This window comes from Barbatula barbatula, assembly GCF_947034865.1.
Source record: "Barbatula barbatula genome assembly, chromosome: 16".
NCBI lineage: Eukaryota > Metazoa > Chordata > Actinopteri > Cypriniformes > Nemacheilidae > Barbatula > Barbatula barbatula.
In genome coordinates this window covers 13,635,729-13,924,086 of record NC_136779.1, presented here as the reverse complement: position 1 = coordinate 13,924,086, position 288,358 = coordinate 13,635,729, and the positions used below count along the sequence as shown (strand labels likewise).

Here is a 288,358-nt window from a genome sequence, read left to right as displayed (position 1 = left end):
TAGCAGAGTGCATCATGATATAAAACATTGGATGACTTGTAATTTCCTTCTTTTAAATTCTAATAAAACAGAAATATTACTTATATGGCTTATATTCGTCTACGCGTGTAGGCTGGAATAGGAGAAAATGTTTTATTTCTAAGAAACTATACACTTTATCTCTGAAGAACTTCATGACAGATGGTGCGAGTTAGAGAATTTTGATGCCGTGGCCAGTATTGTTTGCAGCCAGAAAGATAAATGTAAATGAAAAATTTATCATTGGAACAACAAACAGCAAAACTATTTTTTTACTTGTTTATCAGGAGTGTTGCTGAGTATTTGATGCAGTGACCAGTGGACCATGAAGAACTTGAGTGCTTGAGAAAGTGAAAGAAAACAACATAGCTCTCAATCCTGTTGGGCCTTTTAGACTTTGTCTCAGAAACTGTGAAGGCCTATCAATATTCTTGTCTTACTATGCCCTTTCATGAAGGCCAAGTTGCGATAGGCTACACATAACTGAGGTACATGCTAGAGGCATTTTCAGAAACGCAACCGGCAAGATAAGACCCTCAGCGGTTTTATCAATAAAAAATGTCAATAATGTCTGCGTTAGGAGATTATTATGTTATGAATGAAGTAGCACGGTGGCTAGAGCCATTATGTTACTGTGCTGTGCTACATCTTAAAGTCAGTTAGTTTGTCATCCATGTTGTTGGTTTAAACCGGAGACAGTGGTTATAATGCGTGTTGCCCCACACTGTGAGGTGGATGGCGTGTATCAGGAAAACGTGTGCTGATAATTACAGGGTCCTGGGATGACTACCATTCAGTTAATTGCTCTAACCTTTTCTTACCAGACTGGGAGCTGTGTTAGAGGTGAAATTTGGCTTCTTGTTGTTCAGCGTCATTGATTGCTTTATTTGCTGATTTATGCACTGTGTAATGTAATACAGATTTGATAAGTCGCATTGAGGCATGATGCTCACAAACAAAATCAAATCGTCGTTAAACAAGCACAGGAACGGATGCACAGAGACTTAAATGGTAGGGGGGCGTGACAAGCAGGATATAGTTGCAGTTAGTACTGGGTGTAACGGATTACTAAGTAACCAAATATTGGAATTAAATCACTTATTTTCTGAAATTCAGTAAAGTAAGGGATTATGGTTCATTTTAAGTGCAGTTGACACCAAAAGCTGTTGTAGCAAATTAGAAAATATTGGTTAAAAATACAAAGGATGATTTTATATTGACACTTCCACATCAAGAGCATCTTTATTTTCTTGCGCAAGGAAATTCCATACAAAACAAATGCAAGGACGTGAATAGACATGCTCAGAGTGACTGCCGCCAACAAACGAATTTCGCTACAATCGCGTATTCCACAAAAGTTGAAAATTTCAACTCGAGCGGCATATTTGCGTGAAGAGTTTATTGACTACCACATTCCCCCGCTGTGTGAAGTTTTAATTTGCGCAAGTGATGTGAAAAACAAATAATCCCACAGGTAATATAGAGCAAGGAATGCAATCGCGTTTGGTGCGAACACAGTTATAATTAATAGCAAAAACTAAAAATTTTACTAATTTAGACTGCATTCAAAATGAAAAAATCTGAGCAAAATTGATGCAGTGTATTGTTATGTGGTGACTTCAAGAGAGATAATCGGGGCGGACTTAACCAATAAGTGAGGTAAGGTCCCAGGAAACCAGGGGGCCTCCAACAAATAAATAGAACATGTATTAGATATTCGTTTTCTATGGTCAGCAGGACACAACCATTATGGCAACATTATTACTAAATCTGGTTGAATTTGCCTCCCCCACATCATAATTCATTAGTTATGTACCTACGTCAGCAGCTCAGTGGCCAGAGTAGCGAACATTGCAGCAGATAGGAGATCAACACACAAACAGCACACAGATAGACAGTTTTATTGAGTGACTTTCCTGTTTTATATTTATTAGGTGAGGGCGAGTTCAAATAAAAAATTTGACTTTCCCAGTGAACAAAGATGACTGTTGATTCACATTCAGCAACTACTTCATTAATAAGAAAAATGGTGAAAAGATTAGCTGATCGTGGCTAGTGTACAGTGTAAAGATTATAGTGTAGTTGTCACCACACAAGGCAGATGAATGATGCCACACAAGAACTGAAGGGAACTGGAGGGTGAACAGGTGCACAATAGACAGGTAACATCCACAGGTAAGTACACATCCACAAGTATGCATATATCCACAGGTTTATATCGTCAGATTAACATACATCCACAGGTTAGCATACATCCGCAGGGAATGTGAATCAGGTGCGGGTGTAAACATAGTGTGAATGGGTGCAAAGGATCATGGGGAGTGTAGTCAAAAGTCCGGTGAGAGGGAACGGGAATAGCCAAGAGAAGGGGGGAGTGTGGCTGGCAGCTGTGGAGAGCTCGTAACAGTACCCCCCCACGGTCCGCTCCAGCAGACCTCACAGGTCGATGAGTTTGACCGCGGGGGCGAGAGTCCTGACAGTTCGGGTGCGAGTTGTGGAAGTCTGTGAGGAGAGCGGGATCCAAATTTGTAATCTCGAGCTACCCATGATTGCTCTTCTGGTCCATACCCCTCCTAGTCCAGGAGGTGTACAGCTGCCTCGTCGCCTGGAGTCGAGGATGGATTCTACCTGTTAGATGTGCTGAGTGATGTTGAGGGGTGGAGGAGGGGGCTGCTTATCACCGGCATCAGGCTCTACGGAGGGAACAGAGACAGGGTTATGATAAGGCTTGTGTAAATATACATGAAATGATGGAGATATTCGATAGTGTGGTGGAAGCTGGAGATGGTAGGTGACTGGGTTAACTGGGTGCAGGATTGTGAAGGGCCGATATACTTGAGGCTTCTTGCAGGGATGCTGGAGGCGGAGGTCCCGGATGGATAACTATATCTGTTGTCCCGGCTGGTATTGAGGAGTGGGCAAACATGAGGTGTCAGCATGGATTTTCTGCCTGCGGACAGCCTGCTGCAGGTGTTGATGAGCTGAGTCACATACCCTCTCGCTCGGTTAGGGGGTTCTTTAACGGGGGTTGCGGAGGATATGCAGCAGGCTTCATAGAGGGAACAGCAGCGAGTCGTTGAGATAAACGCATAGAGTATTGGATTGGGTTCTCAAGCCTGATCCTTTCATCGTAGATGACAAGACGGTCCAGACGGTGTCGTCCAAAGCCTGACGATAGACAGCGATAAGGGCTGTTTCATTCCAGCCACAGAATGAACACATTACAGCTCATTACAGTAGTTTGCTTTTGTTGTCAAATATTTGGTGACTGGTCCGATGTGTTCAGTGAAGATTAAAAGTCTTGAGAACGAGATGGCAAAATAAGGGTTATAAAGTGTGCATATTATGACTGTTGAGGCCCCCATGCCTGCAATCTCTTACGGCCCTCAAATCATTAAGACCGCCCCTGGGGGTTATATTCTGTATAAGAAGTTGTGTTGAAATACTGTAAATATTTGTATTTCATTGAGGCTTTTACGAGTCTTCACTTTTGTTTAGTAACTCTTAACTCTTAATTAACACAGTTTAAAACATTTGTTTACATTTTAGTATTAAGAATTGTTTTAAAAAGCTATGCCTAATTGTCTAAGTATTCCTTGTTTGACTAAAATGTAAATAAGATTGACAATTTCGAAGATAAAGTCCAAATATTTTATATTTGTTGAGCCGGTATAACTTACTTAGTGATTTAGCTAGTTAGACTTATGGCTTATACAGTAAGTCTTGACAATAGAGCCAATAATGGACCACTACAAGGTCCAGAAATGTCCTCACACATTTCAATATCCATTTACTTGCCACCAGGAGAGCTCTTAAAACACTGGTCCTTTTTGGTAATAATGCAGAGTCCAAAAATTGCTCTTGGCTTTCCTAGAGGGATGCACTACAAATTGCTCTTATCCACAGAACATATAAATCGCTACAGTAAAGAGTTCACTCTACTCAGAGGACAAATGTGATAGATGGTACGTCAGCATTGCTGTCAGTGGATTTATTTAACAATTAGACATCTCCAGGTGGTGTGTGAGATTGGTGCTGCAAAACAAAGCAGACTTGTCTTTAGGGGTGAATCTTGTTTACCACGGGCTCAGGTGAGTATCTGACAGTTAGGTCTCTCATAAGTGTTGGCTGAAATCTCATTATGCCAGACCTTCGCCCCTGTTCCTTATGGAAGTTTCCACATGTCCTTGCAGGGGTGCAAACTCATCAGGATGAAAAAGTTATCTTTGAGTTATAATTGAGTTTTCTGGTTTTGCAAATGAACTCTTCACGTTTACTTCAAGGTGCTCAGTTCACACAACACAGGATGCCTGTAACCATCTCTGTAAGTGCGGTGATTGCGGTTGTCACTGTGTGTTGATACAATTACCCTATATTAAGTTTCTTGGGTCGGCATCATTCTTTTCAAGGCAAAGAAATCAGCGCGCCTTTACTTGTTGCTTAGTGACTGTGATGTTGAAGTAAGTTAAAAAATGTGCTGTGCAAAAGTGCTGTGCAACTCGACTAACATTTACATTTATGTATTTGGCAGGCGCTTTTATCCAAAATGACGTACATTGCATTATACTCGAACGCCATGCTCTAACCACTGAGCTACAGGAAACCTTACATCTAATATTGTTGCATGAATTGAGTATATGCGCTCAATCCGCACAGTATTTAAAACATAACTCGCAAACTAGCTAGTGATTTGACATCTTTACCACAACATCTGGACTTGATTCTCATGATTTAATTTACATCGAGTCCGCAACCGCGTCCAAAGACTCACAGAACCCCCCCATTTTAGAAAACTCAGCGGATCTAGACAAATCACAATAATGACCCATTCTGGATCCAAAATGGTGAATTTCTATGAAAGGTGACACGTTTGCAAGTCCCTGCCTTGACACACAGATTAGCCAAACAAAAAAGAATTGATTGGCGTCCATTTTAAAGCACAATACAAAATCAACATCTTGATCCCTGGGTAAACCAGAGTATGTATGAATATGAATTCATGTAACAAATGGCTTTTGTCATTATCATACTTATGAAGCAATTATTTGTGCTCAGATTCAGATCCCCAAGTCCCCAAATAAATGAAAAGAGCTTACCACTGCAGACTCATTAAACAGACAGCAGCTAAAACAATTCAGAATAGATCTGTTCTGCACTAGCTTATCATACTGAAGTTATCAAAGCAATGGTAATGTGTCAAACTGCTTCAGTCCAATTGAATCAAACATCTGCAGTGTATTCAAGGCTAAATAAAATGGTGCCCATTTTTTGGATTTCAGAATGTGTCGACTGTCTTTTCATTTCAGCTTTTCTGGAGCTCAACTGACAGGTCGTGGGTTCGACTCACAAAGAGAGGACACATTCACAAAACTGTATGCAGGGTAGTACGTATGCTATTTATTCTAATGTTAAATATTAAAATAAAAGTCCCTCTCTTTTTCACTTTAAATGTCTCTAGATAAATTTCACTAAGGAGTCATACCAGAACTTTATGCCTTAACCTGAGATGAAAACACACGAAAAAGTTTTTTGCAGATAAGCCCAAGTAAACTTCTAAACTATAAAAAGCAACTTTCCTAAAAGAAGAAACTCTACTCTGACCTCATAACACAAATCTTATTTGTCCCCAACACATGAAACCTGCTTTGATCCAGCTGAGTAAAGACGTAAACACAGAATGTCCCTTGCCCAAAACGAGGCAAGTAAATCTGTTTTGGCCCTAAATTTATTTTATTATTATTATTTTTATTTTCCCACACACATAGTGACTATTTAGCGTTGCCGCAGGCATGCCGTTTTCAAAAGATAAGAAACTCATAAACGATCTGTAAGGAGAAAACAACAACAAAGAAATAAAGATGATGCAAAGGACTATGTGGTGCAATACTCAAAATGAGAAAATCTTCAAAGTCTCGGTTTTTCTCAAAAATTACCTTCTGACAGTTGAAAACCCCTTAACAGAAGCAGCTGTCTTGTTTCCTGAGGGAAGACATGTTTTGAGTTTATAACATAGATTGAAATGCCATTTCTGTAACAAATATCTCATGAGAAAGCTTGCAACGTTGAGTGTGTGGCAAAACAGCAACATGAAAATGTTTTACAACTAAAGAAATCATTTCAAATGATCATGGAGAATGGTATGTAACAGTTCAACCAAAAATAAAAATGATCTCCTAATTTGCTCACACTTACACCGTCTGTTTCTTCAGTTGAACATAATCAGTGTTCTTAGATTATAATGTTGCCATGTTATTTCAATCCAAAAATGTCTGAAGTGAAATAATTTAAAGTAACACTATAGAACTTTTGCTTTTGGTTCCCCATGTGGTGGATAAGTGCAAGTGTCTGTTACCAGTGTCGTAAATCCTGTCCCTGTATAAGCTTCCTCGTGGGCAACGCAACACACATAAATTGCTTTACAAAGCTGATGAAACCGGCAAATGCAGAAACATCTATTGGAAACCGTATCACACTCTTCCGCGGGCAGGGGATGGGCGGGGCTTTGTGTACTGACCCAAACACAGAATTTACAGAGTGTGGTTGTAGCCGTGGCTACATAGGTAGGCTACTATGAGGCTGCCCAGGTAGCAGCGGTAGTAGAATTAGTCCAGTTAAGAGTTGTTCCACGACTGAAATATTTTAGAGACATTATTCGAGGAACTACAAAGTGTTGCTTTAACCTTATTTAGCGAAACTGAAATACTAACAAGCAAATCTGAGAGCTAAATTTCAAACACAAGGCTTCAATATGGTGGCAAATCCATAACGTTGATAGTCGTTGGCTTTCTCACTGGTAGTCATGAGATATGCGAGAACCAATGGGATTTAAAGTTATCAATGTGCTAAACTATGGGAGAATCTTATTTTTTGATAAACTATTCCTTTGAAGGCAGGGTAGGTTATTTTACCAGAAACATATCTTTTTTCTATTGGTTGAAAATCTATTCACATCCAGTGACTTAAAGTAAAGTTATCTACACATAGACAGGACCATAAACTGCTTAGCAATGATAAGATGTCCCACCGTGCACCCTTATGCTCAATGCTAGATTGCTATATTGTTGGCTTTTCCTAAATCAACACATGAATGACACGCTTATTTTATTTCTCACTGTGGCTTTTGATATATGTTTAGTGGATATTTAGATGATTAAAAAATGTTGGATGCTGCATGACCTTATTAGCAGTCATACATTTAGTATGTCTCAGTTTCCGAGATGACGATAGTAGATTTTTTCTTATTTTTACTGGATAGAAATTGATAACTGTGAATGCTTATGTCAGAAGCACCCCTCTATAATCTAATGGAATCCCAGGAACAGGAGCCAAACAGACAAGTTTAGAAAAGCTAAAAACAATTTATTAATTTAGTAATTCTCTCAATAAAAGCTAGAACAAGTTTTCCCACCATGCATAAATACAACAAATTTTACAATGTAATAAATATCTTCTCAAACGATAAAACACAGCTATCTGAAGTGTCCTTGAAGTTGGCCGTTTGAGTCAATTCAGGCCGGGGGCGTGGCGTTCACGAGGCACAGGGATTTCCCGGAGGGCGTGGCCGAATGCAGGCGTGTCAGAACGGGGTTCCCGGAAGTAACGTCTTCACCTCCAACGATCTCTCTCGCCGTCTGGCAGGCGACCGGACTCCGGCGTGGCTTGGCGGCTTTTCGTCCTCTAGATAAAGAGAAAACCAGCAAAACGTCCTCAAAAGGCAGAGGCTACAGCCGAGTGCTAGACCATTAGCAATGGATAATGAGAGGATAAGAAAACGTCCCTTTCTAAGGATACTTGCGTGCGGGGTTTCACTCGAATCTTCAATCGGTCGTGCCGTTCGCCAGTCGATGAGCACTCGCGTCGGGGCGATGAATAAGGGTCCGGTCCGCGCACCCATGGTACGTTTCAGTCACCTTTTATAGAGCTATAAGTCTATGATCCTGATAATCAGAGGCGTGGCAGCTATTCAGTCAATGGGGATCACCTGTAGTAGTCCATTACATACCACACCCACAGTAGGCTTCCGACAATACAATGTCCATAAACACACGTGACCATTATAAACACTCATCACACGTGCTCAATATCTTTACACACAACACTGCACGCGAGATTCACTGCAATCAAAACTAAACACCCCAAGTTACCCAGGAGCCATACTATCCCTCAACCCACTTTACATTTCCCCATCTGACAGCTACCCCCTCACTTTAACATAAGTCGTCCCGACTATGTCACCGCTTGGTACCTTAATGGCCGGGTGCCCTGTGTCGATCGCTGGGAGCGACGTAGCCCCAAGGATTCTTCTGCAGGGGCTTCCGGTGGTGGATATTCCATCTCTGTTTGATCGTCTTGCACCTGTGGGGCTGCACTGGGTCTCACCGAAGAGTCAGGGTCGCTGCTGGTGACCTCAATCTCCTCTAGTTGGGGGGGTTCCAAGTGTGGTGGAGGGTCCGGCACAGTTGCCTCAAGTACTGGTGGGGGCCGAGTGCTCCAGAATACCAGGGGTCTGTATCCTAGGTTGTTGCCACCCCCCTGCGGCCGGAATATTTCTTCCTCCTGGGTGGATTGTGCCCGTTCATTGGCCGGCGGCAGTGAAAAAGACACTGGACACCCTCGCAAATTATTCCTATGAGCAGTACGAATAGGACCTTCCTCACCTTCGGGACGAATCAAGTATACGGGTCGGCCTGGGCGCAGTTGGGACACAACCACAAAGGGTGTCGGCCGCCATCGAGGCGCCAGCTTTCCGTAGGCTCGTCGACGGAAGTGCCGGAGGAGGACACGCTCCCCAACTAGGAGGTCCAATGCCTTGGCTCTCTTATCCCGACGGGTCTTATCACTTTGTTGCCTCTGCCAAGTATGTTGTTGGACTACTTTGCGTGCCTGGTTAAGTACCTGGTGGTGAGACTGGACCCATCCGTTGAGGGTCTGTCGCTTGGTCACAGGCCCAGCCTCATGGATCCAATCTATTGGGAGCCTTGCATGTCTTCCAAACACCACATAGTAAGGAGTGAGACCAGTGGTGCCGTGTGGGGTATTGTTGTACGCCTGAAGGAGGGCCGGTAGTCTCGATGGCCACTGGGACTGTGCCTCATCTGTTAAGGTTCCCAGCAGCTTCAGGAGTGTCTGGTTAAATCTCTCACAGGCTCCGTTACCCTGTGGGTGGTATGCCGTGGTACGCTTCAGCCGACATCCATACAAGAGACAGAGCTGATTAAATAGATCTGAGGTAAAGGCCGCTCCACGATCCGAGAGAATGTGCTCCGGGCTCCCATACACCTGGAACAGGTTCTTCCATACTGCCTTGGCAGTGGTGGCGGCGGTCTGATCTCTGGTGGGCACTGCAAGGGCATATTTCGAGAACAAATCGGTCATTACCAGAATATAAGGATACGAGTCTCCTGGACGACCCAATGACAAAAAGTCAATGCCCACCATCTGAAATGGATATGAAGTCTCTATGGGCACCAAGGGGGCTCTTACCTCAGGGCCTGCTTTGTACACTAGACACCTGGGACAATCAGCAGCCCACTCAGTCGAGTCCCGTCTCCTGGAGTTGGTTCTTGAACAGGGTCTCGCTGAAGAGAGTCACTTGGGAACCTGTATCCAACAGAAACTTTATAGATTTACCATTGACTTCTACTTCCACTCCAGGGCACGTACCTATTAAGGCAGGTTTAAAAGACGGGCCACCCTTGGTTGCATTCACCCCCGTCACTCCTTTGCCTGTGACGGGGGTCGCTAAAAATCCTTTGTCTGTCCTCGTCTGGGGCAGTATCTTTGTATGTGCCCTGCTTCGCCACAATCCAGACAGATTGGCCGGCCATGTACATCCCACTGATAACTCATGGTGGATGGAGGTGGACGTTGACGTCGCACTGGGGGAGGCTGCCGGGTCCCAGGAATTAATGATTGGCTAGCTACCGGAGCCACATAGGGAGATTGATTCCGTAGTTCTTCTACCAGTTTGCTACTAAGAGTCTTTAACTGTACTGCCAGCTCGTCTCGCAGCTCAGACTTCAAGCTCTCTCTGAGGTCATCCAGGTCAGACCTACGTCCACCCCTTACATCGGACGAGACTACCTGGGTACGAATAGCATGGGCCCCTGCTTCGGCAGGAGGGCTGTCTAACTCCTTTTCCAATACACGCGCTTCTTTCAGAGCCGCCTGAAACGTCAGCCTCTCATCTCTTCGCAGCAGTCGCTGTAGCTCCTGTCGTACTGGTCCTGTCCGAAGGCCCAGCACCAATTGGTCTCGTAATAACACATCTTCATCTGTGATGGCATTCCGTTCGGTGGTGGCCAACCTAGCATAGCATTCTCGTAGCCTCAATCCAAAAAGACTGACACCCTCCTCTAGACCCTGATGACATTTATAGAACTCTGCTCGTCGATGAGCATGGGTGGCTGTATCCCCAAAGACTCTTCCTAAGGCCTCTATGACCTTCTCACCATTGGCACGGTCTGCATCCGGTAGGAGGGCTGCTTCCCGTCGGACTTCCCCATCCAGTGTGCTCAAAACAAAATCCACCTGCTGTTGAGCATTCAGGGGTTGGGCGCGCAGCATGGCCCTCATCTGGGTCTGCCATTCTCCAAATTTACGTCGCTCTCCAGTGAATTTAGGGGCCCAGGACGCACTGAAAAACCAGGGCATAATTAGCGGTGACATAGGTGGGACTATCGCATTACTACCTGACTGCCCGTCATCATCCTGTTGGCTCATGTTGCTGGGACCCTGCCGACTACGCCACAAAAAGGTGTCAGAAGCACCCCTCTATAATCTAATGGAATCCCAGGAACAGGAGCCAAACAGACAAGTTTAGAAAAGCTAAAAACAATTTATTAATTTAGTAATTCTCTCAATAAAAGCTAGAACAAGTTTTCCCACCATGCATAAATACAACAAATTTTACAATGTAATAAATATCTTCTCAAACGATAAAACACAGCTATCTGAAGTGTCCTTGAAGTTGGCCGTTTGAGTCAATTCAGGCCGGGGGCGTGGCGTTCACGAGGCACAGGGATTTCCCGGAGGGCGTGGCCGAATGCAGGCGTGTCAGAACGGGGTTCCCGGAAGTAACGTCTTCACCTCCAACGATCTCTCTCGCCGTCTGGCAGGCGACCGGACTCCGGCGTGGCTTGGCGGCTTTTCGTCCTCTAGATAAAGAGAAAACCAGCAAAACGTCCTCAAAAGGCAGAGGCTACAGCCGAGTGCTAGACCATTAGCAATGGATAATGAGAGGATAAGAAAACGTCCCTTTCTAAGGATACTTGCGTGCGGGGTTTCACTCGAATCTTCAATCGGTCGTGCCGTTCGCCAGTCGATGAGCACTCGCGTCGGGGCGATGAATAAGGGTCCGGTCCGCGCACCCATGGTAAGTTTCAGTCACCTTTTATAGAGCTATAAGTCTATGATCCTGATAATCAGAGGCGTGGCAGCTATTCAGTCAATGGGGATCACCTGTAGTAGTCCATTACATACCACACCCACAGTAGGCTTCCGACAATACAATGTCCATAAACACACGTGACCATTATAAACACTCATCACACGTGCTCAATATCTTTACACACAACACTGCACGCGAGATTCACTGCAATCAAAACTAAACACCCCAAGTTACCCAGGAGCCATACTATCCCTCAACCCACTTTACATTTCCCCATCTGACACTTAAATGAATTAAGTGTGGAAACACAATACAGAATAACTGTAAGCAGGCAAATGCCACAACTGCTATGTGCTAGATGAGTAGATCAATCGAGATCCAACTTAGTGCCTCATGTGGGCCTCTTTCACATATACTCCCACAGGATGCAAAACATTAACCAGGAATTATGAGTAAATCATAATCACAGTTGGACTAGTCAAATCTTCACATGTGTGCCTGTTCAGATAAACCTGCCATGTGAGGATCTGTTCAGCGAGATAAGGCCGATCTCTTTTTCTCTCCTCCAGCTATAAGCCTTGTGTTTATCTTCACTATATCAAACGCGTGGGGATCAACTTTTGTGTGTGGGTTGAACAGGACAGGGTTGCACTTGATGCTGCTCCAGGGTGTGAAGCTACATTCTGCTACTCGCTGTGAACTGAACACATGTTTTATGTTTTAACCAGCTACACCTGTCCACTTGGTCCCTGCTGAAGAAAAAATGCATAACATTCTATGTCATTGAACACCAGCCACATTGTCTTTCAGTGCAATGAAAACACGTAAAATAGTGGCAAGCATCACACCTGTCAGATAAGATAAATGGGTTTCGCACAATGCGTCCATACGTACAGCAAAACAGCAAATACAAGCGAATGCCTTCGCACCCTGACACTTTAGTTATTATTCGAAGGATTGCCTCAGCAGCCACACAAATCCCATGGAGTAAGCCATCATTGAGACGGATAATAAAAAAACAAATTAGCCTCCATCCCACACCATCTTTTTCCCCAAATTACTACGCTGTGGTTGTGGCTGAACTGATGTTGAATGCTCACAGGCAGGTGATGAACAGAAGCCTCTTGTGTAAACTGTGATTATTGAAGATGAGAGCATATTGCATGGTCATCCTAAAAAATAAATAGCATTGGGTAGAAACATACTAAATCTGCATTACACATTACTAAAAGTACTTTAAAACATACATAACAAGATTGTTGTTTCTTTTTACGGATTACATGATTACATATTGGTATTCCCACCAGCCATAAATCAGATCAAACACATTCATCAGAATATAATTAACTGATTTTAAATATGTGGTCTTTTAATGTGTCCTTCATGTGATTTCTAAAGAAAACAGGATAAAGTGGACTATAAAGTTATCTTCACTTTATATTGATTCACTACGTAAATGTAAAACTTTTATACACACTATAGACCATTTCATCGGACTCACACTGCAGGTAACTTCCGTGTTTGGCTAGTGTCTATTTATATTGAATTAAACACGGAAGTCTATAGTGTGAATATTAATTTATATTTTTGGTATAATAATTTTATTAAATAAACCATTTGTTGAATTTTGTTGTATATTTGCTTTTTAAATAAACAATTTGTTGAATGGGTGCTGTAGTTTGGTCTCATTTTAAGAAACTGTATTGTACATTACATATAGAGTCTAAATTGAAAATATTGGAGAGACAAGTTTAGCCAAGTAATGGTTCTTCTTGGTTTTTTTTTACTTGTTCCACGAAGGCAAACATGCATAGTAAAGTTTGTTTGTTGTCACTTTGAAACCATCTATACATAAATCTGTTCCAAAGTTTAACTTATAACATCCAACGTGAAAGCCTATTTTGCTGGTTTACTTTTTATTTATGTCTAATGAAAGTAAACTTTACTAAAGAGATTTAATCAAAACATGGAGTAAAAGTTTTTTGATCATAATTAAGTTAGTAGTTAAATATGAGGTTTACTTCTTGCATGTAACTAACGAAAAAGAGTAAAATCACATGTTACGTCATTTTCTGCGCTGTAAAATCATACTACATGTTTAGACATATTTTTTTAGTACTGCTAGGACAATTTGATAGGAATTTTGTGAATTAATCATTCATGTTTATTTTATACTGGTAGGACCATCTGCATTGTAAAGTCATTTTACATGTTTTTTTTTGTCAATGTGGTTTAGATTGTATTCATTTTTCTGTTACGGTAGGAAAATCTGAAAAAAAGGTTAATTCGAAAGAACACCAGCGATGCTTCTTATCCGGTGCACAGTTTGTTTTAAGGCTTCAAGTCATAATGACCTGAAGAAAGAAGAAAGGCTTGGCTTCCAAATTATGTAATGTCATGGTTTTTCATGGTGTGTGCGGCAGCAACGATGCACAAATGAATGTAAATGTTTGTAACAAGATCCATAAAAGGAAGGAAGGAAGCGGTAACCAGGAAACGTAAAAAGACTTTTAATAAAATAAACAAACAAAGAAAAATGCCGGCCATATCAACCACAACATAAACTCCAGGCCTACTCCTCTCTCACTGACGGTCCAGTCGCTCTTGCTCCCGATCTCCTCCGTGATATGAGACCGGTGCGCGTACGGCTGATGCTAGTTATTAATCATGCACCGGCCTCGAATCCCGGCTCTCGTCCCGCCTACCTCACTACATTGTTGTATGAAGTTTTGACAGAAAGTACTGGAAAAACACTGGTCATAAATACAATTCTATTAATAAATCAAAATTGTTGATATTGACAGAAGGAAAGGGCATATGCAGAAACATTTTATTTTTAATCTAACTTGTACATTGCTGGCATCTGCAGTAGAATGATTTTGATCAGAATGTTATTGTTCATAACGCAGTCCCCCACAGAGCCCCGCCACGTAACAAATCCCAGTTTAACCCCTGGACAAACCCAACCACTTGTTATAAATTAACCCATGTTGGATTGTTTTAACCCAAAATGCTTGTTTATTTTGAAATAAAAAACAATAATTAACCCAGATTCATCCGTGGAAACAGCATCTTACTTAAAATGACTGTCAGCAAACTTTGACCCCAGTGGGTCTCTAAGATAGTCACTTAAACGTACTTTCTCACTCTTTGCCTGCAGCGACAACAGTCTGATCCAGAAATTACATCCTTGCTGTTAAACCCTTTTTGATACGAACCATAGACTCACTACTTTTTAATGCAGTACTCTTCCTGGGGACCATCTGATTCTTAAAATTACTTTTTAGAGTTTGTCATTCATTACATAAAATATCCCCAGGTTCTTAGCACAACTTCACTGCAGGTAAGAAGCGGAAAGAAGCGGAAGCAACGGTGCCTTTGATAGCAGAGAATGGGGATGTCTGCTTAAATGCTTGGGGAAGCTCAAGCGTGTCAGGGCTACAGATCCTGTGGGAAATCAAAACTTGGAAGGAGGCAGATTCTCTGGAAAGATCTCCAGCTCTAAGTACTACGATCTGACATTTCGAAATGTGAAGTTTTCGACCACCTGCTGTAAACGGAGGTCCGTTCTGAAGCATGATTAGAAAGAGCTGTGAAAGACCTCATTTGTCTTGTTACATCTGGTGCTCGCCTCTGCGATTCTTCTAGCTGAGAATGTGTCTCGTAATGAGAACAATCTCCCAGCTATCACTGTGTGATGTCAACGTCTTCATTCGTCCTCCGACGCTGAATTATTCAGTACAGACCTGTTCTAGGCAAAAGCTGTTCTAGGTAAAATTAATATTTGACCTCATCCTCAATTGGCTTTAGGACACTTGAAGAGGTTCAATGCCAAGTACAAGTGCTTTTAAGCAGGTGCTTATAAGATGATGGACAATCACGGAAATGTGTAAACACTAGAAGATGCTGAAAAAGTTTAAGACAACTTTACTCATTTCAATATACTAATAAAATAAAGAATTATGTCTAAAAGCTATAATATCATGTTTAAGAAAAAATGATTTGCATATTCAATGAGATGTTTAATTACCAACAATTATTACAACATATGAATGATATGAAATATTGCTATTGTGAATCTTAATCAAAGCATTAAACAAAATGGCTTTGCGATGCAGAGTAGAAAACATTTTAGTGTTTCTCTTAGTTTAAAAGCCATTTACCATTAAACATGTAGCGGTTCACTTTGGGCGAAGAAGTAACAGCTTTAAGTGACAGTTTTATAAATAAATGTAATCAATGACCGTGTCTCAATTTGCTTTGACACAAAGCTTGCACACATCATGTCAGTCGCACATTCATAGTTTCCAATGAAACTATATGTTTACAGTCAATGTCTTAATAAGGCTTTCCAGCACAGCTATATATCTTTCACTGTATCACTTTGTGTCACCCTATGATCCTATTCAGCATTAGCATCCGTCAAAATGAAGAACAGCTCCTCTGAAATATTTCACAAGAATGCACTCATTTAAATCTATTGTCCCCCGGGACATAATTATTTCCAACACCTAATTATGTTTGGCCTCTGTCAAAAGATTGTATCCTCTGGCATCATGGCTCTGACTGCTGGATGCAGATTTCTGGGGGAACATCTCCACTGTGTGGTGGGCAACGAAATTTCACCTCACATTTTAATGATCACATATCTTATGGAGGAAAAATATAGGAAAAAATATGTTATTATGCTCGGTTTGCGAGCATTCTGTGTTGAAGTCCAAGAAATCGTTGGAATATTTCAAAACGTTTGCCTTTGCTCGCACTCTGCAAAGATTAACAGCGCCATCTGCCGGTTTCACAGATTCCTCACCAAAAGAGGAACGTGTGCCTATAGGACCATATCGACGAGCTATTTTGTAAAATATGCGTTGACTTAAATTGTACTGTAGTTTCCTAAAAATTGGATAGCACTATTCATATTTAGCCCCATTGTACCTTAATCATACATTTCAGATTTTTATATAAATATATTTGATTTCTTAAAATATGATTACTTTATTGATATTAATATAATTAAAAAACAAGCTGATCACATCCGAAATCAATCAAATGTGTTTTTGGATCATGTTTGATTGGCATCTGTTATCAAGACTCAGCCTGTGGGTTTGTGGTTGGCTGCCACTTTAGTGTAAGAAAATGTGACTTTTGGATAGCAGCGGACATCGCTTAAAACAAAGTAAGAGAAGCTCTCTTATCTTATAGCAGAGAGCAGCTCAGGAGCAGGGAAACCAGATTGTTTTGCCCGCCGTGTTAAATCAGATGTTGTTTACAGCCCGTGAGCGCGGGTGCTATCTGAGTTTATAGTTCGGAATTGTAAAACCACAAAAGAGTTTGTGGAGTTCGTGTCAGTTGTGAATATATTCGACGTTTTGATTAATCTCCACTTTATTTCACTTAAGGACTCGAACCGCGTGCATGTGGAAAAGCTATTTTTGCTTACCAGAAACTTTTGAAGTAATAACTATAGGATGCACAGATACCACACTTTAAGGATCGAGTATGAGTACCGATATATTTTCCCTGATACTCACCGATACCGATGCCTGTTGTAGGCCTACAGTTTTTTTTTATTAAGTTTTTTTTTGTATGTGGCAATTTTCTAAGAACAACACAATGAGACTAATGAACATATCAGCATCTTTATTTTTAACAACATCAACTCATATTATGAAAAAATAACTCATTCTTATGTTCTTATCAAAACTTTTCAAAGCCCAATTTTCACAGTGTCCAATAACCTCCACAGGGCAAAACCAAGGACGTAAGCGTGCAGATTGCCATGCGTGGGTCTTCATCATTGATTTGGAAATATTTCCATACTGCATTGAGTCTGCTGCGGCTGGTGTCTCTGTGTGCCCTGGAACGTTCTGTCAGTTACGTCACGTGAGGTATCAGTCTTTGGTATCGGGGAATTTTTACGAGTAAAAGTACAAGTACGAGTACATGAGCTTGGTATCGGGCCTGATACCAATACTGGTATCGGTATTGGTGCATCCCTAGTAATAACAAACCAATGCCGACTCTGCTACAATACGTTTGTTCATTGCTGTTTTCTGCATTATTTGCCTTTTCTGGGTTTTTCGTTTAGTTCATGAATACGTTTGTTTCGTGGGCTACTTACACATTGCATAATGTTTTCAACAAAAAAGCACAGTATATAATGTCAGTTTAATGAATTAACAATAACTATAACTAAGTGCAACGATGGGAGAAGTTTAGACTACTGCCCTAAACAACTGTTGAGGAAGCTGTTCTATAAAAGGCGAAATTACATGTTGTCTAGCTAAGGCGTTTATTAATTAAATCATTTTATTAGCCCAGCCTCTAAACTGTTAAGCCCCACCTAGCAACCCCATGAAAAATGTCCTGGCGCCGCCCCCTCCACATCTCTTAATTTGTGTATCATAACATAGTGAGACAAAGACAAACTTGTGCTCCACTTGTGCTTTAAGTGAGTTTGCTGGACACAGAGGAACGGTCATCTACAAATTATCGGATGGAGTTGTTGTTGTGTCCCAACAGCCTTTTCCACAACATGTGCAGTAAATGAGATGCACCAAAATGAATCCACACTGCTTCAATGTGAGATTTATTGGTAGCTCACTGAGATCACCAAACCCCTATTTGTGTTCTTCTGTTTATAGAGCCCGTTTAACTTCTTTAGATTATGCTTGTTAACATTTGCGCAAAAATGGGATATGCAGTATATGCGTGCATAGGGGCGCCACACGAGGGGGAGCCTCATTGTGCCAAAATATTATTCAAAGTACTTTTATAAAATGTTATAAATAATGAAACATAGAACGAAAAACATAATTATATAAAACGTTTCAGTTTTACTTTTGTCCAGCATTTCAACAAAATCTTTATTGAATCAACTTATAAAATCAACCACTTGCACTGTGACAGTCGCATCACCAAATGGATCAAGCGAGGAAAGTCTACCACTATCAGGCATATAAGATAGCTTGTGGGGCTCTTCATTAAACGTCAGAATGCCTCTTCCCCATACGACCCGAGCTGTGCAAGGCAGCGTCTTCTCCAAACAGCGCGCAGCACATAGCACCATGAGATCGCGTAAAAACATTGAAACAGCGCGATGAATTACAGCAGGATGAGAGAGACAAGAGCACAAAATAATGTTTGTTAATAAAACCTTCTTTGCTCAATGTAAGTGAGGTTGTCTTTGTTTTACTTTAACGATGTTGTGTTTTCATAAAAAAAAATTAAAGTAAGGGGAAAATCCAAATATCTTGTAATGTGAGTGTATCTTTTCCGTCTTATTTTTCAAAAAAATCATGTTTCTCTTGGTCTAGTGGCAGGATAATGACAGAACCTCATGTTTAATGTGGAGTGAGGCGACTATTGTTTATTTGGCTTGCCACATGCTCTCTCCGGTGTTGTCTCTGTTCCCATCCTCTAGTTTCCTCGTTATTGATTCATTCCCTACACCTGTTCCCTCTCTTGATTTGGTCCCTTATTTAATGCCCTTGTGTCTTCTGGCTTGTGCTGGTTCACTGTGGTTGTTGGGTGAGTGCCTGTGTCTTGTTATTGTGTCACCTCTGTGTTGTTATGTTACCCCTTCGTGGGTGTTTATTTTGTATTTTTATTAAAATCTTGTGTTAACCCCTTACCCGCTGTCTGCACCTGGGTCTCTGTCCTTCTCTCACCCACCGCGATCATGACAGTTTTATTATAAAGTTTAAGTTGAATTATGTTTAACATGGGCTAGGCTACTATTTAATTGTATTTTTCAATTGCTATTAATGAAACACAAACTAATCATTCGTTTTAAAGAGGCCTTGTATAGGCAATGGGGATCCGTATATTCAACATAAATATTTGTTTTCATTGTTGTTGGGTTCTCTGTAACCAAACTGGACGGCGCACACTTGAAGCACAGGGCCCCCTCGGGCTCATGGTAGTCAAGGGCACTGGCCTCATTGGCCCGGGCAGTAAACCATCCCTGTCTACTGTTACTGGCGTTTGCAATGAAGTTTGCAATTCCTTTTTAATTTAGTCCGCAAAATCAATCCATGCGTTTGATCACAATCCTGTTCGAAACAGAAGCGCACTTGCAGTACTGAAACTCGTCATGCACATGGGCGGCGCTACCAGCAGGTGTATTTCACAGGTGTTAGAAAAGGCCATTTAAATCGTGAAGAAAGTCATTTTACCGAGCCACGCTTACCATGGCCCCGAAGTGTATCGGGGGTTGTGCTGGATTATTTTTTCTCGGGGTTGCATTTGACATCATCGGTTTTGCAGTACTCTTTGTCGGCATTTTTGCCAATCTGCGCATGGATGGCAGATTTTACGGAGACTTTCTCATCTACACTGGCTCGTTAATAGTTTTTCTAAGTCTGATTTGGTGGATCATGTGGTACTCGGGGAATATTACAGTTTTCCCAGAGGATTTCGAGAGAGTGAGTTTTGATAACTTTGCGCACTGGGCGCGCAAGCTGTCTGAAGGACTATCCAAAAGCGGAGTGAAGAAGACACTGGAAGCTGGAGAAAAGTGCATTGGTAACGGTAAACAGTCAATAAAAGGTGACGTGACCCCTCGTGCTCCAACTCGTATAACTTGGGAAAACTTGGGCACTAATGGATGCGTCAATGAATCTTACGACCGAAGTTTGGACGCACAAACAAATGAGAAAACCGTGGAGCTGGATATACTGAAGAACTCCGAGATGATGTTACAGCAGAGCACTGCGAATGGAAAAGCAGAACGATTCCTCTGACCAGGTATACCTGTACAATTATTGAACTCCAATTATTGCTTTGAATTACTATAATAATTATAAGAATTGTGTTGTTCATAATGTGTTCAATCGTAAACTTAAAAAACATAAATTCTCCAAATTGGGTTTGAATCATTTTTATCTAAAGATCCTAATGAAAATAAGGGATTCATTAGATTAGTCATTTTATACTTTTTTATTTCTAATGTTATATGTAAGACAAAAAAACTCCTTAATATTACTATTATTAATAATAATAAAATAATTGTTAATATCAGCTTTTAAAATCTGGCCCATGTCAAACTGTGATGTGTGTAGCCTGTGTTGTAACAGTAAGGTGTATTCTGTTTGGAATCTGAAGCAATTTAAATACTTCTGATGAACTGAGAGGTACATTGGTCACAATGCTTTCCATGCAATGATTTGTCTTTGAAACTTGATGCCATCTTGCAGTATGACTCAGATCATGTTTATTGTCTTTCCTAGGTTTACTTGGTTTTTCGATTCAATAGAGTCTGACTAAGATGGGGTAAAGCGCCAGTAAAACTGGAATCTTTTAACCAAGCCTACATTTTGGACTGTTTATAATACAATCGACACTTTTAGCACATATATTCCTAAAGCAATTTGCACACGTGATCATTGTTTGTACTTATTGTATGATTTTATATAGGCTATTTTTTATCTTTATCAAATAAAGTTTTTAGAAATATTTCTATATTTACTTGTTTTGTATTCCTTCACAGTATGTGTTTTTTTAAATAGTACAAAAACATTTGTTCGCTGAATGATCCATAAGATACAGAATGCTTTCTTTTACCAGTCATGTGGAATTGCAATGTGAACACAAGCATTGTCCTTTACAAACTTTTATTAGGATCAAAGTCTTCTTCCCTGTCAAGGAGCCAATACCCTGAGTTTTATTTTTGCTATTTCAACAAGCTGAAGCCGTCACACCCATTTTCCCATTTTGTCGAACAGGAAAGCATTTACCATAACAGAGTGGTGCTGTATGTAAACAGCAAAACCCACATAAAAGTTTAGTATGGAATGTTTTAACATACTATTCTAATAAATACCCAGTTAAACCTGTCCGTCCATTTACAGTTTAACATGGTTAAAGACACACCCTACTGTGAATATGGATATTTGATCCAGAAAAGCTTGAGGTTTTCACAATGGCATTCAACGGTCAATAAGAGGGAGTAAAATGAGATGGCACTGGAAGTCGGAAGAACTGTAATGTGTTGACCTCTCTGTAAACGTAATAATAAACACATGGATGTGATGTTATTTTCCTTGGTGTTTTAACGACAAAATGTGAAACATTGTGTATTATTTTTAATCCTATAATATACAAATGCATATTAATTTGTAATTGGAGCTCATATGCTCATCGAACACTATAACATTGAGCAAGCTTTAGTTTCAAAGGTAACTGTAAGCATAACAAATGTGGTAAAAATGAAGGCTCCTATTACTAATTCTTTAAAGGTGTCAAGAAATCAGACAACCTGTACAACAAGCAGAACAGGATGACCAAGGTTGTCCCGTAGGTCAAGTTTCTCATGAACACCTGTGTCAGGTTAGATATCGAGCTAACTGTCCTAACACCACCAAATGATGTGACACGTTATCAAATGTTGGTATACACATTGCTATTTAAAGTAAGAACTAATAACCTTCAAAACTCCCTGCGAACCACTGATTATGGAAAAGTTATCAAGTCAACAAACTGTTTAATGAACCTTTTTGGGAAGATTCCTTTTTCTCCCAGGAATCATTAAAAATGGAATGGTGGGTGTGTTAAAGTATAATTTAATTCTTTCAGGACGTCCTCTAAGGATGATTACGGGTAAACAAGTATTTCCTCTCACACCATACCCTTGTTTACTAACAGAAACCAATGCAGTTCATTTCTGTAATGTCAAAGAAAGAATTGTGGATACTAGAGTATGTTTCAAATCCGATCCAAAGGGAAAAGATAACACAATAGATTGAGAATAAATCACTTATATCAATCGAGTCACAGATGTGGCAAACACTCCCATCTGCGTTATTTAACTTACCAAAGAGAGTCAACAAAGGAGTGTTTTACAACAGTGACGTTCGCTGTATCCTTATTGTCCCTGAAACTCATTACTGTATCGCCCAGAGATATTGGCGATCATACAATGAAAGGCACAGTTTCATCTCATTTCAAATCTAGGTGGGTCTCAAGGATCTGAGATTTCTCTTGGGAATGACTTTCAAGAATGATTCTTGAAAAATATCCTACCTGTACAACTCGAAGGCCTAGTTTGCTTCGATATTATCTGACTTGGACCAAATCTTTTTTGTAAGCATAATACAGTTAGGTCCATAGATTTTTGGACAGAGGCACATTTATTGTTATTTTAGCTGTGTACCAAAACGTATTCAAGTTACAGTTTTATAATGGATATATTGTCTTAATAGTCTCAGCTTTATTTAGAGTGTATTCACATTCAGATTAGCTGAAGGGTTTAGGAATCACAGCTCTTTGATATGTACGCCTGAATGTACGAAATAGTATCACAGTGCCTGGACACTAGTTTAGTGAAGATCTAATTTCATGAGATATTCCAAGCCTTCGCCATAGTTTCTATTCCTATTAGTCTTATGCAGGTTGATATTAGTTTTATCCATCCAAAAATGCTTTTACAGCTATTTTATAAATGTAATCCACCCATGCTAGTCTTGAGGCTTTGCACCTTGTTGTGCACCCTCTGTAGTTGTCCTTGTCTTCTCTTTATTGCTTATTCATCTTTACCTTTTGAAGAGTGTTTTCAACTTGTCTGGACCCTGTGAAGAGGTTCTGCTTTATCATGGAGAGGGTAAAGTCATCATCCAACACTTTTATCTAATATGTACGCTCCTGTGTGTTTTTTCCCCTCAGAATGTACCAAATTGTTGATTTGGCCGCTCTTCATGTTCCTGGCATCTTTCTGGTGGTTTTTTGTGTTTTTTAAATCTAACTGTGTTCCGTTTCGCTTGCATGGAGATCTCCCTGAACCACATTATTTGGGTTCACAGCAACAGCTTCCAAATGCAAACCCCACACGTAGAATCAACTCCAGACTTTAATCATGCTTCACTTATGAAGTCCATACCTGTGAATTAAACAGCTTTTGATTTGTCAAATTACTGTTGGTCCCTTGAAAAAGGGGAGAGCTAAAGATTGAAGAGCTGTGATTCCTAAACCATTAAGCTAATCTGAATGTGAATACACTCCAAGTAAAGCGGAGACTGCTCACTTTAAGACAATATCCATTATAAAACTGTAACTTGAATACATGTTGGTACACAGCTAAAATAAAAAAATGTGCCTGTCCAATAATATATGACCTAACCGTAGTTTGTCCTCTTGTATAGCACCACATAGAGGTAAACTAACTACTTCACAAGAATCTCAGCAATCGGAATCCTCATCAGCAGTCAAGAATTCAGAACAGAAGTGATGGAGTTTTAATTTAATTTATAAAAAATGCATATACCCACTGAAGCAGAACAACATCTACCACTTATTTTTCCTTGTGGAACATGTACTATCCGTGTTGAGTCTTTCAGTTGATTGAACAGAATAAAATAATATTAACAGGCAAAGAGACAACTTTAACACAAAGATAACAAACACAGCCAACGACATACAGAATATAAAGGAAATAAAAACAAAGGGGAATAACAAAATGTAAGTGCAGCAATGATCCCAAATTTTATAAAATATTTCTCTTTTTTCATTCATCTTCTGCAGTTCCCTTACCAGGAAAACGAATCAGGTACAGCACATTTTCTCAACAGTTCATGCAAACTTATATATTTTAACAAAGTACAAATGGAAATATTTTTTTCTAGGTTATGGGTTAATATATGAAAACAAGAGGATGTGAGTAAACATCATTTGATTCAATGTAATAGCAAATAACTCAAACCCTCAATTAATAGTGTTTTGGAACAAAAAATGAAAAAACTACATTCATTTCCATGACCACGAGTCCACGTCTTAAAATAAAGAGAAAACATTGTCAAATAAAAATTAAGTACAAAACATTGCCAAATGACCTCAGCACTGCCTGTTTTTGTTGAGTATTTGTGCCTCAAACAAACACACACACAAATAAGATCCACATGTACGACAAAATACTGCATATCTACTAAAGATTGCATTAGGTAGGTGGACATGGTAGCTAGCTGCCATGATACAGGAAAGAAAACTCCCCACGTTTCTCTTTGCCAAAGAGAAACAAGCTAATTTTCCATTGGTGAATATTAAGCTGAAATGATGAGCAGGTTCACATTTTTAAGAGCCAATCCATCTTAAATGTTTTAGGCAAGTCCACATTTGACCTGTCTGAATGTTTCAGTCTTCTTCAGGTAAATGCATATGTTCAAGACCTCTGACGGGGGGGAAAGGGCGAATAGTGACCACACATTTGATACGCATGCGTGTGTGCGTTACATACATTTACATACGTCATTGGCCGGTTGTTTGTTTGTTCATAACACAAAAGGGTTGTCTATTTGCCCATACACCATGCTCTCCTCTCCGTTCACATTCGGCCCAGAGATACTAGTGATGGAGACCTTCTCTTCTGGGTCACACCCAGTTCGAATCTAAAATACATTTCATTTCTTAACTTCAAGTAGGCTATATTAATATATGTGTACATATATCTGTGAGTATTTACCTATTTATGTAAAAGGCCCACTGCCTTCCTTCCTTCACACCATCAACAGTCTTTCACGAAGTACAACAGTATCTCTATCATCTCCTCCACGTCCTGTATGCACCTTTTTTACATTTACCCCTAATCATTAGACGACTCCAAAAATCCACTGATGTTTCAGCTCACCTCACTATTTGGCACCTTGGGTTCACTGACAGGTGATGCGAGTATAGCAGGTGGGTGGCAGGGGGAGAAAAAAATGGGTTGAGGTCAAAGGTCAAGACACAGTTGCCCTAATCACTGGTTCTCTGCTTGTCTCTCTCGGCAGGGACAGGGACAGCTCCGTCTTCAGTCTTGACCCTTTTGGTGTCAGGCTGCTCCGCTTGGTCTCCGTTCTGACGTTTGGTGGGCAGGGATGCCGAGGCAGAGGCATGGGTTGCCAGCATGTGGAGAGGACTCGCTGATGTGCGTGACAAGGAATACAATTCTATTAGTTGAATGTCTTTGACAGATTGGCAATTGTATATCATAACATGGACGTTTGGATCACATTTGGCAAACAGATCTTTCTGTTTGAACTATTTTCTCTTTATCAGAGAAGACGCTTTGGGTTACATTCTCTTTAGCCTTGCCTTTCAAGGGCACAAAAATGACATTCGGAACCAACTCTTCGTGACGTATCTGCAGACCGATTGCCTGACGTTACGGTGTTTTGAATGTTCTAAATAGGCACCTGAGGACTTATATTTTACAAAATCACAAAAGACCCCACCCTCTCCAAAAAGAAAAAACCTCTTGGGATCTATACGATTCACAAGAATGGCATATTTTGACTAGCGACTAGTTAGCAGGAGTGATATCAGTTTCATGAATAGTGAAATCTAGTAAAAAAATAAGTGCACATCCTCACCTGTATTTCCTGACCCTTGGATAGCAGCAACCACATGAGTTCCATTCTGTGTGATTGCCTTAACAGGAAGCTGATGCTGGCCTAATGGTGCCTGTTGCACTATAGTAACTGTCTGTATGGGGGCGGATTGGGACGCTTGAAGTATTCGACTTGTTCCACCTATAGAAGTGGCTGAGATAGCAGGCACCGGCTCCACTTTCACTGAGAAAACATACAATACAATATTAAAAATATGGGACTTAATTCTTCAACAGGACACAGTAAATTACGCATTTGAATAATTTGTGCACCTTACCTTTGACCTCCTTGTGTTCTCCGTTCTCGTGTGGCTCTGCTTTAATGGTCATAGACTGAGTGACCACAGCCTGGGCCTCTATAGCGCGTGTTACGGCAGCAACAGAAATAGCGGGGATCTGATGCACCAAGTGGACTGTCTGCATGACAGGCTGCTGGGATGTGAGAGTGGACACTGGTGTGGCTACGGCGTAGGTGACAGGTTTCATGGTCTGCGGTAACTGCCGCTGGACTGTGATGAGTACAGGTTGGGTGTTGAGGGGTGACCCTGTGAAAAAAATATTTAGTTAGCTTAACTGACCTGGACCGAGAATGTGCGTTCGAATGTTTGAAAAACTGAGCTAAAAACACACTAAACGAACAAACTCTGAGATTGATTCCGATCTCTATTGATATGGGATATTTTACCTGGTGCATTTTGTGCAAAGCAAGCCTCTTGTATGACTGCTAATTTGGGCTGGACAGTTGGAGCAGGAGTGGAGGCAGGGGTTGGCTCGGGGTCCATGGGAACGGGTGAGCCTTCTCGAGATAAGCTATCTGGGGTCTGGACACCACTCGAGTGGGCTGACAGCGCCCCCGTGTGGTTAGGTGAGGCTGGGGCACTCCTGATAGGAAAATCAAACTGTGAATATACTCAATTACTTCATTTTTGTGAGGAAAGAAAAAGTGGATTGAACCCATCACCACAACATTCTCAAACCAATCATATTAATATTTCATGACAACTGTTTAAAAATGAGGACTAGACTAAGATCTCCTGAAGCAAGTATTATTTATAACAATTGCTACTCAAGAGAAAAAAATCATTGAGTGAAATATATTTACTTCCTGGCATTGGAAGTATTTAGAAGTTAGACACAAACAAAATTAATGTAATTTTCAATTACTTGACCAATTGGCTACCTTATAATGCTGTCAAGAAAAGCAAGCATAGGACGTAAACAGGTTCAACATCGCTTCACATTATCAAATAAAACTCATCGGACAGCAAGCAGAAAAAACATCTTGACAGAGTGCTGGATGCTTTGGTTTCATTGCAGGTTTTTTATGGACAGAAGTCATAGTATTGATGATTTGTTAAGGCAATACATAAACACATCGGATTACACACAAAAGTTGTATTTGCTATCAGCCTCGTAAAGGCATTTAAATAACCGCAGATTAGTTTGCAAAAGATTACCTTGAAGACAGGGGGCCTAGTGGGGTCCTAAAACACGGCACGCCGCGTGGCCTGCGCTTGCGGAAAGCTTGTTCAATGAGCTTGCCCTCAGATGAGGGGTCTATTCTCCAGAAAGAGCCTTTACCTGGCTCCTCTTGTGATCTGGGTACTTTGATAAAATAGCGGTTTAGGGACAAATTATGGCGAATTGAGTTCTGAAAAAAAGGACAAAAAACTTCAAGTCAAATTTAGTTTACCACTAATGAGAGGAGATTATTAAAAATAAATGTGCACATCTGGGAAGAGGACTGTCCCATCAAAATGAGCCTGGCTTAAAGCAGAAAGGCACCAAGACAGACATTTTTTAAATGAAAGTTTTAAAATGATTCAATTCCACAACACAACTATAATGATACGGAGAAACGATACAGAGATTCAGAGTGATTTTTTACCAGCGCATGATAATAAAACAAAGACCAATTAGAATCCATAAATGGACAAAACTGTAGCGCGTGAACATTGAACGAACACATCATTTTAATAACATTTTATTATGTTATTATTCTTTATGTGAATGGATCTTGAAGGCATAGTTCACCCAGAAGTGAACATAATAATAATTTACTCACCTTCGAGTTGTTCTAAATCTGTATACAATTCTTTGTTCTGATGAACACAGAAGATATTTTGAAGAATTTTGACTCCCATTGACATTTTTCCCATTATGGTTGTTAATGTTGGCCAAAAACTGTTTGGTTACAAGCATTCTTCCAAATATATTTTCTATATTAATCAGAAAAAAGAAACGTATACAGATTTGGAATAACTAGGGAGTGAGTAAATCATGACAGAATTTTCATTTTTGGGTGAAGTTTCCCATTAATTCTTACAGCACTTTATGGAATTTAAAAACTCTGTCGCAATGGCATTTATTGTTATTGAATGACTCGTTTAACGTCTTTCCTGCCAGTTGTAACATCTTTCTTACAGCTACAACATTCTGATATACATATTTTCTATATCCTGTTTTTTATACTAAATGTTTTCTCAAAAGCTGCTTTGTGGAAAGTCTTTCTATAGTCAGTCTAAATTAAAAACAGAAAACTTTTGTTTATTGTTAAGCATGTTATTTACTTCTGTGTCGGACCTACGCGTAGGGGACAGTTTTCGTTTGTACTTGTGCGTCATTGTCCGCGTCGACACTAGGCGTCAGTGTCCACACGTGTGTTGCTTGTGTAACCTAGACAATAGCCAAAGATGCGGTTCATTGTCTACGCTGTCTGAGAAGCACTTACAATGATAGCAATGAGTTTTTTGACCTGAAGGTTCAAGCAGACCAATCACAGCGCTTGCAATCGGCGTCCCATTGACATGTTTTTACATTTTTGGAGAGGGGCTCTTCAGACTACGATGTAGGGTACGTGTCTCAGCGTAGGCTACGGCTAAAGTCCGACTCAGAAGTATAAATATGCCTTAACTGCGGCCAAAAGGAACAGCTCCGTGCATATGAAATGAGTAACAAAACCAAGTGCTGCTTGCCTTTGTGTCAAATATAGCCTTAAAATGTTTCATATTTCTATAACAACATCTTAGCAATGACTGTTTTACACTAGGACAGCATCATAAAACAATTCAAGTGGCATGCAAATTGATCAGACAGTTAAAAATAAACTACCGCCACTTGTTTCTAATATTGGGATCCTTTGGAAAGCTATTCAGAGTAACAAATGCTAGTCATAACAAGATAGGAGCATTTCCCTTTGTATAACTCTAATTATTTGTTATTCTGGGGTTAAAGAATGATACAGTATCGTGACCAGAAGGTTTTTCATCACCCAAAAGACATTTTGACACGTAAAACAGTAAAGTTCCTTTTGAAGCCATTTAATTAATATTCACTTTGAATTTACAGACCACTATTTTTTGTCTCAAAACTTCAAAGCCTATTTTGTTCTTCGTGATAGAATTAAAAATGCTCTTTCCAAATACCCTAAACTGCATTTACAGTGATAGTTCGGTCATCATTTACTCGCCCTCAGATTGTTCCAAACCTGTATACATTCCTTGTGAATGGCAAGTATGTATTTCTAGAATCATTAATCCCCCAAACACAGAGGATGCATACCCAACAAACTTCCGACCTTCTTTTCCTAAATTCATATTCTTGACAGCTCCCTCTGTCATGCAAAAGACATGGGAAATGTCCTATTTGGCAATTCAACTGTGCTGAAATAGTGGGATTATAACACCTAGTCCTATTAAGCGAATCTTCTTTGTTATGCTTAACCAAAAGGAAGATATTTGTAATAATGTCAGTAACAGAGCAAATTTCGCCCCCTATTTACTGCCATAGTAGGGAATAATAAATACTATGGGAGTCAATATGGCGAGATCTGCTCCTTTACTGACATTCTAAAAAATATACAAAGACATTAATACAGGTTTGGAACAATCTGAGGGTGAGTAAATGATGACACAATTTTTCCTTTTTGGGGAACCATACCATGAACACATTTTGTCATGTTTAAATCCATTCCGCAAAAAAATGTAGAACACTGTAGAAAATGCAGAAAACCACAGATCCCATCTGGGCCTGATCTTGAGCCAATGGGTTCATCACATCCAAATACAAGCACAACAGCCTTGCAGAATGACTAAATACACAAACACACTCTGACTCCAGACGCTGCACAAACAACAGAAATGAATGACACTCACTTGCCAGCCCTTGTCTGCTGTCCTGTAATATGGATAATTCTTAGTAATGTGGGTATATATTCCATTCAGTGTCAGTTGTTTGTCTGGTGCCATTGTGATAGCTTGGACAATAAGCTGCGCATACGAGTAAGGAGGCTTGGAGTCATCCTGTTCAAAACAAAAGATCATTATAAGAGTTTATATATTAAACATGACAAATTCATGTCAAATTTGCCTACATGTTAATAAACAGCACATAAGGAGCAGATAAACTGTGTGCATTATCAAAATATCCCATACTTTTGGACTGTCGCCCCCGGAAGCTTCCTTGTCATTTTCAGATTGAGAATTCTCATTGATGAGATCAGCTGTGAGACCACGACCCATCTTGTAACTGGATAGCCCTGCCCCTCGAGGACTAGATGGGCATGAGTTGGCAGCACTGACAGACAAAAACATCCAAATTATTTCAGAAGTTTCAATGCTGCAATAATGTAAGCATGCATCTTTTTAAAAAAAAAAACACTGTTTGGTTAAAAAGTCGATAGATAAGCTTACCTGAGTGTACCTGTTGGAGATGGTAGTGGACTCATCAGGTGGGCGATGTTGTCTGGAATGTTGATTGTCAGCGGCGAGATCTGGGGCTGGACCGCCTTCACAGGAGACTCGGGAGCGTTCCTGCGGTCCCTCTTGTCATTCGACAGGGCAGTGAACGTAATTTTAATATTAGTGCTGGGAAATCTGAAGGTGCACCTACAAACGTAAATAAAACAAATTCGTCAACATGTTGCAGATTATAATTTGCTGTCTCGATGCATTTTGAAAACAATTCTACAGCTGTACAGCCCACTGCCAGGAACTGTAGACAGAAGTAGACCTAGTTTATATATGGACACCGCATGACCTGATTACATGACAGATTTATATTTTTAATCAGAGACATACTTGAGTCTGCTCAAAGACAATGACCTCACTGTGTGCATGCTCTCCAATGGTGTTTTTAATTTACTACTTGGCCCCCAGTTGCATTACACACGCATGCATGTTGAAGTACTTTGCAGCGCATGTTTATATTAATTTCAAGCCGAATGGAATTAACTACTCTACCTTTATAATATAACTCTGAATGTAGTTTCATACATATCCACTTTTATGCACTAATAAAACAAAGGCACACAACAGGCGCGTCTCCCTTATAAACAGGACTTATGAATTATAAAAAGGACAACATGCATTTCAGCAATGTTTGTAACAGCAGCTTCCAAACAAAAAACACACGCATACATAAAATACCTGCATATGTATCATTTTAATACAATGTTGAGATAAAACGCTCTCCACGAAATAATCGATTAGCATGCATAAAACTTGTGTTTTGTAGTTGACAATGTCCAGTCGTTGAATTACTGAGTGCTTGGGGGCAGCAAACCACAGATTGAATCAATTCGTAGACAAGAAAATTAAAAGAAAACTTTAAATCACGGGGAACGCACAGTGACCGCTGCATTTGTTGTGTAAACAGACCGATGTAAACGATTAGCCGGTGTGCTAATCAACGGTTGCAGCGCTAGCAGGAAACATGAGACGTGGGTTAGTAGCGGTTGTCATAATCAACACGTGCTGCCTCGCGAAACAAAACAAATACAGCGCACTATCACCGCAAACGCATCTACTTCTGCGCATCGCGGCCGGTGCCGATAATTCCTAGCAAAGATGGTGATCTTACATGCGGGGAAGCTGGAGAGGAGGAGCCCCTCGTCTTTGAAACACCCCGTCAACGAACACCCCGTTTTTTCCGAGGCATCGAAGGTAGAAATCTCCGCCGCCCGCTCCGTCGGCGGAGAAGATCTCGAGGTGCCTGCGTGAAATAAAGCTCGAGTGGCCCATGCTCACGTCCACGGAGCCTTGTGACGAATTCCGACCGATGGTGACCGAGCGCTTCTTCATCAGATACTCGAATTCCCGGCCCTCGAGCCGGGCGACAACCGACCCTGACATCCCGCTTACCGCCATCTTTTTACGAGTACTTCTCTTGACGTAAATTTCACACTATCAAATGAAGGACCGAACGACTGTTTGTCAGTCGGAAGGCCTGGTTGCAAAATTTAGTAGGGGGGTCGAATCAAATGATGAGAAATAAATACGAAGGAACGTGCCAGCCCAGGGACAGCGGCTCCAACCCACAGCCGCGACAGAGAGAATGAGAAAAGGATCAACTCTACCAAACAAACAGAGGAGGCGGGGCTAGGATGAGCGACAAGGCGGACGGCCAATGGGGCGTTGTCATAGAAAGTAGAAAAACACTACTCACCAATCAGCGAGGAAAAGAACAAGATGTTGCGTTTTAGGTTGGTTGCACTGCGGACTGGTTGACACGCATGTGTGTAATTGGTGTGTTGTAAGAGGCGGATTGGCGTCTTGGCGATGCGTGGACTTTGGGGTAGTGGTGCTGAGACGCTCTGGATTTCAATGACGAGCTACAAAACATCTGAAATTATGTTACAATGACCCCCCAATAACCATTTGATTTGAATCGCCCTGACACCTTTAATTCACCATTGCCGAGAAAAACAATACTGCAGTCTGATATTAAAAGGCACGTGTCCTTTTGCGATGAAGCTAGTATGTTGCATTGCGCATTCAACACATGACAGTCATTTTCACAGAGTAAAACAATTAAAGAGAAGGATCTCCTGAAGTGTGCATATCACATAAATACTAAATGCGAGTGGTCGAAGATAGCTTTGGGAGACGTGCATGTCATAGTCTCAGCTTGGATTTCAAAACAAATGATTTTCCATTCTTAATGGTACAATCAGCTTTTAATTTGTCATATGAGGCTGATTTCTGGGCATTTCTTCAGGCCTCACAGTCACACAGCATATGAACATCATACTCTTAAAATAAAGCAACAATCACTTGCAGATTATCAATGACAACGCATTAAATGAGTAACAAAATGGCTTACATATTCATTTCAAATAACAGTTAGGATTAAAACAATAAGAAATTTAAAATACAAAAGCACTACATGATCTGACCGGGCACATTGGTAAGTGCAATAGTCTTTAAAAGAGAATGCTGAGGGCCTTTAGTGGTTTGATTTGGTATGAAAACGTATTTTTACTAACATATGAAGTGCTCATTCTAGTTTTATGTTCATTTGCAACCACTGAATGTATTTATTTATCTAGACATTTGTTTACACATAGCTTTGCAATGCAGTTATTCTCAAAAAGGACCAAAACTGTGGATTATATGTTTTGTTTGTTTGTAATAGCACATTGGCGTACAGAGAAAGTCCATCCAAAAATATCTTTGTTTTGATGAACACAGTGAAAGATATCTGAAAAATTTTAGCAACTGACATTTCTGGGACATCATTGACTACCATAGTAGGAAAGACTATGGTTTAATTTTTTTGTTCTGATAAACGCAAAATGAGATATTTTGAAGAATGTATGAAAGCAAACAGGGCACCGTTGACTACCATTTAATTTTTTTCTACTAATTAGTCATTGATTTCCCAGAAATGTCAGTTATTAACTCTTTTCACTTAGCCTTCGTTATGTTTATCAGAACAGAGACAACTCTTTATTAATGTTGATTTTTCGTATTTGGGTGTAGTATCCCTTTAAGTGAAACTACAGAACTCATTACAGAGCAATGAGAATACATTTCTTTCTCTTAAAGTTCAACAACTATTTGGAAAAAAAATAAAGAAAACTGCATTACATGAAATGAGGAGCACACATGTACACAAAATGTTTTTGTTAAACTAGTCTATACACTTTAAGTCTATGTAGTTACATAATTTTCAATGGTATTTTGTGTTCATACAGCAAGTAAAACAATACCTAAGACTACCAAGTAGTTTGTAAATACATACTGTGAATGATGCTCCTCTCATCATTAATACAGAGGCACTCCGTACATTAGATAGGTTTTGTTAGTGGACAAAGACAATCGCTCTTGCTACCTAGCCAAGGACATCCAACGGTTTAAAAAAATCCCATGGAAGACGTTTAAAAACTGTTGTCCAAAAAATAAGATATCCCTTTTCTCACAGTACTACACAGTCCTCTGTAGTCACAGTTAATCAGTCTTTTCTGTTTTTCTCAGGTCTCATATAGTTTGAATGAAGAGATAATTTAGAGTATCTTTTGGTCTCTCCTCCATGTCAGTGACATGATGCTCTCCAAAAAAAGAGTCTATCACATGAATGCCACTCGAGTCCTTGGATATCCTTTAACTTGGGAGAAAAAACTGAAACTAATAAAGTGAAGTAGGATCGACACTCAGATATTCTCGTCGGTCATTTCCAAGAACTGTGCGTAGACATCCCTTGAGCACTCCCCTTTCTGGTTGAACAAAAACTTGTAGTAGCTGCCATCAGCACAAATAGCTTGAAGGAAGAGAATGAGTTAGTTGAAATGTTAGTTAAATGACTTATATTGAACCGTATTGTTTGCAATATGGTTGTATGAATATTACCGTCTAATAAACTATTTCTTTGACTCTATACATGTAAAAACGCTTACAATAGCACTATACAATAGCTCATTGTTAACCACATACTATCCAAACAATAAACTTCAGTCTACCTATAACAGCATTGGGTTCTGTTCCAAATGCACAGACACATGGAGAACCAGATGGGACCTGGAACTTGGAGAAACTCCATTTGGAGCTGAAATACTTGGGTAGAAAACTGGCTGATGCCAAGCTGCGAGAAAAAAAATGTTTATAAACAAAACCAAACTTACTTTAAAATCTGCTAAAATCAATGACAACAGATCATCACAAACCTGGATTGCTTATTTCTTTTGGGATCCTCTGCAGCGAATATATGGACTGTTCCATGATCACTGGATACGCAGATAAGAGATGCGTCCTGATTGAAGTTGATGCTGAAAGACACACACACACACACACACTGTTATAAATGCACACATTACGTGTATGGTTACAGAATAGATGATATGCACATCAAGATTTACCAGTATATGTTGGCAGTTTGTGATCCTCTTCTAAGCTCCTGAATAAGATGACCTGCTGAGGTGTCAAATATTCTGATCAAAGTCCCCTAAAGAAAAAGACACATTCTCTATTATCCAATCAGAGATGCATTCTTCATTAATATTGAAGAGTAAATCGCAACACAATTTGAGTTGTGAATATGGTAAAATTTGGTACAAAAACCTATAACGGCAAGCACATGTAAAACCCACTTTTTCAGATGCTGTTGCTATCCGTGTGCCCTGTAGGTTGAGGGCGATGCAGCACAGAGCGCCCTCGTGGGCAGGAATATCAACTGGCGGTTTCTCTGTGTTGGCCAGGTCTACAATCTGAACATGTCCAGAGTGAGTTGCTGGGAATGCTAGCAATGAATTGTTGCTGTTCGGGCACAGGACACACAAACCTGCAGAGAAAATCAAAGATATAATAGGGATTAATGTTGTTTTTGTCATTTTGTGAATAACATTTGAACAATACATATTAAAGTTCAGTATGCAAGCCGGTATAAGACACTGAATTAGTTTCACTTAATATCTTGTGATGGGGTGCACAATCTACCTTTAGGGTTATAGCATGTTTCAAAGACATGCAGCTGATGAGGATTGTGTGTAAATGTAAAGACTTTGATCATTGAATCCAGGACGACCACAATTCTGCAAGACAAAACAGTATGCCTTTAATGATTTCTAAGACCTACGCAGGTTGAAGTTTAGGCTAACTGAAAGACTACAATATTTGACACATTTTAAATACCTGTCACGCCGTAGCTTAACAGCTTTAACCTCTGTCGAAAACTCAATCTCGATCACAGTCTTTTTCTTGAGGTCATCCCAAATCATCACTTACACGAAGAAAGAGCAAAATAGTTTATACTTGCATGATAAAATGATTTAACAGTACATCCGAGCTCATAGGTTACCTACTGAATTCAAACATGATAGTTGGTTATGGCCTACATGGTATTTGCTTCATTATAGAGTAATATAGACTGTATAGAAATGATACCTTTATTGGGAGGGTATTTGGGTTTTTTTCCACCTCCTACAAGCGCAAGATAATTGCACCGAAAAAGCATCTCCACATGACTAATTCCTCCCTCAAGAAACTCTGAGAGCAAAGACAAAAAATGATGAGAGTCAACACCAACAACATTAAAAAAGCCTAAATGTTCAAAACATTGATACGATAGTCTGGATGGTGAAAGCATAACAAACGCTCTCGTGTTATAAAAGTAATGACAGTGAAGTTTTTGGTGTGGTCTCTATGTGTATTTTTGCTCTTTTAGTCCACCCAAAACAAGAAAAATCTATGTGTCATCAAGCATTTATACCAAAGAACTTCTGCTCAGCTAAGCATGTTTCAATAATTTACATATATTAATAAAAACCTTGTTTTTCCTTTTCTTTAAGGGGATCCGTGTTATATACCCTGAATCCATTCTCCATTCCACATGCAAAACAACCTGGAAGGACAAAATCACATATATTAAAAAACAAACTGTAAATAAAGATCTCCGCGTTTCAATACTCAGATTTAGTTGCTGCTCACTTGCAAACTGCATAACCTCTAACAGCACATTCCCTAGCCTAGACCAGTGGTCTCCAACCTGTGGGCACCTGGTGGCCCGCGTGAACTCTGCAAGGGGCCTGGCAAACACAGGGCTCAATAATAATGCCCAGGACAGGTGATGAATCTTTGACTATACCTTGAAATGTTAATATTAGTACAGGTTTAAGCTTTAATGTATTCAAGTGCAAAAATATATTAATGAAAACTCCTTTTGATCCTGTGAGACGAAAAAGATTGCATCACGTTTAAAGTTTGAAAGTATTTTATCTGCATGTCACATCATGAAGGCTTGTTAATATTCTGGCCGGTTTGTCTTCGTTATCATTATATCCGAGCATAAGGAAAATCTAATACATGCCGGTTCCGTAGAATGTTTGCGGTTGCACCTTGGGCTTATTTGCTCCCAACGACATATAGAAACATATAGAGGAAGGAATATGAACGTTGTTGGGTGCAACTTTTGAAAGCTTGATGTCAGCACTTCTGAATGATGTTGGTCATCACGTCGGGTTTTGTTTTCAGAGGCTAGTGCAACATGTAAATTAAAATATGACATTGGGTGAACTGCACGAACGATTCCATTAAAATGTGGGGATTCGTCATTAAAAGCTTATTTCGAAAAAGTAACCGAAGCACACTTAATGCTCACACGATGATATATTTATTGTGGTACAAGCATAAGACGTAAGTATAGTCGAATCAAAGTGATCAGATGGATGGCTAGTCACGAACGGGTAACAAAGCTAGCTAGCTAGCATTGGCTTAGCAACATCAGGGGAATCACGGTCTTTATTTAATTTATAATATGCTTATACCGTATCTTTCAAACAACAATGCATTCTATGTGCAAGCATACAGCTGGTGACAGAACAAATATAAAACAACAAAACAACAGATTGCTGACACCAGCCATTACAGCAAAACACTCATGTGACTACATCCTTGTAGCTTACCAGCTGTTTGGGTAAACAATGAGCTAATTTCAATAACAAACCATTCAATTAAATGTACCATCCACATCAAAACACAATTCTGTTAATAGTGTGTAGAACAAATGACAACTCACGGGCGTTTCACGGGATTCATAACGGTAACGTTAGCTAAGACTTTGTGGTGTTAGCTTGCTTTCTGGTGAAGAGTAAACATCTTACCGTGATCCTGGTTAAATCCAGCATGAAGTAGTCCATTGCCGTGTGGATTGGTTGGTAGTAAATTCATTGTGCTTTCTGATATTTGGGTAATCTAACGTAAATGGGAAAAGATGTCAGCCTAACTAAATGACAGCATACCGCTATAGCCGCATAGGAGGGCTAGAGTTGGCAGGCTAATGCTAGGTACATGGGATTTAATATCATGATTGTCTCTCCAGCCAGGAAATAAAGTTGGCAAAGCGCCTGTTGGTCCTCCTATATGCTATATGCGGACCGATTGCGGGAAGGGTAACGTTAACATTAGTCTAATTCCATTAAGCAAGATGTTCACGCTCGTGAAGGTTTTCTAAAAAAGTCAGGGCGTTTTAAAGAATTAAGACGTAACGTAAGTTAAGTGACATCGTTCAATCCAACAAACGTTGCCTGCCACTGGCATTCACTTTGCAAAGAAGAAAACTTTTCGAAGGCTGTTCGAAGGATGTTAGAAAATAAAGTGCAGTGTGAAACATTTTTAAATACAGAACTAAAACAAACATAGAATCGGGCTCATGGTTAATCCCTAACATCGTGGACGAAGAATTGACGTTGCCCCAGTGGCCTAATGGATAAGGCACTGGCCTCCTAAGCCAGGGATTGTGGGTTCGAGTCCCATCTGGGGTGGATAGTTTTTGACGCATTCCAGTGTTTAATTTTCATTAAGATTCTTATATAAAATTGAAATGAAAGCGATCGACATGGATTAAATTACGTTTATGAGTAGATAGTATAGAGAGTAGAGATACACAATTTTGTAGCCGTGCACACATAATAGGTTCCATGGTGTAATGGTTAGCACTCTGGACTCTGAATCCAGCGATCCGAGTTCAAATCTCGGTGGAACCTACATGTTTGCTAATTTGTAGGATTAATTTAACCACTGCAAGGACCTAATGTAACGTAACGAGAGTGAGCCTAGACAAAATCAATTATTGACAATCAAACTTTTATAATTTGCACAACGGAAAAGAAGTACAAAAAGCTAAATAACGTTAATCTGACAAGTTATAATAATAAAAACGAATACAAGTCATAATATCGTTAATGAAAAACGTTTCTGATAACTTGTTTTACTTCCAAGTGCACCAAGTAAGCACGTGTCGAATCATAACAGTGCGTAACCCGGATGTTTCTTCTTGACAGGCAAATTGCAACATGGCGGCATCCATACTGAAAAGTGTGTGTTCCTTGCGAGTGTCTAGTCTATCTTATTCCGGGGATACGTGCCGTCGTTTGGTAAACGTATTTAATAGTGACAAATTACGAGCGAAGCGTTATATAGTAAATAGTGATTTCCACATGAATAAATCCCCACATTTAACAGAGGTAAGTTAACTTGTTCTAATTCAGAAAAATAATCGTTTTACTGTAACTTCCAATGTGCAACACAAGCAATGCGCAAAAATAGCGTTTCAAAATTAAACCATGCTTTTCTGTTTTATTAGGATGATCGGCTTTCTCACATCCCAGTCGGTAAGAAGAAGAAGAATATCCAGGATTATAATGTGTTAGTTCAGCCAATAAATATTAAAACTGTCTTCCAGATAAACTAAAGATAACTTATAGTCGGAGCAGCGGACCAGGGGGTCAACATATTAACAAGGGTAAATAATTTTGCATCATCAGCTGTTGTTGATGACATAGCTTTTCATACACATAGGTTGCATTTATTAAGCAATACCTGTAATTTAGGACAATAATTAATTTGATTGATTTATATTCTGTTGCAGTCAGTACAAAAGCAGAAGTTCGTTTCCATGTCCAAACAGCACAATGGATTCCAGAAGAAGTAAGAAAAGAGATTCTCTCAAAGGTAAAAAAACATTTTGTTTTAATGCTACAAAAAAAGGGCCTATGCATTACTACAAATTTCTACAAATACCTGTAAATACTCATTTCAACAGAATACAACTCGTGTCAACAAAGCGGGGGAGCTAATTCTGACCTCGGAGATTAGCAGAAGCCAACAGAGAAACTTAGAAGACTGCTTACAGAAGATCTCAGAAATTATTACTGAAGCTAGTAGGCGACCAACAGAGCCATCTGAGGAGGATATAGCCCTTAGGGCTCATAGGTTAGAATGCATGGAAGGGAGAAAAAATGTTGTCCTCACAAAATATTTATATGTAATGGTGTCAAATTACTTTAATACCTATCTTTTTTCCAGGTTAGAGAAAAGAAATTTGACGAGACTCAAACAGAAGAAGATAAATTCTTCAACAAAGCAAGCAAGACGGGTTGAATTTGACTAACAAAATAAAACTTGATTATTCAGTCTTATTACATATAAAATAAAAGTTATGATGAGCAAAGGTGCTTGTAATTATTGCGTGATGCTTTTTTAATGATAGACTGTTTTCCATGTATGATATAGTTTTAAGCGTAAATCTATTTTTCTTGATTATTGGTTTAAGAACGGCTTAATTCTGGTAGATCAGTTATTTCCTTTTCACTTTTGATGAATTAGTTTTCTTTACTAAATCCATGTAACACCAAAGGATTATGCCAGCGTTTCTGATGCTATATCTCCTCACATTCGCACTTTTATTAGACACAAATAAAGAATAAACACTAAACTGTGGTCCCTACCTAATGTTATAAATGTATGGAGCTGTCTGTCTTCTTACTCTAAAAATAGATGTATTAGAAATTTATTTAAAAAACACTTTATCGTTGCCATTTGTGCATTCATATTGGAAACGGTTCACAGATTACATTGTATGGAAAAAGGTTTGGCTACTTCCCAATCAATATTTAATCACAAAGCAAATTAAGGAAGTATAATTTAAATTTATACATTCAATCTACGCCACCACAAAACATTTCCTTTTGGAATTTTAAAAAGATATAGATAGGAATTGTATTTCTTTTAATAATTGCTTAGAAACTGTGGTTTATTTATACTTGTACCCAATTGGGAAACCTTATTGGGAAAATGTTTACGATTTATTATTAAGAATGTTTGATTTAGTTTTATTTAAGAAATTGTGCTTTTTGGTGTTTTGGAGAATCTTCAAAGAATTTACCAGACTACCAATTTTATTTATATGTTTAGTTTGATAATTTTGTTATCAAAGTTTCATGTACACAGATGTAAATGTTCTGGAAGAAAACCATGTTTTATGTTCGATTTTCTTTTAAACAAAAGGCACTGACAATTTTAAAACTTTGTATTTCTTTCATATCTTTTCGTAAACTTACCCTAGCGTTTGTTTATGTATATGTTTTGATACTATATTACTGTCCATGAAAATGCTGATAACCAAAAGATAAAGTATTATATCAAGTTTTGGGTTCCAAAATAATATTTGTTTTTCAAAAAAGCATGTTTTTTATTATGTTATAATGTTTCTATTGTGCGTGTTAGCTGTATTTTTTTGTTATTGTGGCTTAAAGCAAGACAAACCAAGTGTAGTTTGTTTTATATGAATTGGAATTCACAATAAATAAACATGATTTTTGAAAACGGAGTTATCTAATTTTGGAACCAAACTCTTAATATACAGCATGCTAACATCTATTTAAACAGAAGATATGTTGTGCAAAGTTGCTTGCAATTATTTCGTGACGAAAGTTAATAAAAAAATTAGCAGAGGATGGTTTCGATCCATCGACCTCTGGGTTATGGGCCCAGCACGCTTCCGCTGCGCCACTCTGCTGTCACAGGAGCAGGTTGTCTTTCAGTTGATTATGTACATGACTACAACTGGAATAGGGGATTTGCGAAAGGAAAATTATACATTTATATACGACTTTCCCGTTTACATTACACTACTTTATGTGTAAAACAAAAACAACTGGAAAAGAGCGACCACGAAGGGACTCGAACCCTCAATCTTCTGATCCGAAGTCAGACGCCTTATCCATTAGGCCACGCGGTCTCTGTTGTACAGAGGCAACTATTGCATACATGGACTTCCGCTCGATATTACATTTATTTAGATCACGGCCTCGAAAAGGTATTTAAAATTACTTCAACGTCAACGCGCCATTTTCAATTAGGTCACACGACATAACGTCAATTACAAAAACGTATAGTCTCTTTACTGAGCTTGTGTCATCATTGGTTTACATTAGTTAGTTGTTAAAGTTAAATTAAATAAATCAGCAACATAAAATTGTCATACAGTTAAGAAAAACACTTTTTATTTGAAACTATATACAGAAAAGTGAGAATCAGTATTTTAGCTAATGAATACATTACATTACATTCACTTAATTTCAGTTTCTGCACAGGCATACTGACAAGTTAAAAGAAATGTAATTACATTTGACCGACTGTGTTAATTCACGCGGTTTGAACAGACAACTTGTTCTCAAATCCATTATAGACTTATTGATTACTTCAGAAGTGGATAGAATACACACAAATTGAATCCAGGTAAATAGGTCATATTAGAAAAACAGACAGTTAACTTTCATTTTCTAATGCTTGTCAGCAAGTCTCTGAAGTAGAGCAATAATGGTATCCTGCTTGGATGAGATCAACTCCAGTGCTGTTGCCACCCTTCCCATTTCATCAGCCATAATGCGTGCAATCTTTTCTTTGCGCCGCTCTCGTGCATCTATCTTACGCTGACGTTGCTTCTCTATGCGAGTACGCTCTTCTTGACTGCTGAGAAAATTACGAAGCAGTAAAGTGCGTTCCCCAGCTTGGCCATTCTGGTGGGCTGCACGCATAGCCATTGAGTTGAGCCGGAGATGCCTTAATTTCCGCTTCAGCGGCTGACGGCTCATCAGTGGAGCTGGCCTGGTTGAGATGGAGGGCAAAGGTGTGTCTGTGCTGTAAGAGGTACTGGGGTTTGTTTTCGGGGTAACTTTGCACAGCACTGGGGAAGTCACCAGGGTAGGGATCTGGGAAGATGTTGTGATAATGCCACTGGAAAGCAGACAAGGAGTTGTCATGGCAGCCACTGGCATGCTGTTAGACTGACATACATCTGACTTTCCAGCGGCTTTAGCTGTGGTTGCAAATCCAAGAAGAGTGGCCGAAGCAGGGGCTGTCTGAACAAATTTCGTCTTTCCTACAATATTATCCATCATCTGTAGTGGAAAAAAGAAAGCAGCATATAATTGAGACCGTGTTTAGACTATGAAACAGGATTACAGCAATGAGAGAAAACATGATTCAATTTAAAATGGAATTTATTTAATCTTTCCACAATTCATACATACCTCAAAGTACTCCCATGAGGTCTTTGTCGGGCCCCCACACAATAAACTGCGATCTTTAACCCTCTTGTACGTAACAATGAGGTTATTCCATTTGCGACGGATCTTTTCTAAAGGTAAGGAATAACCGTGGTTCTCCAGTTCTTTCTGAACACTCTGGAAGAGAAGTGCGCGCTCACGGGAGCTGTAAACGTCCCAGCACTTTTGCATTGCTTCAATGAGGTGCACAATGGCACCATGGGTAAACTCAGATGATGTCGAGACTGCCTCAGTTCCTTGACCACCTGTAAAGTTTTCAGACATTTTTAGAGACTGCAATACCATCACAGGTGAAATACATTTCCACTATAAGTTACTCCTAAGTCTTTTCTAATGGTCTTTAAGTAACAATATAGAGCAACGTGTTGCATTAAACACAGTGTACCAGCACCAGCATAACAACAGTAGGCAACCTGGGTGTGTTAAATAAGTGAAAAGCAACCAAAATTCATTAAAACTTTAAGAAAGAGAAAAAACGCACTCACAGAGCAAAACAGGAGTCGGGGCCTTCAGTTGCTCTCCTTGATGTAAAGCTCGTGCAGAAGACAAGCTTGCAGTCGAGTCGGTTGCAGTTGTGAGGTCATCGCAACTACCTGCAGACGATTCGTTTCTAAGAGGTGTGCCCATTATTATACGACTATTTGATGTTATCAAACAGTGTATGGGTTAAAATATATCCACAAAACGCGAGCCTCCACTGGCACTAGCAAACACGCTAAACCTTGTTAGATAACGTGGTTTATAAAGTTTTAGAACTTTCCTGAGTAGGTATAAGTAAATATCCGACTCAAAAGTTTAGCTAACCTCCTTATATTGTAACGAAATTTGCACAAAAAAACGAGTCAATGTAGTCCGGCGACGTTTTGAAAAGATTTAGGGCCAAGTGTAATGGCTGCGCTCCTCGCATTGCAACTGCGCAACTCTGCTGCGCATATGTGTCTCGCTATTGGTTGCTGTTTGTCTGCGTCACACGCAGCATGCGCCCCTTCGCAGACGTATACTAGAGACTGTAAAATCGTTGTATCATATTTATTATATTTTTCGTTTAACTGTCGTGCTTCTGTGCGGCGCTACATGCATTAATAATGTACGGAAAAATTGTCGTATTTATTCGCGTATACAGCTCTTTAGCATAGTAAATGACCAATGAATGTTAGTGACAGTCTCATCCATTTGATAGTTTTGTTCAGTACAGTAATATCTTGTCTTCATCCTATTTAAAGTCACCACTGAGACAGACTACAAAATTATGTTTCTGTTTTCCAGACATGCTGTCTGTTGGGATGTGACGTTGCTTTTCTCTTTGCAGATTGCAGTGAACATTGTTTCTTTTCTTTTTTTCTTTTGTGTCATCTCTTCATTGTAAACATATAACAACTACATAAGGTAATTTGCAGATTTACAACTTTCAACAATTTATATTTCTGTTTACTATTTGACAGTTTTTGACTATGACAAGATACCCTTGTACTAATTGCTGCTTTCTACACTTTCCAATATACGTTATTAAACCTTAAAATCTATCTGAACTGGTCATTACACATTTTCAGTATTCCCTCTAAACACAATTGGTTCAGTAGTTGTATAAATTATATACAGTATAGTGAACTTACTGATTATTGTAAAAGGGGCATTTAGGTACCTTCAGCATAATGTGAGTGGACATATTGTGTCATACATAGTATGGCTCAGTTACCATAGCGATATATATGTTGCTATTATTAGTGATATCTGTGAACTTCTTTTACAGCTCTGAAGATCTAAACCCCATTGAAACATGTATTTATCTAGATGTATTACTAGTACATCAGCTTTTAGAAACCAAAAAGATTTTGTAAGGTATTTATGAAGATCCAGACCAACTGTGAACAAGTTCTGCATGTTCAGTTTTTGACTGATGCTATAGGGGATACTGAACGTACTTAAACCTTTTTTTACTTCTATGAAAAGTTGAAAACCGTTGTCCACGTCTATTGTTTTTATATTTGAGCCACAAGTATGTGCTTTGTGAATTCTTGTAAATTCTGCTCGCTTAACGTTAAACGCCTTTTTATTTATTTAGATTTCCTTTTAGTCCTTTTTTTGATAAAAGAAACGTACTGTCGTGTAGTGACACTCACCTGTTACAGCCTTTTTTAAATGCACTGAATGAATTGTTGGCAGAGAGTCATACAATTTTCTTTTATTATTTTAAACTATTTTGAAAAGTGAAAACCAGTATTTTAGTTAACAAACATATGACATAATATTCACTTAATCTCAGTTGTAACTATTTTCTGCATAGGACATATTGTTAACAAGTTAAAAATACATGTTTTAAGTATATGTATTAATTTGTACAGACTATATTACTTCAAGCTTTTTGAACAGGACAAAAAATTTATATCAGAATTTTGATAGTATATACACTTCAAGATGCAACTAAAATGAAACTCAATTCAGCATTTAGGTAATATCAAATAAAAAAGAGAGAAACAGGAAGGTGATTTTTTCTTAATGCTTGTCAGCAAGTCTCTGAAGTAGAGCAATAATGGTATCCTGTTTGGATGAGATCAACTCCAGTGCTGTTGCCATCGTTCCCATAGAATCAGCCATCACACGTGCACTTTTTTCCTTGCGCCGCTCTCGTGCATCTATCTTGCACTGACGTTGGTCCTCTAACTCAGTACGCTCTTCTTGACTGCTGAGAAAATTACGAAGCATCGAAGTGCGTTCCCCAGCTTGGCTATTGTGCTGGGCTGCCCGGGTAGCCATTGAGTTGAGCCGGAGATGCCTTAATTTCCGCTTCAGCGGCTGACGGCTTATCAGTGAAGCTGGCTTGCTTGAGATGGAGGGCAAAGGTGTGTCTGTGCTGTAAGAGGTACTGGGGTTTGTTTTCGGGGTAACTTTGCACAGCACTGGGGAAGTCACCACTGTAGGGATTTGGGAAGATGTTGTGATAATGCCACTGGAAAGCAGACATGGGGTGGTCATTGCAGCCACTGGCATGCTGTTAGATGAACGCACCGTGGACTTTCCAGCGGCTTTAGTTGTTGTTGCAAATCCAACAAAAGTGGCTGAGGCAGGGCTTGTCTGAACAAATCTGTTTTGCCCTAAAATATTATCCATCATCTGTGTGTGAAAAAGAAAGAAGATACAAATGTTAGTTATTAATTGGGATTCTAGTATGGTGTAATTGTTGTTAGACACTAAATTTAAATAAGTGTTTTTATAAGTAAATGTTTTTATTAATAAACTACAAAGCAAGATAATTGCTTTGTAGTTCTGTTGTAGTTCTATAAACTTTCAGCCATTCATACATACCTCAAAGTACTCCCATGAGGTCTTTGTCGGGCCCCCACACAATGAGCTGCGATCCTTAACCCTCTTGTACGTAACAATGAGGTTATTCCATTTGCGACGGATCTTCTCTATAGGTAAGGAATAACCGTGGATCTCCAGTTCTTTCTGAACACTCTGGAAGAGAAGTGCGCGCTCACGGGAGCTATAAACATCCTTGCACTTTTGCATTGCTTCAATGAGGTGCACAATGGCACCATGGGTAAACTCAGATGATGTCGAAACGGCCTCAGTTCCTTGACCACCTGTAAAGTTTTCAGACATTTTTAGAGACTGCAATACAATTACACCTTTACAAAGTCATAACTGAGATACTTCCTTGAAAATGTTACAGCTACATAATGTAATTTAAGTAAAAGACTGTACACTAACCATGAGGGACTTTATTGTCTCTATTGGTAAATATTGAGGGTGATGATATACCACTGTTAACATCTGTGATAAATGAACAAAATACAGATTAATTTTTAGAACATTGCTTAGCTCTACAACAGCTGTATATACCTGATATAACCTTATATAACCTGCTTTAGCTCATTGACTCTGAAGTAGCATCTTTTTTTAACAACAATGGGTTAATGAGCTAAAGTTTTACTGCTACAAGAAAACTTCAATGAGTGATACGTAACAGTTACCACAATGAATATATTTTGTAGGAAATTATATTACAATTAGGCCTATTACATATTTTTGCATAATGCAGCAACACTTAACTACAACAAATAAGAAGAAATGAAACACATTTAAAAATACATTAATTCTAAGAAAAGCATGCAATACTACTCACAGAGCAAAACAGGAGTCGGGGCCTTCAGTTGCTCTCCTTGATGTAAAGCTCGTGCAGAAGACAAGCTTGCAGTCGAGTCGGTTGCAGTTGTGAGGTCATCGCAACTACCCGCAGACGATTCATTTCTAAGAGGTGTGCCCATTATTACACGACTATTTGATGTAAATTAAACCGTGTGTGCGATAAGAAAAATATCCGCAAAACGTGAACCTATAGTGGAACTAGCAAACCCGCTAAACCTTGCAATACTTTACTAACCAGGTTGTTTCACAACTTTCCTGCGCAGAAATCTATAAAACTCCCCAAATATGAGCTAATATCGGTATAATAGGAAGATATTTGCACAAAAAAAGTGTTTAAGCAATGAAATCTGGCCGACGGTTTGTAAAGACTTAGGACCATGTGTAATGGCTGCGCTCCTCACATTGCAACTGCGCAACTCTGCTGCGCATATGTATCTTGCTATTGGTTGCTCATCGCCAACGTCACACGCAGTATGTGCACCCTGGCAGACGTATATTGCATAATCTTATAATCTCATGTAAAAATATATTTGCAACGTTTAACTGTTGGTGCTTTCCGTGTCTTTTGTGAAAAAACAATAACTATAGCAATATTAACGTCATCGTTACAAAAAGCAACAACTGTTACTTGTTGCATGTTCAGATAGAAGGGATAGTTCACCACAAATAAAAACTCAACATCATTTATTCAATCTCATTTCATTGAAAACATGTAAATAAAAATGTTTATGCGGAACACAAAAGATTTGACAAATGTCTCGGTGGTTTTGCATCAACACAAATATTGTGTTATTGTTCTCCAGAATTTTGTGTTTGGCTGCTAGAGATGCAAAAGAACCAGTATGATGGATTTGTTTTTCTTACTATCACATGTAATAATGCCATTTTATGGCTTAATTTGGTGCACTTTATACCAATTTAGGGATATATACTTATGTATATATTATATACGCCTATTACCCAACACACTAATTTACTGTACCACCACCAGATGACGCTGTGGGCCGTTGCGTCACACGGGTGAGAGAAAGTAGCCTACAGCCCACAATGCCAGTAATGTTACTGACGACAGAAATTGTTGTGCCTGAGATTGCCTTTTCTGATATACTATCTAATAAACAATTCAATTATCGTCACCCACTGAAAGGTTTTTTGGTGTTTTCCTACATGAAGTAAAAATTCAGATCAAATAAGTGTTCATATATTGCGTCCATAAATGATCACTTTCAAAGAATGTAGCTACTAAAGGTGTCATCACATTTATTTGTAGTTCTATCTGATAAGCATGGTCAATAAAAATTGAATATCAGTGACAGTCACGTTCATTCAAGCCTCTGTGCAGTAATATATTGTCTCCCTCCTGTTGAATGCACATGAGTCACCACAGAGACAGACCACAAAGTTCTATCCTTCATGCTGTCTGTGGTGTAAAAGGGGCTCTCTGCAGTAAAAAAACAAGGTTTTTGAAAATGTAGAACTTATATTTCTGTCTCCATGACTACAATGACTTACTGTAGTTGGTGCTGCCTTTGGCTATGATACAATAACCCTCGAAGATTGCTTTACCCTTCTGCATTTACCAAAATAAACTATTAAGTCTGAATTGTTCTGTTTGTTCTCAAACTGGTTATTTTCTACTTCAGTTTTTCCTCTGAAAGCAATTGATTCAGTCATTGGATAAATTAGATATACTGAACTTACAGTTTAATGTAAAAATAAGCTTTTTTGTGCCTTAATGCTAATGTGAGTGGGCACATTGTGTTATACATAGTATTGCAGTTACCACAGAGATATCTGCATGTTGCTATTATTAAAGACAACTGTAAACCTGCTTAACATTTCTGATGATCTCAACCATGAAATTATATTAATTAATATTAGAATTACATCATCTACTTGTTAAAAATGAAGAACGTTTGTGATATATTTACTAATTCTAGTGAATTAGGGATTTTCACAATGTTAATGGCAGAAGCACTATATGAATAAATAAACATATAATATTACAACCGTTTTCATCTTTATCCTCTTTCTTTCTACATGATATTTACCGTACAATTATTATTTTATTTTATCAGTACAGTGCTGTTTCCATTAGCACTTTCTAATTATCAATTTAATGCAGTTATTTATTTATTTTTTGTTATACTCCACACACTTTCACAGAACAAAACAAAGAAAATGTTTGTTTTAATAGTCAGCACTGTTTTAAAGTATTCTGTTGTATTCTTTCTTATAAGTTGCTTTGGATAAAGGCATCAGCTTAATAATTAAAGTTTAAAATAAAAAATGTTATGCATGAAGTTTATTGTGATTTAAATGATAGTTTAGAATCCCGTTCAATTACCTCTGTTACAATTCTTGCTGTTTAATGGTCAGATTGTGAAGCAGCTCTTATAGTTGCTCCACATCATTTTCAATTGATTCTTAATCACCATTTAGTATCACAGCTCCATGCAATCCAGTTTTCCATTCCATTATTCCATACATAGAACGTATATCGAACGGTGACTCGGGTTGTCAGTATTTAAAATTCCACATCCTTTATTGTACCACAGAAGAAAGCCGTTTAGAACAAGATAAAGGTGCATATGAAGAGTTTGGTTCTCTTTGGAACTCTTAAGTTAACATGGTTTTATTGTGTTAGGCAGCTGTATTTTTTCATAATTGTGGCTCAAATCAAAACAAAACATTGCAGATTGATTTATTGGTGTCATGATTCTGCCGCATTATGTCATGTTTCTCCTGGTTTAGTGTCAGGATCCTGACAGAACCTCATGTTTTGTGTGTAGATGCATTTTGGTCCTTATGGCTTGCCATATACTCTCTCCGGTCTTGTCTCTGTTCCCGCCCTCTCGTCTCCACGTTAGTACCTCATGCCCCACAGCTGTCCCTCTTGATTTGTCCCCTTATTTTAATGCCCCGGTCTTGTCTATCATGTGCTGGTTCATTTTCATTGTGTGGGTGAGTTCCTGAGTCTAGTCTAGTCTAGTCTAGTCTAGTCTAGTCTAGTCTAGTCTAGTCTAGTCTAGTCTAGTCTAGTCTAGTCTAATCTCCTGTTCCTGTTTATTACCTTGTTCCTGGATTTTACCCCTCGTGGGTTTTTGTTTTGTCTTATTAATAAATGTCTATTAACCCCTCACCCGCCATCTGCACCTGGGTCCTTTGTCCTTGTGTCACCCCGGATCTTGACAAAGTGGACTGCACAATAAAAAAACATGATTTTTTAAAATGTATCTCATTTTGGAACCAAACGCTTCATATATATGAAGGCGAGGATGGATTTTAAGCTTTCATGGTGTAGTTTGTTAGAAGAGTTCGATTTTATGAAATAAATGTTTGATTGGTATAAATGAAGGAATACGTGTGCAAATAGGGCTTTGATTGTTGAGAAACATTGAGTTTTGGCACAATGAGACCTTTCGTGGGCTTCCTTTAGATTCTGTCTATTGTATTACGTTCTATTTTCGGTGAAGTCAGTTCAAGTTTCATTTCATGCTATTTAAAATACACGAGAGAGTATCGTCTTTGCTCTTTTCCTTCACATCAATCCATCTATGCTCTTCATTCCTTGAGAGTGCACGCCAACAGTCTCCTGCAGAACTGGGCTAATGAGCCATCAGCATCATCAGAGCCTCTGGGTCGTGACTAGTGTGCGGGGAAGCCGACGCGAAGGCTTCTACACTCCCCATCCAATTTACCCCAGTCTGTGCGTATACAAGTTCACTATGGACAGACTCTGTGAAGATGTGAGTGAATTCAAATAAAAAAAGATCTAATGCAATGGTGACTACAAGGAACTGATCAGTTGGCACAAGTGGCACCAGACTGGGTGACAGGTGGGGTTGTCCAACCCGGCCGTTGTAGGCAGGACTCTTGTGATTTAACTCAGTGCGCCAAGCCTGGCATTGCATCTCCCTGAGTGCCATGAGTCACCATTCTGAGCTCAGGTTGACATATGGCATCTTCTCGCTGCTGTAATAGTCCTTAGGTACATCGGATATTTTGCATCAACATCCTTTTCATCACTAATGTCGTAGGCATAGTGAAAGTCAGGAGAATACATACAAGTGTACGAGTTTCTATATATCCGAATGTCAGTTTTAATGTGTTTAGCAACTACTTTTCCAAAGGCTCCACATTGTCCTTTACCTCACGTGTTGAGTCACCTACAAGATACAAGGAATTACTTAAGGTTATTAGATTAAACCCCACATGCTGCATGCACTTTCCCTTGGTTCGGAAGTGATCCCCACATAAGTAGAAAGGAAAAAGACGCAGTTGCTGATGTAAATGTGTTGAACTTATGCAAGTAAATTTACATATGCTTCATTTCTGTTTTTACAGAAAACACTTCAACATGTTCTCAAATGTTCTTCTTGGCAATCTCTGTAATTTCTCTAATTGTGCCGTGCTGTTAGAAAATCAGATCACCTTCTTCCTTATCTGTGCTTGTTATGTCAAGATCCCCGGTTTGGTACTCGTAGTGGTAAAAATAGAAACAGGCATACAATCAGCCACATGGCCTGCAGATGTGCAAAATATCTTTTCATTTCATCAAATTGCTACTCGAAAATACATAGCTCTGCTTTTATAGCTCGGATGTATCGTGTTCAATTTGGCAATGTGTGTGACATTCCTGTGTTCTAAAAAGGATTGATCACCCAAAAATGAAAATTCTGTCATCATTTACTCACCCTCACATCATTTCAAACCTGTATGACCTTTTATCTTATACAGCAGAACACAAAAAATTAATGTTTTGAAGAATGTTGGTGACCAAACAACGAACAACTTATTTCTGTAGCTAAATTTGTGGAACATTTTATTATCATTGCAAAGGCCATGTGTTCAATCTTCTGGGAACGCACATAGTGAAAAAATGTATACGGCACATTGAATGCTTTGGATAAAAGCATCTGCTAAATATATTCCAATTAAATTACATTAGCAAAAGAAAAAAAACTTTTGTGCCGGTATACAAAAAAAACTGAAACTAAAATGTGTGAGAAGCGAGAGATGGGCATGAATGTAGGTGGTATATGCTGTGGATATCAGCATCATCAATCACACTTGTGTTAAGAGCTCTCTCAACAATCTATGATGTCACAGGACAAAGGCAGCCAATCAGATGCCTCGTACCAACCCCTCCTTTCTCATTGGCTTCTCCCTGGCTCTCAGCTTTGTATACTCCAGTCATCTCTGCTAGCAAAACAGACAATGTGCCGCTGTTACAAGCAGGGCAGACACACCAATGTAACGGAGCAAGGAAAGCATCACAGCCTGACCAAGGAAGTGAGTAAATTTTCTTTCATCCCAGCATGCCGCACTCTTATTGCATGACTTGTCCTCTCCTTATCCAGCTCTATAAATAGATCACTGCCAGGAATATCCCATCCTGACAGAGCCAGCAAAGGAAGGAAAAGCATCAGAAGTGGCCATCAGGAGGTCAGTGGCTCCATCATCTCGCTCTCCCCTGGCTTGCAGCTCAGAGATGGGCTGCTCAGCTGGCCGATTGCCCTGCCAGCCTCCGGCCTTGGCACAGCTGCCCACGCTGGACCATGACCGCAGCCAGACCCCGGATGGCTCAGCACCCATGCCTGTACTCAAAGCTCCAGAAGATCTCACCACTCTAGAGCGGCTGGCCCAGGCCACCGGTGGCACTGAGAAATCATGGTACCGCTGTGTGTTTCCTTTCGGGGTCATTTCTCTGGTGATCGGCATGGCAGGGACTGGCGTCACTTTCACTTTTAACACGCTACACCAAACCAAAGTGGTGTCTCTGGTGCTGCTGGTGGTGGGATTTGGCATGCTGTTTATAGCGGCCGCATGCTGGAAGGTGCACAGGTCCAGGAGGAGAGAAAAGAAGGAGGGGGGGATCTTCACTTCGGAGCAGTGCACTTTGTGAGACGCACGTTCATTCATCCCAGGCCTGTGAAGCACTTGAGAAAGGATGAGCAGTGTTTTTTTATGGTGCTCTTGTGTTTATTAGTTAGAGGGTGAGTTCTGAACTGTCTGTAACATCGTCCATCATTTTCAATGATGGCCTGCGGAAAGACTTAGTGTAAATGAGAATGCTCCCGTTTATACTTCTGTATTTTGTAGAGAAGCATGTGATAAAAACGCAGAAGTGTGTTACAAGATTTACAGAGACTTTAAGACTTTAAGCTTATGCGTGTAATTGTAATCCTGACCTGAAGGGAAACTGTTAGATGACGGGTTGATATTTTATCCTGCCTAACAATGCTGCAAATTTCAGAAGAATATGTGTTCTCTGGCGGCACCACACTCTTCCTCACCCGTAATGGGATTGTTCACCCAAAAATGACCCAAAATTTGCTCATCCTTATGTGATTCAAAACCTCTTCGGAACACAAAAGAAGATATTAAAAAAAAACTTTAGTGACCAAACAACATTGACTTCCATTGTATGAACTCAAAACCAATAAGACATTTCTCAAAATATCTTTGTGTTCCCCAGTAGAAAAAGTCATATACAAAGTCAACAACATGATGACGGAAGGTTTTGGGTGAACCTTTTAACATCTGGAAAATCCTCCAAGTCAAAGGGACTTGCAGAATGAGTAACTTTAACAGGGTCTTCGATGCTGGGAAACATTGATCTTGCTTACAGGATGCACAACAAATGATACAAATTTCTGGTCAAGGAAGGTTTACATATGATATATGAACAACGTTGAAGATAAACAGCTTCTTATTTATGTTAGCTTAGCAGGGGTGTAAAGGAGAATGTCATGATTTATTTATAATTTGTACATTTGTATTGATTGATTTATTTGTTTGTTTTTGCCGTGTATTTGAGAGAGTCTATTTTCATGAAAAGCAAATATAAGCTTATGTTTTGCATGATGATAACAAAATTTTCGTAAATTTAGGAACGGTTAGTGTGCATGTGTACACTTACATTCTTGTGCACGATTATAAGTATTTGCGAGGGATCAACCTGTTTGTTTTTGTCAAATTTCAGACTATTATTTTTCTGTTACGTTGCGCTTTTAATATTTGTGTCAAGTGATATCGGCAAAGAAAATACTGATAGTTAGATAGCTGAGGGACTGTGTATGCGCACATGAAAACATGTCTACTTGCTTACATTTATTCCTGTAAAGCTTTTGAGTGTGTGTGCGTGTGCGTGTGTGTGTGCATGTTTATGTATGTGAGCATTCAGGTAATTGTTCACCTGCACACTGTAGCTGACACTGGCAGACAGAGTAGAACGATATAAAAGCATCAGAACACATCTGCTGATATAACAGCAGTAAATCAGAGTCTGCTGTGCCGCTGAGATCTCATAACACTTAATGTGAATGTCAGTCCAACTGAATGTGCCGTGGTTTACGCGAAAAAACATAGCTAAACAAGAACATGAATTGCTGACATAAATTGTGAAATATTTGTAGACAATGCAGCATATGTGAAAATGATCTGTGTTTGGATTATGTTGGTTCTATTTGCACTGTTTATGTATTTTAGCTTTGGTGTTTTTTACAAAAAAATTGTTTTGTATTTATTTGTATGTGTTTATATGGTATATATGGTATTTATTTTGTTTTGTATGCATATAGTTAGTATATGTTATATATTTTGTTATACAGGAATATTATTTTCTCTGTGAGAAGAAATGCCAGCTGTTTGTAGCCCTTAATGTGTTATTTGAGTGCCTGTCTTTTAAAAGTAGATATTTTTGTATCACCCACCACTGGGTTTAAAAAAATGAATTATTAAAATAAAAAACAAAAATTGTCTAAAAGATGTGTTTTATGTGCAGTGACAGACACACCTAAAATCATGTAAGTGAAATTACTAAATCATTTTAAAGAGTGGAGCATTCGGCATTAGCACACTGAGGTTGATATGACAATGTCTGATATTTTCCCATATATAGTCAGGAGGGAATAGCGAGAGACAGAGATACAGAGAAAAAATAGGTGGTGAGGCAGAGTAGAGATTTGGAAGGAGGAGGGAACCTACAGAAGGATTCATTAAGAAAAAAAAAACGTCAGGAAGCAGCAGTTACGTGCCCAGAATAAACGAACAGGGATAGCTGGGGCATTTCACTGTCATAAAATTCAGCCTCCGTGGTGCTGTAGGGCACAAGCTACAGCTATGAATCATTGCATTACTTGCATTTTCAAAAGCTGCAAATCTTCTTTCGCCATTAGGATTTAAAGTATCTTCGTGCAGAAATTCTTTAAATCCATGTCAACCATATAATGAATTCACAGGTGGTTTAATGTTAACATAAAAGTCAATTACTGAATTTCATTTCAAACCTATGACTTTCTTTCTTCTGCGAAACATAAAAGAAGAAGAATATTCAAGAATGTTGATAACCGAACAACAGCGGTACCCATTTACTTTGTAGAGACACAAAATCAATGCAAGTCATTGTTCTGTTACCAACGTTTTTCAAAATACAGTATATTCTTTTGTTCTGGGTGAACTACCACTTTTAGACACAAAGATGTGATGTTGTATTTAACACCACAGTTTTAATATTTACATTTATACATTTGGCAGACGCTGTTATTCAAGCGATACATTTTCGTCACTGCGCGTGTTTCCTAAACATCAAATCCAAAAACTACAACGATCTAGCGACTCGAATATTCGTAACATTTACATTAATATTGATATCAGCGTCATAGCTCACGCTCACTTCAGAAAGGTTAAGCCAAATATAACAGTAGAACAAGAGTGAGAGAATTTGAGAGAAAATCTAAAGAGAAAAAGACACTGTGTGTAAATCCAGACACAGGCATACCGCTTTCAGCAGGCTTCTCCATCTCACATCAAACTACATCCAGGCTTCATAGAGGCAGATGACAGTCTAAAGGATGAATTAGGCAGACATTTTGCAAACCAATGTGAGCGTATCTGCACTTGCTGTCCTCCATGGCCTCTGACTCACCTTTCTAGCATCTCAGCTAATTAGCATGCATTGATTATGGTTAACCGCACAGCGAGGGCGGCAAGAGCCAAGCCAGCATCATCGCCACTTCACTCAATGTGCCATGAAGAAGATTACGCAATATCTTCAGACCCAGTCCAAGTTTGAAAACCACAGTCAAAACAGACTTCTGGAGACATGCATAAGGATCTGTTTAGGGAGGATTCTGCAATGCTTCAAAATGATTGCTTTCATAGCTGTGGGATACTGAAATTGATCTTTAATTGCATTTAAGAGGTTTTCCAACTATTGTCCTAATATAATTATATTTCTGTGATATCTTTCGAGGTGATAGTTATACTACCATGATAGTATAACCGTGTAAATTTCCCCCACACAACAATGAGAATAAAAGAAGAGCAAATAGAAATGATTTATGTCTGGCATCTCAGTTATTTAACTGGGATAAATATGAATGTTAGAAAAACTTGATTCTTCAAGTATGACGTTTCTTTTTCTGCAGAACATAAAAGAAGATACTTATTTTTAACCATCAACATCGGAGCCCATTGACTTCCACGTGGCCTTGTTTGAAAGCAAACCACTGAGACGTTTCTCAGAATCTCCCCTTTTGTGTTTCACAGAAGAAAGAAAGACTGAACAAATGATGATACATTTTTATTTTTGGGGTGCACTATCGATTGAATGACACACAACTGAGAACCCCGTTGAATCTTTTTTACTATATAACAGCAACTTCTGCGCAATAACATTTTTCTCTGGGATTTCACCAATGTCTGACTGATTTATTGCGTTAAATGGGTAATCTAAATGCGCTCTTAATGTGTTAAAAGTGCTTAGCAACAGAGCTGTGGGTTAACTTTCGAGTCCAACGAGTGCCTCCTCATTCTTTAGTTAAAGCCTTTTTGCGAAGCCTTACATTGTGACACAAAACATCTGAATGGTGCCACACAAAAGGTTAAAGTCAGATCATTGATTTTTTTGTGTTAAAAATAAACCTCGCTTGTTACTAACACCGGGATGGAAGAAAATGCAGAGAAGCACTTATATACTTGTATTTTTATTAAAAGCAGGGCTCTCTATAACGTCAGATAAATTGAACTTGGAATATTTTAAGGATCACCAATCTTTGGATTTAACAGGAAACCTTTTACCTGGAAATAAGTGTATTTATTCATTTTAGTTATAGCCATTCAGAGTTAACTGACATACAGGTATCAAAGATACAAAGCAAAAGCATCCTTTTTAATTCTAGTGGTCAATAGAGAGTGGAGGGTTATGAGTAGATCAAGTGGATGTCAGGGAAAAGAAAACATAATAAACAAAGTGTAGAAGAATGTTTCACAGTAGTTTAAATACATGATCATTTAACCCTCCAAAGTGATAGTTCAGCCCCCAAAAATCTGTCATTTTCTTGCCATTTACTCACTTGCCATTTAAAACCTATGTGACTTTCTTTCTTCCACAGAACACAGAAGAAGTTATTTTGAAGAATGCTGGTAACCGAACAGCGCTGGCACCCATTAACTTCTATTGTGTGGACACAAAACCCACGCAAGTGAATGGGTGCCAGTTAACAACATTCTTCAAAATATCTTCTTTTGTGTTCTGCAAAAGAAAGTCATACAGGTTTGAAATGGCATCGGGGTGATTAAATAATGACAGAATTTTCTTTTGGGTGAACCCTTTAAATAAAATCTAATTTAAATAAAACAAAGAAACAGGCCAGGTTAATGTGAGAATGTAACCATCTACATATGCAACAGGGCACCAAATCCACCAAGAGCATATTAAGAAAGAATGATTCTTGAGAAAAGCTGGCACATACAGAGAGTGAGGGAGTGAGGTCCATAAAAGCAATATTTTAACTCTCTAGATATGACTCTCTATGATTGGTTAATCACTTTTAATCACCAGCTGCTCACAGTGACAAAGGGTCAAGATCGCATTCACTTTCAAAGGTCGCTCGCAGTGTGAATAGGACACTACTTTCTCCAACTCAATCTCACCGCCATCTTCGGAGGTTGTTTACTAGTGATTGATATATGATCCTAGATGTGATTTCCTTCGTTGTTTACAGATCGGAAAACCAAATTCTTGTATTCCTTTGTTTCTGTCTGAAACGTCTGTGCTTTTGCAGTTTATAACACAACCGACCCACCATGTTTTTGTCTTCTTAGTCAAACGGAACATAATGAACTGAACTCACTAGCAGAAAAGAGCCGCTAACACCTACAAATATGGCCAAGCAGGCAACACGCCGTGACGTCAGCGCCACATTCTCTATTGTGACAATATTGCAGCAGCATTATTTACTTGATTATGTGTATGTGTAAGAGAAAATAACGGCTAGAGTATTTTAGGATCCTTTCAATTTTTTGGTTACCATGGAAAATGCTATTATTCTATTAACAATAGGAATATATTAAGCTTCAAGCTTTTGCGAGGTCAATGTCTAACTATAGTATCACATCCAAAACATTTCTTAAACCCCAAACTGTAGCACTGCCAATTGGTGAAACAGTAATACATTTTACATCAAATATTACATTGGCTGTACAAATTATACAACATAAGGGAAATCATTCCAACAAACTGCAAAATTAATAAATTATGTGTGGATCCCTTTTGGAACATACGAAAAACTGGATGACTTAGTATCTTGGATACAATGCTGGTTTACTATTGTATGTGTGTCTGGGTTTTTCCAGTCTGGATGCATGCAGTCTTAAAATAGAAGCATACACATACAGCACTGAAATGATCAATGGACATTCTCCCACAGACTTAAGTAAGTATGCAGTATGTTTCCAGTCAAGATACACCCAGATACACTTTTTCTATCGAAAATGTAGTTCCTGGTCAAATCCACTTTAAGTGCAAGGTAGCAGGTGGCCTTCTCACAATGTCCTTGCGATCAAAGAAATAATCCTGTGTGATCTTTCAGAAAGTGATTCAGACAGTTCAATAACCCAGCAGTACTATTCTTCCTCAGCCGGTAGAAACAGACACAAGCACACGCAGACACTAGGCTAAATAGGGACATATTTAATTTCTTACCTATCGCTTTACTGTAAGTATTAGCCCTCAATTGATGATGTTGATGGAGAGAATATTTAAAAATGATCGAACTTTACACTTTGATTGATATTGAAATGCAAAACCACTGAAAATGCCTGTGAGAAGAAATCTGCGTTTGTCCGGACTGCCATAGTCTTCAGAAATGCAAAGCTCATCCTCTGCTGAACCTTCTCACCTCTGTCCCCAATCGTTGTCCTTTCTGCACATGATGCGACACCTCACTAAAGGTCACAAACACTCTGGGCCATTCATCTGAGTGTTGCATACTAATATGATATGTACACGCTTTAATAATACCCTCCTGAGTTCATCTTCAAAGGTTCTTTACTATCATATTAGAAAAACATGATGCATTAGGGATTCTGAAACAAACACTTGACAGTTAATAAAAGCAAGCGTTTTATAAGGTCTTGTTAGATATTGTTGTTATATATTCAGAAATGAAATTCAGATGCCTGACAAACTCAAGTGTCTCTCTGAGTGTTTGAGGTGGTTGGTAATCCTGCACTGTGAGGCAACATTATTTTACATGTAGGACTCTACATTGTATTAGTGCACATGACTTATTGAATAAATAAATGTTTGAAGCATAAATAGATATATAAACATTGACAACAACACAGTTTAATGCACAAATAACTGAATGGAAGAACATGCTGTTTATAATGCAATGACTGAGCCAGTGGGAATAACAATTCAGCTCATTAATACATTTACTGGCTTTGCATTTTAAGACTTTATCCCCATAATCCATAATTCATTTAGGAGGGATCATAATGTATGTTGAAATTTCAGTTTCATTTATTTAGCACTTTCACAAGGCATGTTTTCCAAAACAGATTTATGAAAGCCCCAGCAAGCAAGCCAAAGGCACAATGGTAAGTAAGAAAACCTAATACTGAGTATTTAACACTGGTAGAAGCCAATCCATTAACTATAAACTAATAACGCAAATATTGAGTCATTTCAGTTGTTTATTTAGGCTACATATAATGATTTGAATATAAAGTAATCTGACATTTTGCTTATTTTAAGGTTTTGTTGGTTTCCTGTAATTTAACTTCCGATGTGATTCCCATGAACCCAATTGGTGAGGTATTAGCACATTATCAGCCACAACAGAAACACCCTTTTCAATGGAGCTCATATCAAACTTGTTAGTGGAATCCTGAGCTCACATAACCAGATCATGCTTAAGCCTGTTCATGTGTCATATGGGATATTGAAATACATCACATTCCATTTAAAACATTTACACAAGACATCAAAGTCAGACATTGTTCCAGCTATCAATAGGGAAAACTCACTGCTCAGATGTGAATTGATAGCTATGTAGGTATTGTATAGGTAAATAAAATAAAACTGTATAACTGGTCTAGGGGGCTTTGCCCCGATATCTTTCATGGGCCCCTCTAAAAATATCCAGCTGACAATTAAAATAAATAAAATACTTGTATGTGTATTATCTATTATTATCTGTCAATTTAATCACAGATTTTTTTATAATGCAATATATGAAATATGATTACATATCTGCCAAAGCCGAATGTACAGCATGATTGTTCCCCCAACCGTGCCATGGGCCGGGCATGGAAAATATGAAGACACAAAAAAATAGCTAATGAGTTTTACTGTCTGCTGCAGTGGACTGTAAATTGAATTAACCAATGTGAAAAGAAAAGAAAATAATAAATTAAAGAATAGCAGAGGAAATGGAAGGGTATGATAGATAGGGATATAATAGGAATAGGAATAAATGAGCGCCCCTCATTTTACAGCAAATGTTTCTGTATTATGGTTTATTCATCTCAACATTTTAATCCTGAAGATCTTTACAGTCAGCCTCCCAGTTACAAATGTGTCCAACATCGGTTCCTGTTCACAAGCATCGTAGAATGCACCTGTGTTTTTTTTCCAGTTGGTTATGACAGCTTCATCCTCCTTCCAAATTGTAAACACACTCCCTCACTATACAGTCCTTTAAGTCCTGCTTCACTTCGCTACTCAGCCTCTCTATAAAACTACAACAATCGGTCTAAAAGCCATATTGAGCCACCTACCACCCACACGTGAGTGAGTTTTTATAGCTAGCTACATCACATGGCTGGCTGGCTGCGGGGGGTGGATGCAGTGTGTGGGCCTTTTGGTAAAACGTGCTGGAAAAAAGAGAGAGGCACATGTGGTGGCACTGATGACGTTAATATGACAATTATTCATTCTTAATTCATTTATTACGATTATTCAGTTTTGCACAATCATAAAAATTCATCATAATCGATTAATCAGTAATGCATCATAAAATCTTAAATTTTGAACCACATGAACCAGAAGTTGTGATCATCTTTTTTTCAGTATTGTGATGTATTTTAAGGTGAAACATAATATAGAATGAGAAAAATAGTGGCCGTGACTTGTGCTTTCCACTGTGAATTGATAGGATCTAGAAAAGCTTGTTTCATTCATAAATCGACTGTTAGGTGCATTTTAAGATTACGCAAATGGATTTTCGACCACAAAACTAGTAATGTGAGCTAGCAAAGAAAATAAAATCTAAAGAACTTTAAAGCTTCAACACAAATGTACATAATGGATATTAGCGACAAGGGATATGTATATGCTAACTGTATAAATGTATATTTATTTACACTATTTGTAAAGATTGTCATCTCCTCTGAAATGTAAGTTCAACTTAAAAAAAATAAGTAACCTGGCTGCCTTAAAATATTTAATTAGTTCAACTTAAAAATATTTGTTAACATAACGAGTTTGCATTTAATTCTTTAGTTAATCATATATTTTATGGTATTTCATGCAATCGCCAGGCTCTGACCTCACTCCATCATTCCACTCACAGTCACCAGAGTACTTATCACCCACACCTCCAGCTCATCACCAACATCAGCCTCAAGATAAAACACTCACCTCTGCACTCAGTCTTTGTCTGGTCTCACCACGGATTACCTAAACTATTTACCGAGGCTTTCCTTCCAGGGCTTCCTTCCTTCCCAGCCTTACTACCTTCCTTCCTTCCAGGCCTTCCTTTCTTCCTTCCAGGCCTTCCTTTCTTCATCCCAGGCCTTCCTTACTTCCAGGCCTGCCTTCCTTCTTTCCTTCCCTCCAGACCTTCCTTCCTTCCAGGCCTTCCTCTCAGGCCTTCCATCTTTCCTTCCCTCCAGGCCTTCCTTCCATAAACTGCAAAGTCCTCCTGTTGGTCACGCAAGTAATGTCATCATTCACAATCTCCTGCAACTACAAAGACATTATAAGGTTCCCCTTCTCTGGATCAGTTCCACGGTTCCATGTGGAATGATCTGCCCACTGCTAAAAGATCAGCAGATTCTGTAGCCATCTTTAAGAATCGTCTGAAAATGCATCAGTCAGTTCTGACTTCTACTCTCTTTTCTACTCTCTAAAACATTTTTTACAAATTGGCTCTGTATACTGGCTATATGAGACTAGTTTTTGATTGCACTTACGCTTTTTGTTGTCCTTATGTTGTTCCAATTGCTTCCATTGTTTGCTTTAGATATACGTGTTATCATTACCCATTTCATCTCAATCGTTAACATATTTTCTTGCCTGTTTTACTCACCATGTTCATTTATATCCTGTCTGCGAGTGGATCAGTGACCTTTATTCAATTATTTATTTTTATGTAAATTTCATGGTTGGATACTTTAATCCTAATTTCACAATTCTTTAGGAAAAAATTACTTATTAAAACCTCTCCTGTCTGCTGATAATAAAATTGTTCTTTATAGCACCACTGAGGTATATAGCACTTTTCATGGAAAAGTTCTTTATGGAACCTTATAAAAAAGGGTTCTATAGCCCCAAAAAGGATTCTGCTATTGTATATCACTGTATATTCTGTATATTAAATGTGCATTCAATGTAATAATTGAAGGACAGCTGTTCATCAAGTATTTCTCAGAGGTTTCTGGCTGTTTTGGAAGGATTGGTTGTGTTATTGCCAAGTTGGATGGTGAGATTGTGTTGCACCGTGGGGTGTGCCGGAAATATGAGTTGTTCTGTCTTGGCAGGGTTCAGCTGGAGATAATGCTCTTTCATCCAAGCTGAGATCTCTTCTAAGCGGGCTGTAATGCGAGCTGCTTACAGCAATATCATCTGGGGAAAATGAGATGTAAATCTGGGTGTTGTCAGAATAACAGTGATGGGAGAAGCCATGTATGATGGGTCCCAAGGATGTCGTGTAGATGGAAAAAAGCAGCGGCCCAAGCACCGATCCCTGAGGGACCCCAGAGATCATGTGGTGGGCAGTGGACAGCGAGCCCCTCCATGACACCTTTAAGGATCTTCCGGAGAGGTAGGATTTGAACCAGTGGAGAGGAGTGCCTGAGATTCCCAAAGATGACAGGATTGACAGCAGTATCTGGTGATTGACAGTGTAGTGTCAAACGCTGCAGATAAGTCTTGCAATTGTGTTGCATACTGCCAATACAATTGAGCTATGCAACAAAAAAACATTAAATACCGCAAAAATATGACTAAACCTTCTTAGGGCAGGTGTGATGATTTCTGCTGATGCAGGTTAAACAGTGCTGATAGCCAATCGAGCCTCCCACTCTGACTCCTGTGAGTAAGTACACTGATCGGATCTGTCCACACCCTGTGTGGGCTAAAATGATATACAGAGCTGCTGGATTGGAATTTCTTCTTTATTTTAATGCCTCTCTCTTTATCTCATCTAATTTTTAGGTGTATTAAGAAGAAAAGGAATACGTATACAGCCTTTGGCACACCCACAACAAAAGCAAATACGATTTTTTAAGGTTTTCTTCTTCTCTGGACACATGTCTTTGAATCAGTAAAACAAGTGTTCATATTTAAATAATCATAGTGTATCAGATGTTTTGACTTCTGTTATTGTTGGTAGTACACACATGTGACCCTAGCTGAAATTGAAAAGCTCACTCTCTTTAGCTTCATTAAAATGTGTATTGATCATCCTTAGATATAGTCATGCTACATTCAACTTTAATTTTAATGTAACTTTTTTGCACTTAATGTAAAAGAATGCAATATGTGGTGCATTCGACAGGAATAGGCTAAGTTACAAGTATAAACATTTTTAAAAGTATTTTTTTCTACATAACGAGCAATCTATAAAAAGCTAGGAATCTGTGAATCAAAGCATTATCTGAAAAGGTTCTTGAAGTCTGGAAGTGAACAATTTCGAATCACAACTCATAATGAATAAATCATTTTCTGACAAAAGATTCACAATGTGAACATCTAATTTTCAGCACTAAAGGCGCTGCTGAATGGATAGACTCTATATCTTTGTAAACTATTGCTCATGGTTTAATTGGCTTTTTGTCTTTTTGCTTTGGCAAATTGCAGCTGTCAAAGCCTAATAGCTGAATAGCGCTTAACAATACGCTATGAAAGCCCTTAGAGGTTACCCAGCTCTTCCATCCCTGGTATGGTGCAAAATTATTCTGTCCCATGTTTCTTTATTCCATCATAGGACTTTCGCAATATCACATTTTCACTATCGTGTCCAATTCACAGTAATGATAATATCACAATTATCAATGTTAACAATGTTTGTTTTTTAATGAACAAATATTGCTTTCGTCAAATTTATCTTTACTTATGGTATTTTTGTGTTTCTCCTATTTTAGCTTACAACTCAAACTTAAAATTCAAGTAGGGATAAGGGAGATAGTTGCTAGAAAAACGCACTTGAAAAATGTTTTGATTTGACATGATCTTACCTTGTATTAAAAATATGTGAAAATAAGTGTAAAGGTATTGTAGTTTATATTTTTTATCCATTTTCTTACACTTTTACAAGAAATTAAGGTTATTCTATAGTGTTATTTCAATAGTTTTTATTTAAAATAAAATAAGAATATGAGTATGTATATATATATATATATATTACACAAAAAAGTTTTTACAGTATATTTCTATAAATGTCAGTTTACAGAAAATGTTTTTTTACGGTGTATGTAAACACAGACTTTTATTCTGGATGCGATAAATCTTGATTAATTGTTTAACAGCCCTTTTAAGTATAATTGTTTAGGCCAGTTCAATTTGACAATTTGCAAAGATATACATTCAGAATAAATGACATATTCAGACGTAAATAACAGACGGTCGCATTTATCCAGTGTGCTTTATGTAAGCCACACATTTCATGAGCATGTGTATTCCCTGGGAAATCGAACTTTTATGTTGGTAGCTCCAAGCGATGTCTATATTTCACCAGCAAATGCTGCTCAATACGCTCTCATATGTGTTCATATAAATCAGTACATATTGTTCCAATAATTTTGGTGAGTTTTGTACTTCCGTGTAAAGTAGTCGTAAGCCTTGTTTTTCGACAAACTGAAATGATAAGATACTGATTTGGTATTTGGTTCACTGATATAATCATGTTGGGCCATGATGCCATATGGTCAAAACACCATGTGCACTGCCTACAGGAAAGACAGCAAAACATGCTGGGAGAAATAAAGCAGGACAGACCGAAGTGCAGAAATCTCATAAACATGAATAATTCTTTGGGCACATATATATGCCCTCTCCAAATTGTCTTTGTATGAATCTTAACTTGACTTTTCAATTGTGGCTTGAGTATCTAATTATGTTTCGATACCACTTCATGCCATGTAAACCTTGAAATGATTGAAATATCTCGATTTAATGGGATCTAAATGTTATTTACAAATATGACCAAGAGAGTCCTTAATTTCTCATTTAAGTTCACAAGAGAGCAGACCTTTATAATGTACACAGGCGCAGATGAATCATGAAGATCTGTCATCGGTAACCCGTTAATAAATCTGGGAATACATACATTTTTACGTATAATTGTAGGTGTGAACCTACAACTATGTGATCTTAATGTTAATGTTTAAAAAAAACTTGCTGAAAAAGCCTCACTGTCCCTTTGCTCACATGTTTTCAGCATGCTGATTTTATAGTCAATCTATCATCGTGATCTCTTGCAGGATTGAATTACACATTATTTAAAACAATTTACATTTTGAGGAAATTGAATCAAAGTGAATGGCTTGACAAGATGGTCTGGCTGACAAAGGTGTGATCATTTTATTATATCTAATACAAGTTAATATAAAATTATTAAAATATCCCTAATGAGTGGTCTGATATCGCATAATACCTGAATGTGCGCCGGTTTATGAGGAATACCAGACTGCTGGAGGACACAAGTGGCCAATAGGAATCAAGCATTCCAGTGAGTAATTATGATAATGCAATTTGAGGCAGACCTGTTTAAGCATCATTCAGAGAACCGGTTTCTGTAATGAATTGTACATAATAAAACATCAACATAAGCTACAACAAGCTGCATGTCAGTTATGAATAAACATTACCACTTCTATGTTGTCCACATCAATAGGGCGAGAGATCTTGAGAAGGATATTTCTGTTACTCTGTCTTTGTTTAATCTAGCCTGTGGAAACATAAAACAAATACAAAAAAATCGACTATTACATATAAATCTCTGTTTGATTTTATTTCTATGTATCAAGTTACTGTATACTGCCATTTATAAAAAGACAAAGACTAAAATTCTAATTTGTGCTTTCATTGCATATTATACCTGAGAGCTAAACTATTTATCATAAAGTTGAAATCTATTAAGTGAAACATTTTACAGCGTGACAACGATATAAAGGTGTTTTAAAAAGGATAATTCACCCAAAAATGAAAATTCTGTTATAATTTACCCACCTTCGTGCTGTTCCAAATCTGTGTAAATGTATTTGTTTTGATGAACACAGAGGAAGAAACTTGGAAGAATGTATATAACCAAACAGATTTTGCCCCCCATTGACTACCATGTAGGAAAAATACAATGGTAGTCAATAGTGCCCCAGAACTGTTTTCTGCCCTACATACTTAAGAGTTTTGCATTCGCGTTGCGTGCATTTATAATACGTTCGTCTGAACGGCCAAAACATCCGTTACCGGCCCCAAACAATAGCGGCCCACTGGGAAAACGACCGGTTCGCCAGATGGCCAGTCCGCCCCTGTCAGTCACTAAACATTAGAGATAGCTGAAAAATCGCTTTCACACTCCAGTTAGACGTGTATAAAGAGATTCATTCTGTGTTTCTGTGAAGAGATTTTAAACAACAGTTTTTCTTTTTAATTCTATTATTTCACATGAATAAATAAAGTGATATTACCTATTACTATAAAGTATTTAGCTACGTAAAGGTGCTGTGTGTAATTTTTGAAGGATCTATTGACAGAAATGCAATATAATAGATACAACTATGTCTTCAGAGGTGTATAAAGACCTTTCATAATGAAGCGTTATGTTTTTATTATCTAAGAATGAGCTATTTCTATCTACATACACCACGGATCCTCTTACATGGAATTCTCCATGTTGTTTCTACAGTAGCGCTCACTGGACAAACTGCTCTATAGAGCGAATTTCTTAAATACGTTATCTCCTTCGGCAAAGAAGTGAAAGCTTGTCATCTTTATCCTGTGTCAGCCACACTAGTGCATCGAAAAGGAGGGTTAGAGTGAACCGTTGGTTGCAATTCCCGACCTCACCACTAGATGGCTCTAAATTTCACACACTGGACCTTTAAGAATTTACTTTAGCTTTTAAGTATTTTTGTCAAAGCTTTCCACGTGCTACATGTATTTAATAAGTATAATCCTCTATAAGAAAACCCAGACTTTTTATGTAAAACATAAGCCTTGATCTTTTTTGCTTCCTTTGAGTCCTGGTTCCTAAGAACCCTTCCATAGCTATCTCTTTTTGAAGCAATGTCACAACACCAGTACAGTTTGTGATAAGAAGAGCAGACGAAAAACAGACCATAAGTCATTCTTCCTGAGAGCTGCACCATCTTTCTGCTCAAGCACACTGAATTTGAAAAGAGTCTGTAAGGCACTCGAGAATCTCATTAGGCTGGGTCGCTGTCTACACTTTTTCTAATTTATGGAAATGAAGTTGGTGATAAGTGTGAAGATGGACTTCTGGGTTACCGAGAACAGAAAAGAAATGGGTTTCTATGACCCCATGAAAATGACTTAATTTTATAATAAAAGCTCATTACAATAAATGCATAACTGTGAGAGTAATTGTAAAAAAAGATTGTAGTGCAAAATGGTTATTTTGACAACCATTGATGAAACATTCTCAAGGCAAAAATGCTTCTACTATCAGATCACTGCGAATAACTTTTTGTAGCACGTTTTTATTGGACATTTTCTTATTATTTATGAACTGCAGATTTGCTTGATGTGTGTATTTTCTACATCCATCATACAGATTCTATTATGATACAACAAGGTAACCACGACATGGCCAGGGTCACAAATGATACAGCTGAGTGGCTGCCTGCTTTGTCCTCTTTTAATGTTTTGTAGACGGACTGCACAAGGTGATGACTCTTAATGGGTTCCTGGTTAGTGCTTTTGCTGTTGCAATAGCTCCATACTCTTGCAATAAAAACAGATCTCAATAAGGTGAAGTGATCTCATCTCGTAAAATGAAATTGCAAGAGTGTGTATGTGCGTGTACTCTATTTCATTCTGTTTGGTATTGTAAGGTAACATACTGGTATCGCTGGTGATGGAAAGATGGATTTTTGTCTGCACTTTTAACACAGACCCCAATGACTTTTGTGGTATTCATTTTCTATATCTGGTTCTCGGTAAGCATCGAATTTGTTCCTGTGATGTCACTCGTTTTATGATTCATATGGTGCACACATGGACGGTGCATTTTGCAGCATATTGCAGTTGGGTTTAAGGGGAATCAAGTTAGAGAAACATAATAAATACTCTCTCATCGAATGGAATGCACAATACTAACTGCAAGTTTTTGCCAGGACTACAAATAAGACTGGACAGGAGTATTTGTTACTTGTGGTGCCAGATTTTTTATATTCTTTATTGAATGTGTTCACATTTTAGCAAAAATGAAAATCTAATTTTAAACACATCATTGACGCATACTGTGAACTGTGGGTGATATGCATGAGCAATCCATGAAACTTCAACTGACTGACGAAATCTGTTTCTTATGTTGGTCACATATGTGAGATCAGAAATTCATCTTATCACACTTTCAACCTGTACTTTGGTGGATTTGTCAAGATGCTATATTAATCCACTCGTCTTTTTAAAGAGCTCTTTTGAAGTATTCCAAAAAATAAATGAGAAAAATGTTGAAGCATTTATGCTAATGATGACAAGAAAAGTCAAAGTAAACGATTCAGCGGCATACACAATGTGGGATGTACTCATTATAGAGTCATTACCTGAAGGTAGAAGGTACTGTAACTCTTCAAGATCACACATCAATTAACCAAACAAAATTGAATAAATCCTAATCTCTCCCCAGTGCTTTGCGTAAAAGTGAAATCAGTGCACAGACAAAGAATCAGTTTGGAGGAATAGTACAACCAAAAATTGAAATCTGATATTTTACTCACCAACCTGAGTTGAACACAGACAATTTTACATTGAAATGCTTTTAAACACTTTGATCATTTGTGTCCGGTATAAGTATATAAAGATATTTAAATATAATGTATTTTCCAAATAAATAATTTGTTTGTGTTAAACAGAAAAAGAAGATATATGGGTAGTTGACAAATATACAGTACATGTGTCATATGGTGTGATATAGCAAAAAACAAACTGGCATAATATATTCATACAATAATACAGTATTTGAACCATTGTAGCAGCTTTCCATTAAACTGCAGATAATGGTTATATGAGTGAGCAAGTAGTTGACGCGTAAAATATTTGAGTAACAGATGTAAGATGCACATAGTCTCTTTCTTTAAATGCTCAAATGAATAAACATTGCTACATTACTTTATATGATTTATATTTTATATTATAAAATAGCATAAGAGATTTCTTCTTTGTTAGGGTAAGTAAAGTTTGATATAATTTTGTTTGCTGGGTGAGGCCTAATTTGACATCATATCAACACAATGACATTGAAAGCCTTTATATTAGTTTATTTGTATTTTTACATCAAGCAACTTTGTTAATAGGTTTAAAATGTCTGACATATTCAGAATACACAGACATCATTAAAACAGCACAGCAGCATTTCCCACAGACGGATATGATTTGATTACATCATTCATAAACATTGACATGTATATACAGATAGAATAGCAAACAAAAGAACAAAACAGCCACTGTGTAAAATTGAAGGCACAATACAAGGTCATTTAGACAGTATTAATGCTGATTGCCCTCTTCTTTCAACTGGTTGTCACCTGTATACAATGACATGCTGCAAGTGACCTTGTTTACAAGGAAAAATATTCATTAAATTAAATTACAGTAGACAGTAAAAATGACGATATGCTGCCATCTGCTGGTGCAACTAGGCAATAAGTTACAAGTTTTTTACATGCTGAAAATGTCTTGCAATAACCCAGCAATTTAAAATAATGCATGGGTCTTTGAGTGTTGCTTTGGGAATACACATCTCTCTTTAAATTAATTACAATTATTATATAATTAATAAATAATGAACAACATCAGAATATGTGACCAATAAATGAGGTAAAATATTTCAGTGCAAACATTTGTACATCTTTGGCAAGCATCAGGATTCACAGATTTCTAGAATCAATCAACGCAGACATGCATGTTTTATCAGGGAATCCAGATTGCGTGCATTTTTCCTATTGCACACTATATATCACCTAGCAGCACTTGAAAAATGAAATTGTATGATAAGAGTACGATAAAAAGACTTTGTCCAATCTTCGTTTTAAACCTTAAGTCATAATAAATAAGGCCAGTTAAAGGAACAGTTCACACAAAAAGGAAAACTCTGTGATCACTTACTCACCCTCCTCCAGTTGTTCCATCTGTATCTGTATACATTTCTTTGTTCTGATGAACACAGAGAAAGATATTTGGACGAATGCTTGTAACCAAACAGTTCAAAAGGCTGCCATTGACTACCATAGAAGAAATAATGTAAAGGTGACTCAGAACTGTTTGTTTTCCTAAATTCTTCAAAATATATCAGTTTGTGTTCAACAGAACAAAATCAAATACAATCTTTTTTCCTATGGTAGTGGATGATGCCACAGAACTGAAAATGGCTAGCAATCTTACAAATGTATTTATTTGTGTTTAACATAACAAATAAATTCATATAGGTTTGAAACAACCTGAGGGTGAGTTAATGACAGAATTTTAATTTTTGAGTGAACTAGCCCACTTTACAATATGGTGCTATTAGTTAACATTAATAAATGCCTTAGCAAACATTAGCTAACAATGAACAATTTGGTTTATCAGCATTAATAAATCCTTGTCAATGTTAGTTCGTGTCAATAAAGTTATTCATTATAGTTCATGGTGCATTAACTAATGTTAACAGTAATTAATACATTATTAAAATCAAACGTTGTCAATGTTGAAATTAACATGAATTAATATGAATAAATGCTCTAGAAGTATTGTTCATTGTCAGTTTATGTTAGCTAATGCATAAACTACTTGCTAACAAATAGCACTATATTGTAAAGTGTTACCAGCTTCTTCAATTAAATAAGCACCTAAGTACACAGAAACGTAAAATGAGGTATTGAAGTTTTTCAACAAATTCTGCATAAGTGCTTTCTGTCAGCAATGCTATTACACGTGTCTATCAAAGTGCATCATTGAGTGTATGACAAATAAAACCTGAAATTTAAATCTTCTCAATCTCCAAGTATTTTGTTGTTTGATCATTCAGACTTTAGCTTTGTTCTCTCTGACAATACTTCAAATGCCCATTAGATGTTTTTTTCTTATTCCGCTTGTCAAACTCCTCTGTGATCTCTGCCAGTGTCCTCCCCTTGGTTTCAGGTAAAGTGAGACCAATGAAAATACACCCAGCCACACAAACACCACAAAACGGTATGAAACAAAACTGTCCTAGACCGCTAACAATGAAAGGGAACGCCATTCCTATAAGGAACAGATTAAGCCACATCATAGACCCGGCAACCATGTACGCAGCGGGACGTGCCATCTGGTCAAAAAGTTCAGCAGGAAGAATCCCTGTGACCCCTGCGGGACCCATGCCGAAACTCAAGATGTAGGCAAACAAGCACACCATACTCAGATAGGGCATGCCGGCCACTTTGCCCTGCAGTGAGAGAGCCACTGTGAAGACCACCGCCCAGCAGGACATGAGCGCGTACCCGCCAGCGAGAAGCAACCTGCGGCCGACACGTTCTACCAGTAGATTACACACCAGGGCGGAAGTGAACTCACACGCACCTGTGCCGATTGTGGCATACTGGATCTTCGCCGTAGGAATACCAGCTTCCTGAAAAATATATGATGCATAGAAATAAATAGAATCATTACCACAGAGCATCATGGCACTGCTGGCTACCATAACCGTACGGAGCTGCCTGCGAAGGCTTCGGTCAGCAAACAGTTCTCGCAAAGTTTTGGCGCGTGCTTCGCCCGCGTCTGCCCGCTCCTGAAGAATCTCCTCCATCTCTGCGTTAAAAACGCTGCACTCTCTGAGGCGTTTCAGAGCTCGGGCGCACGCCTCGCTATCTCCTTTGTCAATGAGCAGGTAACGTGGGCTTTCTGGAAACCAGGGCAGGGTGAGCAGCTGTAAAAGACCGGGGAGAGCATTGCTAGCCAGAAGATAAGGCCAGAGGGCTTCGCCCCCTAAAACTTCAGTCAGACCAATGACCTGACCCAGCAAGATTCCCAGAGCAGTGAAAACAGCAGAAGAGAAGGCAACGGCTCCTCTGAGGTGTTTAGGAGCACTTTCTCCAAAATACATAGGCTGGACGTTCATACTGATCCCCGCATTGACCCCCACAAGCAGACGACCAAGAATGACCATCTCAAAGGACCCAGCCGAGCGGCTGCACAAAACAATGACTGCGCTTAGAAAAAGAAAGCAGTTGTTAAGCAGCAACGCTCCCTTCCGTCCAAATTGAATAGCCATTGGTCCAGCAAGCAGAGATCCCAAAAATCCTCCAAGTGAAAACGAGGAAACTATAATTGTCCATATTAGTGTCACCTGACTGGACTCGAGAGCTGTACCCCATCTCTTCATACACGTCTCATTAATGAACGTCTGCACGTGAGATGTAGGTGCATTGATGATGGAAATATTGTAGCCATATTGAAATGTCCCACCAATGGCTGCAGAACACACAGTTAGCGCAAGAGTCCGTGTCAAACCTTCCCGTTTTATATCAGTCTCTGCCATTTTACAAAACAAAACTGAGCTTTAAAGGGGGAAATTCGCTTAAATACCCGACCATTGTTGGAATACGTAAAAACGGAGATTGTACTGTGATCTGTCATTGAAATTAAGCCGACTGAGCGGAGCGCTTCCGTAATGTGACGTCAGTGATCTGTCATTGAAATTAAGCAGACTGAGCAGAGCGCTTCCGTTACGTGACGACAGTCGCACTTTCAAAATAAGAGTTCTGATGCGAGTACTCTTGATACTATTAACACAAAATCACAAAGTTCAGTGAAGACTTTATGTGTATTTATATAGTTTGGTGAGACTCCTGAAAGCGATAGTGATTATTCGAATTTCTCTTTCAGCATTGTAATTCGGTTGTTTCCATGTATTTATCGAAAGAAGAACTTTCTGGCAGCGGTGGGATTTGAACCCACGCCTCCGAAGAGACTGGAGCCTTAATCCAGCGCCTTAGACCGCTCGGCCACGCTACCTTACAACAACTTCTGCAATTTCTATTTGCAACATTTTTAAAAGCCTAACTGTGGCAAAAATGTGGCAAATTCCGTGGCAAAACCTTTTTTGCTTTAGCTACGCATTGTGTCAATGAGCACATTCATCTATACTTTTACACTGGCAATTACAAACAAACCTTGGAAAAGTATACTCTGATCCACCTGTTTCATTATATTGCAGGTTCAAATCTGCATCATGCCAACTTTTTCCCCATCACATATCAGATCACAGAGCCATCGATTCTAAGAAATATTGAAAAGCGGCCTACGAGTGTTTAATAATGGGTGAAGGACTAGCAATGTAACTTACAGACCTGACGGGCATAGGCAGGACCTCGAATGAACTTTATTTTCCTCTCACACAGTAACAACTACCCACTACCTATCGCTACACTAACTCGCTAGCCTGCTAGCACTGAAAATATACTCGCCGTCCAACGCCACGCCTCCTCCAAACCCATGAACGTATTTTCGATACGCTGATATCAACCCGATACATAGCAAGCAGTAGGATAGCTAATATAATTTAAGACATTTCAAATCAGCACTCTGTGGCAAGACACGATAGTGTCGAGTTCCATCAATTTGAAATAAAGAATAGTTCTGCCAGACTGCCATTATTAACTACATTACTAGCTATTATAGTGGATTAGTGGATTATATTTGTTATATTACGAGACGCAAACTTTAACATAGCTAGCGGACTAAGCTAACTCTTAAACTGTCAGGAATGCAAATGTGATGATCCATGCCATTTTAACATTTCAGCTCGGCAACTTGTTTTACGTAGCGTTTAGAAACACGTATGAGGTGGACGGTGGCGCTCCGCCTTCCTCTAGGCTGAGGCTGTTTACATCGGAGTGCATAAAGTCAATTTGTTATTTTAACCAGTCAAAGAGAAAATAAGGCACATTCTTCTTCACGGTGATTTGAAGTGCCCGCGGTAACACTACCACTGCGGTTTTTTACTACCGACTACCATCGAAGATTTCCTTAAAGTGAACCATCTGTTTATAGAAAACAAAATATTTTTAAATCGCGAATTTTATTTTTTGCAGAAAGAATCTAAACATTTATCAAACAATATGATGATAAATAAACAAAATATAAATATTACTCAAAATAATATTTTGTCATGATTTGGCTTCGTTTTCTTTTTTCGAGTCGTCCACCAAGTCCTTAAAGCCAAGTTTTTCGAGGGGTTCCTTGGCCATTAATTGTCTGTGAAATTAAAGAAAGGAATTAATTGCTGATATTTTTCAAATTAAATTTAAGGTTAGAAAAGGTCAGTAAAACTCACCTGTCCATTCTGCACTCTAAATATTCCTTTGACTCTACCCGACAGCGTGAATTGTCAAACCGGTTGTTTTTAAGGCATCTCATATATGTATCTTTAAATGCCTTACATTCACCTGTGTATACACAACATATATTTGAACAACAGAAGACGTTTGCATTAATGTCAGTGAATATTGGGTCTTACCAAAATGATCTAGAGGGAACGATCCTTTATCGGGTGCACGCGGACGGAACGATTTGGTTCCGAAATTCATCGCCGTTGACATTTTGTCCTAATATTTGGTCTCAGTGCTACATTAACTTGTGAAAGAGAACATAGACGCAGATGAAGATATAAACGGTGCCTCAACTAGTTTACTTCCTCTTTAGGGTGACTACAATTTCAAAATAAAAGTTTCTTACGATTGAAACAGAAACGCATTTTGTGTTATCCTAGAAAACGTATTTGTGACTATCGTGTGACCACGTTTGACTATATTTGAAGAGTTTGGTTCCGAAATGAAATAAAAAAAATAAAAAATCAGGTTTTTTATTATGTTATCATATTTTATTGTGTTTGTTAGCTGCATTTATTTTGTAATTATGGCTAAACAACTGCAGTTTTATTGATATTAATAGGAATGCACAATAAAAAAACATATTTTTTTAATATTTTAAAAAACGTAGTAACTCTTCAGTCGGTTTATAGTTACTACAGTGTTCATAGAGTTAACGAATATTTGTTCTAAAAATGGTTGAAAAGTAAAAAGAAAACCTTCAAGGTACGCCTGAATATAGAAATACTTAAACAAATATTTGAATTAAAGCTATATTTATAAATATACTTAAATATTTATGGGAGTAAAAGTTTTTTTGCAATGTATTTACATTTGAACAATATTGTACAATACTGTGGAATGATATATTGTTTAGCATATCTAAACTACACAATGTAAACCACTTCAAATGCTTTCAACTTAAAATACTACATTAAGATCACAAAGCAAAGGCATAATAATAACAAATATATAAGATACTGTGTTCATAAGAATATTTTTATTAATATATACAATACAATATTTACAAACATTTTCTATTTACACAGCACATAATATTGTAAACAAGTCATCATGGTTTAGGAGCTTGACAAGTCCAGCTTGTGGAGTCTGGGTGATATACAAATTCTCTCCTAAAAAAGAAAAAAAGCTGATGTTAATGAGATAAACTTAGTTAGCAGTACTTCATAAAATCCATTTTGTTGGTATTCAAGTACCATGTTCTTCAATGTGTGCAACAACACGTCTATAATGACACTTACTCTCTTTTTATTGGTTCTCTATGACCACGACACAGCAGACCTTCATCACACGGGCAGATCTGGTTGATGCTAAATGCCAATCCACCATCAGGGACGAAGCAGCTCTCACCCAACACCAGTCTCTGCTTACACACTCTTTCACCATGATGACGAGCACAGCACATAGATTCACCACATTCTCTGTCGAATTTACACCGAGCCCCTGAAGGAGACAGAGGGGTTGAAATATTTACACACTGCTTCGCAATTTCAATCATGTTATTCAATCCCGTGAGAAATCTGGAGTCTGTAATTAGTTTCATACCTTCCTGACCATCTGGAATGCTTCTGATGCACCTGCCAAACATGCAGCTGAGCCCGCGCACACATTGGGCATCCCGTCTGCAGTACTGCCCCTCCAGCCTCAGAGGCACACACAGGCGAAAATGACGGTCGCAAGAAAAGCCCTTACCACAGGCACGGTCATGCTCACATGTTACCTAAAAAGGAAGAAAAGATACAAGGTGTTATAGGAATTTGAAGAAAAAGAACTTGTACTTTTGCGTTGCAACTAATGAAGAATACATTAAAAAACAGGAATCATATGATATGAAAATTTATTATTTTGTATTGTTTTAATGTAATAAAACAAATGGTTAAGGCTTTCAAATACAATTTGCATACTTACTTTGTGTTTAATATGAGATGTTAAAAGTTCTCGTGAAAACTCACCATGTCTCCTTCAGGGTTGTTTTGAAGAATTTCAGCCTCCCTGTCTCTGGGCCCCACAGGTCCATCCTCAGATGCGCTATAGGGTATAGACAACATCCAGGCCCAGATCCTCGCCTGAACAGCATGTGCATAAATACAAACACACAGGACCTGCAGCATCCACATCTTTGTATTCATCTTTGAAAAAATCTACTTTGGCCAAAGGTAAAATTGACAGATGTGCAAAAGAAAGTAAAGCCTTAAGGTTGTTGCTCTTTGGAGATCCCAGTTTCTGTTGATGTTTTCTCTTGGACTCCCTGCGCGCATGATGCCCTTTCACACCACACTGGCTTATATATATACAGCCTCGGCCACTCTCCTGCGGTTCTGTTTGTGTTAGCCCAGGAGACAATTAGTAGCTGATGGATTAGTTGAATTGCATGTAACTGCCACCCCTCCCAAATAAACAGACAACGGTGGCAAAGTTGTCAACAACAGGAGTGAAAAGCGTAGCAAGGGAGGGGTTATCAGTGCTAATGGGATGACAACAAACCAGCCCTTACAATAGGACAAGACAAGAATCTCACCTCGATTCAGGCTAACGCAGAGGAGAAAGATCTGGACAAAACAAATAAGTGATAGACAAGTGGAGCATGTAAGCCCTGTGGTTGTTGTTGACCTCACCCTCCCGTCACTGGACAAACCCTCCCATTTACAACATCAGCGGAGCCCCCGTAGGCCCCACCGCCCCATGCTGAGAGTAATTTGCAGAGGTGCGTTGCACAGACGACCCTGTTGATCCCATTAAGTGGAATTATCATCAGTGATCGACTGAAACCAGGAACTCTAATTTTGTCAAATTTTAAAATTGGATCGATGATTCATTGTCATTTTGCCAATCAAATAAAATATATTACCAATGGAATGATGGGATGTAGTTAGTCAGTGACATTCACTTTGGCAATATCAATGAAACTCTTAAACTCTTACCAGAATTACAATAACAGTGAACAGATGTTTTTATTTAGCAATTTTAGTCTAAGGGTCATTACTTAATTTCCAAATGTTCAATTTAAGTTTGTAAAGTTACATATCGTCGCTGTCCATCCAAAACCTTCCAAGGTCCAAATTTTGTGATTTTTATTTTCTGTTACAAATCATTATTATTAGTCACCTGTAATGTTTGTCACTGGGTTTTGCAAAAACCCAACCATTAAAAAGTGTTTGTCAACTTTGAAAACACACTATTTAATCATTTAAAAAGAACAGTGTTTTTCCATTTCCTGACAAACAAGTTTTCGGAGGTTCTGTGTTATGTGTTATGTTTTTGGAATTTGTAGTAATTCAATATCAAATATGAAATCATGCCACAATTCAATATCAAAAACCTTTTTCATTATCACTTTTATCCAAACCATTCAGCATCAGTGTAGAATTTTGTGTTTGTCCAGGTTCTCTCTGTTATTCAGCTTAAAAGTAATTCACAAGAGTAATAGCGGCACTTTAATGGCTGCACAATAAAAGTGCAATCGTTTCCATTTCGTTCCTTTATAATTCACTTCCATTTTAATCACTTAATTTCTTTCTAAAAAGTTTTATCATACCCTGATCTGCAGTTGTCAGACGACCATACAATTGCGCTGAGGTCATTTCTGTGAAATTGGTTGATTTATCAGCTCTAAGGGTGTGTTTGCGTGTGTGAGTGTGTGCGTTCGCTGGGAAAAGAAGATGGATTTGGCAGCTCGTCTCCGTAATGTTTTCATTATTCTTCCTCTCAAATACTTGTTATACATTGCTTTTTTACAAAATGACCCAGGTATTCATTTGCCAGGCTCTATGACACAAACCAAATCTAAATGAATCTGCCACTTGGACCTCTGTTGACACAATGTGTTCTCACAGGGCTGGATTCATGCTGTGTTAGATCATTCTTGAATTGTAAAGTAAACACTCGAGCACATACTTAAACAGTACGCAAAATGAGAGACGTTATTAGCATGCTGTGAACATATCCTTGTCCTGTTAAAGACAACGGGTCGTACATGACATCAGGCGGGCCGCTCATTTCTGTTTGCGAGCTGTTTAGCCGCTGTGAATGGATAACATCTCCTTATCCCTTCGTGGCTGGATCATTGTGCTGGGCTGTGAAAGTGTATTGTGTATCGTCTCTCCTTGTGTACGCGACTCTTGTCTGGCCCGATGCCATTGTCTGCCACTCTCCCACCTCATTAAGAATCAATTAAAGGCCTTTAACAATTAATGATGGCAGAGCTGATAATGAGAGGCAGACAGTGTTTTGCGTCTGTGTGTTAGAGAGTCTGTCTGCATGCTTGCTTCAGGCATGTGAACAAATGTGTAACAGTCTAGACTTTTTTATTTATTTATTCTGTGACAATGTTATTGTCAACGTAGTCATGTGGTTAGATTTAGCAAGTTTTGCCCTGTCAACTTTTCTTTAAAATGCACCCAGCAACAAATTTGTTTGGCAACATTTAGTTACATATGAAAAGTGACTCAAAATGCATTTTCTATCAAACATGTTTTTTTTTTCTGTCACAGAAAAGCAATCATAACATAACAAACTAAGAAAGTATTCAAAAGATTGCGCCTCGCATGGAATTTTCTGAAATGAGGGACTTTTCTGTAATTACATTAATAATTTTTAAATCATTAATGTATTTAAAAATATCTGTTTGTAATATGTTTTCCAATACTTTTACAATATTCTACGCAACTACATGTGATGAGATGTAATGATATTATGTAATGATATCAAGACGTAATGACATCATGACATCTTTTAGCAACAAATGGACCCGGCTTAAGCAATTTCTCCAAAAAAAATAGTAATTGCTTTATTATTATTATAATTATATTATTTATAATTTTTCTGGGGTATCATAGATGTAACTATCTGTCAACGCTTACAATGTGAAACAAAGCATAGATATACATATATGTAAGGCTGCAGCTATCGATTCTTTTCCTGATCGAGTATTCTACTGATTTTAGGTCTTAGCATGTCTGTTTCTTCACTCAAACAATAACATGTTCGTGAAATAAACTCTCAGAGATGAAGTTTGTGTGTTCATGTACTTGTACAGCGTAGCTCATGACAAATTCATGAGTATCACACGTGTAGCACTTTAAACTTTGCAGTTCATTCACTAGAACAGCCAGATGGCATGTGTAAATAACAGGATTAGGCATTCACTAGTCGGCATCTAGTTTTATGTACTCAATGGCGCCCGAAAACAGGTTTCACCTGCAAAATAGACTAAAACTAAGTAAAAGAGCAGATCACCATTCCAATTACCTATCTTATTTATCAGCTTGAGAAATATGTGTTAGCGTGTGAACAGACTAAAATTTGTGTGACTGCATGAGACTTGAGAGGCCTGTAACATGTACAGAGTTTAGCGGCTGTGCGTTAGTAACAATGCAGTTCACCTTTTGTATTGTAGTTAAATGGATTAAACAAAGCTTGATTTTTTGAATTCAAATTACTTCGAATTACGCGAGTTACGCAAGGAATCGCTGTTTCTATGGTTTGCTAAAGATAATTCACTCACCATATTGGAACAGTCCATAGTGATCTATGAATATTTGAGAGCAACCTGACCATGCATTTGCAATCATAAAGTACATGTATAAATATTAAATGTTGATATATAGAACCAAACATGTTAACGGCCAAACACAATACAACAAGGCTGAGGAATTAGCAAACACAACATTAAAAAAATATGCATTTTCTTGGAAAATCACTTATCGGTTCACTAGACACCCTTATTCATCAGCGGGTGTCGTGTAGAGCCTTTTGAAGCTGCGATTAAACTGATATTTGGTCCTTAACCAACAGCCCCCTGTTGAAGTCCATTATATAGATAAGACTTGTATGACATGTGGGTTAGTGAATTATGAAATAGAAATGTTATAGTGAACTACTCCTTTGAGTAAATAGATATAAAACACAATATATCATGACATGTGCGGTTATGTACGTTCTATAAATCTAAGTGATGTTCACAACCAGAGGCTGTGCAATTTTTTTCTGCACAAAGGTGAACACGCCACGCGCCAATGTATCTACAGTCAAATGTTGCATCTATGTATGCATCTGAAAATAGTCAAGTTCAATTGTTCGGTCCCCTTTAACAATTCTGAGTCAACTGCTCCAAATGAAGTTTTTATTTTTCTCAGCTGAGCATATTTCTCAAGAGTGACATGCGCTTCCTGAATAAACAGATGTGAGCAGAGGCCGGGAACATCAGGGAGCTTGATCTATAACAGATTGTTTATATCTCCATGGGCCGATATTGAGGTCAAACCATGTGAATCAGAACAAGGGAGAAATACGGGTTGTGTGTTGTAAGCCTGTGCTTTTACATATCAGCATTGAACACAACACACACCCAACGTTTGATTAAGAGCTGATTGACACACCAGGGGTTTAATCATTCAAATAAAACAGTAGTTAGTGCTTCATTTGCTCTCAGTTTAGCTGTTGTAAATCAGCGGGGTTCCATTAGCTGGACAATCAGGGCAATGTGTATATTGCATGTTTGTTTCCTGGGCTGTTGGTGTATGCAAACTGGCATAAGTGTGGTTACATGTAATGATGAATTCAGGACATATAGTCTTCTCTTCTGACATTCTGATAAGAGTGACTAAATGTTACGAAACTGGAATGGATAGTGAAAATTGAGACATCAAGTGTATTGTTTTATAGATTCTCTTTTCAGACTTAGTTCTAGTCTTTCTGTATTTGCAAATCCCCTTCTATATTGAAATTAGCGTATTAATATTCAATGCTGGTTCTATGCATAAACATCTACCACAACAATTCATAACAAGCCTTTCTTACTTTCCTTTTTACTGCCTACAATTTACAATACACGGTGTGTGTGCATGTGTGTATGTTTGTGTGTGTGTATATGTATGTATGTATGTATGAATGCTTGTATATACAGTGAGGGAAAAAAGTATTTGATCCCCTGCTGATTTTTTATGTTTGCCCACTGACAATGAAAAGCTCAGCCTATATTTAACAGTGAGAGACAGAATAGAAAAAAAATCCAGAATAGTGCATTTAAAAAAAGTTATGAACTGAATTACATTATAATGAGTGAAATAGGTATTTGATCCCCTATCAATCAGCAGGATTTCTAGCTACCAGGTGTCTCTTATATGGGTAAAAAACTAAAAGGAGTGGTGCTAATCTCAGTTACCTGTATAAAAGACACCTGTCCACAGAAGCAATCAATCAGATTCCAAACTCTCCACCATGGCCAAGACCAAAGAGCTGTCCAAGGATGTCAGGGACAAGATTGTAGACCTACACAAGGCTGGAACGGGCTACAAGACTATCGCCAAGCAGCTTGGTGAGAAGGTGACAACAGTTGGTGGAATTATTCGCAAATGGAAGAAACAAAAACAACTGTCAGTCTCCCTCGGTCTAGGGCTCCATGCAAGATGAGAATGACAACAGTGAGGAATCAGCACAGAACTACATGGGAGGATCTTCTCAATGATCTCATGGCAGCTGCTCAAGAAAGCACATGTACAGGCCCGTCTGAAATTTGCCACTGAACACCTGAATGATTTAGAGGAGGACTGGGTGAAAATGTTGTGGTCAGATGAGACCAAAATCAAGCTCTTTGGCAACAACTCCACTCGCCTTGTTTGGAGAAGGAGGAATGCTGCCTATGACCCCAAGAACACCATCCCAACTGTCAAACATGGAGGTGAAAACATTCTGCTTTGGGGGTGTTTTTCTGCTAAAGGGACAGGAAAACTGCACCGCATCAAAGGGACGATGGACAGGTCCATGTTCCGTCAGATCTTGGGTAAGAACCTCCTTCCCTCAACCAGGGCATTAAAAATGTGTCGTGGGTGGGCTTTCCAGCATGACATGGACCCAAAACACATGACCAAGGCAACAAAGTAGTTGCTCAAGAAGAAGCACATTAAGGTCCTGGAGTGGCCTAGCCAGTCTCCAGACCTTAATCCTATAGAAAATCTGTAACCCTTGGCACCCTTCAAAGTGCCGGAGAGAAGGTTTGATCTTGTAAATGAGGACCTGGTGGGCCCACTTTCCCCCTCCCGGGGTTTCACCTACCTCCTCACCATGGTGGACAGGATTTGCCGTCCGACAAGTAGGTCTTCATCCGCCACGATGGCAATCGTACCCAGCTGCCCCAGCCCTACCCTCTCCTGTTAAGTGTAGCCGTTATGGCCACTTTGTCCGCCCCTATGCGTTGACTTTTCTAGGCACTGTTCTGTTTTGTGCTTGGAATAGAGCCTTGTTCTATTTGGGGTACCTGTTCGGTCTGGCCCTGTTTGTCTGGGTGAATTCTGGGGGGGGGGGCTGTGCGGTGACCCACAAGTAAAGAAATAGACATTCACCAAGGGACTGTACCTTAAAGGGGGGATGTTGGTTTTGTTGGTTCCGGGTAAACCGGTGTGTGTAGGATTATTTTGACTCGCTGTTCTATTATTTATTGTTAAAGTGGAGAGTAAAGTTGACTGGACGCATCTCTGTCTCTTGTCTCCTCATTTATTGCACTCCACACAATAGAATGTCTATTAATAGATCCTCCAAAAAACTTACACACTGGACCTTTAAAAACGAGCTTGGATGTTTTCGGAGACGTGAGCTTCAGGGAACCACCGAGTGCTCGGCGCTCATGTATCCCGCCTAATGCAACCTCAACTCGCAAATCCTTCGGAAATTCCCGCTGGCTCTGATATCGGTAACGTTAGCAGTTAAGCTAGTTTTGAAATATTATAGATTTTGGGCATATATCTAACGGTCAATACTTGGTTTCATAAATCTATTTTTGACTGAGGGCAAAGTTAAGTTTCATTACTTTATATTTTTTATTTAACTTTGTACCGCTGCCTTTAGACTTATTTTTACCAACAAACATCTTAATACATTATAAAAAGGATTGTGTTTTATATCATATTTCATTTTATTAAAAACAAAAACAGATAATCAAGGTAGGCACACATGTTGCTTGAATAATTTGAAGATTATGAGTTTTGTGTAAATGTGTGATTTGTACTAAAAATAAATAGAAAAAATAAAGCTAATACAATATTGATCATTTGTTTATCATGTGATTTATTTCACTTTAAAATATTATTTTAAAAGGAATTCAAAAAACATTGGAAAATATAAGCCATTTCTGAGATCAAATAAACCCAGTATTTTGTGTAAAAAATAACCCATTTCCTGGGATAAAATTAATAACCCAACTTTTTGGGTTAGTTTAACTCCAAATGTGTTCTGTCCTATATTTACCCAGCAGCAGGATTAAAAACAACCCAAGTTGGGTTGTTTTTCATCCAGTGTTTCTTTAGTGTGTACTGTATATTTTGGATGCCAAGCAAAATATCTGAATGATATCTAATATCTGAAACATCTCAAAGTACTTCAGAGATGGTGTAGTTACCTCCAGGGGCTAACTGGACTTTGTTAACCAGCCAAATCCTGGCCCCATGGTCCTCCGCACCAGCAAATGGCCATTAAAAGGCATTTTAATGTCACATAAACGTGCACACATAGCATGTCAGACGGCTAGCTATTTGCACAATTCTCTCTTTCGTTTGTAGTTTTTATTGTTGTTTGTGTTGACGCTTTATAGGTTCCCCTCACATGAACGGTTGTAAAACTATTTCTACTGTTTTATGCAACTCCGTGTTCTCACAGAATACAAGATAACTGAAATACCAAGAGACCAAAAGCCAAGAGTTCACTGCACAGAAATGTGCTTATTTCACAACAACTACAATATCTAATTGGTGAGATTGAATGTTTCTCATTATTTTTTACAATGTCTTCTAGACTTTTTAACAAGGTAGAGAGGCTTGAATTATTAGAACGATGCATCTGGAACATATCGTTTTCATTTTACCGGTGATTTGCTAAATAGTCATCTGTAAAGCATCAGTTAATTTCAAAACATGCATAGTGGTCTCTCCTTACAGATACAAGTGTAATAAGTGTTTTTTCGACAGATGATTTAAAAAAAGCACTGACGTTCAGTTTGTATTTCTTTTGAGCCACCACCACACTATACTCAATGCTCTGTGTTCGATCAAAGCAGGGCAAGAGAGATTCCAGCTCTAATCAGAACCAGTCTATTGTGTTTGGTGCCAGATGGATGAAAAGAGAGACGGGAAGACCTAGAAAGTCATGGTAAGAGGAACTTCACATCACACATCTAAAGGGATTCTACTTGTAGGCCTATACCATTGAAATATTTTGCAATGTATGTTTTCACAAATGAACCCTTTGCATCTGGACAAAACAGGGTGAGTAATAAGTGTTTGTTGAAATTGTTTATAAAAAGGTTTGACATTTTTCGTCAAATTGAACCACGCAATTTTTTTCTTAAAACATATTAGGAACTGCCACGTTACAAAGTTTGTCGTCTATTAAGGTAAAGCAAAAATCTGCCAACAAATGTAATTCTGTCAATTTCAAATGTTTACATATTGAATTGTTCAGTGAGTTGTAAGGAATTGAAGCGCACTTCAACATGTCAAAATAAAGTGACAGCTTACTTTTACCAGGATTTACTGAAACTGTGTTAATCCATCTGATTGGTCCATTTCAGTGTTCAGTTCATTTGAATGATTGAACGATAAAGTTTCCATTATTAACAATGCTGTTAAATGGACTGAACGATGAGACGCGAAGGCATCACTGATCAAATTAGAGCCCATGGTTATCTGCGCGTAATCTCTCCCCCATCTGCATACATCAAATTGATGTGTACAGTAAAGCTTTACCTTCTTTTATCTACTGCTGTTAAATTGATGAAAACTTTTTGCTGAAATATCCAAAGCATTAACAACAAAGAGCGTGGCGTATCTGTCCATCAGATGCATGTGAAAGTTGCGATCGTTGGAATAGCGATAAACTCTATGCAAGGTTTTTTTCCAGAGGGCATCGCAAAGCAAGATTCGTACAGGACCCCGCATCCACTTGTGACGGCCCTGGTCGGCCTTGTATTGTTTTAAAACTGTACAACTTTGTGTCTTCTATGTAAACAGATAGAGACGTTAGTCCAGTTACATCAATGTCAGTCCTTATTCATTTCATTATATAAAAAAAGGTAAATGTCAATATTTTTCTAAATTATACTTGTGTTCCATGGAAATAAGAAGGTCATACGTATTTGGAACAACATGAGGGTAAGTGATGAGCCATTTTCATTTGGCAACTGTCCCTTTAAGTACAGGAATGGCTCATATAAACAAACCAACCGGATGAGCTTTATAAGCTCTGTGCCTTGTGGTGACATTTATGAGATTGAACATCACAAAGATGAAAGCGAGAGTGATTTTTCTTCGCAAATCCGTCTAATTCGATTTGGGTTTGGATCACATCACAGGGTGAAATATACCACAACAGGAAATCTTGATATATTAATAAATGACAGAACTACATAAAAAAGTTATTTCCCACACATCTTCCTTCACATGGAACAACCAGATGTTTTCAAAACTGTGGAACTAGTCACAAATCTTTAGGTCTCCACCTAAAATTAAGCTAAGTCTGTGTTCAGTCCAGAATCAACACACAATGTTCAAGTCCATTTTATTAAGCTTATTTAGTCCCATTAATCAGTCTATTATTTTTCTTTCACGCTGTTTGTCAGATTTGTGCTGGGAAAGCAAACTAACATTGCATAACCTGTTTTTACAGAGGATGATGTAATGTGCCGCACTTTTGCTGTGGTTGGTCCGGGTCCAGATATATTTTTAAATCTGCTTGTCTATCTTACATCAGCTTACCGATTTCCAAACCTGACATCCAACAATGCTCTGTCTGTCAGTAACAAGCAGTTGGATTGTCAGGATTAGGACTTTTATAGATTCCTAATTATTGGTCCCTAGTCTGGTTCAGATATTTTTTCAAATGAGCATTTCTGTCGAGATCGGTCAGGGAAATAGGACAGAGGACCCAGGCGCAGACAACGGAAAAAGGGTTAACACAGATATTTGATAATAAATACAAAACACAACCCACGAGGGGTAAAACAGGACGAACATGAAGGGTAACGGGAACAAACCCACAGCGCACAACGCACAACTAAACTAGCTTGACAAAACAATATAAGCCAGGAGGGTGACAAAGAACAAATGATCCAGCACCATGGCATTAATTAGGGAACCAAATCATCAATCATCATCAATCACCATACACACTTCACCTGCCTGACACTGTGTTTTAATCAAGTTAATAAGAACAAAACTAAAGTCATTGGTTTAGTTCCTAACAGATAACTACCATACTGCTTACTGCATATTGTGCATAGTGCATGATGACTTTTTAAATCCACCAACCTGAAAGGTTAAGTTAAGATTCCAACACACCTGAACAGACAGCCTTTCAAAAATTACAGACAACCTTTCAAGAGCGGGGTGAAACTAAAGTCTTCAGTGGCCCTTCAGGGGAGGATTTGAATAAAAGACCAGGCCTACTAAGCAGCGTTTCTCAGCTAGGGGACTGGGGCTCACAATGACTTAAAATGATTTAAATTAAGACAAAGCAAAACAATAAAAAATGTCTTAGTTTTATAACAATTATGCCAAAATCCAAATAGTGAGTGGGGGGAGCCTCCAAATATTATAGTGCACAATGGGGGGCCATCGAGTCCAGAAGCTTGAGATTCCCTGCTTATGTTGTCAAATAGATAACATGTTATGATACGCATTTCAAACAATGGCACCCGTAATAATGCATATTTACATATTTGATCAGATTTCGGGGGAAACATATCTTGAAACTGCAATTGATGTTATGTTTTTTTAATCACCATAAACACGATGCATTGCATTGTGGGATACTATGTCAAAGATAATAGATAGCCATAAGTACGTTCTATATAGTATGAGTGGGAGTAGTAATGAAACATTTCAGACATACGGTATCTGCCATATTTTATGGTCATGTGACCCGTATGCTCTTTGAACTATGACATATTAATAACAACCTGTAGGCACAGATAAAAACATCATTAAGTCACGAGAAATTCATTTATTGGCTCTTACATTCAAAAGTGTAGTACGGAAGTAGGTGATTTCGGACGCAGCCAGAGTCTTGCCAACTTTTCCACATGTGCAGTAGCTGATGCAACCTAAAAAGCGCAATTTAAGTTTAGGAAACTCCAGTTATGGTACAGTTGATGTCTGGTTTATTTGTTGATATGCTCTATTTGATTGGGCCAGCGATTTAAAAAATATCTATCTTCCTCCTTCAACTAGATAGGACTGTGGTCTTTATAAAAACTGAAATAGCTCCCCAGAGGCAATGTAAACATAGCCACGACTTCCGTAAACAGACTTTGTAGTGCAGTATGCACTGTTGTACTGCAAATGTATGGCACATGTAGAAATTCATCTGCATGGGTGTTCTATGCAAACAGAAAATGAACAGAGTGCACAGTATTCTTACTTTTTATTGTAAGAACAGTAAATATGTTACTGATCTGAAAAGAGGTTACTGATGCTGTTTATCTGTCTGTCTGTCTATATGTCTATCTAGCTACATATCTACGTTATACACCTATATGTCCGATCACAATATAGTATATACTTTGAAACGTTTACATTTATATCACAATATATTTTGTCATTTGAATTGCCTGTTATTAACACCGGTCGTTCCTAAGAAAGAAATATTGACAAATCACTTCTCAGAACTGCCATATTAGTTTCCATCATTCTGACAAGTGGGTGGAACACCAAATGTGGGCTGACTCTTTTACTGTAAAAGAAAAGAGAGCACACATGTGCGTGTGTCCTCATTTGTTCAATTTTACTGGAGAGCTTTTCTCTGTCTCTGGGAATACGGGCATTTAATCATCCTCGGCAGCTGCGCGGGATATTTTTGTTGAATTGTACCACTTATTTTTCTTCTCTGTGCCAAACAGGGCTATACAGAATTACAATGTTGGCACCTGTCACCATAGCAATAGGCAGTGTGTCAGTGATGGAGTGTATAAATATTTTGCTTGTAACCCATCCACTTGAGAAATTACAGTACTCACAAAGTTAATACTGGAGTAAAGAAATGATGTAGTTTATTTTAAGGAAGCTTCAATAGCCCCAATTAGGATGTTAAAGGTTTTATATAACCTCTTTATGTGATTCTGATAAATAAAGCTTTTGAGGTATTTGCTCGAAACCGTGTCCACTAGATGCCGCTTGTTTACTCAATTAGAGTTCGCATTTGTTTGAAACAAAGGAAAGTGAAAATATATAAATAGACTATTGCAATAGGCATCAATCTTTCAGGCTGTGCTCCTAATAGTATACTAACATATTATTCAAAATACTTCTGCAGTATGAAGTATGTAGTATAATTTTACTGTTTTTTCACAGTTGTTATTTTTGAAAAATTGACAATTTTAAAAGAAAAACATTTTACAGTTTATTTTACAGTCCACTTTTCCCATTGATTCCAAAGCAGCTTTGCAGAAACTATTTTAGTACAGAGAATAGACAAACACAAGTTAGCTCTATTATTGATCAGACTTCCGACACTTAAGACATTTTTACGCATAATTGGGTTTGTTTGGGTAAGTCTATTAAAGCATGCAACATGATGAGTTAATATGACAAAAATGTATTGTTTAAAACAACACTGTTGTCTAGTTCTAGTAGTTTTATATAAAAAAAGTAAGTAGATAAATAGTAGGTACTCTGTAGTGTACACTAGTAAGCTTGTATTCTATTGCCTGTTGAACAGCCTCAATCTTGCCTCTAGAGCGATCCAGAGAGAGAAAGAAAATGAGCGAGGGAGAGAGAGAGAGAGAGAGAGAGAGAGAGAGAGAGAGAGAGACCAATAAAGAAGAGTCTGGAATTGTAGAATTCTTCTAGCTGATCTCTCTGCCATATACCTTACGCTGATATCTCTCGACTCCTGCATTACCATGCCTTCAACATTCCTCCATTCACCGGAAGAGACAAGGGAAAGGTAGACAAAAGTCAAAACCCCTTGTTTTGAAAGTGAAAACAGCCAGAAGAACGGAAGGAGGGGGGAAAGACGGGAGAAAGGAGGGGTACGTCCAGGGAAAAGGAGAGTGTGAAAAAAACTCAAGTCAGAAAGAGCGGAGAGAGGTGACACGAGGAGGAGTGAGAAGTGAGGAGAGGAGCACGTGAAGGAGCGTGGAGACGGATTGCGAGGTGGACATGGGTCTGTGTGCCGTATTGTTGATCTGTCTCTCACAGGCAGAGCTGACCAGAGTGTGGGCTCAGGAGCAGAGAGGTAAGAAATACAAACACACTCCTAAACATTCTGTGATTCAAACAGATTATTTCAAACATGCTCTCATTTTACTCATGACCACCGTCAAATTGGTTTGGTAATCTAAATATGACATTACTGATATATTGATAATCAAATAGTTTGACTGATTTTGTTTATGTATATTTAAAGGGATAGTTCACCCAAAATGAACAGAATCTCATATTGGTGTCAGCATTCTTCAGAAAGTCACAGAGGAACGATGAAACCACATAAATTTGGATTACATGAGTATTAGTGAAGGATGACTGCATTTTTGGGTGAACTGGCCCTTTAAGTTGATTTGTATACTTGTATGTACATGTATCTATCTGTATGTGCATACACATGTGTTGCTGGTTTAAGATTGTGGTGGTCTCAAACTGAAGGTCAGTGTTCTTGTTTGTATAAATCTCAGCGTTTCTCTCTCTGAGGACTTTTATGAGTCAGAGGAAACCCATGTGTTGGATGGTAAGGTTTGTATCTGAGGGCTGGCTGTGCTCCTGGGGAATAAAGACGGAGCATCACAGTCAGCTTTATGTTCAACAGATGCCAGTCTGAAACTGGGAAAGAACAGTTTGATGTTTCTGGGTCACTCAACAGGGGGGTTTAACCGCAGTGTGCCCTCTGTTGGCCAGGGTTGAGAGTTTGTTTCATTCTGATGTCTAAAGGGTCAAGAGATAAAGGTAAATCATGGAGTTCATGTATCTGCTCATAAAGAATAGTTTGGTGGAATCATGAGTCTGGCATGTTTAATTTATTGCTTTTCTTCTTTTTTTCATGGCAGCACACACCCAATTTGTGTGTGTATTTCTGTCCTCCTTGGAGATACTGTATTTTTAGCAGGCCTGGTTCTTCTCTTTGCCAGGCAGCGATGTTCTACTTTCACTGGCCCTCTGTCCCCAGCCCCACCCCCCCCCGCGCTTTTTTTTCTGCCACCCTCTGAGATGCGTATGTGTACATGATATACTGAACATGTGATCCGACAAAATCTGCTACAGACAGCTAATGAAAAAATGTAAAGACTTTGGATTGATGGTACATGACCTGAAAAACCAGATGACACGCACCTGAAAGATAAGCCCGAACTAAACAAAAACTATACATCTACCTTGTTGCCACACATATAGTTTCAACCCTGACCCATTGCTATAAGTTTAAAAAAAATGTTGGTATAGTTTAACTATTTGGATGAGTTAAAGGAGTGGTTCTCAAAATGTTTCGTTGTAAGGCCCCCTTTGTGTAAAGTGCATCACTTTGCAGCCTCTCAAATTAAAACGTATAACCTTAAACTTAGCATCTTTATAAAACCATAAACACGTTTTGTACAATGCTTGAATATCAATACTTTTGGTTGGTGGCCTTATTTTCCTGATGTTTGATTGCATAAAATTGATAATGTTCTATATTTCATATATTTACATTTACATATAATGCTACAAAATCTGTGGGCCCCCTGGAACCATCTTGGAGCCCCCAGTTTGAGAACCAGTGAGCTAAAGGGATAGTTCACCCAAACCATTTCATCATTTACTCGCCCTCATGCCATTCATAATCGGTTCGACATTCTTTCTTCTGCAGAACACAAAAGAAGATATTCTGAACGATTCTCACCAAATTGAACATTGGACCCTTCCTTGTATGGACACAAAACCGAAATCTATTTTGTTTTCCACTGATAAAAAGAGTCAATTGACAAGACAGAAAATAAATGATGACAGAATTTTTCTCTTGAAAGAAATGTTAAAACATACATGCTGCATGTGTCTACTTTCAGTTGTTGATGTCTTTTTAAAATGACATTTTTTTGGATGCCATTAGATTTCTTTGTAATAATCAATTTCTGTGTCTAGAACGACTCCTCTGGGTGTGAGCTGACTAATACACAGGGTCACCTCTAGGGCCTCTGTCTCTATCGCTCAGAACAGAAATCTGGTTCCAATAGTTATCTCTGAGTCAGCAGCGACTTAGTTTTGTGGAACACAGGCTCCATGGTTTTCCACATTCGGGCCAAAGTCCACTTGACTCTCTATGTTTACGAGCATGTGACATGAAACTCCAACATTGCTGTTGAATCTGGAGTTTGATCCGAGGGTGAATTAACTTTTCAAATCAATGTGATGCACCAATCGTGTCTGTCAAACAGTAATGACTTAACCGCTAGCTCCAGGTTCAGTATGTTCTTCCATCGAACTCGGCATAACATTGGGAAAGTTTTCCTGTATTCCAGTATCATTTATGTCGACACTGGTTTACATCATCTGTTTTGCATTGAAACCATTGTTTTAGAGGGATTTAAGCCACGTATTTTCATGACCTCTCGCTCTCTTTCTCTTTCGTTTGGGGGATGTATTTGTGATTGTGTGCTATGGTTACAGTCTCTGATGAAAAGCCAAAAATGTATTCGGCTTGTCTTCATAAGGAAATGACCCTTTTATGATCCATGATCCTCTTCTGTGTAATCCATAAATAATCCTCAAGTTCACTGTGTGCGTTAATGAGTAGCGTGTGCTCAACATTGGACTAATTTATAGATTTGGATTTAAACTGCGGCTTCATGGGTTTTTCTTATCTGCGTTAGAAATGTGATGAATCAGGTTTAGATTCATATGAACCTTTTTCTTCTGCCATTTTGAAAACAAAATCATAAATGAATACATACATACAATACCAGAGATTAAACTTTTCTCTCAACAGAATTCGTCACCTTGTAAGGTTCTGTCTTCCTTACACTTGTTTACATTTTGTGATGTTTACATTTTGGGATGCAAAAACTAGAATGCAGGTTGAAACTTAAAATTCCAAGGTGGCGAAATTGTCAAAATAATGTTGATCGAAATATTGTTTGTCAACCTCAGGATGCAGGTCTGTAGCCAGCCTATTGAAAGGGGGGGTTCTTTTTTTCAAAAAGTGGACCTTTTGCAGATTTCTTCCCTCCTTTTGTATTTAATTATGAGGTTCAATTACTTCATTTTGGTGACATTTTATCCACTAATTTGTGCTGGATTAGCTTGTCTGCTGGTATCTTAACATGCGCTTTTTGATGCACCTAAAAATCTTATTGAATTTTGTCAACTTGCTTCCTCACGGGCTTCGAACCGACGTCGGTCCGAATGGGAGACGGGCGCTCTAACAAGGAGGCTAAAGAGATTTAATGAACTTTACTGAAATATTAATAATAATTCTTCTCATCATCATTTCTTGACTCTCTGTCAATGCCTCTTTGCTATGTTTTATTATTATAATTACGCTACGTTTATATGGCTATTATATTGTAGACTTTGAGTGGATAAATCCTTTTAATAAAAAAAAAAATATATATATATACAGAGGCGATGCTTCTTCACCGATGCTTTGAAAAGTGTATTGCACGCACACACACAATAATAATTTTAATTTGAAACAGCAACCCAGAAATTTGTCACAAGCATTGATTAAAACAATGATGACCGACTTAAATTCTGGACCTTTGGCGGCTGAGGGGGGGTTCGATCGAACCACCTGAACCCCCCCTGCCTACGGGCTTGGGATGTCAAACTAAATGTTATAGGAGTTGTCTAATTTTCTATAAATGCACTCAGATTTTTTATTTATTTATGTCTTTTTATAGAAGCATTCAACAATTAAAATTACAAAAAACTACAATACAATAGGTAACAGCAGGGGCGTAGCTAAGAGGGGGAAAGGTAGGACAATTCTAAGCCCCTAATAAGGTATTATTTAATTATTTGTTAATGTAAAATGCAATTATTAATTTGTATTAACAGTTACTAATATATATGATTTGCTATATAATGGATTAGATTATTAAGCAGTTAGGTTTTAATTGTATATATTATAGAAGGTTAAGACATCTAATGACAGATTCTGCAGGGGGCACATACAGTATATATTTTATGTAACTCATATAAGAGTTAAAAAAAAGATTGGTGCCTGCCTTTAAAGCATTTGGCATGCCAAAGTAAATCGTATTCATGGAATGTGCCAGATATCAGTAGACTATGACAGCATTATTTGGCAGTAAGGCTCTACCTGGATGAGTGACAGCAAAAGTATGGGAACCAAAAAGATAAAAAGGACAAAGGAAAACAATGGCATCAGGCCTCCAGTTTCCATTTCAGAATGAATCGTTCCTCTTTGCTTCAAGCGAGCACTGTGGTGTGGGCAGAAAGCATGGTAATGCTTTTAACAAGGAGTGGGTACATGTACCGTGTCAGTGTGTGTGTTTACAGAGCTGCGTGGGTCTAAATCGGCCCTGTTTGGTCACATTTTACTTTCTCTATGAGTTTGTCAAGTTCACGCTGAAAATAGTTTTGCACAACGCTGTTACTTTCACAAGCGGATGCTGCACAGAACAAGTGCGCAACAGATGACTGGCAGTTTGCAAGCATTGAGAGATAAGTTATTTATTTGCTCATATTTATCCAAGACTAGGAACAGGCAGTGCTGGTAAAGAACTGTGGGGTTAGGAATAACAAGGATATCGTATTCTTCCTTTCAAAGGACGTTATGGTACAGATATAAATCTTGCTTGTGCTTCGTGTTCCATTCTAGATTTTCTCTTTTCTTTACCTGTCATCTCTATGCAGGAGCGTCACGCCTCCAATAGGACAACTGGATTCAAAACGCTGTGGCAGAAATCCCACCTCCACATGTCTAATTCTGGTCAGTCTAATTGAGACGGATTTTTATAGACATTTTCCCCGGATAAAGAATTCTGTCATCTACCCACCATCATGTCGCTTGAGACAAAAATATTATGGTTTTATCAGAATTCCACAGCTGCTCTTATTATATAACAGAGGTGCATACCGCACACTTTGGCTGTCAAGCTCATTTGAAATTGTGCTTGGAATAGTTTTTCAAAAATGATATTTTAGGAAGGGATGTAAACCGGGGTTTTTTGCAGCATGAAGAATTATGCCATCAGATTATTATAATATACACTGTCAGGGTTGTGGGCAGAGAACGTGGTGGAAGAACCCAAGTGCAGGCAGACACGGGGATGAAGGGGTTAACAGGTTTTAATAAATAATAAACACAAAGCAAACACCCGCGATGGGGGGAAAACACTGACAAACTAAAATCCAAAACTGAAATCAAAGACTTCCCACATGGGGGGCAAACATAACCAAACACAAGACTCACTAGATAATTTAACATTAAGCAGACCAGAACATGACATGACCAAAACTCTACATACAGTGCCGGGAACAGAACAGCATACAAGTCAAGTATAACAAACCAGCACAAGACAATGGACAAGAGGGTATTATATAGGGAGACTAACAAAGGAGATAACGATGGGCAGGAGTGGGTAAAGCGACACAGGAGGAAAGCTATACTAGGAACGAGAGGGGCGGGGCCAAATGACGAGACAGGAGAGAACGCATATTATGTCCTGATTGACAATAATATGTTTCTCTCCACATAAAACACGTGGGTCCGTCATGATTCTGCCCCTAGACCAGAAAATCAAGACAAGAGCAGGCAGAATCATGACAATACACCATCAGTTTGTTTATATATTGAGGTGTGTTTTCAATTCTCTATCTGAAGGGTAATGCCGCTTATTACATCAAGTGAGCTAGAACCTTTACTGGTGCCCTTTTATAAAGGTAATGACACTCCCATCTTTACACTCTTTTTCTAAACTGTGTGCTTGCTTCAAAGTTTCATTCCTGCACTCTTCCTCATCTGCTGGTTTACCCTGAATGACCCAATTAGCAGGATTTCATTATGTGGCAGCCAAAATAGTTGAGCTTTCCGGCACTGCAAATGAACAAAACCTGTCATTAAAACCAGCCCCACACTTCCCACCCCCTCGCTGCAGCTCCGATTCTTCCATCCCTTTCTCCGTTCCAGTTTTATCTAGTCCATTCTGTCATCTCCTTTTGTCCATTTAACATTCACATCAACTTTGATCTGAGGCACGTTCATGATCAATTTTTCAATGCGAGAATGCAGTGAAACTGTCCAGAGTTTGGAGAACAGCATCGGCATGTACAACAAGAATTGATCAAATGTGTTCTGCACCATCTCACCCGGCAGATAATTTTTCTGAAAAACAGACACAAACACAGCGTTTCACAGCTTGCTGTGGGTTTTTAAGGAAGTCTGCGCAGTTAATAAAAACATCAACAGGGATTAAAGACGCATTTCCTGTTTTATATTATGTTTGTCACAGCCACTCTGCTAAACCCAAAAAAGTGCATTCTGATCTCTGACTGTCAAGTATAATTACATTTTCGTTTGTTTTAGATCTTTGTATTTTCTTTTCGTTTGTTTTGCTCATTTTATTTATAAATATTGATGTTTGTATTTTACTTCTGTTGTGTTGTCATGAACTACTCAAGTTGTTCCAAATCTGTATACATTTCTTTGTTCTGATGAACACAGAGAAAGATATTTGGAACAATGCTTGTAAGCAAACAGTTCTTGGCTACCATTGACTACCATAGTAGAAAACATTTTTCACAAATATCTTTGTTCCGTTAAAAACAAAAGAAGATATTTTTAAGAATGTAGAAAAGCATACTGTTCTGGGGCACTTTTAACTGCCATTGCAATTTCTGATACTTGGTAGTTAATGGTGGCCAAGAACTGTTAATTTTTAGATGTCACATCAAGAAAACCTGACTTTTACCAGACCCTTGTTTGGGCCAGTATTTATTTAACTATTTAACAGCACTGTGCCAAAAGCATTAACCCGGTGCACACCAATGTAAATATAACCAAAATAACAAATCATTTTTACGAGCTATAAGGTCATCCATTCCGTTATTATATCTCAGCTTTACGCTACCTTTCAGTGTTGTCCAACATTTTCCCACACAAACGTTTTACCTATCCCACATTTGGTTTGTTGGGTGGTGGTCACCCATTTTTGGGTGAACTGTTCCTTTAACAAATGGATAGGGACTACCTTGTTCTGCCTGTTCATGATCTCTTACATTAAACTTCTCTTAAAGTCCCGGAGAACATGTCATTCGCAACCTTTACTAGATTTTGGTTCTTAATACATTTTCACAATTCTCCATTATTTCTGTATCTTCAACTCCTTCAGCGTACTTTTAATAAGCTGGTAAGAATGAAGCCTTGCCATCTGAAGACTCCAGCTGCCATGAACCGCTGGGTAATGGGGCTTCGCATTCAGAAGACACATTTAAATAAGCCTTCATTTTTTTGCCAATTGTCATCTTTCACTTTAATCTCTCTGTCTTCTCTCTCCTTTCTTGCTTTTTTGCGCATTATTGTGTTGGTCAGTCAATGGCTGCCTTTGAGCAACTTTTGTTATTGATTAATTTATAGTAAGACCACATACTGATCGTTCACTTAACAGTCGTAAAACAATACGCCTTTTACGCATTCTTGTATCAGGCACAATTCACCAAGTTAATATTAAACCACAGAAAACATGTGTTAGTGGTCACCTATCCACGTGTCTGACATTTGTATTCACGTCTGAGGCTGTGGGTGGGCAATTGCAATAATCGGTGCGCTTTCCAATAAAACACTTCTTTTCAAACCAAACATTCAAACCCTGCCGAGTTGGCTATTGTGAGTGTATGGCTGCAATGAATCTCTAAATACCACCCTGATACAACAACAGCCTTTATAGTTATAATGCAACTCACAGTTTAATGGATCAACATAGAAGCTTGTTTCTGTTCACTGAAAAGTGCTGTTATTATCCAGGTACTCCATTGCCCTGTAATTAATGCTTTTAAATGGATGATGCTTCTGAATAGGGTTTGTTACACCAAAGTCCATGTACAGAAGTCGTGCCACTCAGCGGCCATTTTTGCAATGCCTCTGGGCAGCTATTATCTCTTTAAATGGTGGACGGTAGATATTTTTAAAATCGCTGGCAAAATTCACAATTAAATAGCATATTCCCGATCAATGAATAAACCTTATATGAACTGTACCATAACATTGGTCTGCTAAGCATAAAATAAGACTTTTTTCCATCACTTCAGCTACTGCGTACATGCTGGCAAGCGCCTCAAATAAGCCCCGGGCTGGGCTTTCTTCGCTAAACTGGTCATATTGAGCATTGCATAGCTCTCCATTCATTGTAATGGTAGTGGCACATCCTGTTAATGTATATTATCTTTGTTTATGATCTCAGTATGTCAACGCATTGTTGGGCAAGTTACTCTGGAAATGTTATTGTCCTTCTTCATATAAAAGAACGAACGAACCTGGATAGACCCGCCGCAGTGACTTCTGGGACTTCAAGCCGATTCTATAGACACACAAGGCTGCATACGATGTATCCTTGATAGCGACATGTAAACTTATGAAAGTATCATTTCAAATACAGTAGAACAGCGCTTCTATATACCCTTGTGGTGTACAGCATCTGCTAAATTGAACTATTTTGTCAATTTCCCACTTTTTCTCTGCTTTAAGTCTCCCCAACTAGAAACTGCTGCCGGTTCTTTCTGTGAAACCCGGCAGTAATGCCTGCATATAACCCATCCATTGAAGTTTTGGCGATAGCATTGGCCGTTAGAAGATTTTGCAGCAGGCATTCCATGGAGTTGCTTTGGCAGTACGTTCCGTGCAGACGCTTACAGGTTTCAGTTTGATGATGTAGCGGGTGCAACAGGCAGGCATCCAGACTTTGAAAACCTATTTCTCTTTTAAGAATAAAAATGATAAAACACAGCATTCTGTCAGCAACGATGTAACACAGCTGTAACGTATAGTTACCTGGGCTTGGAACTATAATCTAATTACTCTTTTGGAAATTATAATGCGTTAAATTACAAATAAAACACGTGTTACTGCCCGAAAAATTAAATAAGCCAATGAAACATTATATGATAGGGTGCAACTTTATTAAAGGGGTGGTGCAACGGTCATGCATTGTGACTTCTTTACAATGTGAAACGTGCTGTCTTCTCATGTTTAACATGGTCAACTTGTCAAAAAACAAGTTGGAAGTATTACGTAGTATTTCTGCGAACAGGTTTCGGAAAGTTTTTTTCAAAATAAAAAATTGTTACGAAAACAACTTTTCTTAGTCCCTTATTGGACAATTCTCCTGGAAATGCATGCGGCACGCCAACGCATCAACCATGGAGATCGGGAGAAGGAGCATGCGCACAAGTCACTTTCACTTGTTTGCAGGAGAGAGAGAAAGAGAGCACTATGTTCGCGAAGGTGAGCTGTGTTGTTTGTTCGCTGCATTTGGGTGGTGAATGGTATATTAACGGTGGATATAACGCTGGATTTGGAGATTGTTTTGAACTGATAGATGGAGCGGCGGTCCCAGCGCTAAAAGATTCTGGACATGAACCGCACTTGGTAAGTGAAACTGTCTGTGGTTTGTTGGGAATGTTTGCACACGTGCTTTAGTTTGCCCCCCCTCACCCACACGTGTCGCATGTTTTCGGAAATAATGGTACAGCTGTATCTGTCTTTTATGACTCTGATCAAACTAAAGACTCTGTGGATATTTGAAGGGTGATATTCTGTAAGTACTCAAAAATTACATGAGATATACAGAAACTGTCTTGAGTTGTGGCCCCTTTTTGGTTGTCAAACTGACTTTATATGCAACAACAAAAAACAGAAGGGAATGTTGTAGTATTGTATAAAAGGGAGAAATAACAGACTACACGTCAGGATTCTGGAGTTTTGTTTGTAAAGGTTGGACATTCAGCCGGCAGTTCTCTATCCTTTGGTAAACAAATTTTTTTAATCTGGAGGGAATAGTTGTCTGTCTGACAGACAACTTTAGGGTTGTGTTTCACTTTTCGGTTTGGGAATTCTTTTTTGTCTTAACAGCCAAAAATTAGTCAGAGTCGTTCCGTGGGTGATTTAATGCATGGGAATATTTTGTTTTAATGTTGTCCTTTATCTGTCTTGGTATTCTAAGATTTCCAAAATCAAATTTTTATGCAAGATTAAGATATTCGAAAGGATATTATGGGATGGAAAGGGATGGCTTCCAAAAGTATAGCTTACCAAAAATAATATGAATTCTGTCATCATGTACACATAATGTTCCAAACTCATTTTTTTCTAACAAGCAACATAAAAAATGTTAGGCAGAATGTACACTCTGATCTTTTCTATTCAATCAAAGTTTGCTTCTCCATAAATGTACTTTCAAAACGTAATTCATACAATGCTATATTCTCTTCAACATGTACAATATTTAAAGTCTTCTAAAGCCAAATGAAAGCCTTGTGGAAATGAAAGGGACTGGAATTATTTGATGAAAGTGTCCTCTGCCACCAAGGTCTCTCAAATCACTTCTATGTATTTTCAGATTTGTGAAGATCATCCATGAGGCTGAACACCATTGGTCATCACGTCTCATAAACCATCATGATGTACCTAGGATTTTGTTTTGATCCTTAGACAAAGCTTCAAATCTGGCTTTAGAAAAAAATATCATAAAAAGTTACACTTTGCATTGTATTGTTCTTCTCTAAAGTGATGTGCTTGCTTTATCTTTCAGGTTTATTGCATGGGCAGTCAGCTCAGACTTATGGAGGTCTATCACACATCCAGAGAACAAGAAGGGACCAACAAGATCCCAGCAGACGCACTCAGAACAAAACTGTGCTAGAGCCGTCCAATGGCGTTTCCATTGACAAGCTCCCTGACAACCTGACACAAGTGGTGGTGAGTTTATACTGAGTTGCTTTAATTATTATCTAGTATTTTCATGGTAGCACTTTTTATGAATGTGGTACACTTTGGTGTCCCGTTACTCTTCTTTACGGATTGTAGCCATTTAATTTAAGATTTTGTTGTATTTAGCTAAATGACTAACTCATTTTATTAACCAAAAAAACTATATTTATTGGTGCACCACATTTTGAGTTCAAGTGTAATGTTCCTTAAAATTGTGACTTAAAGGAAAGTTCACCCAAAAATGAAAATTCTGTTTTCATTTACTCACCCTCAAATAGTTCCAAATCTGTATAAAATTCAACTACCATGGTAGTCAATAGTGGCCGAGAACTGTTTGGTTACAAGCGTTCTTCCAAATATATTCCTGTGTGTTCATTGGAACAAATACATTTATACAGATTGGAACTGTTAGGAAAAACTCAGAAATCAGATGCAGGGTACTAAGATTTTATTGCAGTTTATTGCAGCACACAGGGAGAGATAACACAACCAGTGTCACAAAACTGAGTCAATGTCAGATAAATCACCAAAAGAGGGGGGACTGGAACAACAGGCTCCATCGCTCAGCTGAGGAGAGGTGAGAGGAGCGGCCCAGGGGCACAGAGACACCCGCAGGGGAAAATGGATAAACCTCCTGACAGTCCGTGACTAGCTCACTGAGAGAGATAATCCATGAGAGAGATATGTAAACCCCGCAGCAAGAGATGAATGCAATTTGGACCAGACAACCCTGCAGGGATAGATGAATGCAACTTGGACCAGACAACCCCGCAGGGATAGAGAAAATCCACTCGGGACAAAAAGAGCTTTCCTACAGCTGAAAGAGAGGCAGGGCTGAGGCGGTGAGAGAAGAAGGCACCTTCTTCCTGTCACAAGAGGACTGCTGGGATAAGACTGTGCCGACCATGACATCTGATGCATCAATCTTCACAACAAATTGGAACGCAAGATCTGGAACAGACTGAACAGGCGCAGAGACAAAACGGGACTTGAGAGAGTCAAAGGCTACCTCAACATCTCGATTCCACCTGAACAACAGCCTTTATCTTGGCAGGATCAGCCTTGATTCCCCTCTATGAAATTATATGGCCAAGGCACTTAACTGACCCGACTTGGATTTCGCACTTCTCCGCCTTAACAAATAACTGTTTTTCGAGCAGACGCTGGAGGACCCGCCTAACGTACTGGGTGTGCACCTGGAGAGAGGGGGAGAAAATTAATCTACATCCACGTACACAAAGACAAATTTATGAATCATATCACCCAGAACGCTAGCGACAAGGTCCTGGAAGACAGCCGGGGCATGGGTTGGACAAAAGGGAAGAACCAGATACCCGTAATGTCTGTGGGCGTGTTAAATTACATCTTCCACTCATCTCCTTCCCAGATGCAGACGAGATGATAAGTGTTGCCGAGGTATAACTTGGTGAAGACCCAGGCTCGCTCAAAGGCAGAAGACCAAAAAGATACCTGTTCTTAACAGTGATGTAGTTTAAACCTCGATAATCAATACAGTGACACAGGGATCCGTCTTTCTTCTGACGAAAAGAAGAAACAGGCACCAGCGGGGGAAATGGAGTGACGGTTGTGCCCAGCCAGGAGGGATTCCTGAATACACTTGTCCATGGCATCTCTTTAAGGACCGGACAGGGAATAAAGATGACCCTTAGTCTGGGAAGTTCCCGGGAGGAGGTTGTGGGGGCGATGCGGAGGAAGAGAGGTCTGTGGGCTGCACCTGTGGAACACAAGACACTGAGACAGGAGAAGAGACAGGACCCAGACAAGATGGGCTCCAAGCTAAAATAGCTGTGAGGATTGTGTTTTATGAACCATGGATGTCCCGGAAACAAACAGGTTCTTATGGGAATCGAGGATGTCCTGCACAATATTCTCACAGTGGTTACCAGACAGGAAAAGACTTGGGGACACATGGGGTGACGTGAGTGATGGTAGTGAGGGATTGCTCAAGAGCAATCAGGTGGCAATGGTCTTGGCGAGGGCTACTTTAATTTAGTTATAACTCAATTTAAAGTAAGGTTAAAATGTAAAGTGCCCTGTTTTGTCATTTTTAATGGAAAGTTCATGGTATTTTCTCTACTTGAATTTTTTTTCTTTAGATGTCTTCGTTTAACTTTTATCAGTCATTCAAATGTTCTTAGATGCTTCATTGACAGTTTCAGCCTGTGATGTTTTGTCTTGTACATTTGTACTCATCAAATCTTTACCACCCATACACGATTATTATATTAACCCTGAAAGGTCAGATCTGACATCTTCGTAATGGTTCATGCGACATTACTTTAGTTCCTGGCAACAGGTTATAAAACATTAGGTCTCCATGGCTGATGTGATTGTTGGATAATACGGTCTATGGGGGAATTACTCATCTACAGGATAAAACAGAATTGGTTTATGAGATCATGGGAGGGTAATGTCCCATGCAAGACAAACGCATTGTCCAGCAACTCTCCAACGCTGTTTAACTAAATGCTGTTGATGTTTGCATTGGTGGTTTGGATATGACTGTATTGTGTGTATATCCTATTCCCCTAACAGCCATTGAAGACAAATTTTTGATCAAATAAATTGTGTAACAATTTCCTCCCGCTGCGATAATCAAAAACAGATTTTACTGCTGGTCCTGCCAGTTTATAATCCTCCTTAAGTGAATGAGAGAATGTTTTGTTTGTCTGTCTTTTGCATTAAACCTTTTTTTAGAAAATGCCTGTATAACCAACCCCATGATTAGCGTGTCTTACGGGAAGTTATTTGGTCTGTCGAAAATTTCAAAGGGCTGCCTTTAAACAGGAATAAATAGGCAGACATCTCTGCAGGAGAAATGAGAGTTTAATGCTGATAGCGGTTTCCCCCAGAAACAGGTCTTGGGGGAGATAATCTGGGTCGCAGGATGTTTTGTGGAGCAGCGCTGCGACGAGAGAGAGCGTGTGCCGCTTTTAACTGCTCTATTTTCCTGTGCTGCCCGCACCTTTCATATACGCTACTTTCATCCTTCTCCGTCACCTTGAGCAGAAGAATTCATTAATAACATGACAGAGAACTGGGACTGGGTGCACCTTAAAGCACACACAAATGCGCCTGTCCACATGCATGGGACTTCTGTTACACCTCTGCCACAATAGTTCATTGCTAACATGAAGTGGTCTCCAAGTTAGTTTTTGATGTAAAAAGTTTATCAAGTAATGAGTAATTATATGTTATGGATTGGTACAGACATGCCGTCAAATGAATCCCATATGTGTGTGAATTCATTCTAGTTGTGTATGTTCCCAGCAAACACATTTATGTTGTGTTGCTGTGTACATGGTGGCAACATAGCCACCAAATTAAAATACAATATCAGGTAACTTCTTCACAGTTGATTATAAAAACTGTTCTATATCGTTTACAGCAAAAACATTAAAGAGTAACAATGCATTATTATAAAAATGTACACTCACACAAGGGTATTGCATATTGAAATTACATTTTCAAAAACGAAACATATATCAATTTAATTATCAATGTTTGGTTTAAAAATAAATATATAACCTCAAACCATCTGCATATTGGCAGGTCAAACAGGCTTGAGTTGACTGGACAACTGAATGAGATGCGTCACAGTATACCATTCTAAAAGCATTTTACATGTTTTAATAACATTCATACAAATACATGATTATATACTGTATATTAGTAATAAAACCATAAGACACATGGTTTTTTTTATTATATCGGGATTACCTTGTTAAATGGTATTAATTCAGTATTTTGGTGAAATATTTTGCTGACGGAAGTTTCATGCAATACTCACATACTGTTTCTCAGATGAATAAAGATTCTTCTTCGACAGTCTTTTAGAATGTTAACGGTTGATATTACCGCTTTGTAACAGCGATGTGACAACCTTCACCATGAAAAAACATCAACCTTTAGATCATGTTATTACAATGTGGTAAAAGTTAAATGGTTAGGTACGTTGAGACAACGTTGTGTGCTTGCTGGGTTTCTACTTGGTTACCTAATCCCGTTTTTCATTGGTTATTTTTCGTATAATTATTAAAAGGTAGGCTTTTATGTTTTGAAAATGTTATTAACAGTGGTAATCAGACATTTTATATGGGTCACAATACAATAACATTGTTATTTCTAAGGATTTTTAGTGAGTATCTTATTTACTAACTCGTTAAAAAAGTTTTTAATTTGGATTTTGGTTCAATATAAATAATCTACATTTAATGTAATGCTTTCCTGTGGTTCAGAGGTAAGAGCATGGTAAGCAACGACATTGTCATGCGTTCGATCGGGGGATTGCACATAGTCAGAATCAAATGTATAGTACAATATTAGTCGCTTCGTAAAGTTTTATGGCATACATTTTGCCATCTCTTTTCCTAATCTTGTTACTTTTACCAGAAATATAAATTATTGCTATTAAATACGGGTATTAACTATTGTTACAAAAATATGCTATGAAATTGTCACATTCACTTTCTGTCTTACAGGAGGACTCTAAAAGGTACTACTCCTGGCGCAGTTTTGGTCCCGGTGACAAACAAATACAGGAGCTCTGGGTGGATCTTGATTCCATCCATCAAGGGCCTGTCCGAGTTCATGGCATCCTGTCAAACACCCACCGTCAGGCTTCGGTAAGACATTCATGCAGTATATTCCTGTACTCATATTGTAAAATTTATTTGGCCCACATAGGGCATTGAAACACGCATTTTCTTCCAGCTTATAATTATGTTGTTCCTTGGCATTTTACATTCCTGCCCACGTTTCCTGTTTTTCTGCCGCTCCTCCACTCCTCCGCTGTACTCCTGCTACCCTGCACCAGCGAGTGGCTCTAACCTTTGACTTCCCTTTCTATGGACACCAAGTGAGACAAATCACCATAGCAACTGGAGGTATTGTACAGAATATCAGTTCACCTTTTTCCTCAATCAGACCATCCAGAACATGCCATTTGTGTGATTCCTTTACTAAACTGAAAGAACTGAGAAAATATTGCAAAAGAGTTTCCCTGTATACGGTGAGCTTCTATGTCTGATTTAAGAGTGGGTCACTTCCCATATTGACTGTAATCTCATTTCACTGTAGTGAAGTTAATAATGGACTCTGAACCGACCCCTCCAAATTAGTCTAGGATAAATTGAGGTCTAAGAAACTTCAGTTAATGAAAAATTCATATTTCCCTCATCTGATGGAATGAATATCAGTGTCATTATGTCTGTTTCCACATGAATTCCCCATTCTCTAAACTTTTTCCAACCTGGAATATAATAAGGTATTTTATGCTAATTTTATTAAGAAAATATTTATTTGAATTATTCCTCAGATTTGCTTAATATAGTAGGTGTTGTAATCCCACTATTTCAGCACAGTTGAATTGCCCAATAGGACATTTCCCATGCCTTTTTCATGACAGAGGGAGCAGTCAAGAATATGAATAGAGGAAAGGAGGTCTGAGGTTTCACTGGGTTCGTCGGGTAGGCATCCTCTCTTTTGGGGGATAAATGATTCAGAAATACATACTTACCTTTCCTTGCTATTATCAGAGAGACATCACATGAGTTGTGGGTCCGATCCCACTTTCATCAAATTGTTTTGCCGAAGTAATGACGAATGCACTTACCTACAGGCTTTAGTTATTATTTAGTTATTAGACTTTCTATTGTAGTTTTATTAATATTTTGAATAAGCTTTTATTTTTTTCATTTTTAGATTAATTTTAGTTTCATATTAAATGATATTGCAGACAAATAAGTTTAATATAAGTTGACTTTATTTTAATTTCATTTTTCATTTTACTTTATTTTAATCATTTTGGTGCCTAAATTTAAACTTATTTAAATTTTTTGTTGAGACAATATTTCTAATTTAGCTTACAAGTTTTTCAATAAATGTAAAGGCAGATTTTTTAGCGATTTTAATTAACAAAAACATTTTAGTTTAAGTAAACTATAATAAACTTGTTTCTTGCCTTTAACCCCTAATATTTTATAGGTTTTATTTTCACTGGAGAAATCACACACCGCATGCTGACTGCGACACAATATATTGCTCCACTCATGGCAAACTTTGACCCCAGTTTTTCTAAAAACTCCACTGTACGGTATTTGGACAACGGTGAGTCCTTTTCAAATGAAAAGTATGCCTGCATATGCTCATCTCATTAGCATGTGAGTTTATTCTAAATCATAGTGTGTTAAAAGTATTTCAAGTGGCAACCTTGTGCATACATGCACGCATTCTCATCAATACATGCTTTCTGTTATGGATTTTTATCAAAACAGTTTATGAACCTAAATGTTGAGTGATGATCAAGTTGGTTAAATTAAACCCACATTAAATAAACATTTATCTACAAACACAAACAGGAGTTCTTAATCTTCTGTGAATGCAAACGTGTACTTTCCTGTCGTGTTATACAGTGTGAGGGTAGTAAACAATTGGGAATTGGGACGCCAGCAATTCATCTCTTTTGGTTTGACAGGGGATATATTTGTGGTGCAGTGGGACAAAGTGAGGCTGAAGGATCGAGAGTCGGAGGGAGTTTTCACATTCCAAGCTGTTCTTAGACGTAATGGGACCATTGTCTTTGGCTACAAAGACGTGAGTGGACTTCAGCTGTTTTCTTTGGCTCAGCTTAAGTGTTGTAAATTAAATACAGTTTCTAATGGAGCCAAATGTTGAAAAAATGAGGAAGGTATTAGTCAGAAAATCCTTCAAACTTGTCATCAAAGCTGAGTGAAATCTATTTTGTACAAACCGTGAGTATTTCATCTCGGATTTACAAAGGATTTACAAACATCGGTTCAATAGTATCCAAATTCCTTCTTTTGACGTTCCAGGTTCCTTTGCCTGTCGAGAAAATCAACTCCACTCAGCACCCAGTGAAAGTTGGACTGTCTGATGCTTTTATGGCTCTTCTGTCTTCTCCACAGTCTTCAGGTCAGTACAGTATTTCCAAATCTAAAGTGTATTAGAGCGTATATTTTGATTCTTGGGTGAACTGTTCTCATCGGTTTAAATGGATACATTTACACAGTTATTGTCTTGACCCACAATTTATCTGCATGTAATCAACAGATGCTAGAAGGAGGACTATTTATGAATACCATCGGGTGGAAATCGACACAACAAAGATCGTCAATAGCTCAGCATTCGAATTCAGCCCTTTACCCAGTGAGTAAACCAATGGCTGGCTGTGTTTCTCTGACAAAATTGCTCATCTCGAAACCTAATATTCATGAATTTGACTACTTATAGATGAAGATTTGCGCCATTAGACGTTATATCCTGTTTTATGCTGGCATATCTGTCTCTAGCCTGCCTCCAGCACACCACCTGCGAACACTGTCTCCAGTCCAACCTAACGTCAGGCTGCGGGTGGTGCAATACTCTACAGAGGTAGACAAACTGAGTGTCCGCTCTACAGAATATCAGTATTATAGGAAATCTATCCCTGTCTGACAGCTGTGTCTGTATGCGTGTGTATGTGTTCAATTCCTCAGGTGTTCAGATGGAATAGACAGATACAGGCAGGAATGGCTGGATTACAGTTGCTCTGAGGAGGTATGGGGAATCAATAATTAGATATGCGCAAATAAAGTATATTACTTCTAAAAACAAATAAATGTGGGAAAAAAACTTTACACAGAGATAAAATGGTAATTTCAAAGGCCAACCATTTAAGATCAAAGGACCGGAAAAAGCATGATTTGTTATTTGCTATAGCTTGGTGGCAAATGGTCTTATGGATTCAATAGCAGCATGGATATTAAAAATTATTAAACACCCCTGAAAAAAGTCATCAATATCTTTGATCCATTTTCCCAGAAGAGTGCGCATTGTATTGCCTATATCTGATAAAAATGTCATTTTAATGTAATTAAACTGTCATTTAAATTTGTTAATATCACAATATATAACATTTTTACCAAAATTATTTTTAAAGCGTTAACATTTTGAAAGCATGGAGATCTCATAATAATTTAATATAGATTAACAGTAGTAACAATCAATGATATTTTATGATATTATATAATTAAAATCATATTTTAAATATATATGGTACATGGAAATATATGGTTTCATTGTAAATATGGTGATTATCTCTAAAGTGGAAACCCAACTAAATATATGATATTTACCATCTGAATCTAACCATGTCATGTCAACAAATGAAAACATCAGTCAGCTGTTTATTATTATTAATAAATGTTAATCTAGTGTGCCTTTAGCCCCTACAAAAGGGCTATTTTTTACCCCAAATACCATACTTTTACACATTTTTCTGTTATTGGAAAATCATTGCTTTTGTTAACTTGAACAAAACTGAAAATCATTAACAAGACCTATATCTCAAAATATAATGTACTGCTTAAATCTACAACATTTTGAAAAACATGAAATATTAGATCAAATCAATTTTGCGCTGCTGACAACGATCGTGTCAATGCTTGTGTCATCGGCTGAATATCCACATGCAAAATCCACATGCTGAAGCATTTTTTGTGCCATGTAGTGATTTACAGGAAAGTAAAATCAAAGGAGCCTTTAGCTCTGTGTTAGCCTTGTTTGACATTGTAGCAAATATGCCATTATCGTTGTATACATAGCTGTTTTACACACCAAAACGTAATTTGCATAATTTGAGATGTTGTTTGTTTAAGGCAAAAGGCACATGTGAAGATTACGCTCAGGGAGGACTAGGAAGTTCAATCAGTCCTTTTAGTTCTTCACCGCCCGCCACTCTTTCCCCTGCAGCCCAGCCCGCCAGCCCTGTGACCGAGGGTGAGTATCTGTTAAACCTGGACGAGCCCCCGTGACACGTCAGAACTGACCATTAAGCTCCACATACTCATAACTACAGTATTTGTTGATGCACACAGGATGTCTCTGCAAACCATTAGTTTTAACCAAATATGTTTTGACTTAATTTAGTTTGCTTGAGTTAGTTTTCTATACTGTTGTATTTCCAAGACAATATTTGCATGATCTTTCATACCTAACAGCTTGTTCAGTCACATTTTGCATGTCCTCATCTTACTTTTATGTGTTGTGAATGCGTTTTGCATGTGCGCTTATGCATTTTGTGTGTGATGCTGGTCTGGCGTTTGCCATCGCTCTGTACAACAACAGTCTCTTCCCTCCACAGATGACACCAAACAGCTCTTTCACCACCATGGCGATGGTGAGTCGGTTAATGGCTTTGTGCTTCTTGCAGTCTTGGCTGATATTCGTTAATGATAAGTGGGACCACACGGAAATCTGCACCCTAAAATAAAAAAGCTTTTTGTGTCTGCTTTTATGATATTTTGGCTAATTTTATTATATTTCAGCTGTTTTTATATTGGTAGTGCGCTAAGGTCAGTTTAACACATTCTGTTAAAATTCATTCTGCAGAATTTCCACAGAACATCGGCTCATAAAATGCAAATATGCCTAACGAAAAAGATCAGAATATATGAGCCATGTTTACTGATTATATAATGAGCTTTGAAAAGTAGTGACAATTTAGAAGTTTCATTTGAATGTCAAGCTAACAGTTTTGCATGTTTCGCCAAATATTAAAGTTGTTATGTTATATGAATATACACTTTATGCTTAGGGTTTTGCTGACTTTGGCTGAATTGTCTGTCTTTTGTGCACTGTGTTTAATCAAAGATCTGGATTATGCAACAGTTGCTCTATGAACGGAAAACCTTTTTTTACTGAACATAACCACTTTGCATTTCTGTTTTTCTTCATCAACTCATTGCATCACATTCTCTTGCACTTTCAAACAGACCCTTTAGGTGAGGATGAGGCACCAGAACACGCAGCAATAATCGCAGGTGTGGTGGCAGCTCTGGTTCTGCTGGTGTTCCTGACTCTGTTGGCTGTCTACTACATTAACGCACATCCAACTGTTGCTCCTCCATTCTACCTCATGCAGGTGAGCACAGATTTCAGCATTCTGTCAGTCAAATGACATGTTTGCAAGTAAAGTTGATAAACTGGCGCCCTCAAGCTAAATTAATACACTTTAATTTGTGTTAATAAAATATAACATGGTTGACGGTTACAGGGTTGACAGTTTTATAGATGAAGTTCAAAAAACACGGTACTAGGTCCTGATAAAATGAAAACTAAAGGAATTTCAAATCACATGAGCCAATATTTTATTCACAATAGAACGATAACATAGCAAATGTTTAAACTGAGAAATTGTACACTTTTATCCACTAAATTAGCTCATTTAAAATGTAATGCCTGCTACAGATCTTAAAAGAGTTGGGACGGGGGAAACAAATGGCTAAAAAAGCAAGCAGTTTGGAAAAGATTCAGCTGGGAAAACATCTAGTGACTATATAGGTTAATTGATATCAGTTCTGTAACATGATTAGCTATAAAAAGGGCTGTCTTAGAGAAGCGTCAGAGTCTCTCAGAAGTAAAGATGGGCAGAGGGTCTCTAATCTGTGATCGACTGCGTAAAGAAGATTGTGGAATACTTTAAAAACAATGTTCCTCAACGTCAAATTGCAAAGGCTTTGCAAATCTCATCATCTACAGTGCATAACATCATCAAAAGATTCAGAGAAACTGGAGAAATCTCCGTGCGTAGGGACAAGGCCGAAGACCTTTATTGGATGCCTGTGGTCTTCAGGCCCTCAGACGACACTGCATCACTCATCGGCATGATTGTGTCAATGACATTACTAAATGGGCCCAGGAATACTTCCAGAAACCACTGTCGGTAAACACAATCCACTGTGCCATCAGCAGATGCCAACTAAAGCCCTATCATGCAAAAGGAAGCCATATGTGAACATGGTCCAGAAGCGCCGTCGTCTCCTGTGGGCCAAGGCTCATTTAAAATGGACTATTTCAAAGTGGAATAGTGTTCTATGATCAGACGAGTCCAAATTGAACATTCTTGTTGGAAATCACAGACGGCGTGTCCTCCAGGCTAAAGAGGAGGGAGACATTCCAACGTGTTATCAGCATTCAGTTCAAAAGCCAGCATCTCTGATGGTATGGGGGTGCATAAGTGCATACGGTTTGGGCAGGTTGCATGTTTTGGAAGGCTCTGTGAATGCTGAAAGGTATATAAAGGTTTTAGAGCAACATATGCTTCCCTCCAAACGATGTCTATTTCAGGGAAGGCCTTATATACTTCAGCAGGACAATGCAAAACCACACACTGCAGCTATTACAACAGCATGGCTTTGTCGTAGAAGAGTCCGGGTACTAAATTGGTCTGCCTGTAGTCCAGATCTTTCACCCATAGAGAACATTTGGCGCATCATTAAACAAAAATACGTCAAAGACGACCAAAAACTCTTCAGCAGCTGGAAACCTATATAAGGCAAGAATAGGACCAAATTCCAACAACAACACTCCAGCAACTCATAGCCTCAATGCCCAGATGCCTTCAAACTGTTTTGAAAAGAAAAGGAGATGCTACACCATGGTAAACATGACCCCGTCCCAACTTTTTTGAGAACTGTAGCAGGCATTACATTTTAAATGAGCTAATTTAGTGGATAAAAGCGTAAAATTACTCAGTTTAAACAATTGCTATGTTATCTATGTTCTATTGTGAATAAAATGTTGGCTCATGTGATTTTAAATTCCTTTAGTTTTCATTTTATTCAAATTTAAAAAACGTCCCAACTTTTCCGGAATTCGTGTTGTATGAGGTGCTTCTTCGAAATGCTGATATTTCTACAGATTTCAATTATTAGTTTATTTGTTTGTTATACAAAATTCTGGCTGAAAACAGGCTGGACATACCTTGCAAAAATTCAACATTTTGAACCAGCACAGAATGTAATACATGTCAAAAAAGTTATCTTAACATAAGTTTATGTGGAACCTTTCATTCACAGCGCCGCACCAATAACTATTGGCCCTCCATGAAGTTCCGCAATCAGGGATGCCATTCTAGCTACGCTGAGGTTGAACTTGGGAGTTATGAGAAAGAGGGCTTCATTGAGGCGGAGCAGTGCTGAGGCGGAACTTCCTTCACTATAGGAACGGACAGACAGAAGAAAGTTCTTCAGTTTTAAGGCGTTTTTATTGAATGTTTTTAGAAAGACACAAAGGTTCAATGAAAGGTTATCACAGATGCAGGATTTTTTCTTCTCCGTCTCCCCACAATTTGCATTCTATCCTGTTTGTTTATGAGGAAGGAGGTTGTAATTGTAAGACATGGTGATTGTGACCAGCAAATCTGCTAACTTCACTCCTTCATTCTGAGAAAGGGATGTGTGTTATCCGAACGTATTTCGGTTATTGTACAGCATATCTTTATAGATTCTTCATTTTGAAAAAAGATATTTTGTGATTTATAATGAGCTGTGGTGGGGAAAAATTATGCGTAATACTCAGTAAGCCAGATGGAACAGCACTTTAATTGAATTAGCTTACTCTAGTTTTAGTTGTACCGGAGACCTTTTTTTACGTTTTGCCCTGTTGTTGAATTATAAAACTGATTTGCACATAAACATTTGATAATATATTGATGGAACGCACAAGCAAACAAGACAGACTAAAAAAAGCAAATGTTTCTTTTTGCTTTTCGAGGCAATCAAAAGCATTATCATTGAAACGTAAAGTTATACCACTTGTTGCATTTGTGTATGTAAAAAGTGTTTTCCTGCTGAGCTCTATACAAACAATCTTAAAATAAAAAAGACACCAAATCCAAAAGAAGGTTAGTGGATTTCTAATGCGTTTCATGCCATTTCATTGTTACATTTTAAACGTACAATATGCTGATAGTACAATAATAATAAAATGAGTTGTTTTGAGAAATTGTGTAGTGATTTCTTTGATTAGCACATTGTGTCGATTTCCTACTCATTATGTTAGCAAATGATTCATTAAATTACCACATACAAACATAGAAATTGTGTCATAATACATAGTGGAGCAGGGAGGTTTCACTGTTTGGCAGACAACAGCGGCACCTGCAGGGCGTTGTTACATCCTACAGCTGTTAATTACAGTTAAAACAGCGTACAACCCTTTAAAATACGAAATAAGGAATACAGCGCAGAATTAACAGCAAGTCTTTTTGGGCCACATATACACGAGCGATACTTACGACAAAACCGTTCAACTAAAACCAAAAGAGGGGGCACCCGGATTTGAACCGGGGACCTCTTGATCTGCAGTCAAATGCTCTACCACTGAGCTATACCCCCATTCCTTCGCACAGACGACATTCACTCTGCTAAATTCCCGTGCTGTGTCTTCTACTTTTCAGTGTGCAAAGATATAAGCGATGGTTTTGCATTATTAAACATCGTTTCATTTCTAAGAAAGTGTAAAAATATGTATACAGAAAACGTCCCGAGATTAACAACTGGAGTATTTTCTGATGTACGTTACTGTTATTTCAGAAAGTGGCTCTAGGGTGCAGTCACGTCCCATCCGAACACACACACACACACACACTCGACCCTTCGTGTGTTTAAGCACTTCAAACGCAAATAGGCGCTAATTGTGATTATGTATCGCGTTATTATATATATCCGTATTAGCTGATTTTTCAAAGACTCGCCAAAACAGATGAGCCTTAACTGTTCGGGTGTGCTTGCGTTTGATATTACCGTTACCTATTTATAGTGATGAAACACAAACGTCCTCTCCAGCCCAGCGTTGTACATATATGGTCTTATTAGACACATCTTCAGAGGTTTGTAACACACGCGGCTCCGCCCACCTGTGCACGGAACCACGGCGATGTGGGCGGAGTCACAGCGCGCAAACCCACTGAAGCGCGCCTCGCCTCCGACTCGCTACATCACACGCGCTCGCGAGGCGTGGCCGAAGAGCGCACCCAGTACGGACGAGTTTTTAGTTGGCCGTGACAGCTCACGGAGACAACGTCCCTTTTCTCGTATTTTGTTCTGCCGCACAGAGCCACCCGTGTTTTTCGTGTCACGTCTTTTTGAGCTTCTCAGGGTAGACCAAAGGCAAGCTAAGCATCATGAATCCGCAGTGTAGCAGATGTAACAAGATTGTGTACCCTACGGAAAAAGTCAACTGTCTGGACAAGGTGAGTGATGTCTCTGTAAAATCAGGCATAGCGTTAGGTTGCATTGCGTTTGCGTCATGTGTTCATTCGGTACTGTGGAACGCTGTATATTTGAGTTCACGTGAGACTGTGAGTCACGAATCAACCCTTAATTGCACAATTTCAGTGAAATGCTCGTATTGTTCTTTGATCACCTACTTCCGTAATGCAGCTATTGCATGGCGACGATACATCCTTTGTATCGGATTATTGAAACACGTACAGAGTTAATGGTTTAAAGCATTTTCCTCACTGAACTTGAGTTGCCTTCACTTTTGAACTTCCTGTAGCGGGCACGGTTTAAACAGCGCTACAAACTTACCTCCTCTGTGTCTTACGAGGTATTGTTTATTTGAGCTCGATTTTCAAAAAGTGCGGGAATACAACAGCCATTCTTTTACCGAACGTGACGTTTATCACACGGAGGAGATCCCGATTGATCGCTATCATTAATCTAAACTGTTTGAGAAAGATGTGGGCGTGGACGCTTTTCCGTAGCGGTTAGTGCCTGTAAAGGGCCTGTCGGGACTGGTTTAATTCCCCGTAAATGACATGCATTTAAAATGATGTTGCGAGAAACTTGCCTGTTTATAAAATTCGTAATTCAATTGCAGGGAAGGCGTAATAAAATTGTGTTTAACAATCTGTGACTTGAAATGTTGAAATCTTTGTAGAGGTGTAATATGACAGATTAATGATCGTGTCATTTATAGGCTTCTGCCACAGACGCATTAACAATATAAGCAGATCGCATAACCATTTTGAAGCTTATAGCTATTTTTAATACACAGTGGTTTGTGATAGCACATCCTTTCCGGATGCTACCTACATGTTTGGTTCATTCTATAAAGGTTACAGTGGTTAGTTTGAGGTTTCCTATTGCTTTTAAAGAAATACGTTGTTACAGCTGTGTGCTGTAAATGGACAGCATGTCTTGGCTTGATAACATGACAGATAGTAGTTACAGTGTTATAAATGCTGTCCACCTAAAGAAAGGCTTTATGGATGTGACAGAAGTGTTGGGTGACTGGGAAGTTCAGTGACGTGGAAAAAGCTGAAATTGTTCCAATCTTCTCTCGGCTGCTGGAATGTTCCCATGTTGTTCATCCACATTGCAATGGCCGTCTGACACTGATTAGATATTTCTGTATTAGTCTTATTTGAGACTCTTATTTTGTGTATTTTTTACAGTTTGTGAGCAGTGATGCCCTTTGAGACTTTTGTCAATCGTCTAGTGACAAATTTTGCACCTTCTTGGACAAACACTAGATTCCAAGATTAGAGTTTTTCTTTCTTTTAGAGTTTTTGATTTTATACCAAAATATAATGTTTTCTCAGTGACAAACTTACTTTCAATATTATTAATTTACATACAGAAGGTTCAGCTAAACCATGTATTCACACATTTCTTTAACACGTTTTACACTGAACACCAAAAAATTGTTGTTGTTTTGAAAAAAGTCTCTTTTTACTTTCGGTTTCATTTTTAAAATGTACTTTAAAATGTCGTAAACCCATGAATGTGTATAGTTTCAAGGAATAAAATAATGCTGGTTTCTTAACAGCTCCTTAAGTCCGTTTTTACAGTATGTAAAGAATTATTTGTAGACTCTGACATCAGTACTAGCCAGAAGAATGTTGTGCCAGTTCCAAATAAGGATTTTGTTTTGGATCGCCATACACAATTACAGAAAATGAGGAAGTCGATTGCTTATTGACCAGTCGAGTCAAAGTCACTTATGCATGACTTTCCCCCCTGTCGATGAGACATGTGGTCTTAGTGACGGAATAGCCACATTTGTCACATTTCAGGAATGAAATAAAGAACAAGATTCTACTCTGCTTCCTGTGTGTTACATTGTACAAATAAATTGTTCTTGTGTCGGGGAACTTTGTTGTCCTAAACATCTTCCAAAGGCCAGTTGTACTGTAGGACGTCTTGAAAACCTAGAAAAAGGCAGTGAATCCAGAAAGATCTGAATGTTAGCCAATTGTATAAATAAGCAAACACGAAGGTCAGAGGTTATCACAGGGAGGTAAGCCATTCAAGCATTGTTAAAACAGAGGAATAGAGTATTTATTAGCCACACAACGGGGGTAGGTCAAATTGTGTTAAGCAACAATACATAATGTAACCTTAGGTCGCATGGAAAGTCCCCCTGAAGCTGTTTGGGTTAAATGCTTTTCGTAAGGGCACAATGGTTAGAGTTTGTTTGAGCCCGTGACCTTTCGGTTACCTGATCTTTAACTACAAGGCTATATGACCACAAACAAGTGGATTCTTGTTGTTGGTGGGAAGCTTATAGACCATCTGTAATATGTTTGTTAGGATGTTTCCAGCCTTCTCTGCATTTCAGCAATTCATTTTTCATTGCTGTTTTTCTTTCTTTTTTTGACAGTATTGGCACAAAGGATGTTTCAGCTGCGAGGTCTGCAAAATGACTCTGAATATGAAGAACTACAAAGGCTTTGACAAGAAACCCTACTGCAGCCAGTAAGTTGTGTTGTTTTCTCATGCTGTCTTAACATCTTTAGTGATGTTCCACTATTTCTTAAAGGGATAGTACATCTAAAAATATCTCACCCTCGAGTTGTTACAAATCTGTGTACATTTCTTTCTTTGTTGAAAGATGTTTTGAAGAATGCTCGTAAAAAATGATTCACCACCATTGACTACAATAGTAAGAAAAATTACAATGGTAGTCAAAAGTGCCCCAGAACACTTGTTTTTCTTACATTCTTCAAAATATCCTCTTTTGTGTTTAACAGAACAAAGAATGTTATAAAGCAATTTTTCCTACTATGGTAGTCAATCATGACCAAGAACTGTTTGTTTACAAGAACAAAGAAATGTATACAGGTTTGGAAAAACTGGGCCTTTAAAGGGATAGTACACTTAAAAATGGCATGAAAGGAGTTTTGAGGATTTTATAATACTTTGCACTTTTAATGTTGATGTTTTTAAACACGTCGCCTCTCCCATGACAAATATTTAATGTTCTGCGTCAGCCTTGTTTCATTTTGAGGAGGTGTCTTTTAGGATGAGTTCTTGTTTATTTTGGGAAGCCAGAGTTCCTTGGCAGACTGTGGAGATACAAACAAGTTTCTTTATACTGTGTCATCTTTAGTCCGGTGTCTAAATTTTATTTTCATATGGAAGTGCCAGAGACCTGAATTCAGTAATATTGTTCCCCAACATTTACAGCCGTGGGACTTTTTGGACAGGTCTTTTGAGTTCTCTTTGTGGACGCATGTTCTGCTTTGATGGCAACACATAAAACAAACACTTGTTGTTTATGTATTAAAGATAGGTGCATTGTTTCATGCGTCATGGCAACAACACCAGTGTTTTGCCGTTAAGCTTCAGTTAAAAAGGTGGTTCAAAGGTCTCTTCTTTAAATAGTCCCCTTCACGTGTGACTCATCGTGCACCTTTCCCCAAAAAGGAGTTTAAAGTGTCACAGGAAGTCTCTGTCACACTGCAATACATAGGGCTTTATATAGAAAAGGCTATGAGGTTCAATCTGTCCTCATTTTCAACTGATCCATTTTGGGATTTGTCTTCGCATTGTAAGACTGAGAAGACAAAGATAACGTTTCAAAACCTTCCTTAACCCTTATGATGTTCAGGTGAATTTATACTCGCGTGTTGTGCCCTTGTACTATTGCTCATTAGAGGAAGTTTACTCTGAAACTATTCTTAGAAAATGTGATCATCTTTTCATTGTGGTTTGTGTAAATACAATTTTGTTCTGCCTTACAATCTATGCAACTACATTTTTAGTTTGCTTATTTATGGAAACATAATAAACAGAAATGGCAACATATAAATGTAGGACTACTGACAACATTATTAGATTCATTTTACATTCCCTTACTGTTTTGTGGTTATGGATGCATTGTTAGACAAAGACATTTATAATATCAAAGAGTTTTAGATAAAATAGTTCAAGTTTGTAAATGTGACTCATTTCCTTGAATCAGTTCATAATGTTCACTTGCATGAATCAATTCAAAACCCGGATTCAGTTATTTGTTTGCGCCATCACTATGTGGAAGATTATTTTGTCCCACTTCATGTAAAAGAATCAAATGAAACTGAATTGGTTGAATATTGCTGTTTGTCCTTATGTATGGTTTAATTGGTGCGTGTGAAACAAAAATGATCAAATAACTTTCATGATGTTCATTTAGTGAAACAATAGAATGGGTAAAATGTAGAATTCTTTTAAATGCAAAATATAAATATGATATATTTTTCTATATAACAAGAATTTCAACAAATAGCTAAAGAATATTTGGTAACTCTTTACAATACGGTGCTATTTGTTAATGCATTAGCTAACATGAACTAACAATGTAATACAGCATTTTGTTAAATTATTTCATGTTAATTTAAGCATTTAGTACAACATTATTAATGTTAATGCACCATGAACTAACATGAATTACAACATTATAATTATAACATTAACAGGGATTAATAAATACTGAAAAACTAAATTGTTCATTGTTAGCTAATGCATGTACTAATGTTAGCCAATAGCACGCTATTGTCGAGGGTTATCAAATATTTAGATGTAATTCCCTTTTCACTGTTATCAACCAGTCTTTCTTTACTACATTTACATTTAGCAGACGCTTTTATCTAAAGTGACTTACAGAGAGTTCAGGGACCAATAAAGCGATATGTCATACAGGAGCAATAATACAATAGATGCTAATACCAAGTTACTAGTTTCAACAAAAGCTAGAACAATACCTGTTCAGAGAAAGAGAGAGGGTAAGTTTTTTTTAACATACATGCATGCATACATTTCGTTAAATAGAAGGTGTGGTGTGTTTGTTTTGTAGGCAGTTTTGCCAAATTTAAAAGAACTTTACATAAAAACTGGTTTTCGTAGCAGTTTACCCTCTGGTGAACTAATGATAGCCATTAAAGGTCATTTTTATAGCGCATCACGCCTCTTTCGTATACTCCTGTGACCTAATAGCTTTTCAGCTGAATGCAAAGCTTGACTAAGATCTGACACCCTTCTTCCAGACAGAATGTTTCTCAATAAAGCTACTGTCTGTCCCTCCCTTTCCACTAAGATGAGACCTGGATAAAGACCAGGGGATTTTAAAGCTCTATCTGACACGGTCTAATGACATGTTTGTTATCTAACACCTAAACTGTTTCAAAGACTTTCTCCAAGGGTGATTTATTTGCTTGTTGGTAACGGAAGCTTACATTTTGCATCTTGCACTAAACAAAAGTCAGATTGCAGTTTTAAATAGAGAGCAAATGGAAGCTTTTGCATAAGGGTTCTGCATCTCAGATATTTTTGCCGGGTAAAATACCCAGAAATATTATTAATTACAGTGAGATCGCTCAGATTTGCTATATACGTTTTCAACATGAACAGACATGAATATTTCTATGGAAATTTACTCAAGGCCAGAACATTTAGCTACCCAGTGTACATTAACAGTATGGCTTCATACTCTTCATGTATTTCACAAAGTGAACTTGAAGGTGAGTAAATGTTGACAGAGAATCAATTTTTGGGTGGAATATCCCTTAAATAAAACACAATTGAAATTGAGATTATACCAGTATCCTAACATGCTGTATTGGGAAAGATCTCAGGATCAGGATGGGAGTCTCTAGTTAATAGCTTATAAACTTGTGTTTCTTTTGTTTGGATTGTTTGTTTATTGTTTGAACGTTTTTGTATTCATATCTGTCCCATTATGTCATCTTCCACAAAGAAGAATAGAGTGCCATGGTAGAATAAGTTTAGGAAGGGAGGTGGCGTTCGGCTATTCTATCATGAGCAAAATATTACAGGTCCCTTAACTGCTATTTGTTTTATATAGTGGAATTGTTTGAGTCCTTTTTGATTTGTCAATTGACACTGAATGTACAAACATGAAATTGCCAGTGCTAGATGTTTAAAAATCCGTAGTATGACCAATGTTCCTTAAAACAAGCAAATGTGGTAATACCTTGGTTTTATTCAGTGATGTGCCGCCTTGTTTTGTATTTGTGTAAATCATTAAAAATGATGTCCTGTGTGTTTTTAGACACTACCCCAAAACATCCTTCACCATTGTGGCCGACACACCTGAAAACCTTCGACTCAAACACCAGAGCAAGATGCAGAGTCAAGTAAGTGTCTGATTTATAAACCCACATTCCCAGTTCTCCCCTCTTTCTCTTGGCTCACGTTCACATTTATCCAGTGGGAAAATAGCTGTGGAATGGGATGAACTCACTATTTACATTCCTAGCCAAAGAAAAACAAGTGAGAAGTAAATGATTGGTTCAGCCTCCCCTTTAATTCATGTGCTTTGGATTTGACTGCGTCTGGCTTTGTGATCTTTGAGATCCTGCTGATTTAAAAAGTGGCGAAAATGCAATTTGAAAAGAATTCTGAACCACACGGGTGCACAGCATTTGCTTTTTTGTTGAACTGTGACTGCTGTGGTCTAGAGGTTTGGACATGTGTTTGTGACACGTTAGCTGTGGTTCTGTGTTGGCAGATGTAGGGTTGAGTCCCACCTGCGTCATTTCCTGACGTTCTTCTCTTTCTTCTGCTCATCATTTCCTGTCGTGTTTCTACTTTTAGCTATCAGTTCACATAAACGTTTACTAAAATTAAAATGATTCTTTTTAACATTATAACTGTTTCGTTCTGTAAATTCTTAATGAATCAAATCCAGATGCAATGGTTAACAATTAGCATTTTTTGTAAGGTTACATACTAGGTATGTTACAATATTATCGTGGTCACATGTCTGTATGAAAAGATAAGTCTTCCGGGCCTTACATAGAGAATGATATAAAAAATTATAGATGTTACCTTTGTTAAGGTCTATCTGGTGCAATTATTTTATTTTCTAAAAGAGATTTTTAGGTCATCGGACCATAACTCAGACTTCTAAGCAACAGTTATGATTACATTTATGTTTATTCAGTTGGCAGACAATATGATTAGAGGATAAAGAAATGTGGAAACTTATGGCACGTTTCCAAGTCATCGTTTGGCATTTTAAATATTGCAATAAATACCATACTGTGAACTTTATACAGAGGTACTATCCTACAGTGACACTTTTATATTGATACATCCCTAATACGTACAGCCGTGGAAAAATAGAAAAATACCATTCAAAATGTTCATTTGACCAGCATTTCTGATGTTTTTAAGGTCTGAAAACATACAAAGCTTCAATTTTCTCAAATAAATCCAAATAGAAACAATATACAGTATATTATATTAAATATGGGAGAAATATTGTCAGTAGTTCACAGAATGAAACAAAATAGCTAAATACAAACCTATCAATAGTAAATTCAGAAAAACTTGAAATAATTTAGAAATGGTCTCTTATTGTTTTTCAGTGGCTGTATATACAGTATTAGGGCTGGTTGACTATGTGATTATTGTGGCAAAAAGAATGAACAATAACAATTTAAGCACAGCATCTATTGTGTAAGTCAATAAATAAAACTATCAGGCAAATTCTTTAAAAATTTTCTTGCCAATTAATTATACTCCAAATATGAGTGAAGGGAGACAATGTTTGTAAGCATTGAGCCTCTTAGGGCAAAATAATTGTTATCATTCAGTTACAATGTTATCATATGTGTATAATCAACACAATATCAATAACCATATTTTTTATCATTGTTATTGTCAATTAGTATATTGTGACATCCCTAATATGTACGTTTTTATTGTGATCAATGAGAATAATATATAATGTGTGTATTCGTTGGCAAAAAACTGTCTGGTGTTTAATATGCATAACATTGCTGAACCCATTCTTACCTTAAAAGCAAGCTGAATGTGGTAACAAGTCTACTACAGAAATCTTTTTAAATTATTGACAAATCAATTTAATGTCAGTACTGAAGGACCATATCATACCACAGGCAAGATTTTGGATACGATCCAAACCTGGCACCTTAGTTGTGGCGTCTTGTTTTACATTTTTAGTAAATAGCTGTGTCATTATGCCCTGTATATCAATTGAAATCATCCCTGTCTAGTATCACGTCGTAATATTTTCATTAACACACACATAAGGTCAGCATCACGGTCATTCGTAGTCATATAAGGTTAACACTCATCATGTAGCTCTCATCAGCACCATCTGTTCCCTCTCTCACTTTCTACACCACATTTACCATGTTGGCCTTCTCTTCATGAATCTTTCTTCACACCTCCCCCTCCCGATAACATCTCATTACTTCCTCTTTCGGCCTCCTGCTCTACTATTGGTGCATTTTGTTGTCCTACTGATGCAATCTGGCCTTTCTGAACAAATTATTACACAACAAACCATTTTAAGTATTGGTTCTCATGGCGCATATCTTTGTTAAAGGTGAAGTGCATACATTTTTAGAACATCAAGGAAGATATTTTTTTTGTTAGTTACCGAACCATGGCGAACAACCCATTGACTTGCATTGGTTTTGTGTCCATACAATAGAAGTGAATGGGTACCACCGTTGTTTGGTTACAAATCATCATCATCACTTTCTTCAAAATATCTTTTTCTGTGTTCTGCAGAAGAAAGTAAAACAGGAAATGACAAGAGGGTGAACAAATGATGACAGAAGTTGATGTTTGAAGGGAACAGATGCTATTTTACAAGGTTTATATGTGGGAAAAATTCTACAGCTGCCTTCTGTTCCATAGAAATAATTACAGAGATCATTCAACTGCATGTAAATGAATGTCCTGCAGCAGTGTTAAAAATAGTTACGTGTCATTTTCTCACGTACCTCATTTCAGTCCGCAGCACACTTTATTCTTCACACAGCTCATACTGCCGCAACACAGCACATCCCTCATAGCAAGAGTGTTACTCATCATTTTTGGCATAGTTGTGCACTGAAGGGGTCTTTCGATCTCCCTCTCTATTTAGGGTCTTTGTTTACAGGCTGTGGGAGAACGGAGCGGTCTCGCACCCATGGGTCAGCTCAGACCGGCCACTTTATGGGGAATTTCCGGGAAGGTTCAGGAAAGGGGGATGGTGATGTCAATCTGGGGAATGTCAGGGGCCTATTGTGAACGTGCGTATGCAAGCATGCGTTACCAGCCCACCCCACCCTGTGTGTGTAGGGTTCAGACTCAGAAGGGAGTGTTATAAAGATGAGCTCTGTTAACAGTGGTCAAGTCACACTCCGGTGGGCAGCTTTGTGTTTGCCAGTATAAAACTTGGGCATTAAAGGGATAGTTCACCGAAAAATACAAACCATGTCATAATTAATTCACTTTCATATCGTTCAAAACCTGAATATGACTCTTTCTTCTGTGGAATATGAAAGAAGTTATTTTGAAGAATCTCGGTAAGCGAACAATGGTGGTACTGTTATTTTTGGGTGAGCTATCTCTTTTAAGACACAAAATATGGTGCTTATGACTGTAGGCTAGAGAATACTCTCTCCCACTGACAAGAGTAGTCATGCGCTGTAGCGTTTATCTCCTATTTGTATTTCAGTAAAATACAGCAGTTTCATATAAATGACAGCCGGGGTGCTTTCAATGTCTCCACACAGTGCCGTGTATGACAGTCTGCCAGTCAAGCGTTTGAATGGTGGAATGTGGCTCTGTCGCACATTTTTCATTCATTTTAGTTTTTAGGAAGGGCTGTGTAAAAACCAGCTTGCGCTGTATTGAGATCTGGACAGTTCTTCGGTTAATCTTTTTACTGTACTGTATGTCTAACGTCTGGGTTTGTATTGAATGAGTGGTTATATGCCTACAGCAAATGGCGTACAGGCGCACGTGTTTTTACTCTTGGTTACACTTGTTTTTTTAAAGCTTGTTTTTTCTTTCTGGGGTCTCTGACTGTGAAGATGATTGTCAGACTGATGTTAATATGATTCGCTGTGTTCCAGGTGCTGTACAAAGAGGACTTTGAGAAGAACAAGGGGAAAGGCTTCAGCGTGGTGTCTGATACACCAGAACTGCAGAGGGTCAGGAAAACGCAAGACCAGATCAGCAACGTAAGACCGCTCTCCTTTCAACTCCCCATATCATGAATTTCCCCCTTATTCATCGTGTAAATGTCTTAAGCGATCGTTCCCCTTAAAAATAAAAAATGGTTATTTACCCACCCTCGTGTTCTTTCAAGGCCTAACATATTCCAGCTATGGAACATCAAAGGACAGATTTAGCAGAATGACACACAAAAGCATGAAAATAAACTGGTTAATACACTATACGCACTGTATTTTAAGATTTATAATGTAATACATTAGCTTTGTGTGATGGACAGACTGCAGTCTAAGATGCTATTTAATAAAAATGCTATTTGAAAGAATGTCAGTAACCAAACAGATCTCATCCCCCATTGAGTGAACAAAGGAACATTTTCATTTTTGGCTGAACTATATCATTAAAAACTAGTGACAAATGATTTGATGAATCTGCACGCTTTGTTTTACTGCTCTACTCTTCCACTCCGCATCCTTTATTCCTCCCTCTGAGTTTTCTTCTTCATCATAATGTGTCATGGAATGTTGCCAAGCAACTCTCTGATCACATGACTGGTGCGAAGAGTCATTTCCTCTGTCTATGAACGGGTCTTTTTTAAGAATAGAGTAATGCTAGACCACATATGCAAACCAAAGGCAACAGGGTTGAACACACTGACCCCTTGTGGCTGAAATGACACGACATTTATGAGTCATACATATTTAAAGAATTGATCATTCTGTCATTTGACATTTCTCATCATGACATGTCTCTCTGTTGAACACAAAAGAAAATATTATGAAGAATGTGGAAACCAAAATGTTTTCTACTATAGTAGTCAGTAGTGCCCCATAACTGTTTGGGTTCCAACATTTTACCAAATATCTTTGTTTGTGTTCAGCAAAACAACAACATTTATAGGGTGAGTAAATGATGGCAGAATTTTTGTTGTGTGCTTTTAGAATGTCGATGCATCTGCCTTCAACTAACAGTAGCACTTTTCCATCATATGTCATGTGATAGTAAACTTAAAATTGTAAAATTTCCTAATCATAAGTTTGTTTGTACAGGATAAGGTTGTACTAATTTATCAGTATTACTTTTGTCTATGTTAAAAACTGCCCATCAAGGTTTCGGGGCAGTGATGCAAACAAAAGGCCATTGAAACCCGACTTCCTGTTTTAATAGGAAATCGATATAAGCGAAGGACACAGGGCTCTTCAAACCATTTCATGGGCTTTCTTTTAATGTTTCTGTGAAGTGTTACAGTGTTGTGTTTATTTACAGATCAAATATCATGAGGACTTTGAGAAAGGTCGGATGGGAGGAGAGGGCACACCCACTGACGCCTACCCCAACCCGAGTAAGCACGGATCCTCATAACTGATTATTGCTCTTAAAAACTTTAGAACTATTATTAAAACTATTATTAGAACTATCGTTCTTATATACTCTAATGTGTTTTTGGGTTTGTGTTTAGGCTTTCAGCAGCCACCCCAGTCTCCAAGTTACAACTATGATCCACAGCCTGTGCGTTCTGCAGCTGCTCCATCGCCCGCTAGTGGTGGGGTAAGTTATTTCTCTAGTCTCATTCTCACAATTACTTACATAAACTTACCTTCGTGTTGTTCAAACCTGAAATACTTTATTTCATGGAACACAAAAGACAGCTTCAAACATTTGCATTGTATAGAAAAGATCAGCATCAAACTTCTCTTGTTCTCCACAGCCTGTGCGTTCTGCAGCTGCTCCGCCGCCCTCTAGTGGTGGGGTAAGATATTTATCTGGTCTCATTTTCATTCTCACTATTACTTACATATACTTACCTTGGTGTTGTTCCAAACCCAAATGACTTTATTTTATGGAACACAAAAGACTGCTTCAATCATTTGCATTGTAAAGAAAAGATCAGCATCAAACTTCTCTTGTATTCTATGGAAGAAAGACATACAGATCAGACAAACAGTGTTTTTTCTTACTCTTTAAAAATGTCCTTTGTTTTCCACAAGCCCCTCCCGCCATTTAATCTCATTGAATCTGTTTCTACAGAAGCGCTATAGAGCAGTCTACGATTATGCGGCTGCCGATGAGGATGAGGTCTCATTCACAGATGGTGACTTGATACTGGACGTACAGCAGATTGATGAGGGCTGGATGTTTGGACGCGTGGAGCGCACAGGACAGCAAGGGATGCTGCCAGCCAATTACGTCGAGGCTATCTGAGGGAAAGATCCAGGTCAAAAAACAGAGAAATAAAGGGAGGGCAGATCAATGAGCACATGGCAATTCTTATTACGTCTCAGTTAAAATTTATTTGACTTTTTTTATTTGCCCCAGCGTTTGATGATTTCATCCGACACAGAAGAGAACTCAACCTAACATCTAGGGGCGGTTTCCCGAACAAGGATTAGCTTAAATTGTTTTCATTTATGACGCCATTAACATTTCAGTAAGTTTAGGACAAGGTTTAAGCCCTGTCTGGGAAACCACCCCATAGGCTTTAGTTTGACCGACAAGGCTAATAAGATCTTGGCTTTTGAGCAAGCATTCCATTTTTCTTGATTTTCATTTGGCTTTTTGTTTTTATTTTTAAGCTCTCCCTGCAATGCTGCGTAGATTTGCATTGCTTTGCTGCCATGTTTAAATTCTGCAGGTGGTTCTGTCTTTGATTTGAAGACTGCAGTGAATCTATGTAAAGATAAGTGGGCGATGCCAGTCAGTATGTTAGGACTGTAGAATCTGCTGGGACATTTTTAATATTAAAAAAGTGGCGATGTGAACGGACAACATTCAGCATGTTGTATGTCTTAAACAGTACAAAGTCTTAAACGGTGGTTTTATTTGCGAGAACTGTTTTACAACCCCCCTCTGCCTCTGGAATACTTCTATATGCACTTGGAGAGAACTACCAAAAATAATATTAAGATTGTATATGTGCAAAATATTGTTTTGGCAAGTCGGTAGAGTCACTGAAAGCTGCCGTCCTTCAAGAATGGGATGAACCACGAAACAAAGAGGTTTTTTAGAATTATTATAAAAAGAAAACTATATATAGTATAATCACCAGTTTTTATCATTCCAGTGATATTTTGTTACAAATCATTCCAATCCATTATATTGAATAATAAAGTGAAAAATAAAGAAATGAAAGTGTATTTTTTTATTTAATCAAAGTGTATTTTATTAAATGTGTTTTTAATACTGTTGGCTCATGTAGTAGGTTGTCAGCGTTACATACAGTGCATTTAAAGAAAACACACTTATGGCAATAATCTTTTAATCCCTAAACAGATAATACACACATTCTCCAGCAGATCTGAAGGATTTGGTTTAGCATGAATAATTCTTGTATACAATAATCTACAGTTAAATATGTACATTCAAGTGTATTCGATACGTGGAATGATTGGAATGCTATTTAAACAATATGTATATATATTTTAAAAAGCACTATACACATAAACATGGCTTGATTCGAACATAAATATTTATACTTTTAATCAGGAAATGATAGCTGTCCATGTTAACATAGGCGGCTGCATATACATTTTAAGCGTTGTCCATGAAGTAGGATATCCTCTTGCCAATTGTCTTCTGAAGTTTGGCTGGTAACCACGAAACTTGCTCTTGGACAGAAAATGTGTGTTTTCCTATGCAGTCTTCGCACAATCTAAACAGGAAATTCCAAATATTTCATGAAAAACATTCCTTATCACATAAGAATGCTAAATATATTTATATTTAAGAGGTAAGGCACGCTAATGCAGATCTATGTTCCTGCCAGATCACTGGGTCTGCAAAGGAACAACGACTAGTGGTACCATCCCAAAAAGGAAAAAAGTCACTCTCCCGTACCTTCTCTGGATCTGTTCCACATTGGTGGAATGATCTACCAGCTGCTACAAGATCAGCAGACTCGGTTGCCATCTTTAAAAAACGCCTAAAAACGCATCTCTTCCGTCAACACGTCTCTGATTGATTTTTCCTAATTCTCTTCCCTTTCCTTCTTTATAAAAAAAAAAACGTACTAATCTCACTATTCTTAGCTTTTTATACTGTGCTAGGCTTTAATGGACTAGTTTGATGCACTTATGTATTTTGTGGCCTATGTTGTTATAATTGCTTCCAATGTTTCCTCATCTGTAAGTCGCTTTGGATAAAAGCGTCTGCTAAATGACTAAATGTAAATGTCATTTTAATTCATGGTTGTGAATTGCCGATCAATTGTTAGACTGTTGAAAATAAATGTTTCTCAAACAAAGAATACGTTCATTAGACTGGTGCAGTGTGTAATTCAAGTGGCTTTTACCTAGACAGTGAGTACGGTTGAATCTGAAACAGCAGCACGTCTCCACAATAGCTTTGAGCGGGAGACCTGAGCGCAACCACCTATACAGACAAATACAAGGTGCTTATTTTAAAATGATTGTATCGTGTTTTAATTTTAAAACGAAATGTAAACTTGTGAAAGTATCATTTCAAATACGGTAGAACAGCACTTCTATTTACCACTGCTGTGTGTGACGCAATGTACAGCATCTGCAAAATGTAACTCTTTTCTTTAAGTCTCCCCATCCGGAAACTGGCCATTAAGAATCTGACCATATTTAGCAGAGCAGAATGCCAAACAAATAAAAAATGCCAGCGTTGGATCAGCATTGCTTATGTTTTCCAAAGTGATTTATATGTCTGCATCAGTTTTAATATCAGATATTTTGCAAAGTTTGTGCTGACGAAATGGAAGTCACGGTACACATACATCTGGCTAACGTCTATTTGACGTCTGTATCTATAAGCTGTTCATGATTTAGAATGGATGTAAAACTGCTCTAAGATGTCTAGCAGCTGTTTTTACACAGCATTTTCCAGATCTTTAGCAGATGTATTTTAGACGTCGCCGAGACGTATTGCAGATGAGCAAACTGTGCATTGCAGATGACTTGCAGATGTAAATCCAGATGTCAAATAGACATAAGCCAAATGGCGTGTGCCATCAGGGATACACATCTGGGATACCATGAGTCTGTAAATTATGAGAGAAATTTTTTGTTCCGTTCACTTTTTCTTTAATTCTTCATCAACACAATCTGTAGAATGTTGTTTGTGTGTTGACTGTTTATGAGACACGCAGAATTTTAGGTGCAAGTCTAAATTTGCTTCTGTCGTAATTAACAGCATCTCTCAGATAAAGGTTCACTTACAGTATATTTAACATAGGATATTTATTTACTACAGCCTACTGCTAAACCTCTACCACCACCATTAAACAATGGTTAAACTTGTTTGTTCTCTTGGATGAATTCCAGCCAACCAAAGTCTGCATTTCCCAGCGAACCCTGAGCTAATGTGTCACATAATTATTGAGTCAATGGCAATGCTCACAGGCAAACTTCATCCATTCATTTGGAGCTATCTCAGGTCACGTTTGATGTGTTCAGGCCTCTTGGTTCTGCCTTGAGCTGCATGCACTGGTTTTAAGTGACAGATTCCAGACCATACGCTTGCTCAAAGGATTATGCCTGAGCTTCAAACGTGACCTTTAAAGCAGATCCAGGGTCTGAATATACGTCACCATGTTTATGAAAGCAGCTACATTTCCTGAATAATAGGTCTAAAGTGTACATACCGAATCCATTAGAAAGAGGAAAGTTTGGCTTCCTCCAAAAACCACAACATCACCGTCCCGCCCCTTATCGGCAGAATGCCATAACCTGAGGTCAGAGATGGTTAACAGTAATACTTATATCACATATTCTACTATGAAGATAAATCAATAGCAAAACTTGAGCATGTAGATTTTAATTTGGGAACTTATAAGTATAAGGAAGCAAGTATTTGTGCACTCACAGCCCCAATGAGAAAAACTGAAGTTGAATGTTGAGATCTGCACTTGTGCACAAAACTCACAAATTTGTCTTCTGAATTTGAAGTTGCAAAAAAATAGTCACAAATGTGTAAACTGGCATTTATAAAATACGTTGGCAACCACAAATAGGCATCTATAACCTCTCAAATCTGTCACTTCAGTTTCAATACATTCGCAAAACTAACTTGTGCACTTGAAAGCTAAGAGGCGAGAGAAAAAGCGACATTTGATGACGTCATGCGGCCGGGCCACACCGCCCCTAATGGCAACAATGAAAGGATCTGGTAAATAATAGTTTTGTAAATGCCATTTACAAATGCCAGATTTGTGAGTTCTGTCCACGAATGCAAATCTCAACATTCAACAGTTTTTTTATTTGACAAGTTTTCACATTGGGGCTGTGAGTGTACATGTAAGTGTACAGGTAAAAATACTTGACATGCTCTCGAGTTTTGCTACTGATTTATCTTCATATTTTTACCTGGGCTTGTCTTTGTGCACATGGTCTCTCTCCCTCCATTCTTTTGTTACAGTGTCGAATTCCCACGCATCACCTAGACAAAAGAAATAAGGGATGTTTAGAAAAATTGTCACGTTATTTACGGACGTGGATGTGTCCAGAACTTACTGAGAACCTCGCCGTTAGTGCTGAGGCCACCAAACAAGAAGAGTTTGTGGTCTGAGATGGCTGTGAGTGTGTGAAGAGTGCGGCCCCGTGGGAGTGTAGAATGATGATCTCTGGGTTTAAAAAGAACGTTGTGTATTTATGTCTGACATTAAGACATAAAGTTTTTAATAAATCTTCTGAAAAGATCTTTAAAATCAAACCAAAGTGTATAAAGTGGAATACTATGAAATGTGTTATCCCTAATCCCTTTAAACTGCTTTCAAATGTTTTGCACATTCATGGAAGAAATAACTGAATAAATATTCCTGACAAGAAGCTAGTTATTTACAGTGATGCCATAGAAGAACCATATTGCTTCCCAGAAAGTCCATTCAGTCAAAGGTTCTTAGAGGGATAGTTCACCCAAAAATAAACATTTTGTCATGATTTACTCAACCTCAAGTTGTTCCAAACCTGTCATGATTCTGCCTTCTCTTGTCTTGGTTTTCTGGTCTAGAGGCAGAATCATGACGGACCCACGTGTTTTATGTGGAGAGAAACATATTGTCAATCAGGACATAATATGCGTTCTCTCCTGTCTCGTCATTTGGCCCCGCCCCTCTCGTTTCTAGTATAGCTTTCCTCCTGTGTCTCATTACCCACACCTGCCCATCGTTATCTCCTTTGTTAGTCTCCCTATATATATACCCTCTTGTTTATTGTCTTGTTGCTCGTTCGTTGTAAATGTTTCCTTGCGTGTACCTGTACCTTGGCTTGTGTTCATGTTCCCTTGTAGTTTGAAGTCGTTACTTTCTGTTTTTGTATTGTGCCTCCGTTCAGTTTTCCCCCCATTGTGGGTGTATTATTTGTAATTTGCAGTTTTATTTAGTATTAAACTCTTTTACCCCATATTGCTGCCTGCGCTTGGGTTCTCTCTACCTGTCCCGTGACAGAACGAACGAGCCAAAACAGAACCCAGCAGCAGCATGGACACTGGCCGGTCTAGCTTGGCCCGCCGCCTCTGCAGCCTTCGCCAGGGAAGTGAGACTGTGGATGATTATGTGGAGAGGTTCCTGGACATCGCAGGACAGGGCGTCTTCGGGGAGGAGGAGCTGGCGGTGCTGTTTAACACCGGTCTCAGAGAGCCACTCTCTCGATCGGAGATGAGGGCGATGAGGCCGTTGGACTTCGACGCTGTGTGGGATGCCGCCACAGGTCGTTCGTGGTCCACGACCTCATCGAACTCCTTTGACTCATCTCCGCTGGTTGCGATACCAGAGAGTGGTCCTCTGCAGATCAGGAATGTGGGCATCGCCACGCACCACTCCCCAACCTCTGCAGCCTCTCCACAACCGCCCAGTCTCACTGGCAAGCGAGGGAGACGGGAATCCTGGGGGTCCTCGTTTGAGACCTCCAATCCCGAGCCGCTCATCCCATTCTCTTCATTCCTGCAGTCGGCCTCCAGGCGGGGGGCTCGGCTGAAGAAGAGGCAACGGAGGGCGGCTCGGAGGGCGGCTCAAAGGGTGGTCCCGTCGATCCCGGTGGTCCCGTCGATCCCGGTGGTCCCGTCAAGTCCGGTGGTCCCGTCAAGTCCGGTGGTCCCGGTGGTCCCGTCAAGTCCGGTGGTCCCGGTGGTCCCGTCAAGTCCGGTGGTCCCGGTGGTCCCGTCAAGTCCGGTGGTCCCGGTGGCCTTCCAGCCGGTGTCTCAGCCGGCCTTCCAGCCGGCCTTCCAGCCGGTGTCTCAGCCGGCCTTCCAGCCGGTCTTCCAGCCGGTGTCTCAGCCGGCCTTCCAGCCGGTGTCTCAGCCGGCCTTCCAACCGGCCTTCCAGCCGGTGTCTCAGCCGGCCTTCCAACCGGCCTTCCAGCCGGTGTCTCAGCCGGCCTTCCAACCGGCCTTCCAACCGGCCTTCCAGCCGGTGTCTCAGCCGGCCTTCCAGCCGGCCTTCCAGCCGGCCTTCCAGCCGGCCTTCCAGCCGGCCTTCCAGCAGGCCTTTCAGCCGGTGTCACAGCAGGGGACTCCTAGAGCCTCTATGACTCCCCCTAAGACTGTTCCACCCAATCCATGCCCTTTTGGACTGCCCCCTAGGCACTCTTTGCCTCCACCCCCCCTCCCTTGTTTGTTATTTTTATTGTCTCACCCCAACCCTTCTGTTATTATTTCTTGTATGCCCCTAGTCATGTTTGCTATGTTCTGTTGGTTTATGTCTGTTACCCAGTCTGTCTTGTCTTGTTAGTTGCTCCCTTGGTGAACGCCAGGAGTCGTTCATTAAGGGGGGGGATTCTGTCATGATTCTGCCTTCTCTTGTCTTGGTTTTCTGGTCTAGAGGCAGAATCATGACGGACCCACGTGTTTTATGTGGAGAGAAACATATTGTCAATCAGGACATAATATGCGTTCTCTCCTGTCTCGTCATTTGGCCCCGCCCCTCTCGTTTCTAGTATAGCTTTCCTCCTGTGTCTCATTACCCACACCTGCCCATCGTTATCTCCTTTGTTAGTCTCCCTATATATATACCCTCTTGTTTATTGTCTTGTTGCTCGTTCGTTGTAAATGTTTCCTTGCGTGTACCTGTACCTTGGCTTGTGTTCATGTTCCCTTGTAGTTTGAAGTCGTTACTTTCTGTTTTTGTATTGTGCCTCCGTTCAGTTTTCCCCCCATTGTGGGTGTATTATTTGTAATTTGCAGTTTTATTTAGTATTAAACTCTTTTACCCCATATTGCTGCCTGCGCTTGGGTTCTCTCTACCTGTCCCGTGACACAAACCTGTATACATTGATATTTGGAAGAATGTTAGCAACTAAGATTTCTGGGCCACCATTGACTACCATTAAAATGGTTGCCACGTGTACAAAAAAAATCACACAATTATTTCTACTATAGTAGTCAATGGTGCCCCAGAAATCTCACTAGCTAACATTCTTCCATATATCTTAATGTTCAACCAAACAAAGAAATGTATACAGGTTTGGAACAACTTGAGGGTGAGTAAATGATGACAGATTTAAGTTAACTTGAAACCGTCTATGCTTTATTTACGAAACATTATATGACATTATTTAACACATTTATATAAGAGTGGTCTGGCTGTTGTAGATAAATAAAACACTTTAAACACTTACATTTTTGTCCATATCCATGTCGACAGATCTAAACAGTGAATGTCTATCGACTGCGTTTCCTAAATTGAAAGACAGGATTTTTTAGCCTATGAGGAAAATATAAATGGTAACACATGAGGTGCTATTTGTTAACAATTGGTTAATGCATTAGCTAAAATGAACTAACAATGAGCAAAACTAATGTAAATTTCAGCATTTATTAATACATTATTAAAATCAAACGTTGTCGCTGTTAACATTCGTTAATGCACCATGAATGAACATGAACAACTGTATGGACATGAACTAACATTAACAGGGATTAATAAATACTGAAAAACTAAATTGTTCATTAACAAATACCACCTTATTGTAAGTGTATTTCTATATGTTTTAGAGTCTGCACTTCAAACGAATGTTAAAACGCAACTGAAAATACTCGAATCAAAGAGATCATTCTTCAAATGTGTTAAACGGTTGTGTTGCCAGATTCTTACCAGACCTCCACAGATGTAGCCCTTCTGACCTAAAGTAGCGCTGGCATGGGATGATCTGGGCTCTGGAGACTGGCCCTGTAAGTGGATTCAGACAGCAAGAAAACCAAACAATGTATGCCGTCATTAATTATATTCGTGGTTCAGAGAACAGAACATCTGCGATATCCCATTTTTACCTGGGTTTGTGGTTCGGTCCAAGTGGCTGATGCAGGTTCAAACATATGTGCCTCGTTATTCCATCCCCAAAACTGAAAAACATCCGAAACGATTGTTGCATTTGAGAAGACACCTACATGTAGATGAAATCCAGTAAAACTTCCACGAATCGTTTGCTTACCCCAGAGGCCTCGTCCAACAAAAATGTTTCAGAGTTGTTGATCTCGCTGACTGTTTTGCAGCCGTATCCGCCAAAGTAGATGAGCCTGTGAATGACATCAGCTGCTCTAAAAACTGCTCTAACAAATAAACAGCTTTTTATGCTCGAATTTTCTTCTATATGAAGAATGAATCTTGAAGTGCATGCATTTTGGTAATGTTTGCAAATATTGTCTTGTAGATAGTATGCAAATTCTGGATTGTGCAATATATTTCTAAATCAAGTTGTTCCGCTGTGACCTTGTTTTTCATACCTGTTTCTATAGACCCAGCAGGAATGTCTGATTCTGGGAGATGGCGTCGCTCCCAACGTGCCCGTCACTTTTCTCCAGCTGTACTCTTTGTGCGAGAGGTCTACACAGTACATCTGTCATAACAGACCAGCAGATACAAGATCTCAAACAGAAGCTGTGTGATTTCTAATCACTGCACATATTAAGAAGTCAACCCTAAAACCTTAAAAGTTTTCTTTCATTTCTGTACCATAATCTGAAAATCGGTACACTCTTAAACATAAAGGTGCTTAAAAGATTCTTCTCAGCGATGCCATAGAAGAACCATTTTTGGTTCCATAAAGAACCATTCAGTCAAAGGTGAAGCAGAAAGGTTCTTCAGATGTTAAATGTACTATATGGAACCAAAAGGTTCTTCTATGGCATCGAAGGACCTTCTGAAGCACAATTTTTAAGAGTGTCGACTCGGTGGCCTGAAAGTTTGGTTTAACACTGTCGCACCAACTGAAGTGTGTAATACAACACATCTTTTTCCTCACTATAGCCTATAGCAGTTACAGGGAAACAAGAAAAACACTCTCAAAAATGTTTCGGGAAGGAGGAGTTTCCCTTCACCACACGATTATCCATATTTGCCTGAAAACTATACCATACTTCCTTCTAATACTAACTGTGGCTACATTTGCTAAACAAAATCCTGCACATGCAGTTAGTTCATATGTCATTCTCATACACTGTAAGTCCTTTCCGAGTCCAACGTCGTACTGTTTATGTGACCAATAAAACGTTAAAACTCGACTTACTATTACAGTACATTCTTATAGTAAGCCACAAACAATACACGTGTAGCCTATTATGTGCAACTATCTGCCCTGACAAACCTGAAGGTCTGCCTCTGTTGATGTACTTGTTGATCTAGATCTTTTACTTTCTGATTTTATCATTCCCAAGCTAGCTCACCTGGTTGGTGTAGCCATTGTGTTCACAACCCCCAAAAATGTAAAGCACACCCTGAAGATATGCACCGCACGCCTGCGATAGGACAGGAGGAACCTCTCCGCCCATATGCCTCTGGGACCTGCCGTACACACATAATTAAAACTCAGGGGAAATATTGTTGTCTCGTGTTTGGCGTGGTAGAAACAGCTGATAAACTATGGTAGTACGAGCTTCCTCGATATACCAAACAACTGGTGTTTAAAGAACAATGTCAACCACATCAGGAGAAAAAACAGAAGTATGGGATTACACATTTTCAACAATTGCCATCGCTCGGTCAAACAAATAAGACGCAGGATGAACAGAAGAGAAATATCTTACCAGGCTCCACTCTCCATGTCATAAAGCAAGATCTCATCACTGGGGAAAAGGGTTTCTTTTCCATCAACACACTGAAACGTCAATGTCATTCGTGTTCTTTAAAACAAAGTCTCCATAAAAACCAGTCACACACAACTATAAGTTACTATTTTGAACACGATTCATTTCATGTGACAAACTCAATGGATGGCAATCGCAATAAAAGAGTAGTACTCTCACCCTGCATCCACCCCAGACGTACAGCGTGTTTCCCTCCAGCAAGGAGATGTGGTCGCTCCGCGCAAGAGGCGGAGAAAGTTGCGCTTCCCCTTCACCTGCCATCGCTGATGCGCTCCAGCAGCAACAGAGCGCACAGAGACATCAGCTCCAGTGTTTACAGAAGCTGCTGGGCTGGGTGTGCATGTGCAAACAGGAAACGGCACGGATGATACTGGACAGAAGTGGGGGCTGGACTTTAGACTTTAGGTCTGAGTGGGACAAATGTGTTTAAAACACGTTTGTCAGACCGGAAAGGTCCGGGTTTGTTGTTGTTTTTGTCTAAAATGCCTATTTAAAACCAGCCAACTTAATACGAGTATAGAGGGCGGGTGAAAATTGTCTAACTACTGTTGGGCATCGCGTACACGTCAAACGAATCATCTTCTGACCCGGGGCGTGCATACAGTATGTCCATAGTGCAAACTCATTATTTTTGAGACACAGCATTTCTCTGCTCTTGGAGTGTATTAGTAGTAATGGAATGTATTATTACTAATGCGCGCACTAAGCTGTTTAACTAAAACTGCGGCACTTATTTGCTGAATCTTTGTTTTCACTGCACGTACGCAGCACAAAAAAGTGAATTCATCATGAATAGCCTACATATTTAACATAGCCTAGTCTAAACGCGATAACCATTCCATGCGCTTTATAGAATTACGTAACATTTATATTTTCATTCATTTTTTTGGCAGACGCTTTTATCCAAATTATATTACTATATTATTCATCTCAGTGTCAAAATCTGTCCAAATCCACTTGAATTTTGCATATTTTTAACCGAAACGCATAGGCCATATAGATGATGGAAGAACATGTTTACGTGAGTTTAAGATTAAACATCTGCAGATATTTGACGACATGGATACCAGTTTCACGCAACAGCTTGTACTGTAGATGTCGAATTGCCAATTGTATTTTCAAATTGACAAAGACGTGACATTTTAAATTGAAATTCTTTAGTTCTTTTTATTTTCCGTGCAGTTTTGTACAATGAATATCTTTCATTTCCTCATTTAATGAATGAGTGTTTTCCTTCTGCCCTACTCGATGCGCGCCGACACACGTTGCGCTTCTGCTGTTTGCCACTAGATGTCGTCCTCTTACAATGCAAGCCATGTTGTCCATTAACGGACTGATCGTCCAAACGAGATGCTGATTGTCACCGTTGCACACCGCATTTCCCCCGGGAACAAACAGACCGAGATGTTTACTTTGAGTCCTACTGTTGTTTACGCAGAACCCGCTTTGTGGAACAAGAGCCCTCCGCACAATACTAGCAACAGAGTGGCAAGAATCTAATCGATCCATGACAGTTAAAACCCGTCAAACCATTTATGCGGTGTATTATCGAGCGATAAGATTGCACGTGGGCTTGGTTTACAAGTAAGCATTTATTGTCCCCCCGGGGAAATTGGGTTATCTTTCGTTTAAGAGGGAGGCGGTGACTCAATTGCTGTATTTTGTATAAACGGGGGGCTTGCGTTGTCCACAGAAAACGAGAAGCACTGTTGCAGGAGAATCAACTCGAGGCAAGTAGGAATCCGAGGTGGGAAACACCGGGACCACCCCAGGAGCAGCTTCCTGTTGTTGATGGGAGTTTCCCGCAATACAGTATGAGGGAAACGCTGAAGGATGTCCCGAGAGCCCGTGGCTGGTTGTGTGGGCACTTTATTAAAATAAGTATTTAAGAACCATTTTTTTAATAATTGAGAAGATGCGCATATGCCGAGAAACGTTCTCGTCAGTACTGCATTTCCCATGTTCCTTTGAAGGAAGAGTGGAAGCCCTATAGATGCGCTATGGCTGGATAACCCTCACTAATCACACTGCTGGTTGTCAATGGTGACGAATCTCTCCGTGGAGAAAACGGGCGTGACGTCGCTAGAAGATCCAGCACGTTCCCTGCTATCTGTTGTCACGTAACACCCCTCTGATCCTCCGCTTACTATAATTCGCCGCTTGTGTGTTTGTGGGTGTGTGTGTGGAGGAAGAGGAAGGGTGGAAGGCGGGGGAGGGGTTGTTGAGGGGAGGGGGGGAGGAGGGCACGCCGAGGAGGGAGAGGCAGCCTGAGATGAGCCCGGCTTACAGAGAGCGAGCGCACGGGTAACGGGAGCGCGCCCAAGTCTTTTTACAGTCTATCTTTGACCCTTTGGAGCTAATCGCACTCCTCGAGTTTTGACCCTGAACGCGTGACGGAGCAAGAAGGAGGAGATCCGCGAGGACATCCGCGCGCTGCGCTGTGCCCAGGGCACCGGTGACTCCCACAAGAGGGGCGAGCGATGGGATGGGACGCGAGGGATCGTGGTTGTTTTAGCGAGTGACGGAAGAATGATCGCGTGTCCCGTGTCTTGGAGTGTGTGTGAGATGTCTGAAGAGATGCGCGATGTTCAGTGCCATGTCCAGAACTAGGAGTCTCCGGGGCGCGCATTGAAGACATGGCTCAGGTGAGGGGGTGAATGAGGGCGGGTCGCAAGCAAATGTACACTTGATTTTATTCCCTGGTAGAGATTTACACACGCGTTGGGATGTAAACAAAAATCACAGCAGGTAAATCGTGCCGGGAGGGTGTAACGTTGATATTCGTGGTACTTTATCGGGCTACCGGCAAACCCTGTCGGTGCCCGCGGAGCAACAGTGCGAGAGAGATGGAGAAATCGTTAACGAGGTTCATTATTTGATGAAGCTTCGATCATTGTCGGGAATTTTGTTATGTGTGCATGTTTGTTTTTTAACATACATTTACTATTATGTCATCATGGGTGTACCGGATCGTCCATATATGGATTTTATGTAAATAAATGGAAAACCAGTTCAGGACTGTGGCTGGCAGTCGTAAATAGCATGCGGCCCTCGCACTGCTTTTGTTATTAAAGTAAAAAGGATGCCCTTCATTTCCCAGCAGGCTTTTTCCCCCTAAATCGTGACATTGTCTCTTTAGTCATGGAATTGATGAATAAGCACACCAGCATTGTTTTACAAGAACCTAGTTACAGAAAACTTTCCAAATAAAGTCTTGTCCAGGCATAGCGTAGATGGCAGGAAACATCTTTGCCTCTAAATGTTCTGTGAAAAGCCTGGAGTGAGAATGAGAACAGAGGGTCAAGGATGCGTAGGGAAACTTGGCTGTTTCACTGTGTTCCTGTTATTGGCCTGTGGTGAGAAGAGTGTATTCTTGCCCTTCAGATCACTTTGACAGTTCAGTTTGTGGTGGATTAGGAAGGTTAGAGTGCAGGACTATTGTCAAAATATTGCTTGATGTATGTTAAAGAGTTCATCCTAAATCATCATGGTTTTTTATCCATGCTGTAGAAACACATAAGACATTTACAATGGTGACCATGTGCGGTTTTAAGTAAACAATGAATTATATGTCTTGGATTGTAAGCACACTACATTTATGATTATTTATGTTGACCTTTCTTATTTTTGATCACAGTCCTTATTTATTTACTTGTTTGTAAAAGGGTGGCTTGGACATTCTTTGGGAGATATTTTATGAATGTGCATTCAAGTGAAAGGCAGGGGACTATTTTGGTGGTTCTTTTGAGGTTTGATTGACACAGCTGAACTGAGGTCAGGTCGAGTCAGAAGGTGGACATTCCAAAATATACTGCATGTGGATACATTACAAACTGTCTACGACACAACTAGAGACGTCAATCTAAACCGTTACAATTGATAGTAATTTTTTCTTATATAGTTATATAGATCAATATTATTATATACATTATGAGAGTTTTGGGAATCTGAATAATTATTATTATATTCATTGAAAATTGTCATTATAAGTGCTAAAAACGTTTTATTCAGAATATGTAAATATCCATTATTTCATCTCTGTGTGTCTAAACAAAACTAAAAAAATATTTGTTTTGACATTTTTTGTTGTTGTTACTAAATTACCTAGGAATAGGTTAAATTGCAGGAAAAGGATGTGCATTTCTATAGATTACTCAGTTTAATATGTACTAAAATGTTCCGACATCTGTGGATCATGTAACATATTCTGAATATTCTTAACCAGAATACCGACCTTAATGAGGAAAGGATGTGCCGAAAACGGGGTCCGTAGTGGGATGTTGATGTGGTAAGAGGCAATTGAGGAAATGGGAAATGACAGTGAGGGAACGGGACAGAAACCGAAGCTGAGAGCAGCAGAGAAAAAAGCAAAAGACAGAGTCAATGATCATTCAGAAGCTACAGTATACTTCAACCGAGGCGTCCTGATTATGTGAGCCGTGAGTGTGTGCGTGTAACTCGGTTTCTGTAGATTTACTTTAGCCCTCATTGCCTTCAGGGTTCAGTCTGTGTCTCAGATCCTTCGCTGTGGCAATTAGACTTTTCTGTGTTCCTCCTCCTGTCTGTCACTGCATCTTTCTTTCCATCATGCCCTCTCATCTCTGTCGCCTCGTAATACGTTTCGTCTTCAGTCAAGCTGTGCCTCTCCAGTCTCTCTCAATTTGTCTCTGTCTATCAGATGTGATGTAATGTGATTACTCAAGCAAAAAAATCTCTCTTTTTGTACAGTGTTTCTTGTTCTCTTATATCCAGTTACAGTGTGATTATGGGCGTGTGCTCTATGCATCACATTAATGGATCAGGACCTTCTGTCTCCAAGGTGGATTCTCTCTCATTAGACCTCAGTGCACTCACTTTACAAGCCCCAGTTTTTTTCTACTGGTAGAACTTTATTATAAGAGGTTGAAAGACTCGATTGTCAAAGCTCTATGGAGACAAGGGTTTCTGTGTGATTAGCAAATAGCATCTCGGCAGTCTTTATCTAAATGCTGCTGTGTTAGTCTGAGGTTTAGCCTTTGCCCAATGCCAATACTTGCTTTATTCTTTGTAATCTAGTTTCTTTTATTTTACCCCAGTCATCTGTTTTCTGAAGTTATCATGAGGGCCTTAAAAGTTCTGGACTAGTTATTATGTGGTAACAGAGTTTATTTTACACACACATCCTCTCTCCGTGTCTGACTGACAGAATAAAAACAGCAAGCAGTTCTTGCTCTCCCGCTCTCATACAATTCTATCTGTGATAACCTACAGGAAGGAAATATAATACATAGACCTTCATAATATATCAGTGAAATATCCTTTCCATCATTGAGATTAAAGGGAAACCTTGTTATGTCTTGAAGACTTGGTTAAATCCGCTCAGATTTTTCTCGTAAAGGAAACACTGCAGCAGAGCCATTGAGACAGAGAGAGTTGAGTCAACTCTCATCCAATTATGACAAACTTTGAACCCATTTAAAGACATAAGTCATTTAATTAACGTAACATGAAAGAAATAAAGTATTTCAAGAGAAAAAAGTCTTAAGCTGGAGTTTTACATTATTTTTGTATCATTAGTTAAAACAAAACCAATATCTCCCTCGTAGGAATAACATTTCAAAGGGATACATTCAAACATGTATCATTTATTTACCCTCATGTCGTTCGAATGCTGTATGACTTTCTTTCTACTGTTGATCACAAAATACAATATTTTGAGAATGTTAATGGGGGTCCAGTGTTGTTTGCATATGGGCGTTCTTAAAAATATCTTCTTTTGTGTTCTACAGAAGAAGGAAAGTCATTTAGTTTTGTAAGGACATGAGGGTGAGTAAATCTTAAAGACATTTTCATTTTTGCGTGAACTGTCCCTTTAATCTTCGATTTTTTTCCAAGACATGTTTAATTCTGAGGTCTGTACTGTAAACTGGAGTCAGACTCTGAGATCTTGTGTATCTCAATACTGCACAAAGAGGGTTTGAGAAACACTGTGTTGTGTCCTATTTCAAACTTAAATAGAGAGAGTCATGGATACTATTTATTTCCACCGCACAGAATTGCCTTTGTCAGAATGAATTATATAGAAACATGCTTGAACATCGGTCATTCTGTGGCACAGACTATAGCAGTGTTTATTTAACAAGCTTGGCTTTGTTTTAACAATGAATTCACTGAGCTTTTATTTATTTTCCATTGGACAAAAATACAGTATGTTAGGGCAATCTTACAGTATTTTTAGCTGTCTTATAGTTAGAATTGTATCTTCATACATCTGAATGCAGCCTACAGTGTATTTTTTGTCCACATTATCCTTCGAACAAAATGACATAATTGACTGTTAGGACATACATATATGTTTTTGTTTTCGGACAGAACGTACCAACCCATAGGCATCTGTGCATATCAGAAGACATTTTATACGGCTTCATAATCAAGGCCTCGCCTCTTGGCTCTTAAATAGACATTCCGTCCATGCTGTTATTTATAGTAAATCAATATATAGATGGTATCTATTCTGATTCTCACCCCAGTAATACAACCCTCTCATTCGTAAATATGCTAATAGCTCCACTAAAGAGGCGTATTGGGTATCTCCAGGCAAAACAAATCACCATTTAATGATGCCAGGCTGATGAGAAGAGGTTGTTTCAACATGACATCATCGGCATGCTGCCCCGTGAGCACTTTATGTGTTGCGATGGCGCTCCATCTGTTTGATGTCACCTGAGGCATGATGTGCTGTGAATTTTCCCTCTTTTTGTGCTTATATGTGTTGATATAGGTTACGTTCGAAAATATTTTTCAAATTTTATTGTATATATTTTAGAATTGTAATGATTTATGAGATTGAGATTGCACGCATGATATTTTTGTGGCCTTACATCCGTTCTAGCAGTGTCTGTGGAATTCACAATGGCCATCCATTAAGGTTTGTGTTATAAATAGTGCAGCGAAAGCCTGCACAGAGCGGTGTGGGACGCATGGTGGCTGTTAGATAGCGAAGAGGGCAGGACTTCTTAATTTTGTTTCTGAATTCTTGTCTTGGATAACTTCCAGGCCACTCCTTTCCTTAAAACACTGAAAACAGATTTGATTGGGAAAAGGGGGGTGAGTTGTATCCCCCGTCTACAAATTGGCTATAGCTTATACCATTTAGAATATAATATACAAATACATTTTACGCCTGGCAAGGGCAATTGTTGGTCAAAGCAAACTGAGTATTTTCTTCTAGCCTAGTGGAAACAGGTAAAATCTGACATTGTAGCCCATTCTGTGTATGTTGCCTGAATAAAGGAATCCAACAGAAGACTTTCCTGAAGTTTGACCTGTGAAATGTACAGCAATAGTTTTAATCTCAGACGACTACATGAACAGGGCCTCTGAGAGAACAAAGCAAGCGTTTCCAGGAAGTAAACACGGTCGAGTCAGCTAACCATATTGTGTGTTTATTTTTACCCTTTGCTAGAGTGGAAGGTCTTAGTTGGGCGTGTGCATGTGTGTTTGTGATGAGAGCTGAAAGTAGTGGGGCAGTATGGTTGGGTGGAAAAGGTGGGTGTTTAACAGCAGGGAAACGTGGGCATAGTGAGTGGTACGGGTGTCTTATGGACAGAGGATTAAGTGTAACTCTGGTTTGTGGGGATGCACTAAAAGTGCCTCTCTTCTGCTTGTTATTCTACCTTCATATTTTTATATAATGACGCGCTTTAAACATGTATATTACCATGCATATATCGTCTTACTTTAAATGCACACATTTCTATTAAGATCATATTTGTGATTTTCTTCATCATAAACAAAAGATACATTTTAGTCTTTTCTATAGGTCACCCTGGGCTGAATAGGTCTATAAGTTAAATTATACATTTTATTCAAAGTGAGTTTTGGGTAATGACTAGGTTTCTGTGCATGTAGAAAATAATTAATGACAGATTTTACGTTCTGTATGTACATGTAAGTGCATGACAGTAAACTGAGAGCATTACGGGAACTGTGTCTGCAGAATATGGTATGGTCACGAGTGAACGGTAACAGCTGGAGAGATACGAGAATGAAACAACATCTGATAATATGGTCCTAGTCCGACATTCACAATAAAACAGGAAGTTATTTCATCTAAACTAATTGTTTACCTAAAAAGAAAACAGCAGCAGTACATAGAGAGCGAGATCATCTTTCATTTATGTTACTGTAATGTAAAATGATACAGGAATGTTCAAGGGTCTAGGCAAAGGATTCAGCAGTTTAGAGTTATAATATTCTGCTTCTCACATTGATAATCATCATCATCACATCATCATAATGACTGTGTGGTTGCGTGACCAGATAGACCCCAGTTAAGTGGAAGTACATTCAGTGGTCTGAGAAAGGTCCGCTGATCACACTTGCAAGGCCATGAGGCCACACCCCTTTCTCTTCGAAGAGGAAATGAGAATTGATGTAGGCGTTAACCTGTTCTTTCAAGTTTAACCTGCATACTTCAGGCAATGATTTGACCAAAATACATGCATGGCTCACATTTACACACACACAAACATATTATATATATTATGTATAATTTTCTGTAGTAATTTTTGTGCATTAACAACAAAATATTGTGCACTCTGTTACAGATTTGTTGACTGTTTATTGTTTTAATGCATATAGCTACAATATTCTTTTTTTATGATCCCTCTGTGGTTGTGATAGTTTATGGTTTGCTGGCAGGATTAATGGATTATATATTCCGGGATCTCTAGCACATTGTGGCGACAGATGTACACCCTCTTTCCTGTCCACAGCAGAAATGCAGATGTTTGTCCCATCACACATTTTTCATGTTAGCTTGAGTCTAACAATGGCATTTTTATTTACTTAAACAAGCTTTTAAAATTTGTTTGATATAGGAAGTCATAACTTGTGTTTTATGTAGCATATAGGTCGGATAACAAATCCGGTATAGACAGCAAAGGGATTAGGATTTCATGGAGCAAAAATATTTCCATTAAAACTTTTTTTAAATATCAATGGATGCTGGATTTTGATCAGATGCTTTGTTATATATATTTGTATCTAGGGCTGTAAATATACATTTTATAATCTTTTACCTTTGGGCATTACATATGTATGAGTGTGCATGCATGTAACCACAACCATTTTCTTTGAGCAAACACTGATGTAAATCTTCATGATTGCTTTTTATTAAATGTTTTGACATTGAACGGCTTGTAATACGTTTCTAAAGAAATGTCAGAGAAGCTGTCAATTTTAGATGTTTTCAAATGACAGAATAATGAAGTTTCTTAGTTTCAGTGACCTCTGCCGGTGAAGTAAGGTACTGCTGGAAGATTGAAGCTGACAAATAGTGTTGCGTCATACAGGGTTCACATTGTTGTTTTTATAATATAAAAGAGCTGGAGTTGAATTCAAGTATTTAAAATATAACTTTTGCGTGATCGTAGTTTTTTGTCGCGTTGTTTCACAACGGAGCACGTACACTATTAAATCAGTAAAACACGTGTGTATTCATGTTTGCCCCATTTTTGTCCTCCGTGATGTCCTGCAGTGTTTGTTATGTAATAAATGTGAGCGTGTGAAAGTAAAAATGTGTGTGTGTGCAACCTCTGCCGCCTAAAGGCTAGTCGCTTAATATAAGCATCAAAACAAGGTCTTGCTTCATTGAACAATAGTTTCACACACACACTCATGTGATGCTGCATTCACCATGACAAGCCAACCACACACAGTCATTGACAACATTAATATCGAAATGAGAAAAACACTTCACTCATTGTTGTGAATCAAATAAAACATTAAACTAACATTTAAATGAAATAAAAAAATAACATATAAACTGTGACGGTGTTCTGAAACGACTATTTTGACATTGCAAGTAAGGGTTTGATAACGAAAAAGTGCTAGAGAGAACACAAATATGTCAACGTCACATTAAAATTGTAATTTCCTAAAACTAGACATTTTCTAGACGCTTTATGCTGTTATTATAGTAAACATTGATGGCGCATTGCCTTCACAACAAATAGGCTCCGCCCGCGCGATATATTAGTAGATCATTGGTCGAGAGGTGCTGTTGTGTTTCTTGCAACCACGCCCATCACGCGTGAGCAGAGGGCGGGATGTTTGCGTCCTGCGAGTCAATCTGGACGCCGTGTTCAGTTATGAATAACTTCACTGAAGAAAGCGAATACTGAGTTTCACTCACTGAAACAAACACTGAGAAAAATGACGTGTTATTGTTTTATGTTTTAATTCGTTTTCATTTTGTTTGGAGAAGTCAATGAGTTATCCCGCCTATAGATTTTATTGACCGAACAAAATAGCCCAATGAATGGAGTTGCTTTCTGCCTTGTTGGAATACCCCCAAGTGCACGAACTGATGTAAGTTTAATTTCTTGGCATACTTCATTTATATGTTTACATGCTGTACATGTGTTTTTATATATTTGAAGTTTCTATTTACTTTTAAATGCAAAATACACAGAATAAAATGCATGCGAAACTTGAAAACAGGCTTCCGGAGAGGTACAAATATTTGCTAACATTCTATTGGATGTATAACATCACAGTTACTTGTAAATTGTTTTGACAGTCAGGTGCCAGAAGTTCAACGGGCTTAGACTGGCACACAGATATGTCAAGTGAGCTGAATGAAAAATATGCACCCGACTGGAGTACATTCCAAATGTCAGCCCACATAGACACAGAGAGGGACATTGTGGCTGTCACTCAAGAAAGACCCTACAGAAGGCGGGGGCTCGTGTATCAATACCCATTGTTCTAAACTGTACAGAGACCACTGAAGCTCGCGCTAGTACGGTCCAGCTGCCGATCCTACCCGTAGTGTACTGGAACTCACTGGAACCCCCCCACCCTCACAGGCTTAACCCACTTACTTTCTATGAATGCTTAGCATAAAATGTCAGAGAAATGTGCTCCATTAGCTTTTTGATATTATCATTTGGCCTTTTATTGGATCACACGGGGGAACATAGGAAGCAATAGGAATTTGTTGATTGGAAAGGTTGTCAAAAGGAAAAGTGTACATGTCATATACAGAATTGTGTGCTTTTTTATTTTTGTTGATGAATATTTCTCATGCTTGCCTTATAATGACCCCCTGTCTTACTGAATCCCAGAGATGTACATTTTTTTGTATGTAGGAGTGCTTGAGTGCATCACAATCACAGCTGTATTTACGGTGTAGTCTGAGGTTTCAGACCGTTTTAGAGACTGGTTTAAAAGACCACATATGTGATGTTTGCTGCCACATTTAATAATCCACTAAGGTATTGTTAAAACACACAACACTGGTCTTACATCATTGTCTTAATAATCTAAATATATAGTATGGTCCTAGTGTAGACATCCCATTTGAGTGTTTGCTGCAGAACACTAAAGAACAGAGCTAGTTTGTTTTTGCTGTTTTTGCATTGTTGTTTAAACGTATACGAAATATTTTAATGCATATCTTGGTCTAAGCATTCAGTCAACTTGCTGTTACAGTATAAACTAAAACCAGAAAAATAACATCCTGTGTGTTTGTCTGAATCAGTGGCTTAAATTTGTTCTGAAAAGTGGTGGGGACAGAGATGATAAAAACAATGCTTTAATAGATTGTTTCTGTATTAACTCGTTGGGAATATTTACCATATATAGTGGGCGGTACATCCATTGGCTATACTAAGCTTTTCGACTCCAGCTCTCACAGTACTGTATGTGTTTTCCAAACTGTCATTTGGGGAAGGTGAGTTGGCTGTTGTGGTTCATTACACTTAAAACGTGTATTCCTATGACGAGAAATGTCAATTCTTCAGTGGTTTACATTAGATGCCCAAGCAAGCGCCGCAAGTGCAGATGATCCAAGCACTTCATTCTGCCTGCGTTTTCCACAAGTTTTAGATGTTTACGGCCCCTAAACAATATTCACCTTCCGCAATTTAAAGCTTTAAACTTCCTAGGAATAGAAATAAGCGCTATTATTGATACGGAGCAGTCAAGTTAAACGAAACATGTGACCAGCATGTTCTTGACATACTAATAGCAACTGTGAAAATAATTTACTCAGGAGTTGTTCACAAGGAATGTCTTGGTATCTATAGCACTTACACTTGAAAGTCATAAGCTCCTGAGATAGCATTGTGCTCAGTGCTTTCTCACTTAAGAATCTTGACTGATAACGTCTCTTGCGGTTTTATGAATACTGCATTTTTGGACAAAACGGTTCTTCAGATTATAAACAAGAAAGAGATTATTCTTTAAATAACTTTGACTGAATGGTTCTTTGTGGAACCAAAAATGGTTCTTCTATGTCATCGCTGTATGCCATAGAAGAACCTTTTGTTTTCAAGGTAAAACAAAATTTTACAAATGATTTTTTACATTTCAAGGTAAAACTACAGTGATTAAGTCTTATGAGGAATACATGTCATTTTAAAATATTTTATTTACTGAAATGAAACAATCTTGATGACGTTTGGAGTTTATGTTATTATAGCTCTAAAGCAACACTGAGTTTTAACAACACTCTCCTCAGCACCACTGTCGTATTTTAAAACATTCGTTTGTCCAATTAGTTGCTTAAGTAATGAGAAATTAATTAAGCTTTGATTAAAAAAGGCTGAAACGCTGAAAAGTTCCAGTTTATAATCGTCATTTTGCCGTACCCTTTGGGCTTGAGTTACTAGTAGTTATGTCTTTATACATTATAACTAGCACCCTCAATATTTAACTTGATCCCTGACCCAGCTTTCTGACTTTTTGTGTGTGTGTGAGAGAGAATGAGGATTCTGTGCATCAGAAGCAAAGGACATTTCTTCATCCATGACAAATGTCAGGCTTTGTCCAATTAAAATAATCCTGTACGATCCCAGAGACATGGAATTGGGTGTCGTTGTCCCTGTAGGCAAATGCCCAAAGGCCTTCCAGAACAACTGTGCTGTTCTTCGGGGATTCAAGAATGGCCATTAAGTTGCTGTCAGAGATCAGTATTGACCTTCACAGAGTGACAAGTAAATCCAAGGAAGGATGGAGCAAGGTCTTTTTTCTACTTGAGCCATCTTCTTGTTGACTTATGCATTACGTCCCACTTAAAACAACGTTTCAGACTGGCTCCTTAGTGCATTATTTGAGACATACTTAACCTTTGACCGTTTTGTATAAAGAGAGTTTAAAGGGGCGCCGGAGTACTGATTACCACATAAGAAAGAAAGATCACAGATTAATATCTCAATTGTTTCTCCTCGACAACATTGAGATTAAGTAGAGAAGAATTGGACTGTTGGATGGATCTCCTGCATTTCAGATAAGACCCAGAAAACTCACTAACGTGTCAGTTGGAGTTTAAGATTAGATCTTAAAGGGACAGTTTTCCTATAAAGGGAAATTGTGTGACCTCACCCTCAAGTTGTTCCAAACCTATATATACATCTCTTTATTCTGTTGTACACAAAGATAGATATTCGGAAGAATGTTTAAAATGATCATTTCTGGGACATCATTCACCAATTATTGTATATTTGTTTGTTCTATTGAAATTCAATATTTTGAAGAATTTAAGAAAACAAACGGTAGTTACTGGGCACCCTTGACTGCCATTTTATTTTGCTATTATGGTAGTCAATGAAAAAAGAGGTTAAGTAAATGATGACATTATTGTCATGTAAATGTGCCATATAGCTGGTTCTTGAGCGACACAGAGGCCCCATTTCATTTGATATAGACAAACAAAATAATGAAAGAGAATATGGGGGAAAAGAAAGAATAAGTGGGCTTCTGAAAGAGCCTTGGTCATATCTCAGTGTGGGAGGTAGAAGCCAGGCTTGATCCTGTCTTTGAAATGCACCATTGACAATAAGCCACTGTCCATACCCCGCTGGAGTGAAGTGCGACCCGGTCCTGTCTGACGAGAGCATGAAGGCTTGAGTAGGTTGAAGTTGAAAAGTCAGAAAGAAACAGCTCCACCCCTCTCTCAGAGGTATGATAGCTTCAAGAGGCCTGGTTCGAAGACTGACAGTAGATCTGAAGAGACCAGCTGGAATCAAAGGGACAAAAGAAGGAGCAAGAACAAAATGGAGACATTCTCGACCCAGCTGGGGACTGGGACAAGAATGTGCATGCTATGAAAAATCAGAGGAAGGAGAAATCATGATGATCAAATATGGTTTGATGTTCAATGAGGGGTGAAATGCTCCACATTAGTTGGTAAGAAATGAAAGAGAGGTTGTGATGGATGAAGGAGAGATAACATGAGGCCTGAGGAGCAGTCAACAAAGTCTTGTTGTTGCAAGTTGGCAGTCCCCCCGCTTTCACTTCCATAGAGGTCTGCATGACCAGCTGCTGCTTTGTAACTTAGAATATCATGCTGTGGCTGCCCCCAATCACTTTAAGCTGACCCACCTGAAGAAAAACAGGTCGGCTTATCTGTGCTTGGTTTAGGCTTTTGGTTCTAATGTAGCTGAAGTGCATCATGCGGCCAGAGTGTCTTAGTTGTTGAAATGATGCGTTAATGTTGTTGTTCCAGTCGTTGGCAGATACATGGCTCAAATTTTCAAAAACAATTTCACAGATGCAAGACCAACATCGGTAGTGATGAAAGACAAAAATTAAATGGCACAGATGAATAGTAGCTGAGTAATACACTAATTTATTTGTGCATACATGTGCGTGAAACATAGGGCGAGGGCTGCTTTATGAAAATGTTGCAGGTGGCGCTAAAGAGCCATTTTGCCACACTTCAATCAATAATTTCCTTAAAGGGGTGGTGCAACGGTGTGTCATGCATTCTGACTTATTTACGGTGTTAAACGTCTTGTCTTCTCATGCTTAACATGGTCAACTTGTCAAAAAACGAATTGGACGCATTACGTAGTATTTCTGTACGCGATACACTCCCCTAGTGTTCGTACAGGTTTCGTTTTTTTTTTTAACATGACAAATCCTTACGTAACAACTTTTCTTAGTCCCTTATTGGACAATTCTCCCGTTAAAGCACGCGGTACAATCATGGCGAGTAGGAGAAGGAGCATGCGCACAATCCACTTTCACTTGTGTGCAGGAGAGAGAGAAAGAGAGCACTATGTTCGCGAAGTTCAGCTGTGTTGTTTGTTCGCTGCATTTGTGTGATGAATGTTATATAAACGGTGGATATAACGCTGGATTTGGAGATCGTTTGAAACCGGTCTCAGCGCTCAAAGACTCTAGACCTGAACCGCACGCGGTAAGTGAAACTGTTTTCTTGGCAATGTGTGAGCACGTGCTTTAGTTTGCCCCCTCCCCCCACACACGTCGCATATTTTCTAAAATAGTCGTACAGCTAAATCTGTCTTTTATAAATGTGATCAAACTAAAGACTACGGACATTTGAAGGATGTGATACTGTTCTGTAAGTACTCAAGATTCACATGAGATATACAGAAACTGTCTGAGTTAGGGCCGCTTTAAGCATTGTCGTGTTGAATTAGTTCCGAACTAAGGTTAGTATTCCTTTAGTTCACCCTTTCATTTACTTGCATTTTAGTTTTGTGAAATTTCAACTCAGTTACAGTATGTGTATCAATTTCTCATGTATAACAAACCGTAGCCCTGTTGTCAGTATCACATGACTATTATGTTATTTTCCACACAAATTTCAAGGCACTTGCTCTTCCTTCTCGGTGGAAAATCAGATCTGGCAGCTTCTCTGCTCATGCGGAATGTGACTGGAATGGGAAGAGGCTTGATGGACAGTCAGTGGAAGAGTGGAGTTATTCTTTTCCAGCAAAATATTTGAACTGTGTTGTCATCCATATCATCCTCAGACTCCATTGTGTGGGCTGAAGAGGACAAAGAGTGTGGTTAATTGTTTCTCTAGTCAGCAACATGAGCCCAGTCTGTGGGTTTGGTAAGTTGAAGAATGTAACAACAACACACGACCTGGAGAGAGAGAGATATTGTTAAAATCACATGTTATTTGGCCCTAAAGAGAGAATACATTATGGCAGAATCTGAGCGTTTTTTCTCATTCGCGCCAAAACGTTCTAAGCAAAGTCTGAAACGGTTACAGTTATGTTTCAACGTGAGCCTGGTTCAACACGGCACGATTGCAAACTGTTCTCGGCTGGGAATTTTCTGCACCGTTGTGTAGCCAAACTATACATATGTATGGACAATGTTTTATGGAAAAATCAAGTCCACACACCAGAAGTTTGAAAGTCTGTCAAACTATGAGAAACTGGTGAATCTGTTAGGAGAACACAAGGACTGCTGTGTGTTAGCTGCACAATATGTGTCTGCCTGTCACAACAAAAGAGAAAACAAGGAATCTGGCCTGACCTGATGTTTCCAATATATGTCCATAACATTATTCTGCTACTTACATTTATATTTACAAAATCTCATACCGGCCCATGCCTAATGTGAAGCACTTAAAACAAGAAATAATGGATGAAAGGCAAAAAAATGTACAAGCAGATGCTGTATATAAGCTGATCTTCGCAAAATGTCGGATGATTTTGATATTGAGGAAGACTTGCACTTTCTTGTTCAACAGTACAAACGGAATGCGCATGCGTCCAGGTGCTCTCTTGAATGTTTAATGTCATGGTGGTGAGTAAAAAACCACACAAATTTGATTTTGGGATGAACTTGCCCTTTAAGCGAAGGCGACAATGACCAGCCTCGAAAGGACCGTGTAAACAACCGGCTTTTTTAACTTCAAGTACACGGTGACATTACAGCAACACCAGAGCGAATCGAGAGCCATTTGCTTTTAAGTAGCTCACTCAGTACTGCGATGTCATCCGTCGATCGGTCTGCGTGCCGCCGGTTGAAATTAAACAAGTCTAATACCATCTATTACCTCATCTACCGCTATCCTCACGAAGACGTTCTTGCTTTTCCTCGCCATCGTGTTAATTTTGTACTGGTCGGTCTGTGAATAGTAACCAGCTGTCATCAACAACCAACTTTTTAATGTCCATACAACTGTTTACATTTGTATGCGCATGACCAGCGTGTCTGAATGGTTATGTGACATGCGTTTTGAGTAGTGTAGTGTAAACGCAGATTTTGTTTGCATGTGGAAACGGCAATATAAACAGGGATTGTTTTTGTTGTTTTTGTACAACAACTGGCTAATGTAAACACCACCTAGTGCTTAGTCAAAGTGGCAAAAAGATTATGCCTTTTTTATTTTCTTTTCTCATTTTTCTAAAACTTTAACTGTTTTGTACTTGACAATTGAATGGTGTTAGTAGCTAACAGTAGCTAAGGTATGCCATCATTTTTTCTACTTACAAATGAAGATTATGTAACTTGTTGTGTATGGTAGGTTCAGTTTGAGGTCATTGCATTCAGATTTATCATCACAGAATTCAGATTTAAATGGCTTCAGCAGGCCTATTGCAAAGTGATTTAATCTAACATGGATTACATTGTTTTAAATTGTTTGCAAGTATCAAACTGAATTTATCACTGGTCCCAGATTAGAGATGGAGGTTAAGTCATAATCACAACCATTCACAGTCAGTAAAAGAGGTCAAACAGCAGTAATTGGTTATGTGGCATACATGCTTCTAGCTCTTTTGAATGAACATCTGCAGTTGTGCTATACAGGACTGAGGGGGCAGAGAGATTTTGTTGGGAAATATGAAGCTTTATATTTAGCATTGAACAAGTCTACAGATGACTAAATATAGGTCAATCATGGGATCTTTCCTCTCATTCAGACTGATGTGGTTATGCATGTAAGTGTGACACTAATGAATCCAGGCATCAATAAACTACAGCATGGATCTAATGGCAAGAGCTGGTTTTGTTGTTGCAATGCTCTGCTTGCTATAAAAAATGACAACCTGTTTTTTATGCCCATATTACGAGCACTTTAAGTGCCCTTTTTATGTACTAATGTAAAAGTATAGGTATACCGCGCAAGACATATTAATGTATGACACTTAAGTACATCATTCAGATTTTTGGAAGAAAAATGCGATATGCAATAACTTTGCAAGATAATGCAATATGTTATATGTGATATAATAAAAGTTTTAAAAAGTTTTAGATTATTTCAAAGAAAAGAAAGCATCACTTCCTCCGTCTTGCCAGTTTCTCTGCTCTCATGAATTGACCTTAAAATCTGAATATTCATAACTTTAAGATATTAAAATCATTCCGTTATTGCAAACCATCGCGAAATGCAAATTTGCAATATTTCAATTATTTTCAATATGCCATTACTTTACTATGACTCCTATTAATAACAGTTTGTCTAAACGGCTATGTGCAGCGCAGCACACTGTGCAGAGAATACTTTATCCCGCAATGCAGTGTGCTCGACTTGACCTTTCATTTTCATGTGAGTCGAATGTAATGTCAAAAGTAATGTAATGTCACAATTCAATCAGACTGCAAGGAATCACAACATTTCACGCAAATTGGATTCATTTACATTTATTCATTTGGACAACGCTTTTATCCAAAGCGACTTATAAACATTATAAGTATATAAACAAATATAATAAAAACATTAAACGACCATACAAACACAAATCTGGAGTAGCAAAGGAGAGAATGAACAAAAATATTTTTTTAAGATACAAGACTTGTTGACAATATTAGTTAGTCAAAGAAATGCGGAACAGGTATGTTTTGAGCTGTTTTTTGAAAGTTGTGAAGGATGCTGCATTTCGGGTGGAGGCTGGCAGTTCATTCCACCACAGAGAAACCGAACGAGTAAAGGTTTTTGCCAAGATTTGGTGCCTAGCTGTGATGTAACATTATTTTCAGCCTGATGTAGACTTGAAGCAGTGACTTAAGGTATAGGAATTTTCCGTTATTATTCTGAAAGCCAGTGTCAGCGGACAGTGTTCTTTATGAATACAGACATTTGAGAATACATTTATTGTAGTTTTGCTCACATTCTGTTTGTGAGCCTGTGTGTATTTAATCTCCCAGCACGATCAGTCCCACGTGTCTCATTGTTCCTCTGTGTCAGCGGCTGTATTGTCAAAGTGACTGTGTTTGTGTAGTCACTCTATGTCACCGTCTATCTGTCACTCCATCCGTGCATCTTTTCCTTTCTCTGAGATCACAGCATTGTTCAGTCGTCCATTCCGTTTGACAATAATTTTTATATTTCTATCTAGAACATGAGTCAAACCTGAGTTTACATATACACGATGCGATTTTTCTCGCAGCTTGTGATAGCAGCTTTAATTGATTAAATCCTGTCATAAGTGATGGGAAGGCAGCAGTCAGCCAGTCACATGATCACAAAATAAACCCTGAAATGTTGCAAAGTGTTGTTGACTGTGCATTCGTGTGGATATAGCAACTTAATGGATTAATAAAAAACAAACAGACATAGTATAATGAGTTTTTAACATATACCATTATTAACAATAATTGTGATTATTGATTGTGGTAATTCTACACATATATTCGTAAAATAAAATATTATTATCATATATTATTATTTATAATTCAGTTCCAGTATCCGGTTGACGCAACATAGTAGTATGTTGTCTTGTGAGCCACCATAGTGAGTTACCAACTCATTCTCAATGCCAAATGATCAATTTAATTTCAATGGATATCACAATAAAATCGTTACAGTAAATTCTTAAGGTCAGGATAACCGTGTAGTAAAAATCTGCTAATATGGCTTTAATATACCGTAGTGGAGTTGAACACAATTTCATTACAGTAAGACAAAAAGTGTTGGTCTCTACCACACAGATGCCAATGCGAAAAACAATAAATTGTGGGATGGCTCGACTATGCACATACACACACGTACACGCTTAATTTTGAGTGTGTTCATGCTAGTTTAACAGGAAACCAGCAGTGACGGCTGAGTTTAAAATGAGCTGACAGTGATGCAGGGCAAGTCAACCGTAGAGACACTGTGCCAGTGTGAAAGAGCTGCTCCATCACACAACCAGCAGGATGAAGCGGGGTGGGGATGGAGTGGATCAGGAAAGAGAGGTGGAGTGATTGAGAGATTGAATCCCCCCCAGTCGTGTGATTCACAGAGTTCGCACTAAGCTGACAGATACAAACACTTCTGCTTTGGGACAGTGTTCAACTTGGCTCTGGAAAGCTACTCATTAGCTGGAGAAGCAAAGGATAGGGGAGGCTGCTGTAAACCAACTCATGCCATTTGAGGATTCAAATAGGCAGTTTATAGGGAACCGTATGTTTCATCTGAAAAGTAAGTCAACCATTCAAAGTTGACTTTTTTCCTTTAGATTTGCTTTGCTTCCCCAACGCTGGAGTCATTCATTTCTAAAGGCTGTGGCATCCAACAGACCTGATGCAGATTGTTCAGTCCAATTGAGGATTGGAGGGTAAACCTGAAAGAGATTGCAGGAGGGGAGACCTCCGAGAGGCTGTGAGTCACACATGGACTCTCGGTCAAGGAACGCAACAGATTCATTTGGGAGGGGACTCGTGTTTATGAATGGAGAGCAGTGCTGACTTACCACATGTTGAGCTGGGATCAGATCCATCGGGTGACAACGTGGTTGTGTTTTATGTAAGATAACAGTTTGTATGGGAATGCCGTAAAATGGAAGAAGACTGAATTGGGAATTCTGGAGTCATTTCTTGAAGAAACCAGTATGAGGTTGTGGAGAGGGATCCTTTTCGTCTGAGGACCAGGAATTGCTTTTGATGCTCTTTTCTCTTGATCTCGGTGCCCGGCTAACATGGCAACGTTCTGCCCTGGGGTGGTGGATCCGGCGTCCGCTTGCCAATGGTCGGACTGATTATGTGTTCAGTAAAACAGTACACATCCAGAGTCCCAGCTCCGTTGGGCAAGGAATGGTGTTTTAAAGTCTCCGTAGGAGTGGACTGCAGCCACCCAGAGCCTCGCTGCATATGGTTGGCGATTCTTAGGCACACTGATGACCAACCCCATCTGGCACGACTCGATAGAATCAACAGAATAACTTGGTATTTGAAAAGGGTAAGACATTATTAACATCTTTGAGGGTGAAGCGATCGGATGTTAAACAGTGACATCACACATCTTATGCAAATCTCAACAACGTGGAGGACCTTCATGTTTCACCATCTCTTTAATCCAAGTGTCACGCGAAACTCCGACTCTGGTTATGTGTGGTGTCACTGTGGAGGTATGTGTCTCTCAATGATGTGTTTGGGACCGGCTTTGTCCACATTTGCATTCAGACTTGAGGTTTTGTTTAGGTGTTTCAGTGTGCTGCGGTTGTTTCTGCGCATTTCGTGGCTTACGTAAGTAGAGGAGTCCAGTGGAGAGGAAAAGATTCAGAGTGGCTCCTGTGCCTGCAGTAAACATTTGTGTTTGGTGTGTATGTGTGACGGCAGGAGTGACTCACGATATGCACTCTACATTCTCGCAGATGTGTGTTGTTTCTCCTAATATTACTGAACGTGGACCGTTGATCTAACCTCTGAACTGTCTTTTATATCAAAAGTGTTATCTGACTGGTTTTCATGAATGGTTCTCTCTCAAGCAAATGGGTCAGATGCCTGAGGGGTGTTATTGGTTTCTTTTAAACTGACATTACAAACTAATGTTTGTATTATCAGTAAGGACTCATGGTGTGTTGTTGTGCACTGGAAGATCATCTAACACTCGTGTGTGTATCGCCACAAGAGTGTGACATGCTGGTCCTGGAATGCACTGAGGCATCCTGTCATTTCAAAGCAACACTTTCATCACGTTTTTGTATTTTTTTTAAGTCTCTCTCTCTATTTCTTAAAACTCTTCTTGTTTGTTTTCCGCACAAGTGCTTTTCTTTTTTTCGATCAGTTGTAATTTTGTTATAGTTGGTGGAACTAAAAACTAAAAATTCTTGATACGAAAGAGGCACTCAAATATTTTTTCTTTTTTATAGTTTTGTTTAGAGGATCTATTGACTACTGTATGTCTTCTAGGGTACTAGGGTATCGATTCTGATGTTCCGATTAGATTCCGATCGATGATTATATGGTGAATTAAAAAATGAGATAAAGAGCCACAAAAATGTTTATTTAACTTTAAACACACTTGGGGATATTGAAACCGAACAGGTTATTTTACATTTCAGATACAGTATAACAAACACAATGTAACTAAAGAGGGGCTGCAATCCTATGAACCGCTGCCTTTCATGTGAAGGTGATGTTAAATTTGAGGCCATGTTGATTAAGCAATGAATGAAGCATATGATCCCTGTTGTAAAATCCACTCCTTGTAAAAAGAAAATGACATCTAGTGGATAGAAGTAGCAATAACATTCATGTTAATGAATGTTCAGTGCTTGCGGAAATATGAAAGAAAAAATTTGATTCACAGCCTTTGAGAATCGATATTAAATCGACCACATTTCAAAAAACGATTAATAGATGATTCATGTCTTCAGAGGTGTATAAAGAGCTTACCTAATGACGTGTTATGTTTTATTACATTAGAATGAGCTATTTCTGTCTACACACGCTGCAGGTCTCCTTGCATGGAATCCCCATCTTGTTTAGCCCTAAACGGACATACTGCACTACAGAACGCGTAAATACATACATTATCTCCTTCAACAAAGAAGCAAAAACGTGACGCCATCTTAGTGCTGTGTCAGCCACCGTGGAGTGAGCCATTGGTTGCAAATCGCAATCTCACCCTTACATGCTGCCACATTTCATACACTGAACTGATTTTTTTTACAGTAGTCAGCAAAAGTAATGACCAACTTAAAAATAAACTTTGTGTCTAAAATTAGATTTTATTAGAACTTGACCTGACAGAAAAGGACACAGAACTCAGCACAGAGATTAAGTCACTACTGAAAATGGCTATAAAACATTATTAAATGAGAGAACAGGCAAATATCAATAACAGATACAATTGTAGTCAATGTACTCTATACTATATTTCAGCTTTTTGTTAATAAAAATAAACATATTGAATATTCCCTGAAATGTCATTGGTAAAGAGGGTAGTTTTTCCTTTTTTACCAATACATGTAAATAGTGTATTTTTTTTCTTGAGGGGAATGAAAACAAGTATAATCCCCACCGACATCACTTTTGGACACTATTGTAGATTCACATGGGCATGGCCAAGGTCAATGCTATGATCTTATTTAAGACCTGAAAGAGAACAAGGACAGTGTAGCGTTGACATACTTCAGAGAAACAGAGACAGGAAGTGTTGCCTTGGAGACAGAACAAGTATGCATAAGTTAAGGAAGTGCCACAAAAATTTCTGGGAAGTGCTGAAAGGTTTTGTAAGTGGTGTGTGTACCGAAGGTCTCTATCTAAATGATGAAGAGCTCTATTAGTCAGGATTATTTTGGGAGCGTAGATGATTCCCTTAATGGCCAGTTAAGGGAGGTACTGCACATCCTGCATCAGAGTTTCCACTTCCTGTTGTTGTTTTCCGGCACTGCAGGACCGCCTGGTGTGTTAGGTGATGGAATGCGGTGGTGAGGTCTTGTGGAATGGAGCCACAGGAAGTGGAAGTGGGTGGGCAGAGGGGTAAAATAGTGGTTAGAAATCAATCAATAAACCCAACTGAACCTGAAAAAAACTGCACAGTGCAAGCTTAAAATAAACAACATTATCATCCGTTGGTGTGGTTGCAAGTATAGTTAGCTTTTTAAGTATTGCTCGTGGTGTGAATGGACTTTCTGTCATGTGACCCTGGAGTCAAAGATGACCTTTATTCACACATTTTTACATTATGGGTTATGTGTGCTCATTGCTGCAAGGCCCATCTGCTTTGGATAATTCGACAACAGGACCCGCTGTATTTATTTTTGCATCTTGCATTGTTTTTAAGTCCCATGTGGTGGTTTATTTTAGCATCTCCGTTAAAAATAGAAATTCCTCAGACAGTCCTCACTACTACTTTGTCTGAAGGGGTCATGCCCTTAAGGTGGGTGGAGTTTACCGAAATGAACATTATAATTAAAACACACGCCCACTAGCCATTAAATCCATTGTTATGTTTTAATGAAATTTTAATGGAGGAAACCTCTCCGCTCACCTTGATGACTCACCCATGACATCCTATAGACATCCTATCTGAACATATGATGTCATAACATTTTGAGAAGTTTTGTGGATACATCCGTTCATGTTGCTTTGGTTTGTTACAGGCGAATGGTCAGAAAGATGGAGGACTGTCATCCAGTCAGAACACTGGACCCCTTTCAGGGCAGGGCGTGGCCTGGAAGGGTCCCCGTACGGTGGTGCTGCAGAAAAACTCTCAGGGCTTCGGTTTCACACTACGGCACTTCATCGTCTATCCACCAGAGTCTGCCCTCCACACAAATCAGAAGGTAACAGGATCAACAGCAACCTTAGAAATAGGGTTTGCTTATTGCTTTTTCATTAAACAGAGCACCCTTATTGAAACTGACCAATAGACAGCATAATAGCACATCATACTGTACTACACGGACATCATACGACATATAAGTGGATATTTTGCCAGTTTATTGGTTATTTGTTCTATGTATCATGCTGGGTAGCCCCGCCCACAATTAAACTGTAACTCAAAATCCTGCTCCTTATAAAACTCCCAGTCACATTAAACATCAGATAAACTTTCAAAGGTTTCGGATCACTTACTCATTCCTTTTTATATTTATACATTTTATTAATAATAATAACATCATAAAAATTATGAAATAGCTCAAATGAAACATTGGGAGTTACGTTCTGTTTCAAGAACAATTCCAAACAATAAACCAAACAATTGTAATGTAATAAATATTATATCATAATATAATAAAAATAAGCATTTTTCAATAATATTTGTTTTAGCGTTTGTTTTGTACACTCAAATTTTTTAAATAGATTTTCTGTTTTGTAATGAAAAAAATTATTACGTTGGCACAATTATATTTTCTACATAACCAATTTTATAACAATTAATAATGACATAATTTTAAGACATACCTTCATATTAAAGGTTTTGAAGATCATAAAAATAATTTTACTTTAAGTGACTCTAAACTTTTCAACAGTGGTGTATATTGTTACTGACTTACTGACTGCTTTTGTCACTTCACACTGAATTTTTTAACATTTGAAGACCAAAGAACTTGTCACATCTCTATCTAGTTAGGATGTGTTGTGATTGGTCTTCTGCTGAACTCTGACTTAGCCAATGAAGACTTAAATCTTTCAGACACGTGTGATTAGAAAGCAGGTCACCCGGGGCATCAATATGATTTGCCTAATAGGCTATTTGAGACGGCGTGACAGAGACTTTACCCTTGTTTACCCTGTGAGCAGTGCCCCCTCCACCTCTAAATTACCCAAGAGCCCGCTCGTGCCTCTCGGGTCCCCGGCTCAGTGTCACCAAGAGGGTCCGGACAGACAGCGTTTGCGTCTCGGGCTGCAAAGCTCTTTGCTTTTGTCTGTGTGTGTTAGGAATGAACCGGGTCAGCGAAACCCCAAAGCTTATACACAGCTACAGACCAACTCCCCACTCAGCGCTCTGTATTTGTGGTTATGTGTATTGTAAATAGAAACAATAATAAAAGAAAATCAAGTAAAAAAAAATAAATCTTGAATGAGTGACATCAGCCATAAATTCCATAAACATCTTTGAGTGGGATGTTATATGACTTGGACTAGTAACACCCTAAAAACTAAAAACTGCTTAGCAACCACATTAAAACACCCTGGTTACGTTCTGTGTAAACTCCAATTAGTTTTAAATGAGTACATGTCTGGTATAAATCACTAAACTGCATTGAATTATGAGTACGCCCCCTAGTGGTGTGTTGTATTACAAAGTAGCATAAAGGAACTTCTCTCTTTTTCAGGATGAAGAAAATGGCAATGACAAAGGTAGGTTAATCAAAACCTTGAAATATCATCATTATCTTAATATTTGAGTTGCGATCTGTTGTACAGTGTTTTTATGCCCCCCATAGGAGGTCAGAGATCTCGTCTGGAGCCGATGGACACCATTTTTGTAAAGAATGTGAAAGAGAAGGGTCCAGCCCATCTGGCTGGACTATGCACGGGTACGGGAACGTCAGTCCATATTTGAAGAGCATTGTTTACTTTGTTTGTCCGCATACCTTACCAATAAACATTGACTGTAAATCTGTGTTCGTGAGCAGGAGACAGGCTGGTGAAAGTGAACGGAGAGAGTGTATTGGGGAAAACATATTCTCAAGTCATCGCACTGATTCAGAACAGGTGAGATTACTTTGAGAAAGTGTTATTTGTGGGACCTCGATCAACTGTGAATTTGTATTTCATGGCCTCATTTGTTTGTGTTTAGTGAGAATGTGCTGGAGTTGTCCATTATGCCTAAAAATGAGGATGTGCTACAGTTGGTAAGTGTGAGTATGACCTTTCTTCTTTTCTTCTGACACCCTTTCCCTAACACCCCATATGCACTACTGTTCAAAGGTTTACGGTCATTGATTGAAATGTTTATTGTGACCTTAAAACTCTTTTGATCTGAACGCATGTCTATGTTTGAAATTAGTTACGTTTCTTTCATTACAAATTTTATTGTAATGCGATGACTTGGACCAAATAATGAAGTAAAACATCATTCAATACTGTTTCAACTTAGTGATGCGTCAAGCAGCTGATGGATTAAATACCAAACATGCATTCTTTCTAATTTTAGGGAAATACTTAAGATACTATACTAAAGATACTATAATATGAAAAAGGTATGATTTATTTAGGATTTTTTTTATTCTAATTTTCACCAAGTTGCATTGTATCAAATAGAGCTATTCAATTATGACATAAAAATATAATCACAGTTATTTTGGCCAATGTTGATATCACGGTTATTTAACACAGTCGGTAAATAGATAAATGATCTGTATATAAATGACTAGTTAATTTAACACTGGATTTAACTTAATAACAAATAAAAAAAAGCTTGCAAACACAGATATATATATATAAAAAAATCATGTTTCTATTGTGTTAGTTCCACAAAACGGATTGTGACATAATAATGGTTTCGCCTCGATTATCTTGTTTTCATAATTAATGGAAGCCACAGTTGAAATTGAAAAACAATTACAATTAATAAGACAGGCATAGTATCAAAGCAGCTTTACAGTCAAAACAAGAAAATAAATAAATCAAAAAGTATACATAAAAAGATACAAGTACACTTGTTGAACCAACAATGAAAAAAGTTAAAATATCACATAAAAATGTCAAATAAATAAAAAATGGTGTTTTATCAAGATGTCATAAAAAGTATAAATGTATTAGTGATCCTCGCTATAAAAATAATTGTCTGTAGGACAGTAATTGGAACGCTGTATTATTGTTGCTTTAAAGAAAATACGGATATTCAAGTCAGAACATGCTTCCCTTGGTTACATTGAGTTGACTATTATTTTAATGTGTGGTAGAAAAAAGAATGTGAGTGACCATAAACCTTTAAGCGAAAGTGCACATCCATAACTAAATGTTCTGCTCTGATATAAAATCTAACAGCACTAAATATAGTCTTTTCTCTTCTATATTCCACTTTTGGATCCTTACGTAAGCCTCTTAACAGATAACCCTGTTCCTCTTATACAGGTGTATTCTCAAGATGCCTACTTGCGAGGAAATGAGCCATTTACTGGAGAAGCCCAAAACCTTCCCGAACCTCCTCCAGTCTGCTACCCAAACAGCAAACCCACCACCACTTCCCCGAACCACGGTCTTCCTGACAACCTGAACTGTAAACTTAACCCCGCTCTGGACAAAAGCTCGGGAGGGGACATCTCTGGGATTACCGGACATTGCTTAGAGGCCGTAGGGACACTGCACGCATCCCCCAGCCATCATCGACTGACACACCACCGTGCCCGCTCCTCATCTTCTGCAGGGATTACAATGAACCCACTAGACTTCCATTTTGCCAACCACAATGCAGCTATCGCCTCCGCCTCACTTCCACACCCCAGAAAAGGGAGTCTTCCCCAAGCCCGCAGTGAACTTTGCCACCAGGCTTTGTCTGATTGGTACTACAGTCAAGCGGAACGTCCGGGCCTCGGTATGTCCCATCAACACCGGAGCATTTCTCAAGACCGGCTGTCTGAACTCGGACTGGGAGGTTCTTACGGCGGGTGGCGGCACAGCGCTTCTCACGACACCCTTTTGCCTCATTACAGCGTAACGATGGGGGTCAACCACTCCTACTGTACGGACGGTTACGGGCTGGGTAGAAGGGGCACGTCTGGGGGTCACACCTCCGGGCGGTCCTGCTCAGAGAACTTACTGGCTGCTTATGCGTCCTATGAGCAGAGTTACGGTCGTTCGCTAGAGACTCTAGAAAAGGCTTCTGCTCTAATCTCGCCCCGTTACGAAAGGACACCCTGGCCGCATCAGAGCACTCCAATGAGGGCTGAGGAGCATTCCGGCCCGACCAGTCATCGGGCGGGCATTACCGCTCCCTTGGGACGGAGCTCAGGCCAGGTTCAGCTGCAGCAGTTAGGATCTCAGTCACACACCAGATGTTTACCTGCACAGACTGTAGACGATCAGACGGTGGGATATCGTAGCTACAGCCCCTCCTTCTGCCGAAAGGCCAGCCATCTTATGCAAAAGTCTCATTCCTTCAGGGACCCATCGTACACCGGACCTCACCTCAGCTGGACAACCAGCCCGCCAGAGAGCGCACCCTCCTCGGGGCGTGAGTCTTCTTTTTTGTCAGTGTCCTCCGCAATGGAACCTCAGGACTCAACGAGACCAGTCACAGGGGTTGGTGGGTTTATAGACGAACTGCTTCAGCCTCAGATTCAGGAGGTGGTCCTCAGACAAAAGCCCCCAATGGGCAGAAAGACCTCTCATGGTGTGAGACACCACCACTATGCTTTACCTGTGGATTCACCTCAACCCTTTACAGCAACAACTCCCACCTTACAGACAGAAGACCCCGTTCACCAAACCAACGGTGTCACACCAACCCCGCCCGTGGCGCAGGAGTCCCTGGCTGCCATACCTTTCATAGGTCAGTATCACTGTATGAAAGTCACAAAATTCCCCCCACATTCACGACAAAATTAGGTTTTTTTTAAGTGCAAAGATTGTGTGTGAGCATAAACGTGTTCCTTCCGAAATAAGCGTACTATAGTTTGTTTGGGTCAGTTTACTGCTTGCTATAAAGATCTTCATCATTACTAGAATATTTAATCCATAGCAAACACATAAAAACTAAATCTTTTTTGTCTGTTGTCCTATGAAGCAGCCTGGTGACTGAGCGCAACCTAATTTCCCAACATCCCCACTAAAACCTCCCTCACCCTTCTAACTCTCAATTCCTCTGATAGATGAGCCCACCAGTCCCAGTGTTGACCTGTGTGCCCGCCATGTGCCAGCATCCTCAGTGGTGTCCAGCAGCCTGTGCCAGGCATCTGCCCACACCACCAGCCCCGTCTCTCCCATCCTCACCTCCCCCCTTACCAGCCTCCTCTACACAGACTGCAGTGAGTTCTCCGTCCCTCCCCGCCTCCCCAAATTCAGTTCACAAAGGCCTCGTGTGTCCCTCTGTCTGATCATCTTCCTCCAAAAATCCCCTCGGTCTCATCTTAGTTGGTTTTCTAGCACTCATGCATGTGTATGGTCTTTTGGTATCACCGTCTTGATCTATTACTGATGATGATTGCTAGGTGGCGGTCCAGTTTCTTTCACTGTCACACTTTTCATCTGTCGTGTTCATAACCATAATCTGTCACACAAAAACTGTCCTGCACACATCGCTGTCTTTCATCATGTTTATCACTTGTATCTTTCACACCTTCAGTCTTCTTGAGAGCGCTGCATGTTATGCAGTCAAGTAGGCTTATCAGATCTAATCCTCTCGCATTCAATTTGTCCACTTCATTTCTTATAAATGTGTCACTGTGTATCTGTCTACTGTCTTTGCCATTCAGTGTCTCTAACAGCCATCATTTTCTTTCACATCTGTCATCAACACAGGCTCCAAATTTAACAGCTATCAAGCCAAATTTTGGCAAATATTACTAATGGCTGGTAAGTTTTTTACAAGTTTCACAGCCTTCCAAATATTTTTAGGTAATCGGGGCGGCATTATAACAATTTGTTTACGGGTGTTTCTTTAACTTTAGGCACTTTTTGCCTTTGCGAGTTATCACACATAAAAATATCACGCTACACACACATGTAGTAAAGGGACAGTCACCATTTACTCTCCTTCGAGTTATTCCAAATCTGTATAAATGTCTTTGTTCTGATGAACACATTGAGATATTTGGAAATGCTTATAGCTTAAACAGTTCTTGGACCTTTTTTGTACGGTTGAACACAAAATAAGATATTTTGAAGAATGTAGGACAGCAAACAGTTCTGGGGCACTTTTGACGATTACAAAATTATAACAATTAAGTTACATTATTAATAATATTTTACTGTAGGTACAATGTAAAAATTAGGAGAATATGTAAAAATATATTGGGCCATTTTATGTGTTCTGTAAATACAAATTATATAATTGAATTATCTAGGGGGTAAATTGTAGTGGAATTTGTTTCAAACAGTAAATATAAGAATTAGGGCTGTCCAGAATAAAAAATGTTGTTCACATAATCTACTGTATGTCTTTGTACTTTGCATATTAATTGGGTATTTATAAACATACACATGCGTGTACACTAATTGTGGAAATATTACGTATTTATAAATTTTTACCAATAATATAAATGTTTATTCATTTCTATATTTTTCTTAAATATATGCATGTATGTGTATGTTTTACATTTACATTTTGACAGTACCGCAAAAAAGATCAAATATTGTGGCTTCATGTTATAAATAAATGATTAAATATGCTTTATAAAAAATGAACCCAAGGACATAAAAGTGCCTGAAGAAGAAAAACTCCTACATCTTTCTAAAACCATCCTTATTCATTCATGTGTTTGTGTCCATCAACACTTCTTTTTTCTATCGTTTGTGATTCTCTTTTCTTCTGTTCCTCACTTCACTGTTTGATGTCAACAGGCAATATCAAAAACAACCGCCGCTCTTCTTACTTGCTGGCCATCACCACAGAGCGCTCCAAGTCATGTGATGAGGGTCTGAACACCTTCAGGGAGGAGGGACGTGTTTTCTCGTGAGTATGATGGCTGTCACAGCACAGTCACAAATATCACAACTGCACTCTCTGGAACAACTACAGCACCAAACATTTTATTTCTCATCTCCTCTCTGTACCCATGTGCTTAACTTCATGGCTTTATAAATAACATTCCTAGTAGATGTTTCTTTCAGAGTATCTGTTTGTGGGCCCACTTTAGATTACTTTATTTGGATTACTTAAGTAAAGAAACACATGAAAGAGACACGAGTTTTGTGGGTGTTAGTTCATATCTGTTAGCTTTAAGTGTACATGAACATGTACATTGAGTGACACTTTATTCTAACAAAACATACATGATATACATATACTGTATCGTTGCTTTCCTTCCAAAACCTTGGATGTCCAAAAAATGAATAAAATATTTTTATTATTATTTTATTATTTTTTATATATAGTTTTGTCAAAGTTGACAAGCACTTCTTTTACACGTTTTATTGGTAAGATTTTTGCAAAACCCAGTGACAAATAGAAAGAGTGACTAATAATAATGACTTTTGGCAAAGATATGGAGATGCAAGGTTTCACAAGGACAGCCGCAATATATAATTCATAATATAATCTCATGAACCATCTATATCTAATACACTTAAAATGACACAAAACACACTTTTAGCTAATATACAGATTTACATATTATTTGCATACATTAGAAATAATAAATAGAGAACACGAAAAAAATTATTATATTTTTTGATGCAAATTTAAGCCTGTTTTAAAAATAAGATGTCCTATAAAAGCTATCATCTTGAGGTTACGTGTGGTCAGTTTAGCTACAAATGTGTCATTAACAATATCGTCTTTTCCTTCAACAGGCGACTACCAAAAAGGGTCAAAAGCTTTTTTGCAGATGGAGTGAGTTCAGTACCCAACCTCAAACACAGTCCTTTTTTGTCTATTAAGCATTAGTTAGATAACGTATAATGGAGTGTCTCTTGTGTTTCTTGACCAGTCCCTGGAGAGTCTTCGAGCCGCAGAGGAAGCTCGCTCTAAACGTCACTCAACATCTGAACTAGGGAGCATCACTCTCAGTGACATCAGGAAAGACGGCTGGCTGCACTATAAACAGATACTCACTGAGAAGGGAAAGGTCTGACATGATGATATAAATCTTGCTACTTCGTTATGTGACTAGATTTAAGACATTTCCAAGTTGTTCTCCCTGCTGAAAAGTATACTGTGTTGTTTCGAGGCTGGTTGGCTTTTTAACTGGTCGAATGCAAAGTTGAAAATTATTTTATAATTTTTTTACCCTCATCCAAACCTGCGTGACTTTCTTTTTTCTGTAAACACAAAAGATATTTAAGGAATGTTGGTAAGCAAACAACACTGGCCCCCATTGACTTCCGTTATATGGACACACAAAACCACTGAGACACATCTCAAAATATCTTCTTTTGTGTTCCACAAAAAGTTTTGAACAACATGGGGGTGCATAAAAGAAGACAGAATTTTTATTTTAGCGTGAACTATACCTTTAATAGCACTAACCACCAAAATTTCAACAAAAAAAATTCTTAACCAGTAGTTTAAAATGGCAATAACCCTAGGAGAAACTAGTGTGAAATTCTAAAATATTGCATCTACTTCTATCTGCCTTGTACAGAAAGTGGGCGGTGGCATGCGACCATGGAAACGTGTCTTCTCAGTACTGCGCTCCCAGTCGCTCTTCCTCTACAAAGACAAACGGGAGGCGGTGCTTCACGCAGCTGGAGCAGGAGGTCACGGGCAAGCGGAGGATGAGCAGCCAATAAGCATTCGCGGCTGTTTGATCGACATCGCTTACAGCGAGACAAAGCGCAAGCACACATTGCGGCTGACCACGCAGGACTTCTGCGAGTATCTTCTGCAGGCGGAGGACCGTGACGACATGCTGAGCTGGATCAGAGTCATCAGAGAGAACAGCAAGACTGACAGCGAGGTCTGTGGCCAAAAACTGAGAACAGACTAAGTTCTGTTCGTGCTTTTTTCTCTGGAAGTCTTATGCGTACTTAAGTCTAGACCCTATACATAGACGCCCTGAAATAAAGGCAAACAATAAAATCTGAGGAAAACAAGATGAGAATAAAATAAATACATGGAAAAAAATGTCTCAGACCTTTGTTTGATGCTTTTACACAGGAACTGGGCTTCTCCAGGCAGGCTCTCATCAGTAAGAAGCTAAATGATCGGAAACAGAGGTGATTTACTCTTAATGGTTGTTTTGGTGTGGTGATGCATCAATATTTTGTCAACGACCAACTACAAATCCCATCACAATAGTAAATCTGTATAAATCAATATAAATCTAATTCCCCTTGCAGCCTGACGGGCAATAAGCCAGACACCACTCCCAGGATCCATCGCATGATGCCACCTTTCCTGCTGTCAAAGACGGAAAACACAGGATTGAACCGTGCCCCAGGGAAAGGTGAATTCTCTGAACCGTGACAAATGCGCTCAGGCGCTAAGCACCACCCCTTCACCCGCTCTCTGCTGTGGATTTGCATATTTTGCATCTCTCTGTCTCATTTTTTTATCTTCCTCTCAACTCAGATGAGACTGGCCCCCCTAAGGCTCCATGGGGTATTAACATCATGAAAAAGGGAAAGAAAACCGGTCCAAAAGCTTTCGGGGTTAGGCTGGAGGACTGCCCGCCTGCTGCCAATAATAAGGTCTGTAAGAATGTGGAAACTACACTAAAACAAATTACTGATAGGCTTGACGCTTTTTGTTTAAGTATAAACAACAAAGAAGGTTTGACAGGTGGTATAAAGATCAATAGAAAAGGAAGTATGGATTTGCTCATGTGATGTGCGTTTGTGTGTAGTTTGTTCCACAGATCGTGGAGACCTGCTGTCGTCTGGTGGAGGAGATGGGTTTGGAATACACAGGCATCTACAGGGTACCGGGAAACAATGCCATGGTGTCTTCCCTTCAGGACCAGCTCAACAAGGGGATGGATATAAACACATCTGAAGAGGTGAGGAATGAGCGATAGAATGTGTGAGAGAGAGAGAGAGAGAGAGAGAGAGAGAGAGAGAGAGAGAGAGAGAGAGAGAGAGAGAGAGAGAGAGAGAGAGAGAGAGAGAGAGAGAGAGAGAGAGAGAGAGAGAGAGAGAGAGAGAGAGAGAGAGAGAGAGAGAGAGAGAGAGAGAGAGAGAGAGAGAGAGAGAGAGAGAGAGAGAGAGAGAGAGAGAGAGAGAGATTAGAGTAATCATCAGTCACATCCACTGCTTTTATTCTCAGAGATGGCAAGACCTCAACGTCATCAGCAGTCTATTGAAGTCCTTCCTCAGGAAGCTTCCGGAACCTCTTTTTACAGACGGTAAATTCAAGTCAACTCCCTCTTAAATGCATTCACACAAAGCCTTTGCATTGGTGTCGGATTGGATTGGTGTAAAGCCAAACGAAACATTACTCACTGCTGCCCTCCATCTGTAGATAAGTATAATGACTTCATTGATGCCAACCGCTTGGAGGATCCAGGGGACCGTTTGAAAACCATGAGGAAGCTAGTAAGTGGCTAAAGTTTAATACAAAGATTCTGTCATTTGCGTTTTATCAGATTTTTGGATGTCATTGGTCATCATTGTTCTTTATGTAGACGCGTGACCTCCCGGATTACTACTACCACACGCTGAAGTTTCTGATCGGTCACCTGAAAACGGTTGCGGACAATTCCGAGAAGAATAAGGTTTGAGCTTTGCCAGGCATATCTGTTTACAATCATTGTTTGAAAGTCTGAATTGATAAATGATTTCTTTCCTCTGTACAGATGGAGCCCAGGAACCTCGCTCTGGTGTTTGGCCCCACGCTGGTGCGGACCTCAGAAGACAACATGACAGACATGGTCACTCACATGCCAGACCGCTATAAGATCATAGAGACTCTCATTTTGCATGTAAGACTTATTCAAAGTGGTTTAAATGATTCACCTCTTCATCATGATGGAAATGTTTATCGACAGCAGAAAACTATGTTCATTCAAATATCATTTTTAGAGATTATTGTTTATTTGCATAGCACTGTACAACCATTGAAATCAATTATGGAACTCATAATTACATTATGAGATTTCAGCCTGCATTTTAGAGACACGGTGAAACACGGAAAACTAAAATATGGAGGAGGGAAATACACGCAACAGATTTAAAACATAAAGAGGACATACAATTGATTAAGTAAATAAAACAAAATAAGCTTTGTATTATTTCAGTGGAACACACATGTTATTTACCTAAATGTTTAGCCCTAAAAGTTATTTTTACTCTGATTTGTCGTTTATTTTTAGATGGAATTTATGTCACGACGTCACAAAAATGGTTAAATGTTATCGTACGCTTTCTGTAATAGACAAAATTGAGCCTTTTTATAGTTGTGGTAATCAATATTAAGTGATAAATGTCAGTAGAGCTGATCTTTTTAAAATATTCTGTCTTCATGTATTCTTTCTGTTTGTTCTAGCATTCATGGTTCTTCAGTGATGAGCTGGATAAGGACGAGAAGGTACTAAATTTCTATGATAGCCATATTAAATATGTATTATGTTTAATAAGGTACTTGCGATTACAACCGTGTTCTAAATAGTCATTGGTCTCATCATCCAAATTTTTGTTTGAATTGCAAGGAACAGAATATCATCACTTAAACATATTTAACACGGAAAAATCGATATCAGCTGATGAATGTGGACAGTGACACAACCAACTATCAAAGTATTTTCACATATCTGTTGTTGCTTCTTGTGTAGACGCCAGAGGACCAGCAGGACATCCAACCCGTTCCAAACATTGATCATCTTCTGTCTAACATTGGCAGGACGGTGGGAGATAACTCAGGTGAGAGATCCTGACACGACATGAGATGTATGGACTGTCAGCACACAGATTTAGAGTGCTTGGGTAAAATAGCATAATATTGTTTATAAAAATGACTTTGGAAGGGCCCTTTGTGAAGGGATTTAGTCACTTTCTTTTTGAAACGGGCGTATAACACGACTTTTATTCTTCCCCTTGTTTCTAACACAAGTTTACCTCCGCTCACTGTAATCTTACTGTATATGAACTTCCTTTTTGTAAAACACTTTCACCTGCTCTGTCTCTCTCTTTCTTCCTCTGTTCTTCTTCTTTCATTTCTCTTTTATATCCTCTCTGGACTTAATCTACATCCTTCCGCTAGCTGCACCAATGGAGCAAGGTTTGCGGTAGGCGCAGGAATCCCACTCTACCTATATGCATATATAAGTGTGTTTGTGTGTTGTGGATTTCACCATCTGCAGCAGCTTATGAATCTTCATACACTGATCTTCAATGTGTTCCAATGTTTCTTTTTTATGAATGTGTGTTCTTCATCAGCCCGTGTATGTTTTCTCTTTAAGAGGAACACGAGTTCGTGTTTTTTTCCTTTTCTCATAGTCAGATTCCCAGAATCTGATATTTCTCTGTGTTTTCTTCACCTGTACAGATTCCACCAACAACGACTCAGCTAAACCTAAGGTAAGATGTTTTTTACATTTATAGTTTTGTATTTTGGCCGTCACTTTTTTCAAAACTTATGGTGCATTTCCAAACTTATGGTGCATATACATACGTATACACATACATAAATATATATATGTGTGTGTTCATGAGGTTTTTTTACAAATTTGTTATCTTTGCCAAAATTACTTGAGATCTGCCATTATTTTCTTGTAAATTACATTTGGCTTATGTAAAAAATGTTTTCTTATTTTTATGAATGTCAGCCACCACAGACCATTATGTACTGAATGCATCATTCATGACCTAGTACAGGGGTTTTCAGAGACCACCGGGGGTCCCCAGAAAAACAGCAAAAATTGTAAAAGTCTACTGAACATTATTATTGTTTTATTTTTTGTTTATATTTCTAAGTGTAAACCTTTTCTTCTTGTTACATGCCTACTTTACAGAATGATTTAGATTTGTATTGCATCTTTCTAGTGAGTTTTTGCCTCTACAGTTCACTGAGGTGAATGGAGAATATTTCTCTTGTGTAGCTAATTATTTAAGTTTGTAAACAATATGTTGTCTTTAATATCAGACTTATTATTTATCTAACATACACTACCAGTCAAACGTTTGTAAACATGTTTCATGTAATGAAAATCGGAAACCTTATTATGATTATGTACCTGAAACACCTGCTTGGTGAATTAATATGGTAAATAATCCTTATTTTATGTGTCGGAATTCTCGAGAAAAACAACCTCTAAGTCAGACATCTTGGTCGATGTTTTCTAGATGAATACATTAAGTAGAAATGGTGAGGGCCAGATGATCCTTTTATTTGAACCTAGTTTATGTTTGTCAACTGTTCAACAAGTGTTATTTACTCATCAAATCCATTTTAGCTGCATTAGGTTTATTTTAAAGCCTCGGCAGCACATCAGAGTGTGATAACATTGTATTGAGGTCTAAAATGTAAAGTAGTTTCTTCTCTGATCACAGGGAACTTCGACTCCCAAAAAAGACCTGAGTGCCAAGGACTTCCTCCCCCTGTCCATCATATCAGCTGTGACCCGGAAGAGAAAGAAACGCCGGAGCACCTGCCCTCCGGACAGCAGCACTGATGAAGACTCTGAGCACGAGCCAATCAAAGCCAGCAACTATGAAGAGATGTGTGACGAGAGCGATGGTCAGGAAAGACTCAACGGACACCCGACGCCAAAGGAAGAGACCGAAGAAGCAGTAGAGGTGGAGGGAAAGCAAGAACACGTGGAGGAGAACCTCCCATCCCTCCAAAGGCCTTGTGACCAAGAAGGAGAGGAACTGACGGAGGAAAATAAGGTGGACGATGTTTGTGAGAGAGAACCAATGGGACACGTTCGGTCTCAACGGCCTCGTAGCTTCTTATATTCTCACCACCAAAGCGAGTCAGGGCTCGGAGCATCCACAGGGCCAACCAACTGCTCCACCTCCACCTGCTCCATCCCAACAAAAGCCTCAAGCTTCGCTCACATTCTCGCCCAGGGAAACCTTCTCACCCGGAGGAAGCTCAGAGGGGAAAGAGTACGACCTCATTCACTCTACGTGGAGCGGAGCAGAATCGTAGAAGAGCAGAGCTCTGGCTCTCCCAACCGCTCTCTGGGATTCTCAAGAGTCAAAGCGTCTCTTGTTAGAGGTCAAGAGAAGCTCCGTCAAGCAGTGTCGCCCAGTCGGAGCAGCCAGCAGAACAACCTGGCCCCAGTCGAGGGTGTGTGGGGAGCAGGGGGTCAGCGCCGGCCGGGTTCACCGGGGACACGCAGGAGGAGGAGAGACTGGAGGCGCCACACAGTGTTGGTTAATATGCCTGGGGAGGGATGAGCATGAAGACACTATGAAATGCAAACAAATCCCTTGATAACAGCTTTAATGCTTTATTCTTTTCACCCCCTCCTAAATAAAAGGACGACTTCTATGGCAGCTAAAGCCAAGCAAACACATGGCAGAGCACCATTATCATTCTTACTCTAGGGTCACTGCATTATAGAGATAGTTTACCCTGAAAATAACATTCATGCATCCTCGTGTCGTTCAAAACCTGAATGTGACTCTTTCTTCTGTGGAACACAAGAAGATATTTTGAGAAATGTCAGAGCTGTTTTGTATCTATAAAATGGAAGTCGATGTTTACGGTGCTGTTTGGGTACCAACATTCTTTAAAATATCTTCTTTTGTGTGACGTAAATGTTGAGAGAATTCAAATTTGGGGCGAACTGCCTACATATATAGCAATAAAGGCTGTGTTAGTGGCTAAAAGACAGTCGTGCTAGAGTACCAGTTCACTGTGGTCTTCCTCTCCTCCCTGTTTGGAAGGTTTCTCCGTGTCTTTGATAAACCTGTATAGATTTTATTTTGTGTTTGTCGGCATCATATATCATTCTTGTGATGTAAGGCTTATTCCATGTAAACTAATGTCAAATTTTTACTCCCCCATGCATGTACAGTATATGGGTGATTGTGTGGACCAACTTTTGTAACAAATGTACAAAGCCTTGCTAAGTTAACCTCTGTGTACAAATGATAAATATGGTATAATATATATACGAATTATTTTGTTTTGAATTGTGTATACTGGTTTACCTTTGTGCTGTTACATAAAGAATACCTTGTTTCTGTGTGGTGTGTGTATAGCGACCTACACCATATTGAAAAGATTTGGGATCATTTGTATATTTAAGACGTTAATGCATATGGTATATGTTAACCTAAAAATTCTCTCAAAATTCTACTCGCCCACATGCCATCCCAGCTGTGACTAACGTTGCAAACATCAAAAAGATTTGAAATTCTTGTCATGTCAAACCTGACTGACTTTCTTTCATACGCAGAACACAAAAGACGATACTTTGAAGATTGTTGATAACAGCCCCCATTCACTTGCATTGGTTGCCAGAGAAGTGAATGGGGGCTGTGCTGTTCTTAAACCAACATTTTTCAAAATATCTTATGTGTTCTGCGGAAGAAAGTCAGATCCTATCAGCCCCACAAAAGATATCCACCATTTTATTTAATAAATAAAAATGAGATAAAATATGAAAACGTAAGGTGCGGACCGTCTCTGCTATCGTTTTGCTTATACACACCTTTTGTGCACGTGCGAGATGAGCATGGCTAGGTTCTGCAAATGCATATAAATATGATTTATGAGGGATTGTCATCTGGTATAACAAACGTCATCTCATGTGTTAAATTCACATATTCCAATTGCAAGCTATCACTTTAAAGTCCATGGCATTTACATGAAACCACATCTTTCCTCCAGTCCCCATTGATTTGTATATATTGGGTCGACTGGAGGAAAGCTAGTCGTTCATTCGGTCGAGACAGTACAGCAGGCATAAAATGAGAATATGAACTAAAATAAGGAATAATTTAATCGACATATAATCGATAGTTTTGGGCAGAACACGATAAAATACCATTGACGGGTTTCCACTGTTTACAACATACTGTCTTGGTCATGCATTAACACACTGAAGCATGTGCGCCATAAATAACGTATAAGAAACGCTGCATGTTTGCTCTGTTATGAACGTTGAACATAAAAGGCGCTATCAGACATTCATTTTGGTAAAATAACAAAGACATTAGCCGATATGCTACTCGTGCAAATTCAAAAGTTGTCCGTTTCTGACCGTTTAATCACTTACATGACAAATAAAGCATTGTGGGATATTATTATTTTTTTGCCAATTTAATAGTGCGAACCACTTACAAATGTTGAGCAATAATGTGGGACGCACGTAGGATTTTAATAACTTTTCTGTCAGAAATAAACATTACCTTTCGATGGACTGAGAGACTATTAGCTACCACAGAGATGCATTACAGTAAGACAGTAAAACGGATCGATTTGACATGTAAAACACAAACGAAACGTATCGAAATGTTGTCCGTCATCGGGCATCATTCAGCACGGCTGTGATTGGTTGAGTCCAGTCCCTTTAGTTTTCGGGGTTTTGAGTAATAACTCGTTATTTTCGGCTTTCAGTCTCTCCACCTCAGTCTCCAGTTCTTGCAAGCGCTGATTGCCGCAAGCGGCGGGGCTGCTGATATCAGACGCCTCTGGGTTCCTCCGGACGCCGCGGAGCCAGTTGTTCTCCTCCTCTAACCGCGACATGCACTTCTCCAGCTCCAGGTACTCCCTGACCAGTTCTTGCTTGGACATATTCTGCAGAGTCTCGACGTGGTATCGCTCATAGGTCTCAGAAAAGTCTTTCTGCAAAAACTCCCCGCCCGCGTGTCCGGGTCTTCCCATGCCGTCGCTCCCGCCGCCTTCCTCCTCTTCCTCTTCGTCAGCCTCGAAATTGTCCTCCTCGCTGGCTGTGTCGTCGGAGCGGATCCCTCCGGATTTTCGGGCAACCAGCTCCGTGTTGAGATCGGGTTCTTCGCGGTCGTGCTCCTCCATGAGGAACTGCGTTGTGTTGTACGGGGCGACGGGAAGACCTTTGGCGACCATCTCGGCTCGCACTCGCGATGCTCGTGCCGTCTCCCGTTCATCCAGCTCCTTCTTCTCTTCCCAGGTTAATTTAAAGTACGGCTTCCAGCGGCGCTTCTTCTTTGAGGGTCGCCTCCTGTGTTTCTTCTTGCCCTGGCGACCATCTGACAGACCCTCGGTGTTAACTCCGGTGCAACCGGAGTCTCGCTCGCTGCTCTGGGCTTCGCCAGACGTTTTCTCTGCGGAAAATCCATTGTCGCTGGCGGCATCGCCAGCCTTGGGCTCCGGATCCCGGCCCCGGCACATGGGATGTGTATCTCCAGACACCAGACCCGGACAGATCTCCAGATGATTTCTTTGCACTTGTTTCGAAGAGACGACGCTTGTCAGAGCATCTCTCTGCCGCCCTCTGCTGTCACCCTCCGGTGTAGTTTCTTCTTTAATAAGCTCCATAACTGTACACTCCCACCTGAAGGAGATACAAGTTTGTGATCATTGTGATGAGGGACACCCTCCTTTGTTACAAATAAAGATTAAACTGAAATCAACTTCTAAAACTGACATTTTAAACAGCCCGTTAAACACGCAAAGGTAACGAAAAACGAAAAAGTGTTAAGTAACAAATGAACGATAACGTTATTATTGTATATTCACAAAACGCATAATCAACTAAACACGTACAAGTAAAAATGACCTTAACCTTACCGTTCAACTCAAATCTCGTGTTTTAGTTTTGTTATGTTATCTGAGACTGTTACTGTTAACTCTTTGCGTTCCGTCTACTATTGACTTGGTTTCTTGACGGCCCCGAGAACACTTCCCTCCCGTGCAAACTCCAATTCGCTTCTGCTACGGAGAAGAGTGTGGCTTGTGAATTTATCACCTCCCCCACGTAAAGGCGCATGTGGCCAGTCCCCGTTTCTTTCTGCTTTGTGGGACTTGAAGTCCCGCTTGCCATCACCACTCGTTAATATCCCTCGCGCAAAACCTACACTACCCACAATTCAACACTTGTTTTCAGTCCCGATCACAATACGCCCACTTGACATTTTCATTGGTTGAACAGTTTTTGGTGAGCTCGATGCATCATTGACGCGATCTGGTATGTGGTTGCCACTGTCAATCAAAAAGAAAGCTGTCCCGGCCAGTCTAGTGGACGCTACCAAGCGCCCGAAACGGGTACAACCCTCCGCCGTATTGTCAAACACATCGGCCGTTCAACGATTTACGAATAAATTGCACAGCCATATGCGTTAATGCAACATTACATTTACAAAGTTCATGCTGATTTTTGTGAAATATTATGGTAAGTTGTTTTGCCTCCCTACTCTAATATTTCGAAATACACCCTGTGCCCTTGGCAGGATTGATCACCCCTCACGCGTAAAGTAGTTCTTGTTTCAACATTATAATCACGGTTGAAAGTGAATAGATCCGATTGTATTCACGAAGATGACGAACTTATAGTTTTAGTAACTTGGACAGTTTACCCTTGTTGAAGAAAAATGTAGCATCTGAACATATAATATGAAACGTCCTTGGGTCGTTTTTTTAATTGGTCTCTAGCGATTGTTTAGCATTCTGTTTGTTTGCTAGCTAGCTAGCTAGTTTGGTACTGGTGTCTAGATTAACACGAATAAGCTAGCACAAGCAAACTGTTCAGAACCAAGACAAAAAGTCTTAATTTAAAGCATAATTTATATTGACATGCATTTCGAATAAAGTGCAATACGTATAACGGCAGGTAATAAAAACAGACGTGTTTATTGACTAGCTAGTGGCAAAGTATACTGGTTCGCTAACTGTAAAGTCACAAGGTTGACGAGAATACGATATTCATATAAAAAATCAGCTCGAATGAGACACGTTTCAACCCACGCTTGTGAATTATGAACGAGACGCTTAGTTTGGATGGGTAACGTTTTTGCTAACAGAGAGAAAGTCACGCTAGGGAAGTTAGCTAGCTGCTTCACATCTGTTAAGAGCCGAAGCGTCTAAAACACTAGGCCCTTTTTTATAAACATTGACATTTTAAGCGTATTAAAGATTTTAAGTTTTCAGTGAAAAGATCGTTAAACACTTTCCAAATATAGCATAGCCCTGATTCCTATAAAAGTGCTAAGATATGGTTTAACAAATCACATATGTTTAAACGCCAAAATAAACTGATGACAAATCAAGATGAGTTTTCTGGAGTACAACATTCAGATAACATATCGAAGAATCTAGATAATGATTTAAATGTCACCGTGAATATAGGGATGCACGTGACCCAGATAGTAGCAGAAGACATACTAAATTATGAATTTAATATAAAACGCTATTCGTTTCTGATTCAACATTTAGTTTGATCCACTCCTCTAAACATGACTAAATGTATTCACGTCTCCTTTGAAGTCATTACAAGTTGCTGCATGACAAAGTTACACAACCCAGCAAGTCCACCTGTCTGTGGTTAACTGCTTACTAATCTCATATTTAATATCTTACCATAAAGTGGACGAGTGTTATATTGCATGTACAATGCAAGAGCATTTATTTCTCCTTTCACAGAACAATAAATCTTGTGTATATGGTCTATATTCTATTGCTGGTTCTCCATTTTTCATTTCAGAGTGACAGCTAGAGCAAAGTGGACATCTGACATATCCCCCACGTGAAGGCCCTTATCTTTTTAATACATATTACAGCAACGTTACACTAAGTTCTACTAAGCGCCCGGCTTCCTGCAACATAAGTAGGAGCAGTAATACTTGTATCCTTCATTGTGGTGCTTTGTAAAATGTAAGAGTACAGATATTACCATACATTATTCACAGTCATTGGATGCCTAGGCGCAGAGCTACATGTAACCAGAATTACACGGAACAGAACACATGATAAACGTTAAATTACACAATTAAGCCCAGGGCATTTCTAGGAATTGCACTTATTTTGTTCATGTTGTATTAAGTGATAAGATCCATTCAGAGCTGAGGTTAGAACATTTCTTAGCTTCACTTGAGGCTAATAATCAGTGCATAAAGTACTGAAAGCCACAATATATTATTCATCATTCTTTAGCATGAGTTTCTTTGATTTCAAATGCAAACATGAAACTTTTTCTTCCTCCGTCTTAGCAGAAACACTAAGCCTTGAGTCACAAAAGGCCACACCAACAAAAGCAGCAACGTGCGTCCAGAGATGTCAAATGGCCACCATTTCTCCTACAGGCAAAATAGAAAACAAAATATATGAGAATAAAATAAGGCATTTATACTTCACACATATTTGTTTAAGGTTCTCGTCACTGCCATTCAGTCAATTGTAGCAAGCAATGCTGCTTAAGTTCCTTTTTTAAAATTCATACCATTAATGTCACATTTTACCTCTGGTACTTTCAGTTGTAAGTGGGATCTCCATTGTGAATTTTGAGCCTTAAAGATAAATATAGTTAAATGAAAGACATTTGGACGTAGAATTCATACAAACTTAAAGATCAATAAGATATTTGAGCTTAGTTTATACTTACCAAAAACTTGATAATGGACTTTAATATGTATACTGTATATTAAATATACTTCTCAGCTGAGTTATGTTTAATGTTTCTAATGTTTCTAACGCCTAAGCTACTTTTTAAACTCTTCTACAAATCAAGACATTTCTATCTTTGTTCTTTACCATGCAGGTTGGACAAATCAGATGATTCCTTTTGGCTTTATTTTGTTCAGTTTCGATTCTTACATTTGCAGTGGCAAGTCCCTCAACCACCTCCAGTCGTTCCATAACGCTCTGCATGTCCTCTCTGAGTTGTTGTAATGCTAAAATGATCTGCTGCTGCACCTGAACATCCTGCAGTCTGTCAGGCCCACCCTCAGAATCTTTTCCACCTGCTCCCCCTGAACCAGACCCTGAGGGTGGTCGCTCTGCCCATCTAGCATTGCGGCGAGCCAAATTACCTGATACAAAAAAACAAAGTTTTTTGCAAAAGCACTATTTGTTTTCTCTTTGGATTTTCATGAAAGAATAATTTGACTTTATATACCTGAAGGTTCCCTCCAGCCTTGCTGCATCCCCTCTCTTCCTGCGTTTCTTCTCACTGGGGGACCATGCCTGTCCTCTGCCCCCTCGCCACCACATCCAGCACCCATCTGAGTCACCTGACTGACAGGGTTGTACAGATGCTCCTGGACTCCAGACGTTTCGGTATATGCATGCCCATTTTCAATATTATCCGACAGTGCAGCAAGCTGTGTGAACATCAAAAGGTACAAAACATTTGTTGTCAAATTAACCGTACTGAGTGTTGAACCAAATTGTTGGGCAGTGAATCGGTTTATACCTTAACAGTGTCCAGCTGTTCCAATGAATCACAGAAGACTTCACTCTCTGAGTCACTTGCTGGCCCCAGAGTCACAGACAGAACCTCCACAGACAGAAGATCTGCACACACATGCAGTGATGAAACTGATGAGGTACAGTGCACAGATTTGATTACTTATGCACAGGTCAAATCTTTCAACAGCTGGATGGTGGTCAAGGCTGGTTCATGTCATCTAAGCCAGGGCAAGCTCCAATGCCATTTAAAGATGGAATAAACAGGTGTGTTCTACAGTGTTCTAGGTGGATCGTAATAAAATGACAAGCAGTGTTTTATGCAAGACTGGAATCTCCTTGGATAGGAGATTTTGGTGCGAAATATTCTGTGCATAGTGCATAGTTTATTTGTCTACTACCTGTGTTGTTCAGTTGAGGGTCACCATCAGGGACTGTATCTGTGAAGTCCTGCTGTTGAGGAGCAAGTTCTTCTGTTGGTCTATTCACTTCGTGTGCTTTGGATTTTACAAACATTATAAATATATTTGTAATTTATTGCAAACAAATACATATCCTTTTTAGAAAGCAATTGCATACACACTTGATGTCAGAGTTACAAGTGCCTCTGGAGGTCTGGGCATATCATGAATAACATGATAGAGGGGTTCGAAATAGTGGAAAAAGGATGCCGTCTTTTCATCTATTGGCATGGTATCTATTACCTGTAATATATATATATATAATAAAAAATTATTAAACAAGAACACAATTTATTGACTTGGAAAGTTATTTGGGGAGGATGTCTTCTCTCTACCTTTTGTGCGACTTTCTTCATTTCTTCCACGTAAGCACCCATTGCAGTTTCGTGATTCATGTCCCCTAGCTGTTTCCAAGCATCCCTGACGCAAAACCAGGAAAACATATCATAAACATTTCTTAAAGCTTGAAGTCTTAAACCTAAAATAAATGTACTGAAAGCTCTATTTTTAGCCAGAGGATCAAATGTACATTATTATGCACATTATGGACTGCGAAACGGGATAAAACTCAACCATTTGTAACGTCCAACAGGGTCCCAGAAGCCAGGACGTGACACTGTACACGGGCCACAGACCGCCTGTTTGTATAAACCATAAAACCGAAGCATCACTTCATAAGAGGGTCTGTAGGAACCTGTGCAAACACAGTTTACAATTAAACGGGTCAAATGTTTTCCAGCAAAATTTGTAGTAATCAGTACATTAACTTTAATGTTTGTGTATTTATTTATTTCAATATTATATTTGTAAATTTACAGAAATAAATGACAAGCTATTAGGGTTTTACATTGAGTGGATACAATGCTTGTTCGACTTAATGCGCGGCTGCGCAGACCGTGGCGACATTACATCTTACTACCGCGATAATACAGCTTTGGTAACACTATCGCGGTACTTTGCTGTCACAAGACGGTCGGTCTGCGCAGAGTCACATAAACCCGAACACATCTAATTGTCATTTACACATTAGTGATGATGTCATTCTACAGTTGTATGTCGATTGTGAGCAAAGCTACCATTTTTGGGTAGGCTTTGAATGACGTCGACAGCCGCCTGAAAGCGTCTTTGACAGTCCTCGGTGTCTGACATAGCAATAGTTGGCATAACATACGGTCTCTATGTTTTCCACACTCCTGCGGCCCAAAGTTCAATAACTGGAACCTGTAAATTAAATTCACTGGTGACACACGTGTCATCCTACGTTCTATACAATGTTCTGTACTGTGCACGCTTCGGAAGATCATTTGCTCTTATATTTGTTAAAACCCTCGTTTATACAATAAATCGTCCATGTGACAGTAGCTTTTCTGACGTCTCTGGTTCAGATTATTGGCCAGGAGGACAAGCAGACTAACTTTAGCTCGAACTCACCTGTCATGTGGCACAACACGGATCACTGCCATATGATTGCAATGCACACACAAAGCGACCAATCACAACCTATAAAAATCGTAGCAGGCTGCTTAATAAAAAAAATGCTGCTTTCTTCTGAAAACGGCTCTTTCGCCACTTGGAATTTCGGCTAGCAACTTCCTGGTTCAGTCATATGATCACGTGTTTACGGCGATGATTGGTCAAAACGTTTATTTCTAAAAACGTGTGACTGCGTAACCATTTGACGTCATTTATACAATCCTTATAAATGTAAAATGTTTTTTGGTCCAATGAAAAATATTTTAAGGTTTTGTAGTACTTGTTAAAAGAAAATGTTTTTATACCAAACCACTTTTTTTATTTAAATCAGAATATTTGATTGTAAATGTACTATATATGGGAACTAAGATAAATTATGACATAAATATTCGTGTTTATAATAATATTTTGAAACACCACTTAACTGAATAAGATTTTGTACTACGTTTTTTTATTATTGTTTTGTTTCTTGTCTCCGTGGCTTTGTTTGTGTGTGTCTGCTGTTACAATAATTTGTAGGCAAATACATACTGTATTACTGGAGCGCATTATTACTGTCCTTATTATTATTGGTAATGCAGAAGTGAAGCAACATGCAACAATATTTTAAAACATAAACAAATACATTTATATTTAAATACCTAAACAAATACTTGAAATACTTTCCCCGTGCACGTCATTGGTGTCCGTTAAACTTGAAGCTAGATTTGCCAACAAGCCTTTTGATATTGAGAACACTAGAGGGAGACATTTTGTAAAATCATCCTAATCTCAGGACAGAATTTTGTAATCTGCGCGGATCTTTTTATGGTAAGAAATCATATCGTGCACACGAGAGCCCGCTGCGATCAGACCTTTGATGTGTATCGTCATCGTGTTTGATTTCGGCGTTTTTAACCGACACAAAAATCGTTGTATTTGTGTCTTGATGTCGCTGCATAATCCCATTGATATATTACGCTCTTACATCGGCGGTCAATATAATGTATTTGAGTAGATCGCGCACAGAATCTTCATTGTAAACCGCAACAGTGCTTTTATTATACGTGCAATACTTTATACGTGTAGGTCTGTGTTTATCTTATAAGACACTTAACCGATGTTTGTCATGTAACGGTACGGGTGCTGTTCAGCTCTTTAAAATTCATGATCTCGTCAGGGGGCAGTGTCTATGCTGTTTCATACAAATGCAGACTGAGAGACATTCGTGTATCTATCCGCATTACCTTCCAGCCTTTAAACGGCGAAAAAAGGACCAAAACTGCGTCATGTTGAGAAAGGAGAAGAATGAAGCCGGGACGTCCCATGTTAAATCAGACGACCCCCTTAAAAACCTGGGTAAGAACTGTGTTGTTATTATTATTATTATTATTAACCATTTATTATTAATTGCATGACCCATATATTCTTACTCCTACTCGAGCATGCCTTTTAATTCACTACCACTTTTACGATATTAATATTGCAATGCAGGCTGTAAAGAGGCAGTTTGGTGTTGATAAAACTATGTGTGGTTATTGCATCCCTTTTCCTCAACAGATTTAAATATAAAATGGTTCATTTTTTATTGGATGACTAAAATTTTAACACGTGAAGTTTAGTCACAGGACTTGTTTCTTTCAGCATTATTCTAGCGTTACTTTAGAAATGTGCAAGATCGCTTGGCGAGTTTATCATAACAGCAAACCAAGGAGGGAGAAGAACTGTATTAAACTCTTACTACAGTTTTATTATAAACACACACATTATACAAGTGTTTATTTAATGTATAATACATTTTTATTATAATTTTAGTGTTGTGTGTTTTTTCATATACGGCGTGTTTATTGTTAAATAAAATGTGTTTTGTGATTTTGCCTTCTGGCCCTCTGTATTGTGGTACATGTTATGTATTCCAATAGATTACTATATATTAGAATAATATATCATCATATAGGTCTACATATAAAGATAGGATCTTAAATATATAACTGTATCCACATATTATAGTGTTATGTCTCAAATTGTTGTCTTTGCCTTTGGCAGTAAAGAGATAATGGCCCTTTGGGATCCATTTCAAGACGTTCATTGATTAATCCACAGAATAAAGTGAGAGCTAATTGTATTGGTGTTTACTGAGGAAATGTTTTTTTAACAGATTGCCTTTATATCAAAGTTGACTGAACGGAACAGGTTGTATCAAAAAAGATCACAGTCATCCCTTTTTAATACAATAAGTCTTGTGTTCCGTGTTTAATAATGTTTGTAGAAATCTTTCCAAATAAGTGGACAGCCTTTAAGGAATGTGCAGACAAAGACCTCACAATTTCAACAAACGCCGTGGGTGGATCGGAAAATAAATTCTTCCTTTGACTCATTAGACCTGCTATTATTCTTAATATGTGAATAATTGGTGATGAAACCATTTTATTTGGTCGAGTCATGAATGGGGTCATATTCACATTCTGTTAAAATGAACCTCTGCAGGGATCCCGGACAATGAAGACGTGCAGACTATGATGCGGGGCTCCTACATGTTGAAGGTGCGTTCTCCACGCTGGCAGAGAAAGCGCATGCTAAAGCTGATGGATGATGGAGTAACGGTCTGGTGTGAATCCAACAAGGCCTTCAACAAATCCAAGCAGTGCTGTAAGTTTCATATATGTGTGTTTTGGTATTATATGACTTTCTATGTAATGTGCTGAGTTGAGATCTGCGAATGAGTGTTTGAAGAAACATTAATTCAGATGAAAAGTGATGTCTTGTGCTGTGGAACTGTAAGAGCCCCTCCCGGTGAATACACCTCCTTATTATGGCTGCATAAACCAGCGGTATCCAGGTCTACTGGCCGCACGCGGCGTTGTCATTACAGGGCTGTTCTATTTTCAGTACAGGCGAGGGGGGTTCTCTCTCTTCTCTCTAAACATCACTATACACTCTAATTACAGTCTCCGGCTGGGAGGGAATAGAGCGGCCCTTCACATTGTGGTTTGCACCATATAGTTCACATGAATAATAATCATTGCCCTGGCAACTGTGCACATGGCCTAAATTAGAATTAAGGTCTATAATTGCTTCTAGTTAGAAAGATCATGTTTTGTGTGATGTGGCTGAGGCGTGTGTGAGAACACCCACATGTGCGCTACGCTGTGCTCTGAATGCCTGTATGAGAGATGACAATCTTCAATGTCTTTTTGTATCTCCAGGACAGCAATGATCTCTAGTAGAGAGAAAGTAAATGACATCGCCTGGTTCACAGATTAGACATCACTTCGCAAGATGTAAACACTGTGCTAGAGGCGGTTCCGGTTTTATTTTTCATATGTTTTATTTTGAAATCTTACATACATAATTATACTTAATATTACATAATACTTGCATTCAACCTTATAATTCGGTATAGATGTTCTGTATGTTGTGTTTTATATAAACGTTTGTGTAATGTTAAAAACTGAAACGGGAAGTTCTTCTGGACCAGTATTGAAACTGCATTATTTATGTAAAGGATAGTTCACCCGAAAATGAAACTTCTGTCATTAATTACTCCCCCTGAAGTGTTTCCAAGCCCTTCACATTTCTTTGTTCTGTTAAAAATGTTAGCAACTGAGATTCCTGGGGCATCATTGACTACCACTGTCGAGTTTTTTAAAATTCTATTGAACACAAAATGAGATATTTGCAATATTTAGGAAAACAAACAGTGCTGGGGAACCTTTGACTACTATTTAAGTTTTTTCTACTATGGTGATCAACGATGTTGCAGAAATCTCAGGATGATGCACATTTCAAACCTGTATGACTTCCTTTCCTTTGCAGAACACAAATGAAGATATTTGAAAGAATGTTGGTAACTGAGCAATGGTGGTACCCATTTACTTGCATTGGTTTTGTGTCCATACAATAGAAGTGAACGGGTGCCAACTGGTACTGCCACATTCTTCAAAATATTTTCTTTTGTCATACAGTTTTAAAATGACAAGAGGGGAGTAAATGAAGACATAATTATCATTTTTGGGTGAACCTTCACTTTTAATGCATGAATGGACCAATAGGCAATAATATTTTCTTCTACGTTAATGTTTTGGTGATGCTCATAAATCTTTTTAAGGTTGTGTACATGTAGATCAGCTTTACTCTACAGTCTTGTGCTTGTGCTATTTAACCGCCCAGTACTTCTTAGGTGAACGTTAAAAATGGTAATTTATTGTTTTGGTACCGCAATGACGCGATAACAGTGAGATTTACAGAGTTTATTTACAGAGTGCTTTGTGTTTGCGCTGCAGTGATAAATAAAGTTATACAAACATCAGGTGACTTCCACCATGAGGGAAATCTTTGTTAACACAGGCAGGGTAAGGTTTGCTCCTAATAAATGGGTATTAAAATGACTGTTAACACAGCTAACATTAAGGTTCGGCCTCACGGCAACCAGCAAATTATTCTGTATGAAAAGTAAATGAAATGTCAGGAAAGGAATAAAGAGACTGTGTATCTGGTGGACCATATTGAGCACAAACACAAAACCCAGTTTACATGACATACTGCCATCCACTGCTGTCTACATCCACCACATTGGCATGGAGTTTTTCTAACTTTAGATTTAGTTTTGCTTGTTTGGTGCATTTAGTGTAACTACACAGAGAATGAAACTCTTTCTTCAGTAGCATAGCAGTAGTTCATCTGTGTTTAAAATGGTTTTGCTTTTCATAAAAAATACATAAAGTTATAATGTGAATAGTGAAATTATATGAATACATGTACATGTTAATATGACAATTGATACATTTTTCCTTTTTACCACACCTAACTACACCATTTCTCTCTTACCCACAGTTTCTGTGACGGAAGTAGAATGCGTACGAGAGGGCTGTCAGGCCGAGGTGTTCAGAAACCTGGCAGGCTCCGTACCAGAAGAACAATGTATGACCATCGTCTTCAAGGGAGACAGGAAGAGCTTGGATCTCCAATGTGCCACAAAAGAGGAAGCCCAACACTGGGCCCGTGGTATTCGTACCCTGCAGGGCAGAGTCAACAACATGACCCACAAAGAGAAACTTGAGCAATATCCTTCAGCAGCAAATCCAATTCCAGACTCTTTTTTAGGTCGTAATCAAATTAAAATAGAAAAATCTGTCATTTAGTACCAATTAAGTTACTTCATGTGGGTAATCTAGCACAGGGGTTCTCAACCTTTTAACAATATTCCAATTTCTACCCAATAAAATATTTCAGAGCTTGCTATTAACTGGATTTGTTTATTCAATATAAAAATGGACATAAGAAATATCAACTTATTTTAGTTGATAAAATGTATTTCAACGCACATTTTGTTTCATTTTAAATTGTTATTCATCTTGGAAGTCAGCTGGGATCCCCTTGTGGGCCACGGCCCCCCTGTTGAGAACCACTGATCTAGCGTTTATTTCTTTCAGTGCAGCAAAAAAGTATGATTCATAGACCATAAAAATATAACCTATGTACCCTTGACCCCCCTCACCTGGATCTATGGCTACCTGAAACAAGCTGACATGAACCAAGACGGGAAGATGTCATACGAAGAGGTCCAGATGCTTTTCCAGATGATTAACATTGACCTGAATGAGGAATATGCTGCCAGCCTCTTCAAGGTCAGTTTTACTACAGCCACACTTGGCGTGCTTTGAGAAATGTTAATCACAGAGTAGCGCTGTCTGTGATGCTAAAAAGCACGAATATAATAATAAGCACTAAGGAAGTAACAGATTTTTAGGTGAATAGTTTTCTACAGAGTTACATCTGTATTGGATGATTCATTCAAGGACACTTTTAGTACAGTGTGTTGGTCTGTTGGTGTTTACCGGGACAGTGAGAAAATCAGTTATTTTTCACAGCATTACTCTAACATTTTTGAAATGTTGGCATTTGATGGGGTAGTGTGAGCTTGCCTTAAAGGGACAGTTCACCCAAAAATGAAAATTCTGTCATAATTTACTTACCCTCAAGTTGTTCCAAAATGTCAATTTCTTGTTTCTGTTGAACACAAGATGATATTTAGAAGAATATGGAAATTAAACAGTTCTGGGGCACTATTGCCTAGTAGTTTTTTTCCATACTAGGAAAGTTCTTAGTGCCCCAGAACAATTTGGTTACAAATGTTCTTCCAAATGTCTTACCTAGTGTTCAGCAGAACTAAGAAATTCATACAGTTTTGGAAATTTCTTTTAATTTTTGTGTGAACCATGCCTTAAAACGAACAGGTTACCAAAACATTTATCTTTGTGATCCTCGTACCCTTATTCCTTTTTAAAAAACTTACTTCTGTTTAAAGATAAGTTAAATTTTGTAGAAATAATAAAAATAGAAAGTAAAAACTGTCCATATTTCATAAAATGGAAGTGAATGATGAATGTGTCATGATGTGAATGAAACATAACCCAGATGCAGATAGCTCTTCAACAAAACTCTTATTTAAGCAGAATCAAAGGCAGGTGAAGGGGCGTGAGCTGATAACAGAATAATAAATAAGAAAACAAGGGGGCAGGGTAACACGCAAGTCAGGCGAACACATGGCACAAAGATACAAACGAAGGCCATGTGCTTCCGAACACAGAAACAAGACATAGGACTGTCATGATCCTGTCACTCCAAACTATAACTTCCACAAGAAGGACAGGATCATATAAGGACCTGTGTTTTAAAAAGTGTCTCAGAATTTTGGTTGAGGTGGATCATCAGGTGCTGTTGCTTTGCTTGTGTGACAGAAATGTGACAAGTCAGAAGATGGCCGACTGGAACACGAGGAGATCGAGCTGTTTTGTCGTGAGCTGTTACGTCGGCCCGAACTGGATGCAGTGTTTAGTCAGTACTCGGCTAACAGTTGTGTTCTGTCCACTGTGGATTTGCGTGAATTCTTAAAAGACCAGGGAGAGGACCACACGCTCGTACACGCTCAGAGCCTCATTTTAAGCTACGAGCTCAACAAATGGGGTATTTGCACTTTACTCTTGATTGTAAAACACAGGAATGCATAAGTATTTATAAAAATAAAATCTACATTATTATGCAAAAACACTTGTTGACTAGGCTTTTGGAAGTTACACCATGTCCCACAATTTTAGCAGTTTGCATTCTGATTACGATTCATTAAAATGTATCTCCTTTTGTCCCATGCAGCCCAAGAGAACCAGTTCATGACCCCCAACGGTTTCACAATGTACATGTTGTCTAAAGAGAATGATGTGTTCAACCCGGACCACAGCAGAGTCTACCAGGACATGAGCCGTCCACTCACTGACTACTTTATCTCCTCTTCACACAACACATACCTCACTAAAGACCAGCTGATCAGCGAGAGCAGCGTGGACCCTTACATCAAGTACAGCATACATCACAAAAAAGCAGCACTGGCCCTTTAAGAAGATAACGTTTACAAAACACTGGACTGTCTATATGAGCCGTATAAGAAACAGTTCACCCAAAAAAATAAAATTCCATCTTCATTTTCATTTTAGTTGTTCCAAATCTGTTTAAATTTCTTTGTTCTGATGAACACAGAAAGAAAAATTAAGAATGCTTGTAACCAAACAGTTCTTAGCCACCATTGACTACCAAAAGCAGGAAGTTACTTGTTCTGTTGAACACAAAAGAACAAAACAATGTATAAAGATTTGGAACAACTTAAAATCTCACTCACTAACACCACGAATAATAATAATTTTCACAAGCTGTGTTTTTCACTTTTTTCCAGTAAAAATATTGACACATTCATTAAAAGTACCGCAATACAAGTCCTGAACAGCAGGGGCCACTGGGAAAATGTGAAGATGCTGATTTCTTAAAAATCCAAGAAAAGAAAAGTTGTGTTTGTTATTTGACACAAAATATATTTGATTTTACAAAGAAATGTGCAGCATTTGAGAAATAATAAAAGGGAACTTGTTCATTTCTAATTTGTTTCAACTCATTAAAAAAACAGCTTTTAATAAAATTGCATCGTGAATCATATCATGACGTGCAAAATGATCTTGAGAATGTGAGAATAGATCTTGACTTCACTGTTTGAGATATTTTTTTGGTGCACAGCACACAAGTTTCCACAGTTGTATTAACCAAATAATGTTAATAACACTCGCATTTAACCACACAGCACACAAGCATGCATATTTATTTGTTTATTTGTGGTATAGGGCCCTCAGCCACGGGTGCCGCTGTGTCGAGCTGGACTGCTGGGATGGAGAAAAGGAGCCAGTTATTTACCATGGACACACTCTCACATCCAAGGTGCCATTCAGGGAGGTGGTGGGGGCCATAACTGAATATGCCTTCAGGGTGAGCAAAAGAAAAAAAAATTACTCACTGGTGATGACTTTCTTCATGGAGGATTGGTTATTTTTACTATGTATGCAAAATATTGTAGAGCCTTTTAATTTGGCTCAAAAGAATAACATGATCATAACTTTTTCTACACCAATACATCAATATGTTTAGAAGCATTGATTGTTTTCTAGGCTTCCCCGTATCCTCTGATTCTATCTCTGGAGAACCATTGCTCTGTGGAGCAGCAGACGATCATGGCCCAGCAACTGCGCTCCATTTTGGGAGACAAACTGCTCAAAAAACCTCTCAATGACAAGTCACTAAAGTGCCTGCCATCACCTGAGGTAATGTGTTTATATGACATACTCTCTATTCGACGCAAAATACATTTCAAAGTACTTTTTACAGTACCAGTACAGTTCTAGAATTGTGTCTTGTGCACTCCTTTTGAAGGGACAGTTCACCCAAAAATGAAAATTCGGGCACGCATTACTCACCAAGTGGTTACAAATCTGTGTCAATTTATTTGTTTTGCTTAACACAAAGGAAGATATTTGGAAGAATGTTAGCAACTGACATTTCTGGGGCACCATTCACTACCATAATAAAAATAATCTGTTGAACACATAATAAAATAATATGAAGAATTTACGAAAACAAACAGTTCTGCGGCACCTTTGATCATCTCAACAGGATTTGGAGGTTTGGAACAACTAGAGTTGTTCCAGGATTTATAGTTTTGGGTGAAATATCCCTTTAAGGTTTTTTGTGGTTTTAGAAAATACCGCTCTTAACCACGGTTTGACAGACACGTTTTAGCTTAATCTAGGACTTTGCCTTCATGGAATTAAGAAATTTGTGTCGCTTTAATAAAAATGCCATAGAAGAATACATTACTGGTGTGCATCTTGAGACGAAACAATGACACAGATATATTTAAAGATATTTCGGGGCAAGTTATATTCAGTGAAGAGAGGTCACGCATTCATTTTAGTGTGCGACTAGCCTGAAGCCTTGTCTTTGAAACCGGGCCTTAGAGACTGATTGGTCAATAGTGATGCTTAATTCACAATATAACCACAAGACAAGTGTCTCTCCACATCACTTATAGCTGAAAAATGATTTAGTTATAAAGCAATGTTCCGCTGTTTACATAACAAATAATTAACTTTCTATTGTTTGGTTACCAATAAAAAGAAACAAGAAAATTAATATTGTAAATATGATTTAATATTGTATTATTACACTATGTTGTATGGGTATGTTTTACAATGTAAAATTCTGCATAGTATGTTGTTGTGTTTTGTGGTAGGACTTAAAAGGAAAGATTTTAATAAAAGCAAAGAAGATCAAGGTGGAACAGGACAGCTCCAGTTCTGACTCAAGCTCTTCAGAGGACGAATCCAAAGCTGAAAACAAACCTAAAGCCCGGAAGGTCTGTGTGTATCTGTGCTGTCTGTAGTGCATGTCATGCTTCTGTATGTTTTAATGCATGATCAGCAGAGGCTTTAGTGTACAGTTTGCACTTCCCGTCTTATCTTTTTCACTGTTTTGTGCTATATTTAGCCGCTTTTCCACGGTCAGGCCAAACGGTTCTGTAGCAGATGGCCACGGTTATAATTCTACTTGAGCTGGGTGCAGCACAAGGCAATTTGCAAACCATTTTTTGGCCCGAATTATGCAGATGAAATGCAAACATTTGCTGTGGCCTCTTGGATAGCTACCAGATTCTATCTATCCGTACCGAGAAGGGTTTAGTCGGATGGTCGTAAAGTGGCTTTTGTGACTCATTTTTTTTGCTTGTCCAAATAGTTTTTATATATGTGTAGTTTACAGATAGCCTGGACACAAAAACATTTCAAAATTATTATAGAGGAAAATTTGGCAGCTGCACGTCACAGCTATGTGTGAACCACCCATGTATAATATGATTGTAGTGTTTGTTAGCGTTATTTGTTTTTGTGCATGTTCGCTTTGTCTCAATACTAGTTGTGTTTTTGTCGTGTCTGTGTGTTTGCATGCATGTGTTGGTGTGTATGTTTCTCTGTATTGCTCTCCAGCGTGCTTTTGCTTTTCTTCAGAAAGGGTCTAAGTTGAGTCCAGCGCTGTCAGATCTGGTGGTCTACACCCGCAGTGTTGCCTTCAAAGGATTTGATAAATCTGCCAAGAAACCACCCAATGAAATGGCCTCTTTCTCTGAGAGTGATGCGGTGAAACTTATCAAAGAGTCAGGTACTAAGTGGCGGTAATCATTACATTACACTATTGTACAACCAAAGCATTTGTGCCTTCAAATGCATAAAACCACACTGGATAAGTTCTCGCTAAATTTGTCATTTATAATTTGTAGGGAAGCTCTTTGTGCGTCACAATAGCAAGCAACTGAGCAGAATCTACCCGTCCGGTCAGCGTCTGCAATCCTCCAACTACAATCCTCAAGAGATGTGGAATGCCGGTTGTCAGATGGGTAAGTGTTTGCAGAAATACAACTTTATCTTATATATTTAAGGATTTACAAACCATTGACAGAAAAATGATGTTGCAGTGGCTTTGAACTTCCAAACCCAATGTGAAGAGATGGATCTAAACAGAGGCCGTTTTTTACCCAACGGCCGCTGTGGCTACGTGCTGAAGCCGAGCTTTATCTGGTCACCTGATTCCGAATTTAACCCTGAGAATACTGGAGGAGGACCTGGCCACAACCCAATGCTCCTCACCGTTAAGGTAAACTACAGAGCACTTTTTGATGACATCACGTAGGTTAGAAATAATTGTCCCAACTACTTTTTACTATCCAGAAAAATAAAGGGGTTTCCCAGATGAAGGCACGAGCGGCACGACATCAAATGCAGAACACAATGACTATTTCTTGTTGAGTTCATGGCTTCTGGTTTATAATGTTTGTCAGTCCTTTGCAGTGTTTGCTCGTCTTTCAAAACTCAGTCGTTCACTGATCTCTGTCTGGTTTGACAGGTGATATCAGCACAGCAGCTGCCTAAACCTGACAAAGAGAAGCTCAGCTCCATTGTGGATCCTCTTGTGTGGGTGGAGATTTATGGGGCTCCCATAGACAACAACAAAAAGAAGACGCACCGCATCGACAATAATGGTACTATAGGATTTCTTGAGAAAAAATATGGCTGCCAGAATTATAAAATAAATCGTCTGATCGCAATTTTCATTTACCCATCACTGAGTTTTATATTTAAAAAACTATTTTGTGTGTTTGTGTGATTGTTTTGGTTATTTACTGAATTTGTGCATTTCTAGAGAACTAATATATATCAAGCCAAACTAATATTATGTTTTTAAAAGCCATTCATTTTTTTCTGTTTGTGTTTCATGAATGAAAATCTCTTCCTCAGGCTTTAACCCCAGATGGGACTGCACCTTCAAGTTCCAGTTACACGTGCCAGAGCTGGTGTTGATCCGCTTCAAGGTTGAGGATCACGGCTACGCGACCAGGAATGAATTCCTGGGCCAGTTAACTCTTCCTTTCACGAGCATGCGTACAGGTACGCGCTGCTTTCTGTAATTCAGTACCTTACACAGTAAAAGTTGTGTCTGCATATGCACATTCTGTATTATCTCTCTTGCAGGTTACAGGCACGTACGTCTGCTGAGGGCTGACGGCTCCAGCATGTCTCCCTCCACACTCTTTATTCATGTTAAAGTTACACCCGGCTACAGCAGTCCTGTCAGGAAGACAGCCGCACATTCAGCCTAAGAAAAAAGCATGCATCCTTATCTGCTAGTCTTTCTAAGGCAGTTTTTAGCAACTCTGAGAACCAAAATAGTCACCACTGACTGATTTCTCTACTGTTACATTACATATAGATTATACAGTGATTATACAGATATAATTACATGTTTCAATGAAAAAAGTGCCCTATAGACACCAAATCAAGGTCGGTGTAAAGCCATTTCAAATGTAAGCATGTCCCAAAGTACTTAGTATTGATACATGATTAATGAAAAAAGAAATACATGTGTTTATGCTCTTATGTAGCGTGTCTTTCAAGACAAAAAGCAATAGTTTTGATATGCAACGGGTCTTTACACCAGCACATCTTAAGTAGCATGTTTCTCATTTATATCAGAAATGGATTGCTTTAGGTTTTTTTTTGTCTTTTTACTATGCAGCTAAAAGATGGTGTGACTTGAAGGTTTTCTTGACAATCTCTGAGCCCGTCCACTCCTTTTGCCTTATTTCATGTCCTAGGAACAACTGAGCTCTCTAAACTACTTCAATGTTACAGTTTTAAATATATAAAAAAATGTATGTCTTCAATATGATGCCATGTTAACAACTTTAAAACCTTTTGAAGTATTATTTATAAACACATGTTTACATGTTTAACATTTCTTTAGTCAGGTCATAGTATCGTGACTTTAGGACGTTTTTAAATCTTTAATTGTATTTTTGGCTTCGGTAGTTTTTCGTCAGGTTACTTTTATAAGATTTGGACAAGCGGTGTTTTCAACTTCAATTTTAATGTTTAGTATATTGTTGATGCCTATTTAATACTAACTAAAGCAGGTAAGCTATTCCAAAATATGAAGTGAGCTAACACTATGAATCATTTTAACAAAGCCAGTTAAAGTAATCTCAGTATTTTAATGGATCTCAGTTCCAGAATAATTTCTAACATAAAGTAAATACTGTGCACGGTTTTAATGTTTGTAGCTGTGTGTTGCTGACTTGCCATGAATTCACTTCAAAAACACTGTGAGGTCTACATATTATCCTGTATATCTTCATGTATGTGCAAAGAAAAATAAATGCATTGTTGTACATGATGTTTTTTACACATATTGGATCACTGTGAGATGGGAATCACTGCCACCTTGTGGTAAACGGTGGAACATTCTGTGTATGGGTAGTGGATAAACCGTTTGTGTCCAGTGGTGCGACAGCAAAAACGTAAAGAAAAACAAACTATTAATACAGGTCTGTAGCCAGCCTATTGAAAGGGGAGTTTTTTTTAAAGTGGACCTTTTTGCATTTTTTCTTCTTTTGTATTTAATTATGAGGTTCAAATATTTCGTGCTGGATTAGTTTGTCTGCTGGTATCTGAACCAGCACGCTTTTTGATGCTCCTAAAATATTTATTGCGTTGTTGTCAAATTGCTTCCTCATGTAACACTTTTGTCAGTCCATACACAGTTCATAAGTTTAAAGACCACACTAACAACAGAATAGATTTAATGAACTTTACTGAAATATGAATAATAGGGGGGGGGGGGGGGGGGTCGTTGAACCACTCGAAGCCCCCCTGCCTACGGGCTTGTAATAATATTCCTTTTTACATTATTAGGGTTCGAGCGCTAGCTTAAATAAAAATGACAAACATTGTGAAAGCATAGACACAATAAAATGATCATCTGTGTTTTTCAGCCAATTTATGCAAACTGTCATTTTAGACGCGTAATGTGTGGAAAAGTGTCTTAGCAAAATTTGTAAAATGATCGTAACAATATACAAATAAAACCAGATCTAAGAGAAAGTTATATTTACGAATTGTATCAACAGTTTGTTAGTTACTCGGTCAACCTATATACTGTTTTGCTTTAAATCTGATTAGATCGGCGCTTCAAACCCAACTCGTTGCTTATGACGTCACGCCGCAGCGAGCGTTTAAACCTCACGCGCAAGGATTTACAAACATCATTTGCAGTTCACGCGCTGATCGTGTCAGTCACAGCAATGACTCTCTTTCGAGTTGAGAACGTTTTGCGATTTTTCTCCGTTAAAAGTGAAGAGAATCCCATGCAGAAACCTCAAAGTTTTCGCGGGATTCCGCCTTTCTGCAGCGTTGCTGGAGAAGAAAAACAACCGCGGCCTTCTGAGGATCGCGAGGTCTTGGTCACAGGTAAAACACATTTTCTCTATATGTTGTATGTGTCAAATGTATGATACATACCCACAGAAAAATATCGACATCCGTTCATGAAGTGTTTTTTACTATTGTAGCAAATATGAGCGAGGACGAAGTCTTCCAGGACGCCCTGTCAGAGGTCTTCGTCACAGGTCAAACACATTTTCTCTATATGTTGTCCAAGGGTGCACAGAAATGTCTAATCAATGTTTTCTTCATATATACAAGCATAAACACAAGCAGGGAATCGCTGTAAATCTTCTTTTAATGCAGCTTATGTGAATTATGTAAAGCAAGAACTATGTCTCTTAATCACGTTTTTTATTTGTACATTTATAGCAAATGCAAGCATGGAATCAATGACACAAGTTGCCAAGGAGGTAAATGTCCTTTATTTTAATTTTTTTCTTGTAATGGTAAGTTAAAACAGAAGGCTAATCGTTATTGCATTTTTACTTAAAAGATTATGCACATTGTGATCTCTAAATTTACGGACTCTTTGGTTATTAAATCCATTTATTTTCGTTGTCACATAACAATCTCACCTACCCAAGTCAGATGTATACATGATTTGCAAAACTAATAATATCAGTGAAGCTATCTGTGAATAATTACAAAACGTATTGTCTATTGTATTGTCATAGTTTATTGTATTAATTATTTGTGCTTCTTTTTGGATTAGTTCACACATTATTCCACCTTAAAAGCACTTTTATTGACATTTATTGACTTTGAAAACATGCTCTGACACCCAGTGTATAAATGATACAGATTGTATTGTATTGTATGCCAATCCGAGGCACTTGTAATTGTGATTTCTCTGTATCACTGCAGCTGTACAAGAGTATTATCTTGGTTATTCTAAACAATGTTCTCTTTTTTATTATTATGGCTTGTATAGACGGCAGCTCAGATGACCGAAATGAACGGTTCTCAGCTTCCTACAAACAACAAGGAAGCGTGGATGGAAAAACCCCCTGGAAAAAAGAAAAGGAAAAGAAAGGCTGTCAAGGCCTTCTTCACAAGAAAATGGAAGGGGATTAAATCCGTCTTCACACAGTGCCTAGAGGGCGACACAGATTCACAGTTGGAACTGACTGTTGTTGCCTCTCGGCCTTCTGAGGAGCCCAAGGTCTTCGTCACAGGTAAAACATATCTTTTCTGTATCTGGCTAGTGTCGAATCTGCACAGCAATATATAATATATTCACACAGAGTAAGAACAATGTCCATTCATGAATTTATTTTTACAATTGTAGCAAATATGAGTGCAGTCACAGACTTTGAGGATGCCCTGTCAGAGGTCTTCGTCACAGGTAAAACACATTTTCTCTATATGTTGCTAATGTCAGTTATGCACAGCAATGTATAGCATGGAATCGCTATTCGATGAGGCGATGATGTCATCAGATGATGTGTTTGTAATAGGTGAAGTACGTCTTCTTAACATGCAGCTAATATCAATTCTGTAAAGCAAGAACTATGTCTCTTAATCACGTTTTTATTTGTACATTTATAGCAAAAGCAAGCATGGAATCAATGACACAAATCGCTGAGGAGGTAAATGTCCTTCTGTTTAATTTATTTAAAGTTAAAACAGAAGGCTAAATGTGATTGTATTTTTACTTCAAAATATTTATGCACATTTTGACCACTACACTTAAAGACTGTTTTGGTAATAAAATATTTTTATTTTCGCAGTCACATAACAATCTCACTCACCCAAGTCAGATGTATACTATATACATACTAATATAATTGTGAAACGAATAATATCAGTAATGCTATATGTGAATAATTACCAAATGTATTACACAGTCATAGTTTATCGTATTAATTATTTGTGCTTCTTTTTGAATTAGCCCATAGATTATTGGGCTTTACTACCCAAGTACCAATATGTTTATTCACTTGATGGTCTGCGACAAAAGGTAAGACGTGTTTTCAAGTTTAGCTTGTTTGCTGTGTTTTATTCAATATGTGGTCTCTGTTATATGTACAATAGCCTATCTATTTTTGATAGTTCAGATTTGGTTGTAAATATGGATAATTAAAATGTAAAAACTCGTATCTGAAACGAAAGCACTTTAATTTACATTTATTGACTTGAAAACGTGTGGAAAATCTGCAGCTGTACAAGAGTATCATCGTCATTCTGGACAGTATTTTGTCTTCTTTTTTTTGTATAGTGGGCAGCTAAAGTGGCCGAACAAAACGGTTCTCAGCCTCCTACAACCGATAAGGAACCTCCTCGCAAAAGAAAAACGGGGCAAAGGCCGTCAAGACCTTCTTTAAGAAAAAGTGGAAGGCGGTAAAACATGCACTCTCAGAGAGCTGAGAGTGCCACCCAAATGTATGGGTGAAACAGTCGTGAAACGAAGAAATGTGGAAAAAAGCACAAGCAACACTGTTTAGTGTTGCCGTTTGTAAGCTTTTAGTATTGCAGTTTGTTAGCATTTATGATTAGTTTGCCATTTGTTGTTTATTCAATGTCATGTTTATTTACTGATGCTTTTATAATAATAATAATACATATTATTTATAGGCGCCTTTCTCAACACTCAAGGTCACCTTACAAAAGCAACAATAAAACACTCAATCCATTAAACATTGAATCAATAATAATAATAATAATAACAATAACTGGCGAAAGAGTAGGGTCCTTACAATCAAAACAAATAAAAAATTAAAGCGAGTATGCCTGTCTGAAAAGATGAGTTTTAAAAATGGTTATGGACGTGGAGTGTTGAATGTAGTGGGGCAGAGAATCCAGAGATATGGGGCTGAATAACTGAAAGCTCTAAACCCCATGGTAGCCAGGCGAGCATGTGGGACGATGAGCTGAATGGAGGAAGAGGACCTGAGAGAACGTGTGGGTATCTTGATATGGAGGGGCGAGATTGTTGATGGCTTTAAATGTAAGGAGGAGAATCTTATAAATGATGCAATATTTGAGGGGAAGCCAATGAAGTTGCTTCAGGACAGGTGTTATGTGACTGATGGAAGGGGTTCTGGTAATGATACGGGCAGCAGAGTTATGTACTAGTTGTAATTTATGGATGGATTTGTCAGGTAGACCATAGAGGAGAGAGTTGCAGTAATCTAGGCGGGAAGTGACCAGGGTGTGAAAAAGAATTTCAGCACTTTTGGGGGAGAGAGATGGGCGTAAGCGAGAAATGTTACGTAAATGGAAATATGCTGATCGAGTGATGTTATTAATATGGGACTGAAATGATGAGTGCTATCTAGGATGACACCCAGACTCTTAACCCGAGGGGAGGGGAACACAGATGAATTGTCAATGGAGATGAAGAAATCATTTATTTTAGAGAGGATGGATTTGGTGCCAATAAGGAGGAGTTCAGTTTTGTCACTGTTAAGCTTGAGAAAGTTTAGAGAGAACCACGATCTGATTTCCTGAAGGCAGTTTGAAAGAGATGTGGGAGGGAGGGATGTAGTTGGTTTGGTGGATAGGTAGAGCTGGGTGTCATCTGCGTAGCAATGGAACTGGATGTTATGTTTACAAAAATGTGGCCAAGAGGGAGAAGGTAGATAATGAACAAAAGGGGTCCAAGGACAGAGCCTTGGGGAATACCAGAGGAAAGGGGGGCAGAGTGGGATCTGAAAGTTTTAAGTTGTACAAACTGAGTACGGCCAGAGAGATATGATTTAAACCAGTGCAGGGGCGTATCAGATAATCCAAGTGAAACTAATCGGTCGATGAGGATGGTGTGGGAAATGGTGTCAAAAGCCACACTCAGGTCCAGGAGGATGAGGATTGTCAGTAATCCAGAATCCGCAGCCGGGAGGAGGTCATTGGTGATTTTAAGAAGAGCTGTTTCGGTGCTATGGAGGGGACGGAAACCAGATTGGAACTGTTCATATAGACTATTTTGAGTGAGATGGTCATGAATCTGAGAAGCAACTGTTTTTTCAAGAATTTTAGAAAGGAAGGGGAGGTTGGAAATAGGACGGAAATTGTTAAAGTTGCTGGGGTCAGCTCCAGGTTTCTTAAGAATGGGGGTTATTGCAGCTGTTTTGAGGGGAGACGGAACAATACCAGTGATAAGCGAGGAATGAATAATTGCAGTTATAAAAGGGGTCAGGAAGTGAATGCACGTTTTAACCAATGTAGTCGGGAGAGGATCAAGTTGGCAAGTTGATGATTTAGATTTGCGAACAAAATTAGTTATTTCAGCAGCAGAGGGGAGAGTGAAAGCAGATAAATGATGTCAAGAAGATATTTGAACATCAGAGGATAGTTTAAGGGTTGCGATCTGAGGGGATACCTGTTGATGTATATGATCAATTTTAGTAGTAAAAAATGTCATTATAGAATTACAGGAGTCAGTGGAGTAAAAATGAGGTGGTAGAGAAACAGGTGGACGAAGTGAAAAAAGTGCTTGAGAGTTACTAGAGCCTGAACTGATTAAATCTGCATAGTAGTTAGACTTTGCAGTGGAAAGAGAATCTTTATAAGAAAGTAAATGGGTATGAAAAACATTTGTTTGTGGATGTGCAAACCAGTTTTTCTATAGAGGCGCTCCAGTTGGCGACCTCTAGCTTTCAGTTGGCGATGTTCAGAAGTAAACCAGGGTGCAGATTGGGAAAAGGAAACAAACCATCTTTTTATTGGGGCCAGGGTATCGAGGAGATGGTGTAGGCCACAATCATAGTGACTGAGCAGTTCATCAGGGAAGGATGTGAAGTTGATATTGGGAAGATTGGCAATACCAGAATTTAAAGCTGCTGGGTCAATGGACTTGATGTGACGGAAAGAGATTTTACGTAACAGTTTTGTTTTGAACAGTGTCACCTTAGCATTAAATGAAATAAGTTTATGATCAGAAATGTGAAGGTCATAAGCAGTACAATTAAAAGGAGTGACACCAAAGCAGCAAAGTAGATCCAAGATATGGCCCTTTGAATGGGTAGGAAAATTTAACAAGCCCAAAATTAAACAAACAATCGGAGAGCAGTGGCAGCGAGTCGCGCCAGCGTTCACTCTCCACCATGTACCCCATGTTTATTTGTACTCTTTTTACTAGTAGTTGTTTTTTTGTTGTTGCTGTTTGTTACCATTTATTTTAGTTGTTTGTTAGCATAGGTGTTTGTTAGCAGGTGTTTGTTTATGTTTAGTGTAGCCGGTCACTCATTTGCATTAATTTCTTCCCCATTAATTGAACTTAAATGTCATTCACTATATATAGGGAAGTGAATTTCAGACACGGTTACTGTTTCACAAACAGCATTGGTGCTTGTTGGATCAGTGGAAATTTTTGCCTTTAAAATGTTGCCTATTTGTTGGTGTATATGTGAGGGACTGAGATATCCAGTTCCAGTAAAGCCTGATGCTCACCCCAGCTCCGGATCGCCCCTAAGTTCACCCCAGCTACAGCCTGATGATCTCCTCTCCTCTGCCTGATCGGCAGCCCTGGTAAAGCTATACAGATCGAATTAACCATAGGCATAAATGCGTCGACAATCAGTAGATGATTTCAAATGAACTCTGTTCCTTTTTTAAGTTTAACATTTATAAAAATGATTTCAACTGCTGACATAATACAGTACTTTAGAAGAAATGTAAAAATATTAGTAAAAATTATAAAAAGTATAATTAAGTCTTGTTTTTAATATAAGAATTTATCTGATCTCCCCCTTATTTCAAGCTGCCTGATCCTCAGCACATATCCAAACCCCTCTATCTCTTGCAGATATGAGATACAAGAAAATACTTAAAGAAAACAAGATTTATTTAGAATCATTTGGTACATGTGACCGTGGCCAGTCTGACCTTGATAGTTTCGAGACTTTCAAACATCCTATTCTTACAATTAAAATACAACTTGACATTAAAGACATGAGGCAGATAAATTATGTGTGCACAAATACATTAGCAAGAACTGCCTTTGGGGAAAACATTTTGGGTGTCATAGTAGACTATTAAAGGACTTTTGTTATTTAAATGTTATTTTTATAATTGGTGGTAAAAATATTTTTCAACTGTGTTTACAGGAACTGCTGGAGACTGAAAGAACTCATTAAACGTAGATAGGATTGAGCGATTTGACCACATTTACCATGACAGAAAGATCTTCATCTGGAATTTAACTGACTTACACGGACGAAATGATGTCATGAAAAGAGTCTAACAGGTGAAAAGTACTGTACACAGCCCAACAAACAGAGTTTCTGTCACGACCTGAGAGAGAGAGAGCCCCAAGAGTAAGTGGAACTTAAATGTTTATTAAGGGCGAAAGTCAAACAAGAGTCATAATCGAGCCAAGTTCGGAAATAGTAATGTGGGGGTAGTTGGACAGGCTGGGGTCGGTCGAAGCGGTAACAGAGTCCAGAGGGGCAGCGTCAGTTCAGGAGGAGGACAGGCGATGGTCAACCGGGGTTTAAACCGAGGTCCCAGTTGCGCTCATTCTATGCCACCACTCTTCAAGGTCTGAGTGAAGCGTTCCACCAGTCCGTCCGTCTGGGGGTGGTACACAGATGTCCTGAGCTGTTTCACCTTGAGTAGGTGGAAGAGGTCTGCAATCAGCCGGGTAATGAATGGCGTTCCCTGGTCAGTCAGGACTTCCGTGGGAATGCCCACTCGGCTGAACATCAGGAAGAGCTCTTTGGCGATCGCCTTTGCCGTGGCCTTCCGTAGGGGTATGGCTTCTGGGTATCAGTTTGCATATTCAACGACAACCAAGATGTACTCGTGTCCCCGGGCAGACTTCGGTAGCGGTCCTACCAGGTCCATCCCTATGTGCTCGAAGGGCACCTCAATCACTGGAAGTGGAATGAGCGGGCTGGGGGGAGGATGCTGGGCTGATTTCTGTTGGCAGGTAGGGCAGCTCTGACAGAACCTCTTTATGGAGTTACCACCAGTACGAGGTTGAATTATCCTGGGTTGGACAAGAGTAATCGAGCTACCAGAGTCCATGGTGGCGGTAACGGGTCGACCGTCCACCCGGTTCCGTTCGTTGTGGAGCCCCAGATGGCACGGTATGGTGTGCCGCACAGCCCGCCAACGATGCGGGGCGTCTGGTGGAACCAGGCTCCGTAGACATCGGCTCGTCCATGGGCGTAGAGGCTCGGGGTCTCTGTACAGGCTGGGAGGTGCCCTCCGGAGGTCGCCATGCTGGGTTTATCCTCCGGGGGATGGCGCTATCAATCTCTCTCCTGCCTCCCGGGCTGCCGTTGCTTCTGCCAACTCCACCGCCTCGATGACTTTACAGATGGTGGTAGGTCCCCGCATGTTGACCGACGTCCTATACTGTCGGGGTAGGGAACGAAGCAAACGGTCGACCACCTCTCATTCGGCTACCTGGAGTGCTACCTGGAGGGTTCCCCGGTTAGCATCCAGAGATGTCCCAGCCCTGTTAGTTGGGCAGCTTGGGCTCTCTCCGGTATCGGTTTGTTGTAGGCCCACTGGTGAAACTGTTGGGGGGCGCTGACTGGGGTCAGCCTTAGCAGGGAGAGGATCTCCTGGTTCAGGGTCTCATAATTCTCGCTGGCCGGGGGTTGTAGGGCGAAGAAGGCCCGCTGGGCTTCGCCGGTCAGAAGTGGGGACAGTATTCTAGCCCACTCGGCTTTATCCCACATCTCCTCGGTGGCCATTACCTATGGAGGTATGCCTCTGTCATCTTGTGCGGTGAGTTTAGTCAGTAGCTGATGGGCGGTGGTTCCCGCGTCCGGCAACGGCACCCCGGTAGCCGCGGCGTCTCTCATCATCCCTAGGGCTCGGTCGGTGCTCTGCTGACGCATGGCTAGTTGTTCCGAGAATCGTTGCTGGCGCGTCACCACCTCGGCCAGTCGATGAATGATTTCCTCCATGGTAGCCGGATAGAGAGAGCAGATATGCGTCCTGAAAAACAGAAGATTGAGCTGTAATCGTCTTGGTACGTGTCGTAGCTTCGTCGTATGTGCCCGCATCCTCCACCAGTTGTGACCGGCGAAGTAACAACACGTACGCGAGAGTGCAATAAAACAACCCCCAAGGGCAACCTTTATTGAATGTCTCAAGGGAGACGAGAGGAAAACGAGGTAGGTGCCAACTTCCAGTGGCGGCAGGTAAGGGTGACTTGTCTCACTCGCTGTAGCCGCTTTGGGAGTTCCGTGAGGCGTCTTAGTCGAGCACTTCCGGGTTGTACATTAGCGGTCCTGCCAGTCGTTACTCGCCCGTTCCTGTCGACACAAGAGAGCGTCTCTTAATACCTTCATGTGTGGGGAGACGTTGCTCACCTTCTGTCTTGCGTCAGCGGCATTTATAGCCGCTGAGAAGTAGCTTCCAGCGGTAACGATCGGCAGGTGTGCCGTTCTGATTTCCTCCGTCTCCATGGCGACGCTGATTGCGCCAGGGGTGACTCGTCGCAGTTGATGTATCATCAATTGGCATCTTCAAATCCACTGCCTAGCAACCAAACAGAGTGCATTAGCAACCATTTAGGAAGACCTACATCCATGCATCAGAACATCGTAATGACATGAGGCTGGTTCGTTTCACTTTTGGGTTTGGTATTATCAGTTGGAAGTCGCAAAGCCACTCCTTAGCAATCAAACCTACCTTAGCAACCGTATACCAGTACCTGTATCTCTGCATCAGAAGATTGCAGACAGGTGAATGTTGGTTAGTTTTACTCGTTGCTTATAGTAGAATCAATGCATAGGACAAATCTGCGGTTTCTTCGTCAACTACCCATAAGCCTATTTCAGCAAACTTTAGGCTATTTTAGGCATTTTACTACAATGAAAAACATTTGTAAAACGGGTTAAATAAATTAAAAAGTACACTAACCCTCTCTTAACAGGTAGTGATCTAGCTTTTGTTGAAACTAGTAACTTTGTATTAGCACCTTATGTACTATTGCTCTTTTATGACATATCACTTATTGCTCCCCGAACTCTTTGTAAGTCGCTTTGGATAAAAGCGTCTGCTAAATGACTAAAAGTAAATGTAAATTTAATACCAGCATTGATATCAGATACTTCTTAATGTTGGTGCAAAACTTAATTGTTGGTTAAACATCATTATCCTTATATGTACTGATCTACATAAAGATACATTTTTGTGAAACATTTAAAAAATAAATAAAGTCGTTATGAAATGAAAACTGCCTTCAATAACTGACCCTCCATGAACCTCCATTGCTGTAAAAAAACTGTTCCATTGACGCAACTGCCTCCCTCTCAACGGCTCTGGCTGATGTTAAATGTCAATAATGACCGTTTTTGGATGAACTATCCTTTTATTACTTTAATACTGTATATTAAAACTTTAGCTGAAGTGGTGTGCAGAGATAAACTATCAGTGTGTGAGGGTGTGGATGACAGGGGATTGGTGGATGCTGATGATGGAGGGTGGGTGTCTCTCTTCGGCCCTCACTGCACATTAAGATAAGCACCTACACCACAAACACCCATAACTACACAACCGAACGGTCTTACCATTGATGGCTCCAATGCCAGAAAAAACTTGCATGGCGGAGAAGAAAAGCCTGTAAGTGCAGTATTCTTTCTCAAATTGTATTGTTAAATTAGTTATGTATTTGTGCACTTATTTTTATACTTTTTAAAAGCTTGGATGAAGAAAACAAGAAAAAAGCTAAGAAAAACAAGGGTCAAACATGGGCTAAGGAGGGACCACGGGACCCCTTTGAAATGGTAATTGAAATCTATTTACAGTGTGTGGGTGAACTTCTTTGTTATAAAACTTCTGCAAAAATACACAAATAGATTTTTTTGAAGCCCCCAGTTCTACAGTTCTATTTGTTTCCAGCTTGTCTCTCTTCCTGAAGAGAAGCAACAGGAGATTCAGAAAGCCCTACACCTGTTTTCTCTGGGACAGGGGCCTCCAAAGACCCTCCAGGAGGCTCGTGGACACAAATTTAACTTTTGGGATACCCAGCCAGTCCCTAAAATAGGTATGCTCCACAGTGCACCAAAAGTAACCAGGTAACCCTGAAGCCTGATTCAGAGAGATTATTCATTTATTAATGTTAGATTTCACTGAAACCAAGAATGAATATCTTGTCATTTTGATCTTCAAGTAAACATGTCTTGTTTGAAGATATCTGGAAAACAAAGCATAAATACTAACTGTATTTGGTTCAGAACTACAAACAAAATGTATTCTCTTTAAGATGAGGAAGTGACATCACAAGGGCCGATAGAATCAGAGAGGTCAGGTGTTCGCGAGGAGCCCTATTCACTCCCACAGGGCTTCACTTGGGATACCCTTAACCTGGACAAGCAGGACCAGGTGAGCAGTAGGTCCTAACCCTAAAGGGATAGTTCACCCAAGAACAAATCATCATTTATTCATGTGACTCTTTTTCTGTGCAACAAAATAGAAGATATTTTGAGAAATGTCTGAGTGATTTTGTGTTTATACAACTGAAGTCAATTGGGGGTCAATGTTGTTTGTTTATCAGCATTCTTTAAAACATCTTTTGTTGTGTTTGTATGTGTTGTAGGTGAGAGAACTCTGTGACTTCCTTAATGAAAACTACATAGATGAAGATGACAACACACGTCGCTTCCATTACACTCCACAGTTCTTGCTCTGGTTTGTTAGCCTTAACTAACTTCAATACTTGGCTCTAAAATGTATAGTCACCCATGTAAATCCTTCTCAATATGTTTTATGGACTTGATTCAGGGCTCTTTGCCCTCCTGGTTGGCAGTCACAATGGCATTGTGGAGTCCGGTTAAACTCGAGTCAAAAACTAGTGGGATTTATAAGTGCCGTTCCTGCCACTGTAAAAATATTTGACACGTAAGTATGCCTAATATTCTCTGTCGATTAAAGACATTTCAATACATTTTTGTATTGATACAAATAACAAATACTAATTCTCAACAGAGAGATGAAAATGGTGGAAGTAAACGTCCTGTGTGTGCACAAAAAGCTTCGCTTTAAAAGAGTAGCACCAGTCCTGATCAAGGAGATCACCAGACAGGTTCATAAACAGGGTATATTTCAAGCGATCTACAGCACCAGTGCAGTTCTGCCGAAGCCCATTGCAAGCTCCAGGTATGAGAGAGCTTTAACAACTGTTTTAATCACGATAATGTATCATTTAAACAAATGTTTCTGTATTGTTGGTAAAAGGTCCTGGCACAGATCTCTGAACCCACGCAAGCTGATTGAGATAAATTTCTCATCTCTGACAAATAAGATGACCATGCAACGTGCCATCAAGTTAAACCGGCTTCCTGAGGTCAGAGCACCCTTCTGTGGGACACTTTTTAACATTAAACATTATCGAGCTGTGGTCCGATTTAACAAGGGAATTTAAAATAATAAAATAATAATAATCTTGGAATGTATATGTTATATCATTAAGTTGTGAGTCTACGTCCAACAGTTGCATTTGATATCATTAAATTGACTACACTGTACAAACGTAAAATGATGTTCCCTTTCTGTCGGTCTCTCGACGTTGTGTCGAAGCCGACAGATGGGGTTCGCCCTTGAGAACCAATCGTCTCTGACTATTTTGAAAAGGCCAATGAAATTGGCGAATGAAATTTGCATGCCGGGCTCCGCCCCCGGATATCCGGGTATAAAAGGGGAGCCGGCGTGCTCATTCATTCACCTTTTGTTCTTCGGAGCCTTCGCATCTGATGACATTCTTCGAATTGCCGATTTCTACGACGCGGTGCAGCGGAGATTCCCCTGGGCGTCCTGGCAGTTCCTGAGGTATTTTTCTAAAAGAGCAATTTCCTCAGCGTGGCATCGCCCGCTGATCTCTTGGGTGCAGTACACTCATCGAGGACGGGGACGGACACGGTGGTTGCCGCAAGTGTTCGGGGGTCCGATCACTGTGGCAGCCTCGTGGATTCGTCCTGCCCGCACGGCGCGCGGATGGCTATTCAGACGTTGCGTCACTGCGCGCGGATGGCTAGTCAGACGTTGCGTCACTGCGGGCGGACGGCTATTCAGACGTTGCGTCACGTTGGCTACGTTCTGTCAAGAGCAAGCCACCACCTCGTTTGCTTCCCGTTCTGTGACCGCAGCGGCTACGGCCTTGCCGTCAGCGGCGGCGAGCAGCGAGGGTGATGTGGGGATTATCGTGAGCGTTAATCCGTCAGCCGGTCGGCTCGCGGACCGCTCGCGCCCCGTCTCGCTTGTTTAGCAGGTCCCCAAGGATGGTCCTAAGCCATCTTATTCCTCAGCCACGCGCTCGGACACGAGCCGTGGAGATGAGGTGTCTCTTGCAACATCGGAGCGCGACCTGCTGGCATCAGACTCTGGCGATTCCCTGAAGCTCCCTCCCTCGGGAGGTCGAGCACAGGTGAGAGCAGACGTCAAGATGTCAGCCATGCTCGCTCGGACCGCCGTGAGCGTCGGGTTGCGGTGCAGCCCTGGTGCTCGCGGCTGGGTACTCGCACATTGGGCCCGGCTCAAGTGCCAAGTTTTACCGAGCTGCATAAGGAGTTCAGTAAGACCTGGAGCGTCCCTTTCGGCGCGCTTCCGTCTAGCTGACTCTATCGCCCTCTCTTCCCTCGGGGCGGGGAGGCAGCTAGGGACTATGTCAATGCACCCTGGGTGGAGCATGCAGTCGCGGGTATCCGCAGACGGCGGCCACCTGGGGGGCTTGACCTAGACTCACCGTCCAGGGCATGTAAGGTCTCAACATCTCTGGTGTTGAGGCTGGCAGTGCCGTGGACCAAGCTGCCTCCACTCTTACGCATGGCCTTCCTGCAGGCCAGGGCACTAAAGAGAGCCCCACGGGGTAAGACCGACCCAAGTAGTGCCGCCGCCGACTGGCCCTCCGGGGACCGCGGTGGCAGCGCAGGCTGGGTCGGACGATGTCCACATCAGTGGCCCGGAAAGATGCCTCGGACCCAATCTTGCGCAGGGGGGCGATGTCGAGAAAGGCCACTTTCCCGACTCCCCTCTCGCAAGGTCGGCTGATTGGTGGCGCTGTCAAGGACTGCTCCAGCAGCCTTTTGACAGTGTAGAAACAGACCGGCCTGCTGTGACCCGGCCGCCTTTCGGCCGTCGAGGTCTCGCACGTGGTCTGCCCCCAGCAGCCCTGGCCTTCTCCAGCGTCGACTCCGGTTCTGGTGCCCCCGCAGGTGGCCCCCCGGAGGAGGACGTCAAGAGAAGGACCACCTAGAGAGATTGAACCATCGGGCCCGACCCAGCCTGGGTTGCTGGATGGTCGGACTGGGGCGGTCCCTGCCGCGTCCCAAACACCTTCTGGGCCCCTTCGGGGGCCTAGTGCCCGCCTTCTCACAAGGAGAGGTCTCTCTCTGGGTCCCACTTGCAGCCGCTCTCACCCTCTGAAAGATGGTGTTCGGCAACTCGACGTTGCGTCGTGGCGGCACGCAATGACGAGTATAAAGCAGCCCTCAGCACTCTCGCTTCGACGGTGCGTCGAGCTGCGCCATCGCCTGGCAGGTGATTTAGCGGAGCCGTTCCCCCCGGGGAGAACAGCACTGCTAGTCATTGAACCAACCCCCGCGGGTTGATGAAGTAGATCGCAGCCCCCCCTGTGAGGTCTCTGGGTGCTTGGTTAGCATTTCAAACCATCACGGTGGCTGGGAGTGTGGTCCGTCTCGGCATTCGATCCAGCTCGCCAGACCTCCGCCGGACTTCAGGCATCCTCTTACCTCAGCAGAGGCAGGGATGTTCCTGTGCTCCAGGCCGGGGCTGCCACCCCTCTGGCGAAGGCGATCGAACCGTCCCCTCGGCCGAGATGTCCAGTGGCTTCGACAGCCGCACTTCATCATCCCCAAAACCAGGGGTCGCTGCATACCTTGAGCAGCACCTTGCAAGGGTGCCGTTCGGGAGGCGCAGAAGCGCGTCCTGGTGTCTGTCAGACGCCAGGAGTGGTTCATGACAACTGACCGCATACTCTCATGTACAGTTCCCTCGGCACTGTCGAGGGGCTGGCATGTCAGTAAACGGGTCAGCCGGGAAAAAGAGAGCAGCTCTCCCTGGCGCGGAGCTCCCCCTTTTCCTGGTAGAGAACTCAACACTGTCTCCATGACGGCGTGCTCGCTCACGAGCACGCACAGTCAGTGCTGAGCTGCTTGAACTTTCAGGCAGCAGCCAGCGGTCCCCTGAAATCAGTTTCAGAGGCTCCTGGGCATGGTGTCCTCGGGGGTGGCCTGTCCCCCTCGGGTTGACGCACATGGGACCGCGACAGCACTGACTACAGAGATGAGTTCCCTGGAGAGCGTGGCGCACCGGCAGTAGGCGTATCGTCATTACACCTGCTGCCGTCGCATCCTAACCCCGAGCAGGTCTTGAGGCCGGTCGTGGAACGACAGACGCCTCCCTACGGGGTGCGGGTGCGGTGTGCAATGGGCGCGCAGTGTCGGGTCGCTGGACGGGCCCCCGCCTGCGTTGGCAGATCACTGCCTTCAAGTTGCTAGCTGTCCTGCTTGCACTGATGAGGCTCCGGCCTCTCGTGCAGAGCCAGCATACTGGCCCGGACAGCACGACCGGCGTAGCGTACTAAACCTCAGGGTGGCACTCGCTCGCTGCAGTCATCGCAACTCGCCCAAAACGCCTCCTCCCGTGGAGACAGCAGGTGGCAAAGCCCCTGCAGGTCACATGCCCACCGGGCGTCCTGAACCAGACAGCCAAGCGCTCTCTCGTCAGTTGACACCCCGTGGGAAGTGATGACTCCACCCCTGCGGGCTGGCCTGGGTGTGGTTTGGGCGGGCACAGGGGGACCTGTCGCCTCCCTGAACACCACCCAGTACCGCTGGGCATTCCTTGGACGAGGACCCCCTCGACACGGAGGCCCTAGCGCGCAGCCTCCAGTGGAGACAGCAGGTGGCAAAGCCCCTGCAGGTCACATGACCACCGGATGTCCTGAACCAGACAGCCAAGCGCTCTCTCGTCAGTTGACGCCTCGTGGGAAGTGACGACTCCACCCCTGGTGGAGACAGCAGGTGGCAAGGCCCCTGCAGGTCACACGCCACCGGGTGTCCTGAACCAGACAGCCAAGCGCTCTCTCGTCAGTTGACACCTCGTGCGAAGTGACGACTCCACCACTGCGGCCGGCTTGGGTGTGGTTTGGGCGGGCACAGGTGGACCTGTTGCCTCCCTGAACACCCCCCAGTGCCGCTGGGCACTCCCTGGTCGAGGCTCCCCCCTCGACACGGAGGCCCTAGCGCGCAGCTGGCCGCGGGACAAGCGGAACTACGCTTCCCCCCAGTGAGCTTCATTGCGCAGGTCCTGTGCAAGGTCTGGGAAGGGAGTATCAAGTGCTGCTAGTTGCGCCTTACGGGGCCAACTACACTTGGTCCTCGGAGCTAATACTCCTGACGACAACTCCCCCTGGCCAAATCCCCTGGCGTAGGGCCTACTCGCAGGGGATGGACACGTTGTGGCGTTCGAGCCGGACCTCTGGGTCTGGCTCCTGGATGGGACGAGGAGTTCCTGGATGACCTACCCCCCTCAGTGGTGGAGACTGTCACGCAAGGGCCATGCCCACAAGGCTGGATGCCTTTAAGTGGCGCCCCTTCTCGTCCTGGTGCTCTTCTCGAGGAGAAGACCCGCGGAATTGCTCGCTCAGGAACGTGCTGTCCTATTGCAGGAGAGGCTGGGGAGTAATCTCCCCTTCCACATTGGAACGTGGGTACCCGCTGTCGCGGTTAGCACGTACCAGTTGCTGGTGAGCCTCTGGGGCGGCATGACCTGATTATTAGGTTCCTCTAGGGCGCGAGGGGCTAAGGCCTCGTCCGCGCCCCGTACCCTCTTGGGACCTTAAGGTAGACCTTTGGGTCCCCTTTTTTCGGGCCCTGCCGAGAGCCCCTTCCTCGTTCTGCGAGGGGGGTTGGCTCTCCTGCTGGGGCTCGAGTCCATCCAGAGGGTGAGGCACCTGCAAGCATTCCGTGTCCACCGATTGCCAAATTTCAGGCCCGGTGACTCTCACGTGATCCTGAGACCCCGGCCGACTTACGTGCCCAAAGTTCCGCCGCCCCCCTTTGGGACTAGGTGGTGAACTTGCAGGCGCTCCCACACCGGGAGAAAGACCCAACCTGTACGTGGGGTGTCCAGTAAGCGCATTGCGCCTCTACTCGAACCACACTGAGGGCTTCAAGGCCCTGAGCAGCTCTTGTCTGTTATGGAGGTCAGCAACGGGAGTGCTGTATCCGAGGAGAGTTGTAGCGCTGGGTCGCACACGCCGTCACTACGGCGTGCCGATCCTAGCCCGTGCCCATTTGAGTGACGGTACACTCCGCTCGGGGTGTGACCTCCTCGTGGGCATCGGCTTAGTGCGCCTCTCTGGCAGACATCTGTAGAGCTGCGGGTTGGGCTACGCTATACCTCGCAGAGGCTTACAACCTCCGTGGGGAGTCGGCAGCTCGAGTCTTGCCAGCAGGTGAGACCAGCAGTCGTGGGGCGTACGCCTGCGCATAGCGCCATTCCCCTTCTGAGGTGGACCAGTGCGCTATGGGCTGCCTCCCTTCTTTCCCCAAGGGTGAAGAATAGGCAGTCCGTCCATCCATCAATAGCACTCAGGGCGGCGGGCTCGGCGGAGCAGCCCTGCCGCCTATGGCCGGGTATCAAGCTGAGTTATTACATATAGCTCTAACCGGACCTAGTGCCCCACACGTAGTAACCCCCCACTAGGGTGGTTCCGTCTGAGATGTCGTCATGAGATGGTTCCCCGCGTGGCAACCCATGACCTCCCCAGGTGGACATCCACCTTGCGGCATTCCGCACATACCTCCCATGAGTTCTCCCCTATTTGGTGAGACCATGTTGGTGTCTCCACTGTATTCCCCCCTAGGGTGGGAAGTGGTCTCCGTAGCGCACGTCCTCATTGAAGGAACAGCGCTTACCCAGTAGCCCTACGACTGGATGGCCCTCGCCAATGGGGCCGTCTGAGTTGGCAGAGGGCAGGGGCTACTCATCTTTGCCAAAAGCTCTGGGAGCCCCTGCCTGCCCACTGGAAGGTTACAAATTTCGCGATAGCGCTCACGTGTGGCTCGCCCAGGCCGGTCAACGTCGCTTCGCTAGAGATTGTGACGCGGCTAGTGCCGTGGCGTTTTCCATAGGAACCCCATCTGTCGGCTTCGACACAACGTCGAGAGACCGACAGAAAGGGAACGTCCCGGTTACGTATGTAACCTCTGTTCCCTGATGGAGGGAACAAGACGTTGTGTCCTTCTTGCCACGACAATAGCCGTCCGCTGCAGCAGTCACGAGATGCTCTCAGGCTCCTCAGCACAAAAGGTGAATGAATGAGCACGCCGGCTCCCCTTTTATACCCGGATATCCGGGGGCGGAGCCCGGCATGCAAATTTCATTCGCCAATTTCATTGGCCTTTTCAAAATAGTCAGAGACGATTGGTTCTCAAGGGCGAACCCCATCTGTCGGCTTCGACACAACGTCTTGTTCCCTCCATCAGGGAACAGAGGTTACATACGTAACCGGGACGTTTTCTTCTTTTCCTTGTAAATTTGCATTCTTTTTCTGTAACTGCCTTTTTTGCCATATTGTCAATGTCAAACAAACAGTTTTTTATGGTATTTCAAATATACGGAAAATCTGTCATTTTAATTCTGTAAAATTATAGGTTTTGCTATGTATATAATTTAATATAAAAACAACATAAAGAATTACAACTTATTTTCTTTTAATAGAAATTGTGCAAAATTGGGACTCAATACATAATTCAGCTGATATTGTTTATTATGCAATGTCTAAGGATTATTTTGCCCAAAAATAAAAATTATATTGAGATGTATTCACCCTTATGCCCTTCAAAACCCGTATATCACTCTTTCTTGTGAAAAACAAAAGAAGATATTTTGAGTATTTATGTCCATACAATAGATGTCGATGGGGGACAATGATGTGTGGTTAGCAGCATTCTTCAAAATATCTTATTTAGTTTTTCCTCAAAAGAAAGAAGCAAGACAATTAAATACATGCATGGAGAGAAGAAGCGGTTAGATGCATTCATTTATTTTATTTTTTGCAAAGCATAAGTAAGCATGTTCCTGCCATGCTAAGTGTTTTGTTTAGCTTTAGAGATTATACACATAACATTACGTTGCTTTAAAACAATGCGTATTGTGAATTTTGGCCATAATCCATTATTTTCTTCCACTACTAACGTCAGTTCAATCCTTTTCGTTTCACAACACCAGACAACAAAAACCGCAGGCCTACGCCCCATGATCGAAGAGGATGTACCCATGGTTCATGATCTTCTGAGAGAACATCTAAAAGCCTTTCATCTCTCTCCTGTTCTGACTCAGGAGGATGTTCAACACTGGCTCTTGCCTCAAGACTCTGTAATTGATACATACGTTGTAGAGGTCAGTATCATACAATAAAGCCATATAAAAATCTTTTGAAGCGTTCCCAATATTTCAGGACCAATAAACTAAATATGAATTAATCTAAAAAATTATGAAATTGGTTGTGTGGGTAGATAAAAGTATAATTATGTAGATTTTATGTCTTCTATTAACACCACCCACATGTCTATGGTAGAGCATAAATGGTCCCATTTCTGACATGGTGAGTTTCTACACACAACCCTCATCGGTTCTGAACCACCCTGTGCATAAAAGCCTGAAGGCAGCTTGTGCACTCTACTGTATCAGCAAGGCCACCCCACTCCAACAGCTGATGGAGGATATCCTTATCATCTGTAAAGCAGTAAGTCAAAGGACATTTGCTATTGAAACAATACAGCTAATCTATACACCACATGATATTTCCCTGTAGATTGCATCTTTAAAAAAAAATGTTTTCACTGTGTTTTTTCATCTGTTCAGAAGGGGTACGATGTGTTCTCTGCAATGGATATAATGGACAATAACACGTTTTTTGAGTCACTCAAGTTCAGAATAGGAGACGTGTGCAAACAGTATTACCTCTATAACTGGAGATGTCCTGACATAGCCACAGACAAGGTGATTAAACAATCGATACATTTTAAATAAAAAGGGGAAAACAATGAAAACTGATGATAGGTTTCACATTTCAGGTGGCCATTGTGCTGAAGTAATGCTGTTTTTGTGCCACATCCTGCTGCCGGCAGAGGTCGCCCCCCCATAAAAATCAAACATCACCCTTCTCTAAAAAGGTTGTTAGAGTTTAAATCAAGATACAAAATGAGATATATGTTATTGTTTTGATAAGTATTAGGCTTTTTCTGCAACCGGGATCATTTCATTGTGTTTGGATATTTTTTGCTTTTTGTGAGTCTGTTTATGAGTTTAGGCTTTGATAAAGACTGGTCTTTGTTATTCTGACTGGTGACCATGACGTTGTGAATAAATCTTTGCAAACGGATCCAACTGATTCTTATTTTAAATTAAGCTTTAGATATGCCTGACCTTCACCCTAATTATGGATATGCGCATGCATTTAAATTCATTACATTGAGGGCTGGGGTTTCATCGGTTTTGGCTAGAAGGGATTCAGCTTCCTCCCCTGGACATGCACACTTCAATACTTCATAATGTTTGTCACGCTTACAATAGTCAATTACTAGTTTTTTTTATTGTAATGTTAGGTTTAGGGTTGGGGTAGGTGCAGTTTGCTAATTTTGTGGCGAGATTTTGCATAACTTCCACAACACGCGCCTGGCCTGAGGTTAACTTCCGGTCTTTGTTTGGTTATAATATAACAATTTGTTAAGTCGAGTCGAATAGCATAAATAAAGCTTATCACTGTCCTTTTTACACAGCCGTCCAATCACAGTGGAGAAGAGGCGGGACAAACACTACATTGACCAACCATCATTAACAACAATTGAGAAGTTAATAGTATTACTGCATTTTCATATTCAGTAATAATTCTTCCAAATAAGATACTAATAACAAGTAGGATAACTGCTGCGGATATTTCAAGTTGGCATCTTGTGAATAACGAGCAGTGCTTCCAAAGCGTTCTCAAGCGCCACCAGCTGGTCGTTTTCAAAAGAGCACAATGTGTTATTTCAGCTGTCTTGAAACTCTTTGGTTTAATTGATTAATGTATTGAATAGCACATAGGCAATTCGTCTCTTATGCATTATGCAATATGGTCTAGCCAAACCAGAGAATGAAGTCCAGAGGATTCCGAGATACGTCATTTGCGTAGCTATAATTCTTTGGCGGGGATTATGCTAATTGTGAATGAGCGTGCTTACGCGTCCTGTTTACGAATGGTTCGAATACATTAACATACATAGATTTGACTGCGAAATCTGACGTTTACGAAGTATTTGTGAATCCGGTGGAAAGTTTTCGGGTAGGTCTGTTTCACGGTTTGCACGGGTTTCACGAACGATGCCCCAATGTGTGCGTCTTCTCATTTGCGCAACAGTGCAACGTTCATACGGGCGACAGCAGATGGCGTCAAAACACGGACATCCTGCAAAACATCGAACGCATTTCTGACACCCCAGACGCTATATCGAAGCATGCACAACACGCAGCCACACATGTCACGTTTTCTCTCTTGAAGCAAACCACACAGCTTTGTATAGAATACATGTGAACACCGTGAGTTTGTACGTCAAGAGTCTTTCATAGATTTTTGATTCAAGCTGCAAAATATTCAACATTCAAACTGACACACAACGCACTGGCCCGCTGGCAGCCTTCAACGCGGAACAGATCGAGCACGCGGATTGGCGTGCACAGGGGCGGGGTCTGAACTTTCAAACAGCGCTGGTGAACCCGCACTGGCGTTATTCACGGTCGGCAGCCTGCGCGCCTCTGTGTGAGTTCCTGTGTTTTCGTGGTTAAAAACAGTGTCGGGTTTTATTTCAGCGATCCATCACCTCCGCTCGGAGGGACATGCGGCCGTTTAATCCAGACAGAGTTTACTCTCTGTCCCGTTGATGGTCCAAAAACACAAAGACCGCTGTGCAGCTTAAGGTGCTTTTCCATTACTGTAGTATTTCATTGCTCATGCGTGATGTGTTACGGGAACAGACGTTGTTAAAACCGGGTGTATAAACGCTGTTGCTCAACGGCCAGCTTTGCTCAGCATTGCACTTGCCTCCATCCATTTAGCGACGTTCAGAAGCGGGTGAGTAACTTTAGTGCGTCTTATCAGAAACACTTGTCAGTGCTCTGATGTTTTGCTACAAAGCATGTTGTGCGGACGTCAAGAGCAAAGTTTATTCTTTAATCTGTCTGTTTAAAACTTTAGCTGTTGGGTGAACGTGTGTGTGTGTGAACGGGGAGCGAGTGAGTTATGCGGGTTGCGTCTTTCGACTGAACATTCTGGGATTGGCGTCTGTGAATTTGATTTTGTCTGACATCTGATATGCTGGTTATTTTCTTTATTTTATGATGCGACCGATCTTAACTTCACAGTGGTCGATCTGTGCCATTTCCTTTAACGTTTTGTAATCTGTGTGCAAATCAACATGAACATCCTCATGTTAACTACAATGTACACAGGCAGTTCACTGTGGTCAGGGTTGTTACCAAACAGTGATCCTCTCCTGTACCGTCGGAGAAAGCAAGCCAAGCAAAGAGTGATGAAGACCTACATTCCTCAAGTTTGCTTCACTTGCATTTGCACACCTGCCAAGCAAATGAAAGTGAAGCAAACTTGAGGAATAATGTCACTTCACAGCAACAGAGAGTCATGGGAGAAGAGTGTAACGTTAATGCTTATGCAGCTGTATTTACTACTGTATCATTGATCGAAACAGAACGTTTGCAACCAAAGGCAAACATTTCACTTATAATATTTTAGCTTCAGATTATGTTTTGGTGTGTGCGGACAGTCTTGTTTCTCTGTCCAAAGTGTAACGTCACTGTTCAACTGGTCTCACTGGATCTTTCTCTGTGGTGGATCTTAAAGGGGTAGTTCACCCCAAAATAAAATACGTCATAATTTACAAATCATGTCAATGGGCATCATGGCATTCTGCTGTTCTCTTTCAGATTTTTATTTACGTAACGGTTTTTACAGTTGGGTGAGCTGTACTTTTGTTTTGGTGAAAACAGGCGGACAACACTGCAACGCTATTTTGCAAACATTTGGTGTAAATGTATCCCATTTTAGGAGATTGCATCCAGCACAGGTTTCCCCACTTGCACTAATGCCCTGTAATCACATCTTTTAGGTTTTTATTGAAGTACATGACCAGCTATTAAGTCAACAATGCATGCCTCAACAATGACACAATCACGTCAGGGTTTAACAAAGTTATATGCGTCTTAATTATTGTATTGTGAAAGAGAAACTGACAAGACTCGACTGGATCGTGTTGTGAGATAGTAGAGACACTTTATTGATCCTTGAGGGGAAAATGAACAATGAACAATGAAGATCAGGAATGCTGATGAAGCAGATAAAGGAGAAGTTTGATTTTCTTCGGAGGAATGTCATCCAGATATCATGCCTGAATTAACCGAACGCATGCGAGATAAAAAAAAGTCTGACTGATATTTATCATTGGAGAAATATGGTAACACCTCAAAGGCATTTTATTGTAATAATTAAACGATAAATGGGTAGTGCTCCATGTGTAAAAAATGTTTTTGAGCAACATGATCCGATGGGGCTTTATGGGCTTGTTCCATAAGACAACTGCTGATAAAAAGCTGGATAAAAGTTCCGGATGTGTAGCTGTGTGAGAGATAACAAACAAACAAACAAAAACGGCATGCCATGGTAAAGACCTGTTCCCTTTAGGTAATTTACGGTTTTAAATGCCTGAGGTGAAAAGCAAAGTTCAACCTGTTCCAGCAGATCCTCAGAGTGCTCATAATTCTCTCAGGGCTTGTATATTCTGAGAGTCAGAAGCCACTGTGTTGGAACAGGGTGAAGTCAGTAAAGCGTAGCGTACTTAGAAGACACATCAGGATAACACAGTGATGTCAAGTCATAGCTTGTTTGTCATTTTTCACAGTGTTGTTTTTTAGGCCAAGAATGCATTTTAATATGATGTCCTTAACCATTGCTTTGTTGTTCAGGTAACCCATTTTCAGTCAAAATATGTATATACATATAATATATATATATATATTATTATATATGAAATTTATATAAATTCTCAGGGAATGTATTTATCATCAGTATATTGAACCATGTTTTTATATTTTTACTAAACCATTGTCGATTGTGGAGTACAGACTTCAGAAAAATATCAGATTTATCTATTTGAAAAGAGGATGGAAAATTTGACTTGTTTCTGAGAGGCAACGTACTTTGTAGGATTTCTGTGAATTAGAACGTACAAACCAGAAGAATTCATTCCCAACAAATGGAGAATAGATGTCTCTTTATAGAACATTACTAGTAACTAGGCTATATTTTAATTGTCAGCAGAAATATTGATAAATGTGGATGTAACAATTGACTTGACCTGACTATTAAAAGCTAAAAAGGGCTTTCAGACTTCACATGGGTAGTTAACCACCAAATATTGACATCTGACCTACCAATGTGGTGGAAACCTTTGGTTTTTCATCTTAAGGTTGACATTTTTATGTGTCTAGTCACTTTTTATTAGTCTTTTTTATTTCATAGGCAATAATGATCAAGAAAAACATTTACATTTTTGCATTTTGCTTTTATTCAGAGTGACTTGCAGTACATTGGCTATTTTAAGGTACAATATCAATACAATTAAACTTGTCCCTGCTTGTCCCGAATGGGAAAACATAATCCCGTATCTTACTCTAGATTCCAAGACAACTAGGATCTTATCCAGATTTCTTATACGCGTCCGGACATGCATTTGCTGTGAGTCTAAAGCGTAGCATCTTAAATACAACATACTAAAAAATGTATGTTCAACAAGGCTGTTAGGTGGTCGCAGGCCTGAAATGACTCTGTATTTATCATACAGACTTCACAAAGTTGTTTAGAGGTCAGAGGTTGACTTTTCCAGGCGTGCAGTGGGGAATTTTTTTCATCTGTGACCTGTCGACTTGTCGGTCTGCTCCTCCTCCACATCCAACTTCTCCATTTCCTGGCCAGTGACAGTAATGGGTGTTGGGTTTGAAAGTCTCTTACAGTAAATATTTACATGGACTCAGGGTTTGGACACTGGTTAAGATAAGGAGATATTGTATATAGAGGCTGGGCTACATTTAAACATTTTAAGCGTTGTTAATTGGTTGTCTGTGGAGTGAATGTTAAAGGTGCTTGTGGATCTTGTTACAGTGAGTTTAACAGTATTTACTATGAATAAAGCATAATTTATATTGTTTTTGGCAGATGATTCCGCAAAGGGATTATGCAAATCGGGAAGCCGTGAAAGTTCAGGGCCGAATGCAATTTTCAGGATATAGTTCCCAAACCTGTTGGGTGCTTCATTGTGGAAGACGCAGCAAGTTATCACGATCTGGCTGGCATACATTACTGTGACTAAAATACAAAAAGTCCACGAGTACCCTGCATGTCTTGATACCTGTAACGTTTGTGTTCCATCATTTGATACATTTTCAATAGAAAGCACATGGAATTGTATCTTGTAAACAAAATTCCATCTACCGTCTGCTTTCGCTCCGAGGTATTAGCCAGGCAAACAGCCCTTTTTAGTAAACACGGCTCAACCTGTGACAAGAGCAATTTACATTTAAAGGTGGCAATGACAAAATGGCAATGACTTAATTTAAATACAATGGTGCATTGGTGCAGTGCTGTTTTGGGGCATTTAGCGTCTGGTTAAAGTTAACCAAAAGTGTATACATTTATACAAACTTATGTACATTTTTACTGTACTAAAAAAGAAGATATTTAGAAGAATGTTTGTAAACTAACAGTTCTGGGGCACCATTGACTAAAGTTGGAAACAAAACAAGTAGTCAATGATGCGCAGAACTGTTTGGTTACAACATTATTCATTTATCAAAGTATACAGGTTTGAAACAACTTGAGGTTCTGTCAATTACAGACTTTTCCTTTTTTGGGTAAACTGTCCCTTTAAATTTTTTTTTGTGGTCAGTAAATTTTCAGAGTTGTTTAGTTCAGCATTTGTTTAGTAAACCAATGAACCTCTGGGACATGCTGATAAGGCTGTAGCTATGATATTCTGTAATATTAGTACAGTACTTTCACACAACATAAACCCACTTCCTGATTTCAGTGTTCTTTCTTAAGTTCATGATTACAATTATATGAGAAGTTACACATAGCCACGATTATTCAAGTTGTATAAACACACAGCGCAGGCCGTTTTCTTCCTCTTTTTATACACATTAAACTATGAGTCGGCGGAACTACCAAAAATCTATTTCACGGACTGAAAATGTTTATTTCCCGGTAACAATCTCCCATTATGATTCTATATTTATACCTAATAGATTGACTTGATAATGAGTTTTATTATTTATCTTCTGGGTATATTATATTTATACAGTAGGAAGATAAGGACAACCAATATAACAATCAAGTATATTATGCACAAACAATGAGAGTACAGTATAGTATATGACAGTGTTATAAACTGTTGTTCATGGCGTCGGTACTGTAGGTCTTCATCACTCTTTACTCTCTATTAGATGCACATTTTCACTGTGTTGCGACTCTGTCTTTAGGTTTGTTTAATCTCGCGCTTGTCTTTGCACTTTGAATCTCCGGTGACTCCATATGCGTCTCCCCAGACAGGGATTTGCGGCGTGCGTCACGTCAAAGCGTGACATTTTATTCCGAGGTAAAGACATATTCCTTCATGCCTCCCAGCCCTGCATTAAACCATCATTGTGTGCTTCTACTGGTCATAAATGAACATGTAAATTAGAGCTGTATGCAAATCTATGCTTGTGGTGTTCAGATGCTTCTTTGCTTTGGAGAGTGATGCTGTTTTGAATGTGCTGCGCCTCTCAAATGCGCAAGTACAATAAAGGAGTCTGTAAAGACGCACATCGCCGTAAAAGCCCAAAAGTGTTTACTTGTGCACGAGTAGCAAATTACACCGCACAACAGCTGTTGCGCTTGCTCGTGGAATTCCCAGTTCAGCAATATATCAGTTTTACATCTTTCTCATAGCAGTCTGTTAGATTCCAGTCGTCCAGATGGTCTGAGGTCTTGGGACACCCCTTAACTGCAAAAAGAGAAAAAAAAGAGCATTACATTTCTCCCCTCTCGGCTTCTGTGTTTCTTCAAGCACACACACACTCTCTGTTTTCTGTCTTCAGCGTTCGGGCTTGGAAAAATGAAGTCTTTGCTGAATCAGCTGGGAAAGCCATCAGTAAAACTAATGAGCTGGAATGCCTGGATGAATCAGTCAGGTTTGATTCGGGGTGAAACTCCAGGCAGTCTGTGTATTTGAGCTCTGATCAGGCCGGTGTAGTATCAGCTGAGAACCGCATTAAGATTCGGCCTGTTATCTTTCTCTCAGGTCTTGTAGCCTGTCATGATTTATTATAGCGGCACTGTGAGCTAATCCGCTGTAAAATGTTCTGACAGGGATATGTTTGCGTTTGCTCTGAGGTATTAGCTGGAAAACCAAGACACTTTGGCCTAATGAGGTAAACGCCATGTTGAATTTGTACTTTAGGCATTTATTTTCTATGGTTGATTTGTCAAGGTTGTGTAGAGGACAAGATAATCTGGTCACCTAGTCTGATCAGCAAGCCCCTCCCTTCCTTTCTGATCACAGACCCTCGGGGCGAGGGGTAAACATATGGGGTGTATCTGTCCCGGGTAAAACTGTGTGTTGTTAGTGTATCAGAACATCTCATCTGGGGTGGGTGTGTATTCGGCGTTCAATTTATGAAAATGCTATTCCTGAGGTAAGGTATCTCATGTGTGATGTCATATATTTCTGCAAACCATGATCGATACAAAATGTACACAAACTTCCATTAAACGTCTGCTTCCTTTCAGCGCAACTTTAATGGGAGCAGACAGATAGCACTTGGATTTCATGCAAGAGGGAATATAGATGTAGATAGAATCAGCTCATTCGTAGGTAATGAAAATATAACACTTCCTTTTGGAAGGTCTTTATACACCTCCGAACACATAGTTATGTATATTACATTGTATTTCGGTCAATGGATCCCCAAACAAATTACACACAATGGACCTTTAAGAATTGGCACATCCATAAGGGTCCATATTCCTCATGCAGGATCACATAAAAATGTTATGATGTGTAGGGGTTTGCCTTCACCATTTGTTGGGTAGTATTGCTTATAAGGAATCCTACAACATGTGTAATCTTTCAAACTGTGTTGTCACATCCATAACGCATGTTTATTTCCCCTTTTATTTAACATAGAAAACTTGTGCATAGACTGATGTTTTTTTCATGTTTAGACTCTATCAAGACGTGTTCAATATATTGGTAACAAATACGTTCTCTGAGAGTTTATAAAAAAATCAATAATCGAAATTGTTACAATCAAAAGTATTATTACAAACGGTCAGTTCGGGTCCTTGATTCTGATTGGCTGAGCTGAGTTCTAAGCCGTTATAAAATTCCCCGATTTATAACGGCTGGCAACATTACATAGCCTAAATATCACTTTATTTTATGAAACCTTGCTATGCATATGGAAAAAACCTGTCTAAAAGCAATAAGCCCTGCTTTGCACTAGGTTAAAAGTGCATCGCGTCATGCCACAACGCCCTTAGCTGTTATAAAATGCACTGCAATTGCTTTATCAAAACATTTAGCTGTCTGTGAAATTTAACTCGCAAACAATTCCAGTCAAATAGTCAAAAACGAAATATGGAATGGACATAAAATGTGCGCGTTCATGTGCATCTTGCATGCGCTCTTTTTTTGAGGCGCGGGCCTTGCGTGGAGCTTCTATCAGAAAGTGTGCGTTTAATTACAGCCATATTTCTCTCCCCCCCCCCCACAGAGTCGCTGATGTGTTTTCCAGCACTTCTAATACTCTGTGTAATGAGTACAAGCTGAGCCACAGTGCTGGCGTGGGCTTTTATTGTGAATTGTTGTTTCAGGCCTAAGACACAGCTTAGCGCATGTAGTTGTCAGATAATGTTATTGGATTACAGACTGATGATGCATGCGGCGTCTCATCTCCACACGTCACATGACACACTTTCACACATCGGCCTATGGCCTCACTCTCTATTTCATATACATGTTTCATTTTTCAGTGATTGTCAGTGTCATACATAAAATTGTACATTGTTTTGGGGGCCCTTTGTTTTGATTGTGTGTACTTGTATTGTATATCAAGGAGGGGTTGATTTGAAATGATGTGCAGACTAGTTCAATTGCAGCATACGATCACATTTGAGACAAAAAAAAGAGTTCGTAAACAGAATGCGTTAGCGCTGTGAATCGCACCCGCAGCAATGAGCTTTGAGAGCAATATGATAACTGACACTCCTTTTTTGCCTTTGCTGTGTATGCTAATGGTAGCTATTTCTCATTCATGTACAACCGCTGGTTCTTCGGCAATTTGAATAAAAAATGAAGCAGTATAGCAGCTCCAAAAGATCTTGTCTGTTCTAAGCAAATCACCACATCCAAAGGCACCTCCAGCTGAGCAGGTCTGATAGCAGATTTAGCCTCTGGTCCAATGGATTAGCCCTGATAGAGACTTAAGAGGTGATCAGGCGCAGAAAGCAGGAATGTGTTTTGAGCTTTTTGACCTTCGAGTTAGGTCACTTAAAGGGATGGGTCACCCAAAAGTGAAAATTCCCTAACTTATTCATCCTCCTGTGTTTGAAAACCTGTATGACTTATGTGCAAAACACAAAAGAAGATATTTAGAAGAATGTGAAACAACGCTGGACCCCATTGACTTTCCACGGAGACATTTCTCAAAATATCCTCTTTCGATGAGGGTGAATTAATGACAGAAGTTTATTGCTAGGTGAACTATTCATTTAAGATGTTATTTTCCAGACAACGAAAGTGAATGGTGACCTCAGCTGTAAGGCAAAATCTTTTGTGAATAACAAATGAAAATTAAGCTATCACACATGAAATATGGTGCGTAAATTGTATGAACTAAAAATATTTTTGGAGCTTGACAGTCTAGCCTGTCAATATGAGGATGAGGGAATGATGACCAAAGTTTAGTTTTCATTTGAAGTTATTAACTTTACAGTACATGAATGATATTTCTCTATGCTGGTGGTACAGGAAAATATAAAGATATACTTCCCTCTAGAAGAATGGAAGGAAGAATGTCGCCAGAAATCTGTTCTTTAATGCCATCCCAAGCTTTCCCTCCTCTTTATCTCCAGGGAAATGATGGGCAAAGCTTAACTGTTACAGCTGGATATAGCTGGTCATAAATGCTTCATGTTCCCAAACGGTCACCTTCAGGGCTGTGTTTGAGGATGTCAGTTGCATGCAGCGTGATTTCAGGATATTACAAGGGAAACAGACCGGCCTTCCTCTCACTTCCATTATCACCTCAGGGATCAAATGTCACAAACATCCGGGCAGTACTTTAGGGATTTGTTATAATTTGTTGTTACAGTTTCGGCACAGAATGAAAGAGTAAATGTCATTTTATGACGTATCAATTAGGCGTCTGGACATATAAATGAATGGGTTTACCATCACTGCGTTCTTTAAAGTTTGTTTTCAGAGTTTAAAAATGTTCGAAGTTCGATGCATTTGTTCAGTTGGATTTGTTGTCACATTTTAGGTTGGGAAGCGCAGTGCTTATCTTGGCCATTGTGGTCAGTGTCTTTGTGTATGACTCATCTGTTAGCATATCCCCTTGATTGGATTAAAGAAAAAAGCAAAGCATGTTTCCAAACAAAGCTTTATCTGACTCTGATGCAGCTGCTTGGGGTTTGCACTCCTTTATAGGTAATGGCAAAAAGCACACAGTGGACCCCAATCCGGACTTGTGGAGTTACGTACACTTCTAATCATAGAGCCAGACTGCGCAGTTTTGCCTCTCGTGGGATTTAAACTTCTGGAAGAATAGTTATTTTTTGTAATGCTTTGGGGTTATTTTGGGCATTTTTGCTCATTTCATGAGCAACACCATGATTTTTATGATGTCCCCATGGGTCCTGTTACAGCTAGTTGTCTTCAGATGACATTTCGAAGTTTCCATTTTATCTTCTGCAAGAAGTATCATAGTCATCTCCTATCAGTTTACAAGAAGCGAGATGCAGCACGTCTGTCGGTTGGCGTCACACCGTGGTAATAATTTGCTTTTGCGTCTGTCTTGACGTAACTACATTGTTGTTTGTTTGCCTGCTTGTTGTGGTTCTGCCCCTCTAACCACAACAGTTTCTGGTTTAGGAACAGCAGATTTGGAATCAATTGTGGAGTCTATCGTCTGGCTGCTTTTTATTACTTTTGAGTTCGAAATGTGCTGAAAAATGTTTGGCCATTTTCAGCTTTGGCACCGACACCCTGCCGTAAAGGGGCCTGTCAAATCGTCATTTTTTTAACTGTTTTCACAGAGAAAGAAAAATATGTGCTGGGATTCAGGTCTAGGCGCCCCGAGCAGATTGGCGCTGTATTTTTGGTCGCCGGAGATTATTGCTCCTCAGAGGGTGATGTCATCTCACCCACTATTACCTCGTTCCCCATCGCTACACACTCTTCCCCAATCTGCTCTTCCCATGATCGTTTCATTCTCACATGCAGTCCTCATTTTCTTCATTCTCTCTAGCACTCCATCACAGACTCATTCCCTTCCAATTACCTTGACTTTATTTCATCTGTTCTGCCTTTCTCCATTTCGTCCCCTCTGCTTTTCCCTGTGTGCAAGCTATCAAGCGTGAGCTCCCAGATGTGTCCCATTAACCTCTGCACCCCACAGCAGGAATCCACCCCTCTATGCCCGACCCCCACTTAAACAAACACACCCTCACCAGCTAATAACTCTTTCTCAGCAATATTAAACTTTCATCATACACTGTAGTACTTGCAAACAGACACAATGGATCCTCACGATGCCGAAGGCTTGACCCATCTAAGGTTTTACTTCGATAAACACACACACAGTGTTCATTTGAATGCATGTAGAAGAAAAACAATTATCAGTTGTTTAACACGGATCTTGTTTTATGTTTACGTTTGGTCATGGGGATGTTCTGTAGAAATTGATTTCACAAACCCTGACTACGTTCCAAAACTAATGCAACATTTCTCACTACGTGTGGAGGATACGATTTCAAAATATGCCGTTATTTTGTCTCATGATACTGTCACACTGTTCTCAAGAAACTTTTTTGGTTTGTATTTTTGACCGTTCAGAGCAAGTTATTGAGAATACTAGGGGCGTCACAATATACTTGTATTGGCAACAATCGTGACATCAGGATTAAGAATTTGGGAACCAAACAGTTCTGGGGCATTATTCACTACGAATGCCTCGGCACTGTTTTGATAGATACATTCTTCCAAATATCCTTCTTTGTACAATTTCTTTGTAAACTTTAGAACGATATGTTTAGATCAACTTAAGGGTGAGTAAATAATGAAACAATCTACATTTTTTGCCACAGTGGTTACTTCTCTGTCTTTCACCTAACACTCTAAAGATGCTGGGTTGCTACATTGCATTATTGGGTAAAATATGTACAAAACCAACTGGTGGTTTTTAAATTAACCTATGCTGGGTTGTTGTTACCCAACCATGGCCAAGCCAGCATTTTGGATTTAAGTGTCAGTATTTAACCCAAACAATTGTTTGAAACATCCAAGCATAGATATAGTAAAAGGTTTAAAATAGCTAGATTTCTTTTGGGCCACGATAATCACGTGGTTAAAATCTGATATTATGAAAGCCCTCCTAGAGATGATGAGATCGGGTTGAGCATTAGGCAACATAGGTGTCTTCCTAAGTGGGCTTGCTGTTGTGTTGTTTGGCGGTTTGTGGCCAAAGTCCAGAGCACCACTATATTATTTTCTTTTTCCGAAAAGGCAATACTAAAATGCACTGTGGCATTCTCTTCACTATAAATCTGAAAAAAATCTATTTAATGCTATAATTGCTAGCCTATAGAAATGAATTGTCTAATGCTAGCCTATAGAATTGTGTTTCTCTTGGGTGGTTCATGAGAAGAATAAACACAGAACGTTTTTATGAACATGTGAAGTGTCCCAAATACGTAACGTATTAGATTTCATTTTGGTATGATGCAACGTCAGGAGGAAGCTGATGTGTAGCCAGTAAACAGCAAGCCAATCCACTAAGAAAGAAGCAGAGCCTGTGTATGTGTACAGGGCATTCTGGTGCTAATCTCTCTCTCTCTTTATCTCTCTCTCTGGTGTTATTCGGGGTAATTTGAGAATCGGAGTGTGGGCAGGGTGTTAGAGCCCTCAGTGTTTTCATTCAGCTGGATCACTGCACTCTTTTGCAGGTTTTCATTTGAACAGCTGACACAATAACATCCATAGCAAGGATTAGCGTTTAGGTGTGTTAGTATCTGTGCCAGTGGTTATGTTCAACTGCAGGGTCATATCCTGTTTTCTTTTGCATTTCATTCTATTCATTGATTAAACAAAAGCTTTTCTTAAATTCAAGAGCAGGCAACATAATAACAACACACATTCTTTTTGACTCTCTCAACAGTGCAATGCTACCGACAAGCTCATTGTCCACCAGGAAGTGAACAGAAACGCCCACTGTCACCATCAGCCATCCAAGCGGTGGAAAACAAGTTTAACTGCTTTTTGGGAGAGAGACATGATGGATGCTCTGGACTCTTTGCAAGGTTCATCTTTGGACTCTAAAGCCGAACGTATCGCTCGTTACAAGGCCGAGAGAAGACGGGAGCTGGCTGAGCGGTACGCCAACCTGGAGGAAAGTTCATCCAAGTACACGAGAAAAGAAAGACACAGCTCTGAGCAGAAGGCAGATGTTTCTTCTGGATTGTTTCAGTTTAGTAAAGAAAGCAACGTCATGAGTGAGCAAGGAGAAGAAAGCAAGACTAATTCAAAGCTTACGATGGATGCTACACCTTCCTCCAAGATCTCCACAGCTCAAAGCGATGATTGCAACAAAGTTACAAGATCACGCCTAAAGCACAGGTGAGATTGAGTCTGAAGGTAATAACTCTAAAATGTGAAGATTTGACCTTTCAGTTTCAGTACAGAAAGTTCAATTTAAGGCCAGAATGTTTGAGAACGTCAGGGTCTGGGAAATGGAACCATCCACAGATCTACGCCAGGGCTCATCCTGCTGTTTTGACATTTGAGCTTTCTGTTTTGGTTCAAGTTTGCAGGCAACATGAGTGTTTCTCATTTCTGAGGAAATTACAAACATGGATATTACGAGGGAATGGGTGGGGGATTCAGAAGAGAGAAGACTGATAGACCACGTAAATTCATTGGAACGTTCTTGTGTGGATAACAAATTGAAAATTTCTCTTCCTTGTTTAATGTTGTTTCTATATTGTAAATTAGGTCATAAATTTACTCACCCTCACACCAAACCTGTGTAAACGTCTGTTGAACAGAAAATATGTTTAGCAGAGATACAAGCTTTTCTATTCCATACAAGGAAAGTGAATGGGATCCAGAGGTTGTGAAGCTCCAAAATCAACATAAAAGCACCATAAAGGATGATAGTCTTTTAATTTGCTATATTTCAAGTGTTCCGAAGATATATAATACCCTTCGTGCCCAAATTTCAGCTTGACCACAAAATTTGACTTTATATATAATGGAATAGAGCAGTTTCGACAATCTGTTATGAAAACTTCAGTTGTGTTCTGTAAAAGAAAGTAAGTTACTGTGTGTTCACACCGAGCGTGAATGAGGCGTCAAGCGCGAGTGATTTACATGTTAAGTCAATGTAAAGACGCGATAGACGCGCTTGCGGCGCGAATGAGGCGGCGCGAATGACGCGAATTGCGCGAATGGCGCGAATGACGCGAATGAAGCGAATGACGCGAATTGCGCGAGTTGAAAAATCTGAACTTTGGCGGAAATTCACGCCGCGTTAACCAATCAGGAGCCTGCTTGAGTAGTGACGTAGACGACGTAGCGAGCAGAGGCAGAAATAAAAAATGGAGGACACGCTCATCTCAGTGTGTTGACACCCGGAGCTATATGATACGTGTTCATAAAAATAGGAATAAAAAGGATCTTGCTTGGAAGAAAGTGAGTGAGGAGGTCGGAGAATCCGGTAAATTGAAAAAACATTTTCGTGAAGCGAATTTCACTCGCGAATGACGCGAATAGCGCGAATGACGCGAATAGCGCGAATGACGCGTTTTTCACGCACGAATAGCGCGAATGACGCGAATGAAGCGAATGACGCGAATGACGCGAATGAAGCGAGTAAACACAAAATGTTCAAGCGTCAAACTACTCGCGAATAGCGCGTTTTTGACGCCTCATTCGCGCTCTATGTGAACACACAGTTATGCAGGTTTTAGAGGACATTTGTGAAAATAGATGAATTTTCAGTTTTGGGGTGAACTATTCCTTGAACCATGTTGTTCTCATTGCAGGCCTGATCGCTCGGGGAATGAACGAAATGACTGTGGGGGGGGGTTTCACACCTGCATTTGTCAAGACTTGCTGTGAAACAATCTTTGTTCTGGCCTCCTTCCATTTTTCCCTTATCTGATCAAACTGAAGTCTTGTTAAATTAAAAGATGTACTTGAAGAAGTTTAAGGGTGCCTTGTCTACGGCAGGTGGAGCCACTTATTACCTTTTGCAAAGATTAACATTAAACACGAATGTTGACGTTGCTTCATTCTCTTATTCAATTTTTACATGTCAAACCAGCCGGTCCTGCCCCGGCACTTCACCGCTCAGTCTTTTATAGCCAGCGTTGTATGTTTTTGAGTGAAAGAAAGCCCGCACGGAACGCCAAAAACATGTCTGTGTGATTTAAGCGGTGATACTACTGTAGTTTTTAGCTATTCACTCGCGTATGTTCGTACTCTAGGTCACCTGGATTGTGTGGCATGCGTGGTGGCGGTGCAGTTGATCTGACAACATGATATTTTGCTGAGCGTCTGCTGGCGGCAAGCTTGTTTTAACTGTAAGGATTTTAAAGTCATCGCTGTTAATTGTAAGTAGTAATTTGCAGTATTACGGACTTTATTCATTGCTTGCGTAATCCGAATAATACAAAAGAAGAGGCTGGATAAACAAGGAGTGGACTCTGCCAAAGAGATGTTTTCTTCCTTATAGCTCCCTACAGCGATTGCAGTAAACACCCGTAATTTGTGATCCCATGGAACTCTTCCAGCCGGCGCATGGCAGCTCTACGTAAGTGAAGAGAAGACGTGCTTTAAACGGTGCTATTCGTTGGGGAATTTGTATTCTGCTCTCTGTTTATGCAACAAATGAAGCCGTGTTCTGGTTATATCACAACACCCTGAGGACAAGTAAGGTTAGAAATACAAATGCGTTGCATGGTTTTAAAAAACCTAGTTCTCGCATAATGAAAGTTTGACTTAAATGTTGGTCTGTTCAACACACTGTTTACTTCAAAAGAGTTGAATATGAGTACAAACTCACACGAAGCACCTTTATTAGTTAGTTTTATGGTGTTTGTGAATTTTTTCCAGCTTGAAAGCTTCAGCGTCGATTCAACTGCATGGAACCAGTACAATTCTTCTTTTGTGTTCACGGAATAAAGAGCTCATGTACTGTAGGTTTAAAACAACATGTGGGGTGAGCCAATGATGACAGAACTTCATCTCGGGTGAACTATTATTTTAATATTTAGAATTATTACAGCATTTAAACCATCATGTATTATTTTATTGAGACGCAATGGATTGATAAATGTAAGAATCTCTTCAAAGAGGACTCCAATAGAGATGGCACAACCCGCGTATATTTGAGAACACAGAAATGGCTTGACTGTGAATGATGGGTACCTGTGAAACCCTGTCCTCTGAAAACACATCCAGCATGTCTAATAGGTCTCAGCTGCAGGCTGCTCATGCTATTAAACTCATTCTTCATGACTGAATGAGTTGGGGCACGCTGCATTTCAACCCCTCTCCCATACTCGCATCAAATGTTTTCATTTCCTTTGCACTTTCTTTGGTTTTCTCTATTGCTTTTTAGTCCTTTCCCACTGTTTGACCATCACTTCTGTTTCATTTTTCTGATTTTATTGACTAGGATGAGTGCATCTTTGTCTGACCTCTGTGTGACGCCTGGTACAGTCATAGTCAGGATCAGGGTCATGGTTGATGTCTATAGGAGTGATGGTTGGACATCGTTCTTGTCATTCCAGAATTGACCAGTCAGGAGAGTGACTTTAAGCTGAGAATAACAGGCTGTTTATTTCCTGTTTAAATGGGACGTTATAATGTATCAAAGGCTTGTCCCCACCTTTATTTTATTAGCAGTAGGTTTTTGTCTACATCACAGCCAAGAACCATGATATGTCTGTTAGTTAATTTTGTGTAAATATAGACGTTTCATCGGATCCATGAGTTGGCCCGAAGTTAACTTCCTGTCTGTTTTTATTTTGTATTTCATTTATAACGCAACTTTTTTTATGATGTTGCCGCTGCAATGTCTCTAAATATATATAGCATATAGGAGATCTTAAAGCTAATGTAACATGATTTAAAATAGATGCGCAACAACAATAGAAAAATTGACTTATTATGAATATTGAGAATAAGTCTTTTGGCAAACCTGCCGTGGTAATTGTATGCTTTTGTATGTCTACTTTGTTTGGGTATTTAGAAGGGTGTCCTTCAGTTGGGCATCTGTGACATATTTATGAACACATTGTTTCTCATCTACCACTGATCTCTGTACTCCGTACCAGATACTGAATGTAGACCATTCTTGGAAACGGAAACGGTTTTAGATCTCTATGAACTGCTGATGATGTCTCATGTCTCTGTGATTGCTTCAGGGTGTAGATAAGCTTCTGTAAAGAAATGTGCGCATGTCTGATAAAGAACCCTTAAAATAGTTTTTCAGTTTTTTGTTGTGTGTTCATGATGATGTATTTTGGGCATTTTTGTGTTCTTATTTACCTTTCACAGTACACAAAAAACACTGTATTCACAACACTTTAGAGGCACAAAGTAGAAAACTATTAGAAATGTTAAGTTTTGACCAATTGTATCCAACAATTTAAATCGCACAACAGTATCGGCATATTTTGCACATTTATGGCACAATTTTTCAAATCTTTTGTGTGAACTTGACGTAATTTGGACCAACAGTATTGAGATAACCTAAGATAATTCATTGTTGTGTTAATTGAATTGGTCAACTGTCTTTAGAGGAAAAAATAAGGCTGCACCGATACGTATAAAAACTGTGGTAACTTGCTAAATAATGTTATGTTAATGCTTAGGTTGTACTATAGTAGCGTTTTTTTAAAACTAAAAAGAATATAACCAGCACGCATGTTTGGCATTCTTTCCACACACATCAAAGGTTGTGCATGCTCACAAATACCAATAACTTTTATATGCAATTCTCTCTTCTTTCCCCATCAACCTAAAAAGTATGTAACATGTTGGAGTATTAAAGGGAAAATTCACCTAAAAATGAAAATTCTGTAAATCATTTACTCACCTTTAGATTGTTCCAAGCCTGTATACATTTATTTGTTCTGCTGAACAAAGGAAGATATCTGGAAGATTGTAAAATCTCACGCCCCATTGACTCCTATAGTATTTATTTTCCCTCCCATGGCAGTAAATGGTGGGGTGGATCTGATATTCTTCCAAATTTCTTCTTGGGTGTTCAGCAAAACAAAGACATTTATACAGGTTTGGAACAGTCTAAGGGTGAGTAAATGATTCTGATTTTCCTTTTTCGGTGGAGTATCCCTTTAAAGTTATTGTAAACCATTGCAATATGCACACTTGTAAAATGTATTTAATCAATCATCTCAATACAGTATGCTGTGTAGCCCTAGAAAACATAAAACTCATCTACATTTATCAAATACTACAATTATACATTTGGTCTGAAACTAGCAAGCCTCCACCAGCATAAGTAATATCTCTTTGACCACTTCATGTCCAACATTCGTACCATTTTCGGATGGTTCAGTTTTTCATGACGGCGGTTTCAGGCAGGCTCTTTTTTGTACCCGGTCTGTGAAACATGGCAAACATTGGCATCGTTTTCTCTGCTATTATTCTCCATAGCCAAATTTTGCCGTGTCATGCACATAAATAATAATACAAAATTATAAATATTTATTTATATAGGACTTTTCATACATAAAATGTAACTCAAAGTGCTCCACGGGTGCAAAAACAGTAAAATATTACAAATGACATAATATAATAATTACAAAAATTAAGTAAAGTATTAAACTCCGCTCCAACCACTATGATCAAAGGCAATTGTAAAGAGATATGTCTTGAGCCGCTTTATAAAAATATAAATGCGTGTCTCACTTCATTTGGCAGACAATTCCACATTTTTGGAAATGCAAATATTTTTTTTTTAAATCTATTTTTTGGTGGACTGGTGGTCGGTGTAGTTCCATTAAAACTGGTTTAATATGATCCCTCTCTTTTATTTTCATTAATACTCTGGCTGCTGCATTGCAACTTTGCTATAGAGCCCTTAGGCAAACCAGTATACGTAGCATTACAATAATCAAGTCGAGAAAAAATAAATGCATGAATTAATTTCTCCGCACTCACAATAAGGATTTCAATTTTATCTTCATTTAACAAAAAAAAGACATATGATTCATCCACCCTTTAATTCTGGACACGCAGTCAGATAGCCTCTTTATTACGACTGTGTCGTCACACTCGACTGAAATGTACAATTGTATATCATCATCATACAAAGGATAATTCATGCCATACTCCTGAATTATACCCAAAGGGAACTTATACAATGAAAATAAATCTGGCCCAAGAATTGATCCTTGAGGCACACCATACAATAATTCATGAGTATCAGACATATAATCACCTAAATTAACAAATAAATTCCTTTATGTAATATGTTTTGAACTTTACCAGAGAGAACTACACACTCCACCAGTCTATTTAGCAGAATACAATGCCAGATAGAACATAAATAGAGAACATAATTTCGCAGCAGACTGCCATTCTTTATTATGTATTCTTTTTGTAACGTAACACAGTCTCTTGGGGCTGATCAAACAGTCAGCTCACAGGAGTCCTGGAGCCGCCACGCCAGGAAAGGAATCTAGCATGACTGCAGGGTCTGCATTGTTGTTAGACGTCCTCCCTTCTCAGTAAATATAAATAATGCCTTACTGATGGCCTAAATGTAGTGTGTTCTTTCTTGTGCATTTATATACCGGACTTATTGAAGACATTGAATGTGTTAGGAAGGGGCGGCTTAACAGTTCTACAGGTTTCAGGTGACGCGCTGTCATGTTTTGTGAAGATGCAACATATTAATCCATGAGCTCATTTGTCTTTGCTTTTTTCACACAGTCTGTTGGAAGGAGAGGAGGCCCAGAAGCCAAATGGTAAGTCTATTTCCTTTCATTTGCTTCAAAGAAGCCTTTTGTGAAACACAGAGTTCTTTTCTATTGGCTTCATTGTGCCACTCTCTCTTTCTCTTTTAAAGAGTGGCAAAACTGTGTTTTTCTCGCTTGCAGCTGGAGAGAATCTTGTGAAACACACAAACAGCTTTACGCTCACGGATGTGGACGTGCAGATGTATCTCTGAGAGTCTTTACAGAACTCTCAGACAGGCCAGGTTTTTGTCCCTTTATGGTAGTAAATACTTAGATAGCCCTCCACAAGGTTGTCAGGGGTCACACACCACAATTTGATATGTTTGGAGGAGGAATTGAGTTGCCTTGCAAGGAAAAAAGAACGATGGAGATAAAAATGCTTCTCGTAATACACATGAATTTATTCAATTAAGGTGTGCATGTAAACAGGTATAGTTCACCCGAAATATAGCTCAGCCTCCAGTAATTTTATACCTTTATAAATGACTTTGTTCTGATGAAAACAGAGAAGGATATTTGGAAGAATGTTAGTAATTCATCATTGACTACCATAGTATAGACATCATTGACTACCATAGTATTTTATTTCATACTATGGTAGTGGATGATGTCCCAGAACTGAAAATTGCTAACATTCCTCCAAAATCTATACTGGTTTGAAACAACCTGAGGGCGAGTAAATGATGACAGAATTATAAGTCTCTTTAAATTCACATTTGTTCTTTAAAATGGCTACAGGGCATACATGTTTTCGATGTAGGGAGTGTTATTGGTTAAAGCAGATTTTAGAACCAAACGAAAATAACGTATGATCAGTGATTTTATGAACTTGATCCTGCTTACCCAGCATTTTGTAAAAGTGTCCTCTAGCCATATTTTATAGGTTTGACTTAAAAGAGTTTCTAAGCTGTATTATATTTCCTGTTCCTCCTGGATTATACAGTGTTTTGCGATGAGGTCATTGTATTAAATGTAGGCGCTCAGCAGATTTTAGGATTTGTTCATGCTCTGGTGAGTTAAGCATTTAGAGTCACTTGGTAGTTTTTTCTGTAAAAATCATCCCACGGCGAAAGTACTTAAAGCTATGAACAATTTAGTCAAAAACAGGAAGGTCAAACTGACAAAGGCCAATACTGTCATCAGTTTTGACAGCGGTAATCCTCATGGTTGGTGTGACGCAAGCTGACTCACAGACAGCCTCCTATTGTTGTACTGAGCTGTAACAGCAGACGCACAAATACATTAGAAGTCACGAAAATTACCCAAGAAGAAAGGAAGAGGAGCAAGGGAAATAAAGAGCTGAAGGATCATGTGAAATGTAACCACACTCTTGTAGATCACGGTTGACAAATGACAGCAGTTATGAACAACAGGACCGTTTCCAGCTCAACTCTGTTTAATATCACTGACTTCTGCTGATGCTGTGAACTGCTAAGATTTCTTTCCACTGGACTCAAATTTGGATTCGCCATCATTGTGGAAAGAATGGAAAACTGGTCATTTTTGTCCGTCAGTATAGGGCCTACATCCGTCATGATGTTTGAGGGAATTTTATATTCAAGCAAATGTCCTAAATCACTGATTCATGCAGTACTTGCCACACAGTAATGTTCAGACATTATTGCATTACACAAGTGTGTCTCATCCCAAATGACAACTTGAAATCCAATCGGGCTGAGACCCCAAATCTGGTTTTAATGATAATTTAGACCACTTTTAGATGTGGTTTGTATCGGGTTTGTAAACATTAAATTTGTTGTCTTTATTTTCTCTCCTCGAAATCAGCACAACAGGCGCACACACACACATTACTCCTCTTAGAGATCATTTCTTCTGCCAAGTTCTAGCATTTCAACCTTCACAATTGTGATTTACAACATGCCTCCCATTATATTAGTTTAGTTAAACAATTTACAGAATATTCAAGCCATGTGCATAAATAAATAAAACCCTGTCACTCCGTAATGGTTTCAGGCAAGGGGCAAAACGATCGCTTTCGTCTAGTTGTTTTGCAATAGTTCAGACAGTTAAAAGAGTGCATGTGTGCTAAAGGACTATATGAATCAAACTCTCATTTTCGCACGTTCCCTTTTTCCAAGAGATACGATCTTATCATGCTCTCATTGAACAGGTGGTATTTGTAGGGCCGTTTCTGTGAGGTCATGAAAGTAAGTAGGTGTCAAGAGAATAATTAACGCTGAGTGTTTATAGCAAAACATAAGCGTGCATGCGTCTGTCAAGGTCTCTGCGTAAGAGGGCTGTTTTAAGACTAAAACAAACTGAGAGATTTACCCCTTGGGAGAATGACTCATTGAGTACATTGATATCATCTGTGTTATTTGATTCACAGGATGAGTAAAGTTTACATGAGAACATATTGTATTGGGTCAACAGTACTGGCATAGACCTGCTTTTTCAAACCTTTTCAACCAACTTATTTTCTTTCCCAATTCTGTAACTAATTCAGTAATCAAAGCATTAGTGAAGATTTCTGCATACATATTTAACTGAAATAATTGTCATATGCTACTAGAAAAACAAACACACGACTCCTGTCTTTTGGCCATTTGAGGTCGGTTGTGGTTGTATAGTATAATGCACCACTAATTTTGTGACTTGCACCAAATGCTTTCACAAAATCAATAAAATACAATATAAAAAGTAGCTTTAAAAATGTAGATTAAGTAGATTTGTCAGATAGTCCAGACTTTTTAAATTCGGGTGACATTTGTGCACGTTCTGACATTCCTTTGTATCTGTGTGTGTGTTGACAGATGACAACAAAGACGATGATGACGGCAACACCAGTATTCCTGCCAAGATGTCTCTTTTGAAAGTAAGTGCTCTTTGTCCTCAAACACCGTAATGGACATCGAATCCGTCTGTCACCATGTCTCACCTTTCCTCTCATTCTGTTTCTCTCTCAAATCTTTTACTGATAAAGAACCTCAACAAACCCGTTCCACTATAAAGACAGAGTTGTGCTTTCCACTAAACTACACTGAATGGCGAAGTCATGCCATAGGCTAAACCAAAGGTTGACAAGACAGCCGTGTCAAATAAACAGAACAGTGTTTTGAAAAAAAGCACAGCATTTCCACTCGTTGTCATCCTACGAATGATTTAGCTGTGTGCGTAATATAGGGATGTAACAGTATCAAAATGTCACTGTACGATAATACCTCGGTGAAAAGTGCATGGTACGATATTTATTGCAATATTTATTGCAATATTTAAAATGACAAAAGATGACTTTGAAACATGCGATAAGCATCCTCTTTTCTTTATCCTCTAACTGTTCTTTTTTACAGAGATCCTGGAAAATACACAGAAAATGTGTCCAGAAATTTGTCCCGGGATCATTATATTTAGTTATATTTGCGTTCACACAATTATAATAATATTTATAGTAATATACTGCAATGTAGTGTTATGTGCATTTTTAAGGATATTTCCTTGCTGTGTTTTTAGGTGGCTAAATAGCTCAACTAAATAGCATTGAGGCACAAGATGGGCTACAGCCCAATGAGATTACGCTTAATAAATATAACATATGTCAACATATATATGCAAGTCATCAGTACACAGGTTTTTACGGAATTGTTTCTGCCTTTTGTTCACACAGGGCTTTTCTGGGACTGATCCTGTTAATATTACTAGGTAATACTTTTTTTTAGGATCAGTGATCTGTGTGAATGGGATTTTAGAGGCATGAGTTATGGTATGAGATCAAATGACCTAAAAATCCCTTTTACAAAATACAATTATTGCACCAGATGGGCATCGCCAAAGTTAACATCAAGAATTTTTTTCTAACATTCTTTATGTCAGGTCCCGAAGCCTTATCATTTCATACAGTCATGTGACCATGATAATATTGAGATCATTTAGCTATTGCGATAACATGATATCGATAATAGTGTTACATGCCTAGTGCGTAAACACAAAAACTAGCAAAAAACTTTGTAGGCTACTGTTTTTATTCAGTGATAAAACACAAATGTATACGCTTAAGACAAAGTCATGTGTTCATGTTATGATCATGACGTAGGCGTCTCTTGCAGGCATCTGGTTGTCTTGTATCATGTCAGGAAATGATTTCTGAGGAGCTTTACACTAAATTAAATGGATTGTTATCAGCTGAGGTCTGGTTACCCTGAATGGAGCTTTCTGTAATGCTTGTCAGCTGTGCGCCGTTTAAAAATGACTAAAAACTAAACTTGAAGACATCCAGGTGTCCTCTGGGGAGAAACACCGTACTTTATTCTACCCAGAATGTTTTGCTCGGCACGCAAGGCTTAATTTTGTATTTGTGTTGCCAGAGACTGTTGGATTGCCAGGACTTTAGATGTCTCTTTGACCACTAAATGTGATCCGAGTTAAAGTACGGGTAAAGAGAATTCTGAGAATTGTTTCTAAACACATAATAAATGTAAGACATTAATTGCTGAATCGCATAAGAAAAACCCTCAGAAGTATGTAGTACTAAAGTGTGGAGTTATACCGTTAAACAGTATTTAACCAATTCTCTGGTCAGGTTTTTGTGGGTGGGGCTAAAACGGTGGCTCAGAGATGCAATGGAGCATCCGAGCATGCATGGCCCCTCTGCTATCACTAGAGTGCTTAGCATCAGGCGACTGCTCTATCACGAGCTTATGGTTGCCAGCACACGCTTTCTGGCTCTCTCAAGCTCTCACTCTGCCCGACTAAACAAATCTCACGCCAAATAACAAACAATGTGCTTCTGTGATGATCTACTGATGAATATTGGCGCATTGACTCGTGTGTGTGAATTCAAAATCTCCCATGTAAAAACTTCACATTGCCTACTGGGGATGCATTTGTGGGCGTGGCTTCAGCGCCAACAGCGGAGATGCCCCCAGTGTTTGTGAGCAGAGTCCTTGCTTATTTTACCAAGATTTTGACAACTTATTTTATTTACTTTTTTTACTATTTTGCTGTTGTGTGACAAACTCAGAACACATATTTTAACGCCACTTTACTCGGTTCTGATGAACACAGAGAAAGGTATTTGGAAGGATGCAAAGAAATGTATACAGATTTGGAAGAACTCGAAAGTGAGTAACAAATGACAGAATTTTCCTTTTTGGGTGAAGTATCCCTTTAATATAATGTTTGAAGAAATTGATGTCCATTTTAGTTCCCATTTGTGAAATGAGAAAATCTCACATTTGTTGAAGACATGTACAAGTTTTGTCAAGAAAGCTCCATCGGCAGAATGTGTGGCATTTTGTCGATTTTCCCACAGACAGTAATTTAGTCCCGTCATTTTGTATAAGCAAACCAAAATCTAAAAAGGTTATTCAGGAGGTGAAGTTGTCGTAACTGACCATATTCACTGAGCTTTCTTAAAACCTCTTAAAAACAGCTTGAAAAACGTGAACAGTCACTTATTGGTGTGCGAGTACTATCTTCAGTTTTCTAAAGTCAATTGTCATTTTGATGGTGAGACTGCTGTTGGCAGATAAACATCCAGCTATGTGGGTGGGCCTGTTGTGATCATTACTTTACATGTTTGGGTTCCATCCCCAGGGAATATACATAGTGATAAAATGTATACATTAAATGCACTCAATCGAGCGTCAGACAAATGCGTGCATGTAAACAGTCTTATTACTGTGCATTTTACATTCTAGGATTTTTTTGCAAAATGTATCAGGTGGGCGTTGATGTCTTTCTTTTCGATTCTTATGCGTTCCTACTAAGGGTAATATAAGTAGGCTCTTATTACATTGCTATATTGCAAAATTATTTCAGATATTTTATTAGCTCATTTGTAACAACCGTTTCCTATCTTTGAGCCAAGACACAAGGCGAACATGCATTTGTTTGAATCATTTGTGAATATCCCATATACCGTTTGTTATTTATTGAGCACATTAATATGTTTTATCTAATGTAAACTATTTTGGCATGTCACCCGCAGAACCCAAATGAGCCTGTGTTATTACTTTTCGGTGATTGATATCTGGGAATAACCTTTGAGAATAGTGATTGACCAATCAGAATCATGTATTCCAGAGAGCCGTGTAGTATTAAAGACAAAGAGTAAATATATTGTGATTTTTAAGTTCCTGCTTTGGTTTATGGAGTTTCTAACAACAAGTATACGTACATACACTGTGTAAAAACACTTTTATTTTCTAATAATAGGCAGTTATTATTACCTTACTTCTTGACTGACTCTCAAATGATTCGTTCTGCGATTCATCTGTCTAACCCCCTCAACAGAAAAAAGAAATGTATACAGGTTTGGAACAACTTTTATGTGCATGTGTATTATAAAATGGTCAGTCCTGGTCCTTGATTCTGATAAAATACCCTCCGAAGCAATGGGTTACTAGTTTAGTTTAGTTTAGTTTAGTTTAGTTTAGTTTAGTTTAGTTTAGTTTAGTTTAGTTTAGTTTAGTTTAGTTTAGTTTAGTTTAGTTTAGTTTAGTTTAGTTTAGTTTAGTTTAGTTTAGTTTAGTTTAGTTTAGTTTAGTTTAGTTTAGTTTAGTTTAGTTTAGTTTAGTTTAGTTTAGTTTAGTTTAGAAGTGTTCAGTGTTTAGTGTTTAGTGTTCAGTTAGCTGCTCTCACTAATAAACAAGCTTTAAAAATGGGTGCAATTAGATGAATAACAATTATAATATTCATAAAATAGTATAGTACAAATATATTAAACATCCATGAATTAATTATAAAACAATTTAAGATATAAAGGACAGTTCATGCCTTTTTGTTTTGCTCCTGGGCACAACTCATTCCCTATGCCGGCGAAGTAGATAAGCAGGTGTTGGAGCCACAGTCAAGAAACGATGCATAACAGCTAAGGGTGTTTTAGGAACTCCGCTACACCTCTTGCACCCTTAGCTGTTACAAAATGCGCTGTAACCCACTGCTTCTTGGGGCTTATTGCTTTAATAAATTCTTGTGGCTGTACTTTCGAAACAGTACATGCTTATCTCAATGCAATTCCTGACCTCATAGATGTAGTAGTAACTCTAGATTTAATTTTTTGTTTTTATAAAGTAAGTTCAATTTGTGTAATTTTTCCTTTGCCGTGGACACAGAGTGTCTGTGTATTTACCCTAATATTTAGGTGAGTAGGTTCCACCTCTGTTCCACTTTACCCATTTTTCTCTCTCACACTTTCTGTCTCTCTCCTTCATTGTAAGTGAACAGTTAGCAGCCAAACGACTCTGACCTCTGAGCCTTTCTTTGGGTTTCTCTCTCCCACCGGCTTCATTCATTTATAGGACAACAGCTTTTCCCATGCTGTGTGTGTGCGCCGCCTAGACCCCTGCAGCCCTGCGTAGCCCCTCATCCCCCATCGCTTTGTAAAAAGACTTTTCAAAACCACCCTGCTCTGAATGGCTAATTGTAAGATTCTGAATGGGCCATCTCTGGAGGATTACTGGGATGTGGAAAGTACCCATGGTTCCTCTATTCCTGCTTTAATATCTTACTGTTTTTCCCCTTTGGCCAACAGGGGCCTGACAAGACCGACATCTCCCCCACCCCGACGAACCGCGTAGAAGACGTTACCCACAATGCCGAGCAAGAAAAGGACCAAATCAACAGCGAAAGGAGAAAAGTTTCCTCCAGGTAATCAGGGGTGAATAGTTTGCCAGCTAGTTTGTTTAGCCTTTGTGTAGTTTTGAGTTCATTTGTATACCGTCCCTCAGAGGTGATTCACACAAGCTTAAGAGTGTATCATCCAACGTGCTGCTTTACTTTTGATTTGTTTGCTGCGAGGAGGGCAGTGAGTCATAGAAGATGAATGCAAAACTGCTGTCCGTCAGATAAGCATCTCCTGAAGCCTGCTGACTTTGTGTGTGTTGGTTATGAGAGTCTTCATACTTTTATGATAAGCCTTTCCAGAAGGTGAATCAGTAGCTCAAGCATGCCATGCTATTTGTGTGGGTGGCATGCACACATGTTGGTTAATTTATTAAAGATTGCACGTCTGGTTCTCATTAGACTGTAGAACAGACCTCTGCTACCCTTAACTGCAACATGTCCAAGCTTTTGTTACTGACCTTCTGCGGCTCCATCTGGACTGTACTCTGAATGTTTCAAGAAGTTCGAAACCAAGTGGTTCGGGGATGAATATTTCACCAACGACTGTTGTTCTTAAGCTGATTTTAGAGATTTGATGGAGCGGTGCTGTATTAAAAACAGAAGACTGCTATAAATTAGTTCTTTGGAGGAACAGGGCTCTGGATCCCATCTCATCTGGCTCCGTTCTCTCAGCAGGAGTCTGGTAGAGTTTTTTTGATCTGATGTGGTGTGGAACTACAATATCCAGGACCTCTGTGATTTGAGTTGATTGGTCATTTACAGTATATGAAGATGAATGACGGTATAGTTGTGTTTCTAGTTTACATACAACTCGGCAGTTTACAGTCTGCTTTTATCTTCTGGGTGTAGTTTGACAGTCCCAGGTTAAAGGCTTTGGACTCCAAGAGTTTGTACATCTGTGTGATCTTTAACCCGTGTGTTCTACCTTTGGATATATTTGTAATTTTAAATAAGAAAAACTTTATTTTCTTGTTTATTTACCCTTAATTTGGTTCATATTATTTGATTTAACCAAAGCCCCCCAAATTGGTATCATTCAATGTTGAAGTCCTAGTGAAATTAAACATAAATATTTGTTATAAAAATCGTATCCGTGTGATTCATTTCCTTTTTAAAATGCATGTGCCCTCATAATCTTAAAGTCTCAAAATGCACTTCCGCCCTCTAATGGCTATCGGTCTCAGATGACATTTACATTTAGTCATTTAGCAGCCGTTTTTATCCAAAGCGATGATAAATTGACTATCGCGACTGGCCTAGCCATGGCCACTGTTTTCTATTCCGTTGCATTCGGAAATGCATCAGAATACGGAATTCAAAATAATCTCAACTTCCGGTTCACAGGGACTTTATTTCACCCGTTATGTCACAAAGTAGACAAAAAACGTATAGAGTCGCTGTTATCCTGAATCAACAATCATAGAATATAAGCATGTTATGATTCACCAACCTAATCTGACGGGTATTTGTAACTATTTAACGAGGTGGCTAATTCACGAAGAGGTCAATCACACAAAATGTAAGATTATTAGAAAAATATGCAATACTGAAGCCCCTCCCCTAAACCTAACGTCACTGGCACGAAAGCAAATCATACTAAAACGTATGGATTGATCGTGCAAATTCAAACACGTAAAAGCACCTCGTAAAATAGTTACGAATTCCAGAGAAAAAGTGTCAGATTCGCTTCATTTTTATGTTTTATATCTGTGGTCTATGGGATCGCTGACAGAATTCATGTCATTTTTCTTAATTGAAGAAAGTTACAGTTATGTTGTTAAATTATTATCAGTTTTTATGAAATATCAATGTGCCTATTGAAAACGCACGCAAAGTATGCTTTTTGCTCTTTAATATTGTCCTTTAGGTCAATTTGGGGTGAAGTTTACTTTGTGTCAACGACTGTGTGATAAATGTGTGTGTACTTATCATAAACGTGTGGGTTCTTTTTGCCTTTTGTGGAATTTGGACTGATTGCTCCTTTTTTCAGTTTGGCTCTTTGGCGAGAGACATCACTATGACTCGCATTATTATGTGTAAACACACTCAAAATGATTAACTTTGGAAAGCAGCCTGATTTTCCTACAATATTACATATTGAAGTGACTGCTTTCATGTGTTTATTTTGCAAAGTAATGTTAATCCTCTATTACAGATATCCACTAGTGATGGAGAAATAAATTGTTGAGACTTTTGATAATATTTAACAAATATCTTGATATTCATAATATAACTCTCGCTCTCTTTTTATGGTCCGCAGCCATTCCTTCTCCTCATCAGATGGTGAGAAAAGCCCTATAGAAAGCAATAATGTGAGACAGGATGAGTCGTTCTCTGCAGGAGAGGAAGACGAGGAGAAAGAAGATGAGAAGGTGAGAGAGACGAAGCGTCCTGTGCTGCCCGAATATCCTTAACCGAATAGATGATGTCATGATTTATGCATTTTATGATGGTTCAGTACACCAAAACTTGAAATGTGGTATCTCCGGAATACTGAATAGTAATCTTTGCTGTCTATTACTTGCTGCGTTCTAAGGCTTTTTCTGATATTTAAATGTATTTATAATGCGCTTTCCTCTTGACACATGAATTGGATTACTTTTTCCACTGAGTCGGCCGCAGTGCATTCTGGGATTGCTGACTAGAATTTGGCCACAAAGTTTGCATAATTCCACTCCTGACCTTTAGAAACAACAACCTTTGTATTGTGAGCACACCTACAGTACATTGTCTTAAAATGCTACCAACGTAGGCAAGGCAAGTCAAGGCAAGTTTATTTATATAGCACATTTCATACACAATGGTAATTCAAAGTGCTTTACATAGAAGAGTAGGCAGCTCACTAATGTTTATTCACACTGTATATCCATCAGCATCAAGTCTTACTGTAACATCCTCATCATCACTGATCTACAGTGGCTCCAGATGTCCTCTTAAATCCACCGTGGTTTTATCCAAGAACTCTCCTCACTCTTGCCCTCGCTCTGTCTGTCCATTCCTCCCTACCCTGAGGGTTTGTGTGTACTGCCGTTAAACAGACCACCAGCCGTGACATCACTCCTTCACTCTCAATCTTTCTCCTCATTGCTTTCTGGGAGAAAAAGAGTTTGTATTCAGTAGGTCTGTGGGGTGAGCGACTGTGACCGCGTGAACCTTCTTTTGCCAGAGAGGCGAACCATGGAGAGTGTTCTGGATTTGATTTCGCTTTTGTTTGTTTTCTGGAAATACGTTTTCAAGCAGTAATGAGTTTGTCAGATCCCACAGGCCTGTGTTAGGCACTGAATAAAGTTGAGACAAATAGCTTTTTTCAGTCAATATTTTGATGCAGTGGGGTCTAAGACAGGGATCCTCAAACTTTTTGACTACAAGGCCCCCCACTGTATTAAACAATATTAGGGGTTGAACAACCTTCGATTTTTTGAGGTCGACTATTATGTTATACATTTTTAGTCGAATAGTCAATGACGTCATTCATAAATAAAATAAGAGCTAGGGAATGTTTTGCCATGATTTGATGGGTGCGGGCAGTAAGACACACGTGTGTGCGGACTCCCGCAAAATAGCCTATAAGTATATAGTCTCTAAATACAAATAAACTGTTGTGCACAAGAGCAACAACAACTAAACTAAAATAAAACGATTTTAAAGCGCGGTGCTATGCTGTAAAAGAGCAGCAGGTGGATCTCTACAGCAGTCTAACGTTTTTTCAGATCTGAAGCATGTGTACAGCATTAGCGAACCCTCAGGCCCCTCTGGGATGACCTATCATAAAAGATAATATTGTGGCAAAGCAGACACGAGACGAACACAGTTGAAGTGCAAAATAACCCGAAGGGTGATTTATTAACAGAAATAACCAGAGTGTAAGTGTAAAGGGTCTTGGGGGTGGGTTGACTCGTGAGGTGTCCTTCCAAGTGCACGGTGAGGCTGGTGAGGGTTCGTGGCAGCTGTGAATTCCTGGGAACCGGTCATCAGGCACTGGCGTCTTAACAGGGAGACAAAAGATCTGCGTCAGTAGGCCCATCTCATCGTCGTAGCTCACCCATCTCTCTCTGCCGTGTGCTTTGATCCCGTTTGGTAACGCAGGGCAGCTGATTGTGGCCGTTTCCATGGCGCCGCTGATTGGGAGCTAGGCGCCTTGCCACAATATAAAAAAACTTAAAACTATTATTTTAAATAATAGTCGTCCGATTTTCCTTATTAGATGTGTATATTTGACTTCCTGGTTCAATGCGGACTCTATCCACGTGAGATTTCCAAGTCTCACGAGAGTAATTCAAGATCACGGAGCAGTCAAAGTTCTGCAATGTCATACGTTGTCTGCGCAGTCAAACGTGTGCTTACGTCGGGCGACTTCAATCAGCATACCGCTTGCTGACAGTACAGTAAATCAATGGGAGAGATTCATTTTGAGTGACAGTAAAACTATCATATCATCTTTCTAAACGTGCGCGCTCAGTTTTTGCTATCTTTCCGCCATCTGGGGGTTTGTTCACTAGCAATCTCGTAAAGCGGAAGAGGCACCAACTGCAACACCAAAAATAAAGAAGACGATGAAATCTGAAAAACATCATTCAAAACTGGGGATAAACTTTGTTATCAATCGTTATTAATGTCGACTATCGCTAATTCAATGGCCCCACTCACCAAAACTCAACAGTTTTACCCAATAAAGTGTTTCAGAGCTTGATATTAATGGGAAAAGTGTTTATTCAATATAAAAATGGACATGGCCCTGAAAGTCAGCTGTGGCCCCCTGGTGAGCCACGGCACCCTGTTGTCCACATCTGAAAATATGATATTTATCATTTAAATGTGAAAACAAACAACTATTCTTTTTCTCCTGTCAGGGTATGAGACTGTGTCCCCAGGAACTTCAATCTCCCTCTAGAGTTGAATCCTTATTTTTTTGTCTCTTCTATGTTAAACAGAGCACACAGAAACCGACAGAGAAGCGCTGTTCAGTGAGCACAGACAGGCCGAATCTTCACTCCAGAGCTCTAGAGGTGGATGAAGAACTGAAAACTCCCACACCAGCCCTCCAGAGACAGGACTCCAGTCAGCGCAGCATTAAAGGCATTTTAAAAAAGAGCCGCTCCACTGGCCTGGACGCAGAACCCCCGGAGCCCGAGCAAATCACGGTTCCTGTCACCAAAACCAGTGAGGAGCCGACTGTCGTTGATGAAAAGGAAGAGGATAAGGAGGATGATGAAGAAGAAGAGTATAAAGAGGGAAGGAGGCTTCAAAGAGAGGAAAGCAGCTCGAGTGAGACTCCTCGCACTCCTTCCCCGGATTCTCTGAGCAAAACACCCTCCATTTCCCAATCTGAAGAGGGGGAGGAGTCAGAGAGCAGCCTGGATGGGAGCATGAGCTCCTCTCTCAAAGAGAGGTATGATGGGAGTCTTTAAATTTTGTTGGATTTGATTGACAGTAGCGGTAGATATGGCAGAGGAGTTTCCATTAGGAAAATGAACAATGGTTTTACCACAGTGACCATCATTTAACTATGGTAAATTAGTGGTTCCCAATCCCATTCGCTGCTTTTATCGACAGATACCGATTATTGGCCGATATATCAGTGCATCTCTAATAAATACTGTAGAAGTATTGTTCATTGTCAATTCATGTTAGCTAATCCAGTAAATAATGCTAATAACTTCAGTCTTATTGGAAAGTTTTACTATGTTTTCTTTATTTACATGTTTTTCACTTTTAAGCTTAAATTGACATTTTTATTTGAATGTAACAAACACAAGCGTTTCCGATTTATTAAAAAGCACCGATGCTCTATGGTCTGAAGCATCTGCACACCTCCACAGTTTCTGTTCTAAACCTTTATGTGTTATCCGGCTGTGAATGAACCGAAGAAATGTAATATCTGTAAAACCACAATCTCAACACAGAAACTGCTTAAGTGTAAAGTTTAGCGTCTACTAACGGTCTCTATGGTACTTTTTTCTCTGTTTGGCAGGCTGGGGGAGATGAAGACCGATGAAGATGACAGGAGGAGCAAACTAAAGAAGTATAAACCCAATGTGGTCCAGATGTCCCTGGCTGACCGCTACTCACAGCTGCAGGAAAGCGAAACCGCATGGAAAAAGAAGGTACATGCACACAAACACACCCTCTGAAACCAATTGGGTCATCTTTCAATAACTAAGAAAAATGGTCCATGCTGACCAATGGAAAGCACAATAAAGCTTTTCGTTTTACACAACACATGTTTCTTCTTTAGGGTTAACTCTGTGTCATTGGCTGTAAGGTGGGGGGGGGGGCAGGAAAAGTTTGTTTTCAGCACTGAATTAGTGAGTTCCTCTGCTGGGCCGCCCTGTGTGTGGTAGAGAGGATTTACATTCAGCCTTACTGGTTCCTGAAACCCGATCGGTGCTTCAAGCTATATGCTACCTCAGCACAAACTTGCTTTGAACTAGATGGAGAAAGGCTGTCGGTTTCCCTTCGGTTTGGTTGCCCAGTTTATAAGTCTTTTCTAAAAAGATAGTTCCCCAAAAAGGAAATCATGTCATTATTTTCTCACGCTCATGTTCCAAACATTATAGGCCTATGCTATTATTTTTTAATGTGGAGCACTACATACAAGTTTCTTTCTGCAGCTGTTTCCATAGGAAGTAGTTTATTGTGAACATGTCTGTCAAGCTCCCTAAAACACAAAACAACATAATAACGTCATAAAAGAACATAGTTCTCCATTCAAAGTGTTCTCTGAATATAACATGTATCGACATGTTACTCTCACCCCCATGTCATTCCAAATCCGTATGACTTTCTTTTTTTCTGCAGAACACAAAAAAACTATATTTTGAACAACACTGGCCCTCATTGACTTTCATTGTATGGACAAAACCCCAGAGAGACGTCAGACCAAATCCAGTCTCATCTTGAGAAGTCCCATCTTAAACACAGATTCGGTGTGGCACACAGTCGTTCCCAAGTTTCTGTGGATAATCTTGGGCCTTATGCTGTCCGTCTGGCTTAAAATCAAGTACCGAGCGATACGATTTGTCAGCGGGGTTATTACTGACCTGAATTATTCCCAGTTCCTCAGCATTTGAAAGACGTTGTCGTCACAACGCACACACAAGTATGTCGTGGCAAGCTAAGCGAAACGCCTGTAAATTCTCTCTCTGGTGTGGTTCGACCAAAGAATGTGATTTAAGATGCAATAACAAACAGATTGAGGAGAAGACATACAGCTATAAAATCCACTAAGAAACATTTCAAGAAAAAAAGGAACATCTGTGTGGTTGTAAGACAACAGATAATGAGGTCTGTTATAGATTGTGTGAAAGAAAATAGAACAATTCGACACAGAGCTAGCGCAGATGTAGCTCTTTTGGCCTTGTAAGGAATAAATGCAATTCCGCACCCCTGACACCCCTTCGCATTTTGGCCAGACTCTGAATTTTCAATCGAAAACTTGGATTTGTGTCGACGAAAGGACTTTTCTTGCTAATCCAGCACTCTAATGTAACCATCCAGACGTCCTTGTCTATTTCAGGATCAATCACTCGCGTCCCTTTGAAGACTTTTCTATCGATAATTCCTTTTACACTAATTGAAGCTCAGGGTCGAAGCGGCAGTTTGCTAGAGACATTGGCTGACGCGCTGAGCGATGTTTTACACAGTCAATACGACTAAATCATTTGCTCGCTTTGTCAGATGATTCGGCCAAATGATTCATCACTGTTGTGGAGGATGGTCTCTCAAGGATCACCCTGCAGCTCCTTCAGATAAATCTTATCACGCAGAAAATCTTCCCGAGCCCAAGAGATCCGGGACACATCTCCTCCTCCTTTCAAATACGTTGAATCTGTCTTTCTTTCACTCTCACTTCCATTGATCTTTCTTACACTTCATCTAACATTTTTGTTAAGAGCTCACTGGAGGGCTGTTTGACAAGTGTCATCTTGGCTGAAACAGAGCTGACTGAAAACACAGAGGTAATTCCATTTCATGGGAAATCTTTTTGGGACCTGTAACAATGACCTCAGCCCTGATTCTCTCCGTCTCACTTTCTCTCACTCTCTCTCTCTGTTCCCCTGGGGGTCTTCTGGCTTTGCACCTCCTCAGTCGTTCACTCGCCTCATTTAATTCCTCTGGATCTCTCACAGCTGTACCGTCATTGAGTCATGATGAACAGCTTGCTCGGAAGCCTGAGCTGTTGGCTTTAGGTGATTATGATTTAAGTGTTAAGTTTCTTGAGTTGTGATTGGTTTTGAGTGCTGCAGCTTGCAGTCTTTTCAGATTTTCCCCTCTGCCCTGATTTTTGTTTTCCTAACTGGGTGAATCTCATGACAATGGTCCAGAATTTAAAAGCTATAATGTGAAATAGGGCTGTCACTTTATCTTATTTGATTTTTGATTCAATTTATTGTCATTACACACATACAAGTAGTGCAACGAAATGTATTTTCAATATACGGTTATCATGGCCAAAAAAATTCACGATAACCATATTATTATAATTATAAATCATCATTATTAGTCAACCTTTATGTTTGTCACTGGGTTTTGCCCAGTAGAGAGCTGTCAAAAAGTAGAGCTGTCAAATGATTAATCACGATGAATTGCATCCAGAATAAAAGTTTGCATGTACATAATATATACTATCTGTGTACTGTATATTGTCATGAACTGAGGCGAGGAACGTGGTGGAAGAACCCAAGTGCAGGCAGACACGGATGGTGACGGGGTTAACAGAGATTTTAATAAATAATAAACACAAAGCAAACACCCGCGATGGGGGGAAAACACTGACAAACTAAAATCCAAAACTGAAAACAAAGACTTCCCTCATGGGGGGCAAACATAACCAAACACAAGACTCACTAGATAACTTGACATTAAGCAGACCAGAACATGACCAAAGAACTCTACATACAGTGCCGGGAACAAGTACAGCATACAAGTCAACGAACGAGCACAAGACAATAGACATGAGGGCATCTTATAGGAAAACTAACAAAGGAGATAACAATGGGCAGGTGTGGGTAATGAGACACAGGAGGAAAGCAATACTAGGAACGAGAGGGGCGGGGCCAATGACGAGACTGGAGAGAACACATATCATGTCCTGATTGACAATAATATGTTTCTCTCCACATAAAACACGTAGGTCTGTCATGATTCTGCCCCTAGACCAGAAAACCAAGACAAGATTAAGCAGAATCATGACAGTATATATTAATTTAGCATTCATAAAAACATACACAGGTATATTTAAGAACTATTTTTAAATGACAATTAATAATATATAAATATATTTATATATTTATACTGTATATGATTGCTAAATATAAATAAATACATGTAAATATTTTATAGATATGTATGCATGTATATGTTTATGTTCATAGACTACCGGTCAAAGGTTTTGGGACAAGAGTGAAATGTTCCTTGTTGTTTTTAAAAACCTTTGATCTGAAAGTGTATTCTTAAATGTCTGAAATTAGTTTAGTAGACAAGAATATAATTTTGCAAACAAACATGGTTTATTTCATAACAAAACTAAAACTTTTTAATAAAATATGTTTTTGAAATGGATGTCTTTGACTGAATAATGAAGAAAGAGCAGCCAATAAGGGCACAGAATAGATGGGAACTCCTCAAAAAGGGAGACCTCAAGAAGCTGCCTGATAAAACTAAAAGAAAACATTTCTGCAAGATGATAAAATATGACATTTGAATAATTTTCTATTACTTTTAGTTACAACCTAAATTAAAATAAATATGAACACATAAGTGAGTAAGTGTCCAACATTTTTTATTAATATGCACATTACACAAACATAATATACAGTATTATGTAAACACAAACTTTTATTCTGAATGTGATGAATCGTGATTAATCGTTTGACAGGCCTAACAAAGTATTAAAAGTGCTTGTCAACTTCAAAAAACATAGTATTTCATTATTAAAAAAAAATCTGTTTCCTGAAAAACAGCACATTTGGACATCAAGATTTTGTAAGGACAGCGACGGACTGTAATTATACATATCACGGTTTTGTTTGTCAACAGATGTTTGGATATTCTCTTTACGTGAAAAAATAATCAGATCTGTTGGATGAATATCTGTAGATACAGTAGTTGATGAACAGTCCTTCAAAGGAATCTTTGACCAATTACATTTTACGAGTGGAAAAGAATGCAAAACTATCATAAATAGTCATTCCTTGCAAAATATAGTTTTGGAATGATATGAACAAAACATTTCTTCATGAGATTCACCCAAATATATTCAGAACGACCTTTTGACTTGTGTCTTTTACCCTCTTTGTCCTTCCTTCCTCACCCCAGGCACCTGCCCTATCTTCTCTGCTTTACCATAGTATATAGTCCCTTATCTCCAGGTGAGTAAAACTGTCCTGTGATTTCTCTGCTTGATTTTATTGACGTTTATGTGGATGTTTATGTGATTGTTGCGTCTGCATGTCTCTTTGCACTCTAAACACTTCTGTTAGTTAGTTTTTGCATATCCCATGAGAACTGCCTTCAGTTGGATGTTTATATCTGAATAATTCATGCTTAAACAATGAGCTCTTGTTTGTTAAATGAACTCTTGTTCCAAGGTAAATTGGCGGCTCTCCAAGGCTGCCAGCATCTCTTCTTAGATATAACTAAAGCTCAGGGTCATGAATAATATATTGTTTTGTTCCCAGGAAAATGAATGCATCTTCTTGCAAGGAGAACGTTTTTAACTCATTTCGAGCTGGAGTATCAGACATTTCCGTGTGTATTTTTTATTGAGCTTCACAGCTTTTGGCACTTTATATGTGCGAAACTGCATGCAGAATGTACATGTTTGAATTCCCATCAGAGGGACTGGAAACTCAAGGTATTATTTATCCACAAGGCTCGGAACATTAAATGCTTAAGTTTACAAGGGCCTTTCTTTACACGGGAACAGAAAAGGACACTTGCAATGACCATATGTTCCAGATGTGGGAGGAAGTTAGCAGTGGGTGCCCTTTGGTTTAGAAGCTCCAGTTTTCTCTTTTTTTTGGTCCTGAGGGTGTAATCTCACAGTAACACTGTGGAGTGTTATAGGAGTGACTGACTCCAATAACAGATTACCTGTGGCTATAACACCTCACATGGGGCTCATTTATTATGTGTCTGCTTCATAACAGAAGAGTGGCTGACGGCTGATGACAGATGGGGGATTTCATTCTGACACTTCATGGTGTTGAATTTTCCCTGGAGTATGAGATTTGGGTTAAATGTTGGTTGTTGATGTATGCAGGTCGCAGTTGTAACATTTGACACATTGAGCCGTGGTGCTTTTATGGGTAATGCGAGTGTGAATCTGACCAGGGTTATTATAGTTTTCTGAAATTAAACCTTTCTGGTTGAAATGAAATATAGGCGGTTTCATCTTTACAACATAAACAAACGTTACTGCGCATGCTCACTTTTGTGATCCCAACTTAACTTCCGTTACACATTCACAAACAATAGAGTTCCTGTAGAATATTTCTGATAACAAGCAAAAGAAACCGAGAAGAACTGTTACTTAACTTGTTTCTCCAATATTTTGAATTTAGACTCCGATGCCAAGCTTAACCACTAGATGTCAATGTACTATACGGTTTGTTTAATTGCAACCACAGGACCTATTCAACAAATTATTTATTTAATACAATTATTATACACAATAATAGTACACATTCATATTAACATAAATTAAGTCAAATATAAATGCTAGTTATATTGTTAGACACTAAACAAAAACAAACCTGAAGTTAACCTGGGGTCAGGGGCCCGTGAAACTGTGAAACAGTCTTTATATCAGACTAAATTTTAGTTGAAAACGTAGAATAAACTAAATTAGACACACAATTTCTAAATTTAATTTCCTCTTTTTTTCTTACTATGGTATCAATATAGCTTTCAAAACGATTCAAAAAGAAAATTCTGTTACAAAGTAAAAGTTCTGTTTTGACCGAGCCGGATGCAAATACATCCTGCTGTGATCTAAAGTAATCTCAAATTTGGTGTTACTCACTGGCTCACAGGTCCAGTCTAAACCCTTTCTCCCTAAAGTGAGCCAGGTGAATAACACCATTTGAAAGCATTTTTGAGTCTGTGATGAACTGCTTCATATTGCATTTACATGCAGACTCTAGGTCCCTCTTATTAAAATTCCCCACAGAACATGTCAGCTTAATTGAATAAACCATATGGCCTGTTTTGCTCTTTAACAGACCCAGGCGGTTTAGGGTCCTGTTACAGTTTGTCGACACAATGAAATTTACAATGAACTGACGGCGTCTTCATAAGCGAGGCAATGATGAATGTCTCTCCTGTTGCCAAGTGGACCGCAGGCCTATTAGCCCGGGCAGTAAAGTCAAAATAAAGAGTTATTGATTATTATTGCATGAACATGTTACTGCAAAATGTCAGGGAACGGCTTTTTGTGATGTACATCCATGGTAGTTCATTACAGTGGCAGAGTTTAGTTGCAAAAGCATGAATTCCATGAATCCTTTAATACAGAGCTTTTTGGTGTTGACTTTGATAAGTGAGTCTGTCCGAAGGTACATTCCTCGCGGTCAAAGTCTCGACTGTATTTGCAGCGTTTGAGTCATTGTTAGGTTGGACAGCTTGTTTCAAGCCTGGTTTATTTGCATGGATTGTGGTTCAATTTAACAAACTCAACTTAATGTGAGGTTTTGTGAGTCTGCTTAGTCCCTCTAGCACATGTGGAATGAAAAAACACAAATAAATGATTATATTAGTACAGTTCCCGTAGCTCAGTGGTTAGAACATGACGTTATCAAAGGCAACTTCGTGGGTTTGATCCCATGGCATTGCACATACATAAGAAACAAATGTATGATATAGTGCAATTTAAATGGCTTTGGATAAATGCATCTGCCAAATATATAAATGTAAATATATTTGTATTTTCAATAATTAATTCATATTATTAATATTTTGAATTATTGTTATTGATATTATTTATTTATATTCTAAATTAGATTTTATTTTAAATGTTCATTTCATTTTTAGCTATTTGGTTATGTGCTTTTGTCATTTTCTTATTTGCATTTATTATAGTGTTGCTATACAAATATCGTTTTTCAATTTTAGTTTTAGTTCAGTTTTAATTTATTTTGGGGATTTGATGTAACTTATTTTAGTTTATTGCACCATTTCTGACACTTTATTGAATTCCCTGGTCACCATCCACTTTCACTGAATGAACTTCACTGCTTTTGTAATGCCAAAATATTCATGTTGTTTTTCTCCGACTGTCTTTAGAAATCTGGTGCGGATGTAGAGCCAAAGATGTCACTGGCCGATCGGATGAAGATCTTGCAGGAGAAGGAGGAACAGTGGCAGGCCAAAGGCAAAGGAGCTTTCAATGACTCCACTCAGTTTTCCGTGGCCGGCCGAATGGCTAAGAGAGGTGGGGGAAAATCTTTTGAAATATTTAGTGCTTCCAGACAAATATGGGCGCGACAAACCAAACAAAAGCGTTTGCATATCTTGATCCCTGTAGACTGCATTTTGGGTTTTACTGTGCGTCCTGTTGTTCTGAGCCTCTCTGGAATGTTTCATGTTGACACATCTGTTTCCTATCAGGCTTGGTGTCACCTCAGAGAGAAGATCTGCCTATCATACTCAGCAAAAAGAACAGCAACAGCACACCAGTCAAACCATTGGAAGGTATCGTTTTTTGACATGTCTTCATGCTGTGTTGATGTGCTGAATGGTCAGAACCAGATGACATTTAAAGCGAAATGTCTCTCCGACAGAAATCTCAAGCCGTCCTGATGCTGAGGGAGATAAGAGACTTGACAAACTGGAATCATTCTTGGACAGACTTCACAATAAAGGTTATAAACTGTCATTTTGTGAGGCGTTGACTTGTCTGCGGTGGGCGGAGTTTTGAGAGGAGGGCATGGCCTAGCAAAATCAAAGAGCTATTACATCGAACTGAATAAAAGCTTTCATTATAAATGACGCTGTTATTAAATGACGTACCTATCCAATATGTTTCTCTTCATGTAAAGGTGTGCCGGGCACTAAGAACTCCACTATTGAGGTCACTGAGGAGAAAGAGAAGGAGGTGATGACACTAGACGATGACGAGATGTTTGGTCGATTCTACAGTTCAATATCGTCCACCACGCTGAGCTCTGCTATTATTCTGGATGAAGAAGAAGACTTCAGCAGCTTCCACTCAGACATGCCGAAGTGAGACTCTGTTTGAATTACTGCGCTGTTGAGATGCTGCCCTGCATATAATGTATCACAGTTGAATATGAATATTACAAATCCGAATTTGTTTAATCCTGGTAAAAATCTAGACTAACTTCGGCTGTTGAGGAGCATAAGCGTTCGGTGCGGCCCTGCAGGAGAACCAAGAGCTCAAGGAACCCTCTCCGTGCCCTGGCAGCTCGAGATGACCTCAGGCAGACTTACACCGAGCAGAGGCTCAACGTGGCCTCGGTGGAGACCAAAAGGATACAAATGGAGCGGAGTAAGATCATAGAGATGAGAATGATTTTATGTCGAGTTGATTGGGAAATGTGTTGACCGTGTCACCAAGCCAGTGTTGGACTTACGGTATATAGCCGCTTTGACTGGAAACATTTAATTGATCATTAAAGTAAATATGATGTAGTCAACCTCATGTCATTCAAAACCTGTATATGACTCTTCTGTGGAACACAAAAAAAGATATGTTGAGAAATGTCTCAGTGGTTTTGTGTCTATACAATGGAAGTCAATGGGGGTCCAATGTTCTTTGGTTACCGACAATCTTCAAAATATCTTCTTTTTGGTTCTGCGGAAGTCGTACATGTTTGAAATGAATTGAATTTGAATGTATGCATTTGCATGATACTATACATTTGTATCCGAGTATGCATACTCCTGGGATCGAAACCCATGACCTTGGTGTTGCTAGCACCATGCTCCAACCACTGAGCTTCAGGAAAAGAAATGACATGAGAATGAGCAAATGATAAAATAATTGTAATTTATGAATGAACTATCCCTTTAAGTTGAATCTCTGTATTAAGTACAGTAAGTATTTTGACACACTTTCATATGACATTGCTAAAGTATTACTTACAAAATGATCTGCAGTCATTATTTGATATAATGTGGTGATGTAGATGTTAGGAGCTTAATGTAGTACACACATTGCTCTCTACTGCTAAATGAGCTATTAAAATGACTATATAGCAATTGCTGACACTGTTATTTTCTGTCTTTAGTGGCTAAGCACTCGAATCTGGCAGATGCTGCATTGGCAGGTCTGGCCAGTAAAGAGAACTTTAGGAAAGTCAACTTGAGGAGTGTGAAGTCTACAGAGGTGGTGACCAATAACAGCGCCGTGCCTTTTCACAAGCTCATGCTCATCCACATTAAAGGTAAATCATTTTGTAATAAAAAAACGTAAGTACGTAACACATGAATACATTTTTCATGTTTTTTAATGTATTTTACATGAAATTGTATAAACGCATTACATTCAATATTTAATATTCATATACAATTTTGCAGGTTTCGCCATTAAAATGAATTAATACAAGTTTTGAAACGAATATCGCAGTGTTTATTATAAAACAAACATTCCGTGCAGGACATCATTTTTTTTATTCATGTGCCCTCATGAGCTTTCATTTAAATCTGAAAAAGCACTACTGCCTTCTAGTGGTTGTTCTTTTCTGATGACGTCAGGTTGACAGTTTGGGCAGAACATCCATTAACGCCGACCCCATCTTCAAAATGAAACGTCTGCTTTTATACATCCAATCAATTTGCAGTGACAAACTCAAGCCACGCCAACGGTTTTCTTCTTTGATATTGCATTTCTCTCTAAATATGTCTGAATTATACGGAGGTAAAAGCGATCACCACTTTTGGGTCACGGGGACCTTAATGAACTACTACTTTTGGCAGGTTTTGTTAAGTTTCTGTGGCTTTCAGTTGATGGTAAATACACATGTGTTGATCTATTTTGTTTGTACTTACACGCAGGGCGCAGGCACATTCAAGTACGTCTGGTTGAACCCACAGCCCGCTCTCTCAACAGTGGAGACTGCTATATGCTCATCACTCCCAAACACTGCTTCCTCTGGTGTGGAGAATTTGCAAATGTCATTGAAAAGGCCAAGGTATGAATCAAAACCCAGGCACAGAGCTCATTACATAAAATATAGTCTTGTAGAGCCAAACTTTTTTCAGACTTTCTGCTCAATGGATGGCCGTTACTCTGGCCAGAAAACGTCCACATAGAAAAGCCCATTTTACTTTCATGTAAATAATCCGAACATTGTATAAAACCAGATTCAAGCTTGCTGTTTTGAGAATGCTCTTGTTATTTTTGTCTGCATGTGCATCGGACAAACCGAGTATATGTGTTTATATGATAGGGCTCAGAGATGGCCCAATATGTTCAGACTAAGAGAGATCTTGGCTGCAAAGCCGCACAGGTAACCTTGCTGGAAGAAGGTATCAACACTGAGAATCGGTCAGCCAAAGAGTTCTGGAGTCTGCTGGGAGGAAAGACTGAATACAGAGGTACGTATACACTGACACCTGCCAGGACCTGCACATGGAGCACAGATGTTGAGATGCGGAAAAGAATTCACACACAATAAACAAACCCATTTACAGTGCAGTGGAAACACAGCGTTCCCAGAACTCAGACGGAGCCCAGGCCATTGTCAGCATTCACACATGTTAAGCTATCAGAGAGAGATTACCCAAAATGCCATTAATCAAATTAATATGTATAGTATGACCCTGGTGTTATTGTACATGGTTGAGTCCTGGTTATTTTAAAGGACACAAAGGTTTGTTTTCATAATTTGAGATAAAGAACTCTCTGCTTGTTTTTGCAAACCAGACGTGTGAGGGAAGGAAAGTTGGCAAATAATATGAAAGTAAATTATTTATTATTCATCAAACCCTAAAGCTTTACGTAATATTTTTTACCTGATGAATATTCACCCCAAAATTATTAAATAATTTAATTTAATTTAATTTAATTTAATTTAATTTAATTTAATTTAATTTAATTTAATTTAATTTAATTTAATTTAATTTAATTTAATTTAATTTAATTTAATTTAATTAAAGATCTGAGTAAAGTAAAGTATTTATTATATATATATATCATATGTTATATGTAATTGATTATCAGTGAAGACAAGAGCTCCAGTTTGTTTATGTAAAATAATAAACGTACATTTCTTGACCTATTTTTCAATTTGTTCGGGTAAATAAAAGCTGTTTATTTTCAAAAAATAGTCTAATTCCAAAAATGTTTAATTTTAAGGTTACAATTAGGGTTAGTTCTGTTCTATTTCATTAACTATATAAAGAGGTTAACTGAAATCATGTTTTTATTGAGCTTGTTAGCTGTGTTTTTGAGTTGTTGTTGTTATTATAATTAAATAACAACAACCCAACTGCATTGATATAACTTGGAACAGACGATAAAAAAACGTAATGGAAACTTCTATTGTTTAGTAAATGTAAGGAGTAACATAAACTAACAATGAGCAGGATTTGTTTAGCTTTTTGTAAAAAATTGGATTTGGCATTATGTTAAAAATGCTGATACAATTTTTCATGTTAGTTTAAAGTGCATTCACTAATGTTAAAAGTAACAACTTTTGATTTTCAAAAGGAATTAACAAATGCTGAAATTGACACAAACAAGGCAAATAAATGCTTAGACTTATTAGATGTATTATTCATTGTTAGTTCATGTTAACTAATGCATTGACTAATGTTAACAAAATACAACCTTATTGTTAAATGTTATCAAACAATAGAAGTTTCTATTATATAGATGAGTAAATGCGTGTGTTTTACAGGTGCAGGAGAGCCGGAGGAAGACGAACTTTATGAGAGTGATATAGTGGAGTCAAACGGTGTCTACAGGCTGCTGGGGGATAAACTGGTTCCTTATGAGGAGGCCTGGGCTTCTATCCCCAGCGTCTCTCTGCTCAACTCTAAAGAGGTCAAACATCTTAAGCCTGAACTTTTCTCACCCCATGCTAGTAAACTTTACTCACCGGAACGTATGTGTTTATGTGGCAGGCGCTGGTGTTTGACTTTGGCAGCGAGGTGTACGTCTGGACAGGGAAGGATGTTCCACTGAGCGATAGGAAGGTGGCGGCACAGCTTGGCAAACAGCTCTGGAGCGGGCCGTACGACTACAGCACATGCAGGGTCAACCCTGTTGACCCCTCCTCAGCTGATAATGACACTCCTAAGTGAGCGAGCACTCCATTCATTCCTGTGATTTATATAGTTTGTTTGACGCCATCAAGAGTTGAACGAGCTAAGCATATTGAAATGAAGATGACGTCTTTAGCCTTGAGAGTTTTATTTAGCTCAGTAGATTTAAGCTATAATAGAATCAGCAAAACAGCCAGGAAAAAACAGCACATATGGCATATTCTCAGAATCACTGATATCTGAATGTTATGCAACCTCAATACTGCCCCCAAGTGGTAACGTGTAGTGCTGTCGTATAAGTGGTTGAAAAGACCACTTATACCATCAAAAAATGAAATTCTTAAAACTGACTCCAAATTAAAAGCACATTTTATAAATGTTCCAACTACATGATAGGTATCTCTGAAACAGGTGTTCTGCGAAACCACATCACCTTTTTCTTTTATAGCCCTAGGCTCTGTAATACAGTACAAAAGAAACGGAGAACTGGGAGGTGCTCTCGGGCTGTCAATCAATTTTATATTGAAGACTTTGAATAGACTTTGAAGGTTTTGGTGAGGGAGCCTGTGGATTATGGGATGGTGGGTTTTATACTGAACCTGTGATTATTAGATGGAATCGTAACAAGTTGAATGATTCTAGATTATATTCTTTTGTATACATTCTGGTAAAAAATGTTTTTTATAACCTGCTTTTCACTAGGTATACGTTAAAAATATCTAAGCATTAATATTTTCAGATGCATTTGACCATTTAAAATGGCAATTTTTTGAGGGTGCAATAAAATAACATTTTCCCGAAAAATTAAATTTTTTGAGAAATGTCTCAGTGGAGATTGTGTATCCATACAATAGAAATAAACGGCATTCAATGCTGTTCTCTCACCGACATTCTTCAGATATCTTCTTTTGTATTCTGCATAAAAAAACTATTAGAAAGGTTTGGAGTGACATGAGGGGGAGTAAATGATGAAAGAATTTTCTTCTTTTGGGTGAACTATCACTTTAAGCTGAAATTGCTTAAATGTAGAATCATCAGTCTTTTGAGGAATGGCTTTTTTAATTCAAGGTGGGATCATTTATACAGTGGCTGTATTGAGCATTTCACTTTCCCCCGATCCTAGTAATAGATCTGCAGCACTCTTTTTAATATGTGTAGCATTTGCTTATATTTCTGCTCTCTGAACACAAGGGTAACACTCCCAACCGTATTAATAAATCTTGTCGTCTGACCTCTTGTGTGAGTAGACAGGGTGAAGGAAGGCCGAGCTGGGCACTGTTTGGCCGGCTGTCAGAACACAATGAGACCGCTCTATTCCGAGAGAAATTTCTAGACTGGGCCGAGAGGAAACCCAACAAAGAGGAACCAGCAGCAGAGGAGGTGAAGAGTCCTGTGCATCACCAACTTCCAACCTGTGACTCCGATCTAAAGCCTTGTGATGTGTCTGAGATGTTGGAGACCGGGCCAGGCCCGGTGAGTATGTTGCTGGAGGGCGTGAATGTTCACAGAGGTTACGGATTGATTCGTTCCGAGGACGGGCGACAGGCGGAGCTGGCCACCGTGGCTGTGGACGCGTGGCACATTCGTGAGTTTGATGACTTTGAGATTCCTCCGGAAAGCGTGAGTCAGCTGCATGAGGGCGACACCTACGTCATCCGCTGGAAGTACTCCGTCACTAATGTTGGTGAGTGCGGTTTGTCACACTAGAGCTCCTTAAAGTTTAGTTTATGCTTGTGAGTCGTAGCCTACGCAGAGCCGCTTACTCTACGCCGTAACCTTGACACACGTAGATGCTACGGCATAGGTCTGACGCACAAGTAAAAATCGGGCTTGAGGTGCAAACAACTATTCTGATTGACAGAAAAGTTGAGAAACGTGACTTGTAAAGTCATCATATTTTTCATAAACGTAAAACCCGACCAGCAAGGTGAAGCGGGGATAATCAAATTCAGGTTCAGACCTTATGAAGGTGTACCGACATAATTCAATAAGGCTGGAGAGCTGCTGAATATTTTATTGCTTTTGTTTGCAGTGGGTAAAAGACAAAAGCCTGGTGAAGTGAGCACGGCTGGGCCAGGGAGGGAGCGTACCGCTTGCTTCTTCTGGCAGGGACGTCACTCCAGCGTCAGTGGGCGAGGAACATCTGCTCTCATGACTGTCGAGCTGGGCAACCACAGGGGGGCGCAAGTGCTGGTCACACAGGGGAAAGAGCCGCCTTGCTTCCTGCAACTTTTTCAGGGTGGGCTAATCATCCATCAAGGTTCGAGGGAGGATAGCTCGAATAACACGGGTAACACATTGTTCATTAATTCATAATTAAAGCATAATTGTTCAAATGAATTTGAGAGACTCAAGACACGCTCATGTGTACTGTTGTGTGTGAATCAGGTGACTGGCGTTTTTTCTCTGTCCGTGGAGAGACAGTGGTGGAGGGGTGTCTGGTCGAGGTGGACTGCTCTTGTGTCAGTTTGCGTTCTCGTGCTAGTTTGGTGCTGCTGGGGGTACAGAACGGGCAGCTGTACCTGTGGCACGGCTGTAAGGCTCATCCCGGAGCCCGGCAGGTGGGCAAGAGGACTGTGGAGCGACTCACTCAGACGTAAGCAGTTTTAGACGCAAGGGCTTACACTTTATTTATATGTGTAAAATGGCTTGATGAGCATGTGGTTATGTATGTGTATATGTACGTATGTACAGGTGTCCTCGTGAGCTGGGTTTGAACAGTAACAGCAGTTTGAAGGTTCATGAAATAGAGGAAGGAACTGAGCCGGAGGAATTCTGGGTAGCTCTTGGCAAGCAGGACAGGAAAGCCTATGACTGCATGCTGGAAGGTACGGTACAAAAAATAAATTGTGCATATTGTGGTTATATATTCATGCGCAATATTACTCCGTCACACATGGAGTTTGTTCAGGAGACTAAACTTGCAGTTGATTTTAATTGTGATTGCATGTTGCTAATAACATTACATCACATTAATCATTCCATTGAACAATTTAATTGGGTGAATTATAATTATATGTATAATTAACATTGATTTGACTTCATCCCCTTTGGATAAAATGTTTAGTAATTAATTTTCACTTTTTACAGTGCATTATGGGATTGCCTTCGTTGCAATGTGTTACACATGATACCTTCAAGGGATATTTCACCCTAAAACGAAAATTCTGTCATCCTGTACATCCTGTTGTTTCAGACCTGTATAAATATTTTTGATCTGTTAAATAAAAAAGGAGATATTTAGAATAATGTAGCAAACCAATTCATCCATGGCACCATTGACTACGACAGTAGTTTTCTTTCCTACTTTGACTGTCAATTTTCCCTCGGAATTGTTTGGTTACAAACATTCCTCTAAATATCATCTTTTGTGTTCATTGGAACAAATAATTTTTTAAAGGTTTGAAACAACTTGAGTACACGATGACCAAATTTGTACATTTTTGGGTGAACTGTCCCCTTAAATAGTTTTCTTTTTCAGAGGTGGACAGTAGTGAAGTATTTCTTCTCAAGTACATTTTTCAAGCATGTACTTATTCCGAAGGTTTTTATTTTGGAAAGTTTTTACTTCACTACATTATAAAGCATAAATCATACTTTAACTACCTTCACAAATAATTATTTTCACGTGTTTTACCTATATTACTAAAGTACCTAAAAATCTAATAATTTCTTTACCTTATGTAAAACCTTTGAGTAAAGATTCTAGTCAAAGACAAGTAAAAAAGTAGTAGATTGGCCAATAAATGTTCATTGTTTATGTTTTCGGTCGAAAACAAAATGTAGGCCGATATATTGTAGCTGATAAATCATAAATAATTTCCTCTGGTTAAATTTCTTCAGCTGCACGCTGCTCACTGTCTAAATACAGTACATTACTGTCTTTTTGTCATGACCATTCACTTACTGCTATTAGCATAACATTGTTGATGTAGGTACAGTATGTAAATACAGTATTTATGAATGTGTAAATTAACTAGTAATTTTATATTAATATTTAGATACTGTATATCAGTTACCAGCGTCCAATGTTTAATAATTACCGGTTATCGGCCAAAATTTGCATATTGGTGTAACCCTAGAATAAAGGGAATACAAAATGTTAACTTGACATAAATAATGATGTCCTTACATGTTGGTTACATAGCTTGCTCACTTTTTGCTTGTGTGATTTTGATGTAATTTAACATATTTTAGAACTGCAATTAAGGATGTATATGTACTTGCAGATCCAGGAAAGTATAATTTCACGCCGCGTCTTTTTCGTCTGAGTGCCAGCGGTGGACATTTTAAGGCAGAAGAACAGTTCGGCCCGACCCAGGTGTCGGGCACCATCATGGCAATGCCATTCCTGCAGGAAACCTTGTATTCAGCACCTCAGCCTGGTACATAAACTTATAACCCAGGGTTATCCAAACATACAGTATCGTAATTCAGGAGGGCCACTGTCCTGAGTTTTTTTCACGGATTTCTCGTCTTGTCTTTGTAGCTCTGTTTTTGGTGGATAACAAGATGGAAGTGTACCTATGGCAAGGACAGCAGCCGGAAGATACAGAATGTACTGGCTCGGCAAAGATTCGCTGGGACAGTGAGAGGAAGTGTGCCATGGAGACGACGCTTCAGTACTGCCAAGGTCAGGAGTTCTTTGTGCAGGACGCAGGTTTAAATAATATTGTGTGCCAAGGTTTCTTGAGAAACTGCCTTTGGCTCTATTGCTTTCAAAGTACTTTATCTTTCGTATAGATTTACTGTAGATGCGTTGCACATAACCAGTATATGTTTGTGTGACTGAGTTCATTTACACATAACAAGTCATTATAAAAAAATATTTTTTTACAATAACATTTATGTTTAAATAAGTGTCAAAATTCTGTATTTCACATTGGCAAAACAAAATAAGTTTTATTCATGCGTTGTTTTAAGTGAGTGTTTTTGCTGTATAATAAAAAGGGTTTATGTGTTTGTTCTTCAGGGAGGAACTCCAGACGACCTCCTCAGGCTTACCTGATCCTGGCTGGGGCAGAGCCGCTCACCTTTACCAACATCTTCCCTTATTGGGAGAAAAAGCCTGAGATTAAAGTGCAGGTGCTGTGCACCACACATACTGTAGCTTTCATCATGCTTTTGGGTTGCTTCTTTTCTCTTGGTGTAATGATTTGATGCATGCTATTGGTTGTCTATCATGAATGAATGCAAGGGTGCTTGGTCTATTTTATCAAAGACTAAGTCATAAATCCAAAACCTAATATTGTTTAGCTTCAAAAAAATACAAAAGCCAAACATTTTGGGCTTTCAAACTCACGTTTCTCTGTAAAACATGAGTTACATTTTTAGGAATATCTTTTTTACCCTTTTTATATACTAGAACTGAAAGGGTGTGGTGCCATTACAGTAAAACAGTTGTCCATATGATGGCTTTGTGTGTGGAATATACACCAAAATTTGTTATCCTTTAATAGTAGCTCTCAATTCAAATACACCTATAGTGGTCAGAAACTAATGTCATTGGTTTAATGATGAAAAACCATTAGATTTTATTTTATTTTGTAGGGGGATCTGTAAAATAAATAACCTGAAAAATAAAACCCTGTGTGTCATTAATTTGCCACTTGTATGTCCGTGCAGGTTGAAGGAGCCCGTAATAAAGTGATCCTGGTTAAAGAATCTCTGTTGAAACTCAGCAGACAGCAGTACAGCGTACAGGAGCTCACGTCAAAGCCCCTGCCAGAGGGAGTCGACCCCCTACGCCTCGAGTGCTACCTGTCCGACAAAGACTTCCAGGTAATATCTTCATCAACCAGTGCCCGCACGTGGCCCTAACTGATCTAAAATATCAAATTAAGGAAATGAGTTTCGTACTAAATGGTCATGATGAAAAGGAGTTACTCTTGTCTGAGCTCAATCTAAAAACAGCGGTTTGTCAATGAAGGTCAGCAAACTCCCAATTTGGCTTAATGGTTTTCCAATGTGGCTTTTTTGCCTGCCAGCTTAATTAACCATTGCCAGCTTTCCGCAAACCGGCACATTTTAGAAGTCCTTGCAAGGCTTTGCTGACAGCAGCATATTCCAGCGTATGTTAACGTAAAGCAAAAATAATTGAAGCTGACAGATTGGTTTTCTTTTTTGCAGAGTGTTTTGGAAATGACACGGGATGAATTTCACGCACTCCCGAACTGGAAACAACACAATCTGAAAAAGGGCAAAGGCCTCTTCTGAACGAAAAGAACTCTCTCGTCTGCAGTCTGTTGTATATTCACTTACAGCGATGATCTCCTAAGAAATGTTTTATTTTCTCTTTGCTTTTTACAAATCTTTTTAATGTATAGCATCAATATGTACAGTATGAAATCTCTCGGATCTCTGAAATCCACCTACAGCTTAAACTTACTTTATCCCCGAGTAGCTTTTGGTTAAAAGACTTTTCTACAGATTTTAAGTATGCAAAAGTGTACGTTTTGGGAATAGCGTCAAACATGTCGACATAAATCTATGTCTCATACAAACCAGAATTATAAATATGTATAATATTTTATTGTTTTAACCCTGTTGCTGTCAAAGTGTGACTTTTAAATTCAGTAAACACTAATAATGAAAGTTAATGTTAAACATGTTAAAACAGATGGCCTTCACGATGAAAAGTGAATCACTAAAATTAAAGCCAAAATGTATGCATATTAAGTGCACTGTCACTTGCATGTTCATAAATAAATATACAGTGTTACGTGATTCTGATGGCTTTAATGTGACTGTATCATTAAAACTGTCAATAATATGACAAATAACAAATGTCTGTGTTTGTTTTTTCAAGGGCACGTTACTGTATTTGTCCATTGTCAAAATGATGCCACGGTAAAGTGGAGCTCCTGGTTGGAAGTAAACAAGTGCAGTTCAAGCTCACGCCACTAGGTGTCAGATTCAATTTGTCCCGTTTCTCACGAACTGACCATAAAATGCAAGCTAATGTTGCAGCACAAGTTCAGTCCAGTTCGCTGTTTTATAATCGTTGCTAGTTTAATATCGAAACATTGTAATGATTCTACTGAAAACTTTGGGTATTGTTGGTTGCTGGTCGTAGTCTAATGTTTCAAACGTATGTCTCGTACTGCATGACGGTGAATATTGCGCGAGCTCTCTGCTGTGAGAGAAACAGGTAAGTGCATCAATGAAACATTGACCATATACGAAAATATAAGCTTAAACTGTACGGTAACCTTGTGATATAACGCTAGTGATTATATTTGCATACTTTGTAAATGTAAAAACTGTTAATAATAATCTTAAATGAATAGTTCGAAAAAAAGGGAACAGCCCCGCTCATCCCTACGGCAAAAAAACTTGTGTCGTTTGTCCATGAAACAAATTACACAAGACCTTGATATGTCAGTTCTTAGTGACCACGTCTGTCTTTGTTTACTGTCTGGGCAAAAATTAAATATATATGCGTTAATTCATCTCGCAAAACGACTCTAAATTACTTTTAAAGGGCCAGTTTACCTAAAAAGATGACAAATCGGTCATCATGCATTCACTGTCATGTCGTTTCCATCCTGACCCTTCTGTGAAACAGAAGTGAAGCTTTTTGAGAAATGTCCGATTGGTTTTGTGTCCATAAAAATAAAGTCATTGGGTTCCGATGTCCAACATTCTTCAAAGTGTTATTTGTGTGTTCTGCAGACAGTCAAACAGGTTTGAAATGTGAATTAACCAAATCATTTTCCTCTTAATGTGAACTGTCCCTTTAAATCTGTTCACGGTCATGTGAAGATTTTTGTTTGTGACATTTGTTTGCTCCACACAAGACAGTAGAGCATGTGTTTTTGTAATAACTTGGGATGGACATTTGATTTCTGAATAAACAATTGCTTCTAGAAAGTTACATTGGAATCGTAGACACAAGAAGAGCAAAATTACCTGTCTGTCATTGCTCATGACGTCTGTAACATGAGATAGAAGCTTTGCCTTTACACTCCACAGCACATTGATCAGTCTTTCACTCTCACACACACACACACACATACACTCACGCACGAACACATAGGTGAACTCATCACCACCACAGATGGGCCGAGCCAGACTCTGGCCGTTTCTCAATTCTAGAACGCAAAGAACGAACTTGTGTTCTTGCTAGATCGGACTTGGCAAGTCAGGACTCAGGAGTTCTCGTGAGGACGCAGTCTGGTTATAATAGAAATGGAAAAGTAGAGAACTTGATGCGTCACTCAGTCAAATACATGCAATCCTGTTTCACTTCATAGCGTATTTATTTTTATGTAGCTTTGGGTTTAAAGAAGTTAAACGAAATGAAATAATATGCCAAAACGCAACAGTGCAACAAATCGTTTTTATTTTCAAAATATTACATTCTGGCAAACGGCTGATCTGATTTTGTTTAGAATAAAATGAAATATGATGCAAAATACAAGATGTTGTTATAAAGTGTAAGAAGTTTGAACAACAGGAGAAATATAACAAGCAATTATTAAGTCAACTCCAGTAGGAAGCGCTCCGGTACAACATTAAAGATCGGCTTTCATGCTATATCATGCATTCTGACTTCTTTACACTGTTAAACGTCCAGGCTTCTCGTGCTTAACATGGTCAACATTTTAAACAACGAAATTCAAGAATCAGACTTGATTCACTCCCACAGCACTTATAATTCTGGATCCCTGTGTCCTCAAAGGGATCCTATTCCTTTTATTGGCCATTCTCCCGGAAACGCATGACACGTCGAAAGAAAGAGCCCGCCCACGAGCGAGACCCGTTTACCATCAAGATTATCTGCGCTGCAGCTCCTTACTCTTGTGATAGTGAAGTTTAGGTGTGCCTGTTTGTTCACGGCATTTCAGTGATGTTATATAAACAGTTGGATATAACACTGGATTTGGAGATTGGTCCCAGTGCTTAAAGATGCCTGACATCTTGTTGGCAATCTTCGTGTACATGCATAATGTACAAAACAGAAGGGATTAATGTGATGATGAGTTGCTTGCTCCTGCTGTAGTTCCATCCCACTCTCCCCAGTGGTCCCACCTCTAGCAGCCCCTGTTTTTCCGGAAATAATCGTAAAGCTGTATCTCTCTTTTATAAATTTGATCAAACGAAATACTCATCGAAGATACAACGTATGCAATACTACTGTATAGGCATTCAATATTAATATGAGATTGACGGAAACTGCATGTGATACGCGATCTTTAAATAAAAAATAGAAAAGTGAAACTTAACTTTGCCATCAGTAATGCCTTCACAATGCTCCAAGGTTACTCTGACAAAAGTGAAATCACTCCTCTGCCAGGCCATGTCAAATGCTCTGAATGCCAAAACAATGTGTTAAGAAAGTGTTATTTTCTTCACGCAGCATATCTTTTGAGTAAGTGAACTCTCATACACTGAAAGAGCGGAAATGATACGCCGCCTGAACAAGAATACCTTGAAGTGATGTGACTAGAAATCATTATAGCCGGTAAGCATTCTCTCAAACAAACACAAGCAAAATAAACTTCAGAGGAAAACTGTCCAGGTTCTGCATCAAGACGAGTGAATGAAGAGCCTTAGGGTTTCCTAAATAAGACAGTGGATACTGCGGAGCTCAACACATTTCACCTATCCAATCAATATGTTTTGACTTTTAGCCAGTATTGATTATGGGTCATGACTATTGGACTTCCTCAAGGACATGTGCAGTTCAGCTATTGTAAAGACTCAGTTAAGCCTCATGAGATGCTGTTTGTGAACCTCTGTCAGACCGGCTTGCATTTTTACCGACTTGATGTTCCTACATAATCTGCTCACAACTACAGACAACAGTGCATTGTGGTGTTCGTTTTTAAGGGGTAACATTCAAAGGGGTTTAATTCAGCGTGGGTTCTCTTTTTTGGACTTTTTGAACTGATTTCAATGTAATCCAAAGGAAAAATGCATTGCTCAGAGGTTGCTCTTTCTTTGCTCAAGAGATTTGATGGAGTTCCCAGTTGTGCTTCAGTTAAGTATCCATCAGATGTTTCTCCAAACAATTGCTTAGAAATAAAAATGAAAATAAATGAGACGCTTGATAAAATACATTGAAGCATGAAACTACAAAAAATCTGTACAAGTAAAATAATGTGGATGTAGGTAAAGGTTAGTTTATGTTGAAGTGTTGACCTTGACTTATTATTGCAGACTTGGCAAATCTCTTGTTGAAATATCTTCTTACACTTTAATGGAGACATCTGTGCGACATTTATCCCCTTTTGTCTTGCAGGAGATTTAAACAAAGGTTACAGTTTGCTCTGCTTTTAATCTCATTGATGTCTAAAGTTTCTTTCTTTACAGTTGAACACTCAACCAAAATATACTTTATTAAAGCATTTGACTCGTGTACATGGGCGCTTTGTCATGATTCTGCCCATTTTCTGGTCTAGTAGCAGAATGATGACAAATCCACGCGTTCTGTGTGGAGAGAAACATATTATTGTCAATCAGGACATAATATGCGTTATCTTCAGTCTCGTCATTGGCCCCGTCAACACATCCAATCAAATCGCAGTGAAAAAACAAGCTATTTCCACAGTTTGTTATTCAAAATTCTGTTTCACTCAAAAATGCATCAGAATATGGAAGTAAAAATGATCGCAACTTTGGGGACTTAATATGTTATAAATTGCACTCATGATTTAATATTATCAGTTCCTGGTTTAAGACCAGCAGGGTTTAGGAGTCAGCACCAGAAATGTGTAATCCTCGAGTGATGAAAACTCCCACCACAATTTCTCCCACTCTAGTCTGTGGTGGTGTTGCATCCAGAAAATCATTTTCTCCAACCCTTAGCATGTTTTTCGTCACATCAGCCCGTAGAATTAGACGTGTTGATGATGGATTTGAGTTATGTGGAGTTCAAAGCGGGGTTGAAGGTCACAGCTGTGGATGGTCCAACTGCAGATTGAAACCCGGTTTTATCTGTAACCATCATGCTCAAGCGATCCTCCTTGAGAAGGTGTTTTCACGCTCTCACACAATGGTGTCAGCTGGTGTCAGGGTGCAAAAAAATTGCTGCATCGATGGTGACACTAAGCCCTCATCCTGACAGGAATACCAAACGGTGGATTGATTCACAAGGCACACAGATGGGAACATTCTCCACCCTTTTCTGTTCAAATTGTCAGCCTTGTTTTGTTTACCTGCCCTCCACCTGCTGTGCCTTTGTGTGTCTGGATTTCCTGCCATCTTTGTTTAATAAGGCAGGTGGTAGACAGAAGGAAAGGGATTAAGTCGATTTTGCTTTTGGAGATCTTTAAGCCATCTTTGTTTTTGAACAGTTTGGTCTCGTTAAATGGCTTTGTGAACAACTATCCTCAATGAACGGGTCCTGATGAGAAGTTATTTACTTTCATGCTCATGATGTTTCATCATCACGCTGTGTGAGAAGAATAGCTATTGGGGAATCGCTATGAATCTAATATGTCTATTCAATTCTTTACCTTTCTAAAGGTTTTGTTCAGAGAAGCAGCATTTCGCTCAGATCTCTAGTTGTTTGTTGTTTGAACATCACAAAATCACATTTCAAACCATATCTGTATTTCACTGAACTGAAATCAGATTTAGAAAAAGCAGATTTTGCCAATTCCAACATGGATTACGGATGTGACATTTTGAAACTTGAAATATAAAATGTCAGATAATGAATTTACAACCAATTTATTGAACCATCTTTCTAAACTTTTGATGATAGAGTCCAGACATCAGAAATATATCTGTCCATGCATGAGTTTTCTAGTTTAAAAGAGGGAAACATTCATGCATTATGTGATCAAAAAGGATTCATATATGTGAAAGACTACATACTTTGTACATTTTCTGTGGATTAAAATGAACAAACAAGCAGCAATAATACAACACATGGAGCAACACAATGCTTCTTTATAGAACATGATATAGTTACTATATTTTCATTTTCGTGTGTCTATTTATGAGAAATATAGACCGTTATGGATGTGACAGTAGCAATACTGATGGGAAAATTGACTATGAAAAACTATGCTTTATAAACTTTGAGACTTTAAGCCACCAAATATTGAAATCAAGTATTTCATCTTTCAGGAAATACCACATATATATATATATATATATATATATATATAACCTCATATAAAATGCAGAGAATGATCTGGATCTGTGTCCAGATAAATTGATTAAACTTCACTCACTTGCTCGCCGACCGCCTTCACTGTCATTGTGTAAGTAATACAATTGGATCCATTTGTTCAGTCAGTGTGGTAAATAACCTTCTTCTTCAGTATCTGAAAGTAACAGTCAGTGTAGAAAAACAGAATAGAAAACTTTAAATTTGCTTGTGCTCACATCATGACATCTGGCCACGGTTCTGACTCAGTCTGCATCTGGTCCCGAGGCGCAAGAGAGAACATTACAGAGACATTTTACGCAGTCAGGCATATACTGCATCTAAAACCACTGACTAGTTCACATATTCATTATTCGGTTCGCAGTGAATATTGCATGGATTATCAAATGAGATTAGATTTTCAAAACAGATCAGATTTCTGTGCAATAAACTGTATAATTTAAACAAAGCCCATGTTCTAGCTCTCAAACGCATCACTAGTCTGAATCTGCTGAGCTTGTGAAATCGCCTCCTTATTTTTTGTGAAATCGAACCATCACAAATCAAAGTTGGTCCCCTCCTGATAAATCTGTCATTTCTGCATGCATGCTTCTGTTGTTTTTTCAGCCCGGTGCATTAAGCTTGCCGTGTTTTAAGTCGTGCTGAGGCTGCAGTCTGCAGCTTTCTCCTCTCCTTGATGTTCGATATGGCTTGTGTGTTGTTCGGAGTAAATTACCCGAGTCACGGTGAATGTGTCCATTTCTGCTCGTTCTCTGCACTTTAACACATATGGCTCAAGCTGTTAAATGCGTGATTGCAATGGGGGCTCTTGGAAAGGCTTTTGTTTTAGCAGTTAACACTACGGGGGGGGGGGGTGTTTGAGGGAGTTAATCTGCCCTAGCTGGTGTGCACTTATTGTGTTTGCTGGGAAATCCTGTGTCAACTGACAGCTGTGTTTTGGAGTATAGTAACTGGTTTTAATATGGGCGGTCAACCTGGTCTTTACATCTTTCATCATTTCACTCGCCCTCATGTCCTTCCAAACTTTCATGAGATTAATTCTTCTGTAGAACACAAAAGAAGATATTTAGAAGTACGTTGGTAACCCAACAACATTGACCCCCATTGACTTCCATTGTCTGGACACAAAACAACTTTTCTCAAAATATCTATTCTTTGTTCTCCAGAAGGAAGGGTTGTATTTTTTATTTCATCCAGTGTCGCTGTTGAGTAAATTTGCGAGTGATCGAAAAATGGGTTTTATTCATTGTGTAGGGATGCGGTGCTGCAATTTAATTAACTTCCACTTCTTGCTCGACATTATTACTCTCCACCGGTTTCCATTACTTTTACATTTCTATCGTAATTCCTTCTTTTTTATTCCCCGGCGTCATCAAGCTCCCGGCAGTTTCCCCTGAACTGCAGTTATTTCCCCAAAACTAAGTACCCTACAAATCAGAAAACACATCTCATGCCCCTCCTCGGGTCCCTCTAGTTCTCTCGCATTGGCAGCATATGCGATATAGAATGTATGTGCAGGGCTGCATAAACAGGCTATACCCAACAGCGAAGACCCTGCATGCGGATGGCGGAGAAAGAGAAACAGCTTGGCTGCCATGAAGCTGTCACACTGAGTGGAGCTCCTGGTTTAATGAATGGTTCTCTTCATTAGTTTGACAACATCTGCCAGAGGCACCATCTTCTATGAGCTTGTTTGCTTATTGCTTATAGCAGACATAAGGAGAATCATAAAGGCTATCTTAGAAAGCATCTGCGGTTTGTGATTCGTAGTCTGCACTAAACAGCCTCAAGGGCCAAAATATAATTATGACAGAATAAAAAATGGAATCAGGAATATGAAGATGTGTGTGTTTCTGATTCAGCTGTATCGAAAAACTAGCGTTTGAGGAACATTTAATACTAACTGAACTAAACTAAACTATTGTGCTTTCAAACATAAGACTAAACTGATACTGTTACACTCAAGCCTCTCGCTGTCAAGGCTAAAATATGGTGCAATATACAACTTTAAATGACCTAATAAAAACACTCTTCACCCAAACAGCTCTTAACACTTTATTAAAAAGTGTCAAAAGTGTGAAATTTATGTGGGTGGATCCAACTCCACTAATGTGTTTAATGATATAAAAAAAATATGTGCAAAGAACCAGTAATCGACCATGGCAAATAGCATTTGGGAAATACTGCTGTCCAATACTGTTGATCGCAGACATGCAGTAGTAGCCAAAAGTTATGTACTAACAAATGTCTTCGTCTTTTAATCAAAAGCATTAATATAGAATATATATTGAAGATTACATCGCACATAACAAATGTAGAACGTTTATTCATGGCACGAGGAGACTGAATGGCTGTAATGAAAAACTGCGAAGAACTGAGTACATTGTAGTCTTGTGTATGTTTTATTTTTTGGTCGCTTTTATGTTTTTAATGCAATTTCTTTAGATTTGTTTCTTGCATATTCAAATAAATCAATATTTCATGATATGGTTTAATTTACCTGTTTGCCAAATCGTTTAGTCGGTTAATATACCTTAAAGTGATAGTTCACAAAAAATCTAAATTCTTTCCTAATTTACTCGCCCATATGTCGTTCCAAACCTGAATGGCTTTCTTTCATCTGCGGAACACAAAAGAAGATATTTTGAAGAATGTTGATGATCCAGCAACATTGGGGCCCCATTGACTTCCATTTTCTGAAAACAAAACCATTGAGTAATTTCTCAAAATATCTTCCTTTATGTTTCACAGACAAGAGTCATAGGCCTACAGGTTTTGAATGACATAGAAGTGAATAAATGAAGATGTTTTCCCACATCAATTTGCTTTTTATACCTTATCTTTATATTTTAGTGGTTTAAGGATGAAATACACTACAAGACCTTTGCTCAGATTTTGCCCAGATTTTCAGTCTGGACTTGTTGCAGAAAGTCTGTGCTGGTCTGCAGATTTTATCGGAGTGTGTGGTGCCCTATTTGTCTCTGCAAACTTTCAACATGGTGTGCAATGTCTAGTTTTTAAAAAATCTGTTCAGATTTCCAAAGTCGTGTAGTGTATACCAGTCTTTAATTAAAACCCACAATAAAAGCTTGTATAAAATGTTATAAGCACTTGCAAATATGAAAGTCACTGCTTTCAGAAAAGTACACATGCCCTGTTGGACCTTAATTTTGTCCTTTATCCGTACATGCTTCTGAGAAAGAAATGTTGTTGTTGTTTTGGGGATCAATTTGCTGCTACAGTCCAAGATTGAATGTGTGTGTTTTCTGCATCCTGCTACAAAAGGCAGTGTTGTTTTTCGTCTGTATTGTGTTCAGATTTAAAGGGTGTACGGGCGTCAGATTGGCTGTGGTCGCTTTGGGGCTTGGAAGCCTGCCTGGTGAAGTGTGACAGTGAAAGCTGTCAACAGGATAAAGATACAGTATCTGAACTCCGAGATCCACCTGACTGACAACCACTTAAACTAAGCAAAGAGTTGAGTTGACCCAGTCAAACTGGGGTATTGATCAATGCTTTACACCTTGACTGGGCATGATAAACTGGTGACATTATTCATTAACCAAAGCTTCTTCTGAGGACATTTCTGTAAGTGTAGCCATGGAGTCCAAGTTTGTAAAACTTTGAAAATCGGATCAATTTGCACAGTCACAGTAACTTTGTTCTGAAAGCTATTGAGCTACCTGCGGAGGCAGCGTTTTAAGGCATTGTAGGCGTGATCCCAACACTACAGCTGTTCTAAAAGGGAGGCAATTAAATTGTGCTGCTTCCTAAGATAACCAATTTTAACCATATACTAGGGTGGTTTGCATTTATCTTTCAAACACAAAAGCAAAAAACTTCCCAATCGCTCTACATGTGAAAAGTAGCAACTCTGCACAGCATATAAACAGCACTTCACAAGCGAATTCATAAACTATGATTAGCATGAAGGAAAAGTAGAAAACGGTTAAGAAGTAAAAATGCTGTTTATTTGAAAACCGTGCAATTTTTTTATAATCGAGTTCATTGTTTTTATTATCAGAGTGTTTTTATTCTTTATCCTTGTATATTTTTGTTTGCTGCTAAAAAGTTTGCGTTCATTTTTATTGACACAAAAAGATATGATAACCTAGCGATTTGACAACAAATCCAATGGGGGACAGACCTTGATACTGAATACAAATAAATGTATTTGATTAAATGAATAAAAATATCAAAATAGTTGCAGTTCATAGTGTTCTTCTATATATCACCATCTCTGTTTGAAACATAACATTGCAGGTTACTTTTCTTCATAACAATGGAAATGGTTCTGGCCTGTTGTTTTTCTCTTGAAACAGCTCAGTACATAGTTTTTAGAATGCTGCTCAGAAAACAGCTTCATATGTAGTCAGCCGGAACCTTTGGACCAAAACAATGTGTGTGTTGTATTTTAAGGGCTGCACAGTGGTTATGTGCGTTCACCACAGCTCGCACCATAACGGCTAATTGAGTTTTCCCAATGAGGTGCTAACCAACTCTGTTAATCTTCCGGGACAAGTAGATAATAAAGTCAAACAGTTCGCTCAATTATAGATTCCCCTCGTGCACTCAGACTTTTACGCACGTACACCTAAATGATTTCAATGGAAATTCATTTGAGCTCCACTTTCCTCCCCTTAAGACAGAAATCGTATTAAACTGCATGTTTATCACACTCATGTTAACTGGTAAAAGCACGCTTACTTCAAAAGGCTCTCACCTTAAAAGAAAACCCACGTATAATATATATTTTCTCTAACTGGCCTTTAGCTGAATAATTCTAGTATCTGTGCACTTGAGTGGTCTGCATGCGCCTCATTGTGTTTCAAACCCAGTTGAACTTTTAGCCATAAATGAAACCTGTAGCTGATGACAACAGCGCAGCAGGCGTTAGCAGCACGCTCTTGCAGATGACTGTTGTGAGTGCTCGATAATAAGGACAATACGTCGGTGGGGGCTGCAATTCAATAGCTGCGTTCAAAACACAATGAGTTAAAGCCAACACAAGAGATGGATGAAGGGGGAAAATTAGATAGGTGGGGGTGTGCGGGTGAAAAGTACTGTGCGAACCTTCTCTGTGTTTACTACACACTGTTACCGAAATGCTCTCCGTGGTTTGTAAAGTGTTGTTGATCATCCCTCCCGCTGATGGTGTGTTTTCGCCACTTACCTGGTTTTACCGACCCTTATCTGCTCTCGTTCGTCACTCAACCCACTCGCTGTCTCTGCAGTTTAATAGCAGATGGATGATAAAAAGCAAGAGGGCTTGTAATAGGTGTAGGAAAGCTAGATGAGGTTGTGTATGTGGAAACGTTGTAATTTACTCCCTTTATTATCTTTAATAGAGCTTATCGGTTCGTAGCGCTAAAGCCCGGAAAATATTAGCATTTTCAAGCTGTGGGTCCTCTCTGGAAATTCTAATGGGTTTTTAGAAAAGTAGTTTTGATTATGAGTGAAATAAAGTTTCTGGTAACAGGTGTATTTGGTAAGTATTTATTTATGTTATGCTGGCTGAAGGGGGGGGGTGGCTCCTTGGACTGACAACTAGTGCATGGAACATGAAGCAATGATAGATTAGGTAATCTTTTCAACATAATTACGTGAAGTACATTTACATTACATTTTTGAATTTGGCAGACGCTTTTATCCAAAGCGACTTACATTGCATTATCCTATACATAGGTATCTGCCATCCCTGGGATCGAACCCACAACTTTGCGTTGTTAACGCAATGCTATTACCCCCGAGCATATACATATCATTTTGACTGATCGTGGTGAGTTAATTATATCGAAAATGTTGGTTGAAAATGAACAATTCCTTCAAGCCCACATTTAACATTACTTAGATTTTTGGTTCTACATAAATAAACACGCTTATACTTCTTCTGCGAATTTTAAAACTGCTGCAGCGTGAACCACAAACCTTTTTCCACACATATCTAATCTAAAATCAAATTTTGCTGTATATTCCGAAGGGATTTCAGGTCGAATTAGCCTTCTAGGTTGGCCTACAAATTGACGTTATGGCTGAACAGCTCCATTTGGTCAAGCTAACACGATTGTGCCCATTTTTCACCAGTTACAACAACTAACAGCTTAAAACCTAAATTCATCAAATCTTTAATCTACACAGAACAGTGATTACAGTGCAAATGATTTATCTATTCTCGCCTGAATGAGAACAGATGCTTCGCGATGTTTGTTTTGAGCACGTGTTCGGCCTTTCGTCAAGAGCACCTCCGGCTGCCACACTCACGCGTCAGCCACAAGCTCCGGCGGGGAATACACAAAGAGAAATCAAAATGAGAAATGCCTCAAACCGTGAAAATCCGCCCATGGCCATGTAATCACTACGGTTTCCCTAAGTTTTGTGCTGTTCTCTATCGATCCTGAGATGCTCTGTGACTGACGGCATGTTTAAAAATTCATTAGGGTTTGCGGTAGGCGGCGAGGCTCCTGGGGGGTCGCTTGTTTAAGATTCTTAAGCACAAACACCGTTAAACAAATGCCGACAGTCAGATGCTCGATAGTACCAGGACGTTGTTCTGTTAAACAAAAGTATGCCTGCTGAGTTTCCCAGCGGGTTAGTCTTAAAATGAAGTCTGAAATTGTGGGAGCTCAATGGGACCTCACAGGTTAAACAGGTGCGTTTCACTAGGGGGGAAAGCGGTGACTAAATTCATTTTTCCACCGCCTGACAAACGACTCTGTCAGTCTAGAGACACAGAAGGTGCCCTTGATGAGAAAATAACCCCAGAACCCATTGTCATTTCTTTTACAGTACGTGTATATGGCATACCGTACAACAACTTAAATTTAATCTGATTATTCGCACCATACCAAAACTCCTACAAAAAAGGGTGTAGGCCACTGTCTGAAATCAATGGGCTAATCCTACTGCCCGCGAGGCCCCGTCGCCGTGTATTCACCCCTCAATAACGTATCATTAGAGCTCCATGGCAACCCAGCATGTCCTGCAACCTGCCCCTCTATTAAGTTCTGACTTACAGATTTGTGTGGTGGGCAGAGAGAGGAAGTTGGCTGATTCATTTCGTGGAGAGAGTCATTAGCCTAACTGTAATGCTACTCATTCAGTAGTTTAGAAGAGCCAGTCTGCCTGAACTGTGTGGGCGAGGAGTACATTCAGTGTTTAGATGGCTAATGAAGACAGATGTGACACATTTACATGCTCATCAGTTGAGTTGAGAAACATTGATAACAAAGCCAATACTGTGTTTGTGATGGTCCGTGTGTGCATGGACATGATCTTTTTAGAACGCGCTGCATGACGGTATAAGACGTGTTGCTGGAACAACATCTTTTGAATAGTTCTGAGAAAATAATATTGAAACATTTTGGTAACCGAACCGTGGCGGTACCCATTCACTTCTATTGCACGGACACAAAACCAATGCGAGTCCATGGGTCGCGCCGTTGTTCGGTTACCAACATCCTTGGAAATATCTTCCATTTGTTCAGCAGAAGTAAGACGAGGGTAAGTAAATCAATAAAGAATTTTCATTTTTGGCTGAACTACCTTAACGGAGAGGAGAAAATGTGTTGATGTGCTGACAAGCAAGTGGACGATTTATTTGACAATTCTGCTTTTGATGTTGTGAGTTTAATCATGAATGAAAATCTTTACAGATGATATTTGACGGGGTCACTGACCTGCCATCTATGAATACAGCATCTATACAAATCTAGTAAAGCTTTTTTCTTTGTATTTTTGATGAGTACTTTCCTCTTGATGACAGTCTAATGGGAATATATGGAGCATGGTCTCCTTTTTCAATTATTAAGAGTTGGAGAGCTTCACCAAGAGCTGTTTGCACTTGCATTATAGAATACTGATTGAAGGAGAGGAGAAAGATGGGCGAGCAACATGATTGCAGAACATAAAGAAAATGAAAATCTGAGATGCACATGTAAACATACAGCAGTTTTTATGAAATGTAACTTATAAATGCACCTTGTTTTTTGAAAAATGTCCTGCTATAATACATTCAAAATCAGGGTTCGTTGCCATCAATGGTATAGGGGATAAATGAGTAATTTACATGGAGTGAAGAGTTTTGCTTGAATGAACCAAAACATACAATTCCCTGTTAAGATTCTTCTATAAAATAATGCATGAATGTGTGCTTTAAGTCTTGTTATGGATTTATTTCCCCTTTAAGGCCAATGTAAGCAGCTGTTTTTGCAAATGAACTCTTCAGGTATTAAGCACAGGCGTAAGAACCATTGTATGTGGGTGGGACAGGATCCACCCACTTTTTAAGACCAATAATAGATCCTCTACTTAGCACTCTTAGTATATCCATACCCGGACCTGACAAATGCTGTGATGATAGAGCTGGACAAAGGACATGGCGACTCTACAAAACTTCAGCCGCTATTAGATTATTAATGATATTTTTTTATTTTGCCTTGTTGTGCAAGCACTGTCGAGCTTGTGCAGAGGCTGCAGCTTTTGCCAGAGGGGAACTGGAATCCCCTGGTACGGCCTGGTTTCCCGCTGATGTTTTTTTTCTTCTCCTGCTAGAATTGTAGTCTTATTTAATTAACACTGCATATAGGAATTTATAGTGTGTCTGATATTTGAACCTTTTATGTTTTTCTAATAGCCAATGTTTTCTTGTACAGTTGCTTTGTAACAATGAAAATTGTAAAAAGCGGTATATAAATAAAGCTGACTTGACTTGAATTATAGTGGATCTACTCATTTTTACCATCTCTAATTTAGTGCCGTCACTGAAATCCATTCTCCTTGAGAAATGCCTAATAAATTATACTCCATTTGGTGTTTTAGCCACAACCTTGACATCTACAGCGCTGCTACTTTCTCAAATCTGGCTTATTTACAGTCCATATAAATTAAACTTCATTACGTTTCCACAAAGCAAGGTAGGATACACACTTGAAGAAAGGTGGATTCGAACTTCTGTGGATAACGTCAAAACCATTCAAAACTATTTTTCAAGCATCTTTCTCACTACACCACTAAAGCTGCTGTTGAAGTGCGTTGTTTTTACATTCTAAAAGATTTTGGGGAGAACCACCCACAATTTCTGTGCTTTTGTCGCCCGTGCTATTAAGAGAACGTTTACACGATGAATAAATGAAAAGTTTTTCTTTCGCGTTTTTTAAAGGTTTCATGCACACACAACAGCGTTATCAAAACGATCTGCATTAACATGAATTTGGAAAAACGAGTAAAAACGCTGTTTTATGCATGCCAGGGCAGTGGACTCTATAAAGAAACCCTACTTGGAGAAATGATAATGGGTATGGCACGCAGCACAACCAAGCAGCAAGGAGGCCGCCATTATTGTTTGGGGAATACATGCATGCTTACAGACTGAACGCGTAATACGCATGCGTACACGCCACCTTTGGAGTTTACACAGAAACTATTATGCTGTTGTTTTCGAAAATGTGCACTCTGAGACCCGTTTTCAAAAGTTGGTGTTTTCAGTCCCCCAAAACACTGTTTTCTTGTAAATGAACAGCCAAAACGCGTCAAAGTTTTCTGTTTTTAGTTGAAAACCAAAAATTGTGTTGGTGTGTGATTTTGTGTCACACCTTGATTACAGATGCAGGTCATAATTGGCCAGTGATTCAGAACATCTGCCGCTCATGTTACCCAACAGAAGCTCATCATCTTGTTTAATGTTAACCAATATTAGATCTTTAGACTTGTTGTACAGGTGTAAAAGGTTACTCATTTGTTCCAGCCTTTTTGTGTATATAATGTTTGTTTAAGCATAGGCTATACTAGCAGCAATGGTGAATATATTTACTCTGAATATATGTTTACCAATATATTAATACCAAGAAGGAATGCATTGTCGAGTTATAGCCTATCAATATGTAGCGCTGCTGAGTCATGAATTTGAGTCTTAAAGGCTCAAGGTTGTTTTTTGATGTGCATCCCCCCTACCCTGTTTCTTTCTGTCATTCCATCTTATAATAACGACAAATGGTCTCTATAATATCTGAAACCAAAGGAAAAAGAGGGAGAAATATAACAACAGAGAAAAGTAAATAAGAGAAAATGTAAAAGGGCAAGGTTGAAATGGGAGTTGAAACAATATTTTAACTAAATTATTAAGCACAATAGTGTGAGACGTTGTCACTGTGAGGAATGCTTGCTATTACAATGAGCCAGAGGCGAGTTCATTTGCAGAAGGGGAGTTCATAAGTATGATGAGTGTCATTTATATTATAGAATACTTTCTTCTATCTTAGCTCAGTGTTCAGGGAGAGCAATAAGTTACACTGTAAAAAAGTTTTTTATTAAAACAGTAATATACTGTAGAAAACAATGCATTTAGCAGTTTAAGAAACTACTGTTAATATACAGCCATCTGTCAACAGTAATCTACTGTTTTTCTGCAATACGGTTTTGTACTGTAGTACTGTATATGCAATGCCTTATGGGCTGTGTTAACCCCTTCAGACCCTGCTTCAAAAAGAATGGACATTACGTCTTTTTTTGCTTAGACCAACAAAACTGCATGTTTCATTTTAATAATACCTCACAGATTGTTAACCAAGTTAATGGTAACCTCATTGTCTTGCCCCTGTTAAATTTTATGTTATTTGAAGATATTTTAGAGTTGTACAACACATGGTTTTACTTATTCAATCCCAGTGCACATGCGGTCTTAAAAATGATAAAATATCAGACTTTTTTGTGAGAATTAGTTTTGTGAAAGTTCGTGATTGTTTCGTCAGTTCTGTAAGTTCACAATTCTTTAGCGTCCCGAATCATTTTCCCTCAGGTACTTTTGGCGAGGTTCAGTGTTCCCACTAATGTCAGACTATCTACCCGAAGGACCCACGCGAGGAGGACGGACCATATAGCGCTTCATTTGCACCAACCTGCATTTGTACGTTTAAATTACACGGTAAATACAACACTTTTTTACTATTATCGAGAGTATGTGGTTCAGAAAGGAAGTATTATGAAGTTATGTTTGAAATTGCTGCTTAACAAGCTGTAGTTAGTAATTTACACGATTTAAAAAGGGTAAATCAAGGGTAAAAAGATATAACCCAAATGTTCATATTTACGGCTTGTTTTATCATCTTTGAACTTTCAAAACTGTGGTTATTGCAAACAGGCCAACGTTAGTCATCTTAAACAGTCTAGCTGCCATTCACCACTAAACGTAACGTTTGATATTGTGATGTTCCATATATTTGATTGTTTGTTTTGTTTGTTTGTTTGTGTAATAATTATGCACGCACTGAATAAAAGTATCACATTGCTATCTAGGTTGTTGTTGTACAATGATTCTGTAAATCTAAATTATTTTGATGATTTCTTTGTGTTTTCTGCTGTTTTACAGTGTTCCATAGAATACATCAGGAAGAAAAACAAGCAACCAACGTTTTGGTCATCTGCATCAGATGGTTGATGGATTGTTCCTTATTACATTGTTGAATGCCAGCACCTTCAGTATCTCTTAATTCTTAATACATGTACTCTCATGTTTTAAATATGTCAAGTTTAGAGGGGGTAGCCTCTGTTATTTAACCTGTTTTATTGCCATGGTTATTGCCAAGTTTCAATTATTTGTTTCGCTACTGAAAGAGTTGGTTGTTTGGTACTTGAGTTCTTTTTTTGTGTTGCTGCTCTTAAATAAAAAAAGTAGTCCTTTCTAAAACATTTGCCTATAATTTTATTAATATTTTATACCATAAATATTTTATGTTAAGCAGACATGTGTAGCCCAAAGGCCAAGTTTGTGCAATAAAGATTTAGTTAAAAACAGTTATGTACTGTCTTAATTTTAACAGCAATATACCGTCAAATCATTTCACAGCATGACTAATGTAAAATTACAGTAAATTACTGGCGTCTTTGCTGCCAGTATTTTACCGTTAAATATGGAACCGTATTTCGTTTTACATAAAAATACCGTCAAATAATTTCACAGCATGACTAATGTAAAATTACAGTAAATTACTGGCGTCTCTGCTGCCAGTATGTTACCGTTATTTTACAGAATTTTTTTACAGTGTACCCATTCGTATGCTGATGTCCCAAAGAGAGCAAGGAGAAAAAAGGCCTCCAATTGGTACACAGTCACAGAGATTATCCAAAGCTGTGACTTCAAAGGCAGCCAACAGGGAAATTTACTACAGAACTACATGTATCAAATCAAATATTGTATGCTTGTGTTGTTTGTAGAAATATGTACATTCGTCACCGCTTCTTTTGAATGGCCCTGAATGGAGAGAGATGCTGTTGTTTAGAAAACCTGTTCATTGTTCGTACAAACTATGACGTACTAAACTGTGACGTACAGTTTAGTGCAAAAATTACACAATTCATCCTCAAGTTGTTGGAGGTGCCTGAAGTGGATAGCATGACATATGGGTTCGTTCAGAGGACCACGGCACAGGTCAAACAATTGCACTGATACAGAGTAGATTTGCTTGTTTGATCAGTAATGTTTGCCAGAAGGGATCATTTGGAGGTGGTAATTGATGATCTTATCTCTAAGCCTCTCTGGCCTGTGTTTATGGCGTGTCCATCAGGCACATTTCGATAATTTCTCAAGCAATTTTTTATTTGTATAACTTGCATGAGCAGTTAAATCTTACTGCGAGAGGTGGCAATTTTA

At 39.3% G+C, this 288,358-nt stretch overlaps 16 protein-coding genes and 1 long non-coding RNA gene across 30 annotated transcripts; 8 read left to right on the top strand and 9 right to left on the bottom strand.

Annotated features, from left to right (window-relative positions):
* Positions 1 to 19,543: 19,543 nt before the first annotated feature.
* On the top strand, positions 19,544 to 20,871 carry LOC306906042. Its single transcript, XR_013787798.1, has 2 exons — positions 19,544 to 20,155; positions 20,638 to 20,871. It is a non-coding gene; the product is annotated as an uncharacterized lncRNA (long non-coding RNA).
* Positions 20,872 to 23,576: 2,705 nt separating this feature from the next.
* foxk2a (forkhead box K2a) lies at positions 23,577 to 32,215 on the bottom strand. Of its 2 annotated transcripts, XR_013787724.1 has the most exons (10): positions 31,623 to 32,095; positions 30,455 to 30,649; positions 30,197 to 30,338; positions 29,918 to 30,064; positions 27,221 to 27,414; positions 26,449 to 26,645; positions 26,042 to 26,308; positions 25,747 to 25,947; positions 24,858 to 25,296; positions 23,617 to 24,783 (listed from the first exon to the last, which is right to left on the bottom strand). XR_013787724.1 is itself a non-coding variant. In XM_079475904.1 (9 exons), the coding sequence occupies exons 1-9, from the start codon at positions 31,907 to 31,909 to the stop codon at positions 25,130 to 25,132; spliced, it is 1,797 nt and encodes a 598-aa protein (XP_079332030.1). In that variant the 5' UTR covers positions 31,910 to 32,215; the 3' UTR covers positions 23,577 to 25,129. The 2 variants fall into 2 exon arrangements, 1 of the variants encoding a protein (XP_079332030.1); XM_079475904.1 differs by having other exon boundaries at positions 23,577 to 25,296; positions 31,623 to 32,215.
* A 376-nt stretch (positions 32,216 to 32,591) lies between these two features.
* Positions 32,592 to 38,230, bottom strand: wdr45b (WD repeat domain 45B). Of its 2 annotated transcripts, none has more exons than XM_079477042.1 (10): positions 37,636 to 38,230; positions 36,303 to 36,377; positions 35,921 to 36,022; positions 35,669 to 35,756; positions 35,474 to 35,568; positions 35,128 to 35,318; positions 34,897 to 34,982; positions 34,705 to 34,806; positions 34,501 to 34,622; positions 32,592 to 34,301 (listed from the first exon to the last, which is right to left on the bottom strand). In XM_079477042.1, exons 1-10 carry the CDS (start codon positions 37,700 to 37,702, stop codon positions 34,195 to 34,197), a joined length of 1,035 nt encoding a protein of 344 aa, XP_079333168.1. In that variant the 5' UTR covers positions 37,703 to 38,230; the 3' UTR covers positions 32,592 to 34,194. The 2 variants fall into 2 exon arrangements, with proteins under 2 accessions (XP_079333168.1, XP_079333169.1); XM_079477043.1 differs by lacking the exon at positions 37,636 to 38,230 and adding an exon at positions 37,551 to 37,624 and having other exon boundaries at positions 32,678 to 34,301.
* A 538-nt stretch (positions 38,231 to 38,768) lies between these two features.
* On the top strand, positions 38,769 to 41,133 carry mrpl58 (mitochondrial ribosomal protein L58). Its single transcript, XM_079475788.1, has 6 exons — positions 38,769 to 38,997; positions 39,117 to 39,144; positions 39,216 to 39,275; positions 39,402 to 39,484; positions 39,576 to 39,745; positions 39,839 to 41,133. The coding sequence occupies exons 1-6, from the start codon at positions 38,827 to 38,829 to the stop codon at positions 39,921 to 39,923; spliced, it is 597 nt and encodes a 198-aa protein (XP_079331914.1). The 5' UTR covers positions 38,769 to 38,826; the 3' UTR covers positions 39,924 to 41,133.
* Positions 41,134 to 41,795: 662 nt separating this feature from the next.
* LOC306906090 (uncharacterized protein) lies at positions 41,796 to 43,884 on the bottom strand. The gene is made up of 3 exons (XM_079477194.1): positions 43,368 to 43,884; positions 42,847 to 43,127; positions 41,796 to 42,714 (listed from the first exon to the last, which is right to left on the bottom strand). Exons 1-3 carry the CDS (start codon positions 43,507 to 43,509, stop codon positions 42,097 to 42,099), a joined length of 1,041 nt encoding a protein of 346 aa, XP_079333320.1. The 5' UTR covers positions 43,510 to 43,884; the 3' UTR covers positions 41,796 to 42,096.
* Positions 43,885 to 44,968: 1,084 nt separating this feature from the next.
* LOC306905293 (uncharacterized protein) lies at positions 44,969 to 47,513 on the bottom strand. 2 transcript variants are annotated; one of them, XM_079475793.1, is made up of 4 exons: positions 47,009 to 47,499; positions 46,594 to 46,656; positions 46,186 to 46,466; positions 44,969 to 45,993 (listed from the first exon to the last, which is right to left on the bottom strand). In XM_079475793.1, exons 1-4 carry the CDS (start codon positions 47,148 to 47,150, stop codon positions 45,376 to 45,378), a joined length of 1,104 nt encoding a protein of 367 aa, XP_079331919.1. In that variant the 5' UTR covers positions 47,151 to 47,499; the 3' UTR covers positions 44,969 to 45,375. The 2 variants fall into 2 exon arrangements, with proteins under 2 accessions (XP_079331919.1, XP_079331920.1); XM_079475794.1 differs by lacking the exon at positions 46,594 to 46,656 and having other exon boundaries at positions 45,049 to 45,993; positions 47,009 to 47,513.
* A 22,527-nt stretch (positions 47,514 to 70,040) lies between these two features.
* Positions 70,041 to 73,841, bottom strand: LOC306906123 (solute carrier family 2, facilitated glucose transporter member 11). The gene has a single exon (XM_079477260.1). The coding sequence runs from the start codon at positions 73,284 to 73,286 to the stop codon at positions 71,802 to 71,804; it is 1,485 nt and encodes a 494-aa protein (XP_079333386.1). The 5' UTR covers positions 73,287 to 73,841; the 3' UTR covers positions 70,041 to 71,801.
* Positions 73,842 to 74,879: 1,038 nt separating this feature from the next.
* cox19 (cytochrome c oxidase assembly factor COX19) lies at positions 74,880 to 75,432 on the bottom strand. The gene is made up of 3 exons (XM_079476218.1): positions 75,267 to 75,432; positions 75,084 to 75,195; positions 74,880 to 75,004 (listed from the first exon to the last, which is right to left on the bottom strand). Exons 1-3 carry the CDS (start codon positions 75,346 to 75,348, stop codon positions 74,917 to 74,919), a joined length of 282 nt encoding a protein of 93 aa, XP_079332344.1. The 5' UTR covers positions 75,349 to 75,432; the 3' UTR covers positions 74,880 to 74,916.
* Positions 75,433 to 89,903: 14,471 nt separating this feature from the next.
* Positions 89,904 to 113,838, top strand: plxdc1 (plexin domain containing 1). 2 transcript variants are annotated; one of them, XM_079477054.1, is made up of 14 exons: positions 89,943 to 90,357; positions 100,856 to 101,022; positions 105,537 to 105,680; positions 105,872 to 105,941; positions 107,041 to 107,163; positions 107,531 to 107,649; positions 107,889 to 107,988; positions 108,127 to 108,222; positions 108,366 to 108,447; positions 108,552 to 108,612; positions 109,713 to 109,833; positions 110,198 to 110,233; positions 110,829 to 110,977; positions 112,914 to 113,838. In XM_079477054.1, exons 1-14 carry the CDS (start codon positions 90,282 to 90,284, stop codon positions 113,034 to 113,036), a joined length of 1,467 nt encoding a protein of 488 aa, XP_079333180.1. In that variant the 5' UTR covers positions 89,943 to 90,281; the 3' UTR covers positions 113,037 to 113,838. The 2 variants fall into 2 exon arrangements, with proteins under 2 accessions (XP_079333181.1, XP_079333180.1); XM_079477055.1 differs by lacking the exon at positions 110,198 to 110,233 and having other exon boundaries at positions 89,904 to 90,357.
* A 944-nt stretch (positions 113,839 to 114,782) lies between these two features.
* Positions 114,783 to 128,292, top strand: LOC306905716 (LIM and SH3 domain protein 1-like). Its single transcript, XM_079476551.1, has 8 exons — positions 114,783 to 115,090; positions 117,508 to 117,602; positions 121,177 to 121,261; positions 125,006 to 125,113; positions 126,372 to 126,447; positions 126,565 to 126,653; positions 126,814 to 126,855; positions 127,134 to 128,292. The coding sequence occupies exons 1-8, from the start codon at positions 115,022 to 115,024 to the stop codon at positions 127,305 to 127,307; spliced, it is 738 nt and encodes a 245-aa protein (XP_079332677.1). The 5' UTR covers positions 114,783 to 115,021; the 3' UTR covers positions 127,308 to 128,292.
* Positions 128,251 to 137,781, bottom strand: LOC306905715 (kelch domain-containing protein 1). 2 transcript variants are annotated; one of them, XM_079476549.1, is made up of 13 exons: positions 137,301 to 137,781; positions 137,082 to 137,152; positions 136,722 to 136,839; positions 135,783 to 135,895; positions 135,491 to 135,575; positions 135,330 to 135,401; positions 135,154 to 135,228; positions 134,678 to 134,736; positions 131,579 to 131,688; positions 131,432 to 131,504; positions 130,711 to 130,795; positions 129,394 to 129,473; positions 128,251 to 128,754 (listed from the first exon to the last, which is right to left on the bottom strand). In XM_079476549.1, the coding sequence occupies exons 1-13, from the start codon at positions 137,400 to 137,402 to the stop codon at positions 128,634 to 128,636; spliced, it is 1,164 nt and encodes a 387-aa protein (XP_079332675.1). In that variant the 5' UTR covers positions 137,403 to 137,781; the 3' UTR covers positions 128,251 to 128,633. The 2 variants fall into 2 exon arrangements, with proteins under 2 accessions (XP_079332675.1, XP_079332676.1); XM_079476550.1 differs by having other exon boundaries at positions 137,082 to 137,177; positions 137,301 to 137,446.
* A 1,550-nt stretch (positions 137,782 to 139,331) lies between these two features.
* arhgap23b (Rho GTPase activating protein 23b) lies at positions 139,332 to 176,296 on the top strand. 5 transcript variants are annotated; one of them, XM_079477074.1, is made up of 24 exons: positions 139,332 to 139,786; positions 161,210 to 161,392; positions 162,890 to 162,914; positions 163,001 to 163,093; positions 163,193 to 163,271; positions 163,357 to 163,417; positions 164,637 to 166,053; positions 168,063 to 168,174; positions 169,014 to 169,053; positions 169,151 to 169,288; positions 169,805 to 170,119; positions 170,320 to 170,378; positions 170,502 to 170,608; positions 170,734 to 170,852; positions 171,008 to 171,160; positions 171,427 to 171,505; positions 171,622 to 171,695; positions 171,785 to 171,874; positions 171,956 to 172,081; positions 172,645 to 172,686; positions 172,931 to 173,018; positions 173,359 to 173,383; positions 173,644 to 173,675; positions 174,648 to 176,296. In XM_079477074.1, exons 1-23 carry the CDS (start codon positions 139,778 to 139,780, stop codon positions 173,666 to 173,668), a joined length of 3,459 nt encoding a protein of 1,152 aa, XP_079333200.1. In that variant the 5' UTR covers positions 139,332 to 139,777; the 3' UTR covers positions 173,669 to 173,675; positions 174,648 to 176,296. The 5 variants fall into 5 exon arrangements, 4 of the variants coding, with proteins under 4 accessions (XP_079333200.1, XP_079333199.1, XP_079333198.1 ...); XM_079477072.1 differs by lacking the exon at positions 173,359 to 173,383 and adding an exon at positions 166,373 to 166,528 and having other exon boundaries at positions 139,411 to 139,786; positions 163,357 to 163,411; positions 174,648 to 176,291; XR_013787797.1 differs by lacking the exon at positions 173,359 to 173,383 and adding an exon at positions 166,373 to 166,528 and having other exon boundaries at positions 139,429 to 139,786; positions 172,931 to 173,081; positions 174,648 to 174,722.
* Positions 176,297 to 177,287: 991 nt separating this feature from the next.
* hexim1 (HEXIM P-TEFb complex subunit 1) lies at positions 177,288 to 179,109 on the bottom strand. The gene is made up of 2 exons (XM_079477075.1): positions 178,825 to 179,109; positions 177,288 to 178,588 (listed from the first exon to the last, which is right to left on the bottom strand). Exon 2 carries the CDS (start codon positions 178,570 to 178,572, stop codon positions 177,592 to 177,594), a length of 981 nt encoding a protein of 326 aa, XP_079333201.1. The 5' UTR covers positions 178,573 to 178,588; positions 178,825 to 179,109; the 3' UTR covers positions 177,288 to 177,591.
* A 759-nt stretch (positions 179,110 to 179,868) lies between these two features.
* acbd4 (acyl-CoA binding domain containing 4) lies at positions 179,869 to 184,555 on the bottom strand. Of its 3 annotated transcripts, XM_079476540.1 has the most exons (11): positions 184,326 to 184,555; positions 183,971 to 184,115; positions 183,468 to 183,588; positions 183,230 to 183,314; positions 183,017 to 183,137; positions 182,835 to 182,930; positions 182,441 to 182,541; positions 182,144 to 182,348; positions 181,843 to 182,057; positions 181,488 to 181,535; positions 179,869 to 181,325 (listed from the first exon to the last, which is right to left on the bottom strand). In XM_079476540.1, exons 2-11 carry the CDS (start codon positions 184,056 to 184,058, stop codon positions 181,200 to 181,202), a joined length of 1,206 nt encoding a protein of 401 aa, XP_079332666.1. In that variant the 5' UTR covers positions 184,059 to 184,115; positions 184,326 to 184,555; the 3' UTR covers positions 179,869 to 181,199. The 3 variants fall into 3 exon arrangements, with proteins under 3 accessions (XP_079332666.1, XP_079332667.1, XP_079332668.1); XM_079476541.1 differs by lacking the exon at positions 183,971 to 184,115; XM_079476542.1 differs by lacking the exons at positions 183,468 to 183,588; positions 183,971 to 184,115 and having other exon boundaries at positions 184,326 to 184,522.
* A 598-nt stretch (positions 184,556 to 185,153) lies between these two features.
* Positions 185,154 to 197,440, top strand: plcd3b (phospholipase C, delta 3b). Its single transcript, XM_079477142.1, has 15 exons — positions 185,154 to 185,705; positions 186,834 to 186,995; positions 189,180 to 189,408; positions 189,844 to 189,973; positions 191,087 to 191,312; positions 191,499 to 191,700; positions 192,512 to 192,653; positions 192,833 to 192,985; positions 193,954 to 194,076; positions 194,723 to 194,873; positions 194,992 to 195,108; positions 195,187 to 195,365; positions 195,615 to 195,750; positions 196,007 to 196,156; positions 196,241 to 197,440. Exons 1-15 carry the CDS (start codon positions 185,555 to 185,557, stop codon positions 196,366 to 196,368), a joined length of 2,379 nt encoding a protein of 792 aa, XP_079333268.1. The 5' UTR covers positions 185,154 to 185,554; the 3' UTR covers positions 196,369 to 197,440.
* A 10,481-nt stretch (positions 197,441 to 207,921) lies between these two features.
* nmt1b (N-myristoyltransferase 1b) lies at positions 207,922 to 217,801 on the top strand. Its single transcript, XM_079475715.1, has 12 exons — positions 207,922 to 208,012; positions 208,092 to 208,176; positions 208,292 to 208,436; positions 208,656 to 208,774; positions 208,989 to 209,080; positions 209,174 to 209,290; positions 209,378 to 209,548; positions 209,627 to 209,735; positions 216,644 to 216,814; positions 216,993 to 217,160; positions 217,280 to 217,417; positions 217,492 to 217,801. The coding sequence occupies exons 1-12, from the start codon at positions 207,966 to 207,968 to the stop codon at positions 217,510 to 217,512; spliced, it is 1,383 nt and encodes a 460-aa protein (XP_079331841.1). The 5' UTR covers positions 207,922 to 207,965; the 3' UTR covers positions 217,513 to 217,801.
* A 1,054-nt stretch (positions 217,802 to 218,855) lies between these two features.
* Positions 218,856 to 270,377, top strand: svild (supervillin d). 3 transcript variants are annotated; one of them, XM_079476431.1, is made up of 27 exons: positions 218,856 to 219,215; positions 230,945 to 231,402; positions 237,754 to 237,788; positions 240,554 to 240,615; positions 245,272 to 245,387; positions 247,624 to 247,735; positions 250,295 to 250,752; positions 251,335 to 251,467; positions 258,648 to 258,795; positions 258,972 to 259,055; positions 259,145 to 259,225; positions 259,403 to 259,586; positions 259,700 to 259,872; positions 260,615 to 260,770; positions 261,381 to 261,517; positions 261,776 to 261,923; positions 263,228 to 263,373; positions 263,454 to 263,629; positions 264,842 to 265,278; positions 265,627 to 265,884; positions 265,983 to 266,190; positions 266,289 to 266,422; positions 267,824 to 267,979; positions 268,084 to 268,227; positions 268,567 to 268,679; positions 269,220 to 269,375; positions 269,724 to 270,377. In XM_079476431.1, exons 2-27 carry the CDS (start codon positions 231,059 to 231,061, stop codon positions 269,808 to 269,810), a joined length of 4,386 nt encoding a protein of 1,461 aa, XP_079332557.1. In that variant the 5' UTR covers positions 218,856 to 219,215; positions 230,945 to 231,058; the 3' UTR covers positions 269,811 to 270,377. The 3 variants fall into 3 exon arrangements, with proteins under 3 accessions (XP_079332557.1, XP_079332558.1, XP_079332559.1); XM_079476432.1 differs by having other exon boundaries at positions 218,904 to 219,527; XM_079476433.1 differs by having other exon boundaries at positions 219,133 to 219,373.
* The last annotated feature ends 17,981 nt before the right edge of the window (positions 270,378 to 288,358 follow it).

Excerpts from the sequence above, each read along its gene's own strand:
- foxk2a (XM_079475904.1), bottom strand. The coding sequence starts at position 31,909 with ATGGCGGTAAGCGGGATGTCAGGGTCGGTTGTCGCCCGGCTCGAGGGC. Across the intron at positions 30,650-31,622 it reads CCTCTCCAGCTTCCCCGCAT|GTGCACCTTCAGATTTCCCA; the intron begins GTAAGATCACCA and ends TTACGTTTGTAG. Across the intron at positions 30,065-30,196 it reads CCGGGGGCGACAGTCCAAAA|GATGACTCCAAGCCTCCTTA; the intron begins GTATGGGATATT and ends TGTTTTGAACAG.
- wdr45b (XM_079477042.1), bottom strand. The coding sequence starts at position 37,702 with ATGAATTTACTACCAACCAATCCACACGGCAATGGACTACTTCATGCT. Across the intron at positions 34,983-35,127 it reads TAGCAACAGCATCTGAAAAA|GGGACTTTGATCAGAATATT; the intron begins GTGGGTTTTACA and ends CTTTTTCTTTAG. Across the intron at positions 34,623-34,704 it reads AAAAGAAATAAGCAATCCAG|CTTGGCATCAGCCAGTTTTC; the intron begins GTTTGTGATGAT and ends TTTTTCTCGCAG.
- mrpl58 (XM_079475788.1), top strand. The coding sequence starts at position 38,827 with ATGGCGGCATCCATACTGAAAAGTGTGTGTTCCTTGCGAGTGTCTAGT. Across the intron at positions 38,998-39,116 it reads AATCCCCACATTTAACAGAG|GATGATCGGCTTTCTCACAT; the intron begins GTAAGTTAACTT and ends CTGTTTTATTAG. Across the intron at positions 39,746-39,838 it reads ATAGCCCTTAGGGCTCATAG|GTTAGAGAAAAGAAATTTGA; the intron begins GTTAGAATGCAT and ends TCTTTTTTCCAG.
- LOC306906090 (XM_079477194.1), bottom strand. The coding sequence starts at position 43,509 with ATGGGCACACCTCTTAGAAACGAATCGTCTGCAGGTAGTTGCGATGAC. Across the intron at positions 43,128-43,367 it reads CCCGACTCCTGTTTTGCTCT|GTGGTCAAGGAACTGAGGCA; the intron begins GTGAGTGCGTTT and ends AAAACTTTACAG. Across the intron at positions 42,715-42,846 it reads CCTCATGGGAGTACTTTGAG|ATGATGGATAATATTGTAGG; the intron begins GTATGTATGAAT and ends TTTCCACTACAG.
- LOC306905293 (XM_079475793.1), bottom strand. The coding sequence starts at position 47,150 with ATGGGCACACCTCTTAGAAATGAATCGTCTGCGGGTAGTTGCGATGAC. Across the intron at positions 46,657-47,008 it reads CCCGACTCCTGTTTTGCTCT|ATGTTAACAGTGGTATATCA; the intron begins GTGAGTAGTATT and ends CATTTATCACAG. Across the intron at positions 45,994-46,185 it reads CCTCATGGGAGTACTTTGAG|ATGATGGATAATATTTTAGG; the intron begins GTATGTATGAAT and ends TTTCACACACAG.
- LOC306906123 (XM_079477260.1), bottom strand. The coding sequence starts at position 73,286 with ATGGCAGAGACTGATATAAAACGGGAAGGTTTGACACGGACTCTTGCG.
- cox19 (XM_079476218.1), bottom strand. The coding sequence starts at position 75,348 with ATGTCAACGGCGATGAATTTCGGAACCAAATCGTTCCGTCCGCGTGCA. Across the intron at positions 75,196-75,266 it reads GTTCCCTCTAGATCATTTTG|GTGAATGTAAGGCATTTAAA; the intron begins GTAAGACCCAAT and ends GTGTATACACAG. Across the intron at positions 75,005-75,083 it reads TTAGAGTGCAGAATGGACAG|ACAATTAATGGCCAAGGAAC; the intron begins GTGAGTTTTACT and ends TTAATTTCACAG.
- plxdc1 (XM_079477054.1), top strand. The coding sequence starts at position 90,282 with ATGGGTCTGTGTGCCGTATTGTTGATCTGTCTCTCACAGGCAGAGCTG. Across the intron at positions 101,023-105,536 it reads ACAACCTGACACAAGTGGTG|GAGGACTCTAAAAGGTACTA; the intron begins GTGAGTTTATAC and ends TCTGTCTTACAG. Across the intron at positions 108,448-108,551 it reads TGGTGCAATACTCTACAGAG|GTGTTCAGATGGAATAGACA; the intron begins GTAGACAAACTG and ends TCAATTCCTCAG.
- LOC306905716 (XM_079476551.1), top strand. The coding sequence starts at position 115,022 with ATGAATCCGCAGTGTAGCAGATGTAACAAGATTGTGTACCCTACGGAA. Across the intron at positions 115,091-117,507 it reads AAGTCAACTGTCTGGACAAG|TATTGGCACAAAGGATGTTT; the intron begins GTGAGTGATGTC and ends TTTTTTTGACAG. Across the intron at positions 126,856-127,133 it reads CGCCGCCCTCTAGTGGTGGG|AAGCGCTATAGAGCAGTCTA; the intron begins GTAAGATATTTA and ends CTGTTTCTACAG.
- LOC306905715 (XM_079476549.1), bottom strand. The coding sequence starts at position 137,402 with ATGGCAGGTGAAGGGGAAGCGCAACTTTCTCCGCCTCTTGCGCGGAGC. Across the intron at positions 135,402-135,490 it reads TGTTGGACGAGGCCTCTGGG|TTTTGGGGATGGAATAACGA; the intron begins GTAAGCAAACGA and ends GATGTTTTTCAG. Across the intron at positions 131,689-134,677 it reads ACATGGATATGGACAAAAAT|AGATCATCATTCTACACTCC; the intron begins GTAAGTGTTTAA and ends TTTTAAACCCAG.
- arhgap23b (XM_079477071.1), top strand. Across the intron at positions 170,120-170,319 it reads ACAGCAAGACTGACAGCGAG|GAACTGGGCTTCTCCAGGCA; the intron begins GTCTGTGGCCAA and ends GCTTTTACACAG. Across the intron at positions 173,019-173,643 it reads GACGGTGGGAGATAACTCAG|ATTCCACCAACAACGACTCA; the intron begins GTGAGAGATCCT and ends TCACCTGTACAG.
- hexim1 (XM_079477075.1), bottom strand. The coding sequence starts at position 178,572 with ATGGAGCTTATTAAAGAAGAAACTACACCGGAGGGTGACAGCAGAGGG.
- acbd4 (XM_079476540.1), bottom strand. The coding sequence starts at position 184,058 with ATGCCAACTATTGCTATGTCAGACACCGAGGACTGTCAAAGACGCTTT. Across the intron at positions 182,931-183,016 it reads ACTTGTAACTCTGACATCAA|CACACGAAGTGAATAGACCA; the intron begins GTGTGTATGCAA and ends TAAAATCCAAAG. Across the intron at positions 181,326-181,487 it reads TACAACTGAAAGTACCAGAG|GAGAAATGGTGGCCATTTGA; the intron begins GTAAAATGTGAC and ends TTTTGCCTGTAG.
- plcd3b (XM_079477142.1), top strand. The coding sequence starts at position 185,555 with ATGCAGACTGAGAGACATTCGTGTATCTATCCGCATTACCTTCCAGCC. Across the intron at positions 191,313-191,498 it reads CTACGAGCTCAACAAATGGG|CCCAAGAGAACCAGTTCATG; the intron begins GTATTTGCACTT and ends TGTCCCATGCAG. Across the intron at positions 195,109-195,186 it reads GAATGCCGGTTGTCAGATGG|TGGCTTTGAACTTCCAAACC; the intron begins GTAAGTGTTTGC and ends ATGATGTTGCAG.
- nmt1b (XM_079475715.1), top strand. The coding sequence starts at position 207,966 with ATGGCTCCAATGCCAGAAAAAACTTGCATGGCGGAGAAGAAAAGCCT. Across the intron at positions 208,437-208,655 it reads CCAGCCAGTCCCTAAAATAG|ATGAGGAAGTGACATCACAA; the intron begins GTATGCTCCACA and ends ATTCTCTTTAAG. Across the intron at positions 209,549-209,626 it reads AAGCCCATTGCAAGCTCCAG|GTCCTGGCACAGATCTCTGA; the intron begins GTATGAGAGAGC and ends TGTTGGTAAAAG.
- svild (XM_079476431.1), top strand. The coding sequence starts at position 231,059 with ATGATGGATGCTCTGGACTCTTTGCAAGGTTCATCTTTGGACTCTAAA. Across the intron at positions 250,753-251,334 it reads AGCTCCTCTCTCAAAGAGAG|GCTGGGGGAGATGAAGACCG; the intron begins GTATGATGGGAG and ends TCTGTTTGGCAG. Across the intron at positions 251,468-258,647 it reads AAACCGCATGGAAAAAGAAG|AAATCTGGTGCGGATGTAGA; the intron begins GTACATGCACAC and ends GACTGTCTTTAG.